The following is a 241,924-nucleotide window of genomic DNA, read 5'->3' on the forward strand; positions in this document are numbered from 1 at the left end:
TTTTGAAGGCCCAGGAGCACCAGAACATTGGAAACGCCTACAAAATAAACCCATTTTGGAAAACAAACACCCCAACATATAATCTATGTGGCATAATGAGTGTTTTGAACTGTTCATTCCCCCCCCCCCCATATGGTTTCGGAAAATGTGGGAAAAAAATGAAACCACTATTTATTTATTTTTTTACAAAAACTTGTGCATTTATAAGATATTTCCAGCACATAGCAAAAATGACACCCCAAAATACATTCTGCTACTCCTGAGTATAGCGATACCACATGTGTGAGACTTTTACACAGCCCGGCCATATAGAGGCACAACCTCCAGGCGTTCTATGAGCATAAATTACACATATCATTTCCTGACTACCGATCACATTTTTGAAGGCCTTGCATATTTATAACACATAGCATATACATATCAAATAACAAAAGATTACCTGTGGTTTTAGTAGTGCAGTGGTCCAGGTAGCAGGCAGGGATGTGGTCAGTGACAGCAAAACCAATCGTCCAGGCAACAGGCAGGTATACTGTCCATAGTTAGGTCAGGCAGAGATACTGTCAGCACAGCCAAAGCATTGATCCAGGTAGTAGGCAGAGATGTCCAGGCAGAAATACTTTCCATAGTCAGTAGAGGCAGCCGGCAGATATATGGTCAATACAGCCAAAGTATTGGTCCAGGCAGCAGGAAGAAACATGGTCCTTAAAGTCCTGGGTCATTACAGGCAGCAATATGATCAGTATAGCCAAAGTATTGGTCCAGGCAGCAGAAAGGACCATCAAGCTGAGGGACAGGAGTAGAGGCTTCTCCCACCCAAATCTTTTTGAAGCCTCCGAGCAAACAGACCCTGTTCTGGGAACACAGAAAAACAAAAACTGATTTTCTCTACTCAGAACGCTATTCAAAAGCCCCTCACATATGTGAGACCCCTGTGTAATAAAGTAGAAGGGCAAAAGATCAGTGGCAGGCAAAAACATGGTCAGAAACGTGGTTCAAACAGCAGGCAAAGGCATCGTCGGTAAACAGGCTGAGGTTGGTGCACATGGAAATCAGCAGCGTGGTTGAAACGACAGGCATAGACATCGTCGTTAAACAGGCCAGGGTCAGTTAACATGGGAGGTAGAAACATGGTAGCAGGCAAATGATCCACACAGGTATTTGAAATGGGGGTAATGGCAGCCTGTTACTAATAAGGGGAATTAATATCTGATGGGTGTGTGATAATTTCTGAAGCAATCACCGATACACAGGCCAGGTTGGGAGAGACATTTGGGACAATAATAGCTGGTATCTCTTCTAACGCCTCCGCTGCTGCATACATGACATCTCTTTTGGCGTCTTCTTCTGGATTCTGCGGGGGGAATGTTATAGGGAAAATGTTGCTCATGAAGTCGACTCACACTATCACCTTGCTGGTAAATCGGGGCAGTGACAATGTCTTCAATACGTTTGCGGTAGGTGATGGGTTGGTTTTGGGGTGATTTTTGATAGCAGACAAACAAATTGAACAGGGCCATATGAAACAGATGAAATGCTTTCTTATACCAATAATGGGACTTTCGGGTTGAGAAATATGGTTGTAGCATCTGATCATTTAAATCCAACACCCCCCACCCCCATACAGATTGTAGTCATCGACACCTTCAGGCTTTACAACGGGGCCACGTCTTCTCTGAATCTCCACCAAGGTGACTCTGTGGAAGGTAGTCATCATGTGAACATCTTTCTTGTCCCGCCACTTCATGGCTAACACTTCCTCATTCCTCCATGAATGCGGATTCCCCCTTTTGTAGCCTTTTTGATAGTAAACTCTGTGGGAAGCCCTTCCTATTTTTTTGGAAGGTACCACAGGCCAGGGTTTGTTTACGATACACTCACGGGGCTGGAGCTGGGTGTCTTTGCCTTCATAAATCCGAGGTGTACACACATCCAGTGGCTCGACCACACAATTTATTCAATTTAAACCTGTACCTGGCTCTCTTACTTGGGATATACTGCTTAAACTGCAGCGGGCCAGTAAAGTGGACAAGGGATTAGTCTACACAAATATTTTGATCTTGGATAAACACTTCAGAAAATCGTTTGGTAAAAGAATTTATTAGGGGGCAAATCTTTTACAATTTATCGTGGCTGGGATGATGTTGGGGAGGGCACTGCGAATTGTCATTGAAATGTAGGAAACGCATAATCATATCATATCATAGCATGTCCTGGACATGACACCAGAATATATGGGCATGGGGTGGGTGGACCAGTAGGGCATGCAGTTTGTTTTTCTTTGTAAGCCCGATATTAAAAGTAAGGCCTAAAAACATTTTGAATTTGTCTAGTGTGAGACGTCGTCAATGGAACATGCGGGGTAGGACAAATTGGGGTTGGCAGCAAAAATTGCTCTGCCAGTAGGCATGCATGAGATTTGATTTGTTTGGTCCACCATGTACTACAACAAATCTTCAGGGAAAAACAAATAAAAATAGTCCAATTGTAAAAAAATTTAAGTGTTGGACTGCACACCTGGCTGTGCAGTGAAAGGGGGGATTGTAGCAGATCCTGAGTTGGCAGGCAACCATATGGGGTTTGCCAGGCCATCAGGAAGGCAGGGCTGGGCCCGGATTCTTTGGGCTGGATGTGTAATTCCAGTACTGGTACTGGGCTCCTCTTCCTGGGGTCTGGCGCTGCTGGTGGTTGGCAGGTCTTTTGATCTTGGTCCTGATCTCCTTATTCTTTGAGGAGGGGAGGTTGCCTCCGCTGACTCGGACTCCGATCCACTACCCTCTACTGGGCCGTATTCCGAACCAGAATCGGATTAAGGGTGCTCTCATCAGCCGACATGGTAAGGATGTTATATGCCTCCTCAGCTGTATACACTCTTTGAGACATGATGGTGGTACTTTTGGCGGGCCTGTGTGATGGAACTGATGGTTCTACTGACAGCTCACTGATGGCGGGCCTGTGTGACTGTACTGACAGGTTACTAGTGGTCTGTGTGATGGTACTGTGCGGCAGTACTGATGGCAGTACTGATGATGGGCCTGTGTGACAGATCCAGATGGTACTGGTGGCGGCCTGTGTGACAGATTTGGTATGACAGATGGGCTGTTACAAACCCCGCTTTCACTGTTATAGATCCACGTGTTTTGTGTGACAGGTTCACTTTATTGGGAGGGGGGCGTATTGTGCAGACAGTAATAACACAGTAAAATGAAACACTCAGATCTCTCCTCTTTCCTCACACGATCGGTGTGTGAGGAGAGGGGAGAGATCCCTGGAAACTGCTGTATTGTTTCAACTTGTGACCGGCTGTGATTGGACACAGCCGATCACGTGGTAAACAGCCAATTTCATTGGCTGTTTACCCTGATCGGGGTTGGGCTGTCTGAGGGACACGTGCTGTCCCCGGCGGCACGCATCCTCTTTGTTTTGACATGTGCCCGGCTGTGATTGGCCTGATCGGGCATGCGCTGTGTCCGAGCGACACGCGGCATCCCCGATTGCCGCAATAGGGGTGCATCCTGACCAACGTCATATGACGTCCAGTCAGGATAATTAAACCACTTTGCGCATGTCATTTTGTAATAGGGCGTTCATGTGTTTCGCAGCCAGTCATGCGTCTTCAGGAAGCCTTCCTGAAGACGCATGATTGGATGCAAAACGCGTAGAGGCTTCTGGGTAAACACCAACGTCACTTCCTGCCCAAACCCGTACCAGATAGAGGCTTGGACCGCACGCTGATCCCGGGAAATGGCGCTAGCTCGCCCCAAAACATACTGCTGGAAATACTGAGTGCTGGTCTAAAGGCACTTTATTTGTGAGTGTACATTTTATATACCTATTTTATTGTCTCAGTAAATTTTAAACATGTTGCGCAATGATTGTTGTCTGCTTTCCATGAGATACCGAGATTAATGTGGAGGTGTAAGGAGTAACTGTTGGCAACCAATTTGGGAATCTTCAGATATACCTATAAGAGTGTACATGGAATCTGGTTCCTGGCTTTAAACAACACTATCTGCATGGCACACTATGCGGTTTAGTGGACAGAGGATTTGGGTGTTGACTTTATCTGACATTTTGTCTCTTAACACTTCTCAGCAAGCAGTTTTAGAATGTTTTTTTTCCCCTCCTGCCTAAAGTTAGTCTCAGAAGAATGTGGTAACTGTGTCACACCTCCCAGATTACTTGTTTCCACTCTTCTGCAGAGAACGCACGCAGTATGTTGTTGCATTTCTATGGCCATCTTCTGCAGAGAGACAGTCACAGGAACTCATAACCTGGGTTATAGCGGCTCCTTCACTGGTAAAAAGTAAAACCCATCCATTCCACACTCCTAAAACACGAGTACCCCAAGCAGGTGAAATGTTCGGTAGATTTAGAGAACGAGGCTATCCTCAAAGTACTTAAAAGGGTACAGAAAAAGGCCTGGGCAAGAGATAGGAGAGATCTACTGGCCAAAAAACAGGATATTCAAAAGACAACATCCAAACAAACCCCTTTAAGGATAATCACTACCTATGGGGCACAATGGAAACAAGTAGAAAATGTACTTAAAAAGCACTGGGGAATTCTCAGCAAATCTAACTGATATTGTTGGACCTTGTCCTCATTTGATCGCCAGAAGAGCCCGTAATTTAAAAGATACCCTGGTTCATTCAGAATACACTAGGGAGAGAACTACAAACTGGCTGACTGACTTACCCCCTCTAAAAGAAATGTATGCGTGTGAGCACTGCCAAATATGTAAATTTGTTGAAAAAACAGAAAACTTCATCGATACGAATCAGAGTGAGATGTTCCAAATTAAAAACGTCATCAACTGTGCGACCTCCAGAGTGGTGTACATGCTGGAATGTCCATGTAAAAAGTATTATATAGGAAAAGCTAAGAGACAACTCCGAATTCGCATAGGTGAACACCTGAGAAGTATACAAAACTAAACCAAGGAGGAGAATAAGAAAAGAAGGGAAGATATGTCCCCATTAGCATTGCATTTTGCAGATTTTCATGGAGGCAGCACGGCTGGTATCGGCATTAAGGGGATTTACACCCTTAACTTCACGTAGAGGTGATTTTGATACCATCCTGCAGCAAAAAGAAAAAAGTTGGATAGTTAGACTCAAAACGCAAAACCCCTGGGCTTGAACACTGAATGCAGTTTGTTTTTTTAACGATAATGGTGATCAAAATGTACTCAAGTGTATGGAGATCTCTATACAGCACCTTGTTTAAAATGATATGATATGGTGTGGTGAAATATTACATTAATGTCATTTTGCCTCACTTATTATATTATATTTTACTTAATTTTCAAAATTTTCCAGCGATTTTGGTGTTTCTGCTCTTCTTTCCCTCCGTGCACTGATCCCTTTATTTGCTATCATAATAATGAACTATTTGGCTGTTACTTTATGCTGATCGGAGTGCCTTTGTCTAGCAGAATAATGTGTGTGTGGTGTCGAATACTGGAGGTTGACATCTAGTGGCTGGTCTGGAAATGGCAACCTCTATTTAAATATGTACTGTGTAAAACCAGTATAAATAGATGACAGCCATTGATCCCTCCCATCCTTGAGAAAACGCACATGATTGGGTGAAACATGTCAGAGCAAATACCATGACAGTGACGCTCTACATGTCACGTTGGCGCATGCGCAACACACATCTTGAAACCAGCAGCAGCCATTTTTGGCTGAGGTACCAGAACGGCTGCCAAGACGGCCCTACAACGACACAGTGCGATCATCAGAACTGACAGCGAAGCCCTCTAGATCTCCGTGTGGTAATAGAGCACCTTGGACAACAATACCCTTAAAGTGTGTGGTCCCTCACAAAAGGAATCCCCTGGAGACACCCCGGACACCTGTCTGACTCCATAGAACTCTTGCCTGTCACAGTCGGGTGAGCGGACCATTGGTTCTTTGACTATGTGTAATTTCTGCTCAAACATGCATGTTCTGACCGGTATTCAACTTCTACCTATTGCCTTACTATATTGATCTCACTGTGGGCTAGTTTGCCCCAACTGCTTATATCTGTAACTGATTACCTGGACTATTTACAAGGGACAGTATGTTGCTTCTTATACAGGTTATACAATCAATTCACTATTAAACTATCAGTTTACTAGTGACATGCAACCTTTTGGGATCATTTTCAAGTGTGTTGTTAACTAAACCATATACCCCTTTATCACCCAGCTGGGGGCTTATTGAATAATCAATACGGTATTGGCACATTGATCTATGGTGATTGCCACCGGGCTCTGTGAGTTAATCCATTTTCACTTTTTGCACTTTATTTGAAATATGTTGGTATATGGTGTGTGCATGCCTTATACGTGAAGCAGCTGCTCTTATATTTAGACAACGTTGTCTTTTTTAAATTAAGTCTAGGTGTTGATGGTGGGTACCCAGTATTTGCAATTTTGTATTACCTTTATTGTGCAATAAAATTAATTCCCTTTCTTAAGCAGCTTGGTCGGCCCGTGACTCTTTTCAGGGGGTTCTCTCTCCCCCCCCTGTACTTTAGTATTTTTCTGTCTCTTCCACTCTCTTCCAGAAAACCCTTGCCTCAGATTCCCTTATCAGGACTTTCCTAGGAGTATCTCATATCCTTCACCTTATGTGTCACCTTTTCTTGTTTTGCACAAGGGCAAGGTGGTTTTTAGGCCAAAACCTCCCTTTTTACCTAAGGTGGTCTTCTCTTTCAACCCAATTGATGACCTTGTCCTCCCTTCCTTGTGTCCTGTTCCAAAACATGACAAGGAAGTTGGCCCTACATTGCCTGGATGTGGTCAGGTTTAGCTTAAAACTACATCCTCTATTTGCAAGACTGTCCTGCCCGATGGCCCTGAAAAAGGACACCCTGCTTCCCGATCCACCACTTCCAGGTGGATCAAACAGCTCATTGTTAGGGCATCAGAGCTGTTTGTGTCTCATGGCCTTTTCCGCATCAAGCGTCTGTATCTGAGATTTGCAAGGTTGCCACCAGGTCCCCTTTTCACACATTTTCACAAATTCTGTTAGGTGGACGTTCAGGCCTGAGCTAATGCAAACTTGCTTCAGGCAAAGTAGATTGTTCTGGTTCCTTAAACCTGTGTGTGTCTTATGGGCCTGTTGGCAGTTCCAACTTGCTAGGTTTTTGCCCACTCCTCAGTTTTGGGTATGTTCCTTAGGAGCTTCAAAACTACTCAAGAAAGGAAAACTTTTGACCTACTACTGATAATTCTATTTGACACAAAAGATAATGATCTTAATGCGGACTTTGGTTTTCTAAATGAACAGGTTTTACAAAGTAGTGGCATATAACCCATGATTTATGAATACTAGTCCTGTACTGTACTCCAAGATAAGGAATTATACAGGTAAGTAAAAATTCCTTTTTTTCCCCAGGTTTCTGAAGTCTTCTCTTAAAGTGTGTTTGGCATTGCTGGTGTTTAGACTTTAAGAAAAAGAGCTGCACAGTTTCATCTTCCAAGATGGTCTTGTCTTGGATGCAGAATATGTATAGCAAAACTCTGTTTCTCCTTAGTATGTAATTTATACAGGGTTCTATGTTGGGTCAAAAAACACAACAAGAAGCTCTATATTAGAATATGACCCGTTTTTACTGTAGATGGCCTATATTATACGTCTTGCAATTTCCATAATTGCTTGTTAAAAGTACAAGGATAAAAAGAGTCTGACTAAGCATTGCCCTTTAATTTTTTATCAACACTCCTAAACATGATGTATTATACCCCCACCTAAGAAAATGCACACCTGCACAGTGCAGCAGCAAATGACTCATGACATTTATTGATAACTACTTTAACACTTCCCCCCCTCCTGCCCAGGCTAATTTTCAGCTTTCAGTGCTGTTGCATTTTGAATGACAATTGCATGGTCATGCAACACTGTACCTTTTATCAAATTTTCCCCACAAATAGAGCTTTCTTTTGGCGGTATTTGATTACCACTGGGGTTTCTATTTTTTGTGCTCCAAATAAAAGAAGACCAAAAATTTTGAGAAAAAAAACATTTTTTTTCTTTGTTCCTGTTACAAAACTTTTTAAATAAGTAAGTTTGCTCCTTCACTGATGAGACTGCACTGACAGGCACTGATGAGGTGGCACTTATATGCAACACTGATGGGTTCTGAAAGACAGCACTGACAAGCAGCAGTGATGGGCACTCGTAGGCGGCATTGATAGGTGGCACTGGTGGGCACTTATAGGCAGCACTGATGGGTGGAGGAAACTAGGAGGCACTGACTAGTAGAGGAAAATCTGATAAACGACTCTTCCTTGTTTACAGTGTGATCATCTGTGATAAGACATAGCTGATCACATGGTAAAGAGCCTACGTCAGAGGCTCTTTACCAGGATCAGAGATGCGGTGTGTCAGATTGACACACCACACCACTGATCGCCGCGCTGCGCACCCCCGCAGGCACACACTAGCGACTTATCCTGCTGGATGTCATGACGACAATGGCTTATTGATTGTCCGATAAGTCTGCACTAAGATACAAGTCAGATTTCAAGCATCCCCTGCAACAAAATGTAATTTTTTTCGTGAAATAATCCCAATAGGAAACCATGTCTAAAGGGATGCAGAGCCTGCAATTTTTCTCAGAGCCCTGCAAGTGCAGCAGCTGATTGATAATTATAAAACCACTCCCAAACAGATTCACTTACCACATGGACACAGACAAACAGTGATTTCTTCAGAATAACAAAAGGTAGGAATCTGCAACAAATGGTTTGTTAAAATCCCTGCAATGTACATTGATCACCCAAAGGCAAATGTTTTTTATCAACAAAAGCGGTTACTCTTTAAAGTGGTTGTAAACCCTTACAAACCACTTTTCATTACAGGTAAGCATATAATAAGGCTTACCTGTAGCTACCCTGTATATCTCCTAAATCTGCACGGTTTAGGAGATATCCCCTGTATCAGCATGTGCCAATGTCGGCACATGCGCACTGAAGCAACGGCTCGTTTGTGCCGTTGCCTCAGCGAATGTGCCGTTACCGGTGGCTCCCGGGATCACAGCAGGGGCTTTGATCTAAGGTGAGTATTTCATAATGAACTAGTATGCTATGCATACTAACTCATTATGGCTTTGTCTTGCAGGTTTTTTTTTTTGTGGGGGGGGGGGGGGTTACAACCACTTTAAAATAGGTAAGTATAAGCATCTTCCTTCTATAGGGAGCAGGTTTAACCACTTCCTGCCCGGCCCATAGCAGATGACGGCCGGGCGGTGGTTCAGTTATCCTGACTGGGCGTCATATGACGTCCATCAGGATAACATGCCGCCGCGGGGGCGCGCATCGCGGCGATCGGTGTAGTGGTGTGTCAGTCTGACACACCGCTCCACCGATCTTGGTAAAGAGCCTCCGGCGGAGGCTCTTTACCACGTGATCAGCCTTGTCCATTCACGGCTGATCACGATGTCAATAGGAAGAGCCGTTGATCGGCTGTTCCTCACTCTTGTCTGACAGACGCGAGTAGAGGAGAGCCGTTCGGCGGCTCTCCTGACAGGGGGGTCTGTGCTGATTGTTTGTCAGTGCAGCCCCCCCCCCCTCAGATAACCACACTGGACCACCAGGGATCGCCACTAGGACCACCAGGGAAGGGGCAACATGTGGATGGCCAGGTATGTACCCCATGGCCATCCACATGTGCCCAATGTGCCCAGTCAATGCCTAATCTGTGCCAATCAGTGCCCACAAATGGGCACTGATTGGCACCATTATATAGCACTGATGCCCAGCAATGCCACCCTTAGGGGCAACAGTGCCACCCATCAGTGTCCATCGGTGCCACCTGTCAGTGCCCATCCCTGCCACCAATAAGTACCCATCAGTGCCACCTACAAATGCCCATCAGTGCCGCCTATGAGTGCCCATCGGTGCCGCATACCAGTGCCACCTATCAGTGCTCATCATCAGTGCCCGTCATTGAAGAAGAAAACATACTCATTTCCAAAAACTTTTTAACAGAAACAAAGAAAAACTTCTTTTTTTTTTTCAAAATTTTCGGTCTTTTTTTATTTGTTGCGCAAAAAATAAAAACCGCAGAGATGATCAAATACCACCAAAAGAAAGCTCTATTTGTGGGAACAAATTGTCATTCAAATTGCGACAGCGCTGAAAGCTAAAAATTGGTCTGGGCGGGAAGGTGTCTAAGTGCCTGGTATTGAAGTGGTTAAGCATACTTAGTAATAGCCTGGAATGCCACTTTATGTTCTATTGGCTGTAAAAAATGAATGGACCCTAGAGGTATGCATACAAAAAATTAATTAGATCGCAGTGATCACAAACAAGCAATGTATCAATTATAATATTGAATAATGCAACATATACAGTATTGTTAAACACTGCAATTGACTGAAAATACCAAAAATAAAATTCGTAAAAAAATGATCATTTCAAGTCCAACATTCTGCACCTTTATTTTTAGGTCTTTCAACTCTTGCATAATTTCAGCCTTCTCTGCTTTTTTTTTTTACAAAAATCATCACAAGTCACACTTTCAGCTTCACTCCTGTGACCTCAATCAACCACAAAAAAAAGAAAAGAAAAAAAGTGCCCTGAGTGGGGTTTTAATCGATCTGAATTACGATCCATTCCCTGACACAGCTGCAGATATTTGATCAAATAGAAATGAAAGACAAAATCCAGCTGCAGCCAATCAACTTGTCAAAGTTTAAATCAATTGAGAGCTTACTAAAGCAATTAAATGGAGCGTCATTAGTTTACAATATTTGATCCGTTCAGTTGCATTGAATGATCGATTGTATTATCATTTTAATATTTGGAGAAAAAAAAAGGAAAGAAAACATTTTGGCTTTGGATACAATTTAACAAACATTGAGCATCATGTTTCAGGTTATGCTCATACAAGCAGAAACACTTCAAGCCCAAACTCCAGGAATTAAAAAAAAAAAAAAATCCACCCTTGCAGTGGGGTCTGCGCTGCAATTGCGCATAATTGCAGAAGTGGCTGTTACGCGATTCCTCTTTTGCCTAAAGCTCCAGTCTGTAGGCAGAGCCTCAATGTCATCATGTACAATGTAGGGACAATAACCGTGTGTTGTAAGAAAATCCACCCTTGCAGTGGGGCCTGCGCTGCAGTTGCACATAATTGCAGAAGTGGCTGTTACACGATTCCTCTTTTGCCTAAAGCTCCAGTCTGTAGGCAGAGCCTCAATGTCATCATGTACAATCTAGGAACAATAACCATGTGTTGTACGGTATTGTGCAGCTTACAGAGCAGCTGCGGGAATCGGTTACATCGCTGAAGGGAGCCTGCTGAAGTGAGGAATAAGGTACCTTAAAGTGGATGTAAACCCGATTCGTGAAATTTGAGCTGGGCACATAAATCTGCAGTGTTTTCTTATCTCTCTTCAAAGCACTATGTCCTGTAGTGTTCTCCTGCTCCATTCCTCTGTTATCAGCCTGATAACTCCTGATAAGTTCTCAGTCACATATGATAAAAGCAGCCTGAGTTCTGTGTTAGGGAGGATGCTATAAATAGATTAGCAGAGTGTTGAACTATTCAATGACATAGCTCCCAACTGTCCCTGATTTTGAGGGACTGTCCCTGATTTGCAGCAATGTCCCTGTGTCCCTCAGTCTTCCGCATTTGGGTCTGATCTATATAGATGTATATAAAATGCTCTTTTTATGTATCAAAAAGTGTTTTCCAGCACTAAATTTTTTATCTGATTTCCAAATTGCTGCATTTGTAAATTCCAAAAGCCAATATAAAGGAATAGTAATAGTAAAAAAAAAGCACTTTTTGGTTTAACCAATCTTGTTTTTTTTGTACAATTCTCCTTTAAGGGGGTGTGGCAAGGGGTGTGTCCTATGCCTACATACTTTTGCTGATAGGTGTCCCTCATTCCCATCTCAAAAAGTTGGGAGGTATGTTCAACGGTCAGCTCTGAAAGTCTCTACCTATGAGGAGAGGGTGTGTGTGCCTTTCCTCCAATCAGCTGTCTTCACTGTATGCCCAGGCTTCACTGCAGTGTTAACCAGGAAGAGAAAATCTAACAGGATCTGAACTTTCTAAAGGATATATGCAGCTTAAGACAGCAGATATACACCAAAAACCTATGTAGGGAGATTTGTTTCATCACTGTGTATCATCTGAGGCCATTCACTGGGTATATGTGAGGGTTTACATCCACTTTAATCCACTGCCCCTGGACCAAGTGAACAATTAATACTAATAGCAGGTGGGGTGGAGTGGGATGCTGCAACAGTTGAATTTATACATTTTCCAGGAGCTGGGCTTTAAAGCCCCACTCCAGGTTGCTGTTAAATGTACCCCCCACCGCCCCAGCATTGCATGGGCTAAATTCTCTATGGCTAGAAGGCAAAGGAATAAGTAGAAACTCTTGCCTTATTCCTTATTCCTGCAGGCTGCTTCTCTCTATGCGACTGGTGCCCCAAAGTTGCTTTACTACCTGGTTGGTTGCAGCTTTCTGATGTCATCAAGTACAATGCAGGACCAGCAGTCCTGCATTGTGCACAAGGAGATCAAGAAATAAGGTAAGTGTTTATACTTGCAAACTATAGCATCCAGTAAGTTTTTTTAACAGTCTAGTGTTATGAGGCAGATGGGGTTATTAGAATTGCTCCAATGATACTCTAAAGCAGGGGTCTTCAAACTATGGCCCTCCAGTTGTTCATGAACTACAATTCCCATCATGCATAGTCATGTCTGTGAATGTCAGAGTTTTACAATGCCTCATGGGATGTATAGTTCCACAACAGCTGGAGGGCCGTAGTTTGAGGATCCCTGCTCAAAAGAGTAACTAATGAATGGTCATTGGGCTGATTCAAATAATGGACTGTACAAACCAGTGTTCAGTATTTCATGTCAATACTGGTGATCTCTCACTAACCTTTTGTACGCTATTCTGACATTTAGCAATACTGCAATTACTTTCTAATGAACCCAATTCTGTACGAGACACCTGCTTGACTGCTGCACTGCAAAAAAAAAAACTGGTCACATGGGCAGAGATACGTTCAAAACGTTTTTAAAGACAGCTATTCAGATTTCATACCTTCAGCAAATAAAGGAAATACAGTTGCACACAGCATTGATTATTTAGAAGAATATGGGTTGTTATTGAGCCAGTTCCTAACAAGATAATTTTCTTTGGTAAGGACTGCATTATACTGTTCCATGAAAAGCATATCCAAAGGCACATCCCTTTTGGTGAAGTTGGTGTCCAGTTTCTTTATGGTCACACTACGGTGGCGTGGCTCTTCACCCACTGGTAACCAGTGGTGCTGTTCTTCCTCATCCATGCTTGTTAGGGCAAACGTTTCTCTTTTTCCTGGTCCATCCAGCAATCGCTGAGAATAATAATCCCTTAAAGTAGAGTCAAGTTGCTGCATAGATTTTACTTTCTCAAGAAACACTTTGACTTTACTGTCAAAATGATCCTCTGAATAATCGGTCACTTTATTTGGTGTTACTAAGGAGCCTTGAAGTTTGTCCATCAAAAAACTTGTAGATTTTGGTCTTTTTTTCATGAAATTTGTGTTACTTTCTGGCCATCTGTGTTCATTAGTATTGCTAGTCTCAGTTCTTGGGAGATACTTGAATACTCTTTCCTGCTTCTGTGCCAGTGAACCTGGGTATGTAGATAAAGGAAGATTGCTTCTTTGTTTGTCTAAGAATTGCACTTGCCGCCTTGCTGGTGCCGAATAAAACCTCTTTGGAGCACTGCACCCACTTTTAGTTGGAAAGTCCATTTCTCTAGACTGTTGCATGCTGCTCCTAAACATGGCATTGCCTTTGTGACTCCTCTCTCTATCAGACATACAAGAAGTAGGCCTACATGGTGCAGATGCTGCTCTCGGAAGCTTTCCACTTTGAACTATAGTTCGTACTGCTTCTTCAGCCCCATCGTTGAGTGTTGTGTTGAGACTGGAGAACATTGCACGAGTCAGGTGTTTAATTATTTCTGTATTCCCAACAAGCCTTGCATAGGACAGCTCAGATCTTCTAAGTTTCAGTGTAAACTGATTATATAGGATTTTCTGATCAAGTGTCAGTGAGTCAGCTGCCTGTCTCTGCATTGCATCCAAAGAGAGAATTTTCTTCTTTAGAAGACTTTCTTCTTTTGCATTGAATGATATAGTGAGTGGAGATTTCTCTGCTTCTCTCAGCTTTTTCTCTGTCATTTTCACAGGGCAGAGTGTTGATTTCTCTTGGAGTTGCTGAGAACTTCTGTGAGAGTTTGTTGTTGAAAGTGTGGTTGCATTCTATTAATTGTTGTCAGGGAAGGTAGTTGCTCTTTAACATGATGATTGGCTTGGAGCGAAACACCTGTCAAGGCTTCCTTACAGACAGTGAAGTATTATGGTTGCTATTCACTTGCTCTTTTAGTAACAATGAAGAACAATGTTGAACTTGTGCTCCAAATACAAATATGTTGTGTTGTTGGCAACCAGACAACAGTGACGTTGTGAAAAAAAAAAATAGGTTACCACAAAATGTCAGGGAAATTAATAAAATGTATTAGGTAGGCATTCTGGGGTGTTTACTTTAACAAATAATAAACTAGGTTGATTGAAAAAAGGAACTAACCTCATACCATTAACTCATAGTAAAGTTTGAATTTAAACTCCAGTAAACAAGGACATACAATTAACAAGAAAAGGCCTTTGTTTTGTTACTATGCACTAATATGGGCGTGTGGAAGCATTGCTCACAATTGATGCTACAGACCTCATTTTCTTCTGGACGCCCCATCTGTACGGGATATTTAAAATATGGTTCGTGTTAATACTATTTTGTAAAAAGGTGTTTATTTTAATTTTGCATGAGAACCAATGACATAACAATGCTGACTCAGGGTCCTGACCCATAGAACAATACAGAGAGAAACCAACATCATTAAGGACATAAAATTAATTTAGTTTTTAGTTTGCTCATGTACTGGTTTATGTTTTTAGAATGATGCTTGTTAAAATTGCATTGTTCATATTATATCATATGTTGTTTAAATTTGATTGTGCATGATGGGAGCTTGAAACAGGAAATGCGAGCGTGGAATTGAACACACCTGAGTTTAATTTTGAAATCTATTCACACATATATATATATATATATATATATATAATATATATATATATATATATTATATATATATATATATATATATATATATATATATATATATATATATATATATATATATTGGGATAACACTCGCATTTCCATATGGTATTAACAAAGCACGTTTACGTGTGAAACGCGTCCGCCTTTTTGTTCCCCTACCCGTATCGATTGTTTTTACATGTTTTGGATACAATAAAGCCTTTTTGCATTACATGGGAGTGCTGCTATTCATCCAAATTTTTCCTTACCAGTAGTCTGCTTCCAGTGGCAGGGCCGTGCACTTCATGGTTGCAGCATGCTTTGAAGTTTACGGTTAGTACACATCACCTGGGTGCAGCAGCTTTTTTTGCATTTATCTGGACTTTTACTTGCTACGCTAGCTCGGTGAGTACCTGAACTGGATATTGCATGTTTGGCTGTTTTTTCATTTTGAATCTTCATCATGAGCATTAGCACAGACAATACCATTTGCAAAGATTTCAAACAAACTTCCTTCACGTCGTCATTATGGGGCATTGTTTGTAGAATTTTGAGGAAAACAATGAATTTAATCAATTTTGGAATAAGGCTGGAACATAAAAAAAATGTGCAAAAAGTGAAGCGATGTGAATTCTTTCCGGATGCACTGTATGGCTGTGTATTTAGTGAGAATGATATTCGCTGACTGCATATAAAGAGAGTGCAAATGATAAGGGGTGGTAGTGATGTGCTGGGGTAGGAGGGCAGATGATGCAGGGTGTATGCTAATGAGGTCGCCTGGTAAACTCCTTCCTGCGTCATGTCCTAAGGTCCATCCACAAAGTAATGGAGACTTTTTTTTAATACAGCCAGCTGGACACAGAGGTAAGGGGGGTGAAAATAAAATGAAAAGATGTTTTATTTCTGCAAAAGAAGTACATTATTGGTACATAGGGGTGCTGGAATTTAGAAAAAAAATAAATAAATCATCTTGTCCCCATGCTGAGGTGGACTAGGGCCATTTTCCCGACAACCCTGGGTGGTGGTTGGGGTCTGCGGGTGGGGGGCTTATCAGAATCTGAAAGCCCCCCACCCCACGTGAATGAGTATGGGGTACATTGTATCCGGTTCTTCTCGCCGCGGGGGCTTCCAGATTTTGATAAGCCCCACACCTGCAGACCCCGACAAACACCGCCCAGGGTTGTCGGGAATAGGCCCTTGTCCCCATTACCATGGGGACAAGGTGCTTTGGGGTGGGGGGAGCAGAGCCCCCCTGTCCCAGAGCACCCACCCCCCCATGTTGAGGACATGTGGCCTGGCTTGGTCAAGGAGGGGGGGCACTTGCTCGCCCCCCTTTCCTGACCTCCTGGGCTGCATGCTCGGATAAGGGTCTGGTATGGACTTCAAGGGGAACCCCACACCATTTTGTTTTTTTTGGCAGATGGGGGTTCCCCTTAGCACCCATACTAGACCAAAAGGGTCTAGTATGGTAGTATGGTCTCGGGGGGAACCCCACGCAGTTTTGTTTTTAAATTTGGCGTCAGGTTTCCCCTGAGAATCCATACCAGACTCAAAAGGGCCTGGTAATGTCGGGATCAAAATTGGATCCCGTTCATTGAAGTCGGATCCACAGTCATACGACTGTCGTGTCGTACCAGTGTGAACCCAGCCTAAGCTTTAAATCTGATGTTTTATAGCATTGTTTCTTGATAAAGGCTACCCAGGGTACTATGAGTTTTTGTAAATAGAGAACAGCAGTAGTTATCTAGTTTCAGCCATGCGGTTTCTGATTAACTGCTGGAATGACATGCCTATATGACTACTCCAGAATTCATATTTGAAGGTAATCTTGTTAGGATTAAAACCAGTAACTTAAAACAAGCCTCTCAATACCACAAAATAGCTATTTACCAATTAAATTGAAACTTTTGTTCTATTATTATTTCTTTATGTATTCTCAACTTTGACTTCTTACCACAGCTGCAGTAGAGTATAGTAGAGGTAGTGAAAATGATATCTTTCAGTCAATCGTCTGCTCTCTTCCTTCCATCTTCCACAGCCCCACTGTTTACTGAATTTGAAGTTTTAAACCGTGTGTTAAAGTGTTACTAAAACCACAACGGTAAAATCAGTCTGTATATGCAGTAAAGCATGCTTGTATACTCACTGTTGAACCAAAGGAGTTAATCCTCCTCATTGTGTAAAAAGGTTATTTGATCCAGTCTTCTCTGATCCTCCCCTTCTTCCACTGTTCCCAATCCATCTCTTGATAAAACAGAGCCATTGGAGTCACTCTGCACATGCTCAGTTTGGTTTGTATTACTAGAGTTTTTTTCTTCTTGGGAGGGTGCATGTGATCAGCACAGGGACAATCAGCACTGTCCAGACAGAAGGGCAGGAATCTGGCAGCCGCATAGGACAGTCAGAGGAGAATGAAAACTCCTTCTACAAGCTTTAACCAGACACTGACAGAAGTCACCAGACTGCTATATACTGCTGATGAAGAAAAGTTATTTAGCAGTTTATATTTACCAAAATAATTACATTTCCATGTTCTGTGTAATGCGGCAGACTAGATGTAGTGAATGCAGGGTCCTGTGTTTAGTAACACTTTAAGAATGATGAAAATGTAAAGCCCAACTCAGCTTTTCAGAAATTTTCAAAAAATTAGATTACCAGTATACAAATATTTTTTTTTAATTACGCATTTGCTGTTATACTCCCCTCTTCAGTGCTGTCCCTCAAAGACTAACCATTCTGTGTTCCAGCACTGATCATCTTCATGATTGAAATAAATTCAGGGTCATCCAACATGCTTCACGTGAGCCCAGGGCGTCATTGTCACACTACCTGTAAGTGCATCAACAGGGCAGCCTGAGGGCTCGACAGTACTCCTAGACAGCGCGGCACTCACACGCCAGCCACACTATCCAGGAGGAGCCACCCACCTCCGCTACTGTTTCAAATAACAACCCTGACTTTACTGGACCAGCCTAAAGACTGTAGGAAATATACACTCACGGGCCACTTTATTAAGTACACCTTGCTAGTACTGGGTTGGACCCCTTTTTGCCTTCAGAACTGCCTTCATTCTTTGTGGCATAGATTCAACAAGGTGTTGGAAACATTCTTCAGAGATTTTAGTCCATATTGACATGATAGAACCACACATTTGTTGCAGATTTGTCGGATTCACATCCATGATGTACATCTCCTGTTCCACCACATCCCAAAGGTGCTCTATTGGATTGAGATCTGGTGACTGTGGAGGCCATTGGAGTACAGTGAACTCATTGTGATGTTCAAGAAACCAGTGGTGAGATGATTTGATCTTTGTGACATGGTGCATTATCCTGCTGGAAGTAGCCATCAGAAGATGGGTACACTGTAGTCATAAAGGGATGGACATGGTCAGCAACAATACTCCTTGGTAGGTAGGCCGTGGCGTTTAAACAATGTTCAGTTGGTACTAAGGGGCCCAAAGTGTGCCGAGAAAATATCCCCCACACCATTACACCATCAGCCTGAACCATTGATACAAGGCAGGATGGATCCATGCTTTCATGTTGTTTACGCCAAATTCTGACCCTACCATCTGAATGCCGCAGCTGAAACAGACTCATCAGACTAGGCAACGTATTTCCAATCTTCTGTTGTCCAATTTTGGTGAACCTATGTTTCAGTTTCCTGTTTTTAGCTGACAGAAGTGGCACCTGGTGTGGTCTTCTGCTGCTGTAGCCCATCTGCTTCAAGGTGCTATGCCTTCAAAGATGGTATTCTGCATACCTTGGTTGTAACAAGTGGTTAAGTTACTGTTGCCTTTCTATCATCTTGAACCAGTCTGACCATTCTCCTCTGACCTTTGACATCAACAAGGCATTTTCGTCTACACAACTGCCACTCACTGGATATTTTCTCTTTTTCAGACCATTCTCTGTAAACCCTAGAGATAGTTGTGTTTGAAAATTTCAGTAGATCAGCAGTTTTTGAAACACTCAGACCAGCCTATCTGGCACCAACAACCATTCCACGTTCAAAGTCACTTAAATCCCCTTTTTTCCCCATTCCAATGCTCGGTTTGAGATTTAGCAAGTCATCTTCACCACATTTAGATGTCTAAATGCATTGAGTTGCTGTCATTTGATTGGCCAATTACCAATTTGTGTTACCAACCAATTAAACAGGTGTACTTAATAAAAGTGGCCAGTGTGTGTGTATGGGTAATAGAAAGGATTAAAATACACTTTAAGATAATTGCTAGGTCACGTTGGCAAACAGGCAGAACACACCCACTCAGGGGATTTCCAATCTCTTGGGCACAATGAAACATTATCTTACTATGTCTGCATCTAAATACAGTGAAACGTGCCGATCACTTTCAAATATACACCAATCAGCTTTAACTTTATGACCACCGACATGTTAAGTGAATAAAATTGATTATCTTGATACAATGACATCTGAAAGTCAGTGGGATATATTAGTCAGCAAGCAAACATGTCTCCAACTTTGATGAGTTAAAAGTAGAAAAAATGGGCATCACAATTTATGTATTGAGCTACGTAGCCGCAGATCAGTCAGAGTGCCCACGCTGACCTGTGCCCACAGCCAAAAGCACCTATAATGGGAAGTGGAACAGGGAAATATGGAAGAACGTGGCCTGGTCTAATGAATCACATTTTCTTTTACATTATGTGAATGGCCAGGTTTATGTGTCTCTTAGAGAAGGGAACAAAGAAAAGAAGTGCCACTTAAGTAAAGCTGTATAGTTTTAATAGACACAATGCATTAAAACACTCACATAGAGGTATCTTTAAAACGGCATAATATGGTCCAGTAGAGTGTCAAGCCTTAAAAAAGGAGCATGCAGTGCCTCCATCTTACCATTGCGCATGCTCTGAAATGCGTTGCATCATACCCGTGACGTCATCCCGTCATACGCTGCGCTCCAGCCCTCTTCCTAGGCCCGCTGACTGTGTTCCAGACCTCGCTTTGGTTCCCGCCCGAAAAACGGAAGTAACCCAGCTAACAGGACGCTGATCCGGCTGCACACAGCCCCACAGGAGGATTCAGATGTTGCCACTTTGTACAGGAGACTGATGCTCTACTGGACCACATTATGCCGTTTTAAAGATACCTCCATGTGAGTGTTTTAATGCATTGTGATTATTAAAACTATACAGCTTTACTTAAGTGGCACTTCTTTTCTTTGTTCCTTCTCTACATGTTTTAGGGCTCTTTCACACGGGGCGGATCAGTGATGATCCACCCCGTGAACACCCGCTTGCTCAGCGGGGATCGCTCCGCCGATCCCAGCTGAGCAGGAAAATGACAGGTCCGTCGCTGCACACTGTGCAGCGACGGACCTGTCAGAACGCCGCTCTCCCCTATGGGGGATCGGATGATGACGGACCGTAGTGTCCGTCGTCACCCGATCCGAACCTAAAATGGATGGAAAAGTAGGGTTTTCCTCCGTTACACTTTTCGGATCAGAGCGGGTCGGATGTCAGCGGACATGTCACCGCTGACATCCGACGCTCCATAGGGATACATGTATGTCCGTTTTTCATCCGAAAACGGAAGGATGAAAAACGGACATACGGATCCCCCGTGTGAAAGAGCCCTTAGAGTTTGCTTCAACTTCCTTTGCAAAGCAGCCCTAAGTACCAAAAGACTGTTTCTCACACCAGAGCAATATAGCTCAAAGGACTCCAGTTTGGACTTACATTTACATTAAATGTCACAGTATTTGCGCCACTACACCTGTATGTGCATATGTGTCTCTTACCTGGGGAACAGGTGGCACCAGGATGCAGGATGGGAAGAAGGCATGCTGGGGGAGACAGTTCTTTGGCCAGTGTGCATCTCGAAAACTTTGGGTGCTAACATTCATATGGATGTTGCGTGACACCTACCTAAACATTGTTACTGAGCAAGTACACCCATTCATGAAAACAATATTCCCTGATGTCTGTGGCCTTCCTTTTTCAGCAGGATAATGCGCTGTGCCAAACTGTAAAAAACAGTTCTAAGAATGGTTTAGGGAACACAACGAGCTCAAGGTGTTGACTTGGCCTCCAAATTCTCCAGAACACAATCCAATTGAGCGTCTGTGGCATATGCTGCAAAAACAAGTCCAATCCATGGAGGCCCCACCTCATAATGTACAGGGCCTAATAGGATCTGCTACTGGCAGCTTGGTGCCAGATACCACAGCATACCTTCAGAGGTCTAGTGGTGTCTTGACGGGTCAGGGCTGTTTTGGTGGCAAAAGGGGGACCTATTCAAAATTAGGTGGATGGTCATAAATGTATGGCTGTGTATATAAAACGTTTTTCTTTTTTTTAATGGTTTGTCTCAGGGCAATTTCCTTTCACTTCCTATCCCAAAGACACAAAAGTAAAAATAAAAAATTCAGTTGGATGGGATATTCTGGAATTGGTTTTCCTTTTGGAATTTCCCTTCACCTCCAGTTCCTATGACAGTTCTAAAATTCAGCATTTTCCCTGACTTTCTGTTGAAGTGACAATGGTCACCAGGACAAGCAGAGAAGACGAATTTCCCCAGAGAGAACAAATAAGCGTTTTAACACTTCCTCACTTTATCTAAAGCTAAAAAAAAAAAAGTTTTGTTTTTCATACATTTTAATAAGTGTAGATCTTTTGTTGAGGTGTAATGTGCGGTGATAATGGACCACTAGGGCCTCAGCACTATAACAAACATTCTGGCTACCTAGGAGCACTAAAGCCGCAAACTCACGAGCGGAATGTCCGACAGAAGCTTTTCATCGTCTATTACGATCGTGTGTATGCCTCATCTGACTTTTTTTTTTTTTTTTATTTAATTCTGACGGACCTAGAAATAGAACATGTTCTAAATATTTCCGACACAACCAATTCCTATCAGGAAAACCGCTCATCTGTATGCTGTTCCAATGGACCAAAAACTACACATGCTCTGAAGCAAGTACGAGACGGAAGCTATTGGCTACTGAATTTCCTTTTTCCAGTCCTGTCGTACATGCTGTACGTTACATCGTTCGGGACGGTCGGACTTTGGTTTGACCATGTGTAGGCAAGACCGCTTGAGCGGAATTCCGTCAGAAAAACCTTCGGAGTTTATTCCAATGGCAAAACCGGTCGTGTGTACAGGGCATTAGAAGGTCTGTACTATTTTATATAGGGAAGCCATCAGGAGACACACACTTGGGAATCACCAGAGAAAGCTATTGTTACCAAGCAGAAATAGTTCTATAGTAAGAAAAGGGTCATCATTTTAGAATGTCAGACGAGGTAGCTTCTGTATTTCTCTTAATTCAGGTTCGCCAAAAAGATCAGCTGTAGTGATGAAAAATATAATGGGGTTGATTTACTAAAACTAGACAAAGCAAAATGTGGTGCAGCTCTGCACAGAAATCATTTTTTTTTTGTCAAAGTTTAATTGAAAAAAAAACAGATGTTAGAAGCGGATTGACTGCCATGCACAGCTGCACCAGATTTTGCACACTCCAGTTTTAGTAAATCAACTCCAGTATGTTGCAAAGATGGAAGGACAGGAATGTATTATCGCCAAGTTCCTTCAAAAAACTGTGTTCATGTGTACCTAGAAGAATTTATGCTGGTTTGAAGCCAAAGGGTTAATATACAGCGGGTAAAATAAGTATTGAACACTTCACCATATTTCTAAGTAGATTTCTAAAGGTGCTATTGACATGAAATTTTCACCACATGTCAGTAACAACCCATACAAACAAAGAAACCAAAACAAATAAGTCCAGAAATGAAGTTGGGTATAATAAAATGGAATGACACAGGGAAAAAGTATTAAAGACCCTAACTGAAATGTATTTAATACTTCGTACAAAATCCTTTGTTGGTAATGACAGCTTCAATATGCCTCCTGTATGGAGAAACTAGTCACATGCATTGCCAAGGTGTAATTTTGGCCCATTCTTCCACACAGTCTTCAGATCATGAAGGTTCCGTGGGCCTCTTCTATGAACTCTGATCTTTAGTTCTCCCCATAGATTTTCTATTGGATTCAAGTCAGGGGATTGGTTTCAAGGAAAAAATAAAGCTGCTAGAATGGCCCAGCCGGGGGCGTGGCCCAACGCATGGAGTGAGAGGACATTCTGTGCCTCAGCTCCTGGACACCTCGGCTCTACAGGGCGTTTCTGAACCAAATCCGGCTGTTTAAAAGACTCCAATGGGGAAAGTTAAGTACTGGGACCAGCAGGGAACGGGGGGATCTCGCCCAGGAGGGAATTTGGGGAGCTTTTTCACCCGATCTTCGGCCGCGGCCCAGCGCCAGCCGAGATCCAAGATGGCGCCGGCGCCTCCGTCCCCGGCCCGCTCCGAGTCAGCCCTGGACTCTATGGCCTGCTCACAGGCATCCCACACTACCCCTGTGTCTCAAGCTTCTCCCTCTAGACTCTCCAGATGCCATTCCACTGCATCCATAGGCTCTGAGGATGGATGGGATCTAGAATCCCAGATGAGATCCCTGCACAGCTACATGCGGTCGCTTCCTACCAAAGCTGATTTTGAACAGTATGTACACCGCATACAGAAAACCTACAAACAGGAGATCTCTGAGCTTAAAAGGGACATTGGTGCTCGTTTTGAGGATATTGAAGCCACAGCAGAGACACTCCATACCTCTGTTCAGAAGCATGAGGAAATACTTAACTCTCACACAACCATGCTGCAGCACCTTGCGTTTCAGCAAGATGACATAGAAAACAGAAACAGGCATAATAATATTCGCATACGCGGCATCCCTGAATCAGTGGAACCCAAGGACTTGAGGGCAGCGGTGACGGCCATTTTTAATCAGCTCTTACAATTGCCCAAAGATAACCCACTTGAACTAGACCGGGTTCACAGGACCTCAGGCCCCAGGAATCCTGACCCATCATTTGTTCGAGACACACTCTGCAGAGTGCACTTCTACAACATTAAGGAATCCATCATGCGGGCCGCCAGCACGTAGGACTCTATTCTTTTCAATATCACTCCCGTGATGCTGTTACCTGATCTTTCACGTTTGACCTTGACCATGCGGAAGGCCCTGAAGCCTCTCACACAGCTTCTTCAATCACGCCAAATAAAATACCAATGGCGCTTTCCTTTTCAGCTGCGAGTGCACCATGATGGTAAGACTGCCACATTCCGCACGCTGGGTGACCTCCCTGCATTCCTGGGCACCCTGGAGTTGCCACAGGTGTCTTTGCCGGATTGGCCCTTCTCTCCAACTACACCAGGCCTGCCGTATATCCCGCAGTGGCAGAAACAAAGCCGCAAACGCCATCCTGGATCTTCACCCCGCATAGACCCTGATGATTGATGTCTTATAGACCGGCTGATCACCTATCTTTTTCTCTACATGAGCAGGAATGCCTCCTGCACCACCTTGGCTCCCTGAGGACTTTCGTTCATCGAGCCTCTGTTAATGGTCTTCACTCTCCCACACCTCTTCCAGCAAGCAGTTTCTGTTATTGGTTTTTCTTCAATTGGAAGATGTTAATTCCTTTTTTTTTTTTTTCATTTTATTGTTACCCACGTTCGGAGTTCTTATGCTTTAGAAGATACCAGGTTCCTCTGCTAAAAATTGCACAATGTCTCACAAGCTGTGTAAGGAAGATTCACCTTGGCCTTCTGAGACTGCTGCGGTTCTTACCTGCTGCGAAACTGATCCCACTGCTCATCCAGTTCCTTCACGCCGGAGGTCCCTGCTCGCTAATCTTGAACTACCACTTTTCCTTTTTCCCAGGGACTGGTGCGCCTGTTTGCATCCTACTATTGCTTTCATGGCACACTCAACTGTTTATAATGTTGTATTAACCCATGCTTTCCCCCATCGTGATTACGATTATGATATTTTATTATCTATACCTATTTCCGCTTATTACGCTTACAAGTACTGCCCAGTTTAATTTACATTCTATTGGCCCTGTGGACCCCGGGGCTCCGGGAGCTCTCGCCATGCTTGCTAAACACTAACCCCCCCTTAGGAATACTCGGTGCCCCACCTGGCACCGTACCATGGTTTACAGATGTTCTATACTTTACAGTTTTTTGTATTGTATTTTCTTTCCTTTTTCTCAATTTTTGATTAACTGGTACCACCTTGTGGTCTATTTTACTACAACCAGTGTATTGTTTAATTTGCAGGGAACAGGGTCCCAGTCTCCTTCTTCTGATCTTTTCAGGTCCAACTGTAATATCGATTTGAAAATTATGGATACTGGGACTCTCTTCCTTTCCCCGCTCTCTCCCTTCTTTCTCTCTCCTCCCTTGCTTCTTTCTGGCATTACTTATATATCTCTTATATCTTTTTCTGTTTCCTTCCTTGCACCTATCCCCTCCCCTCCCATTTTCCCTTCCCCTTCCCCTCCTCTGCTGGCTGGGGCGGTCTCCCGAGGGACTTTCGTTGTTTCTTTTTTTCTCCCCTTTCCCATTATACCCACCTTGATATGACCGCTACTCCACCACTTAATCTAGCTACTTTCAATTGTAGAGGCTTTAATACCCCGGAGAAACGTAGTCAGATCCTCTATCACTTCCATAAACAGAAAACTAATATTCTCTTCTTACAAGAAACCCATTTCAGGACTGATTCCATACCCATGAAGCGCAATCGATACTATACCACTTGGTTTCATAGTACCAACCCCGCTGCAAAATCCAAAGGGGTTTCGATCGCGTTTCATAGGTCCTTTCACCCTGAGGTTATTGACTGATATGTTGATGATCATGGTCGCTTCACATTTCTCAAATTAAAATTTAATAATTTTCTTTTTACAGTCGCCAACATCTACGCCCCAAACACAGATCAGGCGCGCTTCCTATCATCCACTCTCGTCAGATTGACCTCTTTTGGAGGCTCTAGTGTTATCGTTGGAGGCGACTTCAATGTGGCTCTTTCCCCGTCTGCCGACACTTCTACTGGTAAGTCTTCCATGTCCACGACCTCACTCTCACACATAAAATCTCTTTTACATTCTTATCACCTAGTGGATGTGTGGCGTATACATCATCCTACAGACAGATTTCACATACTTTTCTATAGCACACAACTCATATAGCAGACTGGACTATTTCCTCATTTCCCAATCCCTCTTAGATACACCTTTACAAACCTCCCTAGGACATGCCCTCTGGTCTGACCATATTCCGGTATATCTGTCTTTCGCCAGACCCCCACAGTTACGTAGGGGGCACTCCTGGCGCCTCAACGATAATCTCTTATGGGACTCGGTATGCATCGCTGAAGTTACTAAAGCAATTCATAACTTTAGAATTGACCACATAGCAGATACAACTTCTCCACTCAACCAATGGGAGGCTCTGAAGTGTGTGGTCAGGGGCGTCCTGATTCAAAACGGTTCTCGCTTGAAAAAAATTAGGTCTGACAACATCCGGCGCCTCCTGACCAACATTTCGGATCTGGAATCCCTACACAAATTAAATCTAGACCCCTCCACTTTTGTGGCCCTTTCCAACTCCCGTCGGTATTTACTCCAATTATTAGATTCACACTCTCTCATAGCTAGGCATCGTGCCCGAAAATCTTACTACTCTATAGCCAATAAATGCGGTCAACATTTGGCACGGGTTATTCATCAAAGGGCTCCACGTCTTCCTATCCCCTTCATCACTAAACCAGACCAGACTAAAGTTTTCGGTTGCAAAGACATATCCACCACATTTAAAGACTATTATGCCCAGTTATATAACCTTCCCGCCTAGTTCTCTGCCCCCATCCCAAGACCAAATGCAGACCTACATATTGGAAACGGCGCTACCTGTGATTGACCCCCAGGTGTCCGCGGACTTGGATGGCCCCCTGTTGGAACCGGAGTTTCTAGGTGCCATCAAGGAATTAAAACCGGGTAAATGCCCAGGCCCCGATGGCTAATCCCCGAGGTTTACAAAACCTTTGCACCATTGTTGGTACCATTTCTCACTAAGGCCTTTAATTCCATAGATGACACCACTTTCCCTTCCAAAGCACTCCTTTCAGCCAATGTCTCCATTTTACCGAAACCCAATAAGGACCCTTCTCAATGCAGCAGTTATCGCCCGATATCGCTTTTAAACAGTGACCTTAAGCTCTTTGCAAAAATCCTTGCTAATCATCTCTCCCCCTCTCTCCCGGGATTATACATAGACACAACACCACCAAAACCATTAACCTCATCTCCTATGCCCAACGCCACCATCAACAGATTGGGTTAATTGGCGTTTCCTAAAACTTTCCCTTGAGCAAATCAGGTTGGGATCCCCTTTCATCTCCAAAATTATGTCACTCTACTCCCATCCCTCTGATTCGGTCCTGGTTAACAGTACTTCCTCAGCAGCATTCGATATCTCCAACGGGACTCGCCAGGGATGCCCCCTTTCACCCCTTCTTTTTGTTATAGTAATGGAACATCTAGCATGTGCCATTCGCCAAAACGATTCCATACAAGGCATACGCACACCATCCGCACACCATAAGCTTGCACTATACGCTGATGATTTACTCATTTACGCAAGCCAACCACATATTACACTCCCCTCCTTGCTCTCGGAATTCCAACGCTTCGGAAGTCTCAGTAATTTTAAACTCAATATCTCCAAGACTGAGGCGCTTAATATCTCTCTCCCTGCTTCCACTCTGTCCTCTCTCAAATCCAATTATACTTTTCATTGGCAGACCAAGGGCATTAAGTACTTAGGCGTAACCATACCGGCTAACCTCTCACTTCTCTTTACACTGAGCTACATCCCCCTCCTCTCCCGACTCCGTAAAGATCTTGTCTCTTGGGGGGACAAACCCATACCCTGGTTTGGACGCATAAACACCCTTAAGATGGACACTTTACCTAAATTGCTCTACCTATTTCAGACCATTCCGACCGTAATACCCAAATCCTTTTTCTCTACTCTGCGTTCTCTTTCCATTCGCTTTCTGTGGAATAAAGGATTATCGAGAATCAAATTTAAGTTACTCACCCAGCCAAAATTGCAAGGAGGTACTGGTCTACCTGACTTTGAGCTTTATTACAAAGCCACATTAATGGCACGTATCCTTGATTGGTTCCCACGACCTTCCCAAAAAGCTTCGGTTATGGTTGAACAGGATATGTCCCCCGTTTGACCTTAGGGCTTTACTTTGGGGCTATAAACGTAACTTATCAGTTTTGGCTGATTCATCACCCCTCACTACAGCTGCCCTCGTACTTTGGTATAAGAGAGGTCTATGTGAGATCCTATCTTCGGACCCATCTCCCTTATCACCACTTTTCGATAATCCTGCCTTTCCACAAGGTATAGGGGCTTATTCTATTGGTTCTTTCTCCCGCTCCTCATGGCCCCAAGCACACTCCTTTGTTCGGGCGGACAACGGAACACCAAATATCCCTCCAGGAAATCGAGACTGGCTCACTTCCATTCACCTTTCCACCTTTACTAAACATCTTTTCACTTCCTCCCAGGTCCATCACCCCTTGACTGACTTTGACCATCTCAGCTCTCTGCAAGAACTACCTAGACACTTGCTATCACAAATCTACAGTCTTATTCAATCTCTTACACAGAAAGACCTACCCACCTATACTAGAGTATGGTCGGCAGACCTGGGAAAGACCATCTCCAGAGCGGATTGGCAAACTGCGTTCCATTTCGCACATAAGTCTTCAATCTCATGCTACTCACAAGAAAAACATTTTAAGGTCATGGCGAGGTGGTATAGGGACCCCGCCTCTCTACGGAAAATTTTCCCCTCAACTTCACCTATTTGTTGGCGTTCTCTCACAACAGGATCGTATCGGCATATCTGGTGGGAGTGTGATCGGATCCGGCCCTTCTGGAATCAGGTATCCCAGGTTTATGAAAAAATTTACGATGACCCTCTGCACCTGACTCCTGAAATAGCCCTCCTATCTATTCTGCCAGGTTCAATAGCTTCTCAAAAGCGTAATCTTCTACATTTCTTCCTGTCTGCGGCTCGCCAACTCATACCCCTCTTTTGGAAGACTGCGATTATCCCCCCACTATCTCTCTGGACTTCCACCATGAATGATATTATGCGTATGGAGGAGATGCTGGCGCTTGTAAATGACACCTATGAGAAATTCATAATATTATGGTCGGTCTGGCGACGCTTCTCCTCCTCAGATACGCTGTTTTCCTTGCTTCCTGCCTCCCAGATTACAGCTTCCCCCACAAATTTGAATACCTGCTGATCCCTTGACCATGTCTGAGGATCTGGGGTCCTGCCTCCTCAACCCCAGCCAGCAGAATCCCCTCCCCCTACGCTTTCCTCCCCTTCCCTCCTTTTCTGCTTTCTTTTTCCATACTTATTCCCTTTTTTCTTTTTTTTTTTACTGACTTTTCATCCTGATACTTGACATGATTTATCTTTGTTATAATTTACTTAATAACTATCAGCTTAGCTGTGGGCGATAGCCATTTTGCTCGCTGGTTGTTCTCTCAATATGTCATATTTTATGTCAATTGTATTACTTCTTTTGTTGCTTTAAAACAATAAAAACATTTTCAACTCTAGAATGGCCCAGCCAATTGAGAGTTTCCTTGGCTTTGTGTTTGGGATCATTGTCTTGCTGAAATGTCCACCCTCGTTTCATCTTCATTATCCTGGTAGATAGCAGCAGATTTTTATCAAGAATGTCTTAGTACATTTTTCCACTCATCCTTCCTTCAACGGCATGAAGTTTGTCAGTACCGTGGGCTGAAAAAAAGCCCCATGCCATGATGATTCCACCTCCAAATGTCACTGTTGGTATGGTGTTTTGGGGTGATGTGCAGTGCCTTTTGACCTCCAAACATGGGGTGTATTATGGCATTCAAAGAGTTCAATGTTATTCTCATATAGCCAGATTAAAATTTTCCCAGTATCTCACAGGCTTGTTTAAATGTTGAAATAAATAAACGCGTTGCGCTAGAAAAATTATAATAAATAGTATCCAAAGTGTATAGTGCTAATATAATTGATGAATGTAAATACCAATAAATATTGAGCAATAATTCATATGTGACAATCTGTGATAAAAAACTGATTAATAATCAATCAGTTAATAATCCTTAACCACTTCCCGACCGGCGCACGCCGATGTACGTCGGCAGAATGGCACGGCTGGGCAAATGGACTTACAGGTACGTCCATTTGAATTCCCCGCCATGCCATTGCGTGCGCGCCGGCCGAGAGTTCCGTGAGTCGGGTCGCGGGTCCCGCAGACCCGATGGCCGCGGGGATACCCGCGATCGCCTCACGGAGAGGACGAACGGGGAGATGCTGATGTAAACAGCATCTCCCCGTTCTGCCTAGTGACAAGTGTCACTGATCACAGCTCCCTGTCATCGGGAGCAGTGATCAGCGTAGTGACACACAGCCCATCCCCCCTACAGTTAGAATCACTCCCCTAGAACATACTTGACCCCTCCCCGCCCCCTAATGGTTAACCCCTTCACTGCCAGTGTCATTTACACAGTAATCAGTGCATTTTTAATCGCGTGTGATTACACTCCTCACATTTCTGTAGATATTTTATTATATCTTTTCATGTGACAACACTGAAGAAATTATACTTTACTACAATGTAAAGTAGTGAGTATACAGCTTGTATAACAGCGTAAATTTGCTGTCCCCTCACAATAACTCAAAACACAGCCATTAATGTTTAAAATGCTGGCAACAAAAGTGAGTACACCCCTAAGTGAAAATGTCCAAATTGGGCACAAAGTGTCAATATTTTGTGTGGCCACCATTATTTTCCAGCACTGCCTTAACCCTCTTGGGCATCGAGTTCACCAGAGCCTCACAGGTTGCCACTGGAGTCCTCTTCCACTCCTACATGATGACATCACAGAGCTGGTGTAAGTTAGAGACCTTGCTCTCCTCCACCTTCCATTTGAGGATTCCTCACAGGTGTTCAATAGGGTTTAGATCTGGAGAAATGCTTGGCCAGTACATCACCTTTACCCTCAGCTTCTTTAGCAAGACAGTGGTCGTCTTGAAGGTGTGTTTGGGGTCGTTATGTTGGAATACTGCCGTACGGCCCAGTCTCCGAAGGGAGGGGATCATGCTCTGCTTTAGTATGTCACAGTACATGTTGGCATTCATGGTTCCCTCAATGAACTGTAGCTCCCCAGTGCTGGCAGCACTCATGCAGCTCCAGACCATGACACTCCCACCACCATACTTGACTGTAGGCAAGCCACACTTGTCTTTGTACTCCTCATCTGGTTGCCGCCACACACGCTTGACACCAACTGAATCAAATAAGTTTATACTGGTCTCATCAGACCACAGGACATGGTTGCAGTAGTTCATGTCCTTAGTCTGCTTGTCTTCAGCAAACTGTTTGTGGGCTTTCTTGTGCATCATCTTTAGAAGAGGCTTCTTTCTGGGATGACAGCCATGCAGACCAATTTGATGCAGTGTGCGGCGTATGGTCTGAGCACTGACAGGCTGACCCCCCACCCCTTCAACCTTTGCACACTATTTCCCAAAGACAACCTCTGGATATGACGGTGAGCACGTGCACTCAACTTCTTTGGTTGACCATGGCAAGGCCTGTTCTGAGTAGAACCTGTCCTGTTAAACCGCTGTATGGTCTTGGACACTGTGCTGCAGCTCAGTTTCAGGGCTCTGGCAATCTTCTTACAGCCTAGGCCATCTTTATGTAGAGCAACAATTCTTTTTTTCAGATCCTCAGAGAGTTCTTTGCCATGAGGTGCCATGTTGAACTTCCAGTAACCAGTATGAGAGATTGAGAGCGATAACACCAAAATTTAACACACCTGTTCCTTATTCACATCTGAGACCTTGTAACACTAATGAGTCACATGTCACGGTGGAGGGAAAATGGCTAAATGGGCCCAATTTGGACATTTTCACTTAGGGGTGTACTCACTTTTGTTGCTAGCAGTTTAGACATTAATGGCTGTGTTGAGTTATTTTGAGGGAACAGCAAATTTACACTGTTACACAAGCTTTATATTCACTACTTTACATTGTAGCAAATGTAAACATGTCACATGAAAAGATAAAATATTTACAAAAATGTGAGGGATGTACTCACTTTTGTGAGATACTGTATTTTACCCGCTGTATATATTTTTGAAAGTATACTTTCTGTGGCCTTTGTTATGGTCTCTGTTCTAGGTATGTGTAAGGTTTCTGGTGCAGAGGCTTCACACTGCTAAACAAGTTACATATAAATAATTTGGTGAAGCCAGTCATTTCAACTCTGAGTGTGAATAAAAACAATATTATAATTTTTCATAAAAACCAAGAACTCCAAAACCAATGAGGGACATCTGACAGCCATTTATTTCAATATTAGCACATTTACAGCAATTACACAGAGCAGAGATAAAATATTACTATGGGAACCATATACATAATACTGGCAAAATTAAATACAATAAAAAGTGAAAAGTGCTTTGCAAGTATAAAAGCCTCAAACAAAAGAAAACTGTATCATACAATATCTTTACAAGTTTACAAAACATGACCAAGTTAACATTCCCACCTCTACAAGACCCTGTAAACACTGGGCTTTCTCCTGCTTTTCAGAGGGGCAAAGGATGGGAGGCTCCATGATCACTCCTGGACCTCAAACATTATCAGACTTTAAAACAGGGACCTACAAGCAATTACTTTATTACCCCCCCCCCCCCTCCACTTTTAATGTGAACGCTGACATTCCAGACTGTGTGTAGGTGGTCTTACAGTTATAATGAAGATAAATTACAGCTGCCAAGCTGGTGCATACCTTGTACAAACCAGAGTCATTTTGAGGCAAAGGATTTTGTACATTAAAGAGACACAGCCTAAAACCCAAACTTTTATTACAGAGATGGTCAGCCACCAATAAGCATCACATGATACTTCATTCATGTCATAACCTCTTAACTTCCCCACTACCAAGCACATCAGGCGACATTTAACAGATGTACTCATCATAAAAACACACACCTATCAATGTGTCATAACACCTGAAAAAAGTTTAGTATAATTGTACAAATTAGTAGACACTGACAAGATAAGGACAATCCTAAATGGCTACCAATAGACTGGCTAGCTATATGGTTACCAAGTCCCTTTTTTTTCATATAAGTCAGTAACAAAGCTGTTTCATAAATTACTTGTCTGCACAATATGAACTTCTATAACAAAGAGACCTATGTATTCTGGCATTTCCAAAGTAAAAAAGTTAAGGAAAACAAAATTTGCTGACTGTGTGGTATTATGACTAGGCTATATTTAATGCACATTGGTTGTTTATGTGAAAATAAGACATTTATTTTGCACTGGCATTTAAAGAATTTATAAAGAAAGTCAACTGCACAGATGCAGATACGAAAGAGAAACTGGTATAACACATTTAGATTCTAGACTATGACAAATATAGGAGGCGTCTAGTGGAGCTTGGCTCCAAAGATATTTAAGGATGCTTTAGAACAATGTCTAAAGAAACCCTGTGTTACGTATGACCTCACCTTTTAAGGAGAATTTAAGGGGGAAAATTTGAGTTGTGGTCACAGTTTTCCTTTCAGGCACTTTGAAAGAGACCCATAATCTCTTAGAGTGGTCACTAGTAACAAATAACAATGCATGTTTTCCAGTTATACTGCCAATGTAATCTGTGCTTATTTGTAGATTTCTTCTAAATTCGCACCTGGAAGTGTGGAAAACACGTACTATTATTGGTCCTTGGGGACTTTTTTAAAGGTAACTTTATATTAAGCATACATATTTTATTAGTTTGTAGTTCTAGAAATTATGTTTTTGCAATGATGAATTCAGTGTTTCCCAATGTATTATCAAGCGATATTTAAAGCCTATTTCAGGCCAATATTAACCTCTGTCCCTCACCCCCTCTAACTGACCACTTGCACGAAGAAAAAAAAATATACAGCATTGGTGAGGGGGTTCATGTTTTGGCTGGTGATAGGTTTTAAAAAAACCCAATTTAGTGTACCATAGAGGTTAATAGGCTGCTTACCTGTCAAAATATATACAACCCAGACCTGTATGCCCCATATATTCATACTGCTGTGTGTAAGTGATTGGTGAAAAAAACTGCATTTTTGTGCTCGTTGTAAATGTTTTTTCTTGGATTCTGTTAAGGGACACAGGAATTCAGAAGCAGCTAGGTTATACTAACCCCCCCCCCCCTCCTTTAGGAGCTTGGGGCACTGACAAACAGGAACATTATTTAAGTCAGTCCGATATAACCCCTATTCTACTCAGCAGGCCTGAGAAAGCAATATGTGGGGCCAGCACAAAACACAGATAAGTAGAACCTGTGTCATTCAGTTCACTCTAGACATTTGTACATGCCATACAATTTGTTTCCTAATTTTCTTACTTGTCCAAAAAGGGACACAGGAATTCAGAAATACTGAGAATTTCCAAAAACACAGTCTGCAACTCAGGATTACCTAAAGGGCCAAAGGCCAAATCTGAACTAGGTGGAATGAAGATGCCTGCAAGCCAGGGGAATCTATGACCATAGAAGTTTACAGAAAATCAATCTTGATGCTCAAAACCAGGACAGGAGACCAAGAGATCTCAGCTATGGGGGAAGGACTCCATCTGAAGGGACACTGAGTCTTCCTTCAGACTGAATGTCAGAAAATGGAGAACAGAGAACTCCACCTAGTGGATGCCCTGGTACAACCAGCAGTGAAGTTTGAAAAACTGCCCAGCAGTTAAAAATTATGCGTTAGCTACTGGTGCTTCAGCCCAGCCAGCCTTAATCACAGTCTTCAGAGACAGGGTCACACCTGGAGCTGTGCCACAGCTCTGGACCCGAAAAGTAACACAGTACACCAAAGTCTGGAAAACAGCACAATGCAGAGCCCAGTGCCTGACCATTCCTGGCTAGCCCTGCATGTCCAGTACTGAGGGGTCCGGGTACTGCCTTCAAAAGGTAATGCTAAAGAACAGCTGATACAGATAGCCACTATAAAAACCAACTCAAGCAGATATGTAGTGAAGAAATTTGACTGAAGTCATAAAAAAACATTCCACAAAGCAAGGAAGGTGGTAGACTTTTTCAAAAGAACTTTAGAAAAGACATCCCGACCTCCTAGGACACTAGGAAAAAATGGAGCAGCTGTATAACCCAAATGTTTCTGAATTGCTGTGTCCTTTGACAAGAAAGAGCATCAGTAGAACATCAAATGATTTCAAAGCCAGATTGTTACCCTGTTTCCTTGATTCCTAACAAAAGCGGGAGGGTTAATGCTGACCAAGTAATCTACATATTTAGACTTTGAGTCATCAGACTCAAAAAAGGATAATCATGGAAATCATGTAATCATGGGCTTGCGCCCCCCGCCTCTCTTTGTCATAATATATAGTATGTTTTTGCGGGCATACTGCCTCTAAGAATTCTGCAGGATTTTCCAGGTGAGGTATCCCAGCCAATAGGAGCACCTTGAAGGTGCTGGAACAGGGTTTGGAGCCTATAAAAAGGGGCCAGAACCGGAAATGGGCCTCTTTGGACCTTCTAACAAAATAGCTTTAGCATAGAGCTCCCCCCAGCACTTGAACTGTGCTGCAACATGGAGTCACTATTGAGGCAGCTGTTGAAGAAGGCAGAGAGCGGTGGAGGAGAGGCTTGGCTACAGCGCTGGGCGAAGAACAGGGGCCAGTGGAGAAGCTCGGAAGACAGCGGTGCACCCTGTCCAGACTTACCAGCCCAGCGGGATTTGGTGGTACTGGCCGTGAGAGAGAGGAGAAGCTAGCGCCGGCGTGAGCGGAGGAACAAGCCGCCTGTAAGGTGCAGGGAAGAGAAGGCGCGCCGGGAGGTGGAGCCGCAGTCGTCAGAGGGCAGCATGAGTGCTCCCTTCATGGAGGACGTTATGAATAGACAGGAAGGGCTAAAGAGGCAGGCCCCATCTCCTCCTCCAGCGCCGACTGGACAAAGGTAATAGAGGCAGGTCCGGCGCACGTGGAGTGAGACAGCGGGTGGCACCGCTGCCTACTCCTCCAACAGGGGGAGTTTGTAGCGCCAGCGGGGAATCAGACAGCAGCTCAGTATTGTAAAGGGCCCATATCAAGGGTAATGCTATCGCGGTTGTGTGGGGTAACATCATGTATTTGTTTATCTGCATTTGAGACTTCACTGTTTAGAACGGCCTTTGTAATGGTGTCTTTCGGGGCTTTTAGGATTTCTGAGTTGGTCCTGCCCAACAAAGTTCGGAGGATGTATAGTTTGACCAGATCCTCCTGGAGGAATCAGTGCTTAAAATATTCATCAAGCGATCCAAAAACGGATCAATTGGGCAAAGGTCATTGGCTTTCTATTCCTGCAGATGAGGATGTTGGTATTTTTCCAGTAGGGATGGTTCATTAATACCTTTCATTACACCCGTCGGGTGAGGGGCATTTACCGATTCATACAGATGGTCTTCCCCTGACTAAATTTCAATTTGACTTTGTTTTCAAGAAATGTTTAAAATATATGGGATTGCAGCATTTTAAGTTTACACCACATTGTTTCAGAATCTGCCAGGAGAGGTAAGTCAGAAGTTGACATCAGAGCGTTAGGTAGGTGGGAATCCAAGCGATATAAAGTTTATATACGTCCTAATCTTTTTCTTTGATTTCCCAGATGGCCCATGTTATGTCTGGATCCTCGGGCACTCCTATATTTTCTGGGGGCGCAAGAGAGCAGCTCAACTGAATTATTCTGAGAATCTATCCTTGCCTTTTGACCAATTCATGATGCTGTGGAAGAGTGTGCGGGGCCTCCAGTGGAAACAGCTATACATAATGCTATCCAGATTGAATCAAAGCTGCCCCCCCCTTCCATTTTAATTATACACATGGGCGGGAATGATTTGGGGAGGATGTGGACACCAGATTTACTATTCATGTGATTTGTATAGATTTAAGTTGACCTCTCCTAATACCACTATTATCTTCTCGGAGATCGTTACACGCCTGTCTTGGCTTTACTCTCTGCAATGCCAAGTCATGGAAAAAATGAGGAAGAGGATAAATAGGGTGCTGGAAAAATACTTGCCTCTTCTGGATGGCTTTTCTTACAGGCACATTGACCTTGAAGGTGGTATTGCAGGATTGTATCGCCAGGACAGGGTGCACCTCTGAGGTGGGGCTTGACATTTTTAATCTTGGACTGCAGTCCTGCATTGCAATGGCCGCGGGTATGGGTTAGGCCGGACTTTTTCTTTGAAAAAGTGCCGGCTGGTGGGCACTGTTTCTTGCAGTAAATTGCTTGAGTTCTGAGCGTGATTGGTGGTATTTGTGAAACTACTTCATTGTTATTGAATAACAAATTATTGACAATAATTTGATCTGTATGTTTTGGTAAACCAATAAATAGAGCCGCGGCCATTTCATGCCATTGTCTGTGTATTGGTCTTTAGTTAATGTTTTTTAAGGGTTTTTTATAGGGGGTTGCAACCTGTGGTCCCATGTAAAAGGAGGGCACAACCCTTGGGCCCTCCTTCATGGGTCTGCAGCCGCCCCCTCTTCTCTTTGTCATAATATATTGTATGTTTTTGCAGGCATACTGCCCCTTTAGGAATCCTGCAGGATTTTCCAGGTAAGGTATCCCAGCCAATAGAAGAAACTGCAAGGTGCTGGAACAGGGTTTCAAGCCTATAAAAGGGGGCCAGAACCGGAAATGGGCCTATTTGGACTCTCTAGCAAAATAGCTCCCCCTCCCGCCAATTTATGTGTTTTTTCCACCACCCTGGGCATCGTTTCTTGCAGCAACTTGCTCGAATTCTGACAACTGAGCATGATTGGTGAAATTTGTGAAAATATTTCATTGTTATTGAATAACAAATTATTGCCAATATTATGATTTGTATGTTTTGGTAAATCAATAAATAGAGCCATGGCCATTTCATGCCATTATCTGTGTATAGGTCTTTATCTAATGATTTTTCTAGGGTTTTTTATGGGGGGTTGCGACCTGCGATCCCATGAGGATTCTAAAGCATTGGCCACAAGTATATTTTTACTTACATATACATACACAGTGCAATATGACAATAAATGGATTTTTTTTCCCCTAAGGCCCTTTTTCTATAAATATAATCTTATTCGATAGAGATTCATTTTATTATTATTTGGCGGAAAACATTTACAGATTTTATATAATTTTATGTTTCGAAAAATACTCTACAAAACTTACTGGGAGTTTGCTAGCTATTGATAATGACTATGGTTGACTGAATAGGAAAAAGATGGTTATATATACATACACAACTGAGCATGCAGTGTATGACTGTGAAAAATCAATCACCTTGTCTACATTAAACAGACTCGGACAGATGGAAAAACGCAGCAATGCTATCAATTCTTCTAGTTTGGGGTCTCCAACTTCTACAATATGCATATCTAAAGTGGATACCATAATCAAAACTCAATGACAAATTGTATACATTTTGAATTGTTGCAAAAAAAAAAAAAAAATATGCATGCTTTTAGCCTGTTTTGTTTTTCTTTAAAATGAAATGAAAAAAACATAAAGAAAAAAAATGCTCCATTAATCCCAATATATAAATGAGCACCATATACAATTTTCCTAGAACTATTTTTTATGTTAAAACATTATGGGAGAGATTTACTAAAACTGGTGTACACAGAATCTGGTGCAGTTGTGCATAGTAAGCAATCCATTAGCTTGTTCAATTAAGCTTTGCATACACCACATGCTATAAACCTGTTGGTAGCAGGCAAAAAAAAAAAAATCAGCCTAATTCCATGTTTTTTGTTCTTACACTTGGCTACTGAGAAGTGTCACAATTTTAATCATCAATCATCAAGAATATCTAAAGCACATTGTCTCATACCTTTACTGTCAGCATTCTGATGATTTGCTATCGATTAGCTATTGTTTTACAGAACATATAAGCCCTGACATGTTCTGGGCAGTATTAATATGGCAAAAAAGGTATATAACTAGGCATAATACATAATACATGACTAGTCAATACAGTAATCAGCTTGAGAGACAAACGCAATATTACCAAGATTAAAAAAAAAATTTTTCCTAATCCTTAAATCGACTACAATCTTGTCTTGACCAACAATAATTAGTGCTTCTAATTGACATAAACATTCCTAAATTCCTTTTGTTCTTCAAATATTTTGCCTACCCTGGTTTCTCCAACCTCTCCCTATCTAAATCCATCAACATTTTGATACTAATAAATAAAACCTTTCCATTTTATTGCATACCTTAGATTTCAGACCCTGTGACATCATCACTAGGTCCCTTTGCTTCTCTATACAATACAAGACTAGCAGGGTGCTCTACATAGCTTCCTGAAAACAGTAAGCTGTGGTAGTGGGCAAATGTGATGCTGAGCCTCCATGATTGGAATAACAAACTCAATGAATGAAAAGGGAGGGCCTGGGACAGTAAGGCTGGGGAGGAAAAAGATGGACTTCTTCCAGCCAGAAAATTAAGTGGGTTCTATCTGACTTGCTGCAATTTAGAACACACACTTATTAATTTACTATTATAAAAAAAAAACAATTTTCATGGCTACCATTATTTTACTACCTCAACAGATTTAAAATTCATACATTCAAAGTTGTTAGACATCATCATCATGACAATGAAGTATACTAACATATTTTTAAAACTAGCATTTAGAATTATTATTTAGAATTTTTATCTAACAAATGTTATGTCCGTAATTTCACATTTTTCTTACTGGCCAACAGCACAACATTTTACTGCTCCTATGTCTGTTATTTACGGTTAAATATATTAAAAGAAAACCCTAATATTCTCTAAAAAAAAAAAAATATATGCTTTACTACATCTCACCTGTATTTTATTTTCTCTTTTCTAAATTTCTTTGCGGTTATTAGAGTTCTGACTTTTTTTGCTCCACCTGATTAAGAATACATTGGGTCCAAACTCTAAACTATTAGAGAACAATCCTCTCCATATGTCATCACCCTTCCTTCCACATTAGTCCAATCCAAATCTAGGAAAATAGCACTGAGAATTCCCTTCTCTGAATTTAATGTCCACATTGGGTTACTTAACCAGGAGCACAATTTAATAAATGCAAAAAAAAAAAACGTGGAAACTGGAATACTAGCAAACTGTTCATCTACTTGTTATGAGACAATTTGGAGGGATCAAGGGGGGCATTTTCTACTTTATGGCTAAAAGCCAAGGAATATTCAGACTTTAAAAATGCATTGCAATCGTGACTGGCACCCTTTCATTTGTAACATTTTAAAGCTGAACTCCAGCTAGATAAAATTAAGATTAAAGCTTTTTTTTTTTTAACTTCAACTACTGTTAAATATATGAATCAGACTTTTTTGCAATCTCCTATAGAGCAGCACTCAGACTGGGAAAGGAAAGGACAGGACTGCAAGCCAATCAAGTTGTGCTGCGTGCAAATATATTGTCAATGAACATGCTGACAGGAAGAGACAGCATACTGAACAAAAGGATAACCTAACTATATTAGAGAAAATAGCGTCATTTGACTGTGCTGTATAGGAGGGCTGTTGAATTTTAGAATTGGATGGAGATCAATACAAATTCTAAGGCAGGCGAAACAGATCCTTTATATGTATTTCACATGTGTATTTATCTGTTTGCCTGAAGTTCAGCTTTAAGAAACAGTCACATGACTGTTGAAGGTGAGGCGTTAGAGCAGTAGTAAGCTAGACTTAGATATGCCATGATTACCAGTCTACCGTTTTTACTCACACGCCCATTATTGGGCAATCGCACATAATGGGGAATTTCACTTTTACAGGCCAATCCAAAACCAAGGAAAAAAGGTAAATAGGATTATTTGCAACATCTGTATAAGTACGTAGTTGACACTTGTGATAAGTATTTAATTCATAGTATTTATGAGTTATTCCATCCATCTTTCAAGTGGGAGCTTTAGAAAACAGATGTTAATGAGCTATAACTACTATTGAGCACGAATTAAAATGAACTGCCTTTCAAAATATTGTTTGTGTGGAACACAAGAAAAAACTTGTGTGGAAAAACTGAAGAAGTCAATGTCTTCTTAATTACTGTATGTTTAATATAACCTTAAATAAGAACTACATTTCATCCAAGTTACTTAAAACACATAAAAACTATGGACCTCATGTACTAAGACAACCTTATTTTTCTTAGTCCACTAAAAGCAAGTTCTATTGTACACTTTCATACATGAGGCCATATTAGCTTGATTCACTGTATTATACTGCTGCAGTCCAAACATGCTATGTGTTACGTGTCCCTTAACTGCAGGCAACTTCAATGGGGAGTTATTAAAACCATGTGCAAAAGCAGCCAATAGATTTCTCTCACTCCTTCAAACTCTTTAGGAAAGTCGGTAACAAGCTTGTATTCAAGTGTTCAATTCCTAAGCAGCCTTGGTGAGAAGTCACACTAACGTTGTACCACATGATCCTTTAGTGCATGCTCAGTTTATGCAGGCATTGTCTCCAAGAACATAAAAAGAAAATAAGTCATATATATGCATGAATTCATTCATATTTACACAGAGGGAGGTTGTATGGGAAACCCCTGAAACATTTGGGAGACCCTAAGTTTCCACTTTTCCATACGTTCCTTCAGGAGGCCTGTAATTCTTTGGGAAAGCCTTCAGCTGCAGACTGCTAAACGCATATTTGCGACATCCCACATTCTTCATGGTGTTTTCCCGGCGACAGCCCTCACTGGGGAGAAAACAGGCAGAAAAAATAAACGAAAACCTGGACAAACAGTGAAAATGTGGGTAAAAGCAGACACTTAAAGCACACTATGGATGCTAAAGGATGCAGATGCATGTTAAAAGTGTGGTATGTGCAGACCAGCCTTACAAGCAGGATTGTTTTTTTGTGGAATAAAAAGCTTTACGTATTGCATTCTATGTTCACAAATAAAGCATGATAAGAGCAAGGTAAACCAGCTTTGCTATACAGTACCTGAGAAGTAAAGAATAAAAATGTTGACCCAAAAACAACCAATAAAGAGACAGGATGTGTCACATGGGTCATGAAAAAAAAACACATACTCTGACTCAGGCTTTTGTAACCTCTGGTTTACCATTTGTGACCTAGTTAACAACTTATTAAGCACCATGGAATAGGTATACAAACAGAGTAGGACTTATTGAGGATACATCTGTGGCCTCCTAACAGAACTTCTTAGTAAACTCTAAACAATCATATTTTAAGGAAAATAATACAGTTATTGCAATAGAACTAACCTCTAAGATGCTTCCTGGCAGTGAAGAGCTGGCTGCCTGGAGGACACAGCTGTATGGCCCATGACACTGTGCTTAACGTAATGGGATTATGAGAAATAATACAGAAGTAGTAAACGATTGCCAATCACTGTTCGCCAAAAAAGTACAGTCTTATTACAGTGGAAGCAACCTCAGAATTATTGCCCAGGAGGTGGTGGAAGCAGCACCGACAGAAGGATTTGGTGCAGAATGATGGGCCCTAATGTGCATGATATAATCAGCATGCTTGTAGAAGTAGCAGGCTCCAATATATGTAGCACGTTATATAGAACCAAATTGCAGGCTCGGTATGCTGACATAATATTTCAATTTTAGCTGAAACCAGGCGATTGCCATAATATTACTAATGCTCTTTAACAGTGGTATGAGTAAATTATTCAAAATACTTACCACTGATTCTGACCTTAGAATATTTCTAAAATATGGAAGCATATACAGTAAGAAACCAGTCACAATACATACAGTCAGAAGCACCTATGGGTGTCTTGCCCGCAGTTAGAGGTTACAAATTGTCGGGTATAGATTTCAGAGTGAGGGCAGTTAGTGGAATAGACAGCACTAGTGTATTTAATTGTATGTGCAATTTAGGCAATTCGGAAACCACATTATTAAAGTGTGGTTTCGTTTTTTTTCCTCCACCTTTAAGATTATTTTTATGTGCACAAGACCAGTTTGCAAAAGCAAAATACTAATGCCAAACAATTACTTTCCTGACAAATAGAGTTTCCTCCACTTTTCTTCCATCCACGCCCTAGTTCAGATTAATAGGTTCAGTTTCCCTTGTCCACAGATGCAGTACCCTGCCACAAGAGAGGCCAGCCTACTACAGAGCATCAAAGTCTATGCTCTCCAAGAGAACTGGCCAAGGAAGGAGATTCCACTCCACACTTAATTTTAAGGATTCAGCCTATTTATGTTCTTTATTCATATACAATTACGTATCCATTGATTAGAATAAACAAGCAGCAGGATGGCCACTTCTCCATTCTTCATTGACTAGAACAAGCAGGCAACATGGTGGCTATGTGGTTAGCACTCTTGCATTGTAACTTTAGTGTGATAGGTTTATTTATTAGGGACATTAACTGCATGGAGTTTGCATGGGACTCCTCCTGTGCTCTGATTTCTACCCCAAAACGTACTAGCATTTAATCAAGTTTGTCCGTGTGTTTATGTAGCGGATTGTACTGAGGACTGTAGACCAGGGAGTAGGTTTACATAAAGTGATGTACAATATATTAGTACATGAATAAGTAAAACAACAACAATTACAACCTTGTGCATAAAAGTTCTACTCTGTTACTTCTCAGATTCCTTTTTAACAGGAAAAAAATAAAAATACATTTGGTAGGATGCTACAAGAGTTTTAGGCATGAAACTTAGAGAGTTGCACAATAATACATTTACATTGAATTTCAGAGTTTTCAATAATAGATCACCCTTACCCTATGCATCTTTTAGGACATCATAAAAAGCTCTTCTGACCAGCATATGTTCATGCTGTTTAGCACATGAAAATTTAATTAACAGCAAACACCAATATTTTAATGTGGGGGGGGGTATGACGATTTCATCATATGGTGGCTGCAGTGATGGTATTTTATCACGGTGTATCTATTGTTACATTTGCTAGGGAGATATTAAAATACAAGACTATTCTGCTGGCTGGGAACAATACGTGTGATACACATGGTCTACTATATTAGAGCCATCAGTGAATATCATGCACATAAAACTCCAGTACAGAAAACTTTATTATCAGAGCTTTCAAAAGCTCAATTGAGTACAAGCATTGGCTGCACACTGTACATATAAAATCCCACCACAGCTACCAATCCCATAAAACGTAAACTCGTGACAGATTTGTTATGTTTTTGCCTCATTTATTGTACATAGAGTTGAAATAAAGTATTTGAAATGTCTGAAAACATGACTAACTTTGGCATATTAAAAGAACAACGGAAGCATAATAAATCACAGGCTGTAATAATCATTCAGTTCTGTGCAGAAGGCACTTTTTTGGACCATACCACTGCCCCATCATCCATGTCAACACCAAGAGGTTTCACAATGGATTCCTCGTGAGGCTGTACTAAACTTCAAAATACGAAAGATGCCCCACGACATGGTGCAGTTACAATGGTGTGCAGACTTTACTGCAGGACTAGTCTAGCAACTATCGTTGGAAAGGAAATGCAGGAGGCAGAAAGTTAGGAAGATCAGTTAGATTTTTTTGCTTTAAAAAAAGTTACATAAAAATACTTTTTAAACAGCATGCATCTGAGGGAGATTCAATCACTGTAGAGTTCAGTTGATTTAAATGTATTCTAAAGCAATTACACAGCCACTGAAGGCCCTAAAAATCAAAAAATAGATAAGCGTCTTTGCTTTGGAAAGCAGACATGAGTCATTGTATTCCCCATGTCACATAAAATGTGCAATAGCAACAGCAGGTGCAATTCAAAACCCAACAGAATACTGTTATTTGTTGGTATGTAAGCTACATAGTGATATTTGCATGTATTGCATTTGCATGATTTAAATACAGAGCAGCATCAAGGCATGAGGTATGTAGTCATGAAGAAGCTATATATACAAAAATGGTGCTTCATTGCACTGAGCTGTTTCAGACTCCAAATGTAAAATAGTAAGGCATAGATCTAGGACACAGCTCAATCACTTCTCTTGGGTGTCCCTTTCCCCGTCCCCAGGAGGGTCACATTTCCAGGTATACACATCTCAGCTCAGTCTTCATTTGCAACGAAATCTGGCCACCAAGTATGCTACGCTGAGGAAGAGCCACACTATAAGTAAGTTAGGGCTGAGCGCTAGCAAAGGGACAGAGTAAAGGAGGCTGGGGTCCAGCCTGAAATCTCGGATCGGAACCAAGCCACTCAAGTTCTTCTGGGTGACTATTTCTCGCGTTCCAATGCTGTGAAGAGGATAACGTTCGGGAGGGGCAGCAAAATAAAAAGGATTATGGGAATTAAATTAAATCAGAAACATACAGTGAAGAAAATAAAGAAGCAGGAGGGAGGACGCAACATAAAGAGAACAAGTTAGAAATGGACAGTATATTTGTAGGACACAGATAAAGGTGAAGTAAAATAAGATTAGCAGATTAAAAAAGGAGAGAAAAGAGAGAACAGAAAGAGAAAAAAAAAAACATAAGAAAAAAGCATTGTAAACTAGTGAAGAGTAAAAGAAACAGACTTCTGGTAGGCTTTCATGTTTGATCTAGTTGTGACAGCCACTAGTCCATGCTACCATGCATCATCATGCTGCAAAGCAGTGGCAATCTGAAATGCAAGCGGACCATGAACAACCTTTACAGATTTTGACCCTTTCAGCTTTGAAGATTACATTTTATACTACCATGTTAGTAACTTATATGGTGGGACTAGAGAGTTAATGTAGAGCTACAGGGGATTACTGCAGATATCAAGCTAAAAAAATAAATACCTATTTTTATGAGGGAATACAGGGGTTCCCCGGGTTACAAACAAGTTAGGGACTGTAGGTTTATTCTTAAAGCGGAGTTTCGCTAAAAAAATTTTTTTTAGATGTCAGCAGATGCAAATACTGCAGCTGCTGACTTTTAAAATAAGGACACTTGCCTGTCCCGGGGTCCAGCGTTGTCGGCACCCGAGGCCGAACCGTCCCTCGATCCTCGGGTGCTGCCGCCGCCATTCTCACTGAGGGAATCGGGAAGTGAAGCGTTGCGGCTTCACTGCCCAGTTCCCTACTGCGCATGCGCGAGTCGCGCTGCGCGTCTACACTGGTCCCCGTTGTATTGTGGGAACTGTATATTTCCCACAACACAACGGGGGTGGGGCGGGGACTCTCCGGCTAGCTATACCCGGAAGTGGGTGCAGATACCTGTATTATACAGGTATCTGCACCCCCCTCCCCCCTGAAAGGTGCCAATTGTGACATCGGAGGGGGGGAGGAATCCCATGAGCGGAAGTTACACTTTAGGGTGGAACTCCGCTTTAAGTTGAATCTGTTTGTAAGTCGGAACAGGTACATCTTTTAACTGTAGCTCCAGCCAAACAAAATATTTTTAAGCTTTATGGATAGCACAGGGAAGGGTCAACACCCCTGTAATGTTTGTTTTGCTGTGTGTGCCCCTGTTCAGAAGATTTCACCTCACTTTCTGTCCCAATGACAATTGGATTTTGAAAATTTTGGGTTGTTGTGGAAACAAGGATTGGTGATAAAGTGGAGGTACCTTTTCCCCATAATAACTCTTACAGGAGAGAATTTCCCTTCCTAGGGGTAGATTTCCTCTCACTTCCTGTTGTCTCCCTCTGTTTGTAAGTAGGAGACGTTTGTAAGTCGGATGTTTGTAACTAGGGGACTCCTGTACACACTAATCACCAATGACTAAATGACTCATTGACACACTTTTCTTGGCTATGTTTAATTTAGGCAGGGCTACACAATAAATATTATAGGAGACTTGGTAAATTATGCTTAAAGTGGAATTTCAGGCTCTTACTAAGCTGAAAACGGTTCCCCCCTTTATAACCACTATTCTAACTATACTGTAGAAGGAAGATGCTTATACATACCTATTCTCAGGGTGCTCCAGTCCGGTCACATGATCGTCTCCCAGCGGTGGCTTCAGGGGAGAGGAGGGACAGCCGACAACAGATGCCCCATAGTAGGCCTATGGGTGATGGCACTGCCCAGGCATTCCATCTGTTGTCAGCGCTCTCTCCCCTGAAGCCAGACGCTGGGGAGATCATGTGATGGGACCAGAGTGCTCTGAGAATAGCTACAAATAAGCATTTTACATTTACGGAGTAGTTAGTATATGAGTCAGAAGGGGGTGGGAGTCGTTTTGGGATTCGTATTAGCCTGGGATTCCTGATAAGCTAGATCTGACATAAAGATCAAACACTTTGGTATCAGTTTTCAGTACTCTTAGGAAATGGGATGCTTTTAGGGTACCCACATGTATACACTGGTTATACTATATAAGACAACAATAACCATTCTAAACACACCTGCCACTGATGACTACATGCACAGGGACTCAGTTATCTCAGCCAGTTCTGCTGTCACCTAAAAATGTCCAGTTAATGCTCAAGTAGCAGGGCATAGCCTGTAGTTTTACTGATAATTAACTGTTTATGACTTCTTGGGGGATTTCCCTTCACTTCCAGTCCTTGTGACAAGCTTTCACTGAGAAAAAGTTCAGCTTACATTTATCTACTGCAGCAAGAATCCAGAGAGCACCTCACCAATACTTCCTAGGAGACTTACTGATGTCTCAGTATCAGGCTTTCTGAATGTGAGATACTGCAAGGAGCCTGCTATGGGTTGGTTTGGGAATTCTTTCCTGGCATTGGAAACAGGAGTTCTAATTTTATCTGAAAATAATTTAGATGGACTAGAGCACTACATCAAGGACTGGATGAAAAACCATATGAAAAACCAAAGTAGGGAGCATGAAGGCTGTGTTCCTGTATGCATCTCAAAGTTCTATTTTCAGTTCTGGCAGGGGTCTACCTTTAATTAGGAATACTGCACAAGGCCAAATAACACACTAACCAAAATATAGGGGGGCATATTTATAAAGCAGTTAAAGTGACATTGACCAAACAATAATTGCTGGTGAATCAATTACTGTATACAAAAACACGTGCACCAGGAAAATTTATCTGCAGTGAATATTTAAGGAATTGCACATTCACTGCTTTATAAATATGCTCTTTAGAGTAATATAGTAAAATACAATGCATGTGTGAGGCACACTGCTTGATACACAGAGGGGAACTCAGTGAAGTGTACTTAAAATCTTTTCTAATTTAACAGCCTCCTGATGCCTGGTAGCATTAGAAATGTGAGTGTATACCCTTCCCACCCAAGATACCTGTTGTTGATGTCAGACTATCTCTGGCAATACTATTCATATTTGGTGGGGCTGCCAACCTATCAGACACTTCTGGGACTGATCATTAGCCTATAACAGTATCAAGTATCAAGAACACATTGTAAATTCCCCCAAGCTCATGGTCCTCAATGCTTCCACAATCACTTTCAGTGGCAAAGAAATCCATTCTAAGATTTTTCATTTGTGCTGCTTACCAAGCTATCCCTAGCTACCTGAATGGTTAAATTGTATAATGCATATGGAAAGGCTAGTGGCCGATGACTGAGATACCAATGAAAAATGTTGTTTGGTCATCCTGGATGGTGTACAAAGACTCAAAAACACTGTAAATACTTTCTTACCAACTTAAATACAAACAGGACCAAATCTGACACTTTGACTACCTCTTTACTAAATGACACAAATTAAATTGTTGTTTTTTTGACCGCACATAAGATTTTGAAAGCTGAATTGCCTATACTAGATAAATTCACATACTTCAACAGAGAGACTCCTTCCCTACTATCTTCTTCTCTTATTGTAGTACCCTACTCTAACTATCCTACCGGTTTCCTTTCTTCCTCATCCCACTCATTTCTGATTTATTTTAACCCTACCTGCTCTCTTTTTGTTGATCTAGAAATAGAAAGCACTTTGTCTCTCCATTCATTTGTGATGGCCTTTCCTCATGACTAAAATGGCCACCTCTGTTAAGCATATGTTACCTTGTTGCCAATGTTGGATGTTTATGACCTCAAAAGCTAAACTACCAATGCCCAAGATGTAACTTATCTGTGTTCCCTAAATAAAGTCTATTTGAAGGAAATGTGTGTGTGCTAAAACTAGGAAAGGGTCAAATAAAAGAACGAAACAGAAAGGGTAAGATGAAACTGAAAATGAGGATGAAAACAGACACAAAGGCAACGCAGAGGAGAACAAGCTGGGGGGGGGGCATCTTTAAATTACAAAGGGGGAAAGGCTGCAGACTGGTATCATATCCTTATATGTGGAAAATATAGTGCAGGGTTAGAGGTCAATGCTATGTTTATATGGGCACATTAACAGGAAATACAATGCTACTTTTATTAATTAGATATTTTTATTCCACAGCTGCTTCTGCACATAGAACATTGATGCGGGAACATCATAATCAACAAAGTGAGATGGCAAGGGGAGGCAAAGTCGTGACAAACATTCAAACCTTATAAGCGCTCTGACAAGGAGCTGGGATGTTTAGAAGCAGAAGTAGGCAAACTATGGCTCCTGAATTGTTTGACGACCTCTCCCAGCACTTTGGCTGGCTGTCAGTCCCACACCACCTAGAAACAATAGGTTGCCTACCTATGCTCCAATGTATAGCTGCAAGTGAACTAGCATAATCTGCAGATGCGTTCCCAATCATAATAATGGCTGCAGTCTTTGTAGGACATAAAGTATTGCTTTCTTACGGATTTCATCAGTGCAGCCAGACTGTGTTCACAAGTGCATTTTGCAACTCATCTAAGGATCAGGATTCCTAAAATTTTAATCTAATCTAAAAAAGATCCAAATCGAATTTTTATTACTTCTCTATGATAATGAAAATAAGAGTTTTGCATAAAAATGCTCTTGCCATCTAGAAATATTCTTAAAAACATAGCACACAATCTTTGTTTTCTGGGAGTAGTTATTTCTTTCTTTTTTTGGGAAGCCCACATCTGTAGCTCATCCAGTTCTTGTACTTAGGCAATAATAAACAGCAAGCTCTCCTTACCTTCTCATACACTCCAAAGCTTGTGTAAAGACCTGTGGGGCCATCCCATGTTCATGTTGCAAAATTAAGCATTGCTCCAGTGTCACTGACATAGCAGTACGATCCTTGGCACTTTTACAGCTTGTAAACCGAACTCCATTGAGTCGTCGACATATCTGGTTAAGAATAATGAATACACAATTCAAAAGACATAACAAATAAAACACTAGTAAACTGAGAAAACATGGGAGGGCCTCCGATTTTTACTATACTGTTTAAACCGAGAATGTCAAACTGGTGGCCCTTTGCTGATAGTTCTGCAGCCCTGGCACCCCGGAATTGGTGTCGGGAGCAATAATTGGTAAAGAGACTCTAATGGTATTGATCTCTTGCTGTCCCATGTAACGCATCCCCAGCTTTTTGCTCCTGTAGCATATCTCCAATCTACAACCACATCTGTAGCATATGACAGTCTCCTTTAAAATCTCTTATTATGAATATATGCGTGGACCATTAATGAGGTCAGGGGCTGCCGTTGAGGCATCCTGTACCTCGCATGTGGACTACATGAGGTTTAAACGAACATTTTTTCTATGTCTTACAGTTATACTGAACGAAAAAAACAAATGCCCAGTAGCATTTTAAATGTACCTGGTTTGACTGGAAACGGACAACCCTTGATGTAAATAAAGGGTCTGACCCTCTCAAATGAAAACATACAAGTCACAGTTGTCATTTCATCACATAAAAGGGAACTGGGCACCTCTGCTGGTTAGATTATGTCATTATGTGTTATGCAGCACTACAAACACAGTGTTGTACGATAGTGTGTATGGTAGTTACAGTGAAAGTAAGAATAAGAATGCAAATATGGTTAACCCATGACCCAGACCGTTCTGGGCATTTACGTTCACAGAGCTGTTTTTCAACCTTTAGCTGCCATGTACTTCTGCGACTATTGCACCTAAGCTTATTTACAAAAATGAAAGGTCAAGTTCACCTTTACAATAAAATACACTATTCTATCAAGGTGCCCCACAGACAGCTTTCCAGTAGGCCATGAGGGGATTCCCAGAAGCCTGCCCATAAGCTTCCACTGTAAAAATCAGACCTTTCCTGGCCCCGATTTGAGATGTTCTGTACATTAAGCACCAAACCTCCAGTATTACAAGAGCAACTGCTCTTCCTCATTCAAAACCCCAGCATGCCCTGTAGCAGAAGCACTAAGCTCAGCACAGAGACTTTGGAGATGCGCTTATGGCCCTACTGGTATGGCATTTAACAAAGCAAATTATTTCAAAGTTACATAGTATTTTTTTTAACACCTTGACTGAACGGTGTATTTTATTGAAAAGGTGAACTTAGCTAGCCTTTAAAACTTAATTCCAGACAGACGTAAAATTTCACTAATTAACCACTTCAGCACCAGAAGGATTTACCCCCTTAATGACCAGGCCATTAAAGTGACCCTGTGAAGATAGTAAAAATACTTAAATGTTTTTTTTTTGCAAGAAGAGCTCTTGTACTCTCCTCTCCAGTGGCCTGCATCCCCTACCTCTGGTTCATTCCAGTCTGCAGCCTCCATCAGTGTCTTTGACATTCAACACTTCTGGGAGTGTCGGATGCCCGTGTCCCTCCACTGTGCACCATGGTTTCACCCTTCGACTACTGGGCCCTCTAGCGATGTAGGGGATTGTAAGATGGTACCAAAATGCATAGGAGGAAACACCAGCATCAAACCCCAGAAGTGTTGAATGCAAAGACACTGATAGAGGCTACATACATATGTTTCAACTGTGTATCTGACAGTTAAAAAAATCTAGAGTTCAGCTTTAAAAATAATTGCCTGTTAAATTATTCACACACATCACTGTAGGCCACATTTGTAGATAATTAACTCATGTATGGGTGCAGGAGACTCCAGCTTAATATTTTTACTACAAATTGATCGAGATGTAAAGTATATTGTTATGACCACAACTATGTGGGTTTTTTATACTAACCCCTACACTTAGGGAGAAATTTACTAAAGCTGGTGCAGCTGTGCATAATTACCAATCAGCTTCTAGGTTTTAGCCCACGTTCACATCGGGCCATTTTGACATGCGATTTGACGTGTCAAATTGCATGTCAAAACGCCGCCTATTACCAGCAACGGCACCATCTGCAAAGTCGGCATCGCACCGATTCCCAGAAGTAGTTCCTGCACTATTTTTGGTGACTTTGGGGGTGATTTTAATAGACATCTGTGCATGAACCTGCACAGAAGTCTCTGAAATCTCTCATGCAGTTGGATTGACATGCAGGTTTGAAATCGTGCGAGTTCAGCTGAATTTCAAACCTGCATCAGTATGAACCTAGGCTCATTGTTAAAACTTAATTGAACAAGCTGAAGTTAGAAGCTAACTGGTTACTATGCACAGCTGCACTAGATTTATTAACCCCCCCGTCTATATGCCAAACCTATAGACCCAAAAGATATCCGAAGCTCAGGCATTCTAGGCCCAAATGGCTTAATCTAAATGGGTTGAAATGAAGCATTGAAAGCAGTCACAGGTGATAAAACGCATATGTATGGTGTACAGTATTTCTTGGAAACAAACTAATGGTCATCCACAGTACTTCTCCTATAAATTGTGAAATGTTTTTTTAATACCTCAGCAGCTTGCCAAAGGATGTCAACATTTTTGTTTTTTCGTGCATGAACATTCTGTCCTAGGAACCTGAGCAGCTCAGGAAGACATGTTTGACTCCGAGACCGTGGGAGACCTAAAAACAATAGACGGGAAGAAACCAAATTTAAAAATAGGACCAAATTTGGGAATCACTAGATTCAAAACATCAAAAATATGTCTTGTTAGCAATACAGTGAACAATGACTTGCAGCAACCAACAGAAGCCAAATCTTATCTTTCATCAGTATAGAGTAGTCCAGACAATGAAAGTCAACTTCTGATTTGTTCCTATTGCTAACTGCACTTTGCATACAGCAAAATGTAATCAATATCCCACAATTAAGGGGTGAAGCAAATTAGTAGAACATTTACACAATTGAGAAGTAAAACTTACAGTCTTCTGGTAAGACTTCTTTGAACTGCTCATAATATGAATTAAGTCGCATCAAACTCTCATTGTTTATGACTTCCTGCAGGGATGTATCGCCGAACCTGCAACCATCATAGAAAATATAGGTTCAGATGAGTGAAATGCAAGTGTACCACTTAGCCAAACTGATGTAAGTAGCAACTTTTACTGAAGTGTACAGGAAAAATGGTTATGGCTCATAAACTGGAGCTCCGAGTGCAGAGAGTGCCATAAGCACTCCCTTTCAAGGTTAGACCTTCTAGATGGTGTTAATGATGACAGCTAGGGCTACAACTTTACGTAAAACAACAATGCAATAGGCGGGTGGATTTGTAGGTTCAATGCCAACAAATTGCGCCCCAGTTTATTTTCAATGTAGCAAAACAAAATTCCTCTCTTGCAGTGAGGCTGCCCCAGCACTGCAAGGTTTAAATGCTCATTTAGGTCTAGGGCAGTGATGGCGAACCTTGGCACCCCAGATGTTTTGGAACTACATTTCCCATGATGCTCCTCTACACTGCAGAGTGCATGAGCATCATGGGAAATGTAATTCCAAAACATCTGGGATGCCAAGGTTCGCCATCACTGGTCTAGGGGATGGGAAAAGCAATTTTACTTATCCAGGCCTCCGCTTCCCCTGCTGATGGTTCCAGGACCATCTGCACTGCTTCCTCAAACTTCCAGGTTGTATAGGAGAGCACTAAGGGTAGGGGAGAGACCTGCTGCTGCAGCTTTCTGTGAATCTGCTGTGGGGAGGGCGCATGGAGCATGGCTTGCCAGGTGCTATGTGTTTCAATGGATACACATAGCTTGGCTCATATAAGTTACAGTTAAACTGAATGAAAGAAGTCACCATCACTAACCGTTCAAATTATTACTACAATGTTCCAATAAAAAACTGAAATGAAAGGTGGCAGAATGAACATTTCCTAATGTTTGAGAGGTTTACTATCCTGCGCTATCAAAGTGTATGCTAAGGATCAAAGTGCACTCGAAGCAGCACATGCCAAGGACTCTTTCGTTTTTTATAATAAAGTCTGCTGGAAGTAAAATATCTGCTGTGCATTCATTGCTTTGGTATATGGCCTTACTTTTCTGCCAGTGTCTGCTGTTCATTGATTCCCACATTAAACAGGACTGGCTGAACCCTGAGCAGCATCCCACTCTGAATTTCACGAGGGAGAACATCAAACAAAGAGCCTGGTAGAGGAATCCGCACATTAAAGCCATCCCTGCGGGAAAATAAATGAGATTAAGACAGATTTAAAATTGTCTTGGGTTACTACAAAACCATCTTTTGGAAACAATGGAGGTGATTTTGAGGGCTCAGCCAATACCCATGAGAAAGAGCAGCCAAACAGAGCTGCATCGGAGAACTACTTTTACCAGCTCCTCCCATACACAATTGTTACATTTGTTTATGTAAAAGGAAAGCATATTACAGGTACTGCTTGTTACAGCTGCATACATTTTTATACACTTACCGTATATACTCGAGTATAAGTCGTTCCGAGTATAAGTCGAGGCCCTAATTTACCACAAAAAAATGGGAAAAACTTATTGACCCGAGTATAAGACGAGGGTGAGAAATGCACAGCTACTGTCAGTGGTAAAGAGGGTCAACAATGCCCATTTGCAACCTCACCGTGCCCATTTGCATGCCTCACTGTGCCCATTTGCAGCCATAGGTCCCCTGAACTTCAAACTCGGTAGTTAAGGGTTCCTAGATGCCCCCTAGCTGCAGCCAAAATTTGGGGTCTCTGAACCCAAAGGGTCCCGAAATGACATTGCTGCAGATGGACACAGTTGACCGATTTTGGGGCCCCGTATCTCAGGGCCACTTAGGGCTAGGAACCCCAAATTTGGTGTGCAAACCCAGTGGAACTAGCACCATAAAATATCCAAAGCTGGGGTTTCTAGCAATAAGTGGCCCCGAGATACAGGGCCCCAAAAATTGGTTCAGAAAATTTCAAGCACTTTTCTGCAGCAGAGAATGACATTTTCCGAACCTACTTTGGGGCCCCGTATCTCGGGGCTACTCCAGCTTTGGATATGTTGTGGACCCAGTTCCACTGGGTTAGCACACCAAATTTGGGGTTCTTAGCACCAAGTGGCCCTGAGATACGGGGCCCCAAAGTCGGTTCGGAAAATGAAATTTTTTGCTGCAGAAAAATGCTTGACTCGAGTATAAGTCGAGGGGGGTACTTTCAGGACAAAAAAATGTGCTGAAAAATTCGACTTATACTCGAGTATATACGGTATCTTTTCAAATCTCCATGAAACCATTATTACTTTGTGTACACAAAAGTGATGACGTGAAGATAAGCCTGTATAATTGTAGAAGTGTTCACTATCAGTTACTTATTTAGTAATGCACCACAAAGTTTTAAAGTAGGCTTAAGACCAAATTGAACTTTCAGTTTAAATCAGCTAAATACATTGAGGTGCATTAAAACAAAAGGCTTTCAATGTCTTTTATTTTGTTTAATTTCTATAGCAGCCACAGCCTGAGTAGATAAAGCCTGTACTCTGCAAGAAACTGCAGGGTACATGCTTTTGGAAGCAGTGGTCTCTCTGCAGTGGTCAGACACACCTCCTACAGGGTCAGACCTATAAGCTGTGCAATCAGCAAAGCTTATGCTCTGTGCTGACTGGAAAACTCCAGTTCTGACTCAGCTGCAGGTGTGCTGGATCTATGCAGAGAGAACATTGCTTCCCTAAAGAGAGTAAGGCTCCTTCTCTACAGCATGCTGGCAGTGGACAGCTTTTCTGCTCAGGCTGTTGCTTCTTTTTAAAGAAAATCAACAGAAAGACATTGTGCACATCTTGTTTTGATGCACATGGAGTGTATTTAGCCAATTTCAAGGCTAAGTTTACCTGTAAAAAAAAAAAAAAGATAAATGCACATCTTTTTGCAGGGAAAAAAAATGTGCATTTAATGTTTTTATATTAGGAGCCTGTAAAACATTGCACCTGCAATCTTGTCCCCTCAAGGCTAGGCCTTGGCCCCTAATTATTCAATAAAATATTCTTTACTGACTGCTGATACTTTACAATTGAATTGGATTGTTAAATAACGAGGGAAAGGCATTTACAAGTATAAAGAAAGAAGTGATGCCATATATAAAGGTCTAAACTGATCCCCAACAGACCTGAGCCTACAAGTTTTATATACTGAACCAACACATAATAAATAGAATAAATGAGGAATTGTAAATTGGCTCACCGGTTTCCTGTTATTACTGGCAGCATATCACTTGATGCGTTCGATATGGCCTGAGTAACTTTGAACGTTACATTCCTCAAGTCCATAATACCCAAACTCATATCTTCCAACATGGCCAGCTCTTCCCCTAAAATACAGGCAGACAAATGTTGAATTAGAATATGGAGGTTATTACTGCATTAAATAAGAAGAGAGAAAGAGAATAAAGACTGGCCATACAACTGAGCACAAAGCTTTGGGCACCCATGGTCAAAATGCAGGTTTAACTAGGTCTTATGTGTCTTTTACTTTACTTACCTTTTAATTCATTAGCTAAAGTTATTTTCTGACTGGAAATAAATATACTGAAAGGGTCCTTTCACACGGGTGGTCTGCCTGGTGGACTCAGATTTGCTCAGCGGGGGATCGCTCCACTGATCCCCACTGAGCAGGCAGATGACAGGTCTGTCTCCGGTCACTGTGCAGAGATAGACCTGTCAGACCCCTGCTCTCCTCTATGGGGAGATTGGATGAAAAAGGACCGACCTATCTGCTTTCATCCAATCCGATCCACCAGATGGATGGCAAATAGGGTCACCATCTGCCTGGATTTGGCGGTCAAGATTGGCTCGGATATCAGCGGGTGTCAGCGGACATGTCACCGCTGACATCCGCCGCTCCATAAGGGTGAATGGAGGGTCCGATCAGGTCTGCATGAAAAACTGACAGGCAGACCTGATCAGAAATCCCTTGTGACAGGGGCCAGAGGATGCTTGTTTAAAGCCCAATTGAACTCCAAGTTTAAATCAGCTAAATGCATTCCAGGTGCATCAAACCAAACAGTGTTCGATGTTTTACAGTTTGTTTTCTTTCTAGAGCAGCTATTGCCCGAGTAGAAAAGCCCTTGTCCTGCCAGCATGCTGCAGAAATGCTTGGTCTTTGTGGGGAAGCCGTGATTTCTCTGTGACCCCTGCTTAAAGTGGTTCTAAAGCCTTAAGGTTTTTTCACCCTAATGCATTCTATGCATTTAGGTGAAAAACCCTCTGTGATGCTCCTCTGCCCCTTTCTTAACTACTGAGCCTGGTCCGATCCAGTGATGTGTGTTCCAGCCGCTGTCTCTCTCCTCAATGGACAGATTGATAGCAGCGGGAGCCATTGGTTCCCACTGCTGTCAATCAAATCCTGTGACATAGGAGGCCGAGCACCGCTAGCAGCATGCACGGGTGCTCCCCCATGGAAAGTGACTTTCCGTGGGGGCACCCAAAGAAGAGGAGGGGCCTAGAGCACCGGCAGGGGACCCCAGAAGAAGAGGACTGGGGCTGTTCTCTGCAAAAGCACTGCACAGAGCAGGTTTTTATTTTAATACAAAAGAGAAAAAAAAATTAGAACCACTTTAACCTGAGCTAGAGCTCTCCAATCAGCGGGAGTATGAGCTTTGCTGATTGCAGAGCTTTAGGTCTGACCCAGTAAGGGGCATGTCAGACCTCTGCAGACAGACTACTGCTTTCCTACAGAGAGAAAACGGTCCCACTCTGGGGTTGGCAGGGGACAGATTTTTCTAGTCAGGCTATTAGAAAGGAATACAACTGTAAGATATTGGAGCACCTTGTGTTTTGATGAATCCAGGAGGTTAGTTAACAGATTTAAAAAGATTTCAGTTAGGTTTTAAGCATACAATCCGTAGCAAGGTTTTCTTTTATAGTTTGACAAAGAAAAGTGGGTGCCTTTTTAACTGGAAGAAATAGCAGTAATGGTAATGTTTAGTATTATTATCACTAATAGTAAAGGCATCAGTCAATGTAGCTGCTGTCGCATTCGGTTAAATTCATGTTCTGTAGCCATTTATGGAAGCTACAAGTATAAGCTCGTATTTTTGAAAAAAGCCTGTGCAATTTAGGAAATGATACCATCCTGAATCGGGGACAGCTGAGAATAAGACGGAGCTGGGTCAGTTGGCCTACCGCTGTACCAAAAATGCAGTTACACTTTATTCTGAAATTTAAACATAAGCTATGTGAAAAGAGGCAAACAACTGAAATAAAGGCTCAGGGCTACAATGCACAATGGTCATCTTTGGCTGGAAGTACAGAAGGCTGCCACTTTGTATTTAATATAGTACTTTAAGCCTGTTGAGATTGGACTGAAATAATGATTTGTTCTGGTCACCATTACATTGAAGGCTCTGCTGCAGCTGGGTGTCAGCTTTTCTATTTCTCTATATTCCACAAAGCAGGATATGCCATGCGTCAAAGCTAAACTAAAGGAGCTTATTTGTACTAGCCATGAAATCCTATTTTCTGGTTGTTCATTAGGAAAACCTGCAGACTCCTGAAGTACAGTATAAGCACATCTTAAGATTGGACACTAAGAAAAGCTGCTCCTGTTTAAATAGCTAATGAACAAGACAATGCGCACATGTGATATACAATAAAACATGCTGGCTAGCCTAAGGCTGGCTATACATGGAGTGAATTTCTTTCCTGCAACAAAGGGTTGTAGGAAAGAAATTTGCTTGATTCCCCCATAAACACAGACAGTATCGATGCGGGAATCCCTCCTGCCGGGCCATTGTACTGGTGGAGGGGGGAGCAGTCCACACTGGGAGAAGACAGCTGCTAGCGAACATCGCAGGTAAAACCCAGCATGCTGGTTGTACCCAAGCTGATCGATCCATCAACTTGGTACATTCAGCCTGCCCATACACTGTTCGAATCTCGGCCTGTTCAGCAGGAACCGGACGAAATTCAAACCATGTATGGCCTGCCTAAAACCAGAGTGACCACCTATGCCATCGAGTGAACAGCCTTATTACTAAGGAGTGCCTGAAAAAAAGAAAAGGTTTTCAATTATGCAACAATGTGGACAGTGGACACTAAGCAGCAGTCTCGCAACACTAAACAATGGAAGCCTTTAGATAAAATGCTCAGAAAAGACAAAAAATGCACTGATCTGAAAGACTGGAGCCCAAGCCTTTGCAGGAGCAGGCCTCGACTATGAGCTGACTGTCCCCAAATAGGACACTGCCAAATGTGCATTCACCATCATTAAACCAAATCTTCACTGCATCTGAGCACCATGAACCAAAAACACGATTTAATTCATCTTTAATATTCAAAGCAAACTCCCCCATCCATCCATGTCTCTATGCTTTATTTTGGTTGCTTTGTATATTAAAAATGTATTAAATTGTGTTTTTGGTTTGTGGTGCTCAGATGCAGTGAATATACGCTTTAAGCTATCATATATAAACATAAGTGAAGCTTGTGGCCCTGAAAAGGTTGCACCAAGCAAATCTGGGTCACTTCTAAATTCCGTTTAGAAGATGAACTATAAAGAAAAAGAAGGGAAGATATAGCCAAGAAGTACTGGAGTTTAAGGCATAAACCACTGTCCTCACTGTCAAAGGATCCATTGTTGGAGCTTTTCAATTATGTTTTTTTTTTACCCAGGATGTGCCCTTCCAGCAGTCTCTAAAGCAGACGACACCATATTCCCGAGGTTGTAATCTCGCTGCTGAAAAAATCTGCTACAGAATTTCTGTTGCTAGTGCAGGAAAAAAAAAAAGAATGCTTCCCCCTGGTAATTTATGTAAATGTATGGCACTGTCTGACTGGGTTATAAGCAGAACCAGCAAAAGTCATGCCTGTTCACTGAATAGTCAAAACAGAATGGTCAAGAAAAATCTTTACTATCATAAAACAGAGTATGTGTTTTAGCATGGGACGTGCGAGGGAGTAGGTGATGGATGTCAATTAGTGCAGGATGTGTTTAAAATGGCAGTGAGCAGAAACACGGCTCCCCCCCTGCCACGAACATGTATACATATTGGTAATAGGAGGATGGGATTATAGTGGTGCTCAAATAATCAAATGTACATATAGAATACAATTTTAGGATTCTTTATTGTTACATAACGTAGAAAATCCTTCTATACCTCCTGTGGTTGTACACGGCCTCTCCCGCCTTTGCTCGGCTGTGCCTCCTGTCTTGTGCTTTTTGAAGTGGAGGTGGGTATCTATCTTTGAAGCCATGACAGATGTTATTAAATAATTTATATATATATATATATATATATATATATATAAGTGCCTTGCAAAAGTATTCACCCCCTTGCTTTTTACCTACTTTGTTACATTACAGCCTTCTTTCAATGTGCAATGTTTTTTTAATCTGAATTATATGTGATGGATCAGAACACAAAAGTCTAAGTTGGTGAAGTAAAATTTGAAAAACATATATAAAACTATTTTTCAGAAATAAAAAACTGATAATTGGCATGTGTGTATGTATTCACCCCCTTTGTTATGAAGCCCATAAAAAGATCTGGTGCAACCAATTACCTTCAGAAGTCACATAATTAGTGAAATGATGTCCACCTGTGTGCAATCTAAGTATCACATGATCTGTCATTACATATACACACACCTTTTTCAAAGGCCCCAGAGGCTGCAACACCTAAGCAAGAGGCACCACTAACCAAACACTGCCACGAAGACCAAGGAACTCTCCAAACAAGTAAGGGACAATGTTGTTGAGAAGTACAAGTCAGGGTTAGGTTATAAAAAAATATCCAAATCTTTGAAGATCCCTAGGAGCACCATCAAATCTATCATAACCAAATGGAAAGAACATGGCACAACAGCAAACCTGCCAAGAGACGGCCGCACATCAAAACTCACGGACCGGGCAAGGAGGGCATTATTCAGAGAGGCAGAACAGAGATCTAAGGTAACCCTGGAGGAGCTGCAGGGTTCCACAGCAGAGACTGGAATAGCTGTACGTAGGATGACAAAAAAGCCGTACGCTCCATAGAGTTGGGCTTTATGGTAGAGTGGCCAGAAGAAAGCCATTACTTTCAGTAAAAAACGAAATGGCACGTTTTGAGTTTGCGAAAAGGCATGTGGGAGACTCCCAAAATGTATGGAGGAAGGTGCTCTGGTCTGAGACTAAAATTGAACTGACGCAAACGCAACATATCACATCACCCAGAGAACACCATCCCCACAGTGAAACATGGTGGTGGCAGCATCATGCTGTGGGGATGTTTTTCAGAAGTCGGGACTGGGAAACTGGTCACAGTTGAGGGAAAGATGGATGGTGCTAAATACAGGGATATTCTTGAGCGAAACCTGTACCACTCTGTGTGTGATGAGGCTATGATGGAGGTTCACCTTCCAGCAGGACAATGACCCCAAACACATTGCTAAAGCAACAATTGAGTGGTTTAAGGGGAAACATGTAAATGTGTTGGAATGGCCTAGTCAAAGCCCAGACATCAATCCAATAGAAAATCTGTGGTCAGACTTAAAGATTGCTGTTCACAAGCGCAATCAAGGAGCTGGAGCAGTTTTGCAAGGAGGAATAGGCAAAAATCCCAGTGGTAAGATGTGGCAAGCTCATAGAGACTTATCCAAAGCGACTTGGAGCTGTGATAGCCGCAAAAGGTGACTCTACAAAGTATTAACTTTAAGGGGGTGAATAGTTATGCACCTTGTCTATTTGTTGTTTGCTTCACAATAATAATAATAAAAAAAAAATGTTTAAAGTTGTGGGCATGTTCTGTAAATTAAATGATGCAAATTCTCAAACAATTCATGTTCATTCCAGGTTGTGAGGCAACAAAACACGAAAAATGCCAAGGGGGGTGAATACTTTTGCAAGGCACTGTATGTCTTGTACACGTGTTTTCTACTTTATATTTTATAATTGATGATAATTTCTTTGCATTTCATCACTGCTAGAGCTGTGCCAGTATTGGTGGTTCTAAATAATCTCCTGAGGAAGCCAATGCTGGTGAAACATGTTGGGATATAGCACCTACTGCTGACCATCTTTGCCCTTGTGGGACACCAGTGACCAGTAAAAAGCAACTTGTATATGCTCTGTCAATTATTTTTATTGAACCCTTCTTTTTCTACTTTATGTAACAATAAAGAATCATAATATTTTATTCTATATGTACATTTGATTATTTGAGCACCACTATAATCCCATCCTCCTATTTCCATTTATTTTCAATACCCGGGATGAGGTGTATGATATTTTAGAGTTACTCAATCCACTTTCCATGTATACATATTGTGTGGGTCAAGGACTTCCTCCCACCAAAAAAACATATCAATTGGTAAATGCATTTTAGCATGCAGTGTTATTATCACTGATGGTGTATTTGATAGTAAATTTATATAACAGAAGACTACTATATATGTCAGAGCTGGATACATGAATATTGCCAAAGTTCACTAATAAAAGATTAGGCAACTGGCTATCCTATATTGGGCTATTAGGGATTAGGCCACTGGCTATGTTAAGCCACTATATCATATGTATACCATCCCATCTGTTATATAACGATATGTGTCCCAGTGCTGTAAAAAAATTATGCCGGTTTCTACCTTATCTTAGAGCGTCTCCCTGCTCTCACGCAACTCCTCAGCTCTCTCCTCTCCCCGACTGACAGCTACAGCAGGAGGGGCCGAGAATGCCCGCTGACATCAGCCAGGAGGAGGGGAGGAAAGGAGCAGAGAGACCAGCAGTCACATGAGCACCGGGAGACGCTCTGAGATAAGGTAGAAATTGGCATAGCTTTTATACAGCACAGGCACTGGGACACATAACCTTATATAACAGATGGGATGGCATACTTATAATATATTTTTTTTTATAGCAGCAAGAGCAGAGTGGTGGGCAGTGTCTCAAGCTGACAGGCAGGGAGAGGATGGGGGAGAGCAGAGAGCAGGGCAGCGGATGACGAAGGCACGTAAACTGACCATGGTGTCAGAGCTCAGCAGCTATAAACTGTGGTCAGTTTTATAGGGGGGTGGGCATAGCCAGGCAGGATCAGCCAGGTTTTTTAGGCGATAGAAGGGGCCAAATGACACAGCACAAGCACTGTGCTGTTATTCATGCTTAAAGGGAACTGGATCTATTTTTTTCTTTTTAGGGTAACAAAAACTTTAAGTAGCAATGGGATTTAAAATGTAGTGCTGAAGTTGAGGTCACTGAAAACACAGTAGGGATTGTGTACCAATCCTACAGAGTGTAGAGGTCAACTGCTTCAGAGTGGCAAATAGCTATGTGACTGAAAACCAATACACATTCTGCAGGATTAAAGCGGAATTCCAGTCCCCCAAACACTTTAAAAAAAAAAAAAAAAAAAAAAAAGCTCTGTATTTGTTCAAATATGTACATTAACAATTGCAACATGTCATATGTGTTGCAATTTTTTCTTCAAAAATAGTTTTGTACCAACTGATCTCAAAAGCAGGCAGGTTCCATTTAAGCTGTGGGCATCTGAAGCCCTCCTGTCTTAATTTCTGGGATTTCCTTGCGATTTCGCGTATGCGCAGTAATGCCGCTGCGAGGCTCTCCAACTTCCTGACAGGTTGAAATAGCAATGTCGGCATCGGCAAAAGTTCCCGCCCCATTGCTATAGCAACCTGTCCATCAAACACGTTTGTGTCATTGACTGCCTGTAAATAACGCGAGATTTTGTCAGTAGGCGATTCGCAAGGAGTCCTGGGATACATGACGTCGCTATCCCAGGATCCCTTGTGAATCGCCTAGTGACGTAATCATCTAGGCGGGGAAATGCCGGAAGTGTGGGTGAAACCCTAGATTAAAGGTATTTACATGCCAGAAAAAAAAAAAAAAAAAAAAAAAACGATCTCCATTAGTAAAAGCATGATCAATGGGTATGCAAGTGACATCAAGTATAAAAAAATGGGTGGAACTCCGCGTTAAAGTGTAAAATGTGCTCATGTTTATGTAATGGGAATATATTGGCAAAGAAAAAAAAACTGAAAAAAAACCCAAAAATGATCTTTATAACCTCCAGTGGGCTTGAACAAGCTCCTAATCAATAAAGCGGACTTGCAAGATTAAATATGAAAGAAATGAGCCACAAAAAAAAAAAAAAAAAAAAAAAAAAAAAAAAAAAAAAACACAACAAGTTGTATCCTTACTTTTTATTGTTCTGTAGTCTAGCTTTCAAAATACATCATGATAACGTTACTATACTGTAAACATGAAGGTGAAGTTGGCTCTATAATACTGAGGTTTGAATGACGAACCAAAGCATACAAGCGATGGAGTCTAATCAGTAGTACTGCTAAGGCCTGCACACAAGATGTCAAAAACGCCACTTTTACAGGCTGTTTTTTCCCTGCCTCTAAACAACTCTCCATGTTAGCCTATATGTCCATGCACACATAGGCATTTACAAGTGTTTTGGGGCAGCAAAAGAAAAGCACCACCACTGCTTTTTAGGAGAGGATCATTCGAGCAGAAAAAAACACCAAGAAATCTGCCTGGGCCCCCCTGTTGAACTGATGGGGGCCCCAGGCCCCATACACACAGGGGGACCAGTGGTACCCCCATATCGGCAGCCCTGCCTAAATAATAAAGCTGGTAGCATCCTTCTGCTATGAAGCAACAGAGACTTTGGAGTAGAGGATCCGTATTACCAGAGTACAGCTTTCCTGCTCCCTACTTGTGTCAAATGGAAGTGCCACAAGCTAGGAATTATAGGACTACAACTCAGTACACGGAACAAGAAAGTGAGAGAAAGAGAAAGAGAGAAAGAGAAAAAGAGAAAAAGAGAAAGAGAGAGAAAGAGAAAGAGAAAGAGAGAGAAAGAGAAAGAGAAAGAGAGAGAAAGAGAAAGAGAAAGAGCTCGCCTTCAAAAAAGGTTTGAAAAGAATGTGTTTATTTTCTGTAGGCGAACCAGGAACCACTGCTGTCTGAAAAACCATGTCAAAGACTAAAAAATAAATAAGTGCAAGAACATCCAAGATGTAGGCAAGCCACATATTTGAGGACATAAGCTGAAGGTGGAAGCACGTTAATTGTCAACTGAAAAAAGAAACAAAGTCTCTAATGGATTCTTGGGCTGACAAAATAACACCCTCTCTCTTTCTTCAGACTACTTGATTTTGAAAAAGCTCCGTGACACTGAAGGAAAATTCATTGTTACCTTAACACCCCCCTACCAATCTACCCACCCCATCTGTGACCGTCACCTCCATAGCAGGGGAAACCGTAGAGTACAAAGAATAATTGGAGATGTGATGTGTGCAATCTTTGTAATAATTTATATAGCCTAGGTCAGTGTGTATACAAAACGTGGGTCTCCTTTGCTAGAAACCAGAAATTTCCAAAAGGATGTCTAACTGGTGATATGAATTGAGGTTTTGTTCAGTCAAAAAACAGGCAACATATTAAGTTACAACTGTCACATGAGATCTACAAGAACAAGCAATAGAAAGTAAGGGTACGGGTCTTGTTGGTAACCTTTTGTGAGCAGGGCATACTACAGTGCACCAGAAAATACTTTACTGTCTAGATAGAATTGTGGTTTATTCTGCAAACAACTCACCATAGGTGCTGAGGAGGCTTTCAAACTGAGCAAGCAGGCCAATTGTGTACAGCTGTCGTAGAAAACCATCATCATGAAGGCAGTTTCTCAGTTTGATGATAAAGCCACAGATCAGAGCTGTTAACTGAAACACAGAAAATGCATATTACCTAGAATTATTTCTTTGCTTCACTGAAAATGCAATATTGGAAAACATAATTGTGTCCAAACCTATGGACAAGGACTGCTAATGAGGTTCCAGAGCGTGACTTTTTTCTCTAAATTTTGTTAAACCACAAAAAACCGAAGTTGTATTTTTCTTTTAAAACACAGGCCTTGTCGCTTTATTCTACAAACATAATAGAAAAACCTGTAAGAAAAGCATACAGCTACATGTATGTACAAGCCACGTATGGTAGATTTTTTAAAGGAATCCTGGATTGAGAGGGTGGTCATTGCTGACCACCTTTTAAAAGTGCTAAACCTTGGCTATTTAGTTCAAATACTTTATTAAAAAGAACATAATACGGAGCAGAGAGAAAGCAAACCAATCTGTGCCATTTTGAATATATGATGTAATTTCATCACCGTCACCTGTATAGCAGAGCTGCTGTGCTGCTAAAAAATAAAGAACCATGTACGGCCCGGTAAGATAGGGAACCCTCAACTACCGATTACAGTTCATCTGAAGGCACCCAATTTAGATCTACCCAATTATTAAAAGATGATGATTTGCAACTCCATACATGCTCTTAAATATTTATTGATACTCCATAAAAGACAAATGAGGTACAGCAGATGTTAACAGGTTTCAGCCATGATAGCCTTCACGAGTTGCAGATCATCATCTACTAACTGTGTTGGCAGCTGTGCCATCCTGCACCCAACAGCTCAGGAGGATTTTTGGATATTTTGGGCTAGTAGCACCTTTTCTTTTTTTGGATACCCCATTAATACGAAGACGCCATTCTGTGCTTGATCTCCTGCTTTTAAGCTGTACTTAAAATAAAAAGACAATGTAAAAGAAAACAATTGTGACATACTGTTTGACAGAAGACAACATCTCGGCGGTACTGGAGACTTAAGCACAGGGCAATGGTGGGAGCACTGTCCTGCATTAGGAGGAACACCATGGCTTTCTTTGCTTTATCACTCATCATAGCTACACAGTCTGTCAGTGTGCTCAGTAAAGGGTAAAGTGCCTCACTCCATTCTCCTGGTAGAAAAACAAAAACAAACCTATCAGTATAATGATCATCCAAGCCCAACTTGCCTGTACCACAAGAGTGTAAACCTTGGAAAGGCCCCAAAAATCAACACTAAAACACAGATACTACCAGGGATGGTTTTAGAATGGGTAATTTAAGTTCACTCTGGTAAATTAATTCTATGGTAACAGATTCAGCAAAACAAATAGGCTATTTTTACTCTACAAATTTTGAGGGAATTAAAAGCAGTTTGATTTACATACTTTTTTTTTTTGTAAATTCTTATTTTTTTTTTGTAAATTCTTTATTTATAATGGGTTTGTTTTGCAAGTTATAGGCTTTGAGAAAGTGTGGGGACAGGAAATGACTAGGTCTTGTAGGTCAGAGTTAGAACATCGGGTCCTGCGGCCTTGCCCTGCTGCATACCTTTTAAGGCCACCTTGAATTCTTTATTATGAATGGAGGATTCCATGATATCTCTAACTTGTGGGGGAAGGGTGGGCATGCCTGGTGCATGCAGATATGCGCTGATATCTTGTTCAGTGTGAACGATGCTTTCCCCTGATGGCTAAGTGAGAGGTTATAAAAGGCATGATGGCACTCTTGGAGCTGTCCCGCTATATAGTAAAGTAAATAGAGCTTTGTTTCATTCTGTGCTGCTATTTAGGGTGTATATGATTTAATTCAGGATTCCCTGAGGGATCTAGCAAAAGACTTTCCCAGTTTGTTGCCAGATTTATAGTAAAGTTGTGTAATTTTTACTAGATTTGGTTTTTATTTTGTCGAAAAGTAGGGAGTTCAAGCGATCTCCATGAATCTTTAATTTCATAGATGCAGCTTGTGCTAGTGTATATTTGTGGGATTGTCCTAGTTTTATATTTGGTCTAGCAAGGAGGAGATTTGTGCTGCTTTTTGTTTCTTAAATGTGGGACCTGGTTTATTGAAGCTACCTCTAAAGACACACTTATGTGCCTCCAGGATAATTAATGGCTCTGTTTCTATGGTGAGATTATCTGCAAAATATTTCTTAAGTTTGTCAGTTAGGGATTTTGGTGTAGTTCTGCCTTCAAAAGTCTCTCATTGAGCTTCTAGGACTGTGCTTTCTGGGTCTGTTGTCCCAGTTAGAGTCGGGGTTATAGGGGTATGGTAATGATGTAAAACACAAATCTAAATCTGGAAAACTGTATGATAAATGAAGCCCAGTTTGAATAATGGTAGCTTTTCGAATGGACCTTTAAAAACATGCCTTTAAAAGTCACTCAAAAATATTTAATTAGATCCATTTGCCATTTACAAAAGGTCTACTACATTGCAATCATATTTGAAACATTACAGCAGGTGACACAGGTGGTCAATACAACTAGTATTATTTCATGTGAATACATATGAAATAAAGGGAAGCTACTCTCAACTTGGGGTTAGGAGACCAGAAAGGAAATAAAAGCAATGACAAACGAGCAGCAAGGGGCCCCAATTTATTAATGGCTGAGCATTAAAGTGTTGCTAAACCCAGTGATATGAAAATAGTTCCTCTGCCCCCCCCCCCCCCCCCCACTGCCCACAGCTTATAAATCATCTTTTTCCATTAACATACTGCCACTATATACCTTTTTGGCTGATCTGTATACCACAGTTACATGATAAACTGCACAGTTTGTCCAGTGCTAAGATTTTAGGTAGGAGGAGATTTCCACCACAGCCTGTATACACGCCCACATGTGTGATGTCAATATCATGCGACCTGAACAGTTCAAATGAAACAGTAAATGTTCTCTGCAGCAATAGAGACTAAACTGAGCATGTGCAGGACGGCTATCCTCACTGTATTATATGGCCTTGCCAAGATAGACAGTGTAGGAGGAAAGGATCTATCCATATAGTGTCAAAGAGCCTTTTTACACAATGCAGAGGATTAACCCCTTAAGTTCCACAGTGAGTATAACAAGCATGCTATTCTTCATATACAGACAGATTTTACTGTTGTGGGTTTAGTAACACTTTAACTTCACTAGAGTACAAGCAACAACACTGATCCTTAAATATTCGATTCCTTCTGTTATGAAGAACCCAGAAGGGATACATTTAAAAACCTTAAATCAAAAGTTTAGTGTAATATGCAGTCCAGTGCTATGACATTATGAAACTTATCTCCTAAAAAAATAAAATACTACTAACAACTTAACTAGAGCAGTGGCATCTGCAATAGCAAACTAAACGTTAGGAAAAAACATAATTACCAAATGAAAAAAAAAGCAATGAATGGAAAGTAGCACATACCTGGACCGGCCTCTTCTGTAGTCAAGCTGCTATCTGCATAGAAATGGAGGTGCAACATGCATGGATTAGGGGGCAGCAAACAAAAAGTTCCAAGAAAAAAAAAAACAAAAAAAAACCTGCAAGCAAAGATCTGAGCATCCTAGAAACATTAGTACTAAGCTTGCAGCTGTAAGTAGCAGAAAAGCAGGTTTGCAAACACCTAGATCTAGCTACATGCAAGCTGATCATTTTGATTTGCCATTTTCTCTAAAGTAACCTCTTATGCATTTTTCACCATATGATCAGTTGATCTCTGCAACTGAGAAATGTGTGCCTAGTTTGTGCACTGTCACTTAAAAGCACAGATACCCTTTAAAGCCCAACTCCAATATTTTGTAAGTTCACCAGCAGTAAACAACATTTTGGAAAAAGCAACTCTCACTGCAATAATTACTTTCTATTTGGTGCTGTCACACCACAGCAATTCCTTTTCAACATTAGGTGTCCTCGGTCCTGTGGACTGAAGACATGCTGTAAGTGCAGATTACCACTGAGCCCAGCATTCACAGTGTCATTTTGCAGAGAGAGTCACAGACATATTGATATAGGACCCAATCGTTACATCACTGGGGATCCCCCCCCCCCCAATGCCGGTAAGGGAGAAGAGGACCTGTATGCATCATGTGACAAGCCTAAAGACGTCTGAAAAAAAAAATGTATAAAAAGTGCTGCCTGGAGGCCTGCAGGAGGGAACATGGAGAACAGAATTTGGCTTTAAGAGCAATGTACATATTGGGATAATCTACAGTAACACATTCTAACAATCATTTATTTTCTCAGGACATTAATCTGATGTTCAGTTAACCTTTCCTGAAAACCATTACAACACTTTCATCAACATACTGAAGAGGATTTCCAGTTTTTATAACTGGCACCATTCACCACAGTTGTTAAATCACAATGCGACTTACGAGCTGGCAAAGTAGGAACACATCTGGTGTTAAAAATAAATAAAATACAACAGAAACAATTTTTAAATATGTATATAGATTTGGAGTATTTTTGTATCTTAAAACTGCAAAGTACAGATGCTGCACAATAATTTAAATACATGTAATATTTTCGACCTAGCCTTTAAAGCGTCAACAGTGCACTGACGCAAAGCCCTAGGGAAAAGCTCATAACATTGCAAGCAGGATCCAGAAATAGAGGGAAGTCACATGTCCAGACTCCACAGACCAAATGCCTGCCAGTTTAATGTACTGGCATACAGAAAAACATAACCCAGAGACAACAGTATATTTAGAGCATTACTTTACTGCTGAGCTATAGAAGGCTTTGAAAAAGCAGGCATAATTATTATTAGGGTCACTGCCCAGATATATGTATTGTTTTGTGTACTAGAACATAAAATATCCCTTTGATACTACTTCTGAATCTAGGGGAAACTGGCAGAATCACTTCAGTCAATATCTTCCACAACAATTAAATGCAAAATTAGAGTATGCATTGGCACTGATAATGGAAACCAGTGGAGAGGTCTCAGGAGGAGACATACATAGGGAAATCTTATACCCCGTATGCAGATATTAGGCTTGGCGAGTTTGTACTCAGAATTCCAGTTAAAAAAATACAGCATTGATTACCTTTGAGCTATGAAGTTGCTCATAACACCATTTCTTTACAGATAGTGGGAAATATTACTCTTCCTAACCCTAGTCCAATTTTTTTTTTTTTATATAAGTGCAAATGTGAATTATTTTAAAGGGATTATACCAGACTAACCTAAAAACAAACTAACTATCAGAGGAATTGCTAGAACACGATATACTATTGAAATTTTATGCATTGTACTAGTTTTATTAAAAAGAGCAAACTACAACATGAAGTATATAAACTTAAGCAAAACTAAAAAGGCAAAACTTTTTTCCTGGTGCCCCCATGGCAGCATACCTGTGACAAGCTCCGCCTTGGCTCCTCCCTCAGGACTAGTGAATATAAAAAAAAATGGTTAGCACAACCCCAGCATTCTCCTTTTTTTCCTAATACCTCATGGCAGTGAATTTTGGTCGAACGGCCTCTATTCGGCAGCTTCCGTCCGGGTTCAGCCTCTCCCTGATGCGGTCCCTTCTCTTGGGCAGCTAAACGCGCTTATAAGGATGGGAGTCCCTTCTGTAGGGTCTTTTGGGACAAGCAGTTTGTCTCTTAACCAAGAGCTTCACCTGCACTAGTGTTTTAGGCATTTGCTCAGGCTTGGCAACAGAGGTAGCAGCTACTTTCTTTTTTTTCTCCCCCCCATGTTACTTCTTGATCCTTCTGTGTGCTCCCTTCACCCACGTAGCCTCCTTAGGAGCGGCGCACCGGCTTTTTTATCTGTCCCCAGCATCTTCCGCCGTGTTCTGTGCATGCGCCGGCGGTCGAGACTTCCGGGTCCTGGGGCCGACGGTCAGCCTCGGAGGCCACGGCGACCATTCTGGGGAAGGGCAGGACTCGCATTTCTTTGCCCTCACGCACTGAAGTCAGGACCGGGGCGTTTCCTCTGCCTCTGCCCCTCCTGTTTTCCCTACTTATTTCCCCGGCAGCCTCAGTGGGACGCCTGATGCTGCCTAAAAAGGTTGTCCTGCTGAGAGCTCCAGGGAGTGGAAAATATTCAGAAAAGGTGGGTAAAAAAAATTTAAAAAAGGGGGACAGAAGGGGGAAATTAAAAAAAAAATAATAATAAAACAAAAAGGGAAAATAAGAAAAAATAGGAAAATATCCCTATAGGCAAAACAGGACCTAGCCTATTAACCCTTTCCTATTCTTTCTTAGCTTCTTCTTCTGCTAGCAGCCCAAGATGAGCCATTCCCCGCCCCAAACAAGATCCTACTATACATTTAAGGTAAGGGCCTACGTCCAGGTAAGTTGTTTTTTTTTTTTTTTTTAACATGTGTAAAGAGTGCACTGAGGCTGGTACTCTTATGCATTTCAGCCCTGTACGCCAGAGGTTGTCCAAAAGGACCTCAAGGAGACATGAAGACTCTGATGAATCTAGTCCCAGCTGAGAAAGGTCACCCAGGCCGGACACCATAAGAGTGGCAGGAAATCATTGGCCAAAAGACGCCGACATTCACGTTTTCCGAGACCCAGATCCCCAAGATGTCGGGCCTGCGGGGCCACCCCACTACCAGACAAATTGGTCTGCCGGAATTGTCTCAAGGACTATGCTGCAGACAGAGCGTCCAAAGGACTGCAGGTGGCGGACCTACTTAAGAAAGCAGTCAAAGATTCCCTGGCAGAGTTAATGGTGACAATGCCATCGCAACAGTCAGCTTCTCCTCCTCAAGAAGAAACGACGAATGCATCTCTTCCCGGTCCGTCCACAGGTGAAACCTCTCACCCGACGGCTGCTTCCTCCGATAAACATATGGAGGAGAGCGCCATTTCTGGAGACTCCTCGGACGATCTAGATGCCTCAGGTTTTGCTTTCTCCATGGTCCAGCCTTACGTGCAGGCGGAGAAACAAACAATTGGCTGGGAAGAAACTGACACAAAGGCCAAGAAGTCAAAAATGTACTTCCCTTTTCTAAAATGTCAGATTTCTTCCCGCTCATGGACAAAATCAGAAATGTGATTGAGGAGGAGTGGAAAAAGACGGAGAAAAGATTCTCCCTTAATCATCTGGGAAAGTTATACCCACTTTCAGATATGGACTCTACAATGCTGGACGGCCCACCAATAGTACATGCAGCCGTAGTGCGGTTGGAAGAACGTCATGTTACCCATTGAAGACTCAACTTCAGTTAAGGATCCACTAGACAGAAGAATGGATCTCGACCTCAAAAAAGCCTACCAGATGTTGGGCAATGCCTCTAAACCTGCAATAGCCCTGACTTCAGTATCCAATGCCCTTCGCGTTTGGACAGATAACATAGAAACCTCTGTCCGGCAAGTAATCCCAAAGGAAGACATCATCCACTCAGTTCAATGCTCTGCAAGCTGTGAAAACAAATATACCGCGCTGTCAAAACATATATAAGCAGCCAGCACAGCAGTGTAGAAATAGAGCAATAAAGAAGGTAAAAAATGTGCAGCGCTAAGAAACTAATATCAAAATATAAAATTAATATATGAAAATATTAATATCAGAAAATATGAGGACATATATTTAATGAAGAATAGTGTCCATATGTGACAATCACTGAAATCTTGTAAAAAAACATAAGAATTGCACTTACATTTTCCAATGATAAAATAAGCGCTTCAAAACAAGACAGTAACTATGGAACCAACATGGAAATCCGACGCGTGATGCCTGTTTAGGCGAAACGTATCAGCTTTCCATGCTGGTTCCATAGTTACTGTCCTGCTTTGAAGAGCTTATTTTATCATTGGAAAATGTAAGTGTAATTCTTATGTTTTTTTAGAATAAATATATTTTACGGAATTACGCTATGTGCCCCCTTCTCCTCTTTACCCTCATGGTTGGGCTGACCTGCCTCTGTGTTTAAACCTGCTGAACTCATCACCTTGAACATTTATTCAGAGGTTGCATCCATGCAATGAATTTGTGCCTTTCTTGTTACCCCTTACAGTTTGATTGGCTCGTCAGGTGTACACCTGTATGAGTCCAATCTTTCCGGTAAGAGTCTGGTGGTTCTGGTGGTGGATTCTCAATGTCACTCACAACTCATTCTGATGCCTGTTCAAGATTTCAGTGAGCGTAACTTAATTTTTATTTGGATCACATATTTTGGGACTTATTAGGACCTTTCTGCGGTCCCTCATATTCACATATGGACACTATTCTTCATGGAATATATGTCATCACATTTTCTGATATTAATATTTTCACATATTAATCTTATATTTTGATATTAGTCGTTTCTTAGCACTGCACATTTTTTACCTCCTCGATGCTCTGCAAGGTCAGTGCTCCACACAGTGATGGCCAAATGGGCCTTATGGCTGAAGCCATGGTCAGCTGATGTTGCCTCAAAACAAAACTGGTGTAAAATACCATTTGATGGCAAAGCCTTGTTTGGGAGAGAAATTGGATAAGGCCATCTCTTGTGTCACAGGTGGAAAATCAGGCCAGTTGCCCCAAGACAGGTGACACAGGTGCACCAGGGCATTTGCTCCCAGATTTCAACACTTCAAAAACAAGGACCACAGGCAGTCCAGACAGGGGAAAGGCTTTAGACATAATTGGACAAGCACACAGTTCACATTCCTCAAGACTCGTAGACAGGGACCCTTGCCAAACCCACAAGATCCTCAAAATCCTTTTGACGGCAGGCCAACCCAGGCTATCCCAGTGGGTGCCAGACTCAAGGACTTCTCCAAAATCTGGGACCAAAAAAGCAGAGAAATCCCCTCAAAAAGCGGAAGCTCTACATCAGTTTCTTCTCTCCCTGCAGGAACAACAAGCATTGGTGCCGGTGCCTCCATCCGAGAGTTTTTCAGGTTTCTAACTCTACCCTGTTTTTGGTTTCCAAGGAAAACTAAGGTTAGAGACCTGTGATAGACCTAAAAAGACTAAATCACTACATATTTCTAGAAAGGTTCAACATGAAGTCGCTACAATTACCTGTGTAATCCAAACGGGGGGACTGGATGCTGTCGATAGATCTGCAGGATGCCTACTTGCACATACTATACTCCCACCACTTCAGAAATATCTGAGGTTTGCGGTGGGGCAGGTACACCTTCAATTTCAGAGCCTCCCGTTCGGCCTCTGTACGTTGCCCAGAGACTTCACGAAGGCCTTAATCGCTATTATAGCCCCCCTAAGAGAATTAGGTCTCAGAGTATATCACTGCTTGAATGATTTTCTCCTACTGGTGAATGATCTAGTCCAGTTAGTGGAACACAAGAGCATTTTGATGTCAACACTAGCAGAATTCGGCTGGAAGATAAACCAGAAGTCACCTTTCTCAGAATCAGGAGATGGTTTATCTACGCATTATTCAATACAATGAATGGAACGGTATCCCTCCCGCCTCAGAAGGTGATATGCATCATTCGAAAGATGAAGAAAGTGAGTGTGAGGTCCTGCGTAACAGCTTCGAATTGCCTGATAGGACTGATGTCATCATGTATCCCAATGGTCCCTTGGGCCCATTGGCACCTGAGACAATTTTAGTTGGAATTTTTGAGACTTTGGAACAGACACCATCTATCCCAACCCATACACCTGACAAGTCTAATGCTCAGGAGTCTACATTGGTGGATGAAGAAACACACGCTTATGAAATTGCGTTCATTAGGGCATATCAACTGAATCACAATTACCATAGACGCCAGTGCAGCAGGCTGGGGGGCACACTGCAACCAGATTTAAGTCCAGGGAAGATGGTCCTTCCGCACAACAGGCCTGGTATCAAACATCCTGGAAATCCGGGCAGCCTACCTTGCGTTACTAGACCTAAAATTAGAGATTACGGGGAAACCAGTACTACTTTGGATGGACAACAAGGCTGCGGTATCATACATACACCAACAAGGGGGGACACACAGCAACTCCTTATTGAGGGAGGTGGAAACCCATTATTCTGTGGGCAGAAAGGAATCTGAGACATCTAAGAGCAGTCTATCTTCCCATCGTCTAAACTCAAGAGCCAACTGTCTATCTCGCAGGTTCATGGATGCCAACGAATGGTCTCTGCACCCAGAGATTTTCAATTGGATTGTATACTAGTGGGGTCAACCAAGCTGGACCTATTCGCAACAGCGATTAATACCAAGCTGTCAAGATTTATCTCGAGGCTCCCTCACCCTCAGGTGGAGGCGATAGATGCTCTCTCAGCCCCCAGACATGCGGTCTGGCTTATGCCTTCCCTCCCCGGCCTCTTATCCCAAAATTTCTGATGAGACTTATGTTAGAGACCATAACGGTAATAACAATCCTGCCATACTGGCCGAGACACCCTTGGCTTCCCATGTCAATGTACCCGAGTATCTAGTCTCCAGTCAAAATTCCAATAATACCTTTTCTTCTGTCACAGGGATGTCACACCCATCCAGATCCCCACAGGTTGAATCTTGGGTGCTCCACCAAAGTTATTTCAACCCTGCTCAGAGCAAGAAAGCCATCAACAGACAGTATGTATGACAGGTGTGGAACAAATTCAGGGCTTTCGCGATTGGCAGAAGCTTCAATCCATCCTCCTCTCAAATTTTTTGCAGGCAGGCCTAGACTTAGGTCTAGGGCTAAGTACACCAAAGATACAGGTAGCGGCAACTTCAGCAGCAACCAGTTAGAGACGGAATCCAATTCTTTAAAGCCGTCAAAAAGATCCGCCCACCAACTAAACAAAATTTTCCCACCTGGTACCTTTTAATCATCCTAGAATCTTTAGCCAACCAACCATTTGCCCCTTCAGAGTCAGTGTCACTGTGGAATCTAACTTTAAAAAACGGACTTTTCAAATAGCCATAGCATCTGGCAGAAGAGTTTCAGAGCAGATCATAATGATATCATCTTCTATCCCGACAGAGTGGAACTCAGAACGGTATGAGGATTTATTCCCAAAGTCACATCTTCCTTAAGTATGTCAGAACCTTGGGCACTTCCAATGTTTTCAGAGCAGGTCTCAGGTTCACTTCACGAGCTGGATATCGCCTCCACTTTGAGATACTATCTGCAAGCCACGGCGTCCTTCAGGGATTCATCTAGGCCAGGGGTCTCAAACAGGCGGCCCTCCAGCTGTTGTGAAACTACAAGTCCCATAAGGCATTGCAAGGCTGACAGTTACAAGCATGACTCCCACAGGCAGAGGCATGATGGGACTTGTAGTTTCGCAACAGCTGGAGGGCCGCCAGTTTGAGATCCCTGATCTAAGGCTGTTTATATTTCCCTGGGGCAAGAACAAAGGCAAGGAGGCAACAGCAAGAACAATTGCCTCATGGATTGTAAAACACATGGAGAAGGTGTACAGGGCAAAGGGACTGGAACCCCCTTCGGCTGTTAGGGCGCACTCCACCAGATCAGTTTCTGCCTCTTGGGCGGAAAGAGCCAATGTGTCAATTGAAACCATATGTAGGGCAGCGACTTGGTTGTTCCAACATACGTTTCTAAAACATTACAGGGTGGATCCAGGAGCTCTCTTATCGGTGGAGTTTGGCAGACAGGCTATAAAATCAGCCTTTGCTGCTTCTTCTAAACAATAACCTTTTCAAATAAACATCTTTCTAAGCATCATCCCACCCGTCTCAGCTAGTTATTTGTCACAGGTATGCTGCCATGGAGGCCCTAGGAAAACAGAAAATTGGACCATACTTACCGTAATTTTCTTTTCCTGGTGCCTATCCATGGCAGCATACAATCCCACCCTCGGTATTCTATATTACGGAGAATGCTGGGGTTGTGCTAAATATTTCTTTTATGATATTCACTAGTCCTGAGGGAGGAGCTAAGGCAGAGCTTGTTACAGGTATGCTGCCATGGATAGGCACCAGCAAAAGAAAATTACGGTAAGTATGGTACAATTTTCAGTTTTTTTTTTTTATTTTGGATAGAGTAAGGAAGGGTTATAACCCTCAGTTGTTTTTTTGCCATCTGTGTCCCATTGAGAAAATTACCTTTCACTTCCTGTTCCATAGCCAAAACAGGAAGCAAGATAAAATCCATGCAAATTAAGGGAATTCCTTGGGCCTCCCAAGTCACCAGAACTAGTGAACTAGTGTCCCCATTGGAAGATTTCCCCTCTATTAATTTTCTAGGGAGAACCCAAAATTTGAGATTTTCTTTTACTTTCACTTTCAAGGATAATGGTAAACAGGACAAATAGAGAGGGTGGCAGAGGCAGCATACAAACTGACAGGTGTTCTAATCATTCTCCACTCCATCCAAAAAAGGTTTTGCCTTTAGTTTTACTTTAATTTAAAATTGAAACACCAACTGATTAACAGAAAACATTTAAAAAAAAAAGTGTCAAGTAAAGCAATCTCCATCTACACTAATGCATTTTTGTAAGTACTAATCAACAACACTCTAATAGAAATATGTTAAAAGGACTATGAAACGTCTAGTAAGGAAAACCCAGAGCACATACACACATACATACACAGTAAGAGTTAAGTGACAGAAAAGTGATTACGGTAATCATTTATAAGGGAAGCAAATGAGAGAATAGATCAGATGTCAAAGTTAAAGAAAAAAAAATCTTGATAAGGTTAACCAATACCAGATCTTGCTATGTTATTAAAGACACAATTATGGATATTGAATGGCTGCACTTCCTTTAAATCACAGAAAGCAAACATGCATCCTATCAAAACTACATGGACACACTGTTAATCCTACCTGCAATTCATGTCATATATTAGAATAACCATAACCACATAACACACTATAGAAAATGTCAGACTGCCTGTTATGATTCTATGTTATGAAAGATGAGTAAGCACATCAGTATATTTCAAGGAGAGTAAACATCCTCCTTTGCAGTAGGGCTGGCCCCGCTCTGTAAGAGTTAAACACTTGTTTATGGCTAGGGGTTTGCAATAAGCACTTCTATGCACTTGATCCTCCTCTCCCCCAGGTTTCCTTCACAATGTAAGATCATCCCCTACAGCCTCTTCTCCCCTATGCTCTGATAGTTGCAGGCCTCTGACCTGATCAAGTCCAATGCAGAGCCCATAGCTCTGCACTGGGCATTAGGACGCCAAGGGACAGTCCACTGCTTAAGCATAGGGGAGTAGAGGAAAGCACCAGCTGCTGAGAGAGAGTGAAGGATTGGGTAAGTAAAAACTTATTTTTCCAGTCCCCTAAGACCCAAATGAGCATTTAACCCTAGCAGTGTGTAGGCAAGGTATAATGTTTGCCAAATAGCATGAGTTATCAGCCTAATGCTTTAAGACAAAAGCACAATGAGCTGGTAAGCATTTCTGCTATTTAAAGGTTAGTGCAGAAGAAGCAGAGATGCTGAGAAGTGATGTCACAGTCATACGCACTTGAAAACCGGGAGGGATGGCATGCAGGACATGAAGATGATGTGGATGACAACACAGCCCCATCATCAGAGGCCTCTGGGTTTATCCAATACGCTCTCCTTGGATTACCTTTCTTGCTAGTGCAGCTAATCTCACACTGAAAAACATCATCACAGCTGTCACTTTGTAGGCGCTCCTTCTGCAGAAGCTTGTCAATCCGCTGAATAATGCATTCAAGGCTTTTCTCCACATTCGACCAGACTTTATCCTGAAACAATCAATTGCAGAAATAATTCACACTTTCAGGAATGACGTTTAGTGAGTGCCTTCTTTATACTGAGCTCAGATAAAGTGATGGCAAGAGTTATAACCTTGGGGAGAGATACTGAAACATAGGCTCCACTCAAATGGTTCTAGAGACAAATATAATAGATTAAAGTCATTTATCTATGTTTTGTCATGTTTTGTGAACAATTAGCAATTTCAGGACAGAAAGAAATCTGCCATTTTGCCTGTTTTTGGATAGAGTAGGAAAGGGATAAAATCCCTGCTTTTTTTTTGTAATTTTGCTGTCACAGTTCAGAAAATTTTTGTTTACTTCCTGTTCCAGAGACACAACAGGAAGTGAGAGGAAATCCTTCCAAATGTTTTCTCCCTTGGACAGTTTTCAGAGGGCAGCTTCTAGAGCACGTTTCAATAAACCTGATCATTGGTCTCCCTACCAACCTCTATGGGGCAAATCCCTTCCTTCCTTCCTTTCCCTTAGGCCTGGTTCACACCTATGCATTTTTTAGTGCATTTTCAGTTTTGCAGAAACACACTACAGTCCATTTAACATGGTTTCCTATGGATGTAGTTCACATCTGTCCATTTTATGGAAAGGTCCAGGGAATTTTTTCTGGTTTTTGGTTCCATAGATTTCAATGGATCAAAAATGTGTATTGAAAAATGCAAAATGCACCTGGGGTATGCAAACTGCAACCTGCATAGGTGTGAATCAGGCCTTAAAATGCTCCCTGACCCACAGGCCTGGGCCAGATTTGGCATCTGGAAGGGGACCGGTCAGCCAAATTTAGACTAACCCGCTGGATGTGTTTCAGATATTTCCAACTACAGCACGCTGTATGTTCTCAATTTTCAGACCCTCCCATGCTTGAAACTGACCCGATTGAGGATTTTCTGGCACACGAGTCCTTGATTAAACCCCTACGTACACTTTATTTGGCTTTCCTCAGTACAGCGTCACCCAAGATGGATAGGTTTGGAAACAATGGCATACTGATATCCCTGCACTAGATAGGAAAGCCTGGGAAGAATGTTTTGAAGATAGCTCTAAGCTGATGATAGCCTCCAGAGATAAACTAATTCAGGCAAAATACCTACATAGAGTATATTTACACCACAGAGGTTGCACAGAATCTATCCACAAAGGTCCAATATTCTAGATGCTCTAGAAGCCATAGGGCAGAAGGTACTTAATGCTCTGGACATGTCCTCGGGTGGCACAGATTTGGACAGCAGTTTTTGATCTTATCAATACCCGTTTACAGCTGTCTCTCCCCTGTAACGCTGAACTGGCACTGCTGGGCATCCATGACGATGAGCAAAGACCCAGATGAACCAAGCTGTTGCTATATTTGTTATACTACTCAAAGAAGGAAATACTCTTTAAGTGGGCTTCCCCCTCGCCTCCCACAATATCTTCTTGGGAATCAATTGTAAATGGGGTTTTGCCAATGTACAAATTGACTTATATTAATAGGAACTACCCCCGGAAGTATAAAAGAAATCTGGCAGCCATGGTTAGATGGTTAATTGTTCTATCTCTAAGGAGATGGATTTCCTCTTACTTTCCTTCATGCTGGCGATTGTTGAATATATGCTCTCCCTTAATATTAGGCACTGCATTGACATGTTTTGTTAAGCTAACAACTCCTCCTTTTCTTTGGAAAGTATAACCCTGCATACCTGTTTATGTATCGCTTATGTTTTTTAATGCAGAGCAATTCTGTTTGTTAAAAAAGAGTTTTCAGAGGACCAGGTGTCCCCATTGTAAAATTCCCCTCATCTCCCATTTGGATGACAACTTCAACATTTTTCAACTCCAATCCTTTTCTGTCCTAGTGTCAGTGGCTACCAGGACAACAGGGACACAGACATCAATAAAAACCCTAGTGTCTTCGTCCTAGCTAAGCCAAAGTGCTGGCTGAGGCTCCACTTTACTTGTCCAAAAAAGATGAATATTGGGCATCTATTTTTGCTGGTATCTTCAAGTCAGTGGTGTAAACACTCTGAAAGTTATTCATTGCTGATTGTCCTGTTCAACTATCAATCTTTGTTTCTAGAAACACAATTTTTCTTTACAGCTACCAATACCAAATATAAGGCAATAGGGGGCATGTATACCCATTCTTCCTCATGCCAGTCCACCTGGAGTGATGACCTGCTGCTCCGCCCCGTCCATCGTGCCACTAGAGTATCCTGGTCATTCCTCAGCATAACTTGATCTGCCTCAGCTGAAGTAGGAGAAGCTTTGGAAGCGATGTAGTCAGGCCTAGCAGCATTGAGTCCTTGTATTGCACTGGCTAATAGTTTGCAATCACACACCTTGACCAGCTGCCTTGTCTGAAAAGAAAAAAGATAGAGCTATAAGAACACAGAAAAACAAAATGTCAGTATATCCATTTCTACTGAAACATGATGTCATTCTCATTAAAGTGGTTCTAATGGCAGAAGGCTTTTCTACCTTAATGCATTAATGTAAAAACCCTCTGTGTGCAGCAGCCCCTCTAATACTTACCTGAACCTCCAGCCATGTGCAAGAGGGCCTCGGCTCTCCAGGGACTCTCCCTCCTCATTGAATGAGACAGAAGCAGGAGCCATTGGCTCCCAGTGCTGTCAATCACAGCCAGTGAACCAATGATGAGGTGGGGGGGGGGGCGGGGTTGTACCACCTCTAAAGGCCAGCTCCGTGTAGTTAAAAAAATTATAAAATATGTGCCGCTCTGCCCCTCCAATTCCAGCTGATCCAGAATACAGTATATTGCTCATTTTAAAAAAGAGAGATGATCCAACTTCGTGGGCCCACACACCATTTCTGGCAATTGGTCCTATAAAGCCTCTTTTTTTGCCATTCTCAGACTGGTTGTGTTACTATCCCTATTGCTGACAATTGATTGTGTTTAAAAGGTTGACTATTTATGAAATCGAAAAAAAAGAGTGCAGTGTAAAAAGAACAATCACAATTCCATAATAAGTAAAAGTCTATAAGTCCAATTAGGTGAACCACAAGGCCCGGACAGCGATGGCAAAGAGCTTCACCGTGATGAAATGGATCCAGAAACACAAATATTGTGCGACAGTCCTGCCACCTTTGAGATAATTGCTTCGCTCACCTCTAAAAATGGACTCTGAACTAACAGGAAGTCAGCAGCGCGTGTTCCCTTTAAGACAGGAAAACAAATCCAGAACTCCAGACAATCCCCCAGTCACATATAAAGAAATAAGAAGATCTAAGTGCTCTCCATTAAAATATCAAGGCTTTATTTAAATAGTGAGTTCCTACTCACATAAAAACAAATACAGGCACATAGGAATTTGTCAGACCCCGCTGACGAAGTTCTATTAAACGTAACGTGTGGGGGGGGGAGCTACGCTCGGATGACATCACCTACTGCCATCCTGTTAGACGGAGGATACACAGGGTGGAGGTACTGTCACGCAATATTTGTGTTTCTGGATCCATTTAATCACAGTGAAGCTCTTTGCTATCGCTGTCTGGGCCTTGTGGTTCACTTAAAGTCAGTGAGCCAATGAGGAGAGAGAAGGGACAGGGCCTAGCCGGGGCTCCCTGTCTGAATGGACACACAGAGCTGCGGCTTGGCTTGGGTGCCCCATAGCAAGCTGCTTGCTGTGCGGGCACTCGTCAGGAAGGAGGGGCCAGGAGAGCCAAAGAGGGACCCGAGAAAAGGAGGATCCAGGCTGCTCTATGCAAAACCACTGTACAGATCAGGTAAGTATGACAGGTTTGTTATTTTTAAGAACAAAAAAATGAGACTGTTCAATCTCTTTAAATGTATACCAGGTAATAGTCTGACTAATATGACATATGGTTTAGTGTCTATTCCAATAAAGCAATTCAGAAATCCTATTTTTTTTTTTTAATTTATGACAGTGATGGAGAGTGGGGGGTTGCGAAAGGAGTAAAGATAGATAGATAGATAGATAGATAGATAGATAGATAGAAGGGGTGGGCTCCACTTCGAGTTCCATGAAATATTATCTGGCTACCTGGAGAAAGGGGATGGAGAGCCAGTTTATAACATAACTACATTTGTAAGGAGGTACACACCTTATCTGCTAAAATCGTCAGCGTACGCTCAATGCCACTGGCTGATCTGTCTTTGGCTGCCCTGGAAAGCCTTTCTGCATAATAACTGACTTGTGTCTTCAGAGTATTGATATGAGCAATGATCTCCTTGGCTCGGATAATGTCCTGTGGTATGTAAACAATAGACTGGGGGCACGCCGAAGTACTGCAAGAAAAAATAAGTCAATATAATAAAATCCTTTATTAATCATGGAACAGGTAACTCATGTATTCACACACGTGAAACACTCATGAAAGGACAAAGTGGATGCATCAAGGCAGGCTTGTTATACACAGATCACATTGAGTGGATGAATATCATGCTCCTGGTAGATGGGCTTCACATGGCACAGACATCCCGGTTTTGATACCCACTAAGGTTGGAAGATGTAATAATGAAAACACCAGCAGAATGTTAAAAGTCAAACTTACCTGGGTTAAAATGTTGCTAGGCAGCAACAGTGTTAATGTCCTTAAAGTTCCTATAGGTTACCTATGATCCATACCCCTTCCTGGCACTAAGCCTCACCCCTGTCATTTAACTTCTAAATGTGAGAGCCTATATTGCCCACGAAAGTCCTAGCATCTGACAAGGTGGGGCATAACATTAGAAGGGTCTGGAATTGATCTAAACTTGGGAAGAAGTTAAGACCCCATTTACAGCTTAAGCCTAGGATCTAAGACTCTACAAGAACACAGCAATCAGTTTGAAAACTAACACAGGTACTGTCAGGCACTGGTCAGGTTCACTTTAAATGAACACCCGAGAAAATGCTTAGTCATATTTAGGAAAATATAAAAGTAAATATCTGGTGAAGTTTATTTTAAATGCTAAATCTGTCTCCCAATTTGTTGCAGTAATAATAACTATACACACACAAAGTAATGTATAGATTTTGACCTGCAATAAGAATGCTGATTTTCGGTATTTAACATAATTATGGCACAGCCCCTTTAATCATCTTTTCATCATAAGACTCAGCTTACTTTCAATGAAAACCAAAATGAAGAGCTGATCCAGACATATCGGCAGCTGCAATTCTAACCTCTCTTGTAAACGCCTGGCCAGTGTGGTTACCCCATTACCAAACCGAGATCCAATGGCAATTTTGGCATGTGCCCTTATATAATTTTTTTCATCATGGGTTCAGATTTGAGACAGTTAAACTTTGAAAAGAGTCAGTCACTTTTCCCATTCCTGGCAGAGACAGGTTCCTTCAATTGGGCCTCCCTCCCACCCACCTTCCCTGCACTCCATTCAGTTCTTCTGTTGGAGCCCTTGAAAATATCTGGTATATTGTATATGACCAAATTTGTCCCCCTTCCCCCACCACTGTCAGCTGCAACATGTGGAGAAGGTGGGTTGATGCCTGTCTGAATTCGTCTATATGTACCATGCAGGCCCAAATAACTCATTGCGTTTTCACTGAATAAATTGTTGCTTTTCTAAAATACCACTGGAGTCTTGATGTGGCCAGCCTAGATACAGTGGTGTCTAACAAAGTTCTTCTGTAACATACATGAATACTATCACACAAGGAGGATGGAGCAACAATAGGTCTGGATAATATGGATGGACTGCACCATTCTTTAATGCATCCATACAAAAACCAAAGTGATATTCCAGCACTCCTACAACTGATTTATAAGTAAATTAATGCGTTCAGCAGTATTTAGTAATTTTTTTTTACAAGGACATTTCGGGTATATTCACACCAGATGCTCTGGGACTGCATTGGACGGTTGTTCCAGTGCAGTTGCACCGCATGGACAAGGCAAAATGCCTATTCTCCTATGTGCCAGGTTCACACTACTGCGTTGCGGTGGTGTGCTGAGAAAAAGAAAAGTAAAATACCGCTGACAAAATTTGAGATAAATTGCACAAATCTCGTGGTTGCAAATTTTCAATAACCTTTAATAGAACAGGATAACAACTAAATATTGGCATGACAGAAACATGCGTTAAAGTAAAAACAAGCCTCCTAGAAGAACACAATAAAAGCATACACAATTTTGCTTCTACATTTAGCTGCGACGTGAAGCGGTGCCAAAATTTGGAGCTCCGTCCATGCTAAAATAGGCAACAGACCTACAAACCGGTGTCTAAATGAAAGATGCAAAAAAACAGTAATGACGACCCATACTCCACCAAATTAAATCACAAGAAACTAGTATTACAAAAAGCATGAACACATATGATTTAATGGATACTGCAAAACCAACTCACCAACTTTCCTCAAAACTGCTATAAGGAACCAAGAAACAAAATGCAAAATTAGAGAACTAATTTAAAAAGTTAATTAGCAAAATACTGTCACCAAGTCCTTGCTTATTTTTTTTTTAAAGCATGTAAAGATATGCATAATTTAACGAAAAGAAAATTGAATATGTGTATTAGAGTGATTTAAAAGAAACATGTATTTATTGTAACATGGAGGGGTACCCATCTCCCAGTACCTATTTAAAAGAAAACAAAAAGTTACAGGACCTCTGTGCCAGTGTTAGTTACACTACATGAGGGACTGTAGTTTTAGAAATACACTATAGTGGTCTCTCAGTAAAACTCTGTATTTATAGTCATAGAGCAGTACTAGATTTCACCACTGGCAGGACAAATCTGTGTTCACTGTTTTTTTTTTCCCAATAAAACCCATAAGTTGCGGGAAGTGATAACCCCTTCAAGTTACTATATCAAGATATACTGGAGACATTTCCAATTTTCCAGAAAATCCCCTCAAAGCGTCTCAATGCCAAGCAAAGGCAGCAACTGAGAGTGTTAGTATAATAGCAAAAAATGGATTTTCAAGCAATAATTAACAGCATGTAATATGAGTTAATCTGTAGTCCCCGGTAGCTGGGCAGTGTGATTATAGGAAGCAAAACCATATATATTCAACTTTGTGGTTGTATATGACATTGAAACTGAGCAGTATCAGTATTTGTTGACCTTCTGAACTCAACTGGATTTCAGAAAAGGAATTCTAATCTGCACCTTTGCTGTCAGAAACATGGGTGTCAACGCCTAGTTTCTATGTCTTGCGTACTGGACATACATTTGTTACCTTTCTTAACTCATAACTGGTTCTTTGATAAGGACTTTCCATCTGCATGTTTCTTAGAAGCAATAAAGTCTCCACTGAGTGCCTAGTTTTTATGCCCTGTGTACCGGATCCTACATACTGAACTGAAAATGTCCCTATATATTACCCCATGTTGTCCAAACTGTTTCATGCTGAATGATTAACTTGAAATCTACTGTGTACTGCTTAATGAGAAAACCCTTAAGTCACCATAGATAGATGGATCTCCTAGATTATTAGAGGTTGACCATATCATTACCTTTAAATTGTATATAAAACCTAAGGGCATGTGTCAAAGGGCTTTAGTTTAACACACGAGTTGTGTTAATGGCAAATGGCAGAAAAACAAAGGAAAAGGGCCTAAAGAAAATGCAGCCACAATATCCAAGGACTTGTAAACTGCAATAGAGAATACATTTTTGTTCTCGAGTTTGGATACGCTTAAAGCAAGCTCTAAATCTAAAAGTCTTTGCTGAAATAAAAACGTGAATATAAAGTATACGTACAACACAAATAGTATTTCTAATAATAAAAGTAGCAAAGATAATACAAGATTCAACTTACTTTTTTTTTGCTTCTTCAAACTTGTGCAAAATCTTCCGTAACCCACCAGATTTGAATCCTTGACAATGGGCAGCTGGCGCTCCTATTGTCACTATATCGTAGTTTTGATCTGCAGATTATAATGATAAAGGACCTTTCTTATTAACATAGGTTTACTACAAATATAAAAACACAGTAAGAAGCTAAAGAGGCTTTTGTATTACCAAATCCCTTAGGGCTCATTTACACCACATTACCTGTGGGGGAATCTTCACTGCCAGCCCCCATCTAGCTTCAATCAGCCACAACAATTGTGGCTGCTTGAATAACTGAACAGTGCCTGCATATGATAGGATTCAGTCAATGTTCGGGCAATAATTTTCCACCTGGCTCAATTGATTTTTACATAGAATTTTGTCGAGCTGGGTGCTGCTGACAGGGCCAATCACAGCTTGAATTTCAGCTGATTTAGCAGGAATCAGATCAAATGTCAGCTTTGTATAACTATCAAGTTAACAAGAAGAACCAACACTTTAGTAGCAAAATGACAAAGCCATGCAAACCATTCCCTTATGCCTCATAAGGCAACACCACTTCTAGCACTGCTAGCGCACAGCATAGTAAAGCATCTAATTAAATAGTGAACCTATTCCAAACTGCATACAGTTGTTTCAGGCTAGTTGGCCATCAACAATGCAGTGTAAGGAAATCATGTCTCCTACTGAATAGGAGATTGGAAGCCAACGTGAAAGTATAACCACACAGATAATGGTAAGGTGGGTTTAAAGCATGGGAGCCCAACCTGTAGCCCTACAGCTGTTGCGGAACTACAAGTTCCATCATGCCTTTGCCTTTCGGAGTCATGCTTTTAACTATCAGCCTTGCAATGCCTCATGGGACTTGTAGTTTCGCAACAGCTGATGGGCCACAGGTTGAGCACCCATGGTTTAAAGTGTATATAACACCTAAATCTATTTTTAGTATGTTTAGTATTATGCCCCACATAAGCTAATCTTTAACCTTTAACCTAACCTTTGTAAATCTTTTGCAAAGTTTCCTACCTGGAGATCATGCTAATAGCAGCCCTTCCTGCTGCAAGCTGGCAATACTAAGCAGCTGCCTCCTAACTGGAAGCAGGGTTGTCCCTCCTTCAGCTGGCACTGGGCTGCCTATCAGGTCTGCCAACAGCCAAAGGCGTATGATGACAGGGTAAAAACAATGCTGCAAATTGATAGGCTGTGGCTTAGCGTTGTCAGCCTACAACCGGAAGTGCTGCTACTGGCAGGATCTCAAGGGTAGAAAGGTGGCTACAAATCAAGAAAATATATATAGGGTTAACATATTTTGATAGACCCAAAAAGTCCCATCCAGAGTTCTGGATGCACCGTTTGCCCATAGATCATTTTTTTATGGCTCAACCCACCTTCCTAAAATGAGCAATAGACCCCTTGTTTTTTTCATTGTGATGGAAGTGATGACAGGTAAATACCCTCTGCTTCAAAAACTCCAGACCAAATATTTAAAGAGGGAACGTTCAATCTTGTACTTGCAGTTAGATGAAGGAACACTTTAAACAAGTGCAATAGATCTGGCGAGGCAACTCCCGCACAACAATGCTTCCGTCACTTGACAGTAGCTCAAACCATAGTAAAACAAAGGCGTGCCAGACCAAAAATGAATGAAAAAATAACCAACTTTAGTTGTCTTTTAGCGACAGAGTCAGTAATACCCCAATTATTTTTAATATATGTCATACCTGATGTAGATTCATCTTGAACCCTCATCCTTTGAATGTGTAAATTGGTAGGGACAAATTCTAATTTCTTATCTGCCTTTAAGCTGCTTGCTTTAAAAGAAACACCTAAAAAATAAAAAACACAAACAAGATTGGCTAATAAATTCCATGTACTGAGGCCCCTAATACATAACTACATACAAGTTGTGAAAGTTTCAGGATATTGAACTCCCATTTAATGTGACTTCCAGAATTCTAGATTGCTTCTTTTGTGGACAATAGTAAGCATACATTATATCCACGGTGTGCCATTAGTGAAAACAGTACTGTACTTCCAAACATTTTCAGGGTGGTATGTAAATTACTTGCAGGCTCCCCCTCCCTCTTCCACTGTCATGCAACTCTTACTGACCATACATCAATAATATAAAAAGTATAAAAACAGGACTATAAATCATCAATCCCTAAAAAATAAACAGTGAACAGCAATTCTTTTGTGTAACACAATCACAAACAATAAATTAAAGAGAAATAAGAACCGCGCTAAATAAATGTAAAGTTCATAAATGAATCCATACGGATTAAATTCATCTGTGTAAAGTTGTCCACAAGCCATGCGATAATGAATCACTCTCTAAATGACAATATCTATCATTCACCACCAGCTGTAGAAACTGCTTACCAGCTCCTGTAGACCCCCCATTACAGGGGGTCGGTGTACACCCGTGGCTTAAAACCCAGCCGGGGCCTTTCTCATCTCAGCAAGTTGGATAGTAGTTAGGCACTAAAAAGAGATCAAAGGCTCCACATAGTATAAAATCCTCGTGCTTCCCACAGCTTGCCATGTGCAAGGGAAGGACTTAAGTACCAAGCGTGGAGCCTTTGATCTCTTTTCGGTGCCTAACTATTCTCCAACTTGCTGAGTGATAATTGGAAGTGTGGAGAAACCCTGAGATGAGGAGAAAGGCCCCGGCTGGGTTTTAAGCCGCAGGCATACACCAACCACCTATAATAGGGGGTCTACAGGAGCTGGTAAGAAGTTTTCACAGCTGGTGGTGGATTCACTGCGGTTTTTGGTGATGGATGATGGACATTGTCATTTAGAGATTGATTCATTATCGCATGGCTTGTGGAAAACTTTACACAGATGAGTTTAATCCATATGGATTAATTTATGAACTTTACATTTATTATTTAGCGCGATTCTTATTTTTCTTTTATACATCAATAATAGCCATACAACCTGCAGGCTGAACAGTCCATAGGACCTGCCGCCATCTTTCTGCACCCCAGTTCCTATGTTTTCATGCATATTTGAGTTGCTTACACTTGTTTCTATGTCCTATACTCTAAAACATAGAAACTGGGGTGCAGAAAAATGGCAGCAGGTGCTCTAGACTGATGAGTCAAAATTTGAAATATTTGGCTGCAGTTTGTTCGTGAAGGGCTGTAGAGTGGTACAATAATGAGTGTCTGCAGGCAACAATGAAGCATGGTGGAGGTTCCTTGCAGGTTTGGGGCTGCATTTCTGCAAATAGAGTTGGAGATTTGGTCAGGATGAATGGTGTCCTCAATGCTAAGAAATACAGGCAGATACTTATTCATCATGCCATACCATCAAGGAAGCGTGTAATTGGCTCCAAATGTATTCTGCAGCAGCGCAATGATTCCAAACATGCAGCCAATGTCATTAAGAACAATCTTCAGCATAAAGTAGAACAAGGATTCCTGGAAGTGATGGTGTGGCCCCCATAGAGCCCTGATCTCAACGTCATCAAGTCTGTCTAGTATTATACGAAGAGACAGAAGGATTTGAGGCAGCCTACATCCACAGAAGATCTGTGGTTAGTTCTCCAACATGTTTGGAACAACCTACCTGCAGAGTTCTTTCAAAAACTGTATGCAAGTGTATCTAAAAGAATTGGTGCTGTTTTCAAAGGAAAGGGTGGTCACACCAAATACTGATTTGATTTGTATTTCTCTTCTGTTTATTTTTATCAATTAACAAAATGGAAAATAAATGTGTGGTAGTAGCATGAATGCACAAAATACCAGAAATAAAATGTACAGAATGAAAAAAAAAAAGAAAAAATACAGGACACACCTTTCACATACCGTTGAAAGATTTTTAGAAACTATAAAATAAAAAAACAAGGAGTGCGTCAAGTATCCCCTTTGCACATAGCTCTCCCAGGTGATAGAAGTGGTTGGGATGATTTAAAGGAATATTCCCAGAGACCAGTATTGTTTGTTTTACCAAGTAGACATGACTATATCGTTTGTAAGTAGACACTTGTAGGAGGCCTACAGCTGGTCACCATAGGCACAGATAATGACTCAGTTACACTACAAATATGACAGCATACTAGTTCTGAAAATACAATGACCAGTGTGCACAGGCATTCACCAAATCATTTAGGTGTGTGTGCACACTCATCCTGGAGCAAAAGGAAAAGATGAATGTGGCTCCCTTAGACCAAAGCTAAATGCTCAAAGTACACAATACGTAAATGAAAATGAACATTAAAAGTCCATAAAAACTGAAAGTCTATAAAAAAAGTCCATGTAGTCAACCAGGACACAAAGATCACACTTTGATAGTGTATGCAGTCTCTCCTCTAAATGGAATCTGGGATGGCTTCGCCACACAAGAAAAAACACAAAAAAAGGAAAAGCAGAGAGAGTACTACCATCAGAGTGTAATATTTAATAAAATCAACGAAAGTGAAAAAGTATTACATTCACATAAAAAAAAAAAAAATAGCATCTACAGAGCCTATGATATGACAGCAAGCGCCTCTATTTGGATGTAATGTTAGATGCTTAAACCAGGAAGATAGCCAAAAGGAACCCTCACAATGAATAGCAGGAATTGTATGTAATCCAGGTAGCAGCTGCTTTGGACCGCAAGGAAGCAACTTCGGCTGATCAGGGGACACAATGACGCCATCGGGTGTTGTACAGTGGGCGTGGCATTGGGGTTTTAGGGTGGAGGCCCCTTTCTCAAGCCTGCCAAACTGTGGGAAGGAGCCTGTTTGGTATGGGAGCAGAGGACCGGCCATACTCCCCATGATACTACAAGCCCCAGTAGACATCAAAGAGAAAATGGTAGCTGTAGTATCCCCAAAGAGACATGCCCCAAAAAACACAAAATGTGCCATTGAAAATATATACATAAACCCAAATATAAATTTACTGCATTGATCTCTAATTCTTCATTAAAGCCTGAAGGGGACAATAAATTGAGTTTATAAATCTGATATATCTCCCTTTCATAGAGTTTCTTATAGCACTCAGCCTTGGGCAGGCCACACACGATTAATTTTCTTTTGTTCAACCAGCTAGTTCCACACATTCAAGATGGATAGGGGAATCCCTCCTGCGATGCTATTGTTTTTTGACGGAGGGAGGCTTCCCTGCCATCAGAATACATTCATCAGCACCGTCGGCTACAGAGGGTGTCACTGATCAAGTAAACATTTTCCAACAGGCTGGTGGCACAGAAGTCGATTGAGATCTAAATTTGGCCGGTCCCTGCTGAACCAGCCAAGTTTTGATTCATCTATAGCCAACTTTAGTAATATTGTTCAGGATGGCCTCTATAACCCAAACTGAGTTCTTCTGCACTGTGGGCTTGTTTCTCTTTGAAAAGGCGAGGTACACTATGCTTCACATCCTTGTAGCTCTGTAGAAAAGCTTTTATCCTCTTTTTATATGTGAATGCAATACTTTTCCCTATTATTGGTGTTAATACTACTCTCAGACAGCGGTGCTCTCGTTCCCCTTCTTTTTTTAATTTGGTTTAAACAAAACAAACGGTGTCTGTGTGAAAAGCCATTTCAAATCAGTTTTATTTCAGCGAATATATTTGATAAAAAAAAGAAAATACATTTTATGTGACATAATGTAATGGCCACGCCTACTAAATCCAGAAGGAGATCACCCATTATTCTGTATAGAAAACACACTGATTGTGAATACATCCAAAAGGGCTGCCCAGTGAATTTTCTTTAATAGGTTTCATCTTAGTACCGATCTTTCAGTGGAAAGTTACAAAAACCCTTCAAGTGTTGTATGTATGTAATATAAATGAGGTCAAAGTTCAGCCAGCTTACCTTTGTACTGATGGAGATTTGTCATATTCTCTTGGTATGTCAAAATGATGGTCTGATATTGCGTTACAATTTGTCTGCGAAGATTCTCCCAGCATGGTGACAGCTCCCCCAGCTCTTCAAGCTCACAAACTCTATACAGTACAAGAAATAACACATTCTCAATTGTTTAAGCTTACTTTTTTTTTAAATCCACACAAGGGATGGTACTAATACTAAACAGGGACTGTCCACTGAGCTGGTGGCTGATCTTTTCAGTCCTCTGCCACCTATGGCCCTCAACCCCTGCCCCATAACACTGCAGTGGTCTTCTAGTTGGAAAGAAGAAAGAAATGGCTGCACATCCAGAACTTCCGATTGCCTTTTATTTTGTTTCACAAAGATAACACCAAAGACACCAAACAGTGATCACGTAGACGCGTTTCACACATAGATCTTGTGCTTAATGATTAAGCACAAGATCTATGTGTGAAACGCGTCTACATGACCACCGTTTGGTGTCTTTGCCTTTTATTTTGTTTCTTAAGGATAACACCAATTGGAAGTTCTGAAAGTGCAGCCATTTCTTTCTTCTTTCCAAGTTTCCCACGGAGGCGGGCCGGGGCTAGCACTCTGCAAGATACTCCAATCAGCCTTATCTTTATACACCTGGAGCAGCAGTTCTTTCTCTTGTATACTAGTGGTCTTCTAGTACCGTGGAGATAAATATGAGCCAATGGACCTGTCATAGGCACTCTTCAAGAGTGCCAACTATGCCTGTCCTTTCTGTTCACCTCCTTCATTCATAGTAGCTGTACTTTAGCTTCCATGAATGAGAAGCGGTCTATGAATGGGTGAATGAATAAAAGGTCTGCCTCCTCTATGCATAGGGCATTTTTAATTGTGGGAAGCTATAATACAGCTTTTATCAATGGAAGGGAGGAGCCGAGTGCCTATGACATGTCCAGCAGCTCGCATTAAACTCCACAACACCAAAATATTACCACTGCTGGGGTATGCAGGGAAGGGGGCAGATGACAGATGATTTAGAACTTAGAATTCAGGTTTAGATGAAGAGAGCAGCCACCAGCACAAGAGACACTTCTCATTCAATGCAAGTACTGTCCCTTGTACAGATTTAAAAAAATAAATACTAAACCTACAGTGTACTTCCACTTTTGAAGCCAAATTGGGTCAACACCTACTTTATATGTGTTACATGTTTCATTCAGATAGCATAACTGGCAGCTCACCTTTCTTAGATGCTCTGTTCTGGACGTTCCAGCAAGGAAAATCGTACATAATTCTCTTTGTTTATGAGGGGCAGCTGTGTTTGTACTGTGCAGTCAGATATTCACTATCAATTTTACCTAGGTTTGAACACTGTCTGTCCTAACAAAGGAAATGGTCTTAGGCTGGCCATACATTATACAATTGTTTTTAGATTTACCAAAACTATATAATATGAGATCAAAACTAAACACTTTCAATTTGCATGCAATCGGACAGGCCTTTGCACTACATAGTTGAAGGTAAATCTAAAATAAATTGAATAAGAAAAAATTGTATAATGTATGGTCAGCCTTATTCTAGAATTGGGGCTGACCCATGATTGTTGGTTAACCAGTTACCAACAAGCCCATAGCCAAATGACGGCTGCAGGGTGGTTGGATAACTCTGGGAGGGCGTACAGTGACGTTCTCCCAGAATCCTGCTCTTGCGCGCCCCCGAGAACATCCGTGACCGAAACGGTGCATCACGGTAAACGGCTAATTGCGGCCGTTTACCATGTGATCGTTCCGTCAAATGACGGAGCGATCACATATAAGCAAACCGGCGTCATGTCATGACGCCGGTTCCTTCCTCCTCTGTACCGACCGGTACAGTGTGAGAGGAGAGGGGGAGAGATCGGATGGCAGCAGCGCTGTGGACTGGATGTGTAGTGCCCACAGCGCTACTCTGTGACAATTGCAGTCACATCCAGCCATCCATCCATCCATCCAAGCTCAGCCATCCCTCCATGCTCAGCAATACCCTGCACTACTCTGCAATGCTCTGCAATGCCCTGCAATACCCCGCAATACTCGGTGATACCCAGTCATACTCTGCCATACCCAGCCATAATCGGCTATACTCGACCTCTGTATGTGGACAGCCTGTGGAAGTCTCACACATGTGGTATTGCCGTACTCAGGAGGAGTAGGAGAATCTATTTTGGGGTGTCATTTTTAAAATGTACATGCTATGTGTTAGAAATATTGCATAAATGGACAACTTTGTGTTAAAAAAAAAAATGCGTTTTAACCACTTCCCGCCCGCCGGCTGTCATACGACGTCCTTGACTTTGTGCGGGGATATCTGAATGATGCCTGCAGATACAGGCATCATTCAGATATCAGCTTTTTCAGCCGGCAATTCCCTACACCATAAGAATGATCATAGTGGCTGTTCCACTGCTTGATCGTTCTTACGGGAGGCGAGAGGGGACTCCCTCCCGCCGCCCTCAGGTGCTTCTAACGACTCACTGCTACGATCGAAGCCAGGATCGTTTTTTTTTTAATTTAATTTCAGGCTTCCCAGCCTAGAGGTGAGATGTGGGGTCTTATTGACCCCATATCTCACTGTAAAGAGGACCTGTCATGCCATATTCCTATTACAAGGGATGATTACATTCCTTGTAATAGGAATAAAAGTGATCAAAAAAAATTTTTTTTGGAAAAAAGCGTCAAACTAAAATAAATAAAGTAAAATGAACAATAAAAAAAAAAAAAAACATTTTTCCCCGTGTCCCCGTGTGCTCGCATGCAGAAGCGAACGCATACGAAAGTCCCGTGCACATATGAAAATGGTGTTCAAACCACACATGTGAGGTATCGTGCGATCGGTAGAGCGAGAGCAATAATTTTGGCCCTAGACCTCCTCTGTAACTCAAAACATGTAACCAGTAAAAAATGTTAAAGCATTGCCTATGGGGATTTTTAAGTAGCGAAGTTTGGCGCCATTCCACGAGCGTATGCAATTTTGAAGGGTGACATGTTAGGTATCTATTTACTCGGCATAACTTCATCTTTCACATTATGCAAAAACATTGGGCTAACTTTACTGTTTTTTTTTTTTTTTAAAGCACAACTTTTTTTTTTTTTTAAAAGCGTTCCAAAAATTGCTGCGCAAATACCGCGCGAGATAAAAAGTTGCAATGACCGCCATTGTATTCTCTAGGGTCTTTGCTAAAAAAACATATATAATGTTTTGGGGTTCTATGTAATTTTCTAGCAAATTAATGATGATTTTTACATGTGGGAGAGAAATGTCAGAATTGGCCTGGGTGCTCCAGAACGCCTGAAGGTGCTCCGTGCGTGTTGGGCCTTTGTATGTGGCCACGCTGTGTAAAAGTCTCACACATGTGGTATCGCCATACTCGGGAGTAATAGCAGAATGTGTTTTGGGGTGTAATTTGTGGTATGGATATGCTGTGTGTGAGAAATAACCTGCTAATATGACAATTTTGTGAAAAAAAAAATCTTGATTTTTGCAAAGAATTGTGGGGAAAAAAATGACAACTTCAAAAAACTCATCATGCATCTTTCTAAATACATTGGAATGTATGCTTTCCAAAAAGGGGTCATTTGGGGGCTATTTGTACTTTTCTGGCATGTTAGGGTCTCAAGAAATTAGATAGGCCGTCAGTACTTCAGGTGTGATCAATTTTCAGATATTGGCACCATAGCTTTTGGACTCCATAACTTTCACAAAGACCAAATAATATACACCGATTTGGGTTATTTTTACCGAAATGTAGCGGTATAAATTTTGGCCAAAATATATGAAGAAAAATTACTAAATAAAGGAAAAATCTTGCGAGCCACAATAATCCAATGCCCAATGAAGAACTAACTTAAATCAAAGTACCCAGCTGCGAACGCAGATCACGTATTCATGACCGTGCACTAAACATAAATTAAAAATTGTGCTGCGCTTAGGTGTGTGCCATATGTGTCTGTTCACCGTAGTGATACCATATACAATAAAAATATAAAAAAGTATCTCTCATGCCTCCTAAAGTGTGATGTGCAAATAATTAGGTTGTCTTAACCTATAATATAGTCTGTGTACATAAAATGAATGAACAAAATAATCAAAGTGAAAAAACACCTATTAATCAATACTCTGCATAAAAATAAATAAACAAATGAAAAAAGACATGCACTGTTTGCCATACTCTACATACAGTGTAACATGCAATACTTTGAATACATTCATATGAGTGACAAGTGATGCTTAAATAAAACAGTATAATCCCTAATAGTGAAAAGTCATCCAAGAAAACTTCATATAACAGTGTTCAGAAAAAGTTCCAAAAAGGAAATTCTGTGCATAAAGTGCTCAAAAAGAAAAATAAATATCCGACTAATCCAACGTGCCGAGTCCAAGTGTTCTAAAACATGCCGCGATGTGCCTCAGTGACCCCCAAAGTGGTTGCGCTCACCTTAGAGCGTGTGACACAGTGTTCAGCTGCGTCAAATCACACTGTGGAGCCACCCCCGGGCTCTGTATAACTAGTAAGAAACGACCTCCAGCCAGGCTTTCTATGGCTCCATAGGCATCATACCAGAAAAAAAAAGACTATATAGTGTAATACCGCCAAACAATTTTTATTAAAAAAATATACCGAATCCCCACAATGGGGTACTCACATTTTACAGGTGCTTCTGTGCACCATACAATATAGGTCTAAAATCGTCGATCAGCGTGCTGCGGGGTATTGGATCCTCACAACCCAGCTCTGTGCTGTCCGCTCCGTCCTGGCCCCTCCCCTACGCGTCTTCGACACAGGGAGTCACGTGTCTTCATCAGGGGGATAAAATGTGAGTACCCCATTGTGGGGATTGGGTATATTTTTTAACACTGTGTCACATGCTCTAAAAGGTGAGCGCAACCACTTTGGGGGTCACTGAGGCACATCACGGCATGTTTTAGAACACTTGGACTCGGCACGTTGGATTAAACGGATATTTATTTATCTTTTTGAACACTTTATGCACAGAATTTCCTTTTTGGAACTTTTTATGAACACTGTTATATGAAGTTTTCTTGGATGATTTTTCACTATTAGGGATTATACTGTTTTATTTAAGCATCACTTGTCACTCATATGAATGTATTCAAAGTATTGCATGTTACACTGTATGTAAAGTAAGGCAAACAGTGCATGTCTTTTTTCATTTGTTTATTTATTTATTTTTATGCAGAGTATCGATTAATAGGTGTTTTTTCACTTTGATTATTTTGTTCATTCATTTTATGTATACAGACTATATTATAGGTTAAGACAACCTAATTATTTGCACATCACACTTTAGGAGGAATGAGAGATACTTTTTTATATTTTTATTGTATATGGTATCACTACGGTGAACAGACACATATGGCACACACCTAAGCGCAGCGCAATTTTTCATTTAAGAAAAATTACTAATTTGCAAAATTTTATAACAGAAACAAAGAAAAATGCATTTTTTACTGAATTTTCAGTCTTTTTTCTTTTATAGTGCAAAAAATAAAGAACCCAGCGGTGATTATATACCACCAAAAGAAAGCTCTATTTGTGTAAAAAAAAGGACAAGAATTTCATATAGGTACAGTGTTGCATGACTGAGTAATTGTCATTCAAAATGTGAGAGCACCGAAAGCTGAAAATTGGTCTGGTTATTAAAGGGGTTTAAGTGCCCGGTGGTCAAGTGGTTAATCAATCACCTTAAAATACCAGTTTCTAGGCTGTTCCTGCAAAGACCAAGTAACCCCAAACTCCTACCTCTGCTTATTTTAAATAAATATGCCCATCCAAGCAGGACCATCTTAATAGCATCATTGGCCCCTGGCAAGTAATGCTCTGGGGCCCCTACAATGGAGACAGTGCAGGTAAACAGACATCAAGTGGGTAGGAGGCAGACAAGCGGAGCTTCTCCTTTAGGGTGGAGCTCCGCATTAACTACATGAACAATCATTCTGTACAGCAAAGAAACAAAGGGAAAATACTACAAACATAAAGTAACAAAGCTGTCCTGTGCATATAATATATCTGCTAGATTGATGCCTCCCCAGCTCTATGGTCCCTCTACACCCCAGCACTCTGACCCCTCTACAACCTAGATATCCCCCCAGCACTCTGACCCCTCTAAAACATAGATATCCCCCCAGTACTCTGCCCCCCCCCCCAGGTACCCCCCCAGCACTCTGACCCCTCTACACCCCAGATATCCCCCAGCACTCTGACCCCACTACACCCCAGATATCCCCCCAGCACTCTGACCCCTCTACACCCCAGATATTCCCCCCAGAACTGTGATATACCTACCATAATATACCCCTTGTATTGTGGCCCCACTACATCCCTGATACCCTCCTACACTGTGGCCTCTCTACATCCCTGATACCTCTAGCACTATAGCCACCCAAGCTACCCCAAGCATTGCTACCCCCTCTACACCCCAGATCCCGCCTCAGCATTGTTTTCCCCCATACACCCTTGATATCCCCCAGCACCATTATTCCATCCATGTAGAACCCCCTTTTCCAGTGACGATACAGTGCATGTAAACTTTTGGCTGTGTGCCCACATATACCAATCAAACAGGCAGAAGGAGGGGCGGAGGAGGGAACATCCCTCCGGGCATTCCAAGCCCTTCGTTGCAAACAGTGCTGGACAGCAGGGCTCACAATGACACCATCCACAAAGCTACTTCCGCAGGTGGGCTCTCAATGCTACCGACTCAGCAGCTCCCACTCCAGCTCCTATCCCGCAGCCTTCGAGTCCCGAGCATTCAAGCTGCATTGGAGGGGGGGGGGGGGGGGTCAGAGCATCACTGGTGCTCCAGCCCTGCCCCTCCCTGCTGGCTGTGAAATAATTGGTATCGTTCTGCACAGCACGGCACACCGCTGCCAGCCTGCCTCCCCTGTGTATCCATCACTCTCAGTGCCATCATGGGGCCCCCAATTTTGGGGCAGTGTGAGCTCAAGGATCAGCTGTTTTAGGGAAAGTGCAGGGGCCCCCAATGCAGCTGGGGCCCCTGGGCAGTGCCCATTCATTAAGACAGCCCTGCATCCAAGCACCACCCCATTCTCACTGTCCATGCCACTGAACCTTTTAAAAAAAAAATCTGAACTACCCCACTGCAGTATTTTTATAGCACAGATGTTGCACAGCACAGAATGACTGGCAAGAGGCTGCAGTCCCACTAATAGGATCTATAAAAGATATCTTTAGACAGGGAATCATAAGTAATGTATATAAATTTAAATTTAGGTGGAGTGAATGGACTTTCTAACATAGTAACAGGTAACTTTTACTCACTTAAAATTGCCACTTAAAATGACTTGCTGAAATACGAGAAACCTTCTTTAAGTATATTTAAATTTATGCAAATAACAGTGGGTTTCATAAATCAGAGCAATAATTTGAGGAAACACTCATTCTGTATGAAAAATATGTAATCTAACAGAAGAAAGTTAAAATCGACATAGCTTGTGGGTGGTCAGGGAATGTTCAGTGCTACTCAGTATCAGTTAGGCTTAATGTACATGGGATGTTTTACAACCTCTCCTAAATAATTTAACTTGACAGATAGTAACCGCGTTTTGCCGTTTTTTTTTTTTTTTTTTTTTTTAAATAATCGAAAATTAAGTTACTGCGTTTACACACATTTATAAGCTGTTACAGGCATGTGGCATTTCAAATGCCTCTGAACATAAGCCCTGAACGCATTTTTTTTGCTTTCCAAAAAAAGCTTCTAAACTCAACTGCCTAGAAACGACTATAAACGACCCTGTGTACATGTACTAATAAGATAACATTGAGGATAGTTCAGGGGTAGCTGAAAAAATGCACAACTGCTCCTAAACATCCGTTTACCAGCAGCAGTGTACATGAAGCCTAGTGACTGCTAAAAGGACTGTTAGCTGCTAAAATATATTTAAAGTGTATTACTTATTCAAGTTCATTACTTTACATGATGATTAGGTTTTATAAATGGATTAAATAACTGTGTTAAGATAGACTTTACATGATAAACAGGATGTAACCAACCACAGACCGTTTCTGAATATGTGGTAATCGTATATATACTATTTTCTCAATCCTCCCACTTGCAACTTCACACGCTTCATTACTTAACAAACATCAAAAGCGATGGCCATTTTTTGGTTATTAGGATATTTCAAGGTACACGTTTCAGTTTTTTAAACACATTGTGCCAATACTACTGTTTTTCTATGTATACGTTATTATCCATTTTCTGGTTAATAGGATATTTCAAGGTACACTTTGTAGTTTTTTTAATGTCCTCATACTACGGTTTTGCAATGTATGGGTTATTAACCAAAGATGTTAGAACTTTTGCAAGCCATATACTGATCGAAATTCAGCAGGTTTGGCAGGGATCAGCAGAATTTTGATGAATGTGTGGTCGTCCTCTTCTGTTGGAATAAGTTGAACATTTTTTCCTTGATCAGCAGCTGCAGCCAATCAGTGAGTCTCTCTATCTGAATACAATGTTTCAGTCTGGGTTCACACTATTGCAATGTAAGATATTGCATGTGATTCGCACCCCATTGCTGTGCACATCACATGCGATGTCTGTGCAATGCGAATTCAGCCAGTTGTATGGCTGAACTCGCATTGGATTCGCACGAAAATAGTGCAGGAACGTTTTTTTTCCTGTACTGGAATCGGATCGCATGGGTGTTCACACCCATGTGATCTGATTCCTGCCCAAATTCTAAGTTCGCACTGTGATCTGTGAACCGATCTGGGGGGGGGGGGTCATTAACTTTGTACTGACTCCCACAGCGGTTAGCAGAGGGCAGTGTGAACTGCCTGTGAGGGAGATGCTATTGCGGAAACCGGCACTGGAATTGCACTGGTTCCCGCATCGTATTTGTGTGAAACGGGACTCATGGCTAAAAAGGGAAAAAACTAAACATGTATGAACAGCTTTAGACTGTGAATGAACAGTATAGAAATCTGTACAGTGATGTGTAAACGTTATCTTTAAAATAAACAGCAGGAGTTTGAATACTAAATCTACATTGTTTAGCTTTTTTGGTCAAAGTGGACAGGACAAGGAGGGAAGCTGCTGCCCAGTATGAAACAAAAGTACAGATGTTATATATAGGCAAGGGAGTTATTAATTGAATTTCTGGGACTTCAAATAAAGAAGGATGCCCATATCTATCTCACCTGGCAGCATCCTCTTCCAGCAGGAGTTTTACAAACTGTCTGGGTATATGTAATGAAAGGACACTCTCGGCCATTTGCTCCAGTATCCGCAGGTGGTTACCATCTGTTGTAGGAAAGCGGTACATGCGGCAGATTGCACCTCCAAACACTGTGAATTAACAAGATGAGAATAAGCTTAAGGCTCTACTGCATACATAACATTTACTGATGTCTGGCAGAACCAATGTCTAGTTTTTCACAACTATACAAATTAATTTTACGTTTATATGCTATATATGCGACAAAGGGGTCTGTACCTGTAACTTGGAGTGTGTAACTATTCATCCACAGAAGACCCAGTCTAGGCTACTTTCACACTGAGGCACTTTACAGGCCTGCAAAGCACCTGTAAACCGCCTCTCCTGTCACTCCAGTGTGAAGGCCCGAGTGCTTTCAGAACGCTAAAAAAAGTCCTGCAAGCAGCATCTTTGAGGTGCTTTAAAGTGGTTGTAAACCCTTACAGAACACTTTGACCTACAGGTAAGCCTAGATTAAGGCTTACCTTACCTGTAAACCTACACGGTTTTGGAGACATTTGCAAAAAGACAGGCACCGCTGTATATGGGTAAGTGACACATCATGGGCTACTATGTGATGTATAGTAGCCCATTATGCTTTACCTTTGCAGGGAAACAAAGAGGAAGTAAACCCATCAGGGTTTACTTCTTCTTTAAGAGCGGTGTATACACCTCCCCTAAAGTGCCCCTGCCCATTGAAATCAATAGGCAGCACTGGCAAAGCAGGCGCTTTTAACCCTTTTTCGGCCACTAGCAGGGGTTAAAAGCACCCCGCTAGTGGCGGAAAAAGCAACGCTTTACCGCCGACGCTCCTAACTCCCCATTTTGAAAGTGCTCTTACAAACTATGCATACAAGCAAGCAACATTGCCTAAATAAATTACTATAAATCAGCTTACCTGATTTCAGAAGTGTATCTTTCCGTAAAGATGCATATTTTGAACGTATTCCTAAACATTCTGTTAAACTTTCATCAACTGGAATTACAGTCTAAAAACAAAAACATATATGTTTCACAGATAAAATATGTCAAAAACATTCACACTCTAAAAGAAACAACCATCCATGTTTTAGTGTGTATGGATAAAAGAATTCTATGGGGTACTGAATATTTTAACTAATGTAATATACATAAAACATAAGTCTTTGTGTAATCTTTCAAGAGAACCTATAAAACAGTGCTCTGAAGGAGGAAAGCAACAGTAGCCTACTCTGGGGGAAATTTACTAAAAGTGGAGAGTGCAGAATCTGGTGCAGCTGTGCATAGTAGCCAATCAGCTTCTAACATCAGCTTGTTCAGTTAAGCTTTGACAATAAAACCTGGAAGCTGACTGGTGCAGAGCTGCACCAGATTTTGCACATTCAAGTTTTAGTAACTCTCCCCCACTGTTCTTGGTTCTATCAGTGACAGATGTGATCGTAAATAAAGGATCATGTTGAAGGCCAACTTTCACTCTACATGATTCCATACTGTTTGGCACCAAGGCATGTAATTAGTGAAAATGCTATCTTTGACATGCTTAACTGTCACTCATATCTTATACCTTTCACAACGGAACGTCTTGACATATGCAAAAATGATCAGAGCTTACAAACACTGGGTAACACTGGCAGGGATAGCATGGGTGGGTAATGCTTAACTTAAAGTAGAAGTCCATCCTAAAACTAAAATCCCTGCATCTACAGATGTCCACAATCTAACACTAACCTATCTAGCCCTGTAAAGAAGAAATCAGTATATTTACCTTTTCTATAGGAGATCCGACCCAATCGCACGCTGAGCTGTCAGCCGCGGCTTCGCTGTGGAGGTGGGTGTAGAGGACACGTCCGACAACGGCAGCCCCATAGTGAGTCTATGGGTGACGTCGCCCCATATTCATTTCACAGCCTTTGTCGGCTGTTTCCTCTGCAGAGCTTCGGCCGCTGGAGATCGGGTTGGATCGGCTTCAGAAAAGGTATGTATACTAATTTTTTCTTTACAGGGCTAGATAGGTTAGTCTTGGAATGTGGATGTCTGTAGTTGCAGGAATTTTAGTTTAAGGGTGGACTTGCACTATAACTTTATGACGACTGACAGGTTTCGTGAACAACATTGATTATCTCATTACAACAGCATCTGAAAATCAGTGGGATGTATTAGGCAGAATGTAAACATGTTGTCTCTGAAGTTAATGCGTTGAAAGCAGAAAAATGGTCATCACAGTTTGTTGTGTATGTGGCTCATACTGTCCACAGACAAAAGTGTATACAATGAGAACGTAAGCATCAGAACTGGACCATGAAGCAATGAAAGAAGAAGGCCTGGTCTGATAGACCATATTGTCTTTTACATCCTGTGGATGGTGGATGGATGCACTATGGGAAGAAAAAAATCTGGCAGTATAATGCTTTGGGTAATATTCTGCAGGGAAGCATTGGGTCCAGTCATTCATGTGAGTGTTACTTAACACATACCACCTGCTTAAACATTGTTGCTGACCAAGTATACTGCCTCTTTCACCAGGAAAATGTGCCCTGCCACATTGTAAAAATGGTTTAAGAACGATTTGAAAAACACAACAAGTTTGAGGTGTTAACTTGGCCACCAAATTCTCCAGATCTCAATCTATCCAGGACTTAAGGATCTGATTTGGTGCCAGATAACACAGCATACCTTCAGAGGCCAAGTGGCATTCATGCCATGATGGGTCAGGGCTATTTTGGGGCAAGAGGTGGATGGTCAAAGTTATGGCTGATCGAGAGAGATATTAGAGAGATAGAGAGATAGAGAGATAGACACACACAGTAACCACCCCTCACATGTTTGTAAATAATTTATTCTATCTTTTCATGTGACAACACTGAAGAAATGACACTTTGCTACAATGTAAAGTAGTGAGTGTACAGCTTGTATAACAGTGTAAATTTGCTGTCCCCGCAAAATAACTCAACACACAGCTATTAATGTCTAAACCGCTGGCAACATAAGTGAGTACACCCCTAAGTGAAAATGTCCAAATTGGGCCCAATTAGCCATTTTCCCTCCCCGATGTCATGTGGCTTGTTAGTATTACAAGGTCTCAGGTGTTAATTGGGAGCAGGTGTGTTAAATTTAGTGTTATCGCTCTCACTCTCTCATACTGGTCACTGGAAGTTCAACATGGCTCCTCATGGCAAAGAACTCACTGAGGATCTGAAATAAATGTTGCTCTACATAAAGATGGCCTAGGCTATAAGAAGATTGATTGCCAAGACTCTGAAACTGAGCTGCAGCATGATGGCCAAGACCATACAGCAGTTTAACAGGGCAGGTTCCACTCAGAACAGGCCTTGCCATGGTCGACCAATGAAGTTGAGTACACATGCTCAGCATCATATCCAGAGGTTGTCTTTGGGAAATAGATATATGAATGCTGCCAGCATTGCTGCAGAGATTGAAGGGGTGGGGGGTCAGCCTGTCAGTGCTCAGACCATACACCGCACACTGCATCAAATTGGTCTGCATGGCTGTCATCCCAGAAAGAAGCCTCTTCTAAAGATGATGCACAAGAAAGCCTGCAAACAGTTTTGCTGAAGACAAGCAGACTAAGGACATGGATTACTGGAACTGTGCCCTGTGGTGTGATGAGACCAAGACAAACCTATTTGGTTCAGATGGTGTCAAGCGTGTGTGGCGGCAACCAGGTGAGAAAAACAAAAACAAGTGTGTCTTACCTACAGTCAAGCATGGTGGTGGGAGTGTCATGGTCTAGGGCTGCATGTGTGCTGCCGGCATTGGGGAGCTACAGTTCATTGAGGAACCATGAATGCCAGCATGTACTGTGACATACTGAAGCAGAGCATGATCCCCTCCCTTCAGAGACCTCCAAGATGACCACTGCCTTGCTAAAGAAGCTGAGGGTAAAGGTGATGGACTGGCCAAGAATGTCTCCAGACCTAAACCCTATTGAGCATCTGTGTGGCAATTTAACACACCTGCTCCCCATTCACACCTAAGACCTTGTAATACTAACGAGCCACATGACACCGGGGAGGGAAAATGGCTAATTGGGCCCAATTTGGACATTTTCACTTAGGGATGTACTCACTTTTGTTGCCAGCGGTTTAGACATTATTGGCTGTGTGTTATACAAGCCGTACACTCACTACTTTACATTCCAGCAAAGTTTCATTTATTCAGTGTTGCCACATGAAAAGATAGAATAAAATATTTACAAAAAATGTGAGGGGTGTAGCCCAACCCCTGAAAAACAACCTCACACCATAATTCCCCCTCCACCAAATAATTTGGACTAGTGCACAAAGCAAGGTCCAAAAAGACATGGATGGACAAGTTTGGGATGGAGAAACTTGACTGGCCTGCACAGAGTCCTGATCTCAACCTGATAGAACATCTTTGGAAAAAATTAGAGCGGAGACTGCAAGCCAGACCTTCTCGTCCAACATCAGTGCCTGACCTCACAAATGCACTTCTGGAAGAAACATTCCCATAGACACACTCCTAAACCTTGTGGACTGCCTTCCCAAAAGAGTTGAAGCTATTACAGTTGCAAAGGGTGGGCCAACACAATATTGAACCCTACGGACTAAGACTGAGATGCCATTAACCACTTCTATACCGCGCAAATTCCAGCACTCCTCTCCTACACGTAAAAATCATTTTTTTTCCTAGGCACCCCTCCTCTTCTGGGGTGCCCCGTCGGCGCTCCTGGCTCCACCCCTTTCATCAGGCACTCCAACAGAAAGCCACTTTTCCTGGGGGCACCCATGCGAGCGTGCTCCCAAGTCCCGCTGCTGTGTCCATTGACACAGACAGCAGGACTTGACCCCACCCCCTGCTCCCGTGTCACTGGATTTGATTGACAGCAGCGGGAGCTAATGGCTCCAGCTGTTATCAAGCTGTCCAATGAGGACAGAGACAGCAGCTGGAGGCACTGGGCTCGTGCACATCACTGGATCAAATGGGCTCAGGTAAGAAAAAGGATAGAATGCATTAAGGTGAAAAACGTTGAGGCTTTACAATCACTTTAATGTTACCATGCTTGATAGTTCAGACAGGTTGAGCTCCGTGTTTGCATACCCTGGACATTACATCTCTGGACACTACTGGAGACAAGGTCCCTATCCCATGTAAAGTGATATCTTTGAAAGCACTCCTCTGACCCTCTATACTATACTATCGACTATATTTTCTGTTAACTATAATATATGTAAAATGTGCTTTATATACATGTAACCTGTCTGATTTAAATAAAAGTTAGAAAAAAAATTATTATTTTAATAATTTTAATTATTCAGTTAAATGAAAATATGAACAGTGTTGCTGTGACCAGATTATACTTACTCTTCCGTTAACAGTATCCAGTGATCTATTAACAGGAGGACGCTGATCAACTTTCTCTTCCATTTGCCAACCTATAATAGTGATGTTACCTACACGTTCTTGTTCAGCAGACCTGCAAAGAGGAAGGATTTGATTTGACAGGATATCTATAACAGCCAAACTCAGGGAACTCTAATCACTCCATAATCAGACTTTGGAACAAGCTTTCCTCTACCTAACATGCATGATCACCATTAAACGCATATCAAGAAATATGCTTATTTCTGCCTAGGAGGTTGCAAATATCGCAGGTCATTTTTTCCTGCACTACATCAATGTGATAAATTGCACTCCATACACGGGGAGCCTGGTGCATAAAAGCGCTGAAAATGCTCATGCTGTGCAATAATGTTTACCCTAGTTTGGCATGCATGCCAATTTTTTCTTTACCTTTACATTAGGCTATGCTTATTATTGTCTGTATTCAATACCTCATGGAAATCAACCCTAGCTTAAAAGGGAATACTGTATAGAGTGTTTTGAATTTATACACATTTTCTTTCTTTATTATCAACAGGAATAAAGAATCACAGCGATTCATCCCTTATCAGAATATATTTACTGAGGTTTCAATCAGACAAAGCATGACTCAAAGCATTCTGTCTCTTCTCTGCTGCTTGTTTGGGTGCTTGGAGAATCTTTTGTGATGTATTGAAGGCAAAGTTAAATTTTAGATAGCATGTTACACGTTACACCCATATTTAGGGTGTAACATGCAACACCTTCCTAAGAACCTCCTTCCCGCCCCTAGAGCCCCCCTTCCCTGTGACAGTATGCAGGGGTTCCTCTCCCCTGCAGCCACTGTCCCATTTAAAATTGGCCCTGTTTTGCGGGGGGGGGGGGGGGGGGGGGGGGGAGATCTGTGAATGAATGCCACCACGGCAGACAGACTTGGTCCCCATGCACACAGGGCGTTAGAAAAAACGAGCTGCAAAGCCAATGCCAGGAAAAAGTAGCTGTAAAAATGCACTTTTAGTAGCCAACTGATCCCATTTTCAGCCCATTGATTTGAATAGAAGAGGCATCCAAGTCAGATCATGATGATCCAACTTGTGGTGCGACTTGTGCTGTGAGGATCTTAAAGGGAAACCTCATGCCAAAATTTAAAAAAAAACAAAACAAAACACCCGGACTGGGATCTCCTATCCATACTAGGCCCTTTGAGTCTGACAAGCGAACGCCCTCCCCCCCCCTCCCCGACCATACCAGGCCACATGCCCTCAACAGGGGTGGGGGGGGGGGTTGCACCAAAGCACCTTGTCCCCATGTCGATAAGGACAAGGGCCTCTTCCTGACAACCCTGAGCGGTGGTCGGAATCTGGAAATCCCCCTTTAACAAGGCCCCCAGATCCCGCCCCCCCATGTGAATGAGTATGGGGTACATTGTACCCCTACTCATTCACCCCGAAAAAAGGCAGTGTAGTATAAATAAAAACAAGAAATGGTTTTGACGAGTTCTTTATTAAAAAATTTCCTCCACTGTTCTCCCTCCAGTCCTCTCCACTGCTGCTGCTGCGGTCTTCTCCTCAGATGCTGACCCCGTTCATTGAGCCAGCTCTGCTCTATGCCGGTTGTTATATAGCCATGGTATGTGGACATCTGGTGACGTCACCACGAGACCCCGATGGATCTGGTGGCTTATCGGGGCTTCCAGATTCCGATAAGCCTCCTGCCCGTAGAGGTCCTTGTCCCCATCAACATAAAGAGAAGGTGCTTTGGTGTGGGGGGGTGCAAAGCCCCCTGCCCTAAAGCATCCACCCTCCCCCCAGGTTGAGGGCGTGTGGCCTGATATGGTCCTGGAGGGGGGCCCTCGCTCCCCCCCCCCTTTCCGGACCTGTTGGGCTGCATGCTTGGATAAGAGTTTGGTATGGATTTTGGGGACCCAATGCCTTTTTTTTGCCGTGGGCTTTCCCCTCAAAATCCATACCAGAAGGAAGGGTCTGGTATGGTCTGGGGGGGGGGGGGGGGGGGGGCATGCCATTTCTTTTTTCATTTTGGCATGGGGTTTCCTTTTAAGATCCATAACCAGACTCAAAGGGCCTCAGAGCACAAGTCGCATCATCATGATCCGACTAGGATGCGACTTCCATTCAAATCAATGGGCTGAAATTCGGATCAGCTAAGACAGCTCTTATAGAGAACCATTGATTTTGATATGTCAAAAACAAAAAAAAAATGTCTGACGCAGCTTAATGCAGTTAAGCCGTGTTTAGAAGCATCAGACGTTTTTACAGCTGTAACGCTGGTCTTCAGAACACGCTGGCTCTGAGCTTTTTTTGCAGCTTGAAAATGCCTATACCACTTACAGCTTCTAAAAGCCTGTGTGTGTGTGCATGAGGCCAGAGAATAACAGAGAGGAGTTTTTAAGCTGCAAAAAAAAAAAATCTGACGCTGGTAAAAGCAGCTGTAAAAACGCCCTATGTGCACGGGGATTTGTATTTTATCAATAGAGCACAAATGCAGTAACTAGCACACTTATAGTCCATTGACACTTCAGCTTTGTAACGTAAAGCCTGTACAAAGGTACAGAGCTGAAGGAAGTGCTTGCAGGGACCTGACATTGCACCCGCGATTCACTAATTGTGGTCAAAATGCTTTGCAGGCTCCTTTGAAAAAAAATAATAAATGCACATTTTTTCCTGCAAAGTATGTGCATTTATTATTTTTTATTAAAAGTAAACTTAGCCTATAAGTTGTTTTGCAAAAACTAAAATGATTTGTTTATATGAACACTGACATTTGTTAGCTGTTTTACTGCAATAGAGCATTGATTTACAATCACAGGGCCATACATGAAAATTGGTCCCATTAGTTAATCCAAGACTTTCAACCTTGCTCCTAATCCGTCGGCTGTCAGTTACCACTAAAACTATGGTTTATCTTTTCCTACTGTAGAGCAGCCAAAAAAAGAGAAAAAGTAACAGAATACAAGAGAAATGCCACTTTGTGGCATATGTAATGGAATCAGATGATTAAGGGGACTAGACACTTAAGGGCCCTTAAATCTTCTGACGTGGTTATGTCCCAGGTATCTGATATTACTTTGTTGGGAAAAAAATTGGGCCTGTGTGCATATTTTTTTTAAAAGTCTCCAATGACATTTATAACACAGCATTTTTGCCTTTGAGCAATTAGCAAAAATGCATTTTTTTTTCAAACAATAGAAATTGCCCACTTAACTGTTGGATCATAACAATTCATGAAAGTCTTTAAACATCTAATTTTATACAATGTTCTTCTTGCTACAAATTTTTTGGTGTCTGCCACTTCACACCTGCCTCCAAATCTATAGGCAGTCACATACAGTATATACTGTTCACATAGAGGAGCAAGACATTAATTGCTCCTGTCACTTCATATCTACCTCCAGATCTATACCCATTTACATGTGTATATTGTGCATGCAGACAAGCACAGACACTCAGGGCTTGATTTACTAAAGGTAAATAGACTGTGCACTTTTCAAAGTGCAGTTGCTCTCTGAAAGTGCTCTGAAAGTGCAGTTGCTTAGTAAATGAGGTAAAGCTTCACTTTGCTAAGAATACCCAATCACATGCAAGGAAAATAAAAAAAACAGCATTTTTGCTTGCACGTGATTGGATGATGGAAGTCAGCAGACCTTCTGCTCATTTACTAAGCTCTGGAGCAACTGCTCTTACAGTGTGCAACTGCACTTTGGGAAGTGCACAGTCTATTTGGCTTTAGTAAATCAACCCCTCAATGTTTCTGTCACTTCATATCTGCCTCCAGATCTTACCACAATTACATATATAGAATAAATAAAGTGCAGTGCTAATACTAAGAGAACATAAATAACAATAGAATTATTGTGATTTCATAAATATGCAAAAACATAAATTACTTACAAAGTGCTAACGTGCAAGAATATGACCAATCTCTCCACAATTGTGCAAAATTAATCCTTGTGCAAAAATAAAAGTCAAAGTGCTAAAGTGCCACAAACAGTCCTAAAATATTCAAACAGGTTCATGAATCGTAAATGAAGTGGTCCAACAAAGTGTGACTCCTGTGTTGAGGTCTTCACACCAGTCAAACGTTTCCTCCAGTATTCCTCCGAGGTAATACAAGCAACAACAGGGGGCGTCCAGCCAAATGAGAGGTAATCTGTTGGATGGAAAGACTCAGCTTCCTAACCCCCAAGTAAACCCTCAAGCAAGCTGGATGTGTTCACTGATCTCACCCTTCTTTGCTAACCTCAGTCCAATTTCTATGACTGAGATAGAATTGCACCCGGATTGAGAAATTCCATGAACAGGCTCAAAACTAGATTTTTGAAAAAGGGCTATGATCAGCTAGAACTAGATAAAACCATCTGTGAGGTCCGAAACTGTAATTGGGAGGATTTGTTGTGGGGCGATGTAAGGAGAACATTTGATATGGAGAGATTTAATTTGTCTTTGATCACCACATATTCAATTAAACGCTACATGGTGAAAAATGTAATCAAGAAGCATTGACCTGTATTAAAAAGCAATAAGGTCCTGGGCCCTCTTTAATCAGAGCATCTGTGATTTTTAGGGGAGTTCCTTATTTGATAAATAGGATTGTCCCACATGTTATTAATCTTCCTGTTAGGTCTGTCTTTATTAGTAACATTGAAGGCTATCATTTATGTAGAAAATGTCATATGTGGACATTCTGGGTTTTCCAGTCTGTGCAAACTGCTTGGACATATAATATCGACAAATTTATTTTGTGCAATTCTCAGGTGGTTGTTTATTGCAATGCCCATGTGGTTTGCAATATGTGGGGAGGGCCAGACGAAGCCTTACATGTTCAACTTAGTGAGTGTGTTGGCAATATCAAGAGAGGGTTTAAGGGGCACAGTGTTTCAAAGAACTATGCCACATAATAAAAACCCAGCTGGCACACTGTTCCGTTCATGGGTTTACAGTACAGTCCCAAATGGAGGGGAGGCCCTGTTCAGATAGAAATTTCACTGGCACTGACCAGTCGCCGTCTTGGATTTGGGAATTAATACATACAGCGCTGTCATTTCTTAGTATGAATGTAAGTGGAAAATCTTTTTTTAATAAAGTGGTTTTTAAGAAATTTACAATATTGGGAGTGCTTCCCCTTTTTATGCCTTTCCCTGTATGTGTCTGAGGGAGGGATATCTGGAGGAGATGAATACATACACCTTGCAGTTTTACTTGGGGATTAGGGAGCGGAGTCTCTCCATCCAACTTCTTGCATCTCTTTTGACCAGACACCCCCTGGTGTTGCTTATATTACCTTGGAGAAATACTGGATGATGTGCTCATAATGACCTGTCTGGTAAAGAAGGTCATGTCCTTCTGGTAAGAGGCTTGATGTTCACAGTGGTGTGGTTTGAAGACCTCAAACATAGGAGTTCTGGAGGGGACTCGCACTGTTGGGGCACTTTATTTATGATTCATGGATGGGTTTGAATATTTTGTTACTATTTGTGGCACTTTTATTTTTGCACAATTGTGGAGAGCTTGTTCATATTCTTGTGCATTAGCATTTGAAATACCGTATTTATCAGCGTATAACACGCACATTCATTTTAAGAGGGAAGTTTCAGGAAAAAAACCTTAAATTTTGAATAAGGAACTTTGAAGCAAAATAAGGGTCAGTGCCCATCTGCAGCCTCGCCACTGCCATCAATGCAGCAGCCTCGCCACTGCCACCAATGCAGCAGCCTCGCCACTGCCACCAATGCAGCAGCCTCGCCACTGCCACCAATGCAGCAGCCTCGCCACTGCCACCAATGCAGCAGCCTCGCCACTGCCACCAATGCAGCAGCCTCACCATTGCCATCAATGCAGCAGCCACACCACTGCCTTCAATGCAGCAGCCTCACCATTAGCATCAATGCAGCCTGATCAATGCCCATCTGCAGCCTAGAGGGGACAGGGAGGGGGGCGGGACGAGCGCCGACAGATTACATACAGTAAGAATCTCCTATGATAGCAGAACAGTGGTCCAATGGCGGCCCAGGAGATGGGACTTCCTATTACAGAGGCCGCCAAGTAAAAAGGAGATTCTCACTGTATGTAATCTGACAGCGCTTGTCCCGCCCCCCTCCCTGTCCCCTCTGAGGCAGCTAAAATTGAAGTACTGGCGTATAACGCGCACACGCTATTTGCACCCGATTTTCATGGTGAACCCCAATACAGTAATTTATGCTTTTGCTTATTTATGAAATAACAATTCAATTTTTTAAAAACGTTCTGTTTGTATTAGCGCTGCACTTTATTCTATTTGTGTTATATTCTGTATCAGGGTACGGAGGTGACGGCTGGTTAGGGTGTTTTTTCTTTTACCAGAGCTCAAGCGCAGAATTTCTTTAAATGTTTGTTTGGACAGTGACATATATACAGTACTGCTTATGTTTAGTTGAGCAACACAAGAAATGCATCTGACATTTCAAACCAGCCTCAAGGTCTACTGTATGCACAGTCACATATATAATGTACACGTAGATAAGCAACACAAGGAATGCTTCTGACATTTCATATCTTCCATCTAGATCTACATTCACATATACAGTATACTGTACAGATAAAGACACCAAAATGATTCTGTCACTTCACATCCGCCTGCAGACCAGTGTACAATCACACATATACTGTACACATAGATAAAGACACCAAATGCTTCTGTCACTTCATATCTATTAATATTCTTATATACACTGTACACATAGACCAGAAAGGCACTGAATGCCTCTGTCACTTTATATCAGCTTCCAAATCTCTACACATTCACACATATATATACCACACACCTAGATAAGTGAGACACCGAATGCTTCTGTCACTTTATATCAGCCTCCTGACACCAAAACCTTTTATCACTTCATACCCGCCTTAATATATATGAACATTTATATATACATAGCAAAGCAGACAAGCAAGAAACCATATGCTTACCATAGTGGCAGGTGTAATCTGTGGCTCTTCTCTTGTAATAAATCCTTTACTATAAACTTTCCAGAGCCTAGCAAATACATCTATGAAGAAATAATAAAGAAGAAGGAAAGTACAAAGTTAACATGCTTCAAATCTTCAGACTTATCTACTTCCTGCTATGTTAGCAGGTCTGTGAATAACAGCAAAACTTATCAACACTTTTTTTTTTTTTTTTATAGGAAACCTTTGCTTGGAGAAACAAAGACTGTCCTTGCCAATGTTTCTTTCTGCAATTGCCAGTTGCCTGGCTGTCATGTTGGCTCTATTGCTCAATACTTTGAATGATATGCGCACTTACTTCACATGAGTTACTTAGAAAGTAATCAACCCAGAGGGTCAGCATTACAGCCAAGCAACCAGCATTGTCAAAAGATCTGCTAAAATTTCACTCTGTAGCAGAGCTCCTGGCATTAATCCAATTCAACTCTTCTGGCTGGACTCTCCACTGGCTGCTGTGGTTCTTCCTGTTGACCCCTGGTCACGGTGGGACACAATAGTGATCTATGGGTTTAGCAGGAGGCACCACAGCATCCAGAAGGGGACATACTCGTCTACATACCCAGAAGAATGGAAAAGGATCAGTGCCAGAAGCTCTGATAGAGCCTGAAGCTTTAGCAAATGGGCCAAGGGACAGGTCATTTTGCTGACCCCCTCCAGGCAGGGTCACTTTAAATGTCCCCTCCTTTGATCAATCATTGTAAAAAGCAGCAATGATAGCACACATCCATTTTAGAACCCATGGGTTTCTGTGTAGTGTCTTCATTTAAGAAGAAAACGTTTCTTTAACCACTTGCCGCATGCCGATGTACGTCCAAAGTTTGCGCGGATATCGGGGTTATGGCAGTAGCTAGCGGCCATAACCCCAATATCCCCATTTTCGTGCGGCGGTCGGCTTTCAGATTAAAGTGGTCTCTGCGGCGGATTCACCGCGAGATCACTTTTATCAGTGGCGGGAGAGGGGCCCCCCCCTCCCGCCGCGATCCGGTGCCCTCCGCCGCTTACCAGAGCCGTAGGTAGCGGCGGAGGCGATCGCATCTGTCTCCCTTCTGTGCCTGGAGACGAGTGAGGCTAAGATGGCGCCCACTCGTCTCCATGACACTGCTGGGCAGAAGCGACGTCAAAACGTCACTTCCGCCCATACGTCTTAAAGGCATATTTTTTTCAATGTCATTTTTTAAATGACTTTTTTTTTTTTTTTTTTTTTTTTTTGCATTTTATGAGATCTGATGTCTTTTTGACCCCAGATCTCGTATTTAAGAGGTCCTGTCATGCTTTTTTCTATTACAAGGGATTGTAATAGGAATAAAAGTGACATAATTTTTTTTTTAAACAGTGTAAAAATAAATAAAATCATGTAAAATAAATAATAAAAATACCATAAAAAAAAATTTAAAAATCCCCTGTCCCGATGAGCTTGCGCGCAGAAGTGAACGCATATGCGAGTAGCGCCCGCATATGAAAACGGTGGTCAAACCACACGTGAGGTATCGCCGCGACCGGTAGAGCCAGAGCAATAATTCTAGCCCTAGACCTCCTCTGTTACGCAAAACATGCAACCTGTAGAATTTTTTAAACGTCGCCTATGGAGATTTTTGAGGGTAAAAGTTTGACGCCATTCCACGAGCGGGCGCAATTTTGAAGCGTGGCATGTTGGGTATCAATTTACTTGGCTTAACATTATATTTCACAATGTGAAAAAAAATTGGGCTAACTTTTGTTGTCTTATTTTTTTATTCAAAAAAGTGAATTTTTTCCAAAAAAAGTGTCACGGAACGCCCCACACTCCGCTTGAGTGCTTCCGTCATATACCACTTCCTCCAGTCTGTATACAGATAACAGATATTCCAAGCCCTCTGAGCATCAAGACAAGGCGACACTTGCTTCACTGCTACCATGAACTCACTTTATTCAGAACCAGAATACAGTCTTATATACACAGGAGAAGATTACTCTAACAATACAAACGTAACCTAATTAACCTAATTAACATGAGCTCCAATAGGAGTCGTCCCGTCTCCTACATTGTATAGAGGACAATGTGATCAGCTCATTCAATTAACACACATTACCATAAACATCAACACAGGGTTAATTAGAACAAACAACAATGAGTTGAATACCTTTAGAACCTAGACTAAACTTATTTACAGTAAACCCATTATAGCTGACATCAGACAGGTGAGTGGAGATGATGACATTAGCATCTCCTCACAGGATGTGTCCCAACAGTATAATTCAGTCTTATCATTCTAATATGGCATATAACGGGTTCCAGAGTCTGTGTGTTTTGGGGGGACATGGAGCTGAATCCAAAGTAACACCAACCCCAGGGTCCCCAGGCATACAGCTCACAGAGAGCACCATTCCCCCAAATGCTAGGGCCCATAATCGGTGGGCAACAGGCTTGCATACAGTCCTCTCCAACAGCCTCCGTCCCGGCCAGGTCCGTGACATTTCTCCCCTTTCGGCAGGAGACTAACACAGGAGGAGACCCCAGACGGGTTGACTCCGAAGTTAGTAAACAGCTCCAGTCCTCCACTGCCTGTACCCACACAGTACCCCAAACAAATCATCCCAAACAGAGTATCACTCACCCAGCCAACCTCTCTGTCATGCTGTTGGGGATCGGGGCCCACTGCCCAGCATCCCTGGGGTATACAGGTGGAGACTGAAGTCCCATCCACCTTCACAGGAAATCCATCCTCTGTTAGTTGAGGGCAGAGTCCAGCAGTCCTCGGCCCTGTTGCCAGCCCTTCTGCTGGAAACTCCACACCATCTGTTCCGGCTAACTGTTGGAGAGGGAGGCCGACTGCCCCGCCTCCCTGGAACTCTGTAGTTGTTGCTGGTGCTGGGCAGAGGTTGGTAGCACTCTGCCCTGTTGCCAGCACTTCTGCGGGGGACTCCGCATCCTCTGCTCCAGCTAACTGTTGGGGCAGGCAGCTGTCTTCCTCCCCTCCCAAACTGTGTAGCTGCCATTGGGGAGGTGAGCCGGCTGCTTCCTTTTCCATTCCCTCATCTGGCTGCTGGGACATGTCGATGGTACTGTCTCCCAGGTACACGGATCTTTGCTGGGGAGGAAAGCCCACTTCCTCCACCCTGGCCAACTGTTGGGGAGGGACAACACACACCTCCTCTCCCTTCTCCCCCTGTATCTGCTGCTGGGAAGTGATTGCCATCTTCTCAGCCTGAGCCTCCACAATTGCTGCAGGTGTGGGGCAGAGGTCTTGGACCCTCTGTCCGGTTGCCAGCACTTCTGCTGGGGGTTTGCCAGGTGGTTCCTCCTCTACAGAAACGTCTATTAAATCCCCAGTCTCTGGAATTGGTAAAAGTGTGGGACAGAGGTCTTGGACCCTCTGTTCAGTTACCAGATCTTCAGTTGGTATTTCCTGATAGTCCCAGGCAAAGGGAGCCCAGCCCTGGCACTGAGCAATGTCTAGCAGCCGTCTGTAGGCGATCTCTAGCTCCCATTCCTGAACGGCTAGAAACTCCAAATCTTCCTGTGCCCAGTGCAATTCTGAAATGTTCAGTAGCCCTTCTCTGAAATCCATGATTTCGTCCACCCGCCGCTCCAAATCACTCCCAAAGTTAGGGTCCCCTGTCAGCTTCACAAACAACAGTCCCAAGCCGCCGTAGCTTAAGCCTTCCGTTGGCCTGTCATCCGCTATCCAGGGACATGCTTGGGATACATGCCACCGGAGGGCTCTGTAGCTCTCATCCAGCTTTATCTCTGCCCAGACCAGCCTGCTTAATTCAGCTGTCTGCTTCTTGTGTGGATTTTCTCCCAAAAACCGCACCCGCAGTCCGTACTGCGACCAGTACCTTTCCTCGATGGAGGGGAGAACTTTTCCCTGGTGTCGCTGCTCACGGGCTAGCGCTTTCTTCCAGAGTTTGCAGCGAATAGAATCACACCATCCCAGCAGGACCTGCTCCGATACTGGTCCTCTGTGCTGTATCTGCATCTCTCGCAACCTCCTTCTGAATTCCTCATCCATGGCGGCTGGTATCTGTACCTCTCCTCTCCTGCTATCTGGACCTTGGATCCAGATGGAAGTTTGGATGTCCCAGACTGTAGGAAGCTTTCCCGCTGCTTGCCACCAATGTCACGGAACGTCCCACACTCCGCTTGAGTGCTTCCGTCATATACCACTTCCTCCAGTCTGTATACAGATAACAGATATTCCAAGCCCTCTGAGCATCAAGACAAGGCGACACTTGCTTCACTGCTACCATGAACTCACTTTATTCAGAACCAGAATACAGTCTTATATACACAGGAGAAGATTACTCTAACAATACAAACGTAACCTAATTAACCTAATTAACATGAGCTCCAATAGGAGTCGTCCCGTCTCCTACATTGTATAGAGGACAATGTGATCAGCTCATTCAATTAACACACATTACCATAAACATCAACACAGGGTTAATTAGAACAAACAACAATGAGTTGAATACCTTTAGAACCTAGACTAAACTTATTTACAGTAAACCCATTATAGCTGACATCAGACAGGTGAGTGGAGATGATGACATTAGCATCTCCTCACAGGATGTGTCCCAACAGTATAATTCAGTCTTATCATTCTAATATGGCATATAACGGGTTCCAGAGTCTGTGTGTTTTGGGGGGACATGGAGCTGAATCCAAAGTAACACCAACCCCAGGGTCCCCAGGCATACAGCTCACAGAGAGCACCATTTCCCCAAATGCTAGGGCCCATAATCGGTGGGCAACAGGCTTGCATACAGTCCTCTCCAACAGCCTCCGTCCCGGCCAGGTCCGTGACAGGTATCAATTTACTTGGCTTAACATTATATTTCACAATGTGAAAAAAAATTGGGCTAACTTTTGTTGTCTTATTTTTTTATTCAAAAAAGTGAATTTTTTCCAAAAAAAGTGCGCTTATAAGACCGCTGCGCAAATACGGTGCAAAAAAAAGTATTGCATTGACTGCCATTTTATTCTCTAGGATGTTAGAAATAAAAAAAAACAATATATAACGTTTGTGGGTTCTACGTAATTTTCTAGCAAAAAAAACTGTTTTAAACATGTAAACACCTAAATTCCAAAACGAGGCTGGTCCTTAAGTGGTTATGCTGAAATAACTACAATTTTATAATGATTTTATCAACAAAGAACAAATGTGATATAACTCAAACATCACATACTTACGTGTGTGATTTCATTATTTGCTAAAGGCACAGTAAATAAGGAAATGAAGTGTGCCAATATGAACTATTATTGGAGTTACTGTAATATGTTATGTTATTAATTTAGGGTAAGACAACCCAAAAGGAATATTTGAGATTTTGGTACATGCCAGTGCAAAGAACTGATCAGCTTCTCTACACCCAGCTCAGTCCAATATAAGGAGTTTTATTCTGCCAGCCGAATGTTTTGTATTTTTCTTACAGTACAGAGAATGAAGAAGAGGAACTTGGCCATTGGCTAAGGTAGGAAGTGTGAAAATCAAGCGATATGATGGGAAATAACCAGGAGTTCTTAAAAACTGAAGACCTGGCAGATGCAAAAAAATAAAAATAAAAAATTGGTATCAACAGTTAAAAGAGTTCGTTCCTAGAAAGCCCCTTTAAAGTGTTACAAAACCCACAACAGTAAAATCAGTCTGTATACTCACTGTGAAACCTAAGGGCTTAATCCTGTGCATTGTGTAAAAAGGATGTTTGATCCTGTATTCTCTGATCCTCCCCTTCTTTTAATGTCCCCAATCCATCTCCTGATAGTACAGATCCTTTGAGGTCACTCTGCACATGCTCAGTTTGGTGTAGAGTTTTTATTTTCTTGAGAGGGTGCATGTGATCAGCACAGGGCCAATCAACACTGTCCAGACAGAGGGTCAGGGGTCCTGCAGCCTCATAGCTCAGAGAAGAATGAACTCCTCCTACAAGCTTTAACCAGACACTGATAGAAGTCACAAGACTGCTATATACTGCTGATGAGAAAATGTATTTAGCAGTTTATGTTTACTAAAATACTTCCATTTCCATGTTCTGTGTACTGTGGGAGACCAGATATAGTGAATGTGGGGTCCTGGGTTTAGTAACACTTTAAAGCATGTGCATTGGGTAATCAATTAAACTATTCTTCATATATAAAAATAAATCAAAAGCTGACTACAAAAGCTAAAGCAGGCTCACAATGATCGGTTAAGGAAGGAGTCGTGGCTAGCCTTTGAAATGCGTTCCGATTGGCCTGTTCATCTCCAGGCCTTGACAGCTGTCAATAGGCTCCGTGCAGCTCGTGGCTCCAGCATTCTCCCTTCTGTCTCCACGAAGCTGCCGCTACAGCAAGGATTTCTTCACAGTCCCGTGCAGGATCCTCCACACAGCCCAGACTATCTCCCTGCATACAGCCTGTGAGTTGAACCTTTCACTATGTTTTTTTATGTATACCTAATAAACCAATTTACACTATTGGCTGCTTGGCGCCTTTTTTCCTTCCCCTCACAATGATTTGATAATTGAATATAGCAAGAAATTAGACATTTACATATGCCACTATGGGTTTAACATTTAAAGCTCAACACAGGGGAACAAATTAAAACTTAAAGCCTCAATCCAGTACAGTTTTCAACCCCGGGTCACTAGATCCACGATCCCAGCACCTAGAATAGGTGGCAGCAAGTGACGTAGGGAAGGCTTTAGGCTAGTATACCTGGCTTCACAAAGTACAGGAAAATATTGCCTAGCAGGATGGGTTAGAGGTGGGTGGGAGGACAGGGTGAGGAAAAAAAAAAAAAATTGTTTTGGTCTGGAATGGGGCTTTAACCTCCCTGGCGGTTTTCCCAAGTGTGGCTCAGAGTTAAATTTCAGCACCATTAGCGGTAACCCCGAGCCACACCTTGTGGTATACTTACCTTGTCCCTAGCATTCTGCGATGTCCCCCCGATGTGTCTGCGGGCTCCGTCCCCCCCCCCCCCCCGATGCCTCTATGAGCCGGGCTCCGTTCAATGCAAGCGTTGCGACGCACGGGGACGGAGCCTGGTGGCAAATTCAAAAAAGTGAAAATTCACAATCTGTAATTCTTACAGATTACAGTACTGTATGAAATCATTTCACCTCCCTTTTGTCCTCAGTGCTTTGTCCAATGCCCTGCATGCAGTTTTATATTATATATACTGTTCTTTCTGCCTGGAAACTGGAGATTGTCCATAGCAACCAAAAAGTGTCCCTTTAAGTCAAAAGTGGTTTTAGACCAGCTAGAAAACAGTGATAGTAAATTAGAACACTTGCAGAATTGAGCGATAGTGAATCGTGGGGAAATTTATTTTATTATTACTATATTATTATTTTTTATAATTATTTATATTTATTTATTATATTATAATTTATGATTTTGTGTTTCAAACTTCATCATACCCGGGATGTCTACTAAACTCTTGGTGGACAGATCTAAGTGTGTTATTGCTAAGAATTACAGCCCTACAATATAAAAACGCCAAATTTCTATGCAAAATAATTGTACCGCTTTGAGACGCAAAAATCTGAAATAATCATACCGCCAGGGAGGTTAAGCATATTTGAAATGAAAGGATTGCAGCTTATCACAACATTAATGATTTGTTTTTCTATGAAAGAGGAAAGTGAGCATGTAAACAACTTACAGTTCCCTGAGATCGGTCTTTGACATCATACACAGACAGCTTAATCTGGGTCATTTGATTTATGAGAGAGTCCTGGAAGAAGGCAACGCTGCTAAGAAAAATAGGATTGCTTGTTCCCTAAAATACGAAAGAGAAAACAAAATAAAAATCTCAATTCTCAGAGATCGCAGATATGTGTACTATATACCTTGATCAATCATAACATTATGACCACTGACAAAGTGAATAACATTGATTATCTTATCTTACGATAGCACCTGGAAGTTGTTGTCCCTGAAGTTGATGTGTTGAAAGCAGAAAAGGTGGGCAAGCACAAGGATTTTCTCAACTTTGAGAAGGGCCAAATTGTAATGACTAGATCAGTGGTTGTCAAATTATGAGCAAAAGAGGGTCTTCAAATGTGGCCCCTGACATCACCTAAAGCAGTGGTTCTCAACTCCAGTACTCAGGACCCACCAACAGGCCAGATTTTAAGTATTACCTTGGGGAGATGCAGACAAGAATACTGCAATCACTGAGCAGCAAATGATATTACCTGGGATGTATTTCAGTCACCTTGCAAACCTGGCCTGTTAGTGGGTCCTGAGGACCGGAGTTGAGAACCACTGACCTAAAGGGACGTACATAATGTTCAATATATGTAATGCTTGAAACTAGAGACCTAATAGAAGAAATGAGGCTCAGAGTGTAGACATGCTGCACTGATGGCTGGGGATATACTGTAGAAGACCATACGAAACTGGGAACATGTTACATGAGGCTAGTGGAGATCAAAGCTATTACCCTCATTTAATGCTTCCACTACAGGCTGCTGAGGTCCGCACATCATATACCAAAGGGCGACATGCGGCCGCAGACCAGTCAGGGTGCTTATGCTGACCCCAGCCAAAAGCGCCTAAAATGGGTACATTAGGCAAAGGAGCAATTGAAGAAGGTGGCCTGGTCTGATTAATTCAAGAATGGTTGGAGAAACACAACAGTGAGTTTGATGTGTTGATTCGGCCTCCAAATTCTTCAGTTTTTAATCCAATCAAGCACCTCTGGAATGTGCTAGAAAAAAAAAGGTTCTTTCCATGGAAGCCCCACCTCACAACTTACAGAATTTAAAAGATCTGCTACTGATGGCTTGGTGCCAGATACCACAGCATACCTTCAGAGGTCTAGTGGAGTCCATGCCTCGACGGATTATGGTGGGAAGTCATAATGTTATGGCTGATTGGTGTAATTCCCTTGGTACATCCAGATAGAGAATGACAGTATAGACTAAAGCCGCCTTAACATTTACAAGAAAACATAATGAGCCCTTATAGTATAAATGAGTGCACAAAGCAACTGTTTCATCCAAACCACCTTATTTTACCTCTTTTTATGGATGCAGCGAGTATGAACTGTTATGAGTATGACAACCTAAAATTACCAGTAGACGTTAAAATGAAAGTCTAAATAAATACATAGAATGTAATGTTTGTACAATTATTGTGCGCCTGACTACATTGATTTATGAACTGTACAAATTATGTCCCACCATAACAATGTAGTAATGACTTATAACACAAGCAAAGGTATAATTAGAATCAAGTGGACATTCTTCTCTGAAATTATAGCACTCAATTACATGAAGAAAAGAGCCAACAAAGGCATAGTGCCAGCAAAGTGACCTTTAGCTGGAGGATGTTCTTGTTTTATTACGATTATGCTTTCCTGAACTTTATTCTTAACCACTTAAGGACCGAGCTTCTTTCTGAGTTAAGTTAAAAACATTTTTTTTGCTAGAAAATTACTTAGAACCCCCAAACATTATACATTTTTTTTTCTAACACCCTAGAGAATAAAATGGCGGTTGTTGCAATACTTTGTCACACCGTATTTGCGCAGTGGTCTTCTTACAAGCGCACTTTTAAAAAAAAAAATACATTTTTTTTCATTAAAAAATAAGACAACAGTAAAGTTAGCCCATTTTTTTTTATATTGTGAAAGATAATGTTCCGCCGAGTAAATTGATATCCAACATGTCACGCTTCAAGAGTGCGCCCGCTCGTGGAATGGCGACAAACTTTTACCCTTCAAAATCTCCATAGGCGACGTTTAAAAATTTCTACAGGTTGCATGTTTTGAGTTACAGAGGAGGTCTAGGGCTAGAATTATTGCTCTCGCTCTACCAATCGTGGCGAAACCTCACATGTGTGGTTTGAACATGGTCTTCATATTCGGGCGCTACTCACGTATGCGTTCGCTTCTGCGTGCAAGCTCGGCGGGACAGGGCGTGTTTAAACATTTTTTTTCTTATTTATTTTACCTTTTATTTTTACATTGTTCTTTTAAATTAAAAAAAAATTGTGTCACTTTTATTCCTATTACAAGGAATGCAAACATCCCTTGTAATAGAAAAAAAGCATGACAGGACCTCTTAAATATGAGATCTGGGGTCAAAAAGACCTCAGATCTCATATTTACACTAAAATGCAATAAAAAAAATTTAAAAATTTGGTCATTTGAAAATTTTTTTTAAAAAAATGGCCCTTTAAGAGCTATGGGGGCCCCCTCTCCCGCTGCCGACAAAAGTGATCTTGCAGCGAAGCCGCTGCAGAGACCACTATTATCGGAAACCGGACCGCCCGCTGAAGAAGAGGATAGCTGCTGCCATAACAAAGATATCCCTCTGATGTATATTGGCTTGTGGCGGTCCGGAAGTGGTTAAAGTACAACTAAAAGCTTCTGTATGGCAGTCTAAACCAGTGGTCTTTAAACCGTGGCCCTTTGCCTGCCTTTTGCCGGCCCCTGGGGCACTATTTTTTCCACTGATATGAGGTCCTATTCTTTCCATTAACACCAAACACAGGCCGGCCTTTCTAAAGTAAACTGGCTCTTTGTTTAGAAAGTTTGGCGACCCCTAGTCTAAACAAATCCAGAAGTATATATATATATATATATATATATATATATATATATATATATATATATATATATATATATATATATATATATATATATATATATATATATATATATATATATATATATATATATAAGAAACAAAAATCCCTTTACCTTCCTTGACTGAGCTAAATCTGTCATTTGTGCCGCTTACATGCCTCCCTCCCAGTCACTGCAGCTCACAGTGGCACAGGCTCCCCTCATAGACATTTCAGTTCACAGAAAGGGGGCTTCATTGCAACATTTTATGGCACACGCCATTTGCGCAACAATTTTTTAAACACTTTTTTTTTTTTTTAATACGGTTTCATGAATTAAAAAATAACAAAAAACAGTAAAGTTAGCCAATTTTTTTTATAGTAAAATCATGTGAAAGATGATGTTATGCTAAGTAAATAGATACCTAACATGTCACACTTTAAAACTGCACAAGCTTGTGGAATGGCGCCAAACGTTGGTACTTAAAAATCTCCATAGGTGACGCTTTAAAAATGTTTACAGGTTACTAGTTTAGAATTACAGAGCAGGTCTTGGGCTAGAATTGTTGCTCTCGCTCTAACGCACACAGCGATACCTCACATGTGTGATTTTAACGCCGTTTACATCTGTGGGCGCGACTTGCGTATGCATTCACTTCTGTGCGCAAACACGCAGGGATGGGGGCACTTTAATTTTTTTTTTTTTTAAATTGTTTATTTTACCTAATTTTATTTCTACTTTCTCTTTATTTTTCTGATCACTTTTATTCCTATTACAAGTAATGTAAACATCCCTTGTAAAAGGAATGGTGCGCAACAGGTCCTCTTTATGGAGAGACCCCAGATCTCTCCTCCAGGCTGGAAAGACAGAGATCACAAAAGATCTCTTTCTTTCCAGCCGAGTCCTCTGCATTGTTTACTTCGGCCGGCCAGACGTGACGTCATATCGTCACGCACAGGCCACCAAAGGTCATGACTGGGGGCCATCTGGTCACCAGAAATCTCTTTGATCAACGTCCGGTTGTGGCGGATTTGTTCTCCGGCTCGACGATCTCACGGGCATGCCGGTAGAAGCACCGGAGGGCAGCGGGAGGGAGGGGATGTCCCCTCTCGTCGCCTGTTAGAACGATCAAGCGGCTGAACTGCTGCTATGATTGTTCTTGCGGTGCAGGGAATCGCCAGCTGTAAAAGATGTTATCTGAATGATGCCTGCAGCTGCAGGCATCATTCAGATCTCTCCACTCAAATTGGATGTCTTTGGGCTGGAAGTGGTTAACAGGTATTTGTGGGACTTTGCTGGGGCTTGAAGAGAAAACGGAAATGCAAATTATAATGGAGTACTGTATACATTTTTTTTAATGGGAAGCCACAGTTCTACTTTAAATACTTTGCGCTCAAAACTGCAAGAAGGGATTACTTTATGACAACTGTACTGCTAAGGCGTATACTATGGGTATAGCTGCAGAGCTCTGAACATGCAGCTGTGGCTGCCATTTAAAAAATTGCCTATTCAGAATTTTACAGATCTTTAGAAAATCTACAGAATGCTCTAGTGATCCACGTTTGGAATAGGAATACATTTCCTTTATACTTTCCTTTAGATCCAAAAAAAAAAAATGGGATCTATACCAACAAAATTGAGACACAAGTAACAAATACAATTTTTCTTTTTACTCTGAATTGTATGAATTATGGTGCAGAATAATGCTGTTACTTGCAAAGTTAGAATTATTCCTGAACTCTTTGTTTCTCCTCTTTTCTGTTATGCATGCTCACATCCAAGCCAGATTTTGCAGTTCCCTTATACGAATTGGAAAAGTATGAGGTAGCACAGAAAGAAATGCCCTATGTGCAGAAACAGTTGTGCTCATTAAGTTTACATACCCTGGCAGAATTTATGATTTCTTGACCATTTTTCAGAGAATATGAATGATAACACAAAAACTTTTCTTTCACTCATGGTTAGTGTTTGACTGAAGCCATTTATTATCAAATCAACTGTGTTTACTCTTTTTAAATCATAATAACAGAAACTACCCAAAATGACCCTGATCAAAAGTTTACATACCCCAGTTCTTACAGTTACCGTGTATTGCCCCGTTTAGTATCAATGACAGCTTGAAGTCTTTTGTGGTATTTGTGGATGAGGCTCGTTATATTCTCAGATGGTAAAGCTGCCTATTCCTCTTGGCAAAAAGCCTCCAGTTCCTGTAAATTCTTGGGCTGTCTTGCTTGAACTGCACGTTTGAGATCTCCCCAGAGTGGCTCAATGATATTGAGGTCAGGAGTCTGAGATGGCCACTCCAGAACCTTCACTTTATTCTTCTGCAGCCAATGACAGGACGCCTTGGGCCTTGTGTTTTGGATCATTGTCATGTTGGAATGTCCAAATACGTCCCATGTGAAGCTTCCTGGCTGATGAATACAAATGTTCCTCCAGTATTTTTTGTTAACATACTGCATTCATCTTGCCATCAATTTTGACCAATTTTCAAAAAAAATTGCATTTGAAAGACCGCTGCACAAATACAGTGCGACATAAAATAAATATTGCAAAAACCACAATTTTATTCTCTAGGGTCTCTACTAAGAAAATATATATATAATGTTTGGGGGTTCTAAGTAATGTCTAGCAATTTCTAGTAAAAAAAATGATTTTAACTTGAAAACAACTGTCAGAAAAAGGTTTAGTGTTTAAGTGGTTAAACGTTCCTAATTTACATACAGAAGTCTATTCCTTTGATGTAAAAGACACATTGATACAATGTTTAGACTTAACATTCCACTGATAAAATGTTTCAAAACTTGTCAGACTGCCCAGACTTTGACTTTGGCTAAGAGCAGAGAGAACATTTTCTGCATACCAAAGATCGGGAAGATGGGGAAACCCTTTGTCAAGATCGCAACGGAAAAAAAAAAAAAACGCGATGACGATTTTGGACGATTAATTGTGCAGCTCTAGCTCACACGTCCCCAAAACATCAGCGATCCACCTCCGTGTTTCACAGTAGGAATGGTGTACCTTTCATCATAGGCCTTGTTAACTCCTCTCCAAATGTAGCATTTATGGTTGTGGCCAAAGAGCTAAATTTTGGTTTTATCACTCCAAATGACTTTGTACCAGAAGATTTGAGGCTTGTCTCTGTGCTGTTTGGCGTATTGTAAGCTGGATACTTTGTGGCATTTGCGTAGTAATGGCTTTCTTCTGGTGACTCGACCATGCAGCCCATCTTTCTTCAAGTGCCTCCTTATTGTGCATCTTGAAACAGCCTCACCACATGTTTTCAGAGAGTCCTGTATTTCACTTGAAGTTATTTGTGGGTTTTTCTTTGCATCCCAAACAATTTTCTGGCAGTTGTGGCTGAAATTTTAGTTGGTCTACCTGACCGTGGTTTGGTTTCAACAGAACCCCTCATTTTCCACTTCTTGATTAGAGTTTGAACACTGCTGATTGGCATTCTCAATTCATTGGATATCTTTTTATATCCCTTTCCTGTTTTAAACAGTTCAACTACCTTTTCCCGCAGATCCTTTGACAATTGTTTTGTTTTGTTTTTTGTGTTATTAAAGTGGTGTTCCACCCAAAAAAAAAAAATACATGAATGTGCCTAAAAAAATAAAAAATAAAAAAATAAAAAATGTGGAAATTTTTTATTTTTTTACTCACCTCTAAATGCCTGTTGCTAGGGTGTCCCTCGTAGTCTGCCTCTTTCAGTGCCTGGGCTGGTGACATCACTTCCCCTTGGCACAGGAAGGGCTCAGCTCTGCTCCCTCCCTCTTGTCAATCATCTGGGACCCATTACAGGTCCCAGATGACTGAGCGGCCAAACACGGCACGCGGCGCCACTCACGCATGCGCAGTGGGTGCCCGGCTGTGAAGCCACAGCCCGGCGCCCACAGTTGCAATGCTGGCACCGAACGGAGGGGGAGACGAGCGGGGCTTCGATCCCCCGCATCGCTGGACCCTGGGACAGGTAAGTGTCCATTTAAAAGTCAGCAGCTGCAGTATTTGTAGCTGCTGACTTTTATTTATTTATTTATTTATTTTTAAATGGGAACTCCTCTTTAATAATCTCTGAAAAATGGCCAAGAAATCATAAATTCTGCCAGAGTATGTAAACTTATGAGCACAATGTCATATAATGTACCTAATGTAGACAGCATATTGTAGAGGGGGCACTAAAGGGTGACACCACAATTAAGAGTTACACTTTCAATTTGCTGCATACCCAGATGTACATCTTTTTTTTTTGTTATCAGTTTATTAGTATTTTTCTTCATCACAGATACATTATAAAACAAAACAAACATGGAAAATAAAAAAAACATTTCCAGAATTCATACAACAAAAACCATGTTACATTCCAAAACACATTAATGTACAAAAAACAAAAACAAAACACTCCCCTCCCCGCAGCCCCAATTTCCCCTCCTCTCTCCCTACTCCCTCCCCCCCTCGTCCCCAATCCCCCTCCGTCCATAAGCTCCCCTCACCATTCCTTCTTTCTTGAGTCATCATACCTTAATTATTCTATAACTGATAAATGATCTATATGCCCCTATGCTTCCATCTGGTTCTAAAATAAATGGTGTCAATCCTGGTAACAACAGCCAGGGTCCCCACATTTCACCAAATTTATTTGTTAAACCCCCATTCTTATATACCTGCCATTCTTTTAACAATACACCATTCACCTGTATCCGCAATTCCTCATATGATGGGCTTCTGGAGGATATCCATTTTATTGCTTTTAATTTTCTTGCAATAAATAGTATCCTATTATCTTGCATCTTGCAGTATCTTGCAATAAATAGTACTCTACTCCACCCCATAACTATTATCCAGATATGGGGAATCAGATCCCCACTTATAATAGGTATGCACCCTTAAGTGATTATGAAGGTAATGAGCAGGAGTATCCCAGTTACCAAAGATCTGGCCCCCAACCTTTTTTAGGGCATCGAGGAAAGAGGGGGAGGGGGGGGGAGGAACTCCCAGAGGGATTACTCGCCCCAACAACAACAGGGGGGGGGAGGAGTGGTACAGATCACTACCCAAACAGAGAACCTATACCCTTTCCAAGAGAAGAAGGGGGTGTAGAGCAGGTAGAGCCAAACAACCCAAAAAAGAGACCAAGAGATGTGTAAATGATGGAATCTTTAATCTCAGTGGGACACAACTCAATCATAATGAATTAAATATACTGGGCTTGGGGCTGAAATGTGCCCCAAGAAAACCAATGAATAAATTTGAGGTATTCATTGACACCCATAAATTTATCCGCACATTAAACATTAAAAAACTTTTTTTGAGTCATCCGATTGCACCAAGGAGAGATATCACTGTGAATCAGAGGAGAATAGATTCGGGTTTGAGGAATAAATCCCTGATCAACCCCCAAAATTCAAGTAACCACTTCATTGAAGTCTTCAAAAACCTTGTCCTGACCGATATAGAACGACTGAACCCTATCAAAAGGGTCAATCCTGACTATATCATAAAGGGCATTAAATCTTTAGAGAAGAAAAAAGATATTATTCGACCAGCGGACAAGGGGGGAGGGGTAGTAATTTTGGAAAAAACTTAAGCAATTGGTGGATATGTTGGGAGATCGCACTACATATTGTAGATTATCTTCAGACCCCACCAATGAATATAGAGCCCAGTTAAGTGCTTTAGTAGAATGGGGTTACAGCATGGATGCCCTAAATGGTAAAGAAAAAAACTACCTGGTCCCCAGCTCATGCCGCATCCCAATCATCTATACGTTGCCAAAGATCCACAAAGATGTGAGGGTACCGCCGGCACGTCCTATAGTGAATGGCATAGGATCAGTGACGGCTCGTTTGGGGGAGTTTTTAGATAAATTCCTCCAACCTAGCGTAAAAGCAACTAGAGCCTATCTTAAAGATACCACTGACCTACTTCGGTCTCTACAAGAGGTCAAATTTGACCCAACCTCAGAAGTGTATTTAGTGACGGCCGATGTGGCCTCACTGTACACTATTATCCAGCACAAGGATGCGGCACTGGCTTTGAACCGGGCCCTGAGTAAGAGGGATGATATCCCTCATGTACAGAAGGTGTTTGTGGGTCATGCTTTAGATTTTTGCATGACCCACAACTACTTCTGGTATGACGGGCATTTTTTTCTCCCAGAAGGTTGGCGTGGCGATGGGAGCCAAATATGCTCCCAGCCTAGCCAACTTATTTCTGGCAGAGTGGGAAGATAGACGGGGGTTTAACCCAAAACCCGCCCAGCTGCGATTTTATCGTAGATTTACTGATGATCTCCTGCTCATCTGGGAGGGATCAAGGGAATCTGCAATTGATTTAATCTCTTTCCTTAATAACAACTCGAACAATATTCGGTTGGATCATGTCATTAGCGATACCTCAGTAAATTTTCTGAATATTCTGAAAGAAAGGTTCCTGCAAAAGGGGTATAAAGGAGATGCTTTGAATAATATCATCCAGGAGGTAGCTAACATCCCTAGGGAAGAATGTTTGAAAGAGAGAGATTGTATAGCACCAACTAATAAACACCAGCTAGGATTCATCTTGGGTTTCCATCACCAGTACAGGGATGTGGAGATGATCTTTAAGAGACACTGGCACATTCTGTGCAGGGACAGACACCTGGGAGATGTTCTACCGAGTCGCCCTAAATTTATATATAGACGGGCCCCAAGTTTTGGCCAAAGGGTAGTGAAAAAAATCTTAAATAGACCAAATGACCAAACTATAAAAATTGATCTACAGGGATTTTATGCATGTAGAAAATGCATTTGTTGCAAAACAGTGAAAGTAATTAATAGGGGTGTGACTCAAATTACTAATGCGGATAATGAAACGTTCAGGATTAGAGAATTTATAACATGCAATTCCTCTTATGTAGTCTATCTTTTATGGTGCCCATGCGGGCTATTTTATGTGGGCCGCACGAAGAGATTACTGAGAGTGCGAATCGCAGAACATTTAGCTAACATCCAAAAGGGTTTCCAATACCACAGTGTGTCTCTCCACTTCAAGGAGAAACACAATCAGGACCCAAGTCTTTTACAATTCTGTGGTGTGGATGTAGTTTATCAGTCCTGGAGAGGATCCAATCGGGTTAGGGATCTCTCTGGGAGAGAAACTCGATGAATCTTTCTCCTAAAATGTTTGTTCCCTAGAGGTATGAACATAGAACTGGACCCCAACTGTTTCATCAGTAACAGTTAACTATGTTAAACACATGGGCAGAGTTTAGAAGTCAGGGGGACACATAATGGGTACATTATTGGACCATCCACAATTTTTTCACTATTGTTGAGATATTCACAAATTATTTATATAATTTTCTCATTATTGTTGAGATATTAGAATGCAGTTTGCACATACATATATTGTACACATTAATTAAATAGTGATATCACGGATTTGCAATGGTCACTTTTCACGAGAGACTATGTCACACATGGGGAAATTGAGAGACGTGTACGAGATAATGTAGTAGCTCATATTTAAATATGATTGCACACTTATAATTTTATATTAAGATTTACACTGTACTTATGTCTTTTATGCTTACACCTACATGCATGTATATTTGTATATGCAGATGTCTATATACATGCATGTTTTTCACTAGGAATTATTATTTATTGTGTAGTTTCCTATCACTATTTTCTCCTTTTTTTTTTTTTGAGAGTGCAAATCGCAGAACATTTTTTTTTTTTTTGTTTATTTTTTTTTTTTTGACTTTTTTTATTATTTTTTAATTTTTATTTTTTTCAATTTTTATTTTTTATTATTTTATTTCTATTTTTTTTTATTTTAATTGTTTATATTTTATTATTTATTGTAATTTTTAATTTCATTTTATTTTTATTCTATTATCTTATTTTTAATATTTTTCACAAGAATATTTTTCACTATGTATATTCATTATGAATGTGGATATATTGTACTGACTTCTAATGTGGGGTAGAAATGATTCGTTTTAAGACAATTCAACCTGTGTGAGAAATATCTGGGAAGTAATAACCCCTTGGTATGATGGTTAGCGTTCTAATGTAGAGGGAAGGGATATTGTTAAGCTGATCGCCACGCATTTATCTGTAAAATACCTTTTAAATATTGATTGAAATATATTCATTATAGAACTGTGAACCAGAATGAAGAGAAGGGCTATAGATTGCACACAAGGAGACACAGGAAGTGTGTGAACACTGAGTGAATTGCACCCGCCCACTCTAATTCTGGTGTGGTTAAATAGTTTGATTGATTCGCCGGTTAGCCAACCCCATGGTTAAATCTTTATGATGAAACATGTCGGGGCGTAGCTACACGGCGATCTCACACAAGTACTAGAGGAGGGAGTGAAGGGGGACAGAGCGGAGCTCCAGTGAAGGGAAGTGCTGCGGACGGGTGAGACGAACGTGAGCACACACACCTCCGTGGCCTGCCTGTTGTTATTTCAGTTGCTATTGCTTGCTGTGCTGTGGGAGTTCTCCATTTGCCGTGAAGTGACTTGCCTGTTATTTTATTTTAAATGTGAGTTCATTACAAGTTGTTTTATATGTGATTAAATCTTTTAAACGAGATTACACTAGTGGAGCTTCTTTTATTTTTATGTCATACTACCAACCTGAGAAAAGCGGTGTTCCTATGGAGCAGTGGAGGTGTATGCTCGCATGTTAACCCCCATGTAAGTGGGTTAGAGGCTCTGTCAGGCCAAACACGAGAGTGAGAGGCCTTAACAGCTGGTGAGTTTGAATTTCAGCAGGGAGTGGATTCACGTCACAGAGGTGTGGTGGATGTTTGAAAACACAGCTGAGCAGTTTTGGAGTCACCCTCACTCTTTTTTGGACTTTCTTCAAATATTTTCACGATTATTTTTCACGATTGATTGGTTTCTGGACTTTATAGATATTTACTGCGTTCAATTTTCATTATATATTTTTTCTTGGATTTATATATTTGTATATCACTTTCACTGAGTGTTATAATTTATATTAGCTCATATTGAATAATTTATTTTATTTAATATTAATTTTTACTTTTTGGGATATTTAGCAATATATGTTTTTTCACTTTTTCTCTAGTCACGTCTGTCTGTATTCAGCTCACTGGCTGGATAAGAGTGTTTGGCATCTCCCCACCTGGGGATAAGCGCCACTATTTCATCTATAATTTTCTTTTGTTGAATTCGGTTTATAGCCTAATAATGATTAATCTAGTTGCCGGAGTATATACTTCTTTTTCTAAGTATCCTAACAAACATATTTTTGGATCTATCTGTATTTAGGTTTTGTACACCTGGTTAATCGTTTCTATCACAGTCTGCCAATATCTAAACAATTTAGGGCAATTCCAAAGCATATGCATTAAGTCAGCAGATACTCTTGAACATTTTGGACATTCTGATGTTTCCCGTCTACCCCATTGATATAGTTTAGCTCGTGTCCTATAAGCTCTATATATTATGTATAATTGGGTTAAGCATTGCTGTGAAGATATTGATACAGTTTGTATGGATTCCAATAGGACAGGGCAGGAAAAATAATGACTTTCTCAGCTGGGTCTATCTCTGCAATCAGAAGACAAATGTTGCTTATTTTTGTCCAGCCATATTATGGCCCTTTTAGAATTATCAAAAAAAAAATTTTCTCGCCTTTAAATAATCCTCAGTTTAGCCAGGTATAACATTCTGTACGTTATTTGGAGTTTATGAAGACGTTTTTTAACTTCTAAATATTCTACCCTCATTTTTTGTATTTCAATAGAGTAATCTGGGTAAAAAAAAATTTTTGACCCTTTAAACTTCTATAATGCCCTTTGTTCATGCCAAATCCATTAAGTTATCTCTGTCACCAAAATGCAGCATTTTAACAATAAATGGGCATGTAAACTTTCCTGGGGGGGGGGGGTCTTGTTGATATCCTATAAGCACACTCGACAGAGAAGAAAGGGGAAAAATGCTTTTTGTCAAAAATCTTCAACAGCTAATGTTTAATAAATTCTATAGCATTTCTTCCTTCCTTCTGTTCCGGGGGGCCCAACATCCTGACATTATTTCTGAATAACCTGTTTTCTAAAGGAAGGATTCTGGTCGTCCCAAACGTCTTCCATTTAAGGATTATGGAGGCCACTGTGCTCTAAGTGCAGCAGATTTTATTTTGTAACCTTGGCCAGATCTGTGCCTTGCCACAATTCTGTCTCTGAGCTCTTCAGGCAGTTCCTTTGACCTCATGATTCTCATTTGCTCTGACATGCACTGTGAGCTGTAAGGTCTTATATAGACAGGTGTGTGGCTTTCCTAATCAAGTCCAATCAGTATAATCAAACACAGCTGGACTTAAATGAAGGTGTAGAACCATCTCAAGGATGATCAGAAGAAATGGACAGCACCTGAGTTAAATATATGAGTGTCACAGCAAAGGGTCTGAATACTTAGGACCATATGATATTTCAGTTTTTCGTTTTTAATAAATCTGCAAAAATGTCAGCAATTCTGTGTTTTTCTGTCAATATGGGGTGCTGTGTGTACATTAATGAGTTAAAAAATGAACTTAAATGATTTTAGTAAAAGGCTGCAATATAACAAAGAGTGAAAAATTTCAGGGGGTCTGAATACTTTCCATTCCCACTGTATTTCAGATATTTCAAAATTATTATGATATTTTCAGAACTTTTGTATATATCAGATATTTCCAATATTTCAAATATTTCAGGAATTTCAGATATCTCCGTTCTTTCAAATAGTTTCACACTTTTCAGGTATATCCAGTACTTCAAATATCAAACATTTCATATATATGCTTCCAGCATTTCAAATACGTCAAGCACTGAGACCAACTTAAATGCTCCAAAACTTTTTACAAGCAAAAAAGAAAAAATTTAGTCGCAAAGAAATACAGTCGAATGTTCCTGTATATAAATCAGCATAGTCCCCTCAGCACATTCCCACAGCACAGTTACAGGGAGTTCTTTTCAAACAGGTCAAGAAAAGGATCTCCAATCACTCACCGCACCTCCTCTTTCTACACTCTCTCCTCTCCAAATCATGCGTTTTACCAGTGTTGCTGCGCTCTAATGGCTCTCTGCTCCTCCTGTACTCCTCCTGTAGTGTAGTTCAACAGACAACAGACTAATGCTTCAGTATACGGGGATATAAAATGTCCAGTGACACTCCGGGGCTCAGTACAGTCCAATAGAGCAGTAGAACAGAGGGGTAACAGATGATCAGGTGAACAGATAAGCACGTATGTCCGAGCCACTTCTGTTTGTCAGCATTTTACCGACCCAATCCAACCAGATCCATTCAGCCTTGTATGGGAGCAGAGGACCCGGTACACGGATCGCTAAGAGCTCCAAGCGCCAAGCGCACAAATCATAGTGCTTAGGGCACAGGATACAGAGCATGGGGTTCGGGTTTGGGTGTGGGAGACCCGCCGAATATTCACGCTGGGATTTACAGCGACTTATAAACGGCTCACCTCGGTCTCCCTCTGGCTCGGCTCAACTCAGCATAGCACCTCACCGCTCTTTCTCCCCTCTCTCCGATCTGTCTTTCTCCCTCTATCCCCACAGCAATCACACTCCACGTCCCAGCTTCGAGCCACCTACGCTGGTATACCTGCCCTCAGCTGATATCAGGCTAGCAATCAGCAGGTCAGGTCAGGTCAGGAGCTAATTCAGCACACGTCCGCTCACCAGGGGCGGATCCAGAGTCTAGTCTCGGGAGGGGCACTGCCAGAAAATATATTTTTTTGGGGTACATCTATCGGGGAAATGGCTGGTGTTGGCGCTTCAATCATCATGGCACCATGGTTGTTATGGTGTCAGGATGATTGAAGCGCATTATTACTATAATTACATTGTTATAAAAAATTAAATAGTTTAACTCACCATAATGCAGAATCAGTGGGAGCCCCGAATGTGTCACTTGCCACGTCACCTGTCACCAGATGCAGATTGTCACTTGCCACTTCGCCTGCCACATGTTGCGGATTGTCACTTGCCACGTCGCCTGTCACCAGATGCAGATTGTCACTTGTCACGTCGCCTGCCACGGTGCGGATTGTCACTTGCCATGTCACTTACCATGTCACTTACCACGTCGCCTGCCACGTTGCGGCCTGCCACGTTGCGGATTGTCACTTGCCCTGTCACTTGCCACGTCACCTGCCACATGTTGCGGATTGTCACTTGCCACATCACCTGTCACCAGATGCAGATTGTCACTTGCCACGTCACCTGTAACCAGATGCAGATTGTCACTTGCCACGTCGCCTGTCACCAGATGCAGATTGTCACTTGCCACGTTGCCTGCCACGTTGCGGATTGTCACTTGCCATGTCACTTGCCACGTCGCCGATTGTCACTTGCCACGTCGCCTGCCACATGTTGCGGATTGTCACTTGCACGTCGCCTGCCACGTTGCGGATTGTCACTTGCCATGTCACTTGCCACGTCGCCTGCCACATGTTGCGGATTGTCACTTGCCACGTCACCTGTCACCAGATGCAGATTGTCACTTGCCACGTCGCTTGTCACCAGATACAGATTGTCACTTGCCACGTCGCCTGCCACGTTGCGGATTGTCACTTGCCACATTGCCTGTCACCAGATGAAGATTGTCACTTCCCACCTGCTAAGGTGGTCTCTTGTGTCCCAGAGACAGGCAGCAGAGAGATGATGTGATCTCTCTGCTGCCGCAGCTGCCTGCATGGTGGGGGGGAACTGCAGGGATGCAGGGCGGGCACCGGGCGGTGAGAGATGTCATCTCTCTGCTCCCCCGCCCGCCGGCTCCCTGATTGGCCAGCAGGCAGCAGCCCGCCCACAAACACATTGAGCGGCACATGTTAGCGGCGGCTCTCTCTCTCACCTATGGATCCCTCACTCACGGAGCCGCCCAGCGGCTCTCTCACTCACGGAGCCGTCCGGCTCCTCTTTCACTCACGGAGCCGCCCGCCGGCTCTCTCACTCATGGAGCCGCCCGCCGGCTCTCTCACTCACGGAGCCGCCCGCCGGCTCTCTCACTCACGGAGCCGCCCGCCGGCTCTCTCACTCACGGAGCCGCCCGCCGGCTCTCTCACTCACGGAGCCGCCCGCCGGCTCTCTCACTCACGGAGCCGCCCGCCGGCTCTCTCACTCACGGAGCCGCCCGCCGGCTCTCACTCACGGAGCCGCCCTCACTCTCTCTCACACCCTGCTCTCACAGTCACCCGTATTTCTCGGAGGGGGCAATTGCCCCGTTGCCCCCCCCGGATCCGCCCCTGCCGCTCACATTGAAGCCCAGCCCAAACTCCCAGATGTACATCATTAAAAGCATTGGAAACCAAATGCTCTTTGCGGTCACAGAACAATGGCAACTTACATGTTGGAACTAGCAACTTCTTAAAGCGGAGTTACACCCAAAAATGGAACTTCTGCTTTAATTGAAGGTGACCCCCTGACATGCCACATTTGGCATGTCATTTTTTGGGGGGGGAGCGGATACCCTCTTTTTAGGGCACCGCGACACCAGAAGGGAGATAGCCTCTCCCCCCTCCCTCTCGGCAATCATTTGGGACACGTCACAGGTCCCAGATGTTTGCCCAGACAGTCATAGTGTGCATTGCGGCTCGCGCATGCGCAGTGCATGCCCGGCTGTGAAGCCACAGCCGGGTGCCCACACCAACAATGCCGGCGCCGCAGGGAGGAGGGGGAGAGGAGCGGGGCTTCACTCGCCTTCATCACTGGACCGTGTGACAGGTGAGTGTCTGATTAATAAAAGTCAGCAGCTACACTTTTTTTAGCTGCTGACATTTGATGATATATATATGATACTGCAGGCAGGCCCTCACCCACCTTCAGCTGTATAATATTACTAACATCTACTAGATGGTGCTATTCCCCATATGTGTTGATGGAAATATAGGCTGACTGGCCCCGAAACCCCCCCCCCTTCTGTTTCGTTTTCTTTCTTTTTGTTTTCTTTTTGTTTTCTTTTTGTTCTCTTTTGCTTCACTTAAATTATGATGGATTAGATTGGAAGATCACCTAGGGAACCATGCATATATGATTTCTATATTGTATTCTGTTGTTGTTTTACAAATGTTTATGTATCAAACTCAAGGTATCTGGTCCATGTTGGACCTGTATCTATGCTCTCTGCCATTCCCCTGGATCACTTCCGCTGCCTGCTAGTAACGGTTGCCTGTTGTGGTGGGGGGACTCGGACGTCCCTGCCTAGGGGGCGGAGCTTTTTTCCGCTCCTATTTGCCCTTCACGCCAATGGCGAAGTATGGGCAATGTGCGCGCATCCTGGGGGGTGGAACGCGCATGCGTCCGCTCTCCTGGTGCGCTCGCATCCTGGCAGGGACGTCCGGACCGGAAGCAATGCTGGGGGTCAACTCTGACCTGATTGCTTCCGATGGGACCGCACCACTTAAAAGATGGAGGCGCCGGTGTTGTCTGTTAGCGCTTGCTTTGCTCCACTTGGATATGTTTTTAACTGGGGGATCTTCTGTCATAACCTAAGGGATTACTTCACAGGGTCCCTGCACTACTAGCATTATAGGCTTAGCTATACTGGTTTATTATGGATACAGGCATGACATCTTCACTGGCCATTTATTACAAATGGGAAAATTTTCTCTCCCCCCCCCCCCCCTAAAATAAAGACATAGATATCCCAAGCAATTCATTGGTGGGTTTTGTCCCGCACTTCAAATAATCATATATTTTTTGGATCTTCTAAAATACTATATATGGTTTAAATATACCCTAGGAATAATGTATCTATGTGGGCATCATATTAATTTTCCTCTTTGTTTGACCATCAATGGTCGTCGTTAGTACTAGTTATGATTTATTTTGAATCAGTGGAATTTATGGGTTTCCCGTCTTTGTTTCAGTACGGGTTACCAGTCTATATTGCCCTAAGTGTGTGGTCCAGGCCTCCTACCGGTATTGTCTGCCTGGGATCTGGCACCCAGGGACAGTCCGTGCTGGTTGGTTCAGCGGTTGATGTCTGGTGAATGGTGGTAATAGCCTTATTCCTTTGAAATTTTAACAGTAGGTGAGCAATAATTTCATATAATTGATGTTCTTTCATTGTTATGATCTGATGTTATGTATGACCACGATATAATCTGAGACTGTTCATTGTTTACACAGTTTAAATGAATCAATGACATCGTGTCTAGCCCTGATGAAGCGAAAATCCTTTTGCGAAACATGTTGGCTTTAGTCACGTATGAATTCTGGATTTTACTACTGGATGGTCATATGTTTGTATATGTATTGACAATACTATTTTTAATTATATTTCAATAAATATTGTTAAATTTTATCAAGCTTGTTGGATTCTCACCTACTAGACTCAGTTTTTTCCTCTAAAGTCCCAATTATTTGAGGAGGGGGTATTCCTATTCTCTCCCTATTCCTCCCCCCCCTCTTCCTCTCTCTATAAACTATAGCTGCTGACATTTATATGTGTAGAACTCTGCTTTAAAGCTTGTTGAAAGCCTGCAGCTTACTTAAGGTCGCAATCAACACTCCCATTAGAATCTGTGCTCAACATTTACATACTATGATACTTTAACGGCTTCACCAGTGCTTACTGAAGCTCTGCAAATGCTTTGTCAAAGCTTGTTGTTCAAATACAAGCTGAAGCCCGTGTGAAACAAGTTTTACATTATATCTGCTAACCAGACCACAGCGATCTTTGCTTCTGTACAAAGTCCTCTATGGAGAGTTCTGTGTTCTGACACAGTTTGCACTCATACTGAAGCAAACCATAATAGACCACAGGTGAACCGTGCCCAGCACCTCTTCTAAGTGGTCCCTGATACAGTATGCTTAAAGGGGAAGTCCACTCTAACACTAAAACGCTACATCTACAGGCATCCACAATCTAAGACTAACCTATCTAGCCCTATAAAGAAGAAATCGTTATACATACCTTTTCTGAAGACGTTCCAGTCCCACGCTGAGCTGTCAGCCACGTCTTCTCTGTGTAGGTGGGTGCAGAGGAGGCATCCGGCAACGAAAGCCCCATAGTAAATCTATGGGTGACGTCGCTTCCCATTCTTTTCACAGCCATTGACGGCTGTCTCCTCTGCAGAGCTTCCACCGCTGGAGACTGAACCAGAGCGGCTTCAAAAATGGTATGTATACTGATTTCTTCTTTACAGGGCTAGATAGTCATAGATCGTGGATGCCTGCAGATGTAGAGATTTTAGTATTAGGGTGGACTTCCCCTTTAACCGTTGCTGGGCACAATTTGGAGCATACACAACACAAACTAACCAAATTAAGGGGGTGAACGGTGCCTGGTACCAGTTACAATTGCCAGTGTGAGTGCACCCCAACATTCAACCTTGGAGTGAATGAACTTTCTCGAACAAAAAAAAAAAAAAAAAAAAAATCACACTGTTGGAAAGATTTTGCTCTTTTGAACTTTCTAGTCACTGTGGTTGAAAGCAAACATCCATTTGAACCCACTAATGATTAGAAAAATGAACGAATGTTCTTAAAATGAGAGAGTTTCCAAATTCAATTCTACTAGTGTATGGGCCAGCTTTAGCGGAGATTGGGAAACGATGGATCCTAGAAGCAGCATCCCCCATGGCTGAAGTGTACACAGCACAGGACCTGGAAGCGGTATCATGAATTTGTGAATCGGATCATTATGTTTAGTACATAGGCAGAAAAACACTGAGAAAATGAAGATGTCTTTAGCAAATGTAACATATTTGGAACCAGATTTTTTTCAATGTCTTTATTTAAACAATCCACTTGCATGTAAATTCAAGCTGTTCTTGTGTTGTACCATATGTTCCCCTTTGTACAACATAAAAGATGATTGCATACTTTTTTTTAAAATAATGTGTTATTCATGTTTGCCAGTGTCCTTTCAATTCAGCAGTGCTGTATGGTATATTCTTCACAGTACATGTTATAGGAACCCATTGATGTTCGTGTCAATGGTGGAAACCCCTGCGTAGAAAAACGATTTTCTGTGTGAACTTTTCCATTTTGTTTATTAAAGTGGACCAGCAAGCCCTTAAACAGCATTTCTGGAAAGCACTACCATTAAGCGAAAAGCCCCACAACATCACAATACACACACACACACACACACACAGTATATATCCCCAAGTAGCCGCTTTGCTTAAGGTAGTGTGAGCAACAGACCTAATTCACAAATGTTATTAACGTATGAAAATAAAATTTCACAGCCTAGTAAAGCAAGGCTCACCTCTATGATTTCTGTTTGGGCATGCTTTGTCCAAAAAGCCTGAGGTGGGGTTGTGACACTAACAGCAACAAAGCTATTTGGCTTCCGATCCAATGATGGGGTAGTAAGCTCACTACAAGCTGTGAAGAGAGAGAAAACAATGTTTTATGGAACGTCATTTGCAAACCACCTTTCACAAGCTAGATCTTTTCTCTGCAACCTACAAATATATACTCAATATCTCAGCTATTCCTTTACTGCAGCATACCTGATAAGAAAATAGGCACCTTCCTGATCCTTACTAAATTATTTCAAATGTATGATATATTCATTTCCACCAGTATGCAGTAACAGGTCTGACTGAAATCAATATGTGATCAAAATTTGTAGCGTAATACTAAATGTTTCTGCACAGTGGTATATAGCAAAACATAATTATATAAACTAAGTCAGATGCCAAGATAATACATGCTGAAAAGGTCCGAGCCTTCATTATTATTTCAGGGATTGGCCTAGTGCTGTGTTTGCAATCCAAGGTGCTTCCAAGGTATGGCCTTTAGAATAGATTACCAGACAAAGAGAAAAAGGCTTTTAAGGGTCAGTCAGGTGCAATGAACTGCACACTCTTCTGGTGTTGGCAGCTTTAGTGTTAAGTAACCTAATCTTGTAAAATTTGTATGGCCAAATAATAATCTTGGCACTTGGTTTGCAGATCGATGTGCATTAGTGCAGTATTTGTAACCATACTGCATACAGTAAGTGAAAGAACTTAAAAGCATAATTTGTAACTGTTGTGCGGTTTTCTTGTTCAGTGGCCCTTATCAGATGAAAACTTTTTTCGCTATGGGGAGAGAATCGGGTCTCAGGATTTAGGAGGATACATATTATGCAGAATTCTATTGTTACAGGTACAAAACGGACAATCCACTATCATCAGACAAACATTATTCCACAATCATTTCATTTTAAAGCGACCTGTTTAATGCTTAACTGAGCCTTCCTTTTAAGTTTTCTAAATACATTCAGTGAGCAACAAAACAGAAAGGTTTTCCAAGACTTGGGCCCCATGCACAGTGGACGTTTAGCCCCAATGCATGGGGCTCTAGCATTTAGGTACTGGTGGAGGGCAAATGTGCCCCATCGAGCCCCACTGCTGGCATCCTGTGAAAGGCTGCCAGCTGCTGCACTGGACAGGGGTGGACAGTGCACCTAGCAGTATGAACCTTTAGAGCAATATACGCCCATGGACTATTGCTCAGAGCACAAGAAGTCTGTCCTCCTCCCCCAGCTAAACACCAGAGCCCCATGCACTGCGGCTAAACACTCAGTGTAAGCAAAGCACATAACCAGCACAGCATAATTCTCTGAAGCTTTCCTTTATTGTAACAGCATTAAAAGCAAACTGGCTTAAGTATTTCTGCCTCAAAAGGCCCTAATCATAGTTAAGTTGCATAAGACATAGACCTCAATATAAATGAAATCATGCCTGCTAGGGGTGGAAAGAATCTTGATTGCTCCCAGTGTGCATGGGACTTTACAGTTGTTTTTTTGGGAAAGCAGCCACTGCCCAAGTAGAAAAGCCTGTCCCCCATCAGTAGTCTGCAAAGAAGGACCACTGCTATGTAGAAGCAACAGTTCCTCTGCAACAGGCTGACAAGCCTCCTTCTGAGTCAAACCTACATTTCTGCAAACCAGAAGGAAGCCTGAGCATTGATGCACACTGAATGTATTTAGGCCAATTGAAGGAAAGTGAATTGGACTTTAACCCCATATTTCAGACTATAACTTCTGCCTAAACATCAGAACCCATAAGCATAATTCAGAATAGCGCACTGTATTATCAAGGTAAAAAAAAAACAAAAAAAAAAAAAAAACACACTGGTTTTTACCCTAAGGGCTTGTTTAAATCAGATGCATTGGGGCTAAGCTTGCAGCTATTTCCAGCACTGTCCCAATGCAAAGATAAGGCATAATTCCTAGATTGTAAGCTCTAACGAGCAGGGCCCTCTGATTGCTCCTGTATTGAATTGTATTGTACTTGTGCTGTCTGCCCTAATGTTATAAAGCACTGCGTAAACTGTCGGCGCTATATAAATCCTGTATAATAATAATTCCTTGTTTCCTATGCTGTCAGTTCAAACCACAGCGTACTGCGACACAAGCCACAACATCGCATTGCTGCTGCAATAGATAGTACTGCGCCTTGCCAGCGCACACCAGTGGCCATGTGTTCAGAGCATCTCACTGGGGTGAAGGAGCCCCCTTTATCAAAACTATTGCTCAGTTTCAACTCTGTGTCTGTGTATTAAATAATTTAGGTTATCTAAAAATGGATGCAGCTTACCCAAACTAAACTCCAAAATTGGCTCATCTGGGTCTTGGAAGTTTCCTGAAAATAAAATACAGGTACAGTAATCAGTAATTCAAGAAACGGTTACATTTTGAAAAAAACTGTGTAAAAGCAGTCTATATGTACAGGGAGAAAACATTTCTTGGTGAAATTTTAGAGTTCAGAGTTGCAAATTTCGCATATAGTGACAATGAGGATTTAAGCATCCCAAAGACATTAGAGAACGGTTGGGTATTTAGGCACAATTCAAGCTCTCTCAGGCATCTGTATAAGCCAACATCCAGTATGTACACCCATGGTCACAGCAGACGAGTGCTAGTGTTTTGGTATATGGGTTAGGGCTGGGAAAGTTTGCTGGAGACATGATTTTCAAGCCTGTCCAAGCTCCCCCTACCGTCCACTGTTAGTAAGCCTCAGTGAGCAATGTTTTGTAGACATAAAATCATTTGACTCACCAAAAATAAGCAGATCAGTAGATTGTCATCTAATGCCTATGGGCACTGTTGGCTACAAAATGAGCCATAGGGCTGATAAGATAATGTAGAATTCAGTGTTAAGTCAATCCAGTTATTAAAATCAATGAGCACTTTTTTCAGAATGACAGGTAATTACAGACAATACACATTTCCATAGTGGAAAAAACATCTAAACACAGCAGAAGTTGCAGAGGTACTTGCACTGCTGCATTCCTTTAATGTAGTTTGTGAAAAAGAAACATTACGGACATAATGTCCCAGTACCAGAGACACCATTTTTCACAAACTGTGACAAATATGTTATTCAGTATACTATCCAGAAGCTAAAAAAGACAGGATTAAGGATTCTGCAGAAGAACAAGCTTCTGGAGACCCAAAACACAAACACATTTCATTAGTGGTGATAAAACATTCATTCTTTGGATGTTCCTTCTGACTGAGGCAGACCTATGCTATTACAGACAGAGCCCTGCACAATATAACTCTAGAAAAACAAGTATAGTAGGGAACAGAGAATAAAGGCCAATGTAAGTGTGACAGAGGTAAGGGCTTCTGGAGAGGACTAGGAGCAAACCTCTCTCCCTGGGCCATAGTCAGTGGGTAAGAGGCTTTTGGAGGGGACTGAATGCTAGCCTCTTGCCTGTGTGAGTCTATCACAGTAAGGGACTGTGATGACTGGCTTTAGGCTTGGGTCAATGGCATCATTTTGAATCATCATCCGTTGCATTTGAACTGCACTTGCGCTCCTGGCCTGCTTCAAGCAGGTTTTGCATTCTTGTTGACACAGGCACTAAGGCAGGCCATACATGGGTCGAATTTCGAAAGAATTCTCTTTCAAAAATCTTATCTAAGAATTTTCGTTCAAATTTCGCACCATTAATGGGCTGCAGCAACAGCTGATTTTCGTGCAGCCATCGAATTTAAGTAAATCGTGCATGTTGGAAATATTTTAAAAAAGGAACGATTTTCTAATCAATGATGGGAGAATCGTGCAGGAAATGTAATCGAAAAAGACATGCGCGTGTACAAGAAAAGAAAATTCCCAAAAAGAAAAGAAGATTCCCAACCACAAAATATCTTTTCTGTAGCAACATGAGGTGAAATTGAAGGCTTGGTTGGCCGAATTTTGAAATCACTGGTGGCACCATCGGATCACAAAACCCACAAAATTTCTGATTTTCAAAAGAAAATTCTTTTGAAATTCGACCATGTATGGCCAGCCTAAGGGATACAGTCTATTCCCTAAAGAGGAACAATAAATATAAAAACACCATCACAAGCAACTTTTCTAAAACACATGCTGAAGGATACAATATGAAGTCACATATAGTCAACATATACACAACGAGGGAGATTTACTAAAACTGTTGCAGCTGTTCATAGTAACCAATCATCTTCCAGATTTTATTGTCAAAGCTTAATTGAACAAGCTGAAGTGGATTGGTGCAGCTGTGCATATTAACCAATTTTTGTATATCTCCCCCAATGTGTCACACTCACCTGTTCCACATTCCAGCGTCGGGTCCTACCCTCTGTATCTCCAACTAGCTTCCTGCTTCCGTTGGCGCTCCAGCCAAACACAGAGTGAGCTTAAAAGGCTACCAGCTTGGACCCCCCTTTGCCTCCTAGGATTCCTAGTTATTGCCTGTGTTCCTCGCCACTATTCCACCCCCCCCCCCCCTATTGTTCATCCTGCTCATGTGATCCCAAGTGCCCCTATTTCAGCTATCCTCAGTTACTCCCTGTGTGTTCCTGCCTATAACCTGAATCCCAGCACCTATATTATCTATTGAGCACTCAAGTGTACTTGTAACTTCATTATGTACCTCAGCAAGTACTCAGTCTCCATTCACCTAGACTTCTCTCTGTGTATTTCAGCCAGTCTGTAACCTACGTCAGTGTTCCCCTGTAAACTCCAAGCTAGCTTCCTGAACTGTGTCCTTGTGCATTCCAGGTTGCTTCCAGCGATCCTGAGAATACCTACCAGCTCCCACTATATGTGTGATTCCGTATACCCCTGCCGGCTTGTACTGTATTCCCTACTGATCTGTGACCCCAGCATCTCATTGCTTCAAGAAACTCTTCCACCGTACCTAATCCTGTCCTAGGTAGTTGGCTGGGTGAGTCGGAGGGCCACCACACGGGAGCCTTCAGCAGTGAAACTCATCTCCTCCATCAGGATCTCTGAAGACGACAGGCAGCTCTTTAGACTCTATGCCTCAGCCCTTCTGAGAAGATAATGTAGAATCCAGGACTCAGCCGATCAGGTTATTCAAGAAAAGGAACCAGGAAGCACTTATAAGAATGACAGGTGCTTATACTGACATAAATACACAATTCTTAAGAAAAACTCAGTGAAAATGACCAAGCAATGCGTTTGCTTATATTCACAGCGTTAGTAGACATAATTCTTGGTGAGTTTCAGCTGGTACAGTATTATCACTCTTGGTGTTATGTAATTAGTTACACAAGGGACCATGACGGTATCCACATTACAGAGAACTTTTCTATTCCACTATATGGGCGGTCCCATCAGTGAACTAGGTTTTGCTATACTCTGATAATGTTTATATTCCTGGTAAATAAATGAATTGTTTTAACTATGGTGCCATAGTCATAATTGCTATAAATTTTTGTAAAATAACATAGACACAACATGTTGACTAAGAAGCCCTTATACATTCACAACATTCTGTAAATGCGTCACTGACTTCATCAGGACATTTAACAAATGATTGCTCACAACAAAGTTAGCACACAACACTGAAGAGCTTCAACCAATGATATGTTCACAGTGTCATTTACAAAAGGTCAAAGTAATTCTATACATCACTCTCTTCAGAACTCCAGCCCATTTCAGTCTGCCCCGAAAAACATTCTGATGTCTTGGTATTAGTGAAAAAAATGGAATTGGATTGTAGTGTGTGTCTGTATGTATATAGTTGTGTTCATAAGTTTACATAACCTGGCAGAATTTATGATTTTTTGGCCATTTTTCAGAGAATGTGAATGATAGCACAAACACATTTCTTTCGCTCGTGGTTAGTGTTTGGTTGAAGCCATTTATTATCAATCAACTGTATTTACTCTTTTTAAATCATACTGACAACAGAAACTACCCAAATGACCCTGATCAAAAGTTTACATACCCTGGAATGTTTGGCACTGGTAGAGACACACAACGTGGCACACACACACGTTAAAATGACAATTAAAAGGTTAATTTCCCACCTTTGTGGCTTTTTAAACCACAATTAGTGTCTGTGTATAAATAGTCAATTAGTTTGTTAGCTCTCACATGGATGCACTAAGCAAGCTAGACACTGAGCCATGAGGAGGTAGAAAAGAACCGTCAAAAGACCTGTGGAACAAGGTAATGAAACGTTGCAGAGATGGAAAAGGATATAAAAAGATATCCAAAGCCTTGAATATGCCAGTCAGTACTGTTCAATCACTTAATAAGAAGTAGAAAATTTGGGGATCTCTTGATACCAAGCCAAGGTCAAGTAGATCAAGAAAGATTTCAGCAACAAACTGCCACAGGAACTGTTCGGGATACAAAGAAAAACCCGGGGGTAACCCAGGGGAAATACAGGCTGCTCTGGAAAAAGATGGTGTGGTTGTTTTTAAAGGAGCACAATACGATGATACCTGAACAAAAAAGAGCTGCATGGTTAAGTTGCCAGGAAGCCTTTACTGTACGTTCCACAAAAAAGCCTGGTTACAATATGCCCAGCACCACCTTGACATGCCTCATTGGCTTTTTTGTGGCATTGGCGCAGTAAAGGCTTCCTTCTGGCAGCTCAACCATGCAGCTCTTTTTTGTTCAAGTATCATTGAATTGTGCTCCTTAAAAAAAAAAAAACACACCATCTTTTTGGAGAGCAGCCTGTATTTCTCCTGTGGTTAACTGTGGGTTTTTCTTTGTATCCTGAGCAATTCTTCCACCAGTTGTGGCTGCATTCTTTCTTGGTCTACCTCACCTTGGCTTGGTATCAAAGCCAAACTTTGGTATTTAAAAATCTCCATAGGCAACGCTTTAATTTTTTTTTTACTGGGTGCCGGTTTAGAGTTACAGAGGAGGTCCTGGGCTAGAATTGTTGCTCTCGTTCTAACGCACGTGACAATACCTCACATCTGTGATTTGAACACCGTTTACATATGTGGGTAAGCGGGGTTGGGGATGCTTTAAATTTTTTTTTTTTAATTCTTTATTTTACTTTTAAATTTTTTTAATTTTTACACTTTCACTTTAAAAAAAAAATTTTTCATCACTTTTATTCCTATTACAAGGAATGTAAGCATCCCTTTTAATAGGAATAGTGCAAGACAGGTCCTCTTTATAATTTATAAGACCCCACATGTCTCCTTCAGGCTGGAAAGACCAAGATCAACAAAAAAAACTGTCACAGCCTTTCCAGCCGAGACCACGGCATTGTTTACATCCGCTGGCCCGGACGTGACGTCATAACGTCGCGCTCAGGCCTCTGAGGGTCAGAGAGAGGACTGGGGACCATCTGGTTACCAGAAATCTCTATGGCTAACTTTTGGCGGCGACCAATTCATTCTCCGGCCGATTGCACGGGTGAGACTGGAGAAACACCGGAGGGGACGGAGCCTGTAAGAGCGATCAACCGCCTGAACTGCCGCTATGATTGTTCTTGCAGTGCACACAATCGCCGGTGGAAAAAAAATGATATCTGGATAATGCCTGTATAGCTGCAGGCATCACTCAGAAATGACCACTGAAAGTCCATGATGTCATATGACGTACTGCCGGCGTGAAGTGGTTAACAAACACGTACTCACCTGTCCCATGATCCAGCAATGCAGCTGCCCAAACCCTCGGTTCTCTCCCTCTCCTCTCCCCGATGCCGGCATTGCAAGTGTGGGCGCCTGGCTGTGACAGCTTGCGGCTCCACAGCCGGGTGCGCACTGCGCATGTATCACAGCGCCTCCCCATTGGTCTGGCAATCTTCTGGGACCTGTGACGTGTCTCAGACGACTGCAAGGAGGGAGGGGGAGAGGAGAACTTCTGCTCCAACCATCTAGGTGGCTCGAGTGGAAGTGGGAGCAGGTACCTGTCAAAATTTGGTACCTATCGCCCCCCCTCCACCTCTCCATCCCAAAAATGACATGCCAAAGGAGTGCTTAAAGCTGAACTTCACCTTTTTGGGTGGAGCTCGCTTTAAGTTACAAAGACAGATATTAACATAAAGCATATTTGATTGATCTGACAAATAAAAAATTGATTGGCGGGGGCGTGACCGGAAGCCGACCTGGATGGCAGCTTGACTCGCCTGCTCTCTCTCAGCCCGTGATTAAAGGCTAATTTGGGGGCATTTAACCACATCTACATGGGCAGATCTAAAGCCACCCGATCCGCTAAAGCCCGGGGATCATCGCAACCCCCGCCCGGCTCAGACAATATGGCGCTGGAGGCCTCGGTGGCCCCCTCCCAGAACACCACGCTACTCTCCCAGCCGGATAATGATGAGAGCCGGACCCCGGAGGGTCCCCCGCTGGCTCCGCTGGACACCCTGGCTATATCCTCCCCATCAGGAACGGTGAGTACCCTCCACTCTGCCCTATCAGGGATCTTGCCGCATGGCCCTCAGTCCGCCATGCTTGGCCTCCCTCCTCCTCACTACACTCAATGCTCTGATGCATTTCCTTGTTTGTTGAGGACGGCCTCGGATCCCTGCCTACCAGGAGATGACCCCGGATCCCCGGCCTCCTCCGATCTCTCATCGGACTTTCCAGCTTTGCCAGGCCCGGTGTATCCGGCCAGCAACACCCCCCCCCCCCCGAGTCTGCTGAGACCCCTGCGGCCTTTAATATTTCCGCACCTGATTCACCTCCGTCTAAAGCCCAGAGATTGTCGTTCTCACAGGCCCTAAGCTCCTCTAGGGAACAGGCTGCACATTCCACCACTTATGCACAGAAGATGCAATCACCTGCCCCTCATCGCTATGGCTTGGAAGACGCGAGGACCCCCATGCCTACCCAGGCACAACCCTGGGGTGACTCATGGAACATAACCTCGGGACCACCACACTCTCCCCGGGACAAGGCTGCATCGCATTCTCAGCAGCAATCTCCTCACCAACTCCCACCTCAGCAAACCTCACTACCAGCCCAATCCCACCCAAATCACACGGAGTGGTACTCGTATCTACAGGCAATGCCTACCAAAGAAGATTTTAAACAGCCGATAGCAGATGTAAAGTCTACATGCCGTTCAGAAATACAGATACTACAATCAGGCCTTAAACACCTAGCAGATAGGGTGGAAATGGCCGAAGAAGAAATTCAAGAGACTAAACTAGCAGTCCACATAACCCAACTCCATGGAGCATCATCGTAACTTCCTAAGAGAAATGCAACGTCACGTAGAGGACTTAGACAATAGGGGGCGCAGAAACAACATACGGGTGAGAGGAGTTCCGGAGACGGAAGGCCCTGAGGACATTCACAACATATTACAACATGTATTTAATGACCTTCTAGGCGAGCCTATAGCTAACCACATTGAAATGGACAGAGCACACCGAGCCCTCCGCCCCAAGAACCTCACCTCCAAACCAAGGGACATTATCTGTAGGATTAGTTCCTATCCCCTGAAAGAAGACATCATGCGGCAAGCTCGCCTGGCACGCAGGGTAACTTTCCAGGATGCCCAGCTGCAATTATTCCCAGATCTTTCATGGATAACCCTGCAAAAGTGCAGACTTCTACAACCTCTACTGCACACACTTCAAGAAGAAAACATCCCTTATCGTTGGGGATTTCCCTTCAGCCTCACAGCGAAACACCAAGGCAAATCTGCTGTCCTCCGTTACCCAGAAGACCTAAATAACTTTTGTGATGTCTTGTGGATTCCTATTCCCCAGCTTCCGGAATGGGACCTGGTAGCTACACCACCCCAACCACCTACCGTCTGGCAGAAGGTTCCCCCTTCTAATTGCTCCCAGAACGCGGGCACCCCCCGCAAGGGTACAAAACCCAGGAATGGCTGAACTAACCACGTCCCTTTTTCGTGGGTGTACTATTAATGGACTGTACGGCCATTCCACAAGGCTGACGGATCTACCCTGGACATTTTTTGTTTAGTTAGTCCCCTTTTCTCTGCCCCAGTTTTAATTTTTGATCTATTTTATGGGCGTGTCTCGGACGAGACATGAGAGAGTAGGAGCTTCCATGCTTACCACTCCCCAAGTTAAGTGATTATAATCACAGCAGTTTTGCTATTTATTTGTTACACGATCAATATAGGGCTCCCCTGCATCCACCTAGCCCATCCTTTTGGATCGAGGTTGGGTGGATCCTTGGGAAACCGTACTGACCTAGGTCTAACAACCTCTCAAGGTCAGATGAAAAGATCTATTCTGATCTGTCTTGATTTATTTTGTATTAACCTATGTTTTTCTTTTTCAGCTTCTCTTTCCTCCCCCCCATCACTGTGTGGTTTTCCGTGTGGATTGCAGAATTTGCCTGGATCTCCTCCCGAGGTGTGTCCGTTCCTGACCCCTGGCTCCTGGACCATCGTCTCCGCATCAGGTAAAACATCCCCCCCTTTTATTTGATACCATGGCTAAGATTTTCTCTTTAAATGTCCACGGCTTAAATTCTAATAAAAAAGAGGCATCTGGCGCTGAAGGAATTTAAACAGTCAGGTGCAGATATCATATTTGTCCAGGAGACGCACTTTGATAAAGGGAGCACCTTCGCGTTTGCTTCCAGGCAATTTCCCCAAAGCTATCTCTCCTCAGGACCACATAAATGTGCAGGGGTGGCCATACTCATCAAACAGCGGTCCCCGTTCACTTGTTCGGGCCACTATAGTGACCCGCACGGCCATTTTGTCATTCTTAGGGGACTGTGGCAGACCCAGGAGATTACTTTGTGTGCCTTATACACGCCGAATGTTAAACAATATAGATTCCTCTCTAAACTGTTCACTCGCCTTTTCCGATCTGATCATGGGCTCTTAGTTGTGGGGGGAGATTTTAACTTAACCCATTCCGTGTCTGCTGATCGCCAGGTGGTGAACCCCCGGGCATCGACGGCTCAAGCCCTTAGAGACTCGAAGCTCGTTCGCCAACTCTCTAGAAGATATGCTCTGTTTGATGCTTGGAGGGTTCTCCACCCGGGAGATCGGCAATACACTTTCTATTCAGCACCCAACAGAACTCATTCCCATATTGACTACTTTTTTGTTAATAATTCCACTCTTAGAATAATACGTGAAGCACGAATATTCCCGATATCCTGGTCTGATCATGCACCCATCCTGCTCACTCTGGACCTGGGATCCCCTAATCCCAGGCCCTACAACTGGAGACTAAACACATTTGCCAGATAGCCTCACTCTCAAAATGTCTTACCCATGGTCATCGCGGAATTTGTTTCATTATGGGAACATAATAGATCCCAGAACACGTAAATTATTAACCTTTTCTGAACTTCAAACTAAGTATGATCTGCCCCGTCAGGCATTTTATAGCTACCTACAAATTCGCCACTATGCCATGACCATAGCACCTGACCTGCAATTCGCCCCACTAACCCCCTTTGAAAACGTAGTCTTAACTGGCTTGGCCCAGAAGGGATTAATCTCTGATATCTATAAAATATTAAATGCTTACTCACTGGATACACAAGGTAAGCATCTCTATATGACTAAATGGGAGAAAGCCCTCAAAGAAGACATCCCCTTAGAACAATGGCAAGTGATATGGTCTAAGGCAGCAAAGAGCTCACTCTGCACACTATATAAAGAAAATGCATACAAAATAATTTTCTTCTGGTACATGACTCCAGACGTACTCCATGCCATCTACCCCGCCAGCTCAGATCGCTGCTGGAGATGCCTAGGAGCTAGGGGCACCCTCCTCCATATTTACTGGGGATGCCCACTAATCGACACCTTTTCGAAAGAGGTCCAGCAGTTGCTGACCAATCTTCTAGGACTACCAATCCCTAGGACCCCAAAATTCTTCCTATTAGGTTTGTCCCCGCTAAAGATCTCCAAAACTAACAAGAAATTAGTGCGCCATATTCTCACGGCTGCACGATGTCTTGTCGCATTAAATTGGAAAAAGAGATCTTCCCCTACTCCTGAGGCACTATACGCTAGAAGTAAAGATGTGGAGTTGATGGAAAAAATGACGGCCAGGATGCAGGACAGGGTCTGGAGGCTGTGGCACCTTCGGGAGGACCCTTTATAACCAGGTAAATGAGCTACTATGGTGACCTTTCCCCTCTTCTCTCCCTATTCTTTTTTGTTTCTTTACTCTTTCCTCTGACTACTTTTGTTATTTTTATTACTTTATATAAGACGTTATCTCTTACCATGTGATATTAATATGCAGATATGTCTACGTTAGACAAGTAACTGCAACGGTTGTAGAATACACTAAAGGACATAGTCCGCATATGCTTGTAAAACTGATTTATATCACGAATTGTATTTTTTTTCTTCATTACACCTCTTTTTGTAATGTAAAAGCTGATAACAAAAAATAAAATAAATGTTATTTGAAAAAAAAAAAAAAAAAAAAAAATTTATTGGCTACTATAGGCACTGTGCACATCATTACTGCCTTGTTAAGTAATTATTTATAAAAAAATGAAAACAAACGAATTACACTTTCACTGATTTAGGATGCAGAGAGACTTACAGCGGAGTACAGCACTGGACAGGGGAGCAGGAGCTGCCAAAGTTAAGTCTGAGCAGCCAATCACCAGCTTGTTAATAGTAAAAGAAAACGTTGGCAGTTCCCACCCCACCCCCACCTCATATAGTTCTTTGCCGACTCCCGCTGTATGCCAGGCCCTGCTAAGAGAATGACAGGGGGCAGAGGCTGGGAGGAGAATCAGCTCCCATTCAACTCCACCTGCAGGTGGCACCCGCCTGCCCCCCACTCCGATGCGGCTCCACACTCGCCCTCAGCTTATTTCCACTCGTCTAATGTGAGCAGGCGTGTGGAAATTGTGAGGGCTGTGTGTGTGTAATATATATATATCCTATTGAATATTGGTGGAAGTTTGGGAGGCCACCCTGACATCGATCTCCACACGTATCATCATAGAAACAGCAGAAGTAACCCACCCGAAGAGATTTATTTATTTATAATATATATATATATATATATATAATAGTTGAAGCTGTAGTCTGTAGTCCAACAGGACAGAACTGTGCAGGACTGACAACATTGCTTGAAATTTCATTGCGGCAAAGGAAGCAGGGTCAGCTCACTGCACTAATTTAGGTATTCTTCCTAGAAATTGACCGATTATCAGTACGGCCGATATTCACTTTTTTAGAAGCATCGGTCAAAAAACTGACCGATATTGCTTCAAGGGGTTTTAACGGGGGGTTGCATGCAGCTGCATGCATCACCCCTGTACCGTTCCTAAGAGCGGACGGTCAGCTTTATTGTAGAAACAACCAATGTGGCTCAGCAGGCGCTCGGCTGTTATCGTAAGCAACGGGAGGGGACATCCCTCCCCGCCGCCGCTCGCCCGGGCTCTCCCATCCCACCGGGAGGCCCAAACAACCAGCCTGCACTTCCACCGGCTGGCCGAAGACCCGAACAGAGCCAATGCTTTGTTCGGGTCTCGGCTCATGACATCACCTCCTGGATTACTGGCATCTTAAAAGGCGCCAGTTTTAAAAAATATATAAAGGATTCAAAAAGGCTGATCTTGACGTTTTGAATATTTTGAAGTGCAGAGGAGGGACAGGGCCGCCATCAGGGGGGTACAGCCGATACAACTGTAAGGGGCCCGCCCGGGCCAGGGGAAGGCAGGACGGGTGAAGACGAGCCATGTAGAAAGTTAGAAACAATCTCTTCTGCTGCTCTATCACTGAGCTCACACATCGAGCTCTTTACTGCCACCTCTGGCTAATATGTGCATGTGCACCCCTGTGTCAACAACATGTCAGCTTTGTGAAAACGAGCTGGGACTAGGTAGGAAGACGTTCTTTACAAGTAGGGGCTGTGAAGGAAAGGGAGGGGGGGCGTTTGTGTACAGGGAAGGGCCAGAGGCTTGTGTGTTTACAAATTTGTGTGTGTGGGGGGGGAGCTGACAGATATACAGGTGTGTGTGTGGGGGGGGGGGGGCTGACATATATACAGGTGTGTGTGTGTGGGGGGGCTGACATATATACAGGTGTGTGTGTGGGGGGCTGACATATATACAGGTGTGTGTGGGGGGGGGAGCTGACAGATATACAGGTGTGTGTGTGTGGGGGGGGGGGGGGGCTGACATATATACAGGTGTGTGTGGGGGGGGAGCTGACAGATATACAGGTGTGTGTGTGGGGGGGGGGCTGACATATATACAGGTGTGTGTGGGGGGGGGGCTGACATATATACAGGTGTGTGTGTGTGTGGGGGGGGGGGCTGACATATATACAGGTGTGTGTGTGTTTGGGGGGGCTGACATATATACAGGTGTGTGTGTGTTTGGGGGGGGCTGACATATATACAGGTGTGTGTGTGTGGTGGGGGGGGCTGACATATATACAGGTGTGTGTGTGTGGTGGGGGGGGCTGACATATATACAGGTGTGTGTGTGTGGTGGGGGGGGCTGACATATATACAGGTGTGTGTGTGTTTGGGGGGGGCTGACATATATACAGGTGTGTGTGTGTGGTGGGGGGGGCTGACATATATACAGGTGTGTGTGTGTTTGGGGGGGGCTGACATATATACAGGTGTGTGTGTGTGGTGGGGGGGGCTGACAGATATACAGGTGTGTGGGGGGAGCAGCTGACATATATACAGGTGTGTGTGTGTGGTGGGGGGGGCTGACAGATATGCAGGTGTGTGGGGGGAGCAGCTGACATATATACAGGTGTGAGGGGGTGGGGCTGACTGACATATATATAGGTGTGGGTGAGGGCTGACACATTATATATTATACGCATGCATGTATGTGTGTGTGTGTGTGTGTGTGTGTGTGTGTGTGTGTGTGTGTGTGTGTGTGTGTGTGTGTGTGTGTGGGGGGGGGGGGGGCTGACATATATACAGGTGTGGGGGGCTGACATATATACAGGTGTGTGTGGGGGGGGGGGGCTAACATATATACAGGTGTGAGGGGGGCTGCCATATATACAAGATTGAGGGGGAGCTGAGTGCGTACAGGTGAGGTGGCCGGTGTGTGGATTTGGTGGGATGGTCCGTGGGCAAGCCCTGGGGAATGTTGGAGGTCAGGCTCGGGGGGGCCCAGGCCTAAAGCTGTGTAAGGGGCCCAAAAATTTCTGATGGTGGCCCTGCTTATAGACCCCCAATCCCTCCATAAAGAGTACCTGTTACTGCCTATTAATGTAAACATCCCTTGTGACAGTCCCTGACTGTCTCCTGTACCATGCCTGCACTCCCTGACTGTCTCCTGTACCATGCCTGCACACTCTGGCTATCTCTTGTACCATGCCTGCAGTCACTTCTGCCTGTTGCCTCTTCCTTCCCTCTACTGTCACCTCTGCCCCCATGTCTCCCAATAACCCTCCTATCCCCATCCTCTTCCCCCCATGATCACAGCCTTTCCCATCCCAACTCTCCCACCCCACAATCCCTATTTCACCCCACCCTCAACTACCTTACCCTCACCAACTCCCAAACAACAACCCCCCCGCCACCTCCCAAACCACCCCTCTTCCTAGGCAATAGGTATTGGTAATTGGTATTGGCAATTACCTGCAAAAAACAGTATCAGTACTCGTACTCGGTGTTAAAAAAATGGATTTGGTGCATCCCTAAAAATTATTATTTTTTTTTTTAAATGTACAAAATATTGGCAAATAATATTGGCTATCGGTAGGAGAGGTGGCCGAAATATCGGTATTGTATCTGCACCAAAAAAACGATAAATCGGTCAATCCCTAATTAAGCCTCCAACTGTTGTGATAGTGATTATCCCTTCTTAGGACCTTTATGCCTGTTTTGACTTATAGCAGAAACAATCACTGCAGACATTCTTCAGCAGATAGTTGAACTCGCTAAACACTTGAAATCCATAAATGTCTTTATTGCATGCAGAACACTGTGGCAATACAATAAAAAATGTTGTAGTTTTGATAAAAAAAAAAAAAAAAAAAAAAAGGGGGTGTTTTAGGCGGTCAAAAATTAGTATAAGCTTTCCTAGCCCCAATGTGTGTCTTGTAGGAGGAAGGAAATATTACAGAAGCCCACACACTGGTTTCCACCACATAGCCAAACAGGGAGTTAGAGGAAATTTCACCCAATTGAGGGAATCATCAGAACCATTGGAAGATTTCCCCTCTGAACCTGCTCTGGTGGCAACCCAAAATCTGAGATTTTCTTTCATTTTCACTGTTGGTGATAATAGTAAACAGGACACAGAGAGGGTAAGGCTCGGTTCACACATGGGCGGCACGACTTGCAGGTCGCCTCAGCGAGGCGACCTGCAAACGACTGCCGGGGCGACTTGCGAGACGACTTCTGCATAGAAGTCTATGCAAGTCGCCCCAAGTCGCCCCCTAAATCTCCCTAACGGGGGCACAGACGGCCATAAAAACTCACAGGTGTTCTAATCCCTCTCCACTGTGTAAACGCAGTGGAGTGTAAACGCACTTTGTAACCATTATGAATACTCCATTGCATCCGGAACTAGTAAAAACACTTACCAGCCAGTGACAAGCCCAGCATTTCAGAGGTGACTTCATAAGTGGAGTGAGGCCTGGCGCCATGGCGAGGACTGCGTTGTCTTGTTGACATTTCAACATGAGGAGGGCAGAGAAGTGACTTGATTTAAATGTATAGGACCTAAAAGACAGAGACATCCAGATAAAGCAATAACTAAATAACAGTCAGGGAAAAAATGGTTGAAATTTTAACATTACAACAACTGGCAAGGCAAACTTACACTGCAGTATAAAATAATACACAAGCTGAGTTCATCTCTTTTTTTTTAAATTTTTTACTTATATAAGGACATTAAGCAGTGCTGTACAGCAGGAGAATGCAGAATAGGAACACAAAATGCAATGGTTTAATTACACTGGACTTCTCTAAATGGCTTCTCGTACATGTTAATAGGAATGCAGCACATCAGTTTCCTATAAAAGCTTTATTCAAGTCTTCCACTTGATTTTCTGTGACAGTACTATAGATTATAACCTAAAACTAGACATCCAGTCACACCCATCTTATCTTTCTATTATGAAACCCAGACACAGAGCTCCAGATGATTTCTTACTGATACCGTAATGTAGATGGAGGAAAAATAAGGTCAGCAGGTAGAGGAAATACATTCATCTAAAAACATATCCCGAGTGTTTCTGCTTTTGCAGCCAAACTGGGATAAGCGCCTACTTTTAATTTAATTTGTTAGATGTTCCCATTAAGAAAGCACAACTTAAAAAAAAAAAAAATGCTTGTTACCTTTTTAGGTGCTTTTCACTTGCCTAAAATCCTACCAAGCTCCCCTACTTTGTAATGTTTAGAAGGAGGCTTTGGAGTACTGTTTAACCTCTTTGTGCCAACCACCTCCCGGCCCTTTAAGAGTTCTGAAAGCTGGGAGGCGGGCATTTTGGGTCATTTGACTGCTGTGATTGGCTGTTACAGCGGTCACATGATCTGAAAGCTCCCGATTGCACGTATGCATCAGGAGCTTGTCGCAACCATACTGGGAGTGGAAGCGCACTCCCAGCATGGTAGGTTGCTTTAACAGGGCCGAATACGTTAAGGCCCACCCACTGAGCGGCTGCATATATCTCCCTCCTAGATTGTAAGCTCTAACGAGCTGGGTCCTCTGGTTCCTCCTGTATTGAATTGTATTGCAAATGTACTGTGTGCCCTCATGTTGTGAAGCGCTGCACAAACTGTTGGCACTATATAAATCCTGTATTATTATAATAATAATAATTCTATTATATGCATACGGCCAGCGTCAAGGAGGTAATTAACTCAGTCTGTACTGTGCTGGCAGCTCTTCATTATCAGTTGTAAGTGAGGTGGGATGAGGGAGTCCTTCTTTCTGTGATATTGTATTAGGACAGCAGGGACTCCTTTGCAGTCAGAATACACTGGCCAGTGCAACATCCGATTGCTGCAAGCCACTGATCGAAGGAAGTTTTTCCAACAGGAACATTCGACAGAACCCAATCTAACAATTGGCTTCTGTCTAACCGGGAGGGCTACACACAGATCAGAAATCTGCCGAGCCCTGACCACAATCTGAAATTTGGATGAAAAATACGTTTTTCGAAGCAATCGTACGATAATCAGATCATTAGAACAGAGCTTTCGAGAGCCAATCATGACAGTTCATCCGATATTATCCAAATGGACAAACACGAACATTTTTCTGGTATGATACCAGATCGTACGATTTTTGTTTAATCCGTAGTTGTCGTCCGAAAATACAATACAAATACACTACAACTCATGACATTATTCCCGATTTTTTATTCTGTCGTACAAGAATTTTCGTAACCTCTCCATTTTCGATATACAACTAGCAAAAAAAAAAAAAAAAAACACACACACACGGATGATCTGATGTTCGATTTTTGGATCGTGTGTACGGGTCATAAATCTCTAGTCTGTGTCGGGACAGAGACACTCCTTGTTCAGAAAAGCTTACAAACTGCCATAAGACCTCCTCGGAAACATCCAAATGGTAGGTGAAAAAAAAAGAACACCACATTTTCTCACATTTGGCTGCAAAAGTGGAAACACACTTTCAGGCGGATTGTGACATATACATTTTTATTGGATGATTACAGTGCTATTAATATTTAAGTCAGTTATTACCATGTACCGTATCTCACAAAAGGGAGTACACCCCTCACATGTAAATATTTTATTCTATCTTTTCATGTGACAACACGGAAAAAAATAACACTTTGCTACAATGTAAAGTAGTGAGTGTACAGCTTGTATAACAATGTAAATTTGCTGTCCCCTCAAAATAACTCAACACACAGCCATTAATGTCTAAACCGCTGGAAACAAAAGTGAGTACACCCCTAAGTGAAAATGTCCAAATTGGGCCCAAAGTGTCAATATTTTGTGTGGCCACCATTATTTTCCAGCACTGCCTTAACACTCTTGGGCATGGAGTTCACCAGAGCTTCAGAGGTTGCCACTGGAGTCCTCTTCCACTCCTCCATGACGACATCACGGAGCTGGTGGATGTTAGAGACATAGTGCTACTCTAACTTTCCGTCTGAGGATGCCCCACAGATGCTCAATAGGGTTTAGGTCGGGAGACATGCTTGGCCAGTCCCTCACCTTTATCCTCAGCTTTTTTAGCAAGGCAGCGGTCGTCTTGGAGGTGTGTTTGGGGTCCTTATCACATTGGAATTCTGCCCTGCGGCCCAGTCTCCGAAGGGAGGGGGTCATGCTCTGCTTCAGTATGTCACAGTACATGTTGGTATTCATGGTTCCCTCAATGAACTGTAGATCCCCAGTTCCGACAGGACTCATGCAGCCCCACACAATGGCACCCACCACCATGCTTGATTGTAGGCAAGACACACTTGTCTTTGTACTCCTCACCTGGTTGCTGCCACACACGCTTGACACCATCTGCACCAAATAAGTTTATCTTGGTCTCATCAGACAACAGGACATGGTTCCAGTAATCCATGCCCTTAGTCTTCTTGTCTTCAGCAAACTATTTGCGGGCTTCCTTGTGCATCATCTTTAGAAGAGGCTTACTTCTGGGACAACAGCCATGCAGACCAATTTGATGCAGTGTACGGAGTATGATCTGAGCACCAACAGGCTGACCCCCCACCCCTTCAACCTCTGCAGCAATGCTGGCAGCACTCATACATCTATTTCACAAAGACAACCTCTGGATATGACGCTGAGCATGTGTACTCAACTTCTTTAGTCGACCATGGTGAGGCCTGTTCTGAGTGGAACCTGTCCTTTTTAACCGCTGTATGGTCTTGGCCGCTATGCTGCAGCTCAGTTTCAGGGTCTTGGCAATCTTCTTATAGCCTAGGCCATCTTTATGTAGAGCAACAATTCTTTTTTTTCAGATCCTCTGATAGTTTTTTGCCATGAGGTGCCATGTTGAACTTCCAGTGACCAGTATAAGAGTGTGAGAGCGATAACACTAAATTTAACACACCTGAGACCTTGTAACACTAATGAGTCACATGACACCGGGGAGGGAAAACAGCTAATTGGGCCCAATTTGGACATTTTCACTTAGGGGTGTTCTCACTTTTGTTGCCAGCGGTTTACACATTAATGGCTGTGTGTTGAGTTATTTTGAGGGGACAGCAAATTCACACTGTTATATAAGCTGTACACTCATTACTTTACATTGTAGCAAAGTGTCATTTCCTCAGTGTTGTCACATGAAAAGACAGAATAAAATATTTACAAAAATGTGAGGGGTGTACTCACTTTTGTGAGATACTGTATGTTAATCAGGGCACACTAAAAAAAAAAAAAAAAAAAAAAAAAAGAAGTATGGGAGGCAATGAAGGTCACTTGCAAAACTCTATGACGATTCACCACCAGTAAGGAAGCTTCTTATAATTGCCTTCTAGTAGTTTCTTCGTTTCCTACCTCATGTAAGGGTGGCTACAAACAACCAATTATACCAATTACAAGTGACGCTTCTGCTTTTACATGCGCTAACTGGGTCACTTCTCATCTCCCTGTCCCTGCCTATAAAAAGGATCGCTTCTGGTGTTTAAATGGGTTTGTTATTGCACAGGGAGATTTTACATCCTGCAATTACTCCTGATCTTTTCCTCCATTATGCCTCATAAGAAAGGATCAAGGTACTGCCTGCTGTCACTATCAGGCTCCAAAATGGTCAGACTGCCCTCCCTCTATTATTCACCATGATACAACTTCCTATCTCTAATAACTTTAAGGCTCCATGCACATTAGCTTATTTTTAAGCTCCTAGCAGCTACTCATGAGCCTTTTTTTTCCTGCCCCTAGAAGCACATAGTGTTATCCTATGTGTTCATGCACACTATTGTAGGCTAGAAGCATTTTTTCAAGCTTCAGTTTCTAGGAGCAGAAATTGGAGTGATTTGCCACCAAAAAAAAAAAAAAAAACCAACAGCTGACAGCTCCTACAAAAACTCTTAAAGCGGTTGTATAGTCTTTTTTTTTTACTTTTACCTACAGGTAAGCCTATAATAAGGCTTACCTGTAGGTAAAAAAAATATCTCCTAAACCTTTATGGTTTAGGAGATATTCCCCTTGCTATGCGCCGCTGACTGCAGCGGCGCATGCGCACAGGGGATTCTCGGCTGAAGCCTGGCAGCTGCCGGACCTTGTCGAGTAAGAAATCTCCCGCGCGCATGCGCGGGAGTGATGACATCGCGGCTCCAGCCACTCACAGCGCTGGAACCGCGATACCCGGAAGACACGCCGAGGCAACATGACAGCTCCCTCGGCGTGGACCAGGTAAGATACTGACGCCTCGTTCTAAGGTAAGTATTTCATAATGAGCTAGTATGCGGTGCATACTAGCTCATTATGCCTTTTGCTTTACAGGGTTAAAAAAAAAAAAAAAAAAATTTGCGGATATACAACCGCTTTAAATGCTGCTAAGCACCGGTCTCCAGCGTTTTTTTTTCCCTTAGCGGGTGGCCCGCCCAGCTGCTTGTTAAGGAGTGGACCAGCAAGCTGGCCACTGCGTCCTCAACAGATGATTCATCAGCTGTCAGCAGAGTTCCCCCGCTGACAGCTGAATGCAAACAAAAGAATAGCCAGCAATTATAATTGAAGAGAAGAAAAAAAAAACAAAAACAACAAACACACAGACCCCCCCCCCCAATCCATACCAGAGAATTTTAAGGGGAACCCGACACCAAAATGAAAAAAAAACAAACTGCACGGGTCTGGTATGGATATGGGGGAGGTTAGGGCATGCCATTTCATTTTTTATTCTCTTAAATTTTGGCATGGGGTTCCCCTTACTATGCTAATGTTATATTGCTCTGGTCTAAATGTGTTAAAAAGAAAAAAAAAAAAAAACTGCGGTAATTACTAAGACAGTGAAACTGATTAAATCACTTGTGCAAAATAATGGAAAGCCTGAAAACTTGACCTATTGGTGTGACTTAACCGCTTGCCGACCGCCTCACACAGATATACTGTGGCAGAATGGCACATATGTTGCCCTTTAAGAGGCGGCCTGGGGGCGCGCGCCCATGGCAAGCTCTGTGAGTCGGGTCGCGGGTCCCGCGGACTCGATGTCCGCGGGGATACTCGCAATCATCCCACGGAGAGGAAGAATGGGGAGATGCTAATGTAAACAAGCATCTCCCCGTTCTGCCTAGTGACAATGTCCTGATCTCTACTCCCTGTGATCGGGAGCAGAGAAAAAAAACGCAGAGGTGATCAAATACCACCAAAAGAAAGCTCTATTTGTGTGAAAAAAAGGACGTCAATTTTGTTTGGGAGCCACGTCGAACGACCACGCAATTGTCAGTTAAAGCGACGCAGTGCCGAATCGCAAAAAGTGCTCCGGTCAGGAAGGGGTAAATTCTTCCGGGGCTGAAGTGGTTAAAAACTGGAATTCAGAAATACTGATTTTATATTAGATAAATCTATATATCTATAGATATAGATCTATATGTATAAAAATTTTAAGACCCCTTTCACACTTGTGCGACTTGGGACTACAAAGTCACATAACAAGTCGTTCCCCATGATTTCCAATGGTAACCATTCATATATGTGTGACTTCAAGCCGTGCCGACTTCAAAGTAGTCCTTGTACTACTTTGGTCCGACTTTCATGTGACTTGAGGTCCATAGACCTAAAGTTTACATAGGCATTCCCTGAAATTGCGGCAAAAATCAAAGCAAAATCGTGGTAAAAATCACACAACTTTTAAGTCACGGCAGTGTGAATTGGGCCTAATACCTAGAACACACCATCAGGAAATCGTACGAAAAATATCGCTTTCGAATCGATTGGACAATAATCGGATCGTTGGTACAGAGCTTTCAAGAGCCAATCAGGACAGTTCATTCGATATCATTTGATCGGATATGCAGGAAAAAAAAAAATTTCGTACGATGCCAGAACGTACGATTTTCATTTAACCAGTACAGCCGTCGTCTGAAAATGCAATACAAATGCATTACAACATATGACATCACTTCTGAATTTGTATTCTGTCGTATAAGAATTTTCGTAGCTTTGGTAAACTGTTCAGATTCGATCTGGGATTAGCATGCAAAAAAAAAAAAAAAAAACGGATGATCATTCGTCCGATAATCTCATCGCGTGTACCAAGCATAAAAAAAAAAATGTTTTTTTGTACTGTCACCAATCAGTGTCCCTGATCACCGCCACCCCGTTATATGATGATATGACGAGATGCAGTACTGCACTGGTGACAGTATGTAAAAAAAAAAAAAAAAATTATCTTGGATTTTCCAAAAATCTATGACAAAAAAATGACAACTTCAAAAAAACTCACCATGCCGCTTACTAAACACCTTTGACTGTCTACTTTTCAAAAAAGTGGTCATTTGGGGGGATAGCTGTACTGTCCTGACATTTTTGGGCCTCAAGAAATGAGTTTGTGGACTACAGACTAAATAATATAAATAGATTTGGGTTCTTTTCACCAAAGAAGTATAGCAGAATATATTTTGGCCTAAACTTACAAAGAAAGATTATTTATTTGCAAAATTTTATAACAGAAACAAAAGAAAAACTTGTTTGTTTTTTTTTAATAAAACATTTTGGGCTTTTTTCATTTATTTAGCAAAAAATAAAAAGCCCAGGGGTGATTAAATACCACCAAAGAAAGCTTTTTTTTGTGTGAACAAAATGATTAAAATGTAGTTTGGGTACAGTGTTGCAAGACGGCGCAATTGTCATTCAAAGTGTGACTGAAAGTTGAAAATTGGCCTGGACAGGAAGAGGGTAAAAGTGCCCGGCATTGAAGTGGTTAAAACACACCCTCACTGATCTCTGCAGATGCAGGCAGAGTGCTCATAGAGAAATCACTGAAATTGTTCAGTCAGTGACAATTCCCTTTGCAAATCAGCTTTCCCTGCTCCTCCTCCCACACATGCATTGTGTTTACCAGCCTTTCTCAACCTATTTACCCCAGAGAAACCTTTGCAATAATTTTTGGAACTAGGGGAACCCAGCTCAACAAATAAAAATGATCAAGCGTTACTGAGAAAAACGCACCTTACATTGATGGGCAGTGGAAAGTATGCCCCTCCTACAGCGGGTGGTTGGAATGTCACGCTTACAGACAGCTAAAAAGAAAAATTGGTACATGCCACTGGATCTTCCAAGTGGCAAAAAAGAGCTATCCTGGGGCCATCAAATAGGACATCAATTAGCCACAGCTCAGAGAATCTTTGACAAGCTCTGAAGGAACCCGAGAGTTCCATGGAACCCTGGCTGACAATGGCTGCATTCCGGTTAGAAGGCTTCCAAGTTACTGCTGGGAGGGGGAGCTAAGCTAATAAGAGAACAGCTTGAAAGACATTAGTGCTTCTGCTGAAAACTTTGAGGATAAACTTCACCAAAGTGCCTGAAGTACCAGAGGTTAGGCTTTCTTCAAAACTATTTCACTGTCTATTAAAAATACCGTATGTAACTATCTGAATGTTTATAGCATGAGCACAGTTCTACTTTGAATAGAAAATGAACAATACTACTTAGGTATCAAATATTTTATAACAAACAGCGCCATCAGAAAGCTCATGCGCAGGTAGCTTTTATTTACAGCAAACTCAAGCCCCCCTGACAGCCACCATAGGTACTCACTGTGCTCATCTTGCACCCGTTTCAGAAAAGTGTGACTTTTCCTTCTTGTAGCCGATCATTTAGCGTAACTGAAAAACACAAAGACAAGCATGTATGAATGAATATTAAAGGAAACCCATATACCACAAAACAGGCAAAATATTACAGAACATTGCATTGTTTTCTTTTTTTGTAGGCCATATTCTGTACATGTGAACCACTGTTTGAAAGGAAAAAAAAAAAAAAACATTAAGGCCCGTTTCACACGTGCGGACAGTATGTCCACATTTCATCCATCCGTTTTTGGATGAAATACGGACATACATGCATCTCTATGGGATAGTGGGTGTCAGCGGATGAACATCCGCTGACACCCGATATCATCCGTCCCTGTTATGGTCCGATTCTGCAGATGGAGGAAAATCCTATTTTTCTATCCGTCTGCACAGCGGATCCAATGAACACGGACAGACGGTCCTTGTTCATCCGATCCCCCCATAGGGGAGAGCGGAGATCTGACAGGGCGGTCCCTGCACAGTGTGCAGGGACCGCCCTGTCATTCGCCGGCTCAGCAGGGATCAACGGAGCAATCCCCGCTGAGCAAGCAGATGTTCACGGGGCGGATCATCACGGATCCGTCATGTGTGAAAGGACCCTTACAGAATCTCACAAAAGTGAGTACACACCTCACATTTTTGTAAATCTTTTTTTGTATGTGACAACACTGAAGAAATGACACTTTGCTACAATGTAAAGTAGTGAGTGTACAGCTTGTATACCAGTGTAAATTTGCTGTCCCCTCAAAATAACTCAACACACAGCAATTAATGTCTAAACCGCTGGTAACAAAAGTGAAAATGTCCAAATTGGGCAAAAAGTGTCAATATTTTGTGTGGCCAACAATATTTTACAGTACTGCCTTAACCCTCTTGGACACAGAGTTCACCAGAACTTCACAGGTTGTCACTGGAGTCCTCTTCCACTCCTCCATGACAACATCACAGGGCTGGTGGATGTTAGAGACCTTGCAGTCCTCCACCTTCCGTTTGAGAATGCTCCACAGATGCTCAATAGGGTTTAGGTCTGGAGACATGCTTGGCCAGTCCATCAACTTTAGCAAGTCAATGGTCGTCTTAGAGGTTGGTTTGGGGGTCGTTATGTTGGAATACTGTCCTGCGGTCCAGTCTCCAAAGGGAGGGGATCATGCTCTGCTTCAGTATGTCACAGTACATGTTGGCATTTATGGTTCCCTCAATGAATTGTAGCTCCCCAGTGCCGGCAGCACTTATACAGCCCCAGACCATGACACTCCCATCACCATGCTTGACTGTAAGCAAGACACACTTGTCTTTGTACTCCTCACCTGGTTGCCGCCACACATGCTTGACACCATCTGAACGAAATAAGTTTGGTCATAGTTCAGGTAATCCATGTCCTTAGTCTGCTTGTCTTCAGCAAACGGTTTGTGGACTTTCTCGTGCATCATCTTTAGAAGAGGCTTCCTTCTGGGACAACAGCCATGCAGACCAATTTGATGCAGTGTGCGGCGTATGGTCTGAGCATTGACAGGCTGACCCCCACCCTTTCAACATCTGCAGCAATGCTGGCAGCACTCATACGTCTATTTCCCAAAGACAACCTCTGGATATGATGCTGAGCACGTGCACTCAACTTCTTTAGTCGACCATGGTGAGGCCTGTTCTGAGTGGAACCTGTCCTGTTAAACCGCTGTATGGTCTTGGCCATCGTGCTGCAGCTCAGTTTTAGGGTCTTGGCAATCTCCTTACAGCCTAGGCCATCTTTTCGTAGAGCAACAATTATTTTTTTCAGATCCTCAGAGAGTTCTTTGCCATGAGGTGCCATGTTGAACTTTCAGTGACCAGTATGAGAGAGTGAGAGCGATAACACCAAATTTAACACACCTGCTCCCCATTCACACCTGAGACCTTGTAACACTAATGAATCACATGACACGGGAGAGGGAAAACGGCTAATTGGGCCCAATTTGGACATTTTCACTTAGGGGTGTACTCACTTTTGTTGCCAGCAGTTTAGACATTAATGGCTGTGTGTTGAGTTATTTTGAGGTGACAGCAAATTTACACTGTTATACAGTGGGGCAAAAAAGTATTTAGTCAGCCACCAATTGTGCAAGTTCTCCCACTTAAAAAGATGAGAGAAGCCTGTAATTGTCATCATAGGTATACCTCAACTATGAGAGACAAAATGTGGAAACAAATCCAGACAATCACATTGTCTGATATTTGAAAGAATTTATTTGCAAATTATGGTGGAAAATAAGTATTTGGTCAATATCAAAAGTTCATCTCAATACTTTGTTATATATCCTTTGTTGGCAATGACAGAGGTCAAACGTTTTCTGTAAGTCTTCACAAGGTTGTCACACACTGTTGCTGGTATGTTGGCCCATTCCTCCATGCAGATCTCCTCTAGAGCAGTGATGTTTTGGGGCTGTCTCTGGGCAACACAGACTTTCAACTCCCTCCAAAGGTTTTCTATGGGGTTGAGATCTGGAGACTGGCTAGGCCACTCCAGGACCTTGAAATGCTTCTTACGAAGCCACTCCTTCATTGCCCGGGTGGTGTTTGGGATCACTGTCATGCTGAAAGACCCAGCCATGTTTCATCTTCAATGTCCTTGCTGATGGGAGGAAGTTTGCACTCAAAATCTCACGATACATGGCCCCATTCATTCTTTCATGTACACAGATCAGTCGTCCTGTTCCCTTTGCATAGAAACAGCCCCAAAGCATGATGTTGCCACCCCCATGCTTCACAGTAGGTATGGTGTTCTTTGGTTGCAACTCGGCATTCTCTCTCCTCCAAACACGACGAGTTGTGTTTCTATCAAACAGTTCTACTTTGGTTTCATCTGACCATATGACATTCTCCCAATCTGCTTCTGGATCATCCAAATGCTCTCTAGCAAACCTCAGCTGGGCCTGGACATGTACTGGCTTAAGCAGGGGGACACTTCTGGCACTGCATGATCTGAGTCCCTGGCAACGTAGTGCGTTACTGATGGTAGCCTTTGTTACGTTGGTCCCAGATCTCTGCAGGTCATTCACTAGGTCCTCCCGTGTGGTTCTGGGATTTTTGCTCACCGTTCTTGTGATCATTTTGACCCCACGGTGTGAGATCTTGCGTGGAGCCCCAGATCAATGGAGACTATCAGTGGTCTTGTATGTGTTCCATTTTCTAAGTATTGCTCCCACAGTTGATTTCTTCACACCAAGCTGCTTGCTTATTGCAGATTCAGTCTTCCCAGCCTGGTGCAGGTCTACAATTTTGTTTCTGGTGTCCTTCGACAGCTCTTTGGTCTTCACCATAGTGGAGTTTGGAATGTGACTGTTTGAGGTTGTGGACAGGTGTCTTTTATACTGATACGAAGTTCAAACAGGTGCCATTAATACAGGTAATGAGTGGAGGACAGAGGAGCCTCTTAAAGAAGAAGATACAGGTCTGAGAGCCAGAAATCTTGCTTGTTTGTAGGTGACCAAATACTTATTTTCCACCATAATGTGCAAATAAATTCTTTCAAAAATCAGACAATGTGATTGTCTGGATTTGTTTCCACATTTTGTCTCTCATAGTTGAGGTATACCTATGATGACAATTACAGGCCTCTCTCATCTTTTTAAGTGGGAGAACTTGCACAATTGGTGGCTGACTAAATACTTTTTTGCCCCACTGTACAAGCTGTACACTCACTACTTTACAGTGTAGCAAAGTGTCATTTCTTCAGTGTTGTCACATGAAAAGATAGAATAAAATTATTACAAAAATGTGAGGGTGTACTCAATTTTGTGAGATACTGTATAATAGTTTGCAAAACCCTGTAAAGTTAGAACCACAGCTAGCTATACCAATCACTTCAATGTTTTTACAGGCAGATTACACATCTAGAAGGTTTAGAACTCACATTCTAGCAGCTATCTGGGCTATATTTAGTTGTTCTACATTTTCATAGCAGTGGATAGAAAGTCCCTACAAACATAACAAATTATCTATTTGCTGAAAGGAGCATGGCAGACACACCTTTATAACAAAGCAGATTAAACAACAGACCTGCTTATTTCAATGATCAGACCATCAATTCCAAATCAAGTGCACAACTGAGAATGTAGAGGTAAAAATCTAAGAACCTTATCTCACAAGCATACATATACTAGGGCCAGATTACACTGGAGACATTAAACCTTCCAGCATGTCAATGGTGTGTTGGAGGAAACCAGAGTACCTGGAGGAAAATGCTTGCAGACACAAGGAGAACATGCAAACTCCATGCAGATAGTGTTCTGGCTGGGATATGAACTGAGGACTTCAGTTCTGTATAGCAAAAGTGATCACCACTAAGTGACTCGCTCAATATTTGCATATGGATGAACAAGCCCCATGCCACCAGGTGACAGTGCTCAGGCCTAGCAAATGGTCCTTCAGGCACCAAACGCTGCATATTGGGAGCCAAGTGGTACCTCAAAACACTAAAAGCTGTAGGTAGTTTAAAAATCCTGTACTTGAAACTGTCAACACACATCATACAGATGTTCAATGTGTGCCGGTAGAATTGTTAGTAAATGTGAGTCATGAACATTCACTATGCCTAGGACAACTAAGACTTTATTTGGCACATATCTTTCACACTACTGAATCAGACCTATTTATAAACCTAAATGTCTTCTTTCTTCCACAAGTGTTACTTCATTTATATTTAACAGTACTGTAATAGAAATGAGTAGTGTTGTCTTGCTGCCTCTACACTGCTTGTGCTGAATAAAAAAGTGTGAAAAGAGCAGAAATATTCATGCAAATCACATTTTACAAATGGAAATTCAATGTAATATGGGTAGAAATAGGCAGCTTCCAAAAAAAAAAAAAAAAAAAAAAAAAAAAAAAAATCTAAAAGCAGACTGTAATCTTATATGGACAGCCTATACACTGCGTTTAACCACTTCAGCCCTGGACCATTTGGCTGCCAAATGACCGGACCACTTTTTGCGATTCAACACTGCGTCGCTTTAACTGACAATTGCGCAGTTGTGCAACGTTGCTCCCAAACAAAACTGACATCCTTTTTTTCCCACAAATAGAGCTTTCTTTTGGTGGTATTTGATCAGCTCTGCGGTTTTAATTTTTTGCACTATAAACAAAAATAGAACGACAATTTTGAAAAAAAGCAATATTTTGTACTTTTTGCTATAATAAATATCCCAATATTTTTTTTAAAAAAAGCAAATTTTTCCTCAGTTTAGGCCGATACGTATTCTTCTACATATTTTTGGTAAAAAAAAAAAATTTTAAAAATCACAAGAAGCATATATTGATTGGTTTGCACAAAAGTTATAGCATCTACAAAACAGGGGATAGTTTTATGGCATTTTTACTTTTTTTTTTTACTAATAATGGCGGCGATCTGAAATTTTTATCATGACTGCGACTTTATGGGGGACACATCATACACTTTTGACACATTTGTGGGACCACTGTCATTTATACAGCGATCAGTGCTATAAAAATGCACTGATTACTGTAAAAATGACACTGGCAGTGAAGGGGTTAACCACTAGGGGGCACTGAAGGGGTTAAGTGTGTCCTAGGGAGTGATTGTACTGTAAGGGGGAGGAGCTACCAGTGACACATCAGCGATCACTGTTCCCGATTACAGGGAACAGTAGATCCCTGACATGTCATTAGGCAGAACAGGGAAATGCCTTGTTTACAAAGGCACCCCCCTGTTCTGCCTTTGCGAACTGCAATTGCGGGCCACCCAGGAACATCGAGTTCCCAGGACCCACGGGTGCACTCACGAGGCACTCGGCGGGCTCGCGGAAGTCTGCTGGGCGGCAAATTTAAAGGGACGTACAGGTACGCCCATTTGCCTGCTCGTGCCATTCTGCCGACGTATATCGGCGTGCGGTGGTCGGCAAGTGGTTAACCTAAGGGGTGGGTGGGTAGAAACATACTACAGATACCTTCACTTTTGGCTTATCAGAGGAAACCAGGAAATTCAGTTACTCCAACCAGCCTGGTCTTTCTAAAAATAAATAAATAAATCGCACTAGATTATCACTTATGCCCCGTACACACGGTCGGATTTTCCGACGGAAAATGTGTGATAGGAGCGTGTTATCGGAAATTCCGACCGTGTGTAGGCTCCATCACACATTTTCCATCGGATTTTCCGACACACAAAGTTTGAGCGCAGGCTATAAAATTTTCCGACAACAAAATCCGTTGTCGGAATTTCCGATCGTGTGTACACAAATCCGACGCACAAAGTGCCACGCATGCTCAGAATAAATAAAGAGATGAAAGCTATTGGCTACTGCCCCGTTTATAGTCCCGACGTACGTGTTTTACGTCACTGCGTTCAGAATGATCAGATTTTCCGACAATAAATTTTCATAAATAGGGTTGTAGTTTTTCTAATATTTTAATTAGCATAATATACCTATAGGCATGGATCACACTTGTGCAGGTGGTTCCCGCAACCACCCACAAAACACAAGAGATGCGTGCGGGTACCATTAATCCTAATGCCACCTGCATGCACTTGAAATGGCAGCAGCTGCTCCCTTCACTGGGAAACGCACTACACTTGGGGTTTTCCCTGCAGGCTACGATTTAAGAAAATGGAGCAGGGACCTTTCTTTTTTTTTTTTTTCCCCATCAACACACTGACAGAAACTAACACTTCACACCCAAAACATAAGGGAAGCAATCAAATATATACAGACCAGTGTAGTTATACTTTAATTTTATTTTAAACTACAGCCACGTCCATTTTGGCGCACGGATGTTGTGGAATCTGATGGGGGAGGGGGGGTACGCCAATGAGACGAATAATTTTACCACCATTGTCCAGGTGTTACTTATTTTTCTAGTGCATTGGCTAGATTCTGTCGCATGATAAGAGGAGCTACTCGGGGCGGTTGGATAAAGGAGGCTTTGGTTTTCTAGGCCTTGTGAATTGCTGAAGGACATTTGTTATCTGTGTTGCTAGTCTGTTGTTGAAGGAAGCATACCGGGTTCAAACATTTTTTTCGGTTCTATCTTTATAATTGTAGGTGCTGCTGGTAGGGTTTTCTGAATGGGCGTCTCTCAGTAGCGGATTTACATATACTTTCTCACTTTATTCATCCTCTGTTTATACATAGAATCCATCTGGGCCTTACAAGCTATACTCTTTTTTTGGGGTTTTGGATCTTTGCTGTCTATGCCTCTAGGCATAACCCCATCCTATATATCTCCTTGACAAAATATGGAACTATATTATTATTTTGTCGTCGACAGGTCTCCTGTGAAGGTTTACATAGTGATTTTTTGATCTTTGTCTTTTATATTAAGATCTTTAGCCTGGAATATACACATTTATCAAGGACGTTCCTTTTTGTGGATATGCCATTACCTTTTGGCGACTGTGAATACTATCCTTAGGCCCTTTTTTGGACTTTCCAGTCTTGGATAAATACACAGACCCTCATACATACATAGCTACTCCTATTGAAGTTTAATGTTTATTATGTATATATTATAGGTTTGGTGGCTTCTCATTGGCATCTTTTGTGAACACCTAATAATAATCCATATTCCCAATGCGCACGTTCCTGAAGAAAGCTCCAGAGTACTGAGTGCTGTAGCAACCACCAGCTGGAGACTGGATCATTAAAGCCACAATGAAGATATTTGCCAGTACACCACAGATCCTCAAGTTGAGTCCAAATGTTTTTTGTTTTTTTGAAGCACGATCCCATCACAAACAAGAGAGTGCAACGTTTCAGAGTCATGCAGGACCCTTCGTCAGGCATGACTGGCTTTCTCCTGGCCCTTTGTTCATTAGCATCTTCCTGTTGAGAAACTGTGTGTTTTCTATATTTGGGGTTTTATCCAACAGGTAAAAAGACTTACAGATGGGCAATGATGCTATTAGATGTGTATATTGGTTATTAAACCATGTGTTATAATCTTCTCTAGTACTGATCCACATACTCCTGATGAAGTTACGCCAATTATCAAAATGTGTTGAGCTACAGTGCGACATTATTCTCTGTATGATGGATGTAGATAAACAACCTTGTTACCCATATGGCATGGCATTAATTTGTGTTTTTAACTTCAAAGTACCCTCTCCACCACTCTGCCTTGGCAAGTACACAAAAAAAAATTGTAAAAAGAAAGATTTTGGGCTGGTGTCTACAGGCTTTTTTTTCGCGTCAAGCAGGTTGCATTCCGATACAAGTGTATGGGTATTCAAAACTCACTAGAAGCAGGTCAAATGCACCTGCCAATAAAAAGGAACTTAAACTGATGCCATCAACTCAAGCCCAACTTATATCTAACCAAACCAAATGAAGCTGATTACAGAAGATAATACCCTCCTTCTCCTGGCCATTTACAAAACGAAGCCTAAGTCTGTGTGATTCTAAATGGCCAGGAGGAGAAGGAGACATGACTATAGAGCTGGGGGTCTATAAGGCCTGCAGTACTTACTGTACATCAGAGTGGGCCAGAAGTACAACGGGAACTGTACTTTCCCCGGTGGGGTGGCTTTTTCAGGAAGGGAATACAGAGCTACTTGAACGCTTGTAAGTGTTTTGTGCCTAGGATTTGGGCACTTATATTACCTATTTAGCTATACATTCAAATGTAATGTTGTACAACAGGTCTGACCAGTGTCTGAGAGTAAGTGTTTGTACTTCAAAATTCTCAAATAAACCCTTTACTCTGTACGGCACATTTTTTTACTCAATAAGCAAGTTCCTTTTAGCATAGCTCATGGCCCTTGCATGTATTCTGAGAGACAATGTAAACAGTGAAATTATGAAAAAGGCATGCAGATTCACTGACAGATTTGCATTTAGCTGACCTTAAAGTAATAATAAACACACACACTGTTTAATTTATATTGTCCCTTCTATTTTTAGATGTGGATGATGGCACTGTCATTTTTTTTTTAATTAAAATAAACAAACACACATCTAAGTACCTTTTCCCTAATCCATATACAGCTGTCACATGACCCAGATCTTTCACAAACTGTCTGCAGGGAAACATAAGCAGGAGGAGCTTCTAGTCCTCCCACTGCTGGTCACATGTTCAAAAAAATAAAAACAAAACAGCCTTTGGAATACAGAGTAAAAATAATTCAAATCAATAAATGGTATTAAATTGTCATACAAATATAGATTTAAAATCATATCTTTATTATTTATTGGCAAAAACATGGCGTGGGTGGATTTCTGCTGTGTCACGCCCCTTCAGCCCATGGCTACTTTCACATTGATCCGCTGCAGGCATCTCTAATGGGCACTGATGAGGTGGCACTAATAAGCAGCACTGATAGGCGGCACTGATTGGCATCTCTAATGGGCACAGGTGGGCATCCCTGGTGGGTCTGCACTGATAATCAATGCGCTGATTATTGGCGTAGACTAGACCCCCGCCCCCCATCAGGAGAGCCGCTGAACGGCTCTCCTCTATCCATGCCTTATCAGTGCGAATAGAGGAAAAGCCGATAAACTGCACTTCCTGGTTGCGATGTGACAGTTGTGATTGGACACAGCTGATCACATGGTAAAGAGCCTACATCATATGTTCTTTACCAAGATCGGAGATGTGGTGTGTCAGAGAGACACACCACACCACCGATGGGCACGCCTGAGCGGCTTATCCTGCTGGACATCATATGACACCCAGTCAGGATAACGTAACCACTTTGCGGCCGCCATTCTGCTATATGACGGGTGGGAAGTGGTTAAAAACCGCACCAAAAACGCATCACTAGAGCTGCACGATTCTGGCTAAATGAGAATCACAATTTTTTTGATTAGAATAAAGATCATGATTCTCTCACGATTCTTGCGGCTTAACATCATTTTTCACATAATACAAAAAAAATTGGGCTAACTTTACGGTTTAGTTTTTTTATAATTCATTACATAACTGCATTTTTCCCTCAAAAATTGCGTTTGAAAGACTACTGCACAAATACAGTGCGACATAAAATATTGCAACAACTGCCATTTTATTCTCTATGCTAAAATTATATATATATATATATATATATATATATATATATATATATATATATATATATATATATATATATATATATATATATATATATATATATATATATATATATATATATATATATATATATATATATATATATCTTGGGGGTTCCAGGTAATTTTCTGGCAGATTTTAACTTGTAAGCAACAAAATGTTAGAAAAAGGTTTATAGTCTTTAAGGCCCCTTTCACACTGGAGCGGTTTTCAGGCGGTATTGCGCTAAAAATACCGCCTGAAAAACGCCCCTAAACAGCCTCCGCTGTTTGTTCAGTGTAAAAGCCCAAGGGCTTTCACACTGAAGCGGTGCGCTCGCAGGAAGGTAAAAAAAGCCCTGCGAGCCGCTTCTTTGGAGCGGGGAAGGAGCGGTGTATTCACCGCTCCTAAACCGCTCCTGCCCATTGAAATCAATGGGACAGCGCGGCTATACCGCGGTAATACCGCGGCTATAGCCGCGATGTACGAGCGGATACAACCCTTTTTCGGCCGCCAGCGGGGGTTAAAACCGAACCGCTAGCGGCCGAATACCGCTGCAGGAACGACGGTACAGCAGCGCTAAAAATAGCGCTGTTGTACCGCCGACGCCCCCACCGCCCCAGTGTGAAAGAGGCCTAAGTGGTTAAACTGACCTCATCTACAGCAGTGGTTCTCAACCTTCCTAGTGCCGTGACCCCTTGATAACATTTCCCAAGTTGTGGGGACCCCTAACAGTAAAATTATTTTTGCTGGTCGCGTTTGCTGGCACAGTGGCGGCGTTTGCTGGCACAGTGGCAACAATTGATGGGCACAGTGGCTGCACAGTGGGACGTTTGCTGGCACAGTGGCAACAATTAAAGGGCACAGTGGCTGCGTTTGATGGCACAGGTGGCAACGTTTGCTGGCACCATGGCGACAATTTATGGGCACAGTGGCTGCGTTTGGCACAGTGGCAACAATTAAAGGGGTCAGTGGCTGCATTTGATGGCACAGTAGCTGCGTTTGATGGCACAGTGGCAACGTTTGCTGGCACAGTGGCAACGTTTGCTGGCACAGTGGCGACAATTGATGGGCACAGTGGCTGCCCTTGGCACAGTGGCAACAATTAAAGGGCACAGTGGCGGCATTTGCTGGCACAGTGGCGACAATTGTTGGGCACAGTGGCTGTGTTTGATGGCACAGTGGCGACAATTGATGGGCACAGTGGCGACGTTTGCTGGCACAGTGGCGACAATTAATGGGCACAGTGGCTGCGTTTGGCACAGTGGCAACAATTAAAGGGCACAGTTCCTGCGTTTGATGGCACAGTGGAAGCGTTTGCTGGCACAGTGGCGACAATTGATGGGCACAGTGGCTGCATTTGATGGCACAGTGGCGGCGTTTGCTGGCACAGTGGCGGCGTTTGCTGGCACAGTGGCGACAATTGATGGGCACAATGGCGGCGTTTGCTGGCACAGTGGCGACAATTGATGGGCACAGTGGCGACAATTGATGGCACAGTTGCAGCGTTTTAATGGGGGTTTTATTCTGATTGTTTCAGTTTGTTTGCGCCCCCACCACTGATTTATATATAAACGTTGCGGTTGATTCCTCAAAAGTGGTTATTCCGTGCCAGTGCTAGATACACAAAGTGTATAGCTTCCAAACATGTATCTAGCACTGGCACGGAATAACTACTTTTGAGGAACCAACTGGGACGTATATATATATATATTATATATATATATATATATATATATATATATATATATATATATATATATATATATATATATATATATATATATATATATATGAACACCTGTGACTTCTGGTAAGTCAGACACACAGGAAAAGCTGACAAGACAACATTTTTTTTATTATGGAGATATATATATATATATATATCTCCATAATAAAAAAAATGTTGTCTTGTCAGCTTTTCCTGTGTGTCTGACTTACCAGAAGTCACAGGTGTTCTTCTTCTTCAGCAAGTTTCGTTGCCTCCCTCTTGGTACACTCGTCCGCAGCAAGCGGATTTCGGTGGGTGTACAAAGATGTCCACTTGCCGACTTCTAAGTCTAAGCCTTACTGCGGACGAGAGTACCAAGATGGCGGCGACGGAACGTCACTTCCGTGTAGTCCCTCCTCTCCAGGAAGTGACATCTCGCTGGCCGAGACGGACGGACTCAGGCAGTAACTTCGGGTCTGTCTCGGCCAGCATTCGCGACCCCCTGGAGAATGGGCAATCGACCCCCCAGGGGGTCGCGACCCCCAGGTTGAGAACCGCTGATCTACAGAGATAAGTTCATTCCTTTGATCTAAGAAGGAAATGGTTACAATGTTTCTCTTTACCTCCATGTTGAGATAAACTTGGCAGGCTGCCTGGATTTTTAATTTTTTTTTTATCAGCTATCAAAAGTAAGCAGAGAACCATCTGCACTTACATAGAATCGGAAATGCGTTTTTAAGATCGGGAAGGAGTAGAATCGCGATTTCGAATCTTTAACGATTAATCGTGTAGCTCTACGTATCACGGGTGCGTATTTGTTGCATTTTCACATGCTTTCAATAGGAAGGTGTGTTTATTTTTTTAACTCCCCAAACATGCTACAAAAATGTTGCAAGCAGTATTTTTTTCGCCGCAACGGAAGCGCGCTGCCCAAGTGAGAACACATTCATTGATTTTAAAGCGGGGGTTCACCCACACCGCCAAAAAAAAAAGAATATTAAAAGCCAGCAGCTACAAATACTGCAGCTGCTGACTTTTAATACATGGCCACTTACCTGTCCCAGGGTCCAGCGATGTCGGCAGGGGACGCCGAGAACCGCTCGGTTCTCGGCAGCTGCCGCCGCCATCCTAGGTGAGGGAATCAGGAAGTGAAGCGTTGCGGCTTCACTTCCCGGTTCTCTACTGCGCATGCGCGAGTCGCGCTGCGCGTCCCAAGTGGTCCCCGCTCTCTCCTGGGAGCTGTGTGTTCCCAGCAGACAGCACGGTGGGGACGGGAAGAGTCTATGCCGGAAGTGGGTGCAAATACCTGTCTTAGACAGGTATCTGCACCCCCCTCCCCCCTGAAAGGTGCCAAATGTGACACCGGAGGGGGGAGGGTTCCGAAAAGCGGAAGTTCCATTTTTGTGTAGAACTCCGCTTTAAAGGGATGCATTTTTCTTGAGCTTTTTTTTAAACGCAAAATCGCTTGAAAAATTCCTCAGTGTAAAAGCAGTCTAAGCCCAGGTTCACACTGAGCTGTGGGAATGAAGTCATGCGAGTTCAGCATGTCAGTTCCAATTTTGGCGGCGATTTCACAGACATCAGTGCGGGTTTCCGCACAGATGTCAATGGAAATCGCACCCCGAAATCGCAAAAAGTAGTACAGAAATTACTTTTTGAAATTGATGCGGCGGCACTGCAAATGCAGCGTCGCACCAATTAGGACGGTGCCATTGCCCACATGTCAAAACACACCAATGTGAACCAGGGCTAAGTCTTACAATAAAAAGGGAGGTGAAGCCTTTATTAATCTAAATGTAATATCCCACCCCCCCCTTGTGTTTAGATGTTTAGTGGGCATATGTACCAGTCACATGGGCTGCTCAGATGTGTCCCTAGCTGAATTGGGGGCTTGGACAGAAGGTGGAGATAGAGAGCAGCAGAATATCTTTGGAGAATACAGAAAACAAATTTCATAGTGTCTGAGTATAAACAGCATGTAACACCATTAGGGCTCCTTTCACACTGCTGCGACTTATAAGACAAACGATCTTACCGCGATTTTGCGGCTGCGATTTCAACGTGATTTCAGGGAATGCCTGTGTAAACTTGAGGTCTATGGACCTCAACTCACATGAAAGTTGGACCAAAATAGTACAGGGACTACTTTGAAGTCGCCACGACTTGAAGTCGTACATATATGAACGGTCATCATTGGAAATCATGGGGAACGACTTGTCATGCGACTTTGCAGTCCCAAGTCGCACAAGTGTGAAAGGGGCCTATAGTTTTTTATGATGTGGGTTTAGGCCACTTTCACACTGCCGCGACTTGAAAGTTGCGTAATTTTGCTGCAATTTTGCCGCAATTTCAGAGAATCCTGTGTAAACTTGAGGTCTATGGACCTCAACTCGCATCAAAGTTGGACCAAAGTAGTAGAGGGACTACTTTAAAGTCAGTGAGACTTGAAGTCGCACAGATATAAAATGGTACACATTTGAAATCATGGAGTACGACTTGTCATGCGACTTTGCAGTGCCAAGTTGCAGGACAAGTCGCACAAGTGTGAAATGGGCCCCAAGTGACATTTTAAACACAAAGTGTATATTTGAACAAAGAAATGGAATAAGATATACTATAGTAGGTTGGTGCAGGCAGAATATATGCCTTGATCAGTAAAGCCACATTCACACCAGCAGTTTAGCTGTACAAAAATGTGACAACCCACCCCAACCTACAACTGTCCTTTGCAGAAAAAGGTGCATATGGAAGGGCAATGCACATCACAAACAAAGATTTTCCAGCACACTTACCAACCAGCCTGCAAAACAACCAAATTAGCCCTGTGTAACAGTTTACGCATCTATTTGCAAATGTGTGCAAAAACAACCCTCTGTTTTTAACGTTAACTGCAGTGCCCACGTCAAGGGACCTCTGTGTATACTGCGATCCTAACTCTAAATTTCCAGAGCCTCCATAGTAGGAGCACATATAAGAAAAGATAAAGGGCAGGTGTGCCTGGGAGAGAGCCTACCCAACCTTAAAAGGCCCAGGGGTGCATGTGATGCCCAGCAAAAGCATAAAAGGCATCCGGTGAGACTCTCAACTCAATTCATCCAAATGTACAAAAAAGTGGCACCCGCCCCAATCTATAACTGGCCTTTGAAGCAAGGTGCACATGGAAGGGCAATGTACTTCACGAACAAAAGAATTCCCAGCACACTTATCAGCCAGCCTGCAAAGCAACCGAATTGGCCCAGCAGTTTAGGCCTGGTGTAAATTGTAGCAGCAGGAATTAGACTCCTGCTGTGGGTCTGACCAGCTAGGTACAACCACCACCCCTGTTCACTAAAATGACAAGTTGTCGGCAGCTGCAGTTATTAGCGGCTCTCTGTGCAGCCAGTGATTACCTGTGGTGCGTTTGTGACAGTGATAGTTGCAATTTTCCAGCTCCCACAGGAGGTTGCTTAAACAGCAATGTTGCAATTCATAGAAATTCTTATAATTTGTTCAAAGAGTAGGACTCTCAGCTATCACTTTGGTAATGCCAACTACTACAGTGATTTCCAGCCTCTCCAGTGGCCAATCAAGTGTGACCTATGCATTACGCCAAGATTATACCTGGAGTTCAGCTTTAACAATGGTGACCTTTTTGGATTGTTGAACGCAGAGAATAAAAATGTTCAGATCGTAGCTTTTTAGTTAAAACAGCTTCTAAAGCCTTCTACTTACAACAGGTCAAGTAAATGGACTATGGACACATTTAACCATTGCAAACAATACAATTCACTTCAAAAGAGGACTACTCCAAATCCACACATAGTACTGAGAACTTCATCCTTATGAAAAAATGTTAACAAAGGCACATTTAGAAATATTCAAACTGAATTGGCTCAAATTGCATCACACTGAATCGCATATGAATTAAAGGCTGGGCTGGTTCACACTTCTTGCATGGTGAAAAGCCATGGTTTACCATGCAGAAGAGTCAATTTTGGCTGCCATTCTGGCCAGCGGTGCCTTGATCTTTTAAGGCCGTGTGACATTTCTATACTAACCTGTGGTGCATAGAAATGCAGGCAGAAATGGAGCTGTGGGTGAGCTGCGGTGCGGGATGGAAAAATGCAGACCTGTTGCAGATTTACGTGCTGCACCACAGCTCACCCGAAGACTGCATCCAAGTGTGAACAGGACACGTAGTGAGGGAAAAAAGTATTTGATCCCCTGCTGATTTTGTACGTTTGCCCACTGACAAAGAAATGATCAGTCTATAATTTTAATGGTAGTTTTATTTTAACAGTGAGAGACAGAATAACAACAAAAATATCCAGAAAAATGCATTTCATAAAAGTTATAAATTGATTTGCATTTTAATGAGTGAAATAAGTATTTACCCCTTCGCAAAACATGACTTAGTACTTGGTGGCAAAACCCTTGCTGGCAATCACAGAGGTCAGACGTTTCTTGTAGTTGGCCACCAGGTTTGCACACATCTCAGGAGGGATTTTGTTCCACTCCTCTTTGCAGATCCTCTCCAAGTCAAGGTTTTGAGGCGGACGTTGGTAACTCAAACCTTCAGCTCCCTCCACATATTTTCTATGGGATTAAGGTCTGGAGACTGGCTAGGCGACTCCTGTCCCCTTAGCAGGAAAACACCCCCCAAAGCATAATGTTTCCACCTCCATGTTTGACGGTAGGGATGGTGTTCTTGGGGGTCATAGGCAGCATTCCTCCTCCAAACAAGGCGAGTTGAGTTGATGCCAAAGAGCTTGATTTTAGTCTCATCTGACCACAACACTTTCACTCAGTTCTCCTCCGAATCATTCAGATGTTCATTAGCAAACTTCAGACAAGCCTGTACATGTTCTTTTTTGAGCAGGGGGACCTTGTGGGCGCTGCAGGATTTCAGTCCTTCACAGCATAGTGTGTTACCAATTGTTTTCTTGGAGACTATGGTCCCAGCTGCCTTGAGATCAGACAAGATTCTCCCATGTAGTTCTGGGCTGATTCCTCACCGTTCTCATGATCATTGAAACTCCACGAGATGAGATCTTGCATGGAGCCCCAGACCGAGGGAGAGTGACAGTTATTTTGTGCTTTTTCTATTTACAAATAATCCCACCAACTGCCAAGTTATAAATTGATTCACATTTTAATGAGTGCAATAAGGAATTTGATCACCTATCGGAAAGATTTCTGTCTCCCAGGTGTCTTTTATACAAGTAACAAACTGACATTAGGAGCACTCCCTTAAGCCCCGGTTAACACAGGGGCGACTTTTCAGGCGATTTAGCCGCCTGACAAGTCGCATCCCATTCTGTACTACGGAACCGTTCTAATAGGAGTGACGCAAGTCGCTCCAACTTAGAAAAAGGTTTCTGTAGTATTTTTGGGCGACTTCAGGCGACTTGCATTGACTTCTATACAGAAGTCGTTTTGCAAGTCGCCACTGAAGTCGTGTGCAGGTCGCCTCGGTGAGTCGGCCTGCAAGTCGTGTTGCCCCGTGTGAACCAGCAGTAAAGAGAGTGCTCCCAATCTCAGCTCGTTACCTGTATAGATGACACCTGGGAGACAGAAATCTTGCCGATACGTGATCAAATACTTATTTCACTCATTAAATTGCGAATCAATTTATAACTTTTTTTGCAATGCATTTTTCTGGATATTTTTGTTGTTATTCTGTCTCTCACTGGTAAAATAAACCTACCATTAAAATTATAGACTGATCATTTCTTTGTCAGTGGGCAAACGTACAAAATCAGCAGGGGATCAAATACTTTTTTCTCTCACTTTAGAAAACAAGTTTTCTGTGAGCCCTTGAAGAGATCTGGAAAAAGGATAGAAAATTAAATTTGGGTATGCTACTGCACAAACGGAGCATATGTCAGCCAGACTATCAGAGCACTGAAAGCTGAGAAGTTTCCTGGAAAGAAAAGGGTAATATATAACACGCTGGTATACAGGTTGTTAAGGAGGAAAGAAAATTTTTTTCATAATTTATAGAACAATGACATACCTTATATACAGCATGTGTTGCAAACTACACTAATGTCAGAATGAAGAAGTCACACTGTTGCTGGGTATGTTCAGGTTTGCATTGATAGTTATCATTTACACATCTTTAAAAAGAGCATCGGAAAGCTTTTCTGCACACAGGAAGTGATGTGGGTGGAGGTGGATGCACACATCTTACTCGGCACATACAAAATCCAGCATTGCAGACAGTTTAGTCCACTTTTCACACTGGGTTGTCAACTATGTTGTATACACCATGCTGCTTGGCACTGTATATTATATCTTCCATCTCTTAATGCTGTATACACTGTAAGGTCATCCTAACTTATAGGCTTAGCTATGAAATAAGGGCTCATTTACACTTGCTTCTGCTTCAAACATTCACACATTAATGGCTACTTTACACTTGCTTCAAAACGTGGCTTTGGATTGTTAAAGCTCCTGTCACTAAATAAAATAGTTCGCTTACAGTCCTGTTTACACCTTGCTTTTGGTCCATAGAACTCTATGGCAAAGCTCGCTTGAAGCCCCGCCGAAGCCCCACTAAAGCCTCATCAAAGCCCTACCAAAGCCTCATCAAAGCCCCACCAAAGCCTCATCAAAGCCCCACCAAAGCCTCATCGAAGCCCCACCAAAGCCTCATCGAAGCCCCACCAAAGCCTCATCGAAGCCCCACCAAAGCCTCATCGAAGCCCCACCAAAGCCTCATCGAAGCCCCACCAAAGCCTCATCGAAGCCCCACCAAAGCCTCATCGAAGCCCCACCAAAGCCTCATCGAAGCCCCAACCAAAAGCCTTTATTAACAGGACTGTATGCTAACTGTTTTATTTAGTTACAGGAGCTTGGGATGGCGTTCAGAGAGCTTTAACAAAGCTTGTCCGAAGCCTTGTTTTGAAGCAAGTGTAAACTAGCCCTAAGAGACTGTAAACTCTCTGAGGGCCAGGACTAATGTGAATGTACAGTTTGTAAAAGTGTTTGTGCTGCGTAAATTGAAGATACTATATAAAATATCTGTAATAAATATATAATAATTTACAATTGAAAGCTGTTGTATAGGCTGCCATTTTTCCTAAAATAATAAACATGTTATTACTTACCTGCTCTGTGCAATGGTATTGCACAGAGTGGCCCTGAACCTCCTCTTCTGGAGTCCCCTCTGAGTATGCCACCATAGCAAGCCATTTGCTATGGGGGTGCACAAACAGGTTTGCTCCTGACCTAGGCTGTGTACATCCATAGACACAAAATTATATATTTCAACTGAAAGAATACTGCATGGAAGAGAGATAAAAAGTTTTACCCGGTCAATGTCAGAGACTAGTGGGCGGTTATGTAAAAATCCTACAAGAAGTAATTTCTGTTAAAGAGGGCTATACCAACCTTTGAGGCCAAGGGTGAACTTACTCCAATACAATAAACTATTACATTGATTTGTGTTTTTATTGAATGCTTGATTGAAAAGAAACAATGCCCCTGTGGGTTTTTTTTCCCAAGTATATCATCTGTGGGCATTGTCTAAAAAAATAATCTTTGCCTGTTCAAATGTGTTAAAAAAAGTCAACAATTTCCATGGAGTTTACTTCCTTTTTCACGTGACTAAGTTATGCAAAACAAAAACCTTTTGTTGGTGTGGATAGAATAGAGAAGAGTAAAAACCCATGTCAGTTTCTGCTGTCCATGTCCTGTTGCCAATGGAAGAGAAAGCACATCTCTATACAAAGTGAGAGAAATTCCTCTACAGTTGTCAGCTGAACAGTTACCCCATACCAGTTGGAAGATTCACCCTCACTACCTTTGGTTTAGGTGACAACGGCTACCAAGACAAATGGAGGAGAGGTTGAAATCCCCTACTAGGACCACAGACTGCAATAAAAAAAAAAAAAAAAAAAAAAAAAAAAAAAACCTTCAGAGATGATCCTATTACTTCATTATTCTACCCAAAACTACAAAAAAAAAAAGAAGAGGGATTCTACCTTGGGCAGCAGACTTTTATAAGTGGCGTAGCTTTCAAGCTCGCCACTGAGTTCAATGGGGCAATGCATGTGATTGCTGCGCAGTAGTACAGCATTATACAGTTAAATCAGGTGGTGAGGAGGTGATATAACATCTCCTCATTGTCTGTCAGATGCCTCCTGAAAAGCGGGCATTTCTACCCTGAACTGGAGTGAAGAGTAGTAGGTGTACAGCTCCTGGGGTTTGCAGCATGCCAACACGGGAAAAACTTGGCCAGGAAGCAGAGTGATGGGAAAAGCGTTGAGTTGTCTCCTACACAACGCTCTGCCACTAGAATCAAGCCCCCTCCGCTGTACCAGTCAGCTCCTCTTCTTCCAGTTCTTGCCGCTCTCCACATAGACATACACTATATTGTAAAAAGTATTGGGACACCTGCCTTTACACGCACATTCATTTTAATGGCATCCCAGTCTTAGTCCATAGGGTTCAATATTGAGTTGGCCCACCATATGCAGCTATAGCAGCTTCAACACTTCTGGGAAGGCTGTCCACAAGGTTTAGGAGTGTGTCTATGGGAATGTTTGACCATTCTTTCAGAAGCGCATTTGTGAGGTCAGGCACTGATGTTGGAGAGAAGGCCTCGCTTGCAATCTTCGCTCTAATTCATCCCAAAGGTGTTCTATCGGGTTGAGGGTGAGCCAACTCAATATTCAATTTTCTGCAGATTTTTGTCTTCAGATTTACCAAAACCACGTAGTGTAAAGACCTGCCTGATTGCATACAAATTGAAACTCTTAAGGTTTGACCTCATATTATATGGTTTTGGTAAATCTGAAGATAAAAATCTGCAGAAAATCTAATAGCGTGTATGGGGTCTAAGACTGGGTTGCCATTAAAGTTCATGTAAAGGCAGATGTCCCAATACTTTTGACAATATAGTGTATGTCAGCATTGCTCCCTGAGCAGTGACCAGACGAATTTTGACGCATGCATGCTAAATTTTGCTCAGTTAGCAGCTGCAGCCACTAATCTGTGTATTCTGACAGTGCCGCTTTCAAAATACAAGGTCCTAGTAGGGAGGATTCCTCCATCTCTCACGATTGCGTGGATGGAGGAATACATTTGTTCTTTTTTTTTTTTTGTGCAGACCACTGGCTGAAAAAAAAAAAAAAACAAACAAAAATAACACCGATCTATGGCCAGCTTTGGTCTTTAAATATAGCAAGATTAAAGGTTCCTCTTTCTTTGATTTTGTCTTTCATTTACTAACACTCATTTCATGTACTGTATTACTGATGTATCCCTATACTGAAACCCAAGAGAAGTGACATTTATGGAGCTGAAAGGTAAACCCTTTTCTATATTGGAGCGAATGTGTGAATGAGTGTTCTATTTATTTGGGAAAGGCAATCATTCCTTTAGGGTAAAGAGGGAAAAAATTAATTTTCAGCAAGCGATTTCAATTTTCTACTAAGAGCTACAGATCTTCTGGGAGTGTAACTTTTTACATTCAGAGATGATATGAAAATCACTTGAGATATACAAAATGAGGGCAAATTAAAAGAAGAAGAAAAAAAAAAATTTGCATTTTCTTCGTCTGGCTGTTGTGACTACAGAAATACATCCACAGTGCCTGCAAGAGCATGTCAAGCTAGCAGATAAAGATGTTCATGACAGATACAGTACAGCAACTTAAAGTAATACTAAAAGTCTGCTTTTTTTTTTGCTTTTTTTTTTTGGGGGGGGGGGGGGTTACCAAAAAAATAAACAAAAAGAAGGTTACACCTGCTATGCGCAACAACAATTTTGCCAAGAAAGGTAATTTACCTCCTCTTCTGAAAGTTCCCTTCTGGCGCTGTCACCTACTCCCTCCTCCGGGTGCAGAGCATGTAAGCTATGCCCTCACTACCTCCTCAGAGGAGTCTGAATGACAGCAGCAGCGGGGCAATTTTAACCTTTATGCAGTAAATTCATTAACCACTTCAGCCCCGGAATAATTTACCCCCTTCCTGACCAGAACGTTTATTTGCGATTCGTCACTGCGTCGCTTTAACTGACAATTGCGCGTTCGTGTGACGTTGTACCCAAACAAAATTGACATCCTTTTTTTCCCACAAATAGAGCTTTCTTTTAGTGGTATTTGATCACCTCTGCGGTTTTTATTATTTGCACTATAAACAAAAAAAAAAAAAAAAAAAAAAACGACAATTTTGAAAAACACAATATCTGTGTTCCCTGCGATGCGCTCTGATCACCTGGGCGGCTCTTTCTCTCTCTTTCCTTCTGCGATCGCTGGGAGAAGGACTCCCATTCCACCCAGGCTGCCGGCGGTGCTCGCCCCCCCCCCCCCGCTCCCATATAGCTCGCCAGCCCTCAAATCCACTCACAAAATGCGAGCGGGCAAGTGGATTTTTTGAGGGCTGACTTAGACAATGGTTTTATTTAAAGCTGAACTTTGGGATAAGCAAATATTGTCTGTATAGACGAGGCACGTGTATTCTTATATGAATCTTAGTGTGCCGTCTGTATTTCTTCCAGATCTGTGAAACTTTCTGTAACATAGACCAGTCACTGCTGCCCTCTCTCCTTGTGCAGGGTGACTGGTCTGGTCTCCACCTCCTCTTTTTCTGCAGGCAGCCTGTAGTGCGTGGAACATGCTGGGTCCCTCCCAAAGCCTCGATCTCTGCACAAACTATGCACAGCATAATTTTAAAGCATGAAATGTTGCATATCCATTTACTCAGCTTAAAAAAATTGGGTTATATTTTTTATTCATTAACCACTTCAGCCCCGGAAGGATTTACCGCTTGCCAACCAGCCACCGCAGTTGTACTGCGGCAACATGGCTCGGCTGCGCGAATCACCGTTATGTTACGTCGGTAACAGATGGCCACTCCCCGAGCCGATGCGAGTGCCCGACATTCTCGATCACCGCCGGGCTCCCGGGATCGCTCGGGCCACACGGAGAACCCGGAACTCTGCGTGTGTAAACACACAGTTTTCGGTTCTCTGAGCAGGGAACTGACAGATCGTCTGTTCATACAGAGTATGAACAGCGATCTGTTAGTTTCCCTGCACAGTCCCCTCCTCCCTTCAGTTAGAACACAAACTAGGACACACATTAACCCCTTCACTGCCCGTGACATTTTTACAGTAATCAGTGCATTTTTAATCGCACTGATCGCTGTATTAACGCCAATGGCCTCACAAATGCGTCAAAATTGTCCGTGTCCGCCATAATGTCGCAGCAGTCACGATAAAAATAAAATTAAAAAAAAAAAAATTCAAAAATCGCTGATCGCCACCATTATTAGTAAAAAAAAAATTATTAATAAAAATGCCATAAAACTATCCCCTATTTTGTAGACGCTATAAGTTTTGCGCAAACCAATCAATATACGCTTATTTTGATTTTTTTTTACCAAAAATATGTAGAAGAATACGTATTGGCCTAAACTGAGGGAAAAAAAAAGTTTTTTATATATTTTTTGGGGGATATTTATTATAGCAAAATGTAAAAGCGTTTTTTTCAAAATGGTCGCTCTTTTTTTGTTTATAGCGCAAAAAATAAAAACCGCAGAGGTGATCAAATACCCTCAAAAGAAAGCTCTATTTGTGGGGAAAAAAAAAGGACATCAAGTTTGGGAGCCATGTCACACGACCGCGCAATTGTCAAATACAGCGACGCAGTGCCGAATCACAAAAAGTGCTCTGGTCTTTGGCCATGGTCCGGTGCTGAAGCGGTTGATGACCAGGCCATTTTTTGCGATACGGCACTGCGTCGCTTTAACTGGCAATTACACGGTCACGCGACGTTGTACCCAAATAAAATTTAAGTTCTTTTTTAACACAAAGAGCTTTCTTTTGGTGGCATTTGATCAACTCTGCAGTTTTTATTTTTTGCGCTATAAACAAAAAAAAAAAGCAACAATTTTGAAAAAAAAAAATATATATTTTTTTTTTACTTTTTGCTATAATAATTATCCCAAATAAAATAAAAAAAAAAAAAAAAAAAAAAAAAAAAAAAACACACACACACAAAACAAATGTATTCATCAGTTTAGGCCAATATGTATTTTTCTACTTGTTTATGGTAAAAAAAAAAAAAAAAAAAAAGAAGAAAAAGAAAAATTAAAATTTTGCATTAAGCAAAATTGATTGGTTTGCGCAAAAGTTATAGCGTCTACAAAATAGGGGATAGTTTTATGGCATTTTTATTATTTTTTTTTACTAGTAATTAGCAGCGATCTGCGAACTATAGTGGGACTGCGACATTGCAGCGAACAGATTGGACACTTTTGCCACTTTTTTTGGGACCACTGACATTTATACAGCGATCAGTGCTATAAAAATGCACCGATTACTGTGTAAATGTCACTGACAGGGAAGGGTTAACACTAGGGGGCAATCAAGGGATTAAAAATGTGTTCCCTCATGTGTTTCTAACTGCGAGGGCAGTGTACTGACCCTAAGACAGCAGATCTGTCTCTCCTCTCAGAAGGGGGATTTGTGTGTTTACATAGACAAATCCCTGTTCTGGCTCTCTTGCCCGTGATTGCGGTCCCCCACCGTGCAGCAGGCGCACACATGCTATGGCTCTTAAAGGAGCCAACATACAGGTGCTGCGATTCGCTCAGGGGCAAAGGCCCTAGGAAATTGGCTGCCGCAATTTTTTATGTCACACAATATATATATATATATATATATATATATATATATATATATATATATATATATATATATATATATATATATATATATATATATATATATATATATATATATATATATATATACATATACACACACACACATACATACATACACACACACACACACACACACACACACACACACATATATATATTATATATTTTGGGGGGATTAGAGCTCAATTCATTCAATTCACGATTCAAATCAAATTTTTTTTTTTTTTGATGGACACCGCACCGGTCCTGAGGAGCCTCGTGGACTAGGACGAAGCCACGGCCTCACCTAAAAGCTCCTGCCCACAGCTCCTCAGGACCAGTGCGGTGTCAGCGCTGGTCCTGGTGAAAACAAAAAAAAAAAAAAATCTAAAAAATTCGATTTGCTGAAAATTTGAATCAATTTGACCTCTCAACTTGATTCAAATCGATTTTTTCCCCAGCCCTAATTCAAAGTAATTTTCTTTGAAAAAAAAAAAAACCGCCACACAGATTTTTACATATATAAGAGAAGAGTCACAATAGGCCCGGTAAGCAAGTAGTAATCATCTTTTCTCCAAAGACATCCACTCTGAAATTACCCATTTCTAGTTTATCATTCCAAACTATTAAAATAAATAATTACTGTTTTTACTAAAATATTTTAGGAACTTAATCTCACTTAATATACTAGGTTAGTTATATATTTTAATTAAAAAAAAAAAAGTAAAAGGTGCATTATACTGAATACAAAATGCTTCAATAAAAAAAAAAATATACAAGAAGTCTGTCTATGTCTGTGATGCCACGATGATCCAGGCCAATGGAAAATTTGAATTGCAAACATTCACAGCCGTGTCTAGTTCAGTGGTTCCTGTGAAACGATTAACCTCTGTCTTACTGCAAGGTGAACACTTGTTGCCTTTTTTATTCAAGCAAGGACGCTCTGTCATGACATGACTAGCAATTGTAGATCAAATATGAACTACATAAGCCATTCTAGCAAAAAATACTACTTTTTTTTTTTGCCAAGGTACAAAAGAATAGCTTAAGGGCCAGTTCAAACTACATGCAGTCCAGTGCGTGGGAGGAGGAGGAGGAGGAGGAGGAGGAGGAGGAGGAGGAGGAGGAGGAGGAGGAATCTTTCGATTGGTGCCCATCCCACATTTGAAGGCTGCTAGTAAAACGGTTAGGCCCCTTTTGCACTGATCTGCTATGGTTTCCCTTCATCATGGGAGAAGTGCAGTATAATTACGATTCCTTTAACTGAATGCAAGACTTTCTGTGATTGAACAAGGAAAACTCCCGCCATAGTCCTAAGTGCTGGACATCCGGCTGTAGTTCCATTTGTAGTACACTGATCATAGCAGCTCGCTCATTGTACACCTCCTCCATTCAGAAAAAAAAAAAGTTTTTGTGATTGAGCAATGAGCGAATGTGATGTTCACCTGCTCCTCCTCCAATTTAATACTAATGTCATATAAATGCTGTGCAGACCGACAACAATTCGTCGTTAAAGTGGTTTATAATGCAATGGATTTCATGTCAATGCTGACTGCATTGCCCAATATGTAGACAGCCAATAAAGGGAGACAAAGATTACTACTATATGAAATACCATCTTGTAAGTAAGTATAGTAAAGGAAGGAAATGAGAAATATGTGACATTAAATGACTTTCAGGTGTTACACTATTCACACCCAACAAAATGACCAGATGAAATCTACGGTTTCCAACACACCCAATTAACACTGATATGCACAGTGAAAAGAAAACAAACATTCTGCATTTAGATGTAACACAACTCATCCCAGCACACTGCAAGATGCATGGAAGAAAGAAATGTAGAAGTATTTTGGCTCCAGTAGCGAGCCAAACAAAAAAAGGCACATCAGTGCAATACACACACAGGGTTGGACCCCCTTTTGCCCTCAGAACTGCCTTATTTCTTCATTGCATAGATTCAATGAGGTGTTGACAGGTCAAATCGCATGACAAGTCGCACCCTACTGTCAGCAATGGCCATGTTCAAATGGATGTGGCGCCAACTTTGCGGTGCCGCATCGATTTAAAGAAGTCGTTCCTGCACTACAAGACTTTCTACGATTTTTGGGTTGTGGGCAGGTCCTGCATTGTACGTAATGACCTCACTTGGCCAGCATAGTAAAACAACTTAAGGGAATGGTCGCAGGGAGAGAAGGATGCCTGAGGGAGGGAAGAATAAAAGTACGTATATCAGGTTATCAGGGGTGGCTCGTCCATTAAGGGCGTCCCTAACCATGTGTCCAGCCCACCATGCAGGACACCGGACGCATGAATTCCAATGAGGGGGGTGGGTTTTTTAAGCACCCGATTAGAGCCAGAGGCTCTAATAGGCTTCAAAATAGGGTGGGCTTGGGGCGTAAAGCATTGCGCTATGAGCCCACCCAGCTGTGTCACAATAAGGAATGAATATTCACTAAGAAGAAATCTTCCTCCCAGCCAAATCAGGAAGCTGGTCTGAGATCCGTTTCCCGATTGGTCGAAAAGAGAAGCGACCCGAATGACCGCCGAGGTTGGGGGGAGGAAACGGAAGCCATCGTAAGCTGCCATGATGCCTGTAGAGGGCAGGGGAAGCCACCGGTGATGCCCGGGTGAAGTGCTGCTCACCATAGATGGGGTAAGTGCCCCGGACCCGACCTACCGAACTGGGGGGGGGGGGGGTGCAGTGTTTGCCACCCCCCCCCCAAAAAAAAATAAAAAAATTACCACCAGCCACCACTGCAGTTTATTCCCATTTGGTCTAACAAATACTTAACTGATGCAGTGCTGCAGTGCGGGGGGGGCACTGCATGGGTAAGTTTAACCTCAGTCTGGATTTAGGCTTTAAAGTGGAGTTCCACCCAAAAATTTCAGGGGGGAGGGAGCAGACACCTGTCTAATCCAGGTATTTGCTCCCACTTCCGGATCGCCGCAGATTCCACAACGATATACGCCATGTCCAGCCCCTCCTCTGTCCCCCCCACTGTCTTCTAGGAGACACACAGGTCTCAGAAGACAGCAGGGACCAGCCAGGACTGCGCAGTAGGGAACCAGGCTGTGAAGCCATAAGGCGTCACTTCCCGATTCCCTTACCAAAGATGCCGGCGCCTCCACCGGGAGTCAAGGGATGGGACGGCTTCAGGTGAGGACATCGCGGCTCCCTGGACAGGTAAGTGTCCATATTTTAAAAGTCAGCAGCCGCAGTATTTGTAGCTGCTGTATTCAATTTTTTTTTTTTTTTGGGGGGCGGAACTAAAAGCTTTAAGCTAGTGCTAGTGATCATGGTGATCTTTATTTATTTTGACTTTAATTGAAACGTTTTGGTTGTTGAAAGACTTCTCTATTAACGAAACTCAAAAGATTAAATGGACTGGAATGTTAATCGCCATTTAAATACGCTTCACTATAGCAAAGTATAGAAGAGGATTTTTCTTCAGGTCTAGGAAAATTACTCTGCTGAAAATGAAAATTACATGTCTAGATTTCTTTTCCCTTTTGTCACCAAAGTCACATTGTCTGCTGTCAAATATACCCTTCTTTTGTTACTTCTCCTTTTAAAAATGATTGCTGGGTTCTATATACCTTGACACGTCATGTTCGTTTCTTTGGATATACAGTACTGTATATCAATTATAAAAACCAGTACTTGCCTTCAGAGGTACTGCAGGTACATACAATACTAAGACCCCTTTCACACTGCAGCACTGTGCTGTTAGTGCTAAAGCGCTGCTTGTTTTTGTGGTGCTTTAGCGGTGCTTTTCGTCCAATGTAGAAAAATGTAAAATAATGCATTTGGGTGGTAAAAATATGAATGCAATCTATACACGGGGGGGGGGGGGGGGGGACCTCTGGGGGAATCTAGGATGGAAAAGGACATGGGGGTCCTAGTAGATGATAGGCTCAGCAATGGCATGCAATGCCAAGCTGCTGCTAACAAAGCAAACAGAATATTGGCATGTATTAAAAAGGGGATTAATTCCAGAGATAAAATGATAATTCTCCCGCTCTACAAGACTCTGGTCCGGCCGCACCTAGAGTATGCTGTCCAGTTCTGGGGACCAGTCCTCGGGAAGGATGTACTGGAAATGGAGCGAGTACAAAGAAGGGCAACAAAGCTAATAAAGGGTCTGGAGGATATTAGTTATGAGGAAAGGTTGCGAGCACTGAACTTATTCTCTCTGGAGAAGAGACGCTTGAGAGGGGATATGATTTCAATTTACAAATACTGTACTGGTGACCCCACAATAGGGATAAAACTTTTTCGCAGAAGAGAGTTTAATAAGACTCGTGGCCACTCATTAAAATAAGAAAAGAGGTTTAACCTTAAACTACGTAGAGGGTTCTTTACTGTAAGAGCGGCAAGGATCTGGAATTCCCTTCCACAGGTGGTAATCTCAGCGGGGAGCATTGATAGTTTAAAAAAACTATTAGATAAGCACCTGAACGACCACAACATACAGGGATATACAAGTTAATACTGACATAATCTCACACACATGTTGGACTTGATGGACTTTTCAACCTCACCTACTATGTAAGTGTTGTCAAGAATAGGGAAGATATAGAAGATAAAAAGTTCTGACTAAATACAAACTAACAGGGCACAAGAAACAAGCTTCTGTTGCCAAACAATAACAAATTATAATTTGGATGCTTAAAAAAAAGGAAGTACAAAAAGCCCCAAAATGGAGCTTTTGATTGTAGTTTTGTAGAGCCAGGGCCACTAACTAGAACTTAAACAATAGAACAATACAAGCTGGCTACATATACAAATGTTTGTTGGTAACTTTCCACAAAAGAAGGAGAACCAATTTGATCTGAAATAACTCGAAATTGACTAAATAAGTAAGGCCTCATGCACACTGCAGATAAAAAAAAATAAATAAAAACTTTTTTTTCTGCCTTCCCGCTTCTAAACACCTATGTGTGCATGGACACATAGGTTAACATGGAGGGGCGTTTAGAGAGGGGAAAAAAAAAAAAAAAAAAACAACACACACACACACACACACACAGCAACTTTTTACTGCTTTTTTTAAGTTACATTTCTCAAGTAAGGAGAAAGGGTATCCAAAGGAGCATAAAGTGCACGAATTGGAATCCATCATTGTTTATTCAAAAAAATAAATAAATAAAACCTTGTATTTAAACAGGATAAGTTTAATAACAAAACAAATTAAATGGCATGGACAAAAATTATTGGACCCAAGCCCAATATATTGTTGTACACCTTTTAGGCTCCATTCAACGCTTTGGCATTTTGGGATCTCGAGGAGATGCGCTGCAATTCTGCCTGTGATCTTAAATTGCATTGCAATCGCAAAAACGCATGTTTGGGTGCCATTCATTTTCAATGGCACCTAAAACAGGGTGTGGTTTTGCCATGTTAAATTGCGGAAAATCGCAATGCGCAAAGCTCGTTTCCCAAAAAGGAGCAGGAGCTTCTTTTAAGGCGACAAGCTTCTCGTGTTGCGGGAACCCGCAACTGCTGCTGCGATTCTGCTTGGGATCACAAAATGCCAAATGTGAATGGAGACTTAGAGACAATCACCGCAGACAACCGACTTCTGTAGCTCTCAACGAGAGGTCTGCATCTGCCAACAGGTAGTTTGCCCGACTTTTCCTGAGAAAACTGCTCTAGCTGTCTCGGGTTTGAAGGGTGCCTTCTCTAAACTGCATGTTCTAGCTGTTTCTATAGATGTTCAATAGGAATTACACTGGGGCTTAGGGAAGTCTAATGCCGCGTACACATGAGCTGACTTTACGGCAGACTTTGCCCGGCGGACGGGATTTCGTTGGACAATTCGATCGTGTGTGGGCTCCAGCGAACTTTGTTTTCTCAAAAGTTGGACGGACTTAGATTAGAAACATGTTTTAAATCAATCCATCAAAATCGAGTCCGGTCGAAAAGTCCGCTCGTCTGTATGCTAGTTCGACGGACAAAAAGCCACGCTAGGGCAGCTATTGGCTACTGGCTATGAACTTCCTTGTTTTAGTCCGGTCGTACGTCATCACGTACGAATTTGACGGACTCTGGTGGATTGTGTGTAGGCAAGTCCATTCATTCAGAAAGTCTGTCCTAAAGTACGTCGAAAAGTCCGCCGGGCAAAGTCTGCCGTAAAGTCCGCTCGTGCGTACGCGGCATAAGGTTTTGACCTTTGCCACTTGGTGTGTTTTGGGTTTTTATCCTGTTGGAGGACACATGACCTGTGACTGAGACAGAGTTTTCTGACACTGAACAGTACATTTTGTACTAGATCGTAATGGGATTTCAATGTACCCTGCACAGATTCAAGGCACCCCATAACAGTAGCAGCAAGCATGCCCAAATACATTTTACCAAGCCACCTCCATGTTTCACAGTAGATACGGTGCTCCTTTGACATCTTTAATTTTTTCATCTGTGAACATACAGTTGATATGACTTGCCAAAAAAAGCACCTGTTTTATCTGTCTACCTTGTCAATATGCATTTTAGCAAATTCCAGCTTTTTTTTTTTTTCTTTTTTCAACAGTGGAGTCCTCCTGGATCTTCTGCCCACTATCGCTCAAAAAGGAAGGAAAGTGCAATCAGACAGTGATGGACTTTGACCATCAGTTCAGCTTGTACCTCACTGGAAGTTTTCTTGACTCAGTTTACCATTCACAGTATTCTGTTTAATGCACAGTTGATTTTCCTCACATCCAAGGATGTTGGTTACACTCCCAATGGACCTAAATTTCTTAATAATAATTGCAACTGTAGTCACAGGAACAAGCTGCTTAGCGATAGTCCTATAGTCTTGGCTTGTATATGCTGATCTATCATTTTCTTTTTGATCTCCTCAGATAACTATCTCCTTTACTTTTTCTGGTCCATGTTCAGTGTGGTATACACAATGATACCAAACAGCAACAGTGACTACTTTTCCACATTTAGGGCTCTTTTACACTTAGGTGTCCATTTATCAAATGGTGATCAGCGGCGATCCCAAGGATCGCCGCTGATCACAGGTCATGAACAGTTTATGAAACTGAGGGAATCAGCAGAGAACATGTTCTCCACTGATCATCGCAGCACACAGAGAATCTGTAACTGACTGTCACAGAAACGGCCAGTTTATGAAGGTGCGATCTCAGCACCTCACTGGCGATCTGTGACAGAATTCTCCTCTCTGATTCACCAGCTCAGAGTTGGAGAATCAGAGAGAGAAGCACGAAGCTGGTTGAGTATTCTGGAGAAAGCAAGAAGTGTTTTGACTTCCTTCTTTCACCCAGTGGCTGAACAGTCAGAGCACATCTTCCCCACCATTACACACCCCAAAATGAGCAGGTTAGGAATATTTTTTTTTTTTTTTTAGATGTTCATGTCTCTGGCTGGGTTCATGCTTGTGCGATGCGTGAACCAGCGCGATTCCTGTGAGGGTTTCCACATCGCACCTGCATTGACATCTGCACACCACTGCAGGTGTGATCAATTTACAGATTGCAGTGCGAACTATGTAATGGTGCAGGAATCGGATCGCATGGGTGATATGCGATCCGATTCCAGTGCTAACCAAATAAAGGGTCCTGTACCATTTTGGTGCAAATGCAATATGATTTAAATTTGCATCGCACAAACATTGCATGTGATATGCACAGCAATGAGTCACATGCAATATCTGTGATTGCACAATTGTGATGCCAGCCTCTTTCTCTCTCTATAATATCTCACAAAAGTGAGTACACCCCTCACATTTTTGTAAATATTTTATTCTATCTTTTCATGTGACACCACTGAAGAAATGACACTTTGTTACAAAGTAAAGTAGTGAGTGTACAGCTTGTATAACAGTGTAAATTTGCTGTCCCCACAAAATAACTCAACACACAGCCATTAATGTCTAAACCGCTGGCAACAAAAGTGAGTACACCCCTAAGTGAAAATGTCCAAATTGGGCCAAATAGCCATTTTCCCTCCCAACGTCATGTGACTCGGTGTTACAAGGTCTCAGGTGTGTATGGGGAGCAGGTGTGTTAAATTTGGTGTTATCACTCTCACACTGGTCACCGGAAGTTCAACATGGCACCTCATGGCAACAAACTCTCTGAGGATGTGAAAAAAAGGAATTGTTGCTCTACATAAAGATGGCCTAGGCTATAAGAAGATTTCCAAGACCCTGAAACTGAACTGCAGCACGGTGGTCAAGACCATACAGCAGTTTAACAGGACAGGTTCCATTAAGAACAGGCCTCGCCATGGTCGACCAAAGAAGGTGAGTGCATGTACTCAGCATCATATCCAGAGGTTATCTTTGGGAAATAGACCTATGAGTGCTGCCAGCATTGCTGCAGAGGTTGAAGGGGTGGGGGGTGGGGGGGGGTCAGCCTGTCAGTGCTCAGACCATACGCCGCACACTGCATTAAATTGGTCTGCATGGCTGTCGTCCCAAAAGGAAGCCTCTTTTAAAGAGGATGCACAAGAAAGCCCACAAACAGTTTGCTGAAGACAAGCAGACTAAGGACATGGATTACTGGAACCATGTTCTGTGGTCTGATGAGACCAAGATAAACTTATTTGGTTCAGATGTTGTCAAGCGTGTGTGGTGGCAACCAGGTGAGGAGTACAAAGACAAGTATGTCTTGCCTACAGTCAATTATGGTGATGGGAGTGTCATGGTCTGGGGCCACATGAGTGCTGCCGGCACTGGAGAGCTACAATTCATTGAGGGAACCATGAATGACAACATGTACTGTGACATACTGAAGCAGAGCATGATCCCCTCCCTTCGGAGACTGCGCTGCAGGGCAGTATTCCAACATGATAACGACCCCAAACACACCTCCAAGACAACCTCTGCCTTGCTAAATCTGTGAGGCATCCTCAAACGGAAGGTGGAGGAGCGCAAGGTCTCAAACATCCACCAGCTCTGTGATGTCGTCATTGAGGAGTGGAAGAGGACTCCAGTGGCAACCTGTGAAGCTCTGGTGAACTCCATACCCAAGAGGGTTAAGGCAGTGCTGGAAAATAATGGTGGCCACACAAAATATTGACACTTTGGGCCCAATTTGGTCATTTTCACTTAGGGGTGTACTCACTTTTGTTTCCAGCGGTTTAGACATTAATGGCTGTGTGTTGAGATATTTTGAAGGGACAGCAAATTTACACTGTTATACAAGCTGTACAGTGTTGTCACATGAATAGATATAATAACAAATTTACAAAAATGTGAGGGATATACTCACTTTTGTGAGATACTGTATATCTATGCACATACACATCTAAACAATATATCCACTTGATGACAAGTGACAGTAAGTCGCTGTACTGCAAGTGATATTTTTATATATACCTGCATTAAAATGATATTATTAGTCATTTTTATATAATTTTTAATTTATTAGTAAAAAAATTTTGTAAACCCTAAAATATGGTTTTACCCATGGACTGTTCTATTACAGTTATACAGGGTTTATCAATTATGAAACATATTTTATTTCAATTTATTAATATTTATACTTGTATACTTTATTAAAATTATTTTTTAATGATTATAAACGTATTTTTCCATTTATCTGAATGGTGTTTAGCTGCATTACATATGTGGATGCAATTCATTTACTGTACAGGCACACCCCACTTTTAAGTACACAATGGGGTTTATTTAATAAAGCTGGAAAGTGTAAAATCAGGCTCACTTCTGCATAGAAACCAATGAGCTTCCAGGTTTTATTACCAAAGCTTAATTGAACAAGCCGAGGTTAGAAGCTCATTGGTTTCTATGCAGAAGTGAGCTTGATTTTGCACTTTCCAGCTTTAGTAAATAAACCCCATTGTGTACTTAAAAGGGGGGTATGCCTGTACACCATTCACGTTTAAATAGGCACATGTATGATCTTTAAATATTGATAAAAACAATGTTTTTAAATAATTAGGTTCATGTATATTGTGTAGGGGGAATGTAACTTTATTATTTTATTAATATGAGGTGTGTAATGTGTGGTGCTTTGTAGGGGTGCAACGGATCAAAAATCTCACGGATCGGATCGATCCTCGGATCAGAGTCACGGATCGGATCATTTTCGGATCAGAAAAAAAAAAAAAAAAAAAAAACCCACACAAATCTTGTTACACCCACCGGAGTTTTAGATTTAAAAGCTATTTTCAACACAAAACTGAGCTTATATGCATAAATACAGTATTTGTGCATGTAAGCTCAGTTTTGTGTTGAAAATGGCTTTTAAATCTAAAACTCCGGTGGGTGTAACAAGATGTCCGCTTGCCCCCTTCTCACTCTATCATTTTTGTACTGTGCAGGAGTGTGGGGTGTAGCAAGATGGTGGCGACGAAATGTCACTTCCTGCCGAGACAGCGGCCGCTTCCGGGTGTACTAAGATGGCCGCCGGCTCCGGAGCTAGGCCGATGCCGCGGCCTTTCCTATGGCTGAGGCCGAAAAGTGCTCCGCGGATCGCGGGTGTGCCGATCCGCGGAGGGTGATCCGTACGGATCACGGATCGGCAACGATCCGTTGCACCCCTAGTGCTTTGTGTTAAACTTCGGAATTTTTCATTTGCTATTACTGTAATCCTGCTACAACACGCGAGATTACAGTGAGAGGATTTCCTGGCATTTGTAGATCGCTTCACAACTCAACAGGAGAACGATCTACAAAGCTTGATAAACAGGCACTCAGAGGAGGGCGATCTCCTCTGAGAATGCCCGAGACGTGAGTAGCGGTATTTTGGCGCTGGATGATAAACGGACACCTTAGTGCGGTGCCTGGCGTTTTTCCACACTGGACAAATCACCAGTCACTACAAGAGCACATAGAAAACAATGCAATGTGCTTAGACACTCATCACACCGCTCCCTACCCACACGGTAAAACACTGCATTTTGGAGTCTAGTGTGAACCAGCCCTTTAATAGGCTGATTACAAGATTGTGCGATACCAATTACAGAAAACTGTTGGTTTGAAATATCAATGATGTTTGATGTAGAACTATAAGCAAATTTTTTTTTTTTTTTTTTTTTTTTTTTTATTATGGATAGAGCAAATAGAGTTCTATCCCCTTTCAGATTTTTTTTTTTTCTCCATCTGTGTCCCATTGTAGAGATTTTGCTTCACTTCCTGTCCCATAGCCAAAACATGAAGTGAGGGGATAAACCTCTCCAAATTAATGGAATCCCTTGGTCACCAGAACTAGTGTCCCCATTGGAAGATTTCCCCTCTAATACATTTCTGGAGACAACCCAAAATTTTCTATTTTCTTTTACATTCACTTTCAATGATAATAGTAAAAAGGACAAATAGTGAGGCACAGACAGCAAAAATAAAATGATGGGTTGTAATCCCTCTTTACGCTATCCAAAACTATAAAAAAAAAAAAATAAAGTTTTGCCTTGATTCCTGCTTTAATCTTTACTAGGGATATCAACAATCTGTCACGGCCAGTTTAGAATGCCTTTGCAGAATAACCAAAAATGTATCTTTTCACACTTCCTTTTTTTTTACCGTATAACACGACAAAGGCATGCAAGTATATATGAGATTGCTTTTTAAAAGAGAAGTATGGGGTTTTTTTTTTTTTGATTCATACTTATCTAGGTGGATGCAGCATCTGTCCCCTGGTGCCTCCAACACTGAGAACCGAGCGATCGAACACTGCAGATCGCTCAGTTCTCATGGCTCCCCGAGCAGAGAGCTGCAGACTGTCAGTCACAGCTTTCTGCTCTGCCCCCCTCCTCACTCATTGGAGCGCTGGGCTGTGGAGGGTCACGGAGTGGCCAGCACAGGATCTCAGCGGCTCGCCAAGAGGCTGAGCTGGGTGCCGGGTCAGGGATCTGGGCGGATCCCGACTCCATGGTTGTGATTACGCCGAGCCTGGACCGGCTCTGTGATATCAGCAGAGAGACTTCAGTCCGCTCTCTGCTGAAACCGGGTCACAGGAGTGCAAAACCAACTGCACTCTTGTGACCCATCTCCCTTCATTAAAATTTCATTGCTTTTCAGAAGAACCAAGCATTGTTTCAATGAGCTGTAAGGCCTCATGTACACTGCTGCTGGTAAACGGACGTTTGGGAACAGTTGGGCATTTTTTTCAACTGCTCCTGAACTCTCCTCTGTTATCTTATCAGTACATGTACACAGGGTCATTTACAGTCGTTTCTAGGCAGTCGAGATTAGAGGCTTTTTTGGAACGCATAAAAATGGGTTCAGAAGCTGTGTTTAGAGGCATTTCAAGCGCCAAACACTTCTAAACGCGGCCACTCGCATTTAGCCGCGTTTTGTTTACAGGCATTTTTCATTTTTGGAGATATAATTTTTTTTTTTTAAACGCTTCTAAAAACGCAAACGCGGCATGTAAACGGGGCAAAACAGACATTTTAAACGTGGGTTACTATGTGTCAAGTTAAATCGTTCAGGAGAGGTTGCAAAGACATCCCGTGTACATGAAGCCTAATGCCCCGTACACACAATCAGTTTTTCTGACAACAAATGTTGGATGTGAGCTTGTTGGCGGCAAGTCCGACCGTGTGAATGCTCCATCGAACATTTGTCGGACTTTCCGCCAACAAATGTTGGCTAGCAGGTTCTTAAATTTTCCGGCAACAAATGTTTGTTGTCAGACTTTCCGATCGATTGTACACAAGTCCGTCGGACAAAAGCCCACGCATGCTTGGAATCAAGTACGAGCCGGAGATATAACTAGCGTTCGTAATGGAGACATCACGTATGTCTTGTACGTCACTACGTTCATAATTGTCGGCCAACATTTGTGTGATCGTGTGTATGCAAGACAAGTTGGAACCAACATCCTTCGAACAAAAATCCACGTTTTTGTTATCGCAAAGTCCGATCGTGTGTACGGGGCATCAGAGTACCAACAAATCTGTACAAGTAAATTCCAAGCATGCTCCTAAAACAAAAAGGTCAAAGCCAATTAGGGGCGGATGCGGGAAACCCACCCAAGTAATGAAAATTCTTGGACGACAGAATAAAAAAAATTAATAAATAATAATTCGGAAGTGATGTCATGTGTTGGAGTGTATTTGTATTGTATTCTCAAACAACGACAGAACTGAACCACGTCCTGACTGCCCATCGTGGATATACATCGGTACTTTGATGTTAAATACCATTGTTTGGGACAATTTTTTTTTTTTTTTTTATTTATTGAAAAAAAAGAAGACTTGTGTAAATATGAGATCTGAGGTCTTTTTGACCCCAGATCTCACATTAAAGAGGTCCTGTCATGCTTTTTTTCCTATTACAAGGTATTTTTACATTCCTTGTAATAGGAATAAAAGTGATCTAAAACTTTTTTTTTTTTTTTAAAGAGACAGTGCAAAAATAAAAAATAAAAAAGTAAAATAAATAAGAAAAAAATTTTTTAAAAATTAAAGCGCCCTGTCCCTCCGTACTCTCGAGCAGAAGCGAACGCATATGTAAGTCACGCCCACATATGTAAACAGTGTTCAAACCACACATGTGAGGTATTGCCACGATCGTTAGAGCGAAAGCAATAATTCTAGCAAAAGACCTCCTCTGCAACTCAAAACTGGTAACCTGTAGAAATTTTGAAACGTCCCCTTTGGAGATTTTAAAGTTTGTCGCCATTCCACGAGCGGGCACAATTTTGAAGCATGACATGTTGGGTATCAATTTACTTGGTGTAACATTATCTTTCACAATATAAAAAAAAAAAAAAAAAAAATGGGCTAACTTTACTGTTTTCTTATTTTTTAATTAAAAAAAAAAAAAAATGCATTTTTTCTCCAAAAATTCCCTTTGTAAGACCGCTGCACAAATACGGTGTGACAAAGTATTGCAACGACATTTTATTCTCTATGGTATCTGAAATAAATATATAATGTTTGGGGGTTCCAAGTAATTTTCTAGCAAACAAAAATGATTTTAAACAACAAGTGTCAAAAATAGGCCTGGTCCTTAAATTGGAGTTCCACCCACTTTTACAACTCTTCAGCATCCCTCACTAAACTGTGCACTGTAAATGAATTGGATATTTTTTCATTTTTTTTCTCAGCACTTACTGTATATCTGCTGTATTCATTTTTCACTTCCTCCTCCCTGGCCGCGGCCCATCGCATAATTTCCTGTTTGCAATGCCTTCTGGGAAGGGGCGGCAACTTCCTCTGACACTGCCGTTGCTATGGAAACCTGACCTGAAACCTATTACACTGCTTGTGCTGCACTGAGCATGTGCGAGATCTGCAAGGATGAGATCCAGGAAGAAATACAGTCTGCCTTCAGATGCCCAGACTTAAGATGGCCACGGCCTGCTGTAAGTTTATAAAATAACAAACTGCTGCTATAAACTAACAAAACAGACCTTAGTTTACATACTAACTTTACTAGAGTACATTAAGCTTGTGTATTATAGGGGTATTTTTATTTAAAAAGTATAATTTCGGCCGGAACACCACTTTAAGTGGTTAAACGAAAACTGTACGATCTGGTATCTGTTCAAACGATCAGATCATCGTACGATCGCTTTCAAAGAGGTATTTTTCATACGATGTTTGGATCATGTGTATGGGCCATTATAATGAGCATAGCTAAAAAAAAAAAAAAAAAAAAAATACAAAAATCTATTTCTGCATGCCTCATGTTTATGTTTTTCCACTATAAGGAATAACAAAATGTTGACACTGCATTGACCTCACATGACCGGAGATCACCCTGGTTCAGTGACCTTGGGAGAAATCACACTGCTGGCGTCTAGCTCTGCAGTCACAAACCACGAAGTCTCACTTGTCCTGAGGCTTCACTGCAACATATCCAATAGCTACATTTGGAACATGGAGCTTGATTGAGGTTTAACCACTAGGGTCCACCAGAAATAGAATAACAATCTGGCTTTGGGTCAGTTTTGGGCTCCATTTACAGGGGCGACTGCATGCGCTGCGATTTCCAGTGGCAGGAATCTGCAGATTGAATTAACAAATGTCTGCAAATAGCTGCGGTTGCTGAGCCTATACAACGCAATGACAGGCTGTCAGTGGCCGCAGCTTGTCCACACAGCCAGCAATTATCTGCGATGATCATGGCTGGACACACAAAGAGTCCTACTGCTGGAAATAGCAGTGTGTATAAATCGCCCGTGTGAGCAAAAGAATAAAAGTACTACTAAAGCCTAAACATTTTAAACACTGCATTAAAGGTAAAAATGTCCAGTACATTTGCTACCCCCCCACCCCAAACCTCCCTGTCAATGACGCAGCTCCAGGATGAATCCGCGCTGTTCCCCAAATTTCGTTATTCTAAAGGAGACACTAAGGACAGAGCAGTAATAGGCCCCTGCTGCTGTCAAATTGCTGGGAGAAAGAATGGTTTGCTAGGAACGGAGTGTGTCTATGGACACGCACAGCCCGGCTCAGGTCCAGGATGGGAGTGAGCATACACAAGCACCTGAACAACAAAAGGAGACACCTGAAATCAAAAAGGACAAGAGGACATCAAGCCCATATAATGATATGACCAGTTTGGACAGCCTCAACTGAATTTAATTAAAAAAAAAAAAAATGTAGCTGGTGCATCAGAACACAGCAACCCAGCTAAGCAATTAGCATTTTTAAAAAGGGACAGCAATGACCACTCCTATATTTCTCCCATTAAAGGGTTACAGTAAAGATATAATCATTAACAGTGTACTTCCAACCGCAAATGAAAGCACAAGTGGTCAGAAAGGAAGCCAACCTTACATAGCAGCAAACAGGAACTATTGCTCATGGCATCCCGTAATATATTCTACACCAGTTTCTAAACCTGGGGGATATTTAAATATAGACGAAAGTTGACATGTTAAAAGAGGTATTTCTGCTTTTTAAAAGTTAAAAAAGCATCGATAAACATTTTTATATTTTAAGCAGATCTTATTAACCACTTCAGCCCTGGAAGGATTTGCCCCCCTTAATGACCAGGCCATATACAACCAATGTAATTTTTTACCCACTAATAGAGCTTTCTTTTTGTGGTATTTGATCACCTCTCCGGTCTTTATTTTTTGCGCTATAAACAAAAACAAAGAAATGGTAGGGGTACAATGTACCCCGTTACCGATTCACATAGGTGAGGCAGGGATCTGGGTGTCCCCTTGTTAAAGGGGGCTTCCAGATTCCGATAAGCCCCCCACCCGCATACCCCCACAACCACCGGGCAAGGGGTGTGGAGATGAGGCCCTTGTCCCCATCAACATGGGGACAAGGTGCTTTGGGGGGCTACTCCAAAGCACCCTCCCATGTTGAAGGCATGTGGCCTGGTATGGTTCAGGAGGGTGGGGGGGCCCTTTCCTCTTTTCCTGCGGCCTGCCAGGTTGCGTGCTGGGAAAAGGGTCTGGTATGAATTTGGGGGGGGGGGGGGGGCCCTAACGCCTTTTTTTTTTTTTTTTCCATTTGGCGCAGGGTTCCCCCTTAATTTCCATATCAGACTGAAGGGCCTGGTATGGATTTTAGGGGTTCCACTTTTTTGGCTCGGAGTTCTCCTTAATTGTTATACCAGAGCCAAAGGGCCTGGTAATGGACGGGGGGGGGGGGACCCATGCCCTCATTTTCAATTAGTTTTATCCATATTGCCGAGACCCGACAATTCATTACAGCCGCGATCAGTTTTAAATGACAATTTTTCCTTTAGAAATGTCATTTTGCTGTGCTACTGTTCTAAACACGGAAAAAATGTGCCACTTTACAGGCATACTATAGACACTCCCCAGGCACGATATTTAAAGGAATGTTTCATTTTTATTGCTTCACTTCAAGCATTAAAAAAAAAAAAATAATAATAATAATAATAATAATAATTATAATAATAATATCACTGCTTCCGAAAAAAACAGCCATTTTTAAAAAATACATTTTGCATTGAAACATGTCCCCCAGGTCCCCAAACACTTTTCATGACAATAACTTGCATATAAGCCTTTAAAATGAGCACTTTCGATTTTTCATGTTCGTGTCCCATAGACTTTAGTGGTGTTCATGTGTTCTCTACCAAACTTTTTGCCTGTTCGGTATGTTCTGGTGCGAACCGAACCGGGGAGTGTTCGGCTCATCCCTAGTCATGTATAGCAGCATACTACAGCATGACCTTTACTCTGTCTACAGCCTTGTGTGTATTCTGCTTTGGAGGTTTCTCACTTCTACATTTCTGCCTTGAAGGTGGTTCCGCTGCCTTTTTATTGAGGCACCCTTGTGTGCGTTTAACCTGTGATGGGGCACACATTCGCCTTGTTCTCATGAAACTGGGGATAGGGGCAGGGATATGACCATGGTGATGCAACTATGGTGCAAGCACTACAGTTGGGGACATGGTCCCCATTAAAATCCCAATAGTGCTTTTAACTCCATTAAAACCTCTGGGCGTTCCCGCTAATGCCTGGTTTTCAAATCTTTACCTTTATATGTAGGGGCAAGAATTAAAGTGGATGTAAACCCAATGTCATCCTTTCTAAACTACTGCCATAGGGGTTATCTATAAGGATATACATGCCTCCTGCATGTATCTTTACCTGTCAAATGTCTCCCCTCTGTCTGTTATGAGACCCGAAAAACTGCAGATTCTGTGGGTGGGTCTGTTGTCTGGAGCTCGGTGGGTGGAGTCGTGATGTCAGTAGACTCCCCGCCCACCTTTACACTTCCCTTGTCAATATGCATTTTCTCCTGTGTATTTCTAACACCGAACTTCTGCTATGATCTCTAACATCCTGTGAAAAGACAGGAAAGTAACCACATGACTTCAGCATGCCAAATCATGGTGAGGTGTGGAACAGCCAATCCTTGCAGAGCTGCTGAAGAAAGGAGTGGGGGTGGGAATTAAAAAATAATGCATGTCTTAGGCCTCTTTCACACGGATGATCCGTATGTCCGTTTTTCATCCATCCGTTTTCGGATGAAAAACGGACATACAGTCATCCCTATGGAGCGTCGGATGTCAGCGGTGACATGTCCGCTGACATCCGACCCCGCTCCGATCCGAAAAGTGTAACGGAGGAAAAACCTACTTTTCCCTCCGTTTTCGGATCGGATCGGATCGGATGACGACGGACACTACGGACCGTCATCATCCGATCCCCCCATAGGGGAGAGCGGCGCTCTGACAGGTCCGTCGCTGCACAGCGTGCAGCGATGCACCTGTCATCTTCCTGCTCAGCGGGGATCGGCGGAGCGATCCCCGCTGAGCCAGCGTGTGTTCACGGGGCGGATCATGACTGATCTGCCCCGTGTGAAAGAGGCCTTAGGCTAGTGCACGAGATGTAAATCACCTGTAACTCACAGCAAGGGGGAGGATTTGACAAAGTTTTTCTCAGTTTGTCAAGATTTATCTCACTGAACAATAAAAGAGGATTGCTCAGAGATGGATTAGCTCTGTGTGGCAAGACTGGGCTCAAATGATAGGAAATCTTATACTCTACAGTATAATATATATATATATATATATAAAAAAAAAAAAAAAAATTTCGAGTTTACATCCACTTTAATGCTCAAAAAGTCACATACAAAATGACTATAAAAGTAAGCACTGCAAAAAACCAAAAGTATGAGCTTAATTAAAAACACAAAAAAACAAAAAAAAAAAACCCACAACATTAAAAACACTACTTTAGATCACAGTTTCTCTGTAGCCTGTAGCCCATGTATATCTGACAGTTTCAGGAAGTAATCAAACGTATAAAAGTATCTATAGCCATTTTTTGTTTTGGACAGAATAGGGATTAGAAGCTCTGTTCATTTTTTTTTTTTTTTTTTTTGCTTTCTATGTGCCTGCTGGGAAAATTCACCCTCATATCTTTGATCTGGTGACTATTGTCAGTAAAAGAGAAAATAATGGAAAATCCAAAATATTACAGTTGTCCCCAGAATAAGAAGTGATGACTGTTCTGGCGTCAACCGTCTAACAAGCAAATACCTCTTAATTTGTAGGTCTCCAGGACAGGAAATGAAGGGAATGCTCATTAACAGGACACGGACAGGAAAAAAAAAAAAAAAAAAATGTGATCCAAACTTTAAAAAAAAAGTTTGGACTATACATATACAGTACTTTAGCATAAGCATTACAGGTTCATTTCTACAAGATGATTAATCTTGCTTTTCAGGACAACCTTGGTGAGGATAACCGAGAAACTTACCCTAGGGTGGTACTACTGCCTGCAGTACCTTCCTGCCGAAGGCTTGATCTGCAGCGGACAGTAAATCCAACCGATAATGTCAGAGAAACATTGAATAATCGGACCAAGTAGCAGTCTTACATATTTGTTCAGGCGTAGCACCGGCCCTTTCAGCCAAGGAAACTGCCATAGATCTTTTGGAATGAGCAGCAATACCTGAAGGGGGTATTTCTCCTTTTGCTTTATAGGCCTCTGTGATTGCCGATCTAAGCCATCTGCCCAATGTACTTTTGGAAGCTCTCTCTCCCTTGCATGAGCCTAAGAAAACCACAAAAAGAGCATTTGATTTTCTGAATTCTTTGGTTACTGTAAGAAAGTGTAACAAACATCTCTTCACATCCAGAGTATGAAAAACTTCTTCTCCCGGATTGGTCAGATTTGGATAGAAAGTGGGCAGGATTATTTCTTGTGACCGATGAAAGGTAGAAGAAACTATAGGAAGAAACGTTGGGTCCGTTTGTAGGACCACTCTGTCTGCGAAAACTTTCAGAAAAGGTTCTGTAACTGCCAGAGCTTGGAGCTCACTGATTCTTCTTGCAGAGGTGATGGCCACCAGAAAAATTGTTTTGAGAACCAAATTCTGCAAGGATGCTTCTTGTAAGGGTTCAAACTGAACTCTCGAGAGACCCTGCAAAACAATAGACAAATCCCAACTGGGAAAGTCTTTAAGGGCTACTGGCCTATTTTGTGCGAGTGCCCTGAAAAATCTTAAATTTAAAGCTTCTTTGGATAAAGTTCTTTCAAAATAAACAGATAAAGCCGCCACCTGAGTTTTCAGGGTGCTGGCTGCCAGTCCCATCTCCATTCCCTCATGGAGAAATTCAAGAACTGATACTGAACTCTTAACCTGGAGGCCTTTAGAGGCACACCTGGAGTTAAATTTTTTCCAGACCTTCATGTATATTGCCCGAGTGACCTCTTTTCTACTTGAAAGAAGGGTCTTTACTACTTTATCAGATAGTCCTTTTGCCTTCAAGAGGTTTTCTTCGGAAACCAAGCGGTTAACTGAAAATAATCCACTTCTGGATGGTTCACTGACCCCTGCGATAGAAGAGCTTTTCTGGATGGTAGCTTCCTAGGAGGTTCCGTGGCTAGATTTAACAGAGCTGCGAACCAAGGCCTTTTTGGCCAGAAGGGAGTGACCAGGATCAGATTGGTCTTTTCTTCTCTGAACTTCCTTAAGACCAGTGGTATCAGAGGAAAAGGGGGAAAAGCATAGCACAGCTGGTAATGCTACGGATGGGCGAAAGCATCTACGCCTACTGCTTGATCTCCTCGGTGGAGAGAGAAGAATTTTCGTACTTTTGAGTTTTGTTGGTTAGCAAACAAATCTATTTGGGGTTTCCCCCAAGCTTTGGAGATCATCAGGAAGACTTCTTGATTTAAGCTCCATTCTGCTTCCACCAATTTCCGTCTGCTTAGAAGATCTGCTAGCAGATTCTGAGAACCTTTCAGATGAACTGCTGATAATGAGGCCACGTTCTGTTCCGCCCAGGTCAGTAATTGACTGGCCAACTCTAGGAGCCTTTTACTCCGGTTCCCACTTGTTTCATTATGTAGGCTACTGCAGTTGTGTTGTCTGACAGTACCTGAACATGATGGCCCTTCACTAAATCTTGAAAGGCTAGGAGACCCAAAAAAATTGCCTTCAGTTTGAGGAATTTTGGGCTTCCGACTTGGACCAGACCCCCTGTGAGGTCTGACCATCCAGGTGGGCTCCCCAGCCCCAGGAACTCGCGTCCGTCGTTAGACGCTTATCCAGGGGAAAGACCCAAGAAAGGCCTTTTGTCAGGTTGGATGGATTTCTCCACCACCAGAGAGCCCTCTTGACTTTTAAGGAAAGGTTTACCTGTTTTTCTAATGGTTCCTGGTATGACCAACTGCGCAGAATGTATAACTGGAGGGGCCTTGAATGCAATCTGGCCCACTGAATGGCGGGAATCAATGCTGTAAGAAGGCCCAACACCGCCATAGCTGACCTGACTGATACTGATTGGTTGTTCTGAACCTGTTTCACCGCTGATTGGATCTTTTCCCTTTTTTCCTGCGGTGAAAAGACTTTTTGAAGTATCGAGTTTATGGTGTAGCCTAAGAATTTCATCTCCTGTGAGGGTTCCAGATTGGATTTTTCCAAATTTAGGAGCCACCCTAAGTTCTTAGTTCCTAGGATTTGTTCTTTGGAATCTGCAAAGAACAACAGGTCGTCCAGATCGGGGACAACTGAAATCCCTTTCAACTTTAGAGGTTCCAGAGCTTCCGCCATAATTTTTGTGAAGATCCTGGGGGAGGATGAAAGTCCGAATGGTAGAGCTCTGAATTTAAGGTGCCATACCGAGTTCCCCAGATCCACTGCCAGGCGTAGAAACTGTTGAGAAGTCTGATTTATCGGAACATGAAGATAAGCATCTCTTAAATCCAGAGATGCCAGAAAACAGCCTGGAGTCAGTAACTTTGTAATTGAAAAGATTGTATCCATCCTGAAATGTTTGTACCGTATTGATTTGTTTAAGATCTTTAAGTTCAAGATCAAGTGAGGCTTCTTTACCAGTAATATATGAGAGTAGAAGCCCCTGCCCTCCTGATTTTTTGGGACCTGGATGATCACTTCTTGCTGAATTAGATCATGCAGTAAGTTCACCATTGCAGAAGCTTTTTCCTGGTCTTTTGGTAGGGCTGTAACACAAAATCTGCTTGGGGGCGGCTCTGAAAATTCCAGCCTGTATCCCTGATCTACAAGTCTGTTTGTGAAAAGCATCATAGATGTCATATTCCACTGTAGGTGAAAAGCTGACAATCTTCCCCCTACGGGGGGGGGGGGGGGGGGGGGGATTGTCACTTACTTTTAGAGGGCTGTTCTGGGGGAGATCTCAAAAGAACTCCTCCTCTTCGCTTACCCTTTTTGGGAGACCCAACGGCTCTTACGGTCCTGCTCCTTACTCTTATGGGGCTGTTGAACAGCAAAATTATTTTTAATCGGCTGTTTTTGGCAGGGAAAAGCCTTTTTCTTGTCGGCTGTCCTATCTAAGAGTGTTTCAAGGTCTGGGCCAAAAAGGAAATCACCTGAAAAAGGTAAACTGCGCAGTTTAACCTTGGAAGCTGTATCCCCAGACCAGGTCTTTAGCCAGACCGCACGTCTGGCTAAGTTCACCAGTGCTGATGACCTTGCCGCCAACTTAACTGACTCAGCTAATGCATCAGCCATATACTTAACAGCTTTTAGTATCAGGGGAAAGGACGCTAACAAATCTTTGCGTGGTGTGCCTGCTTCAACATGGCTTCTCAGCTTTTCCACCCAGCATTCCAGGTTCCTTGCTACAACCGTGGAAGCCATAGCAAGTTTGAGACTGACTGATGTAGCATCCCAAGCTTTTTTAAGAAAGGAGTCTCTTCTTGTCCATTTGGGTCCTTCAGTACCCCCATGTCATCAAACGCAAGGTCTGTGCGTCTAGAAACCTGCGAGAAGGCCGCATCTACCCGTGGTTTCTTGTTCCAAAATTCAGAGTCTTTATCTTCGAATGGATACCTTCTCCTAAGGGTCTTGGAGAAAAAAAGCTGCCCTCTCAGGGTCCTTCCATTCTTTCTTTACTGACTCTGATAGGACCCTATGAACTGGAAACACTTTGTGTTTAGATTCATCCAGACCCTGGTACATTTTATCGTGTACTGACAATTTTACCTTTTCTTCCTGAATTTCAAGAGTAGTATAGATTGCTCTTAAGAGGTCATCCACTTCCTCTAGGGATAGCTTGTACCGAGAGTTTCTGCTATCGTCTTCCTCTTCCTCCTCGTCTGAGTCCCTGAGTAAGAGGAGAGTACTTTCTCCATAGTCACCGAAGTCCTCCGTTTCCACTAGTCTGGATGAGGATGCTTTAGGACTAAGAGGTGGATTATGGGGCTCAACCTGAACTGCTGGGTTCTGTACCAAAAACACGAGTTTGTAAGTTCCCTTACAGAGGAGAATAAGTCCTTGTATTGCTGGGATGTTTCTTCCTCTGCCAGGTCTTTAATACAGGATCTGCACATTGCCTTCTGCCACGAATCTCTAAGAGGGTTCTTGCAAGAAGGACATTTCCTCTGGCTTGGTGGATTTACATGCTTAGTTTTTCCTAATGCTTTTTCCTGCAATGACAAACAATTTAAACTAAGCCTAGTGTCCCTAACAATACAGAACATTAGTGCCTAACAGACCCTACCACCAGGCCAGAGAAACACAGAAAAACCCCAAGCAGAATTGAAAGGGAGTCACCCAGTCCACGCTGCAGGGTCCGAGTGAAGTAACCTCTGACCCTGAAGCTGCAGGCTCCCCTCATGGAGGAAACAAACAAATCACCCAAAGCCCATAAGGATCAGAAAAAGGCACCACTGCACCTCACTTACCTGGGCTTGACCGGTGCTAAGGGCACCTGCATCCGCCATGGCTGTTTTGCTCTCATCCATTGTAAAGGGAAAACAGCAGCCAGAAAGAAAACTCACAGGATTTTGAAACTTTTCCCGGCCCCCGCGTCATCAGCGAGGGCCGGAAACATAAGCGTAGGTCATCTGACCCGCCCCATGGTCTCTGCGTTCCAGGCGCTTGGAACAAGCAGGGCCATGCCCCCTCAGGAAGCCGTGTCACCAGGACTGACGCACACTCGCCGGCCGGGACCCAGAGCCGAGATGCAGGACATGCCGCTGACCTGCAGCAGCACCCGCCTCAAGCACCAGAGCCATCTCCAAACACAGCGGAATCCAGGCACAGAGACGCCGCACCTCCTGAGGGCCCTAACTTCCCTGAGATGGAGAGACTGGGGACACCAGGACACCCCCCGCCCCTGGGGGGGGGGGGGGGGGTTGCTGGATGGTCGGTAAAAGAAAACAAAAAAGGTAAGCCTGACACTCCTCAACCTTGGAGAGAGTGCAGCTGAGGCCATGGTGGAAGAGGAGGGATTTAAAGGCTGCATGTGTTTCCTGTGAAGAAGGCAGAGCTACGCTCTCTCCAAGGTTGTCTTGAAAGGCGAGTTGAGAAAAAAAAAGTTTCTTTGTTTCTGTTATAACATTTTGTAAATAAGTAAGTTTTCTCCTTCACTGATGAGAAGGCACTAATATGCAGCCTTTATGGGCACTGACAGGCACTGATGGGGCTGCACTGATAATCAGTGCACTGATTATCAGTGCAGATCCCCCTGTCAGGAGAGTCACTTATTAGGTCTCCTCTACTCACACGCTGTCAGCATAAATAGAGGAATGCCTATAACCGGCACTTCCTAGTTACGCTGTGATCAGCTGATTGGACACAGCTGATCACATGGTAAAGACCGTACTGTACATCACAGGCTCTTTACCGTGATCAGAGATGCGGTGTGCCTCTCCCAGGGGCGCACACAAGCGGCTTGTTCTGAAGGACATCATATGTGGTCCAGTCAGAACAGGAGAGCCACCGCCTGGCTGTCATTTTACTATGGGCCGGGTGGGATGTGGTTAAAATACCAAGAATTTAATTATTCAGTGTAAATAAGTGAAATGATCAGGACGTGTAAACATAAGAAATACATTCAGGCTCAGTGCACATCTATGAGCTACTGCTGCAATGCATGTGCACAGATGAGCGTTTTCCATGTGTTGTATTGGGCAACCTATTCATGTGATTGGGCTGCCTAACGCACATGTACATTTTTTTTCCACACACATCACACCAAAACGTATGAGTAACACGTGTTTTTGTGCATGGCAGCACACAAATATGTATGGAGCCCAAATGAAAGAATGTATTTGTGATGATAAAGTAACTATGGATCTAATTTACTCCCCTGAGCTCGTTTGTTCCCATGCTGCAGACGTGCGCACACCCTCTCTGGCCGGGGTCTCATCTCTTGATTGGATAGATTGATAGCAGCGCAGCCATTGGCTCCCGCTGCTGTCAATCAAATCCAATGACGCAGGTGCCAGGGGCGGGGCCGAGACCAGCATTCTGTGTATGGACGCAAATGATGGACTCGGGAGCGCGCCTGCACGGTAACCCCCAGGGAGAGTGCTTCTCCTAGGGGGTTTCCTGATGTGGGGAGGAGCCGTGAGCGCCATTGGGGGACCCCAGAAGGCAAGGATCTGGGCCACTCTGTGCAAAACAAACTGCACAGTGGAGGTAAGTATGATGTTTTTTTTTTTTTTTTATAACAAAGGGTTTACAACCCCTTTAAGTTAAAGTGTAACTCCACTTTTGTTGAGGAAAAAAAAAAAAAAAACATTCCCCCCTGTGGGTGATGTACATTGCAAGGATTATAGCAAACTTTATTGCAGATTTCTACATTTTGTTATTCTGAAGAAATCCCTGTGTGTTTGTTTGTGCCTCTGTCCTGAGTGGGTCTAATGGGAGCGGTTTCATAATTAACTGTCAGGTGTGCAGCTGCAGGGCTCTAATAAGGAAATCTGCTGGACCTGCATCCCTTTAGACATGCTCTTATTGAACGTATCTCTCCAAAAATTACATTTTTGTTGCAGGGGATGCCTGAAATCTGACTTGTATCTTAGGCAAACTTCTGGTAAAATTGGTGAGCCAATCACAAGCAGGAAATGATGTTTATTGGGAGTGGTCAGTACACACTCTGTACAGAAAACTCCAGGTAGCCATATTGCAATGCATTCTCAGAAAATTACATTGGCTGTAGATTGAAAAGGAAAGGTAATTTTTAAAGACATTCAATTACAATGATTAGTGTTGCTACTATATGCGCTATATAATTTTTTCTTTATTTGCTATTTGCATCTCTGCTCAACAGAAGTCGATTGTTTGATTGACCTTTGTCGAAGAAGATGTTGGAAAATTATACTCGTTCAGCGGGTACAGCCACTCCAACAGCTGCAACTGGCAAAATACAAAACATCTTGGTGGGTGTGATTCCTCCATTCACTTTTTTTTTTCCCCCTTTACTCTGCTGCCTGGAGGATAAAAAAAAAAACAAAAAAACAAAACAACCCTAACTGTATTTATGGCCAGCTTTACTAGTATACATCATGTATACTAGTAATATGAATTATTGGATGTCAAGGGGTATGGGTCATCTATTTTGAGGACAATAAAAGTCAGAGTCTGCATGACTAGAACGGGGGGGGGGAGGGGGCCAAGAGTAGGATAGTTAAAGCGGAGTTAAACCCGAAAGCATACATTTTTTTATATTGTAGCTTACCAAACCCTAGATATGATTGCAGCATTAGTTTTCTTATTTTGCTTTCTTTCTTCTATTTTCATCTGGTAAAACAGCCAGCAAATCTGTTCAACAGAACAAGCTCTCCTACACAATGTATCAGTTACAGCGATGAGACAAACCATTTAAAACTAGCGGGGTGCTTACAATGATCAGTTTTTGTTTGTGTGAAACCATTATCCCATAAAGGGAAAAAACTGTTTGCTGTGACTGATTTTAAATTATTAGCTTGGCTTCAATTTGTTAGGGTATTTAAATATGCTAGTACTGACATCAACAATGGGGATACTGATACCAGTTATGGGTCACTATTCCTGCCACTGGCACCAATTATGGGTCACTATTTCTTCCACTGACACCAGAGATGGGGAACTAATTCTCCCACTGACACCAATGATAGGGCACTATTTAATTTTCTTCCACTGATACAGATGGGGAACTAATTCCCTCACTGGCATCAATTATGGGACACTATTTTTTCCACTGATAACAGAGATGGGGAACTAATTCTTCCCACTGGAATCAATGATGGGGCACTATTTCTTCCACTGATACCAGAGATGGGGAACACATTTTCCCCACCGACACTAATGTCAATTTTTACTCCCACTAACCTCCAAGCCTATGGGCATGGTTTCCTCCCAACGATGCCAGGGAATTTTAAACTCCCACTGGCCACAGTCCGGCCCCCCTAAAGTTTGAAGGGCAGTAAACTGGCCCTTTGTTTTGATTGTTTGGAAACCCTTGCCCATAACTGACAATGCTGCTGTCCCCTGTACTATGTCACCCAGAGTGGGGCCATTTAATACAGAAGGAGTGTTATTGACAAGATCACCAGGTGAAAACCAGGTAAACAGAGGTAAAAAAAAATAAAAACCAAAAATAAAAAAAAAAAATGAATGCAGCCACCACATCTAATGATTGGTAAGCTACAACATATTGTATTTTTGGTTTTGTGTTTAATAAAGCTATAAGCCAACCATGCCATATTTTCTCAAATTTTTGGGGAGCTACCTCCGTGGGTGTAGGTTGAACTTTCTAAATGTAGGACAGAATTAAAAAAGGTGAGTTGCTGGAGGTTAGGGAGATAGTCAAAGCTGCACTATTGTTTTCCTAGCCAAGTAAAGAGCTGTAGTAGCTGCAAGTTCTACGTGGAGATAATCAAGAATAACCCCACCTGGGTTCACACTATTGCGAATTTGCATGTCAGGAGATTGTGACCGGCTCTCTATGGAGACAGTTCACATATCTCCATTGCGGCTGTGGAGCAAATTGCACAGGAGTCCTGTGCGTCTTCTAGTCTGACTTTAGCCCAAAATTCAAACCAAAAATTGGACCTTAAACGGTGAACAGAGACGCACCGGACCCCTGCTGTGAGCCGCTCCGTTCCGCAGTGTGAACCCAACCTTAGTCCTGGAGGGCAGTAATAATGGCCTCAGAGCAGAATTTTTTCAAGGCCATCATATTACAGTCCAACTTCAAACTCGAGGATGTCATGTCCACCTCTTCAGTTCATGATGGTGTCTTATGTAACGAATACCTAATAAATGGAAAGGATGAATTAATCATTTGGCCAACAAAAAGGCTGACTTGTACTATACCCAGGGTCACCCCTCTTCATGGTAATCACATTCACACCATACATGCATGAAAACCACCCAGATTTCACTTGCAGAGACATCAGTTTTCATGTGCCCTGTTTACACCAACGTTGATGTCATATCAGTCTTTTTCCAGTGCAGAAAACTGCATACACATACAAAAATCTGCACGTGATACCAGTGTTGTGGTGTAGACAGGGCACAATTTTTTTATTTTTTTGTGCCCTTGCAGAAAAACTGATGGTTCTGCACCATGGTGTGAGCAATCACTGTGGGGGAAACTGAGGTCATAGACGAGAAGCGTTTTTGCTTTCTCTATGTGTTGTGGCACCAGCACTGCCCCAACACATTTGGTGTGGAAAAGCCTCAAAGTGGTAGTAAACTCAGTTCTACCACTTGTACCTACAGGCAAGCCTATAGTAAGGCTAACCTGTAGGTACTGCGAATATCTCCTAGGACAGGGATATGCAATTAACGGACCTCCAGCTATTGCAAAACTACAAGTCCCATCATGCCTCTGCCTCTGGGTGTGATGCTTGTGGCTGTCAGAGTCTTGCTATGCCTCATGGGAGTTGTAGTTCTGCAACAGCTGGAGGTCCGCTAATTGCATATCCCTGTCCTAGGAGATTTTCAAAGTGCATGAAGCTGGTGACATTACCGACGCATGCACTCTGAAGGTCCGGAATACAGTACCAGACCTTCAGAGCCTGTACCATAAATGGCGGCTCCCGCACATATGAGCGGGAGTGACATCATCACGCCCCCAATCACTCATGTAGCCAGAAGACGCAAACCCAGAAGGAAGACCGGGTGAAGAGGTCAGCCCTCTCAGCAGTGACAGGGATTTATTCTAAGGTAAATCTCTCATATGCGATGCATACTGGCACATTATGACATTGCCTTGCAGGGGATTTTTTTATTTTATCCACCTAAACCCCCCCAACACCTGCAGTGTACAACCACTTTAAGCCCCTGTTCACATTGGAGTGACTTGTCATGCAATTTAACAGGGCCAACGAATCACATTACAAGTCGCACCCAGCAATGGCACTGTCCAAATCAGGGCAACGCTGACTTTGCGGTGCCTCACTGATTTGAAAAAGTAGTTCCTGCACTACTTTTGGCAATTTCCGGTGCGACTTGCATAGACATCTGTGCATGAAGCCGCACAGATGTCTTCAAAGTCGCACTGACATGCAGGCTTTGAAATCGTGCGATTTCAGATGACGTTGCACAAAATTTCGGAGTCACATTTAATGTGAACAAGGGCTTAAACACCTAACCCATGTATCGTACTACACGAAAATATATGAATAACGAAATTCAACCTGCAAAAATTATAGATAAGTACTGAGCTCTGCCAACCAGATTTACTACATAAATGACCGATGAATGAATGTACAGCATCTCAGAAGTGTGTCCATATTTTTACAATAACTATGTACTATCTGAGCTCATACAGATGACGTCATCATTACCACTTAGGAGAACAGCTGATGCAATATATCAGTATTTTTAAGGCCTCGTTCACAGGGGGCGTATATAGGGGCGCAAAGGTTTTCCATGCAGAAGAGTCCCATTGCTGTCAATCAGGACATCAATCTGACATGGGTGCGGGTGTGTAGATTCATATGCACCATGTGAATGAGGCCTAAATTTGCACATTTAAAACTAGCAAACGTTTTTAAAACAGAAAAGAATCATTTCTGAATTGAAAGCAGAATAGAAATCACCAACCACTTCCATCTACAAGAAGACCAACGTGGCCTGTTAGGACTGGTGAAGCCTTCCCTGAACACTACTGTATACCCGACATCAACGCCCCACATCCACTGCCAGGCCTAGGTAAGTACAATTCCATTTTATGGGGAGAAGGCTTTATAGGAACACAACTCTCTGTACAGAGAGGCAGATTTACTAAAACCGGAGAGTGCAAAATCTGGTGCAGCTCTGCATAGAAACCAATCAGCTTCCAGGTTTTATTGTCAAAGCTTGATTGAATATATATAAGTTAGAAGCTGATTGGCTACCATGCAGAGCTGCACCAGATTTTGCACACTCCAGTTTCAGTAAACCTCCCCCAGTGTGTTTTAAGCTCACCATACAATCTTCATTAGATCGACCATCAACTATGTAGTGCAAGAGCCTGCCAGATTGAATAGATTCTATCGTTTTGTGAAATCTAAAAGGAGATTGTATAGTGTATGGCCACATTTAGGCCCCTTTCACACAACTGGATCCATTCAGGTCCGCCTGTCAGTTTTTCAAGCGGAGCGGATCAGAAGGTCCAGTTACCTCTATGGACCGGCGGTGTAAACTGACTTTTGTCCATTTACACCCGCCTATCTCAGATCCAGTCCGCTAAAAACTAAATAGAGGAGGATCCGTTCCCCATGTAGGCAGATCGGATCGGAAGGCAGTCAGGTGTAATAGGACAGTGACGTCCATTTACACCCAGCCACCCATAACTGAGCATACACAGATCTGTTGGCTCTGCTCCTATCAGCAGAAGATCTGTGAGCGAATCCCCTGCTGATTGGAACGCAGTCTGCCCTATGTGAAGGGGGCCTTAGGGGCCATACACACTATACAATTTTCTTTAGATTTACCAAAACCATATAATGTATGAGGTCAAACCTCAACACTTTCAATTTGTATGCAATCAGGCAGGTCCTTACACTACATGGTTTTGGTAAATCTAATGGAAATCGAACAACAAAAGTTGTATAGTGTGTATCCAGCTTTAAGCTGGCTATAGTATAGTGGTATAGTGTGTATCTAGCTTTAAGCTGGATACACACTATACAACTTTTGTTGTTCGATTTCCTTTAGATTTACCTTCAACTATGTAGTGTAAGGGTCTGCCTGATTGCATACAAATTGAAAGTGTTGAGGTTTGACCTCATATATTATATGGTTTTGGTAAATCTAAGGAAAATTGTATAGTGTGCATCAAGCTTTAGGATCACCATACAATCAACTTTCGCTTACCCAAAACCAATGTAATATGGAGGACTTACCTAATCTATCCAAATCAGACAGACCCTGCAGTACACAGTTGTTGGTTGATGCTTAAGGTGGCCATACATTGTACAGAGATCTACAATCTGATTGTATAACCTCTTTAAATTTACCAAAACAATGTAATATAAAAGACATACCTAAACAATGCATTCAATTAGTATCCAATCAGGGAGGCCCTTGCACTACATAGGTGATGATAGGGCTAAAGGAGATTGTACAGCGTTTGGTCAGCTTTAGGGTCACCATGTTACAATTTGATTGTACAATCGTCTTTTTAAATTTACCAAAATGATGTAATATGAGGGCATATATAAACAGTTCATACAGTTTGTAATCAATGCACAGGCCCTTATAGTACATAGTTGATGGGAAATCTAAAGGAGATTGTGACACATGTGGTGGCCTTTCCATGGACTTTATTCATTACCACTAAACTCTATAAAATGTGCATCTCCATAAAATCACATCAAAGATGAAGGAAACTTTTTTTCCATTTTTATACAGCACCAAATCATCCAGGTGTGATTGCAACCTTAGTAAGAATTGGTTCACATCTGTTATTTTGCATTAAAATTCATTAAAGTGTGTTTTCCAAAAAAAAAAAAAAAAAAAAAAATGGCATTGAAAAAACACTGCGCAAATACCATGTGACATAAAAAAAATTGCAACAAACACCATTTTATTCTCTAGGGCCTCTGCTAAAAAAATAAAATAAATCTTTTATTTTACTTTTTTTTTTTAGTAGAGGCCCTAGAGAATAAAATGGTGGTCAATGCAATATATAAGTAATTTTCTAGCAACAAAATGCCTCTTTTGTAGGTGCTTTTTGCCCAAACGAATCCATTAATGCTAAAACACTTAATGCGTCTAAACGTGTCTGCAAAATGCTTGTTTTTTTTAGGCAGCTTTTCCCCTGCCAGGAGTTGTGGCATTCAGAGGGGATGAACTGACGCCCTGTGTGCATGAGGCCTTAGGTTTGTGTCCAGTGCATGACCACTGAACGCTAAATAATGTGCGTTTCCATGAGGCCTTAGGTTGGCGCTGGGTGTGTTACTACTAAGGATGAGCTCAGGCGTGTGCGCAACTAGCACAAGCAGTGTACGCCAGGAAGTCGGCACTGCACAGCGCTAATCACAGGCAGTGATACATTCCACGATCTCTGCAGCCGTGCATCGGGAAAATGTCTCACTGCTTGTGATTAGCGCTGTGCAGTGCCGACTTCCCGGCAGGCTCTACATGTGCTAGTTGCGAACACGCCTGAGCTCATCCTTAGTTACTACCACTCTTTATAATGCACGTTTTCATGGGGCCTTAGCTTGCCATTGGTTAAGCTATCACTAAACACTTCATAACACATGTTTTCATGAGGCATTAGGTTGGCGTTGGGTGTGTTACTACCACACTCTTCATAACGTGCGGTTTCATGAGGCCTTAGCTTGGAGTTGGTTACGTTACCACTGAACACTTCATAACGCACATTTATATGAGGCCTTAGCTTGGCGTTGGTTACGTTACCACTAATCACTTCATAACGCACGTTTATATGGGGTCCTAGCTTGGCATTGTTTATGCTATCACTAATCACTTCATAACGCACATTTATATGGGGGCCTTAGCTTGGTGTTGGTTACACTACTACTGAACACTTCATAACGCACATTTATATGGGGGCCTTAGCTTGGCGTTGGTTACGTTACCACTAATCACTTCATAATGCATGTTTATATGGGGCCTTAGCTTGGCGTTGGTTACGCTACCACTGAACACTTCATAACGCATGTTTATATGGGGCCTTAGCTTGGCGTTGGTTACGCTACCACTGAACACTTCATAACGCATGTTTATATGGGGCCTTAGCTTGGCGTTGGTTACGCTACCACTGAACACTTCATAACGCATGTTTATATGGGGGCCTTAGCTTGGCGTTGGTTACGTTACCACTAATCACTTCATAACGCATGTTTCTATGGGGCCTTAGCTTGGCGTTGGTTACGTTACCATTAATCACTTCATAACGCACATTTATATGGGGGCCTTAGCTTGGCGTTGGTTACGCTACCACTGAACACTTCATAACGCATGTTTCTATGGGGGCCTTAGCTTGGCGCTGGTTACGTTACCACTAATCACTTCATAACGCACATTTATATGGGGGCCTTAGCTTGGCGTTGGTTACGTTACCACTAATAACTTCATAACGCATGTTTCTATGGGGCCTTAGCTTGGCGTTGGTTACGTTACCACTAATCACTTCATAACGCATGTTTCTATGGGGCCTTAGCTTGGCGCTGGTTACGTTACCACTAATCACTTCATAACGCACATTTATATGGGGGCCTTAGCTTGGCGTTGGTTACGTTACCACTAATAACTTCATAACGCATGTTTCTATGGGGCCTTAGCTTGGCGTTGGTTACGTTACCACTAATCACTTCATAACGCATGTTTCTATGGGGCCTTAGCTTGGCGCTGGTTACGTTACCACTAATCACTTCATAACGCACATTTATATGGGGGCCTTAGCTTGGCGTTGGTTATGTTACCACTGAACACTTCATAACACATGTTTATATGGGGGCCTTAGCTTGGCGTTGGTTATGTTACCACTGAACACTTCATAACGCACGTTTTCATGAAAGTGCATGAAAAATGCAGCAGGCAGGACTTTGTTTGCAGGTGTGAATGAGGCCTCACTGCTGCAAAGTGACAAATAATAAACAGATCAGGATGTAGAGACAATATAAACTGAAGAACATGAGAAATAAGAAATATAGTACCAATAATAAATAGAAGAAAGGATTGGAGCAGCCTGTACCCAGATCTCCTATAGGAGCCCACACTACCTCCATCAGAGGTGACAGAGATGCTCCATGGAGAGCACACACACACAGATCCTGACCATAGAGATCCGAGTCATCACAATAGGTGCACCTACCGTACAGGAGCCCCATCCATCCTCGGGGAGGATCTGCTTGTTGCAGGGGAGATCAGGATGTCTTGCAGCAGGGAAGAAGCTGCCACTCCTTGCAGGTTGATGATGCGTTCCTCTCAGCTACATACAGCTCCAGCACAGATTCCTGCTCCGCCCCCTCCTGTGACATCACAGTCCCCGCCTCCTCCTTGCTCAATGTCGGTGTAGTGAGCAATGAGGTCAGAGGCTGGCTTGTGTCTCCGGCGGCGAAGACTGACAGCTGTGATCTCTGTCATCAATGCACAGCACAGGCATCTTATGTAAACAGATCAGCCATCACTGGAACTTCATTGTCTGCACTCACAAGTCACAGACATCGCACAACAGGATCTTTATCTGTCACAAAATGACAGGCACATGGTCACCTGACCTTTACCCCTAAACATACAATCCATGGTGCATACATATATGACATATACATAGATCACATACATACTGTATATTTGTACACTCACAGGTTCCTGTTTGGAATCAGTCACATAAGAATCTAAAAGGGCTCGTTCACACTGGCGGTTGGGGGGGGTGGAAAACCCTGCAGTTGAGCCGCACATTTACATCTCCCCCCTTTAGCAAGAAAAGGCGGCAGCCAGAGGTGTGTACATACCACAGCCGTAATGCTTTGACCCACAACCGCTTTCAGCAGGCGTAAAACATGACCCGTTCAGGTGAATGGCAACACTCTGAAAGTGCCCCGCCACCACGTGCAATGCATGGTGACTGGGGACACTGTGACCGGCTACACAATTAGGGCTCATTTATACATGAGGTTGGGGGGCAGTAAAACCTTGTCGGTCAAGCTGCACTCTCCCCCTTTAGATGCAATGTCCAGGGGTGTACACGTGCCATGCAGGGCCAGTGCTATCACGAGGCAAACTAGGCTGCCGCTTAGGGCGCACTGCTGCCTAGGGGCGCCCGGCCACTGATTTCCCCATCCGTGTATGCATGCTCTGCAGGCTGCAGCATGTAACTAACTCAGTTTTAGGCAACTGCTTCGTCTGGTCGGTAGTGTAATTAGAGACGTAGAGCTAGAGGAAGCAGAGCCGATGCTTCCTGTATAGTGCCACCTCCTGTCACATGGGCAGGGCAAAGAGGGTGGTGTCAGGGGTGAAGCCAATGGGGGCGGCAAAATTAGGTTTCTCCTAGGGCAGTGATGGCGAACCTTGGCACCCCAGATGTTTTGGAACTACATTTCCCATGATGCTCATCTACACTGCAGAGTGCATGAGCATCATGGGAAATGTAGTTCCAAAACATCTGGGGTGCCAAGGTTCGCCATCACTGGTCTAGGGTGTCAAAAATCCTTGCACCAGCCCTGATGCCATGGCTGCAATGCTTTGCTAGCTGTGTTAGGAATTATAACACCAGTCGCTTTTGGCAGGCGTAGTGCCCTCCAATTATGACCCATTCAGGTGAAAGGGGGCGCTTGTGCCGGGTTCAAGGGTTAAAGCAGGCAATACAACACCTCCTCACCGCCTGTCAAATGCTTTCTAAAGAATGATCCGAGCATAGATCACTCTTCAGAGTGTGTGAATAAGGCCCTCAGCTGGGACTGGTGCGATTGGGGATACTGCTGTAGTGGTGATCATGTACAATGGCTGGCTGCTCTGATGACACTGGCATACATCATTGTAGCCAAGTCATTGCCTCTGATCACGGGCATAGTAGTGCAATATCACCATAGTGACACTGCACTTGCTCTGCTGACAGTATGCAAAATATATATATATATATAGCTCCCAACTGTGCCTGATTTGGAGGGACTGTCCCTGATTTGGAGCAATGTCGCTCATTCTCCCTCATTTGTCCCTCATTTTGGTCTGATCTATAAAGTTGTAGATAAAATGCACTTTTGATCTTTACATTGCTACAATATAAAGTAGTGAGTGTACAGCTTGTATAACCGTGTAAATTTGCTGTACCCTCAAAATAACTCAACACACAGCCATTAACCACTTCAGCCCCGGAAGATTTTACCCCCTTCCTGACCAAAGCACTCTTTACAATTTGGCACTGCGCTGCTTTAAATGGTAATTGCGCGGTCATGCAATGCTGTACCCAAACGAAATTTGAGTCCTTTTCTTCCCACAAATAGAGCTTTCTTTTGGTGGTATTCGATCACCTCTGCGGTTTTTATTTTTTGCGATATAAATGATAAAAAGACCTGAAAACTTTGAAAAAAAAATTAGTTTCTACTTTTTTTTTTTTGCCACTTCAGATAACCTTTTCGGGGGTCTTAAGTCAACTTTTCAGTTCATTTTCGTTTAAACAAAAACCCACGCAAGTCTCATCATTGTGGCCTTTTGCTATATCAAAGAAAGAGGAAAAACAAAGATAATATAAACATAGTATCAAAAATGCTAATTCGTACCTCTCCTATTTATATACTTGACCATACCCCTATTTCTAAATTTTTTCTCCCCTTTCTTTTACTTCTATTTCCACCCCTGTCCCCCCCCCCCGTCCCCTCCCATTCCCTCCCCAGGTCCTCCCCATCCCTCCTCTCCAAGGTCTATTTTTCTTCTATTCTCCTCCTTTAGTCTAAGGCTTTGTATTCTTTGGCATAACTCCATGTTTTTTTGAATTTTTTCCAGCGATCCCACCTGCCCCTGTTCACACTTCCTATTTCCTTGAGCATATTCCCTAGTGTCTCCATATTACAAGTCTCCTCTACAGCATCAAACCACTCCCATATCTCTGGGGACTCTCTCCTCTGCCAATTCCTCGGTATCGTTCTTTTTTGCCGCATTCAGTAGCTGCGGTACCAGTGACTGTTTATAGTTTTTTTGATCCCCTGCCCCCCCATGGAACAGGACCACCCAGGGATCTTCTTCAACCTCTATTCCCGTGATCTCTTTAATTAAACCTAGTATTTTACTCCAAAATTTTTTAATTTTGGGACAGTTCCACCATAGGTGTCCCATTGTACCTACTTCTTGGCATCCTCTCCAACAACTGGCTGGCCCTTTCTGGTATCTACTAGTTATCTCCGGGGTAAGGTAGCTTCTACTGATGCATTTGTAGTTCATTTCTACCGTTCGGGTATCTATTGCTGAAAAAGCAATCATTTTCAAAATTCTTTTAATTGTGACTAAGTCTTTCTTAGTGCCTAAATCTCTCTCCCATTTCGCCATAAATGGCGGTATCTCCAATTTTTCTGAGGTCATCAAAATTTTGTATATTTGAGATATTGTATTCCTTGGAATTCCCCTATCACATAACCTCTCAAAGTCTGTCAATTGTTCCCCCGACCTGATCGGATGTGGTAGCGTATTGATGAAGTGACTTAATTGGAGATATCGCCATCTCTCTAGTCCCCGTGGTTTCCTTCCGTGTATAAGTTGTTGGAGTGGTATAATTTTTCCTTCTTTCATAATTTCTCTTAATTGTGATTTCCCCCAAAGTGCTTCTTTTCCTTTAATATTCTCCATACCTGGAGCGAAAAAATTATTATCTATAAGTGTAATCAGTGGTGAATTGTATTCCCCGTTAACTTTCTTGTATACCCCATCCCATATTCTAAAAACATTTCGTGTTATGACATGCGTGCTCTTATCTAAGAATCTAAAGTGTGGGGGATTCCAAATTATAGTGCCTAATTGTGCGTTGCTAGTGTTTTCCTCTATTTTCACCCATTTTTTTTAATTTTTCTTCTTTGCCCATTCAGCCACCCTTGATAGTACTACCGCTTTGTAATAAATCTGCACGTCGGGAACTGTCAAACCGCCATCTATTTTCTTTTGTTTCAGTGTCTGGAAGGAAACTCTAGGTCTTTTGTTTTCCCAAATGAATGTCATAATTATTTTTCTTAACTTCCTCAAATAATACTGGGGGAGTGGCACCGGTAACATCTGGAAGTAATATATAATTTTGGGTAATAAAACCATTTTAATAACATTAATACGCCCGATCCATGAGAAGGTCTTACCAGAGAATCTCTTACAATCTAGTCTGACAGCATCAAGTAGAGGCATGTAGTTGATAGTAAATATCTTTTGGATTGAGTTAGTTAGCTTAATACCCAGGTACTTTAGTTCCTTAGTCCATTTAAAACCAAATTCTTTTTTCAAAATCGCTTCCTCTGTCCTACTTATATTTATATTTAATATTTCTGATTTATTCATATTTATTTGGAAGTTAGATACCTCACCGTACTTCCTTACTGCTTTAACTAGATTGGGCATAGTGGAGATCGGGTCCGTTACGTAGAACAGCACATCGTCTGCAAATGCTGCGACTTTGTGCTCCTCCTCTCCCACTTTCACACCTCTAATATTGGGATCTCTTCGTATTGTTGCCAAAAGGGGTTCCATAGCTAGAACAAAAAGCAACGGAGACAGGGGGCACCCCTGTCTCGTGCCATTTTCCATCTCAAATGGTTGAGATATTAACCCATTAATTTTTACTACGGCAGTTGGATGGTGGTATAAAGTTTTAATCCTCCGGATCATTTTGGGACCCAGTCCCATAGTCTCCTGGGTCTGAATCATGAACCCCCAGTCTACTCTGTCAAATGCCTTTTCGGCGTCAATTGACAGAAGTAGTCCTGGGGGTCCACTCTCCTTCATTTTCCCCAACAAGAGAAGAGTCCTGATCCCATTGTCCCTCCCCTCCCTGTTAGGGACAAAGCCTACTTGGTCTGGGTTAACTAACGTATTCATGAATTCCTTTAATCTCTCTGCCAGGACTTTTGCATATAGCTTTGTGTCATTGTTCAGCAGAGAGATTGGGCGGTAACTCGAACATAGTGATTTCTCTTTCCCCTCTTTCAATATAATTGTAATAGATGCTTTTAATGCCTCCCTACTCATTTCAAAACTGTCACCCAGACCGTTCATGTAGCAACAGAGCCTAGGTACTAATATTTCTTTGAATGTTTTATAATATGATATTGTTAGGCTGTCCGGGCCCGGGCTTTTCCCGGAAGCTGTTGCTGCTAAAGCTTTCCTGATTTCTTCTTCTGAGATTGGTCTTTCTAATATTTCTCTTCCTTCTTCCAAGATCTTAGGGAGCGCTGCCTTTTTTAAAAAGTTGTTATATCTTGATCTCCTATTTTTTAAAGAGGTGTCTTGTTTGGGGACTGAGTATAGGTCTTTATAGTAATTCTTAAAGGTCTCCACTATATTTCTAGTTGAATATTCCATATGCCCCTCTTTGGTCTGAATTCTTTCTATAAAATTCCTGTTTTTTTTCTTTTGTACCATATTAGCCAACTGTTTACTGGGTTTATTACCCCATCTAAATCTCTCCCAAGCTATCTTATTAAATGTCACTCTTGACTCCTGCTCCATCGCGGTTTTCAGTTCCGATCTTTTAATAATCATCTGCTGGTGTATCTCTTGGGGTAAGTGGCTCGTTTGTTTTTTATGTTTTTGTTCTAAACCAGTAAGGTCAGCCCTTAGTTTTTGGATTTTGACCCGTCTATCCTTTTTCTTCCTCGCCCCCATTTCAATCAGGACCCCCCTGATATAGGCTTTATGGGCTTCCCATAGTGAAGCTCCCGAGACTTCCCCTGTGTCATTTACCTCAAAATAGTTCTATAGTTCCTTTCTGATTCTACCGGCACCCTCCTCCTCCTTTATCAACTCCTCATTTATCCTCCACTGCCCCCTATCAGGCTGGTTTCTACCAGTTGTCACTTCAATGGTCATGGGTGCGTGGTCTGAGTAGGTTATATTTCTAATCCTGGTCTCCACTACCCTGTCAATTGCCCAATGCTCGATCAATCCCCAGTCAATCCGGGAGTATGACCCGTGCACAGGGGAGTAAAACGTATAATCTCTTTTGGTTGGATGTTGAACTCTCCAAATATCCACCAATTGGTAAGTGGAGAGTTTTTGCTTTAACTCTTTCAAGTAGGCACAGTTCCTCCCCTGTGTTCGGGCCGTACTGTCTAAATCTGGGTTAAGGCAAAAATTAAAATCCCCCATTACTATCAGGTGTCCTCTCGTGAACTCCATTATTTTCCTCAGAATATTTAACAAGTATTTTATCTGATTCTTATTTGGGGCATAGATGTTGACTAATGTATACTCCACTTCATTTAGTCTACCTCTGAGGCCCAGGAATCTACCTTCTGGGTCTATTAATCTTTCCTCCAGCACAAATCTTATTTTCTTTGCAAAGCCGATGGCTACTCCCCGTGCCTTATTAGTGATGGTATCTCCTTGGTACCAGACTGGGTATTCGTTTGAGAATAATCTAAGTCTCGATTGCAATGAGATATGTGTCTCCTGTAAGAACACCACGTCTGGCCCCAATGATTTTAACTCTTTGAATATATCCAATCTTTTCTTGGGGGTGTTTAAGCCTTTGACATTATATGTTGTAAATTTTATTGTGGCTATGACCCTTTTTCCCTTCCACTAAATTCTACCTTTACCTTAGACCTTGGAGAGTTTTCTTTCTTTCTTGATTTGGAGATTGGACAGGACCCTTTCCCTCTACTCCCCCTCCCTCTCCCAGTTTCTACTTTTTGTTACAAAGAAATACAATAAACTCAATTTCAGTCATACATTTAGGCCAAAATGCATTCAGCCACATGTCTCGGGTATATTTATTGGTTTGCGCAAAAGTTATAGCATCTACAAACTAGGGTACATTTTCTGGAATTTACACAGCTTTTAGTTTCTGACTGCCTATGTCATTTCTTAAGGTGCTATAATGGAAGCACAATACAACCCCCCCCCCCCCCCCCCCCAATTTACCCCATTTTTGAAAGTAGACATCCCAAGGAATTTGAGAGAGGCTTTTTGAGCCCATTGAATATTTTATTTTTTGTCAAAAGTGATTGAAAATATACAAAAAAAAAAACTTAAACAAAGTTGTCAATGAAATGATATATTGCTCACACGTGCCATGTTTATATGTGATATTACACCCCAAAATACATTCTGCTGCTTCTCCTGGGTACAGGGATACCATATGTGTGGGACTTTTTGGCAGTATAGCCGCATACATGACCCCGAAAACCAATCACCGCCTTCAGGCTTTATAAGGGTGAACATTTTTTATTTCACTCCTCACTACCTATCACAGTTACGCAGGGCATGAAATGAAATTTCAGGAAAATTAAAAATATATATATTTTATTTTTTCCACAAAGTTGTCACTAAATGATATAGTGCTCACACATGCCATGGATATATGGGATTGCTTGGAATTACTTGCTCATCTGCACTACCATGACCTGGTGAACATTCCAAACCACCTGACACTCTGGGTTCCAACATCCTTGTACCACTATGAAGTAATAAATCAGACAACTCTGTGTATTTATATTCTGATAATATTTACTAGAACCAATCAAAAAGATATTGTCACAAAGAGGAGGTAATAGATCCGCTGAGTTTCTGGCAACAGTGCCGACTCAGCAAAGGAATTCATCCGAATGACACAAGGCAAAATATTAACAGATAAAACAGTGGGTTATATACACTTCCTCAAAGAAATAATGCTAACTCCTGCAGGGATTGGTTTTCGGGGTCCTGTAGGCTCCCAAAAAGTCTCACACATGTGATCTCTCCGTACTCAGGAGAGGCAGCAGAATGTATTTTGGGGTGTAATTTTACATATACCCATGCCATGTGTGAGCAATATATCATTTAGTGACAACCTTGTGTTAAAAGAAAAAAAAATTGTCATTTTCACGAAACTTGTGGCAAAACAAATGATTGCATGGACTCAACATGCCTATCAGCAAATAGCTTGGCGTGTCAGCTTTCCAAAAAGGGGTCATTTGGGGGGGGGGGGGGGGGGGTTGAACTGTCCTGGCATTTTATGAACAACATTAGAAGCTTATGCCACACATAACCGCTTCAAGACAACACCCTTTCTGACACTTTTTGTTTACATGAAAAAAAATATTTTTTTGCTAGAAAATTACTTTGAACCCCCAAACATTATATATTTAAAGCAAATGCCCTACAGCTTAAAATGGTGGGTGTTTTTCAAAAACAATTTTATTTTTTGAGAATTTTTAATGCACTAAAACACACTATATTGCCCAAATGTTTGGTAAAATATAAAAGATGATCTTATGCAGATTACATAGATACCAAACACGACATGCTTTAAAATTGCGTACAACCGTGAAGCAGGGACAAGCTACCTACATGTTTAAAAGCCTTTAAAAGCCTTTACAGGTTACCACTTTAGATTTACAGAGGAGGTCTACTGCTAAAATGAATGCCCTCGATCTGACATTCGTGGTGATATCTCACAGGCATGGTGCATTGGCTGTTTACATACGATACGAGACCAACGCTTTCATTCGCCACGCGAGCACAAGGGGACAGGGGTGATTTTTTTTTTAATTATTATTATATTTTATTATTACACTGTTCCTTTCGTTTTTTGTTTTTATTATAATTTTTATTGTTCTCACAGGAAATGTAAATATCCCCTATGATAGCAATAAGTAATGACAGGTATTCTTTTTTGAAAAAATTGGGGTCTATTAGACTCTAGATCTTTCCCCTGCCTTCAAAGCATCTGACCATACCAAATTTCCCAATGGCGCTGTTTATATCCGGAAAAACCGAAGTCATGAAATGCTCGTAGCTTCCAGTTTCTTAGGCCATAGAGATGATTGGAGCCCTTCTGGTCTCCGATTAGCTCTATAGTCAGCTGGCGGAACCACCGGCTGCATTCTCAGGTTCCCCGGTGGGACAGGAGAGCCCGAGAAAACCATGGAAGACGGCGGGGGAGTTCCTTCCCACTGCTTGTAAAAGCAATCTAGCGGCTAATTAGCAACTAGGATTGCTTTTAAATGAAAGCCGACCGCTGGCTGAAAAGAACGATACCAAGATGATACCTAAACCTGTAGGCATCATTCTGGTATAACCACTCAAAGTCAAGCAACATACCAGTACGTTGCTGGTCCTTGTTGGGCATATATTGTAATGTTCTTTTTTTTCATGCAGCCTGTGGGCTGAACGAAAAAAGAGAATGATCGGTGGGTATCCCCACCATTAGAATACCGCGCTGCATCCACCCACTTCTAATGATGGGCATACATTTTTTTTTTTTAACTGTGGTGGTGAAATCACCTCCTATAGCACTGGAGTTGCTGATTTCCGTATCGTGAGAGCAAACCCTGTTTCTGTCAAAATAAATAAATCTGTGCTGCAGCTGAATGGCGTACCTGAAAAGCAAACAATGGTAACAATCAAACATTAACTCAATAAAACAACTTTTTTTTATTGCAATCTGTGCCAAAAAAAAGAGTAAAAAATACATGCCTAAGCATGGGGGCAACCCGCCCCTAATGTTGGGGGCAAATCACCCCTCTAACCCTGCCCCCATGCTTCGACATATAAGCTCTTTTTTTAACTGTGGTGGTGAAATCACCTCCTACAGCGATGGAGTCACAGCTTTACGTATCATGGGTGCAAACCCTGTTGCTGTTAGAATAAATAAACCCGTGCTGCAGCTGAATAGCATACCTGCAAAGCAAATAATGGTTAACAATAAAACAAAGTAACATTACAGTATGACAGTAAGACATACCATACCTGCAAAGCAAATACAATAAAACACAAAGTAAAAATAAAACATTACAGTTAAGCATAAAATACAGTAACAATAGATAGAGAACAATAGAGAGAGAAGAAAGATAAAATGACAACTATTTTTGGCTTTTTATTTTTTTTAACTTTTTTTTTTTTACACTTTTATTTGTAACTGTAATGGTTCCAGGTTGGAGTCTCTAAAAATGCGATGGCATCTTTCGAGACCCTGTGAAAGTGTGCCCTAGTGTGCAGTGCTGTACCCTACTCTAATACTCCACTAGTGTGTGGTAGTGACGGAAACATTCACCGATGCAGAGACCAGGTTGGCCAGGACAGAAGGGACAATAAAATCGGGTGTCATGTCTGTATCTGCGTTTCCTACAGACACGATATCTTCTTTGGGGTGTTCTTTGGGTAGGGGTAGCACAGAGAATTTCTGGGAAGTGCCCCTCATGCAGCCGGCTCACTGCATTTGCATTAGGAAGTTGGGGCACAGCACCGTCTGGAAACAGAAGGGCTGTGATGATCTCTTCCTGGAATTTTAGAAAGGATCCAATTCGCCCTGACGCTTTGTATACCACATAAGCGTTCAGCAGAGATACTACCCCTCCCATATTAAGGTTGTATTCGTGGGCACAGGGGGGTTTCTCAACAACACCAGTCGCTGTTGAAATTTGGACAGTCATATCTGCGTGAATGGAGGACAGAACAAAAACATTCCGATTATCCCTCCACTTCACTGCGAGCAAATTATTACATCTCAAGCAGACTCTCTCCCTGTCTAAGTCGGGAATCTGCAAGCCGTTGGGGGAAGCCCCGGCAATTAGATTGCACAGTGCTTCCCCCAACGGCTTGCAGATTCCCGACTTAGACAGGGAGAGAGTCTGCTTGAGATGTAATAATTTGCTCGCAGTGAAGTGGAGGGATAATCGGAATGTTTTTGTTCTGTCCTCCATTCACGCAGATATGACTGTCCAAATTTCAACAGCGATGATCTATGAGCTATGAATTTTTTCCGACACATATGACACATGAGGTCAGTATGGATACTTGCATGCACATTTTGTTCTTTTCTTTTTTGTTATAACCTTTATGATACAAGTTATGTTGCATTATGAATTTTGATTTGTGTTTGTAATTATGTATTTATTGATGTTATAGCTTGTATGTATTGATCTGGAAAGTATCAGCCCATTTACCCCGAAGAAGACTTCTACCTCATTCGTCGAAACGCGTTGGTTTTCTTCTGTCTTTCCGACAGTTGATCTGGGCTTTCCTTTCTTTTGTTTCGTTTGTTTTCCATGTTTGTCCTCATTATTATCGTGTGTCAATTGTATTCATTTTGTTGATACGTTGTAATAAATTTGTAATTTTACAAAATTCCCTACTCCTTAAGCGTTTCTGGTCTCACCTTTTGAGGAACTTAGTTTTTACATGTTGTAATAGGGATGTGGACCTGAACTAGCTCTTTTCCAATCAGTTGGCAATAACCCCCTCTTGTTTTAATTTTTATATGATACTCTTCCCAACATGCTCATGTATCATACAACCTTGGGAAAGGTATCTACAGAACCACAGAGTTATGACAGAGCATTGCCAATCATGCCAATGAAACCCAGCGTCTGGTGATGTCTGCGCGTTCCAGACTTCAGGCTGTAAATGACTGCAAAGGATTTGCAACCAAGTATTAAAAAGTGAAAGTTTGATGGATGATTGTCAATCTGTCCCATTACTTTTGGTCCCTTAAAAAGTGGGAGGCACATATACAAACTGTTGTAATTCCTACACCGTTCACCTGATTTGGATGTAAATACCCTCAAATTAAAGCTGAAAGTCTGCAGTTAAAGTATATCTTGTTCATTTCATTTCAAATCCATTGTGGTGGTGTATAGAGCCAAAAAGATTAGAATTGTGTCGATGTCCCAATATTTATGGACCTGACTGTATTTCTTCCCTCAAAGGGGACTATCAAGACCAAACCGACCAAATTTAGTGCTGCACAAGGGGTATTAAAAGGTGCTCTAAAGTGCAATCAACCAAACCAAACCAAAATGTTATGTAATGACCCCCCGTTACCTAAAAAATGGTGCATGAATGGAATCATGAGTGGATATCCTTAAAGTGTGGTAGGAACATATCAAGTGGTCTGCCGGCCACCTCGGACTCAAATACCCCCGGTCCAGGGCGGATTTTTTTTTTCTTAATTATTTAGACCTCATTACATCCTTACACATTTTTTGCAGTATGCCATGCACAATCCGTGCACACACCACACACAAGGACCGTGATGTGGCGATTCGACCAGTCCTCAGGCTCTCCCCTTTACTCTCTGGGGGGATTCCCACCTCAACCCCGGGGCAGACATCTTATCTGAGGGCCCCCATTCCTTATGGAGGAGCTGGTTTGTAATTGACATGTTGCTATTTTTGAGATTTCCTCCTTTCAGAGGGAATTGCATAGTAGTTGACATTTATCTATTCATTCCTTAGTATCTTCTTGCAATATACTCCTGATGAGTGGCTGAAATGCCACGAAACGCACTGAGTTTCGATAATGAATGCCAAGACATACCTGGTTCTAATCTTGCGTTTCTTTATGTATCATCTGTATTATTTGATGTATGAGTCATTTATGAATTCATTTTATCAATTATGTTTATATTTTATGAATCATGTCTATATGATGATCTGTAATAATTGATTTGTTTTGTGTCCCATATGCCAATCATGTTTTTTGATTATGTGTACCCCATGTAATAAGTATTTTATGCCTAAGCCTTGTTCACTATATATTTAATATTATTACGATTATGGATTGCTAAATGTTTTCCCATGATTTGACATGTTCAAATAGGATTCTGACAATAAAATACCATTCTCATATAAAATCAGCATCATTATTCATTTTTTTTTTTAACAAAACAAGGGTGCTTTATTGTTGTCAAAACGAATAAGATAGAACATACAGATTAGCTTGAAACAAAACCTTACAAAATGCTTGGATACCATACAGAAGGTAAGGACAGACACAACCATAATTAGCAATTGATTAAGTACACGTTTGCAATCAGAGATAAACAGCTACTGGATTGAACAGGAGAAGAGATTTGTAGCTAGTAAACATATACATACCCATACCCCACCCTTCTAGTCTACGTGCTCGCCCATGGGGCCCACACCCTGTCATATTTCCATTGGCATCCTCTATTAATGTAGATTAATCTATACATGGGTAGGGCTGCATCTATTAAAGCTTCCCAGGAGGAGAGAGAAGGGGGGGGGGGGGGGCACGGATATCAGGAGAATCTCCTTCTTTGCATAAAACAGGAGGTAGGATATCAAAAGTTTCAAGTGGTGGGAACGTTGCGCATCATCATGGACCCCTAGCAGTGGCAACTGAAAGGGACAACTGTAACCTAAGATTTATTTTGCTAAAGACCTCTGACCAAAAAGCTGTTATAATCGGGCATTCCCAGAACATATGCAGGAAAGACCCCACTTGTGTCCTGCATTTGGGGCATATCGGGTCTCGGTCCGGAAAAACACGATCTTGTTTCTGAGGAGTGTAGTATACCTTAAAGTTGGGCAAGGCCAGGCCCCCCAGGCGAGCCGGATCCGGAAGCCACAGGGTAGAGCATGCCAGTCTGGGGATACCTCCACACCAGAGGAAGGACCCCACACATTGTTCAATATCTCTAAAAAAGGAAACCGGGACCCATATCAGACAGTTCCTAAAAAAATAGTTGAATTTGGGCAGGAGGATCATTTTAAGGAGATTTATCCATCCCAGTAAATTGAGTGGCAGGTGTGCCCAGGAGTTACATTTAGCTTTCAGAGCTGTCAACAGGAGGAGAAGGTTCTTATTCATGTAGTCAGCGGGGCGCTGTGTCACTATTACCCCCTAATACCGGAATTCCTCAACCCACCGCAAGGGGGAGGAGGCAGCAGTCTTTAACGCATTTGCATCTATGGGGAATAGGACCGACTTGGACCAATTTATCCTAATACCTGAGAAGGCACCAAATTCATCAAAAATACAAAGAGCGGCTAATAATGAGGGGCCAGCATCATTAAGATACAGCAATGCATCGTCCGCATACAAGGACAGCTGCTCTTCCAACTTTCCAAGCCGAAGGCACATAATGTCCGGGGCAGAACTGATCAAAATGGCTGGGGGCTCCAGTGCCAGGGCAAACAGACTGGGGGAGAGCAGGCATCCCTGCCGCATACCGCGAAATAGGTTAAAAGGGGTAGAAAGCCAGTTGTTAGTATGGACCCTCGCTTTAGGGGCATTGTACAGTGGATACATTTCGGCCCAAACCCGAATCGTTGAAGGACTTCCCAAAGGTACACCCACTCTACGGAGTCAAATGCCTTTTCAGCATCTAGTGAGGCGATAACTCTAGAGCCCCGATTGTCATGGGGAATAGTCAGGTTTAGATAAAGTCGCCTGATGTTTATGTTGGTTCCCTTCCCCGACATAAAGACAGTCTGGTCAACATCAACCAGGTCCTCAATGACTTGGGATAACCGACTAGCTAGGACTTTCGCAAAGATTTTGGCATCCAAATTTAGTAAGGATATTGGTCTATACGCCGCACAGTCCTGCGGGTCCTTGCCGGCTTTGGGAATCAACACAATCACGGCTTCATTCATAGTGTCAGGCAACTCCTCCAGGGAACCATAGTCTGAGATAAGGGCAGTCAATTTAGGTGCAAGAATTTCCATGAAATTGCTATAAAAGCCATCTGTTCCTGGGGCTTTACCACTCTTCAACCGTCCCATGGCCAATTGTACCTCCTCCAGGGTGATATCCGCGTCCAATCTCTCCCTATCCTCTACCGCCAACGTTGGAAAGGAAATAGGATCAAGGAAAGCGGAAAGATTGGAGGGCGAGAAATCAGCCTGGTAGGAGTATAGGTCCTGGAAGAATTGTAGAAAACGAGCATTAATTTGGTCAGGCGCTGTCACTATGTGATCGTCCTTGTCCCTAACACAGCCAATAGGGGTGGCCAGAATGTCTCCTTTCGCCAACCAGGCCAGCAGTTTCCCATTCTTCCCCACGAATTCAAACACCTTTTGGGCCAAGTGTAGAAGGGCCTTATCAGTCTGGGCCACTCTGAGAGCGGACAATTTCCGAAGAGCCCGCTGCCACGTCTTATAATGGTCCGGATCTGGGGCCTGTATATAGGATGCCTCTAACCTTGTCACCCTCCCCTCCATCTCCTCCAGGGACAGGGAAGCCTGCCTCCGGAGGCGTGTGATGCTAGAGATGTAGTCTCCCTCGCCCATGATTTAAATGAATCCCACAGCACAGGTGGGGAGGTAGTATCTCAGTTGTCTGTCCAGTAGTTACAAATAGAGTAATTGTAAATATATAAAAGCTAAGAAACGGGACTTTAAGGGCACAACGGTATTAAACTACTAAAAGGTAAGTGTTGTTTTGGAAATTTTATTAAAGTACAAAAAGACAAAAAACAAACATGGAAGTTTAAAAACAGATATGACTAGACATGGAACCTAGTTTTATACACCATATAGATCCTATCCTCCAAGCATTATATAAGATCTAAGGAGTGAAGGAGAGGGAGGGGAAGGAGAAGCAAGGGAATGAAAATGAATAGAAAAAATAATACAAATTGGGGTCTATGTACTGACATACACAAAATATGTTCCAAAGGTAATTCGCTTACCAATTAAATATGGTGAATATAGATGCTACCAATGAAAAAGAGTAAATAGTGGATCGCAAAGCGATCAGAGGTAATAATGTCTGAGTTGAATCAAAAAAGCAGCGGTCGGAGCCAAAAACCTCCCAAGTGCGTATACCATCAGATATTCACAGATAGAAGGAATAGCTTTTGTAAGCTGTAATTCTGATAAAAGGGGAACATAATCATAATCAACATTTTGCAGACATGGCAATCAACATAGATTGCAAGACTAATCGTTGTTTGCAAAGAAATGTCCTTGTAATAGATCAAATAGCTGGACTTACCCAGAGACAAAGTGAATGGGGGTTCAGGGGTATACCGCTCAGTTTGACCAGTGCCTATTCCATGATCCTGAAACCGAACGCCGCCATGCCCTTAAATAGGCGACCCTAGGCCGGAAGCAGCCGGCTCCGTGGAGCGCGGCATCTCCCGGCCCCATGGCAGGCTGCCGCGCATGCGCCGCACAACGTCACCTCCATGCATAGCGACGCACAAGCGGCAGGGAACTCCGCACATGCGCCGAATCATGACGCGGTGGGACGGAGCCCGGCCAATACGCAAACAGCAGAGGCGGAGGCTAGGGGAATCCAGGCGGTTCCCCATGCCCCCGTCAATCGCCGCACATCCGGTCAGAGAATCGAACCGGATGTGCGGGGCTGTGCAACGGAACTCACCAAGGGCAATGGCCATACATTCCCATGGGAGACCAACACTAAGGGATCAAGCGCCTAAATGCCACTAGGGCACCTGGCCTGAACGAATCCCATTCGTATAGACCTTTTCTCTGATCCCATAATCATCTCCAAAAATCCCCCCAACATGTCTCATTAAAACTGCATGAATTCTTTAGTGCTTACTTGAATCAAATAACATAACATATGTTGTTACGGTTTTCTTCAAAATCCCCCCTTTGTTCCAGATCAATATATTCTGAAGTTTTTCTCCTTTGAACTGTAAATTGTGATTCTACATGTCTATATGCATTATTTGATCCTTTTTGGATTTTATAATTATGTATATTTGTATATAATAATGTGTATATATTTTGTGTGTTTTTTGCTCTCCTCCTCCTTGTGGTGATCTTGGGACGGTTCCCTTAGTGTTGGTCTCCCATGGGAATGTATGGCCATCGCCCTTGGTGAGTTCCATTGCACAGCGCCGCACATCCAGTTCGATTCTCTGACCGGATGTGCGGCGATTGACGGGGGCATGGGGACCCGTCTGGATTCCCCTAGCCTCCGCCTCTGCTGTTTGCGTATGGGCCGGGCTCCGTCCCACCGCGTCATGATTCGGCGCATGTGCGGAGTTCCCTGCCGCCTGTGAGTCGCTATGCGTGGAGGTGACGTTGCACGGCGCATGCGTGGCAGTCTGCAATGGGGCCGGGAGACGCCGCGCTCCACGGAGCCGGCTGCTTCCGGCCTAGGGCCTAAGGCTCCTCCTTCCCCTCCCTCTCCTTCACTCCCCTTCCTTCCCTCTCCCCTCTTACTTTTCTATGACTCCCTTACATGTGCAATATGGCCTGAATATTTGGTGATCGTATACGATCATACAAATTTATAGTCCTCATTTGGAACTTACCCATTACCTT

The 241,924-nt window shown here is 42.4% G+C and overlaps 1 protein-coding gene across 11 annotated transcripts; it reads right to left on the reverse strand.

Annotated features, from left to right (window-relative positions):
* Positions 1–32,403: 32,403 nt before the first annotated feature.
* Positions 32,404–225,254, reverse strand: INPP4A (inositol polyphosphate-4-phosphatase type I A). 11 transcript variants are annotated; one of them, XM_073614658.1, is made up of 26 exons: positions 225,079–225,254; positions 166,785–166,852; positions 158,678–158,816; positions 144,539–144,583; positions 142,216–142,334; positions 122,067–122,183; positions 114,403–114,482; positions 107,444–107,555; positions 103,020–103,110; positions 102,066–102,213; positions 92,855–92,985; positions 88,761–88,865; positions 87,026–87,134; positions 85,609–85,626; positions 83,364–83,547; positions 81,419–81,637; positions 79,034–79,280; positions 69,119–69,151; positions 66,677–66,849; positions 65,655–65,778; positions 56,300–56,426; positions 54,165–54,305; positions 53,059–53,156; positions 52,646–52,758; positions 50,011–50,165; positions 32,404–41,804 (listed from the first exon to the last, which is right to left on the reverse strand). In XM_073614658.1, the coding sequence occupies exons 3-26, from the start codon at positions 158,766–158,768 to the stop codon at positions 41,672–41,674; spliced, it is 2,913 nt and encodes a 970-aa protein (XP_073470759.1). In that variant the 5' UTR covers positions 158,769–158,816; positions 166,785–166,852; positions 225,079–225,254; the 3' UTR covers positions 32,404–41,671. The 11 variants fall into 11 exon arrangements, with proteins under 11 accessions (XP_073470759.1, XP_073470763.1, XP_073470766.1 ...); XM_073614654.1 differs by lacking the exon at positions 32,404–41,804 and adding an exon at positions 42,552–45,308; XM_073614656.1 differs by lacking the exons at positions 32,404–41,804; positions 225,079–225,254 and adding exons at positions 42,552–45,308; positions 214,017–214,473.
* Positions 225,255–241,924: the final 16,670 nt, after the last annotated feature.

The sequence above is a fragment of the Aquarana catesbeiana genome, linkage group LG02, assembly GCF_042186555.1.
Source record: "Aquarana catesbeiana isolate 2022-GZ linkage group LG02, ASM4218655v1, whole genome shotgun sequence".
Lineage (NCBI taxonomy): Eukaryota > Metazoa > Chordata > Amphibia > Anura > Ranidae > Aquarana > Aquarana catesbeiana.

What these genes read in the sequence shown, in the direction of transcription:
- INPP4A (XM_073614654.1), bottom strand. Translation starts at nt 158,768, where the DNA reads ATGTCAACAAGACAACGCAGTCCTCGCCATGGCGCCAGGCCTCACTCC. An exon ending in AAGACCGATCTCAGGGAACT is followed by an intron (nt 114,483 to 122,066) that starts GTAAGTTGTTTA and finishes ATTTCTTCATAG; the next exon opens with ATGTATTTGCTAGGCTCTGG. An exon ending in CTGGAAGAGGATGCTGCCAG is followed by an intron (nt 92,986 to 102,065) that starts GTGAGATAGATA and finishes TGTACTGTATAG; the next exon opens with AGTTTGTGAGCTTGAAGAGC.